Source organism: Arvicanthis niloticus, chromosome 11 (genome assembly GCF_011762505.2).
Source record: "Arvicanthis niloticus isolate mArvNil1 chromosome 11, mArvNil1.pat.X, whole genome shotgun sequence".
NCBI classification, from domain to species: domain Eukaryota; kingdom Metazoa; phylum Chordata; class Mammalia; order Rodentia; family Muridae; genus Arvicanthis; species Arvicanthis niloticus.
This window is the reverse complement of record NC_047668.1, coordinates 77,229,611-77,517,968: the sequence shown is the minus strand read 5'-3', so window position 1 is coordinate 77,517,968 and position 288,358 is coordinate 77,229,611. Positions and strand designations below refer to the sequence as shown.

The window sequence follows — 288,358 nt, the reverse complement described above, 5'->3', positions numbered from 1 at the left end:
ATTCCTGCATCTCCAACATCCTGGATTTTTTGGTCTCTGTTGGAACTATAGAGTTACCATCACAACCTCATGCATAGCCTGCCAAGACTTCCTGAGGGAATCTCTTATACACTAGTTGACTCTGCAGGCTTTTCTCTGAAATCTTAGTGGAGTTCTCCTCAGGGATTTTTCACTCATGGAAAACCAACACCATGTGAAAATGCCAAGTTCTCCTGCTACCTTGAAAAGTATGCAGGCCATATCAAAATACTGATACCAACTGAGGGTAAAGCATTGAACACATGATTGTGTGGCAGATATTTCCAATTGAAACTATAAAATTTCAGGATTGGAGCTATTTACACTATGGCTTGGGGTCTCATGATCTCTCAAAGCACACCCACAATGACGAGTCCCATCTTTGAAAGTTTTTTTTTTTTTTTTTTTATCACTTCCCAATAGTACCAGCCAAAGGCAAAGTATTTAGTCTGCCCACATATTTAACACATTGGTTTGGGGGCCTTTCCTTACCTGGTTCCCAAGCACACTGACTCTGGATTCCTCAGGCAAAGGGGATTTCACACCGACTAACAGCCTCAGTATTACCTGTGCTGTTTCATCTGTGAATGCTTAAGCCTGCTGGTAGCCACCTTCTCATGCCCTCACTTAACTTGACAGCTCAGGGAAGTACAGCAGAAGTCCTAGACTTAAGAACATGGCTACTGTTTTACACATCAACCACCCTACTTTAAAGACTTTGGCTAATGGAAGAAAAATCTGTGATCTGTTAATTCAGTAAATCACATCAGTTGCAGGATTTTCTTCATTATTTTGAATTAAATTAAGCAATATGGATATTTCACCCAGCTTTGTATCTCCACATACCTAATTTGTCAGCGTGCTTGCCTGATGTCAAGTACCTTGGTCTCTGTGATTGTTCTGTGGATGTTTTTGGCCCATTTTCCATCATGGCACTTGTCTGGCTTTGATCAAAATTTCTTACCTTGTCTCACAGTGTGGGGAAGACATTAGGACATATAGCCATGTTCTAGCTCATTCTAGCAAGGCTATCTGCCACCCAGTTTCTGTTAACTGCCAATGGTTTACACTGGGGTCTGTCTTCATTTTATTTCCATTGCTGTGATAAAATATAAAGGCAACTTAGGAGAGAAAGGGTTTATTTTAGCTCAAAATTCCAATTTACAGTTAGTCCATTGTTTTAGGAAATTAAGGCAGCAAGACATCACAGATGAGCTGAGAGCAGTGAATTAGTACATACCTGTGCTCAGCCCACTTTCCTCATCCCCTACACAGGAAATGGTGCCACCCACAGTGGTCAGGGCTTCTCATGCCAACTGATGCAGTAAAGACAATTTCCACAGATATCTCATTCCTGCAGGCCAGTCCTGTCAAGGCAATCTCTCACTGAGGCTCTTGCCAGGTGATTGTACATTATGTCAAACCCATAACAAAACTCAGAGCCTAATTTGCTCCTTCATTGCTAATGCCTAGATCTTGTAAATATGCAAATGAACTTTTGCATTTCCTCATGGCTCTGATTCCTGAGTCTTTGATTCTTTCAAAGCTTTCTGGTTGACACTTGATGGGCTTTCAAAGTTAGCCCTTATTTTTAGGAAGACCAGTATTCTCCAGTGATGGCTTTGCCTTTCAAGCTAGTTTTTCTGATAGCAGATTGAAAAGTCTGTTTTGAAATTCAAAAGCTGCAAATGAATTGGGTACTTTTTCTCTTTATATTCTTGCTATGAAAGTAATTTCTTTTTTGAGCATCAAATGCTCCTACTGTATAGGGGAGAGTCAAAACAAGAAACAGGGGGATATGAAGAGAAGTGTTTTTTTTTCTAGCATTTTTCACTGTCAGGTTCAGATCAAGTACCACTGTGGAAATTACATGTGGAAGCCTCTGATGTCTCTGTGTAGAACTGTAGTTCTATTCTCTGAATATAGGTCCATCATCTGAGCATCAGGTAAGATTTGAGGCTGTCAGCCTGGCTCACCACTCAACTCAAAGCCTAAGCACTGACCTGGCAAACATGCTTGTTCTACAGATTCACACTGGCAGTTCAATAATCTGAGGAGACACCAAGGCAGCAAAGAGGGTCCTAAAATGTACAGTGAGTGACAAAGGGCCATAGCTGACCCCTGGTTCTATTTGATGAGTATGGTAGTACAGGATCTGTGAGGGTTTGGATGTTGCCATGGGACCCCTTGGTCCCAAATATTCTGTTCTTTACATAGAATTCACATACATGTGGGAAAATAAAAAGATCATTGGTCCGGTGCTATCTGCATCGGAATGTGGAAGCTTCCTTATAAGGCTCCCTAGAGTTCCCCTCAGACAAGGAGTGGCAGTAGTTCTGGCACATCACAGAAGGGGCTCTGTGTTGCCATGGTGAGGCAAAGACTGCGAGAAGCCCTAGGCTGGTACATGTAGCACTGGGTCAGAAGTTCCCTGTGGAGCAGACCAGCTTGACTGAAGAAAACAAATACGTTAAAAATAACAAGCTGGTAATTCTCTTTCTCACCTTATCAGGTTGTCAAGAAATTTGCATGTTTTTGCAATTTGAAAAGCATATCTGGATCTTTCTTGTCAGAATTGATTATTTTGGGACTCTAACAGTAATGCACTCAATCAGACAGCTAAACTGTGGAGATCCCTGAGTTGAAAGCAGATGGCAAGATTTAATACTTGTTGGCTCCCAGGGAAGCCCAGCACATTGTTGCTGCTCTAGACACAGAGGTAATGTCATTAGGGTCACTGTGTCAATTAATTCTTCACAGAGGAGGAGACAAGAGAAATATGTAAATCAGGCTTAGCCAAATCTTTTCCTGATTTAGACTGATGTCAGGGCATTGGCTCTTGAGCTTAATGTCCTGGAGAAAGCCTTTGTAAATGGATTTAGCAAGCAGGAGGGGGCTGCCAAGTCCAGTGTTTCATTTGACTTCACAGTAAGGAGGCCAAAGCCTAGAGAAGTGAATTGACTTGCTTAAATGACATTGACTTGCTTAAATGGCCTGATGCCTGGTTGAAATGAATCACTGATTTGAGAAATTTCTTTTCTTGCAAAACACACAAAGATCATAGTTAGCACGTAGGTTCTGACTTAGGAGTGTGGCGGTGTGAACTGGGGATCTGCATTCCTACTATGTTCCCTTGGGATGGTTTATGTTCATGTTTCCTAGGCAGCACTGATTTTTTTTTTTATTTAAATTTAAGTTAGGTAGCAGGAATTCTATATGTAATTCCTTAGTATTGAAGCTTTGGGGTAAGGAGTAGGGAGACTTGAATAGGAATATTTCATACAATTTTCTCACTTCTCTCCTTGCTCAGGGTCAAGTGTATAAATCATGTTACAATTAACAAAAACAATTTCTGGAGAGAGGAGAGAAGAGAGAGATATAGATAGATAGATAGATAGATAGATAGATAGATAGATAGATAGATAGTCAGAGAAATATTGTAGAATATTTTTCTAGGTATTAACCAGTATGTCTAACTGAATTATTTCATTGCTATAGTGGCCACTTTAAAAACTTTAAAGATGTTTTCTGTGTATGCAGGATATGCTGTGGCATTTGGAAGTAAGATGACAACTCCTGGGAGTCAGTTCTCCCCTTCCACCTCGTGGTGCAGGGGAAAAACTCAATTCACCAGGCTTGACAAGTGCCCTTAGTTCCTGGGCCTTCTTGCAAGCACCACTGGCTTCTTTTCTAATTGTCTTCCAATCTCTGTAAGTTGAAGTGTAATGTGTAATGCAGGGAATTCCTGTCTGTTGAAATTAGAATAGTTTGCCCTATGAAATCCAAGTGATTATTGCTAGATGTTGACCACAACTGTTTGTAAATTCATCTCAGGGCTTCTATAAGCATGGGTTTTGAATTTTCTTTTGAATGCATCATAATGTCTTGCTGGTTCTCATGTTAATTAATGGGATGATAAAATATTTAGCACATGTTCATTTTATGTTTAATTTCGTTCAAGAGTTACAGGTTGTTGTGTAGAGTGAAAAATTATAAAGGCCATCTTATGAAATATGTGTAAATTTTTCGCCTTAGACCTTGGGCAGAAAAGCACCTGCCAGCAGGTTTGGGTCCATCTAATTAGTTACAGAGGAGGGGGAGTTACAGTACAAAGGCCTGTTAAGAACATCCCAGAAACTGGCTGGCCAAGGGAAGAACTACACCCTGCCCCATGGTACGGCCTACTAGTATTCAAAAAAGGTAAAACAACCAATCCTGTGCACCCGCGCGAAAGTTCGCTTTTTCCCTACCCCGCCCATATATAAGCGCTATGCCCCTGAGCCACGAGGTCAGTCCCTCTATCCCCTATGTGAGATATGGGGATATGGGCTGGCCCAGAGCTCTGATTTAATAAACCACCTCATGTGCTTTACAGCAAGACGGTCTTTCGTGTGTCCTTTGGGTGCGTGCTATCCTGTGACTTAAGTGGACCCCTTTCTGGGGAGTCCCGGACCTTTCAGTTGTTTTTAGTCATTCTTTAAAAGTAACTTTGATTATTTATCTAGTTTTGTCCCCCAAAGAAATATGATTGACCCTGCTCTTTAATTTGAAAATCTAGGACCTTAATTTTTATCATTTACTTAACATTTAGTGCCAGAGGATTTTAAGGCGCTTTCAGAGAATTCTGAGTTAACTAAATCTCAGGGAACTGCAGATGTTTGCTCAGAGGCTTGTGTCTAGGATGGAGCGGAGCAAGGACACGTTCTGTCCTTCATTTGTCCTCTTCATTCTTTGCAAGTTTAGATGACTCAAGTCTTACATTAACCTAATCATGAGTTGGCCAGTGACAGAGAACAGACATGCAAGGAGGGCCTGCACAAGTGGTGCTGTTTGCCTGCTCGATGGTGCATTCTGTGCAGGAGTCAGAGAACACATTAAGGCTTTTGCTATGTATAGGCAGAGTTCCAAGAGGTGTCTCTGTAGGTAAATGGCTTGGGCCACTGCGACAGACATGGCCTTTGGGGACAATGGTGCTGCTGATAAAGGTCTTGGCAAGAACATGTTTTGAACTCAGAGGCTCTGGCTTTAATTATGTTCTGTCATTGACAAATTATACATATTTTGTGGAACTGTTTGACTTCCTTGGGATGAAAATAATCCAAAGAACAGGGTACCACAATCTCCCAGTATTACAACTGAAAAGCACCATGCAGTTCCTAGTAACTATTCACCGAATATTAATTCTTCTTTCTTCTCTTTCTTCTTTTTGCTCTGTTAAAAAGAAAAAAATAATTTATAGTCAGCTCCACTTTCTTAGAAGTGATCCAATGCCCAGTGACCTTCATTGAATACTTGGGACTCATTTCTATTTGGGAACAAGAGGGTTTCCAGAAATGGATACATTCCCTACCCCTCTTTACAATGAATGACAGTCCAGCATAGTAACAGATCTGAGCAAATCAAAACACTGGTGCAGTATGGTCAATATAACATATTAAAGGGTCACAGTGTTAAGAAAGTTGAGAAGCACTGCCTTAGATGATATACTAAGTAGCTAAGCTGGGTGTGGTAGAAAAGCAAGCAGCTCTCCTGGGTGTTGGAAGACTTGAGCAGAGAAACAAATCATGAGCTGTTCATGTTCTCTGTCTTCATGAGGCCATCCTAGTTGCCCAAAGTTCCCGGTAATTGTCATAGAGGATGGACATCACTGGCCACCACAAGACCCTTTCAGAACTGGCTTTGGATGAGTGAGGAAGCTTCCTCATGGGAAGAGATGACATTTAAAGAAGCCTTTGTCCCATATTCTTGCACAGCACACTTCATTCACACATGGCCTGCACCTCTGATGCTGTGATCCAGATGTTATCTAGTTTTCCATCATCTGTCTTTATTACCATTTTATTATTATTATTATTTTATTAAATACTTTGCTATATGAGGTCTCAATTTGGTGAAAATGTATGTTTTATTTACTGCTTAAAAAGCTGGGCTTTGCTCTTCTAATCACTATAGCTCATCAATATTGTCATTTCTAGACAAACCTGTTTGTAGTGTAATTGCATATGAGAGTCCTGACAAACTTTCATTCAAAAAATGTGGTTTTAATTGACATGGGACAGGTGTCATGGGCCTTGGATGAAAGAGATATGAACAGCTTCCTTATATGGACACATAACTTATAAGAATTAACACCAGCGCAGGTGGATGATCATGACCGTGTTCACATATAACTGAGGAGGGAGAAACTGAGTGCCAGAGCAAGGGGAGATAGGTACCATATTCACCAGCCATGTAAGGGGAAGATGAAAGGCTGGTTCCAGAGATGAGATGCAGAATGCAACTGACAACTGATTCTGATGAGAGGAAGCCCAGGGCAGCTCACAGTGCTGCCAGTGACTGTGATGAAAATGAAAATAAAAATAACAGATATCCTTGCAGAGTCCTTTATATACACTATTTCATTTTTATCTTCAAAGCAACCTGAAAGGTCAATATTATGAATTTAATTTTATAGGTAATGACAGATCTTGAATTAAATCCTGATCTGTCTGTGGTAGATGGCTGAGCTCCATGCATCTTTGCATTGCCTTCTAGGAGTCATCTCAGTGGAAAGCGTCACTGGATGAGGCCTTTTGTCATTACTCTAGAATGTGGATGAATCAAGGAACAGGTCTGTGTGCTTGTCAACCATTTGTTCATAGGAGTCAAGGGCCCCTGGGGAAGAAACCCCTCTAGGTGAAGGAGAAAGTCCTGCTAGGATGATTTTACCAGCTGAGATGGAGGACTGACAAACTCTCAGGCCACCCTTGAATTCAGTCCCCTTGGAATGATATACACTACCCAGATATCAAGAATAAGGATTGCTGGGCAGGACTCTGTCTGGATGTTAGATCTGAAAACAAAGACCGAGTGAGCCATGTCACCCAGGCCACCCAAAGAGATGAGTAAAAGCAATGGGTTTGGGTTGGAGGTGGGTGAAGGTTTTGGAAAGGCTTGGGCCAGTGAAGCAATGCAGACTGGTTGGGGATGGGGATGGGAAGGGAAGGGAAGTAACTACCTTTCCCTTCAAGGCCAGAAAAATAAGGTTATTTTTAATGTACTTGAGCTTCCTGGAATGTCCCCTTAACTGACTTCCCTGGCCAGGTATGCTTTTGTAGCTTTAAACAGCGACTTTGATACTGGTCATGATAACTTTTAAGAGGACCTGACCACTGTACACTTTATGATAAACAACCATCTTAAGAATACTTTAATTATTTTCTTTTTTCATTGAATGTTTTATTTATTTACATTTCAGATGTCATCTCCTTTCCCCATTCCCCCTTCTCATATGCTGTTTGATCTGATCCTTTCCCCACTTAATTCCTCCCAAATTTTCCCCACCTCCCCACCTCCCCAATGTTCACTCTCTACAAAACCAAGCAAGCAACCAACCCAAACCAAGGAAAAATAACAACAAAAATGACAATCAGAACTAAAATGGGAAATTAGTAAGACAAAACCAAAAGGAAACAGAGTTCAGTTTGTGTTGGCCAACCACTCTCACACATAGGGCTGCCCTGGAGAATAGCTGATAGATATTCTTCATTGGAGAAAACTGATTGTCATTTGGCATGTCCCCATGCAGGGCTTGTGTATGCTGATATAGTCTCTGTGAGTTCATCTGTACATGAGTCCAGCTGTGTCTATAACATACTGGATTTTTTGTTTTTTTCTTTTTTGTTTGGAGTCATCCATTACTTCTGGATTTTACAATCTTTTTGTATCCTCTTCCACCTAGCTCTCTGAACCGTGAGGGGAGGACTTTGTTAAAAACATTGGCTGAGTGCTTCGAAGTCTCTTACTTTCTGTGTATTGTCTAGTTGTTGGTCTCTAATAATTTCCATCTGCCGAAAGGAGCTTCTCTGATGAGGCTGGGAGGTGCCTCTCTGTATGGGTCTAGCAGCATGTCATTGGGAGCCATTTTATTACTATTGCACAGGCATTTTTGTTAACCAAGAAAATGGGCCAGTGAGTTCAATTATTTAAAAGGTTAGAGACAAGAAACCTCAGAAAAACTGAAATTCAGAATCCTTGTTTTCTTAACTGTATGTGCCTCATTTCCCACTTTCTTACTTTTTATGCCACTTGGTGTTATATTGCAAAAGCAAACTGCAAATGTTTGTTGTTGCCTGAGTTCTTCTAACTAGTGAGGGAGACTAACCAAGAATAAATGGCTAGACTAATATCCTCCCCAACTCCCATTGAAATCTTCTAGCTCCACAGAAAGATACAGCTTTAGTTCTAATAGAAAAAATTCTAAGTGAAGTTGGAATAGATGAAGCATAGGCTAACTTCCCATCAGAACATTGGCGTCCAAACCTCCTGACTTGATTGCACCCTGGGGTCTACCAGGACACCAGCATTCATGACTTGTTATTTGACTGAATATCAGAGTTATGAGACACACCTTCGGCAAATAACTGCACATCAAAAGCAACAAGAGGTTCAGGCAGTTACTAGAAACAACCAAGTGTTCCTATGGTATATAGCATTACCATTCTGCCATATCACTGTTATGATAATAAAATGTGCAATTTGTATAATTTAATATTCCTAGAACTCAACTTCTTCATGCCTTCCCATCAGGCCTAAGGTGCTTCTGGCCCTGGTCCGGTCCTGAAACTTCTTTTTCATTCAGAATTTGGACCATTAGTTTCTTCTTCCTTGACTGCTAAGATTTCTCTGTAAGGAAACCCAACTCCTCATATTTCTTTCAATCCTTTAGTGAAAAATGGTACAGTCCTGGAGACAGGACAGGTCAAAACCAGTGGAGTTTAGAGACCTGATAGTGGGAGGTGAGAACAGGCGGGGGTGGGGGGGAGGGAGCGGTAACAGGTGGGATGAGAACAGCTGAGCTCACACTGGTCCTTTGATCACCATCAAAGTGTGGCAGTAGTGAGGGAAAACTATGAATGAACGAATGAACGATAGAACTGTAACACAAGAAATCCTGGATGGGAACTCAGACAGCACAGAAGCTCAGCAAGAATGAAGACAGGGGCTGAAGGTGAGAATCCACCTCTCTGGTTTCCCAGAGGACACAGTTATAGAAAACAAATGCTCTGGGACATTTGAGTACAACTCTTCTGCCCCAGGATGGCTCCACGAACACTAACCCTGGGCACAAGACCAGACCCAGGTCATCTGGAACAGGCTGACATGACTTTTCTTCCAATACTGCCTGGGTGTGTGTGTGTGTGTGTGTGTGTGTCACTAAATCTGTCACCCAGACTCTGAAATGTGTAAATGTCTGAAAACTAACACTTATTTCCTGGTGAGAAAAGAATTGTCTTTCTTTCATTATCGTTCCATCAACTCCAACTCACAAAAGGGCTTGGGTTTCAAAGGACACACAGAAATCGCCTGCTTCAGAAATGAAGATAGGTTCTCTCCTGTTGTGATGGCAACGAGACATTTTAGGAATTCTCGTGTCCCTATGCCTTCCCCACCTACAATGTGTGCATTGGGGGAAGTAATCTGGATTTATTTCTCTTTGTTCATTGTGTAAAAAGAACCACCCTGTAAGGTTCCTTGTAGTTTGGCTGTAGGGTCACCATCCCGAGCAGCTGGGAAGCTGCTCTGCTTCTGCCAGAGGCCGTCCCAGGCCACTCTTCAGGAGTCAGAGCTTAAGTGTCCATCTTAGTTCAGAATTTCAGAAACGTTTGCCTCTTGCTTTAGTCCTATGCTTTCTGCTCATTTCTCTGTATGACAGACAGGACCTGCTCTCAGTTGGGCATGTCACTCTTCATTCTGTCTTGTCTACCTTTGTCCTGGTGAGACACATTACTGTCAAGCCTGGAGACTCATTGTAAATGCTTCTAGCCACCAAGAATAAATGGCCGCAGGAAGTGCCCAGTGTCTCGCTCTTTGTAGTCCCCTTTCTCCTAGTTATATCAGAGAATAGAAAGTTGACACAGGTTGTCTGAAATGGGACACTTTTGGTGTCCTAATACTATGACATGGGGACAACAGGACAACTTTGGAAATCTCAGATGAACAAGGACATGTGGCCTCACACTCTTAGACTAGGCATTCTTAGGGTCTCAGCCTTTGTATGTGCAATTCATGCTGTCTGGAATTTCTTCCAGTACCTCATTTCAGTGAGCTTCAAACAGATAGTAAAGTAGAGAGAAAAATACAATATGCAATATAATGAGTGCACCTATCACCCAGTTTCAACTATTATCAAAACAAAGCAAATCTTATTTGACCTCCCCCATTATACTTTTTAAATTCATGGGAAGATTGGGTCTACGTCTGTTTCAAACAGTAAATACAATAGGGGATCTTTTCATCTGTAACTAGCTACACTTTGATTGGGCTTTTGATATTTTCCACACAAATAGCGAATATTGACTCTTCAGTTATATAGTTTGTGTGTGTGTGTGTGCATGTCTCTCTCTCTCTCTCTCTCTCTCTCTCTCTCTCTCTGTGTGTGTGTGTGTGTGTGTGTATGCATGTATTTGTGTAGATTTGATGCATGTGCTTGCAGAATGTTATGTGCATATATGTGTATACATATACATAGAGGCTAGACATCAACTCTGGAGCTGACTTTTTTTTTTTTTTTTTTTTTTTTAACTGCACACTGAACGCTCCAAGAGTTTCTTAGCAACAGAGCCCAGGAACCTGCTTGTTTCTATCTCCTGGCACTGGAATTAGAGGCATGTGTGCTACCCCACTTGGCTTTTTACATTTGTATAGGAAGCAACGCATGTCTTTAAGCTTGCATGGCAAGCATTTTAAAATTGACCTATCACCTTAGTCTTTATACAATGCAGATAAGTTCACATTCTGATATTTTATACCAAAATGGAAAAATTTTGAATTTTCAAAAGCAAGCTTATTTTATACAGTTTGACTATCCCCCCTCACCCCATGTGCCAGAGATCCAGACTCTTGCTCCAAAACCTCTCTGCTTTTCTAAGCTGCTGGTGTTCCTAGCTCTTTGGTGCAAGGTAGAATAGCACATGGATTTGAATGGCATATTCAAGTGCAAAAGGCTGAGTGATGTGTGACACAATCTAGATTTGTATAGAGAATTCAAAAGGCAGTGTGCAGTGTGCAGCATGCAGGTGCTTTGTTTCCTGTTGATCTCACGGACCCTGACCTGGATGTGATTCCTGGCTACCTCCTCTGAGAGGTCAAGCATTGGAAGAGAGACGTCCTGAGCACATGGCTCAGTGCTCACAGTTTACAGGCAACAAGATGAAAAGGCCCCAAACTTACCCAAGGCCACTCAATTTGGTTACAACCAAGCAGGACTTCAGACATCTTATTCAACATTAGCAAGATGAAGTGGATTGAAGGTCTGAACAGTGTCCCTGGCTGCTGCTTCTCCCATGTCTGAGTCACTGTTTTACTATTGTGAAGAGAGCCATGACAAGCATTTAACTGGGGACTTGCTTACAGTTTCAGAGGGTTAGTCCATCATCATCATGGGGAGTAAGGCAGCATGCAGGGAGGCTCTTCCCAACACCATATCTACTCCAACAGCCTCTCCTCCAGATCCTTCCAATCCTTTTAATTAGTGCCACTCCTTGGTAGTAAACATTCAAATATATGAGACTATGGGAGTCATTCTTATTCAAACACCACATCTCCTATCTGAGTTCCTTTTGTGTGGGCTCCACTAGATTACTTTGCTCTCAATTGGCTATTAACTAACTCTTGGCCAAGGCATGTCAGCAACTCATGTTCATGTCTGAACACAGCAGGGGACTGGGCGCAAATGACTCTTGAGAGCTAAGGAATGAATGAACCACACTTTCCCCCAGTGCTTCCTTTGCATTGTGCTTTTCTCTCTAGCTGGTTCAGACCAGGCTCTGTGTATAGAAGTCTGCATCCCTCTCCCTACTACATACCTAAACAGATACTACATGCTGATAATAGGTTAGGAGTTTTATGTAACTAACTGCAGGACCAGTTATTCCTAAGCGGCCCTTCCACTGCAGCTGGGGCTTTTGACTGATGCTGAATTTAAATGTCAACTCAAGCTGCTTTCTCCTTCTCTGGTCCTTTGTGTCATCAAAGAATGGATCAATGATTCAACCCCCAAGTGTACCTAGTGATTCCTCAATTTGCTCATTCTATTGAGTTAAGATATTAATAGGATTGTGATGCTTCCCTTACACAGCCTTGAAAAGGCCTCTGCATTTCTACTGGAACAAATGACCAACTTCTCTGCTGCCCTCAAGGCTGGGCCCTGCTAGGTTCTTCATTCTCCAACCATTGAGTCTCTTCCTTGCCATGTGCTTCTTAGCAACTGAAAGCTGTACCTCAGACTTTGCATATGATCTTTCTCTGTCCAAAACACTGCTTTCTGGACATTTTGATGGATTGATAACACTTCTGCAGGAAAGCATTCTGTACCAGATCCAAGTTTAAGCTGTTTTTAGCGAGGCTGTGTAACATGGGCTCTCTTCTGTGGTGCTTATTATGTGTAGGCTTGTTTGTGTTTTTACTGATTTAACTTATTTTCCATATAGACTGTTGATACCATGAAGACAAAGTCCATAACTGATCACTAGGCACATAAATCCACCACTCTGTTAATGAGATACACACAGTGAAGCCAGTAAGTGTTGGCTCATTGTATTTTTCCAATGCCTCATTTTATCATCTATCTATCATCTATCTATCTATCTATCTATCTATCTATCTATCTATCTATCTATCTATCATCTATCTATCTATCTATCTATCTATCTATCTATCTATCATCTATCTATCATCTATCTATCTATCTATCAATCTAGCATCTATCTATCTATCATCTATCTATCTATCTATCATCTATCTATCTAGCATCTATCTATCTATCTATCTATCTATCTATCTATCATCTATCTATCATCTATCTATCTATCTATCTATCTATCTATCTATCATCTATCTATCTATCTATCTATCTATCTATCTATCTATCATCTATCTATCATCTATCTATCTATCTATCTATCTATCATCTATCTATCATCTATCTATCTAAATTTTGTCTCATTATCTTTGTATTATATTTGTGCCTCATATTTTTGTATTGATGAATCAGGTCTACCTCTGCTGTTTACAGAATGTACCAGACACAGGAAATTTAATTGTTCACTGTAGTCCTGTTCTTATTATGTGGAGAATCTTTAGGATCATGTTCAGGGACAAGATATTTCTCTAATCCTTAGGTTTTTCTGTACAAAATATAGAAGAATCTGAAATGCAGATTGATTGACTTAGGCTCTTGCTCTTGAGCCTACACTGTCCTAGAACTAACAATTTTCCTGCCTCAAGGTCTCCACTGCTGAGATTTTATCACAGCAAACTCCCCAATCCTCTGGCTTTTTTTGGACAGCGTTTCTCTTCGTGACAGCCTTGACTGTTCTGGAACTCGCTTCATAGACCGTGCTGGGCTTGAACTCAGAGATCTCCCTGCTTCTGCCTCTCAAGTGCTGGCACTAAAGGTGTGTGTCACCACTGCTCGGCTCCTCAGATTCTCACAATCCTTCTGTTCTTTGCTCTGATGTGGTCTCTGAGATGAGTTCTGGGAGTGTTTTATAGATGCATCCACTAGGACTGGGACTGACAACTCTACATTTTTGTTGTGTTTTTTCTCTAATGATATCCATCTATTGCAAAAACAAGTTAGCTTGCTGACGGGTGAGGACAACACTTGTCTGTTTGTATAAAGACAAATATCTAAACTGTAGGTAGGGGTTACGCTGGTTTAGTAAATTGGCAGTTGTAGGTTCTCCAAAGTCCACCTTAATAGTCCTGAAGTGTTGGCTAGGTTTCCAGTATGAGGCATTTTTCCCATCTTGTTGATATACAAGTAAGATTATATAGACTGAAGAGATTGTATTTATGTAGTTATGAATATATATACATACATATATATGTATATATTTATATACACACATATACACACATACATACACACACAAGCGTACACAGACACATACACATACACATTTAAGAACACTTAAAGAAAAAAAGGTTATGAATTTGCAAGAGGAAAATACATGATGGGTGGTGGAGGGAGAAAACAGAAGAGGAAATAATGTAATTATACATCGCAAAAAATAAAAAATACTATTACTTTTATATTTTGTATTATATTTTTATATTTTATTTTTTATATTATATTTTATATTATAGTTTTATTCATTTAGTTATTTGTTTATTTTTGGTATTTTGATGCAAGGCTTTTCTATGTAGCCCTGGCTGTCCTAAAACTTACTCTGTAGACCAGGCTGGCCTTGAACTCAGAGATCCACCTGCCTCCTGAGTGCTGGGATTAAAGGTGTGAGCTACCACCTGCCCAGTTTGTAATTATTTTTTGGAAAAATAACTCATGTCTAGTTAGATTGAAAACTGAGTACCTGTTTCTCCTTCAGGAGAGTCAGGTTCACAGTGGAATTACAAGAAACAATTTTAACCCACTGGTACCTCAGAGACATTTCAGGAAGAACTGATAATTACTTGCCATGGGCCAGAGTCCATGAAGCCCTTTTCTAATGTAGGCCTTTGCCTCCCCTTCTGTTCTGATTCAGACTCACACAGTGACTCTGCTGCATCATCTTTAACTCCTTTAGTGGAAATAGGATCATAAAGTATTCCACAAAGAAACATTTTTAGCATGTTCTGTACCATATTTATCCCTCCAAAATGTTGCTGTGGTAACTGCACAAATAGCTGAACACCAGATAACACAAACGGGCGAGCAGAATTTTATTTTAATAAATTCATGACTGCCATGAAAAACTAGGCACATTTATGGTATGTTAATTTAAGGCCTTGGAGGAACTGGAATGGTTATGTGTTTGGAGGAGATTCACACATATGTTTGCCCATATTGTACATATGATACTTGGACATTTGAGTATATGTCCAAGCTGGCACGGGAGACTGCCCAGCATCTGCTCATCTTGTGAAAATGTGCCAGTGTTGATAATTGTGATCATTTCAGAGTATGTTGATTCTCTCTCTGTTGTCCAGAGATGGTTTGGAACTTGCTTCAGTGGGGAGTGTCACACTCTGGGATCATGTCTTTCTGTCTGGGATTCTCCAACTCCAGTGGAAGCTCTCATAAAACCCACACTGCACATCCAAATCCAAGCATCTTCAGTGAGGTCAGTCTGACTCCACCTGCCCCGTTCCACAGAACCTTCCCCAAATAACCTCATCTGATTTCCTGTCTTTTAAAATTTGTCTTAAAATGCTTACAAATTCTTGTTATGCTAGGATGCATATTTCATGAGGACAATTATGAAACTATATTTCTATACTTCAAAGTCCACTCATGCCTGGCCTGTAGGGAACTATTGTGCAAGCAACACATAAAAAAAGAGTGGCTCAATCAATTAACCATTTAAAACCCTATAAATCAGCAATTAATATTGGGACTGTGAATAAACACAAGACTTACTAATTGCTTTTTCGGCTTCATAAGAGTCAATTTGATGATCTAATTCTTCCAAGTATAATAAGCATAATTTAAAATTTTAGGTTTCTTGCAAAATGATCAAAACAGAGACACATTGCTAACTTGCCTCCTAGTAACAAAAGTTGGCTTTGTTTCACAGTTTCAGCTATGGCCAGGCACATGTACCATTTTTATTTTGCTTAATTAACTCTCTTTCCCCTCAAAAGTTTAAAAGTTGTTAATTTATGAAAACGACTTTTAAAAACTTAAGTAAGACCTGAGGTTGAAGAAAACAGGTATTTGCCTTTCCTTCATCAGAAATCCACTGGTGTAAAGCTTGTCTCAGGGTCTCTGAGTTTTGCTGTAACTGACTTATTGGGTAGCATGGAATAGGAACAGGGACTCTGTGTTAAAATAAAGGGTAAGAGTGCTCAGTTCGTCTTTGTGTTTTTTTAAGCATCCATTTTAAATTTCCTCTCCCTGCAATCACTTGGAAACCGTGGCTTTTCAAAAGGCTGCTGTCTGGTGGTCTCTGTCACTTCCGTCTCAGAACCCACCTGGTTTACAAGAAGCTTAGAACAAATACTTCCTGGAATCTGTGGTCCACTATGACCAGAAGAGGGAGCTTTGGAACACTGTAGTAGTGGGAGGGGCCTGGGTATGGTTGGGATTATGAGGACTGTGCAGAGCTGGCCACCCTTGGGTCTGGCTGGAGAGAGGGCACTGGGGAAGAAGGAGTTAAAGTTGCTGCTGAGTGTGGCCCCTCAAGGGTGAGAAGGAAGAGAAAGAAGTAGAGTTTGGTGGTGAAGTTGCTCACCTCTGATTTCCCTGCAGTGACTGAAGCTGCAGAGGGTGGCATCTTCTAGGTAACTGAAAACGCAACAAGAGACTAGGAAAGTTTTCCATAGACAAACTAAGCAGAAGAAAGGTTGGTAGAAGGCTGTTTAGGTATTATCTGGGAATAGATGGGTGGAATCTTTGCAAAAGCCATCTGTCCTACTTGGAGAACTGCATGAGTCTTCCTGTAGACAGAGAATAGAGGAAGGGTGGTTGACAGCATCGAGAAAAGAGCCCTGTGCTGTGCACATGTTCCTGCACATCTGTGCACACATGTGTGGGAACACAGATCTAAAGCCCTGTGCATTGTTCTGGTGTACACATGTTCCTGCACATGTGTGCACTCAGGTATGATACCATGGAAAGGCAGAGGAATAGAAAATGCCCATTATCACACACACACACACACACACACACACACACACACACACACACACACACACACAATCAGTCTTGATTTTCTGCTCTTTTTCATGTTATAATGTTTTATTTGCTGTCTGAGTCATGAAAACATGTGCACAACGTGTTTGGATCAGAGTCCTTTCCCTAGCTTTCCCCAAAGTACCTTCATGTGCTCTTCCCAATGCCCCTCCCCCCCAACATAATGTTCTTATTAATGATTTAGGAATTTCATACAATGCACCCACATCACATTTGTTTCCCACTCCTCCCAGGTGGACTTTCTCACCTGTGCACCACCCCCCTTCCCCCAAGGAAAAATCAGGTCCCATCTATGTTATCTATATACTCACTGAAGCATGGTCAAGCTCTCAGTAGCCAGTCCCTTAGAAAGGACCGAATCCTTCCTCATCCCCACCAGAGCCATTTACTGTGAAGAGCTACACCTCAGCATCTTTATTATATTTTTAAAGCCTCTATTCCATTGCTTTATGTTTGGACTATTTTTTGGGGGGTGGGGAGAGGTTGCACAGAAGCTGGCAATGTTTCTCATTTTTCTCTTCTTCCATGTTGTGATAGCCCACAGCAGGCAGTCATCTGCTCATCTGTGCACATGTGTTGGGCCATCACCAGAACACGGATGACCTGGCAGGGACCACACCTCCGAAGAAAAATGACTTTTTTTTTCAAGTTCATAACTATGTATTTATTAATATCATTTAAAATCAAATCTACATATAACTGAAGAAAAGAGAGCATTAATTAATTAATTAGTTAATTAATTAATCTTCCATTAGACAATGGATGCTAGAGAGCTATATAATCATCCAATACTCCCAAAAGCATCAGATTAGTAAATGAGTTTTTAAACCCTCATAGTCTCATTCACTATGACATAGCATTTTTTATTTTTCTGAGTTCCAGACACATTGACAACAAATGTAGAGAGCTGTCCCTTGTTCTTAATAATATCTGATTGACAGTTCTTCCTGTTGAAGGTGAGCATAGGGCACAGAGTCTAGCTGGCTCTATCTGAAGTCAGAACCATGTGACTCTTAACACCTTCCATAAATGTTCTGCTATTTTATTATTGTCAAGACATGACAGGTCATCTTTTTATGTTTTCTCTGCAGCTGGGTACGTTGGGTAAGTAATATCAGTCTTATATATGTTCCTCCATGTTTTACAAGTTTCAAACCCCACATTTACATATTTTAATTTTTATATGATATACTTTTGTGGGGGTGAAAAATGACTTTTGCTTAGCAGTCGTCAACTGCCAATAACTGTAGTCTTTTCTTATTCATGCTCGGATGTTGACTGGCTCAATCTTGTGTGAGTCATGTGTAGGTGACCATAGCTACCATGAATTCACGTTCACTGTCTTATCATGTCCACAAGACACTGTTTCTCAGCAGTCTTCCCCAACTTCTGTCTCATTATGGAACAGTCTCTCCATTATGTTCCCAAAGTGTATGCATGTGTGTGTGTGCATGCATGCATGCATAAATGCATGTGTGTATAACAAAGAGTCATATTATTGTCCATACCCTATAGTAAGTAGGTGTTCAGTAAATACTTGTTTGAGAGAAGAACCAGAAATCATTAATTTTAGAAGCTATCTTCTCCTGGCATTATTTCCCAAGAACTTGCTGATGTTGACTCTAGATAGATCCACTTTAATGAAAACAGATTAACATTTACCTACAGCCTTGACTTGCTGTAATTATCTGCAATGTGATTTATTTGGAAGCACAAGGCTGCTAAGAACTCTTGCAGTCTACTGCAATGCTAAGAAGAGTACTGGCTTAGTAAATGCCTACTTTAAAAAATAATTTAAACTTACCTCATGCCTTATATAATAGAAAAATCTTGATTAACTTTGAAAATTATTTTTAGAAATTTGCTGAAAATAAACTGTCTGGCATAAGTGCATTTAGGGATGGAATTAGAAGGCGTGGAAGAATCTAGGGTATGCTGGGTAACCTGCAGTTACTGCATCTACCACTAGATGGTGACCTTGTACTTGCTTGGTGGTCTGCCCACTGCCAAAGGATGCCATAGTCAACTCTAGGTGGTTGAAACCCGGGAGAGTGAAATTGGGAAGCTTTATTGGAGTTGTGAAAGGAGATGGTTGATGAGATTTGAAGTAATAAAGCTTGGGGACTTTAGAATCTTCTTGACTTGTTCATGCAGAATGTGATGGGTTGAGAACATAAGGGCATGGGTTGAATGCCTACGGTATAGAAAGCAGGAGCGTACAACCTACATTCTAGTTCAGTGCCCCTACTTGCTTGTCGGGTGTTTGGCAAGGGATAGAACTTCCTGGGATACCGATAGCTTCACCTGAAAAGCTGGAAATGATAAGACTGAACTTGTTAGGATCTGGGCCAATTGTCCCCACAATCCTTTCTTGTTCTGTCTGTGACTGAGAAAGTGTCTTTGATCTGAGGGCACTAGACAACCTCAGTTTGTCATTGCCTACATTAAATAGTTTGCTTTCCACATCAGGTGGATAGAGATTTTGTAAAAGACATTTTTTTGTGTGTGTGTGTGTGATGTGTGCTGTAGGCAAAGAGTAGAGGAGAAGCTGGTTGAAAGCTGAGAGGGCAAAAGTTACATGTGATGTGTTCATGTCTAAATGTGTGTGCACTCAGGCCCATGACAAGGGAAAGGTGGAGCAGTAACACTGTCACTAGGAAGTGTCTTAGTGTTGTTGATTGATCAGCCTTAATTGTCTTCAGCTTTTAGAAGAAGCCTTCAGAAGAACTCATGATAATGGTTTTACATCCCAGAGAAACTTAGTGTAGTTCTCATGATATCTGTACAATTAGTATGAACAGTGATTTTTATCTCACACTTAATCCAATCGCTTTACATGTAGGACACCCCTATCCATTTACCCAGAAATGGTTTGCCTTAATAATTGCTGCTGTTTTACTAAGAGAAAAATAATCTCCCTAGAGGGGTGAAATGATTCTGTGGAGAGGCTGAGCTGCTGCTGGCACAGAAAAGGAACTTGGTTCTTTCTTCTCTAGTCTAGAATTTCCCTAAGTGAGCCACAAGAAGTGTCTTGCTTTATCTTAGAGTAGGTATGGATTATTCAGAATTGACTGAAGCAGTTGAAGTATTACTTTTCTGGTGGCAAAACTTATCAAAGTGCCTAATCCTACCGTTGTCTGGATCCTTGCACTGCCGCAGAAAAAAATAGTTAGAGCTGGGCTGGAGCTGGTGGTTTAGAGAAGGGAAGGCAAAGGAAGAGAGAGAAGGAAGGAAGAGAGAAAGGTGAGGGAGGGGGAGAAAGGGGGAGGGGCAGAGAGAGTGTGTCAATGGGTGACTTGAGAGAAAAAGTGAAGAGGCTGGGGAGGTAATTCTGTTCTTAAGAGCAGCTTGTTTTTGCAGAGGACTCGGTCATGGTCACTTCCCATCACCTACCTGGAGGCCACCAGTTCTGAACCTCTAGTTCCAGGGGATCTGATGCCCCCTCTATAGGCACTGCATGCACACAGTGCACATTTGAACAAAATACTCATGCACATAATATAACTAAACAAAAATTTTTAAAAGGAGAAAGGATGACGTAAGTGAGAATAGGAGTGTATCCAGAAGGGCATATATCTATGATTTCATATTCTACCCTCTCGTGGGGTAGTGCTTCTGAATAATTGTCAAAAGTAGTCAAATATTCTCTCTCTAGTAGCCTTTGTGAACTTCAATAAAATTAAATCATTTCTGAGAAGCTCTCTAGGTTTGAGGATGGCCAGGAAAGCAGTGAGCGTGAGCTGAGAGCCTGGATGTGATCTAACTCCAGTTAGTCACAAGCCCTCTATCTTATGATTTAATTGGAGGATTCTTGGCTAGGTTTTTGCTGTACTGCCTTAGTATTTGTGAAGTTGCACACGACCTCATCTTTGCATTGCATTGCTTTTTCCTTTTTGAACCCAACAATGAGATTTTTCATTAACTAAAAAAAGCATGAACATCCTCAGGGAGATGTCAGTTGAGGGAAATGTCAGTCTGGAAATGAGGAAGCCGGGGACATGCAGGGTTTGGCTGAGGCAGCTTTCTAGTATGTTCTTTCTCTCCTCTTGGTTACTTTTGGGTGTTGCCTGCTTCTTGGGAAGGAAAGAAGCTGTAGCAGGAAGCTGTAGATGAGCTCCAGGAGGCAATCCATCCAAGAGGAGAGGCCAGGATCAAGACAGCTGAATAGCCCCAAGCATTCTGTTATTCTGCCTCCACCTTCTATTCAACACCACTCTTCAGAGAGTGCTTGTTCTTCTGAAAGCATGAGAAGACATCAGCATGAGACCAGGACAGTGCTGGGCAATGGAGGCTTGGGGAGAGGAAAATTGTACCTTTTGACCTTGAGGCTATCTTCCTTCAATTCATCCGAAGAAGAAACAAAGCGAAAGCTATGAGATGCTGTTTGTGAAAGTAGTTGATAGTTCTAAGGGAATAAAAGATTAGCTAATAAAAAATAGCTAGACACATGAGGAGGGGGAATTCTTTGGGAGAAATACATTAAACTAAACAAGGTAAACCAGAGGAAATTGAATGAGCATAATTAAAAAAACATAGCAATTACCTTTAAGGAGGTAAGAGACCATCGAAAAACAAAGCGAAGAGAAACACAAAGAGAAGCCAACTACAGACACTGGGTAGCTATATGTAATTTACACAGTATAAAACCTGTGTGGATGAGTGGCCTATCAAAATGACGACAGCCAAAGAGCACGCTAACTGTTTGAGATTCTGGAACAAGACACTTTGTTAGAAGGCACTGGAGAAGGATATGAAATGCCAGGAGCACAGCAGACAGATACAGAGGGTTGAAGTAGCGACAATATCCATGCAAGAAGATTACAGAAGGAGAAAAGAGACCCTGGACTGAAAGGACACAGAGAGAGCTAGGCAGGAGAGGTGACCTCACACAGAGACATTCTTCAGTAACATTAAAGGATATCAAAGGAAAAGAGGAAATTTTACAAGCTTTCAAAGATAAAAAGCTTATTACCCAAAGGAACAAGAAAGTCAGATTTCAATCATCCTTTATAAAGCTGCACTAGATGTGGTAAGGCAGTGAATTAATATCTTCAAAGTGTTGAGGAGGCAGACAATAAACCCAGAATTTTATAGTGAGGAAAATTATTATGTACAATATTGGAGTTTTCTTGATGGTTCTGGGGCATACTGGGAAACCATTTACTTTTTCTTGTTGCCGTGAGAAATACTTGACCTGAAACTCTTTAACGGAAGAAGCACTAATTTGGGCTTACACTCTGTGATGGTGGGGAAGGCCCATGTGTCACAAGCAGGAGACACTGCATCTGCATTAGGAAGCAGAGAGAAAGGAATGCTGCTACGTAGCCTGCTTTCCCCTTTTACTCAGCCCCAGATCCCAGCCCATTGGATGGTTTCACCCACAGTTAGAGTGGGTTTTTTAACCTCAATTCACTCAGACTAGAAACAGCCTTACACAGGGATCACAGCTACAGGGTGATTCCAGATCCTATTGAGTTGACAGTATCAACTGTCTTACTATCTGAGCTACCAGCAGCCCACAGCAAAACTATTAGTCTAATGTGGATTTGAAACAGGCATTTGGGGGCACATGTAGTCTTGGTCTCACATGATAATCATAGTTGGAGAAATTATTAGCATTTGGATAACTTCTGAAGGATGTATTCCAGAGAGAAGGGAGATTGAGAATTATGGGATATCCTTACATACTGATTCAGTGAATCCACCAGAACAAACGTGGGACACACATTGTTTGAGAACACAAAGATTACTTTTAAAAAATCGACTGTGAAATCAGCCTGCAGCGGTTTTATCATTACATTCCGAAGAGCTGACCTTATGCAGACCAGTTCATCAAATATAAAACAGTTTAATATTCAGCCTTAATTAAAAGCAACTTAACTGTTTTAGCTTGCACAGCTGGGCATGCTGATACTTCCTGTAGTTGCCTTCTAGCCCTTTGGAGGTAGAGGCAGGAGGATCACAGATTAAAGACCAGTCTATATTATAGTGAATCAAAGTACATCAAAAAATGAAGGAGTATATGTCAGTGGTAGAGCAGTTATACAACGTGTGCAAAGATCTGATCACCAGCAAAACACACACATACATACACACACACACACTTGCATTCTACCACAAATTCCAATTGTTGTTAATAAAGGAATACAATTAGACTACTTTAGAGATTGAAAAGAGTATAGATACAGTGAATGTATAAATAAATATCTCATTGTATAAACATACCACAATTCATCCGCTCCCTTTCTGACGATCATTTGCATATATTCACATCTGTGATGTATTCCAAAACTTTCCTTGTGTAAACTACTAGTGGGGTTTCTGGATTGCTTCCTTTATTGTATATATTTTAAAAATAATTAATTTTAATTTACCTGTCTCTCTATATACATATAAAGACATGTAAATAGACATACATTAGACACACACACACACACATATACACACACACTCACACACACTCATACAATGTGGTCACGTGGGCAGGTGCCCACTGAGGTCAGGAGAGGCTATCACATCTCCTTGGAACTGGAATAACAGCAGTTTTGAGTTGCTGATGAATTCCCCAGCACTAGGGAATCCAAACTTTCAGGGACCAAGGCCATTCTCTTCCACTGATGCCTGACAAGTCTACCGTCAACTACCTATACAGGTGGAGCCATGAGTCCCTCCCTTTGTGTTCTCAGGCTGGAGTTTAGACCTTGGGAGCTCTGGTTGAGTATTTTGATACTCCTTCTAAGAAGGACCAAAGCACCCACATTTGATCTTCCTCTTCTTCTTGAGCTTCATGTGGTTTATGTGTTGGATCTTAGCTTTTGGACTAATATCCACTTATCAGTGAATGCTTACCATGTGTGTTCATTTGTGATTGGGTCACCTCACTCAGGATGATATTTTCCAGTTCCATCCATTTGCCTAAGAATTTCATGAACTCATTGTTTTTAATAGCTGAGTAGTACTCCATTGTGTAAATGTACCACATTTTCTGTATCCATTCCTCTGTTGAAGGACATCTGGGTTCTTTCCAGCTTCTGGCTACTATAAATAAGGCTGCTATGAACATAGTGGAGCATGTGTCCCTGTTATATGTTGAAACATCTTTTGGGTACATGCCCAGGAGTGGTATAGCTGGGTCCTCAGGTAATACTATATTCAATTTTCTGAGGAACCACCAGAATGCTTTCCATAGTGATTGTACCAGCTTACAATCCCACCAATTGAGGAGCATTCCTCTTTCTCCACATCCTTACCAACATCTGCTATCACCTGAGTTTTTGATCTTAGCCATTCTGATTGATGTGATGTGGAATCTCAGTGTTGTTTTCATTTGCATTTTCCTGATGACTAAGGATGCTGAACAGTGCTTTAGATGCTTCTCAACTATTTGAGTTTCCTCACTTGAGAATTCTTTGTTTAGCTCTGTACACCACTTTTTAATAGGGTTATTTGATTGTCTAGAGTCTAATTTCTTCAGTTCTTTGTATACCTTGGATATGAGCCCTCTATCAGATGTAGGATTGGTAAAGATCTTTTCCCAATCTGCTGGTTGCCGCTTTGTCCTATTGACAGTGTCCTTTGCTTTACGGAAGCTTTGCAGTTTTATGAGGTCGCATTTGTCAATTCTTGATCTTAGAGTATAAGCCACTGGTGTTCTGTTCAGGAACTTTTCCCTTGTGCCCATGTGTTCGAGGATTTTTTTTTTCCATTTTCTCTTCCATTAGTTTCAGTGTAGCTGGTTTTATGTGGAGGTTCTTGAACCACTTGGACTTGAGCTTTGTACAAGGAGATAAGTATGAGTCAATTTGCATTCGTTTTACATCCTGACCTCCAGTTGAATCAGCACTATTTGTTGAAAATGCTGTCTTTTTTCCACTGGATGGTTTTAGCTCATTTGTCAAAGATCAAGTAACCATAGGTGTGTGGGTTCATTTCTGGGTCTTCTATACTATGTCACTGATCTTCCTGCCTGTCTCTGTTCCAATACCATGTAGTTCTTAACACTATTGCTCTGTAGTACAGCTTGAAGTCAGGGATGGTGATTCCCCCAGAAGTTGTTTTATTGTCGAATATAGTTTTTGATATCTTGGGCTTTTTGTTATTCCAAATTAATTTGAGGATTGCTCTTTTTTTTTTCTCTGTGAAGAATCGAGTTGGAGTTTAATGGGGATTGCCCTGAATCTGTAGGTTGCTTTTGGCAAGATGGATATTTTTACTATGTTAATCCTGCCAATCCATGAGCTTGGGAGATCTTTCCATCTTCTGAGATCTTAGATTTCTTTCTTTTGGACTTGAAGTTCTTGTCATACAGATCTTTTACTTGCTAGGTAAAATTCACACCAAGGTATTTTATATTATTTGTGACTATTATGAAGGCTGTCATTTCCCTAATTTCTTTCTCAGCCTGTTTATCTTTTGAATAGAGGAAGGCTACTAATTTGTTTGAATTAATTTTATATCCAACCACTTTGCTAAAGTTGTTCATCAGTTTTAGGAGTTCTCTGGTGGAAGTTTTGGGGTCACTTAATTATACTATCATATCATCTGCAAATAATGAAATTTTGACTTCTTCCTTTCCTATCTGTATCCCTTTGATCTCCTTTAGTTGCCTAATTGCTCTGGCTAGGACTTCAAGTACTATACTGAATAGGTAGGGAGCAAGTGGGCAGCCTTGTGTAGTCCCTGATTTTAGTGGGATTGCTTCAAGTTTCCCTTCACTTAGTTTGATATTGGCTACTGGTTTGCTGTATAACTTTTTTTTGCTGTAAAACTTTTACTATGTTTAGGTATGGGTCTTGGATTCCTGATCTTTCCAAGGCTTTTACCATGAAGGGGTGTTGAATTTTTTCACATGCTTTCTCAATATCTAGTGATATGCTCATGTGTTTTTTTTTCATTGAGTTTGTTTATATACTGGATTACACTGATGGATTTCTGTATATTGAACCAACCTTGCATTCCTGGGATAAGGCCTACTTGATCATGATGGATAATTGTTTTGATGTATTCTTAGATTCAATTTGAAAAAATATTATTGAGTATTTTTGTATCTATATTCATAAGGGAGATTGGTCTGAAGTTCTCTATCTTTGTTGGGTCTTTGTATGGTTTAAGTATGAGTGTAATTGTGGCTTCATATAATGAATTGGGTAGTGTTCTTTCTGTTTCTATTTTGTGGAACAGTTTATAGAGAATTGGTATTAGGTCTTCTTTGAAGGTCTGATAGAACTCTGTACTAAAACCATCTGGTCCCAAACTATTTTTGGTGGGGAGACTTTTAATGACTGCTTCTATTTTTGGGGGGTTATGGGACTGTTTAGATAATTTATTTGGGCCTGATTTAACTTCAGTAACTGGTATTTGTCCTGAAAATTGTCAATGTCATCCATATTTTCCAATTTTGTTTAGAATAGGATTTTGTAGTATGATCTGATGATTTTTTAAAAATTTCCTTGGTTTCTCTTGTTATGTCACCCTTTTCAGTTCTCATTTTATTAATTTTGATACTGTCTCTCTTCCCTCTGAATAGTCTGGCTAAGGGATTATCTATCTTGTTGATTTGCTCAAATTACCAGCTCCTGATTTTATTGATTCTTTATATAGTTCTTTTGTTTCTACTTGGTTGATTTCAGCCCTGAGTTTGATTATTTCCTGCCATGTACTCCTATGGGTGTATTTGCTTCTTTTTTTTCTAGAGCTTTCAAGTGTGCTGTCAAGCTGCTAGTGTATGCTCTCTCTAGTTTCTTTTTGTAAGCACTTAGAGCTATGAGTTTTCCTCTTACCACTGCTTTCATTGTGTCCCCTTAGTTTTGGTGTCTTCATTTTCCTTAAATTCTAAAAAGTCTTTAATTTCTTTCTTTATTTCTTCCCTGACTATGTTATCATTGAGTAGAGTGTTGTTCAGTTTCCACGTGAATGTAGGCCTTTCATTGTTTTTGTTGTTATTGAAGACCAGCCTTAGTCCATGGTGATCTGATAGGATGCATGGGATTATTTCAATTTTTTTGTATCTGTTGAGGCCTGTTTTGTGACCAATTATATGGTCTATTTTGGAGAAGGTATCATGAGGTGCTGAGAAAAAGGTATATTCTTTTGTTTTAGGGTGAAATATTCTATAGATATCTGTTAAATCCATTTGGCTCATAAGTTATGTTAGTTTCTCTGTATCTCTGTTAAGTTTATGTTTCCATGATTTGTACATTGCTGAGCGTGGGGTGTTGAAGTCTCCCACTATTATTGTGTGAGGTATAATGTGTTCTTTGAGTTTTAGTAAGGTTTCTTTCATGAAAGTGGGTGCTCTTGCATTTGGGGGCATAGATGTTCAAAATTGAGAGTTCCTGTTGGTTTACTATTCATTTGATTGATGAGTAAGAATGTCCTTCCTTATCTTTTTTGAGAGCTTTAAGTTGAAAGTCAATTTTACTAGATATTAGAATGTTACTCCAGCTTGTTTCTTAGGACCATTTGCTTGAAAAATTGTTTTCCAGCCTTTTACTCTAAGGTAGTGTCTGTCTTTGTCACTGAGGTGGTGGTTTCCTGTATGCAGCAAAAATGCTTGGTCCTGTTTACACATCCAGTCCATTAGTCTTTGTCTTTATATTGGGGAATTGATTCCCTTGATATTAAGAGATATTAAGGAAAGGAGATTGTTGCTTCCTGTTATTTTTGTTATTAGTGGTGGCATTGTTTGTGTGGCTATCTTCATTTGGATTTCTTGGAAGAGGATTACTTTCTTGTTCTTTCTAGGGTATAATTTTCCTCCTTGTATTGAAGCTTTCCTGCTATTATTCTTTGTAGCGCTGGGTTTGTGGAAAGATATTGTGTAAATTTGGTTTTGCATTGGAATATCTTGGTTTTTCCATCTATGGTAATTGAGAGTTTTGCTGGGTATAGTAGCCTGGGCTGGCATTTGTGTTCTCTTAGGGTCTGTATGACATCTGTCTAGGATCTTCTGGCTTTTATAGTATCTGATGAGAAGTCTGGTGTAATTCTGATAGGTTTGCCTTTATATGTTACTTGGCTTTTTCTCTTATTGCATACAATATTTTTTTCTTTGTTTTGTGGATTTGTTCTTTTGATTATTGTGTGACAGGAGGTATTTCTTTTCTTGTCTAGTCTATTTGGTGTACTGTAGGCTTCTTTTATGCTTATGGGCATCTTGTTCTTTATGTTAGGGAAGTTTTCTTTTATAATTTTGTTGAAGATATTTATTGGCCCTTTAGTTGGGAATCTTCATTTTCTTTTATACCTATTATCCTTAGTTTTGGTCTTCTCATTGTGTACTGAATTTCCTGAATGTTTTGTGTTAAAAACTTTTTTCATTTTGAGTTTTTTTTGACAATTGTGTCAATATTTTCTGTGGTATCTTCTGCACCTGAGATTCTCTCTTCTATCTCTTGTATTTTGTTGGTGATGCTTTCGTCTATGTCTCCTGATTTCTTTCCTAGGTTTTCTATCTCCAGGGTAGTCTCCCTTTGAGATTTCTTTATTGTTTCTACTTCCATTTTTATGTCCTGGATGGTTTTGTCCTATTCCCTCACCTGTTTGGTTGTGTTTTCTTGTAATTCTTTAAGAGATTTTTGTGTTTTCTCTTTAAGGGCTTCTACCTGTTGAAGCCCTTACTTGTGTTCTTGTCAATTTTTGTGAGAGTGTTATTTATGTCATTCTTAAAGTCCTTTATTATTATCATGATAAGTGATTTTAAATCTGAATCTTGCTTTCCTGAGAATTCAGGACTTTCTCATGTGGGAGAACTAGGTTCTGATGATGCCAAGTACACTGGGTTGCTGATGCTTATGTTCTTGCACTTGCCTTCTGTCATCTGGATCTCCTTAGCACTGTCTGTGCTGTCTCTGACTGGAGCCTGTCTTTACTATTATCTTCATTTGGTCAAAACTGTTTTGGGTGGGTGTTGCTGCTGGGATTAGAGCTGCCACCCGGAATCTGTTCAGTGCTTGGGCCCAGACCAGAAGGAACCAGTGTTCCGGGCCAGGAGTGAATTCCTCGGTCCCCCTGGGTCCCAGTTACTCCCTGTTTGGGGCGGGTGTTGCTGTGTTCTTACCTAAGATACTGCTGTGATTGGAGCTCCTGGGAGCCTTGCTTCCTCTGGGTTTTTTGAGATTGGGTGCAGAGCTGCTCCCGGGATCTGCTCATTCTAAGCAATTGTTTTTTAACAGAACAAGAGTAACTGTACTTACTCACATGTTGTTTCTCTGTGTAGCATTACTCCAGGAAGCACCCCTGTGCCTGTGGACTGCTGAAAAGCAGCTAAATCCCAAAACTGTCCACACCCTAGGGTGACAGCTGTGTTGAGGCCAAGTTGACCTTTGCTGACAGCAGTGCTTACCTGTGGATCCCTTACAGCTGGCGGTGAGAGGAGCCCACACTGAGCTCTGGTATTTTTTGGATGCTCTTTGGTCTCTATACCAAATGTTCCCACATTCTTGGCAACTTGCTCAATGAATTGGAAAAGCCCCCACAAAAAAGCAGAGCAGCGAAGGCTTTTATTCAGATGCAATTTGAAACACAGAATGGCAACACTATAAGGCGGCAGTGGGCCCTGAGCAAAGATAAAGACTGGAGTGCCTGGCCCCTGCCCAGGGCTTCCTTTTGTGAGCCTAGGCAGAGCAGGAGCTGTCTGATAGAGGCAGAGTATAGGTGGCTCTCTTTGATGGGCTTGGGTTATGCAGGACTTTGTTCTCTGTTCTTGTCCTTTCTTATGATTATCATTTGATTTTAATTATAGGCATGTTCAATTATGCCTAGTTATACAATGGAAAGTCCGGAACTTTCCCTAAAACTTTCATTCAGAAGTGCAGTTTGATATATTGAATATGCACCCCAAACCAGTCCATGCTTTATCAGTGAACTACCCCTACTTCTATGATATGCTTCAGCATGTGTTTGAACCCAGAAGGGGGGTTTCTAATACTTGATAGGGAATTGTAGCCTGGAGTGATTGGTAATTTTGTTCGGAAAGGGGTGTATGTGCAGCATGGTTGGGGGGGAGGCAGGGTTCTGTATACTTTTAAGTGAGACACATGTGCATGTGAATCTCTGCTAACCAGGGCCTTGGGCTGCTAAGTTAGCCTTATGCTTGCGTGCCTTACCACTCCTGGACTCATCCAAGTCATTTGACCTGAGCTAGCCTGCTCTTCTGCGCCCCTTCACAGTCTTTTGGCTGCTTCTCAAGTATTCACAAAACTCTATGCACCCCCCCCCCGCCACCCTCTGACCTGCCAGCATATGCTGATTCTATATTTCCTTCCTGGCTTTTGGCACCTGCCTTCCATCCTGCATCAGACAGAAAATAAGTGTCATTTTCCCAGGGTAAAAGAACAGAAGTGGATAGGAAGTCAACTGACTAAACCACATGAACTGACGCCTTCCCAAGGAACTCTCGTGTTTCAGCTGGACCAACATTTACAAACAGGCAGTTGCAGACATTTTTATTATACACCCTCACTCCTGTATCCTTCCTATGGCAGGGTGTTCTCTCAATTTACAGTTACATAAGATGTGAGTGGATTCTTCAAGACCGTAAGTCCAGGAAAGTTTGAACTTCAAACTGGGTCTTCAGACACATTATTTTGTGCTCTCTTTAGCACAAGGCATATGACTGATAGGCTAATGCCTTATTATGTCTGCACTGAAGGCCTTCAGATAGTCCAAAGGCCATGTTTTAAAAGTTTGGTCTGTCTGGGCCAGAAGGCTGAAGATTTGATGCTCCAACGTTCGGTAGTATAGGGGCTTCTCAGGTGTTCAGTGGTCTCTATAAATGGGCTAAGTGGAAATTTCTGACTGTGTCATGTGATAACAGACTCATGTGACATTTTGCTGAAGCAGACCCATGAGAGAACACGTGATGTTTGGAGAGACTATAGGAAGGACTCAACAGACAGTGGCAGGGTGCTTGCATAGCTAGCTGTGCCATGCTTCCTTAGTCTCCTGTCTGCTGAGCTTTACTTTGATTGGGAGACGCACAGAACCTCTCCTGGCTTCTCAGTTGATTTTGGCCGCCTCCACTGACTGGTACCTGGTAGAGGCCTGTCTGTTTCTGCTAGATTGTGCCACTGCTGCTGATTCATGTTTGGTGACTATTTTCATTGGATATTTTATTTATTTACATTTCAAATGTTATCCCCTTTCCCTGTTTCCCCTCCACAAATCTCACATCCCATCCCCTCTCCCCGTGCTTCTTTGAGGATGCTCCCCCGCCCAACCACTCACTCCTGCCTCCCTGCCCTGACATTCCCCTATACTGAGGCATCAAGCTTTCACAAGACCAAAGGCCTCTCCTCCCATTTATGCCTGACAAGGCCATCCTGTGCGACATATGTGGCTGGAGCCATGGGTCACTCCATGAGTACTCTTTGGTTGGTGGTTTAGTTTCTGGGAGCTCTGGGGTATCTGCTTGGTTGATATTGTTGTTCTTCCAATGGGGTTGTAAACCCCTTTAGCTCATTGGGGACCCTGTGCTCTGTCCAATAGTTGGCTTCAACCATCCACCTCTGTGTTTGTCAGGCTCTTGAAGAGTCTCAGGAGACGTTTTTTAACTGGACTGTTGGTTACCTGACATTACTGAACTGGACTGCTGGTATCCTGATAATGAAGATTAGAATTGCCCCAAAGAACTCCTTCTAAACATGTCTACATCCACCTTGCCCTATTACCCATATTTTCTCCCCTACCTTTGGTCAGTGGGCTGGATGAGAGGGTCAAAGAATTTGAGAACACTTATTAAAGTAGGTTTTGAAAAATGAAAGCCTGCACCCATCCTTGACAGTAACTTGTTTAACTGAGGACATCCATGGAATTGTGTTTAGTGCACACTTCCTGAACTGATTTCTGTCCTGAACTGATTTCGGGGTGGTAAGGAAGCTGTTTGACTAAGTTTTTATTTTCCTTTGGAGACTACACTATAATGTTTCTCCCTCCCCACTTTTTTTCTCCAAATCCTTCTATACGCCTCTTCCTGCTCCCTTTCAAATTCATCACCTCTTCTTCACTAACTGTTATTTGTGCCTGAGTGTGTATGTGCATGATATACTTACATACACACACACACACACACACACACACACACACACACACTCACACACACACATGTAAGATCCAAACTATAGCACATGGGTTGTGATAAACATGGTGGTATGGTCTAAGAGGGAGAGCAGAGGCAACATGGATGTGCTTCAGAAGAAAGCGACAGACTGTGCAAGCCTATAAGCTATGCTAGGGTAGTTTGTTAGCAGTGGGGAAGAGAAATGAGGTTCACATCTCCTCCTGCAGGAATTCTACCTGTAAAGTCTGTCAGACTCAGGCAGCTGTGTAACAGAAGTTCTATCCCACAGCATTCTCATTCCACCCAACTGTATCCACCATCCACCACGCATGGTCCTGCCCCAGTACTTCTGAGCCCTCTCATTACTCTACAGCATTCTCCAGCCTGAGGTTTGCTCAGTGGGAGTGATGCTTTCCTGAGATGCCACGACTCACTGTGACTCTAGATTTTGCAGTGGAATGTGTTTGGTGTACTATTGCGTGGGTAGTCATGTTTCCTTGTTTCCATGGGCTCTGAGAGTTCTTGGTCAGTTGGGGCAGTACACCCACAGACAGCTAGGGTGGGACTCTCTGCAGTTCCTGTCCTAGCTCCTCAGGCCTGGGTGCTTCTGCTGTTGTCCTATGTCACTCCCTACCAGCACTGTGAAATGAATGATTACAATAAAAAAAGTTCAAGGCCATGGAATTGTCTACTCTCTTCCAACAAACGGGCTCCTTCAGAGATGAACAAAGAAACAGTTGAACGAAAGCTTATTCTCCTCTGGAGGAAACACCTCAGAGTTTGCAAACGCTGTGTTGGCTCAGGGCCAAGCTTGGTCCTGGAGTTAGCACTCTCCTGGGCCAGAGCCTATTTCACCGCCTTCATTTTTCTCTCTCCCCAGCTTTTGCTGAGCTCAGCTACATGCCAGTCAGGGGGACATGCAAGATCAGGAGAAATGATATTCCAGGGAATTAGTAAAAGTGCTGCCACCTGAGTGCTGTGCTGTACTTTTTCAACTGCGTTCTCCTTGTTCACTTGATTAAATTCAACCCTCAGAGGCCTTGGCCCGACAACGGAGTAGGGGCCATACACAGCTGATGCTCTGCTGTGGACCCAGTCTCGATGGCAGTGGCAACCTATCTACGCTGTGGCCCCTTTCTCCCCCTAACTCTTAAAAAGATGTACCGGTTGTGACAGTCACTAAGGAGACACTCCAAAACGGAGCCGTGAGACGTAAAGTCCGCTGTTCTCCCCACTGCTCATCTGTAGCACCATAGCTGGGTCCTGGGAGTGTGGATGGTGAGTTCTTTGTCTGTAAGAAGGGAACCTACTTCAGTGTGGGTGTCTTGAGGATCCAATGAGCCATTGCAAGCTCAAGTCTTCAAAAATATTTAAAGTCCCATTGGAATGTAATAGGAGAAGATTGTTACTGTAGTGTGGGCCTTTGATCACAGGTTTTCCATATGTCAGCTCCACGGAGGAGGGCTGTGCATGAGACAGTGTGGAGAGATGCAAACTCTCTGAAGGTGCATCTTAAGGTAGGGACCCGGAAGCCAGGAGAATGGAGGAGAGAGACAGAGAGGAAGAAGAGGTGGATAAAGCTGTTAAAAGAAAATGAAAGGTGACTGGATTCCAAGATGGCCCTATGGTAAATACCAGCCCGGCCATCAGTTCGGGGGCATAATAAATGCAGCACTATTTAGAACTGTAGTTGTTTGGATATGCTTGGTCCATGGGAAGTAGCACTATTAGGAGCTGCGGCCTTATTAAAAGAGGTGTGGCCTTGTTGGGGGAAATGCATCACTTTGGGGGCGGGGCTTGGCTTTGAGGGTACTTAGGGCTCAAGCTCTGCCCAGTGCAGAAGAGATGCTCTCCTGCTGCTGCCTATGGATCAAGATGGCTCCTCCGGCACCATGCTCATTAGATCCTCAAAAGTCCCACTATGTAGGACAGAAGGTTCCCTTCTTATAGATAAAGAACTCACCTTCCACACTCCCATGACCCAGCTATGGTGCAGCAGTTGAGCAACAAGAGAACAGCAGACTTAAAGTCTCTTGGGTCCATTTTAGACTGTCTCCTTAGTGACTGTTACAACTAGTGCATCTTTTAAAAAGTTACAAACATCACCCTTAGCTGGAGATCACTGCCATGCTCCCTGATGGACTGAACCTCTGAAACTGTAAGCCAGCCCCAATGAAATATTTTCCTTTAGAGTTTCCCAGGCCATGGCGTCTCTTCACAGAAAAACAACCAAACCAAACCAAACGAAACCAAACCAAACCAAACCAAACCAAACCAAACCAACCTAAAACCTAAGAGATGAAGTTTTTTGTTTTTGTTTTGTTTTTTAAATTTAAGTTTACTATTTTTTTTTCACTCAGCTTCCACTGTTTTAGAAATACAGAAATGCAAATGATTTAGCCTTCTATATTTTGCCTCACTTCTATATTCTTCTTGACCTGAGCTCTTCCTTAGTTCCAACAGTGAGATGTCTTTCCAGGACTCTCTGGGCTCATGGGATTCTCAGAGCGTTCGTAGCCCTCTTTTCTTTCCTGGAACCCCCTTCCCTCAGTTTGCACACAGTTCATTTCCTGTTTTCTAAGGTCTGTAGATAGAAGGTATCCTCCTTAGAGAAGCCACTGCCTGAAACAACTCCCTGATATTTCATACCATTCTGTTGAAAACAGAAGATAGAACCTGGCTGGGTGGGGCAGGAATCCCAATGCAGCAATTCTGAGAATGCTTTTGCTGGTGGCCAGGATGTCAGGATGTCAGGATGTCAGGATGTCAGGATGTCAGGATGTCAGGATGATGTCAGGAAGCCAGGATGCCAGGATGCCAGGATGCCAGGAGGTCAGGAGGTCAGGAGGTCAGGAGGTCAGGATTCCAGGGTGCCAGGGTGCCAGGGTGCCAGGGTGCCAGGATGCCAGGATGCTAGGATGCCAGGATGCCAGAAGAGAGTGCTGGCTCCTGGTTTCATGTTGCCTATTACCCCTCCTTGAAGGTATGTGTAAAGATATGGTTAAAGCAGAGAGGAGACACATGGACACCTTATGGTCAGGCCAGTGGCATTGACAAGCTGAACCCCCTTCCCATGTTTTACCTTCGTTCCTGCCATAGGCTTTTGAAGCACACCAGAGTAGCAGCTGCCCTGTAGTCAATAAACTTGGACCCTTCCTTCTGTACAAGTGTTCTGCCTTCCTTTTCTCTTATTCTCAAATCTATGAATACGTAATAAATTTCTATCTACAATTTACCCTCCATGGTCTGTGAGACAAGAACTCAAAACTGTCCGGATCAGGATGACTTTGATATACTGGATTTTCTGGAGCCCTCATGCCCTAGTTTTCCACATCAGTACCTCTTTTCTGATATTACTACCATCACTTCCCACCACCTCCACCTCTATCATCATCATCATCATCATCATCATCATCATCATCATCCCTTGCCTCTACTTTGCATGAATGCATTTTAATCATGTAGCTTGTACTTTATTTGACACTATGGCTAGAGGGTAAAGTCCTTGAGGGCAGAAGTGTTTGCCTACTTATCCATTGTACTTTCAGGGGTAGGAGTGACATTTTGTTCTAGTAGACACTCAGTAAATATTTACTGAATGAGTGACTGAAACAAGAGAAAACAGTACTGTGTGGGTTTTTTCGGAGTTTGATTTGATTTCTGGAGGTGGCCACCAGTCATTCGATTTATCCCAGCACCAAATATTTGTACTATTCCAAATGCTAGTCCTTATGTCTTTTGATTAGATTCTTTTCTTCTTGAATTTTGATCTAAAGCTGTTCACTGAAGTACACAGAAATCTAAGCCTCTTTGAGCTTCCAGGATTGATTAACCCACAGCCAGTATTTCCACAAACACAGCTGGAGCTCATATCTTGGCCACTTTCCAAAGAAGCATCCCTTGGTTTGTGATACTGGGAACCTACACTGGAAGTAGATACACAGGTTGGTCAGGGTGAGAAGAATGCTTTTGTGGATATCTCAGAAACTATGGTCTATAAAGAGCTTCCACTTCTCCCCCTCCGCTTTTATTGAAAATATATTTTTCTTACATAATATATCCTGATAATGGTTCCCTTCCTTCTAGTCTTCCCATTCCCTCATCATCTTTCTTATTTGATCCCACCCCATTTAGAAAACAAACAGGCACTGGACCACTGGACATTGTAGTAGGTTGGCCTGATGCTCCTTGTATTCAAATATTAATTTGAAGTCCTCAAAACTTTTTGCATCAAAGATGAGAGAGTCTGGACATAAGACACCGAGTGACCTTGCCCCCAGTTAGTTGTGACTGGTGAATAAAGATGCTAATAACCAATAGCTGGAGAGAAGAGAAATAGGTGGGGTTGAATTTTTGTAGGTTTAGAGAAAGGAACAGGAGAAAGAGAAGAAGAAAGCTGCCATGGAAGAAGAAGAACTTGTAGGAGGAAGAGACAGAGCAGCCATGGGGTAGGAGTAAAGAAAACGTGGCTATATGGGCTGTCCAATTGGAGCTAAGAGAAACCCAGATGAAGCAGTAAATTGTAAGTAATAATTTGGTGTTATTGATAGAAAAGTGGATTCTAACAGCATGGAGAGTAGATAGTTGCCCAGCTACTGCGCTAAGGTGTTTAAAACAGAAAGGCTATCTGTGTCTTTCACCCAGGAATACAAATGGTCTAGGGTAGGAAGAAACCCTACACTTGGAATTTCAAAATATTGTTACTACAGGACATGATGGTGCACACTTTTAATCCCAGCATTTGGGAGGCAAAGGCAAGCGGATCTTTCTAAAATTGAGGCCAGTCTGGTCTACAAAGCTATAGAAACCCTGTCTTGAAAAACCAAACAAAAGCCAAACACACAAACAAAACAAAACACCCCTGAATCAAAGACCAAAATAAACAAACAAAACCCCTTAGATATAGTGTCATGTTGAAGATATATCAGGTGGGGTTGGGTACTTGGCTGTCACTGATTCTCTGTACTGTGACCAGTTGTGGATTTCTGTAATGGTAAACCAACAAAAGAAAACAAACAAAAACATAACAAAATAAAACAAAAACTAAACAGGCTTCTAAAGGAGAAAAATAAATAATAATACCACCCGCCCCCCCCCCCAAAAAAAAACCCCAAACAGTAACACAACAGAATAGGACAAAACACAGAAACAGAAGGGGAATAGCCAGAGAAAAGGCACATGAACCAAGTGTAGACACAGAGACCCACTCTTTCACACTCTCAGGAGTCCAATACAAACACTATGCTGTCATAGTGTATATGCAAAGGACATGTAAGGGGAAAGAGAGGGGAGAGAGAAAGAGAGAGAAAGACACAGAGAGACACACAGAGACATAGACAGAGAGACTAGATAAATAAAAGAAATTCCTGACACATTATGAGACAAGGAACCTCCAACAATGCCATTGAGTTTGTTCTCGCCGGGTCGTGGTGGCACACACCTTTAATCCCAGCACTTGGGAGGCAGAGGCAGGCGGATTTCTGAGTTCGAGACCAGCCTGGTCTACAGAGTGAGTTCAGGGACAGCCAGGACTACACAGAGAAACCCTGTCTCAAAAAACCAAAAAAACAAAAAAGAAAGAGTTTGTTCTCACAGGGCATCTGCCGCTGAGTATGTGCCTATGCTCCTCAGCGACTCTGTTTGAGAAAGCAAAATTTTCATTTGTACATGGTTATCAGTTGCAGAGAGCTTCTGTGTTAGGGATAAGGGTTTTGTCCACGTCTACTTTCAGCTTTAGGACCCTTTGGGGCAGACTTGTGCAATTCCAGTGCATGCTGCTGCAGTTTCTGGGAGTTCATATGTGTGTTGATTCTGTTGCTTTAAAGGGCTTTGATTTCCCCATGTCCTCCATTCTCTCTAGCTCTTAAACTCTTTCTGCCTTCTCTTCTATAGGTTTCCCTCAGCCTTGAAAAGAAGGATTTGAAAGAGACATCCCATTTAGTGCTGAGTGTTCCAAGGTCTCTCATTCTTTGCGTAGTGTCTGAATATGGGTCTCTGTATTTGTTCCCATCTGTTGCAAGAAGAAGCTTCTCTAATGATAGCTGAGAAAGGCCTGGATCTATGAGGATAGCAGAATGTTTAGGAGTTATTTTATTTTATTTTATTTATTTTATTTTTAGAACAGTAGTATTTGGTTTTACCCTAGGTGCCTGATCTTTCTTGGTTACCCAAGCAGTGTTGTTTCTCGGATCCATCTTGTGGGATGAGCCTTATGTTTTTATTTTATTTCCCTGAAGGCTAAGGATGTTGAACATTTCTTTCAGTATTTCTTAACTACGTGAGTTTTCCCTTTAGAGTATTGTTCAGATTTGCACCTCATTTTCAAATTGGGTTATTTTCTTAATATCTAATTTGTTGAGTTCTTTACATATTTCGGATATTAGCCCTTTATTGGATAGGTAGTTGGCTAAAATATTTTCTATCTTCTGATATCTTCTTCAATGTCCTAAAGGTTTTATAATAGAAATCTTTCCCTTTCTTTGTTAGAATTACTCCAAGGTATTTGTGGGAAGAGGACTGAGGATGGTGGTGTGTGGTGACAGAATCATGTAACAAATCCTAGGAAATCTAACTCTGGAGATCAGCATCAGGGTCAGACTTGAGTTTAGTGCCCAGCCCATAACCAAATATACAGAGTTTGAGACAACCCAAAGCCTATAAATACTTGGCCAGTTGTATATCACTGCACCATCATTGTGTTCCAATGAAAGCCCTGTCTGATGACGTAACATAGGAGAGGGGGGAGTATTGTCACCTGTGAGAACTTCTGTGAAGACAGGAAGCATATACTGCCCTGGCTTTGATTTCTTTTTGCTGTCTCACTGATGTTTCAGGAGCCATCTTAGATCTAATGCCATGTGTGGTAGATCAGGAACCTATGGTGCCTCATTCTCCATTCCACTTTTCCTTCACAAAGTTGACTTCCACATCTTCCATCTTATATTATTTGAGGCTGTTATGAATGGTGTTGTTTTCCTGATTATGTTTACAGTCTGTTTGTCATTAATATATAGGAGGGCTACTGATAATTGAGAGATAATTGTGTATTCAGCTGCTGTGGTGATTTAAATAGGTTTGGACCCCATAGATTCCTGTGTTTGAATGCTTGGCCATAGGGACTGGCACTATTAGCAGTTGTGGCCTTACTGGAGGAAGTGTGTCACTGTGTAGGTGGGCTTGGAGGCCTCCTATGATCAGGCTCCGCCAGTGCAGAAGAGAGCTTCTTCCTGAATGCCTGCAGAAGACAGTCCCCTCCTGTCTGCTTTCTGATCAATATGCAGAACTCTCAGCTCCTCCAGCACCATGTCTGATTGCACATTGCCATTACTTCCTGTCACGATAGTAATGGAGTTTCCTCTGAAACTGTAAGCCAGGCCCAATTAAATGTTTGCCTTTGTAAGAGTTGCCTTGGTTATTGTGGGTCTTCACAGCAAAAATCCCCAAGCTAAGACAGCTACCTTGTTGTATTAGTCAAGGTTCTCTAGAGTCACAGAACTAATGGAAGGAACCTCTCATATATATATGGGTTCTGCCCTTCTGTGTGTATTTAGAGAGTGGGTAAGCTTGTCTGGTTCCTGATCTTAGGAGAATTGCTTTGGATTTCTCCCCATTTAAGTTGATATTGGCTTGCTGTAAGTTGTCTTTATCATGTTGAAGTATGTCACTTATGTCTCTAACATCTACAGGACTTTTATCATGAAGGGATGTTGGATTTTATTAAAGGCCTTTTCTACATCGAATGAGATGTTTTTGTGGTTTTCATTTTTCTATTTGCTTCTATTGTGGATTACATTTATTGATTTATATATGTTCACCTATCGATGCATCGCTTGCATGGAGCTTACTTGATCATGGTGGATGATCTCTTTGATGACCTCAGATTTAGTTTGCAAGTATTTTATTGAGAATTTTTATATGAATGTTTATAATGAAAATTGGTCTCTAATTCTCTTTTTTGTTGGGTCTTCATGTGGTTTAATTATCAGGGTAACTATGACCTCATAAAATAAATTGGGCAATGTTTCTTTTGTTCTATTTTGTGGAATAATTTGAGAAGTATTGACAATACCTTTTCCTTGAAAGTCTGGTAGAGTTCTTTCCTTAAGCCATCTGGCTCTGGTTTTCTGTTGTTTTGGGTTCTGTTGGGAGACTTAATGACTGCTTCTAGTTTGCTGGGGGTTATAGGTATCTTTAAATTGCAAATCTGATATTGATTTAACTTTGCCAAGCAGAATTTAGAAAATAATCTATTTCTTTTGGATTTTTCCATTAGATGGAGTAGCAGATTTAAAGTGTGTCTTTATGATTCTCTCGATTTCCTCAGTGTCTGTTACTATGTTTCCTTTTTAGTCTCTAATTTTATCAATTTGTATATTCTTTCTTTGCCTTTTAGTTAACTTGAATGTAGGTGTGTCTATCTTACTGATTTTTCTCAAAAAGTGATCTGTTTCATTGATTCTTTGTATTGTTTCCGTTTGTTTCTATTTTATTGATTTTCAGCCCCCAAGTTGATTATTTCTTGCCATCTACTGCTTTTGGGTATGATTTCCTCTGTTTTATTCTAATGTTTTTGGGTGTGCTGTTAAGTTAGTAGTATGAAGTCTCTTATTTTTTAAATGTAGGCATGTAATGCTATGAACATGCCTTATAGAAATGCCTTCATTGTGTCCCATATGTTTGGATATGTTGTGTATTCAGATTTAATCAATTCTACAAGGTCTTTAATTACTTTCTTAATTTATGTCTTGATACATCTTTCATTCAGTAGAGAGTTGTTCAGTTTCCATGAGTTTGTAAGTTTTCTGTTGTTTCTATTTTTATTATATCCAGCTTTAATTCATTGTGGTCAGATAGGATGTAACGTGTTATTTCAATTTTCTTGTATCTGTTCAATCTTCCTTTGTTTCCATGTATGTGGTCAATTTGGGAGAAAGTTTGTTGAGGCGCTGAGAAGAAGGTATATCCTTTTTTGTTTTGGTGAAATGTTCTGTATGTATCTTTTAGGGCCTTTTGGTTTATAAAGTCAGTTAGTTCTAGCATTTTACCATTTAGTTTTTGTTTGGGTGGCCTAGTCATTGGTTTGAGTAGGGTATTAAAGAGTCCCACTATCATTGTGTGAATGGAAATACATGATTTAAGCTGTAATGTGTTTCTTTTATAGTCTAGTGCCCTTGTGTTTAAAAAATTGTAATGTGGTTTGGTGGATGTTTTTTCCTTGGATAAATTTGCTGTGTCCTTCTCTCATTTCTGATTAGATTTTGTTTAAAATCTATTTTTGTTGGGTATTAAAATGGCTACACCAGCTTGCATTAAGGTTTATTTGCTTGGAATATCTTTTTTCCATCCCTTTACTCTGTGGTAATATTTATCCTTGATGTTAATGTGTGTTTTTTGGATGTAGTAGACTGAATCCTGGTTTTCCATTCACTTTGCTTGACTTTTATTGGGAAATTGAGATCACTGCAGTTATAGATATCAATGAGCAGTGTTTGTCGGTTTCTTTTATTTTGTGTGTGCGCATAACTGCATATGTGTGTGCGTGCATGTGTTTCCCTTTTTTTGGTTTGCTGGTCTGGAATTATTTATTTTTGTGGGTTTTTTGGGGGTATAGATAACCTCTTTAGGTTGGAGTTTTCATTTTAGTACCTTATAAAAGGCTAATTTTGTAGATAGATATTCATTAAATTTAGTTTTTATCATAGAATGTCTTTGCTTCTCCATTGATTGTGATTGAAAGTTTTGCTGGGAATAGTAGTCTGGGCTGGCATCTGTGGTCTCTTCAAGTCTGCAGCATGTCTATCTAGATCTTTCTGTCTTTTAGAGTCTCCACTGAGAAATCAGGTATTACCCTAAAAAAGTCTGTCTTTACATGGTCATTTTCTGTTGCAACTTTTAATATTATTTCTTTGTTCTTTATGTTTAGAGTTTTGTTTCTTATGTACTGAAAAGATTTTCTTTTCTGGCCCAGGCTATTTGGTGTTCTGTATGTTTCTTATACTTTCATAGGCATCTCCTTTTTTAGAGACACTTTCATCTATGATTTTGTTAAAAAATATTTTTCATACCATTAACTTGGGTTTCTCCTTTTCATATGCTATTACTTTTAGATTTGGTCTTATGCTGGTGTCCCAGATTTTCTAGATGTTTTGTGCCTGGATTTTGTTGTTGTTGTTGTTTTTTAGGCTTAATATTTTCTTTGGCAGAGTTAACTTCTTCTATGCCTGATAGTCTCTTTTCCATATGTTATATTTTGTTGATAAATATTGGAAGAGAGGAAGGAGAGTGAAGAACTGAAGTTTGTCTGCCTGTTTTGATAGTTTACTTGCTTTTCTGGCAGCTTTCTGGAAGATTCCTAGGGAGTGATTGCTGGAGCTGTGGGTTAGGGTAACAGGATGCATGTGGATGGAGGTTGGAGGAAAATATGTGTATGATCCTGTGGAGGAGGGAGAAGGAAAGAGAAAGGAGACACTGCAGCAAGTGGTTTTTTATAGAGTCAGCAGTGAGACTGGGGGATTGGAATTGAGGAAGAGAAGAAAGAGGAGGCAATCTATAGTTAGCATATCTGCTTACCTAGCCTGGAGTACAGGCTCTCCCTTTTTAAACAGGAGGTTGCTCCTCATGGCGTCTTTCATATTATTTTTTACTTCACCTCACCTTTTCTTTCATTTCTCTTCTCATTCCTTCTTTTCCTCAGCTATCTCTTTTATGCTTTTCCATGGTTGAGACAAAAAGAATCTCACATTAGTAAGATCTTATTCTGGAATGAATTCTGTGTTACTGTGGCCCAGAAACACAAATTTAGGTTATACCCAAATACTATGGTCAAATGTAGTAACAGTTTCATGTAAATAACAGTTTCAGTTTAGAGTAAAGAGCAAAGGATGTTATAAATCTAAACACCCTTCTAGTACTGGCTGAAAATATCAGATATGTGGATATAGCAAAGAAGAAAAATCTCTGCTATATCTATTGACATTCTTAGCTTTTGTGTGGAGGAAGTTACAGGTCTTTTTACACATTGCAAAAGGATTCACCTTAGCATCATGAGGACTTTGGGTCAGACATGGAGGTGGTCAGTAAATAACCATTTACACAGCTAAGGCAGCCCAAAAATAATTAGGATCTGAGTTTGTAGAATTCCAAATCTCCCTAACCACTGAAGCTCTAACCAGTCAGTCAGTCTTGTAGACTGTCTAATGACTCTGGAACAACAGAAGTTCACATCAGTCCATTCTGTGTGCTTCCTTTTCTGTGCAGAGAGAATTACCTAAATCTGTTTTGGATGTAGAGGGTTTGCAGTTGCCTCAAGGAGACTTAGAAGCATATGCAAGTAAGGAGACAGAGACAGGCACTACATACCTTCCTGTAGCTATCTCCAAGGTCCTGACTTTTCAGTAATCAGAAACAATGAATCAATATGAATTAAAGGGTAGGACTGTGAATTCTTATAGCTGGTTTTAAAACAACCCTTGATCTTTCTTTCTTTCTTTCTTTCTTTCTTTCTTTCTTTCTTTCTTTCTTTCTTTCTTCATGTTTTTAGACAAGGTTTTACTGTGTAACTATAGCTGCCCTTGAACTCCTGCTGTAGGCTAGGTTGGCCTCAGTCTCACAGAGATCCATGTGGCACTGCCTCCTGAGTGCTGGGATTAAAGGAATATGTCACTACCACCCAGCGCATCTATGATATTTAATCAACATTAACAAGTAGTTTTAAAGGATGATTCTCTCAGCTCAATGAAGAAGGCTTTTCTTTTAACAATTTTATTGCTTTCAGTCTGAGCCTGAGTGCTGAGAAGATCTTGGATTTAGCTCTGAACCCAATCTCACAAAACCCGAGAGGAGGCAGGGCTCCCAGGAACTATAACCCCAGCAGTATCTTAGGTAAGAAGACAGCAACACCTGCCCCAAAAAGGGAGTAACTGGGGCCCACTGAGACCAAGGAATTCACTCCTGGCCAGGGGCACTGTTTTTTTCCGGTCTGGGCCCGGGCACTGAGCAGATCCTGGGCGGCAGCTCTAACCCTAGCAACAACATCCACCACAACAGTTCTGACACAACCAAGATAATAGGAAAGACAGGCTCCAGTCAGAGACAGCACAGGTAGCACTAAAAATAAAAATGGCAAAAGGCAAGCTAGTGCAAGAACATAAGCATCAGTAATCAAGGGTACTTGGCATTATCAGAACCTAGTTCTCACACAATAGAAAGTCATGAATACCACATCACACCAGGAAAGCGAGATTTAGATTTAAAATGACTTTTAATTATGCTGATAGAGGACTTTAAGAAGGACATAAATAATACTCTCAAAGAAATTGAAGAGAACATGGGTAAACAGGTAGATGCCGTTAAAGAGGAAACACAAAACTCTCTTAAAGAATGACAAGAAAACACAACCAAACAGGTGAAGGAATTGAACAAAACCATTCAGGACATAAAATGAAAGTAGAAACTATAAAGAAATCACAAAATGAGACTACCCTGGAGGTAGAAAACCTAGGAAAGAGATCAGAAGTCATAGACACAAGCATCACCAAAAGAATACAAGAGAGAGAAGAGAGAATCTCAGGTTCAGAAGATACCACAGAAAATATTGACACAACTGTCAAAGAAAACGCAAAATGCAAAAAGCTCCTAACCCAAAACATCCAGGAAATCCAGGACAAAATGAGAAGACCAAACCTAAGGATAATATGTATAAAAGAAAATGAAGATTCCCAACTTAAAGGGCCAATAAATATCTTCAACAAAATTATAGAAGAAAACTTCCCTAACCTAAAGAACAAGATGCCAATAAGCATACAAGAAGCCTATAGAACACCAAATAGTCTAGATCAGAAAAGAAATACCTCCTGTCACATAATCAAAACACCAAATGCACAAAACAAAAAAAGAATATTAAAAGCCATAAGGGAAAATGGACAAGTAACATATAAAGGCAGACCTATCAGAATTATACCAGACTTCTCACCAGATACTATAAAAGCTAGGCCCTTGCCCAGATCCCTGTGTCTGAAGCAGACGCCCAGCTGGTCTGCTTCCCTGTGAAAACCACATCCCGAGACATCCTAGAGAGGCCACTAACCTCAGAGCAGCAGAGCAGGGGACACCACATCTCAAGGCATCCTAGAGGAGCCACTGAACTCAGAGCAGCAGACACCATATCCTGAGATATCCTAGAGGAGAGACTACACACAGAACAACAAACACCTAGCCAGTCTGCTCCCATGAAGACATCTTATCCGGAGACATCCTAGAGGAGATGCTGCATTTAGAGCAGCAGACACCTAGCTGGCCTGGTACTGTGGAGACACCATATCCTGAGATATCCTAGAGGAGACACTGTACTCAGAGCAGCTGGAGCTCAGGATCACAGGATCACAGGATCACAGGATCACAGGATCACAGGATCACAGGATCACAGGATCACAGAGACATCTGGACCCTGAGGAGTTATGACACAAGCAAGATAACTGGAAAGGCAGGCTCCACTCAGAACCAGTGAGTGCAGGTAGCACTAGAGCTAACCAGATGGTGAAAGGCAACCACAAGAATATAAACAACAGAAACCAAAGTTACTTGGCATCACCAGAACCCAGTTCTCCTACCACAGCAAGTCCTGAACACCACATCACAAGGGAAAAGCAGGATTCAGAATTAAAGTCACTTCTCATGATGATGATAGAGGACTTTAAAAAGGACATAAATAACACTCTCAAAGAATTTGAGGAGTACACAGGTAAACAGGTAGAAGCTCCTAAAGAATTGCAAGAAAACACAACAAAACAGGTGAAGGAATGAAACAACACCATCCAGGATCTAAAAATGGAAGTAAAAACAATAAAGAAATCTCAAAAGGAGACTACCCTGGAGATAGAAAACCTAGAAAGGAGATCAGGAGTTATAGACACAAGCATCACCAACAGAATAAAAGAGATAGAAGAGAGAATCTCATGTGCAGAAGATACCATGGCAAACACTGACACCACTGTCAAAGAAAATGCTAAATGCAAAAAGCTCCTAACCCATCCAGGAAATCCAGGACACAATGAGAAGACCAAACTTAAGGATAATAGGTATAGATGAGGGTGAAGACTCCCAACTTAAAGGGCCAGTAAATATCTTCAATAAAATTATAGAGGAAAACTTTTCTAACCTAAAGAAAGAGATGTCCTTAAATATACAAGAAGCCTACAGAACTCTAAATAGACTAGACCAGAAAAGAAATACCTCCCATCACATAATAATCAAAACATCAAATATATAAAACAAAGAAAAAATACTAAAAGCAGTAAGGGAAAAGTAAACTATAAAGTAACCTGTAAAGGCAGACCTATAAGAATTACACCAGACTTCTCACCAGAGACTATAAAAGCCAGAAGATCTTGAACTGATATCATATAAACCCTAAGAGGACACAAATGCCAGCCCAGACTACTATATCCAGCAAAACTCTCAATCACTGTTGATGGAGAAACCAAGATATTCCATGACAAAACCAAATTTATACAATATCTTCCCTCAAATACAGCACTTCAAAGGATAATGGATGCAAAACTCCAAAACAAGGAGGGAAACTACAAACTAGAAAAAGCAAGAAAGTAGTCTTCCAACAACCCCCAAAGAAGATAGTTATACAAACATAATTCTACCTCTAATAACAAAAATAACAGGAAGCAACAATCATTTTTCCTTAATGTCTCTTAATATCAATGGACTCAATTCTCCAATAAAAAGACATAGACTATCAGACTGGATACATAAACAGGACCCAGCATTTTGCTGCATACAGGAAACACACCTCTACTCAAAGGATAAACAGGCTGAGAAAGAAATTAGGGAAATGACACCCTTCACAATAGTTACAAATAATATAAAATATTTTGGAGTAAATCTAACCAAGCAAGTGAAAGATCTGTATGACAAGAACTCCAAGTCTCTGAAGAAAGAAATCGAAGAAGATCTCAGAAGATGGAAAGATCTCCCATGCTCCTAGATTGGCAGGATTAACTTAGTAAAAATGGCCATCTTGCCAAAAGCAATCTACAGGTTCAATGCAATCCCCATCAAAATTCCAAATCAATTCTTCATAGAGATAGAAACAGCAATTTGCAAATTCATTTGGAATAACAAAAAAACCTAGGATAGCGAGAACCATTCTTAACAATAAAAGAACTTCTGGGGGAATCACCATCCCTGACCTCAAACTGTACTACAGAGCAGTAGTGATAAAAACTGCATGGTATTGGTACAGAGACAGGCAGGAAGATCAATGGAATAGAATTGAAGATCCAGAAATGAACCCACATACCTATGGTCACTTGATCTTTGACAAAGGAGCTAAATCATCCAGTGGAAAAAAGACAGCATTTTCAAAAAATGGCGCTGGCTCAACTGGAGGTCAGCATGTAGAAGAATGCAAATCAATTCATTCTTATCTCCTTGTACAAAGCTCAAGTCCAAGTGGACAAAGAACCTTCACATAAAACCAGATACACTGAAACTAATAGAAGAGAAGGTGGGAAAGACCCTCGAATACCTAGACACAGGGGACAAGTTCCTGAATAGAACACCAATGGCTTATGCTTTAAGATCAAGAATTGACAAGGGACCTAATAAAATTGCAAAGCTTCTGTAAGGCAAAGGACATTGTCAATAAGACAAAATGGCAACCAACAGATTGGGAAAAGATCATTACCAATCCTACATCCGGTAGAGAGCTAATACCAATATATACAAAGAACTCAAGAAATTATACTCCAGACAACCAAATAACCCTATTAAAAAAATGAGGTACAGAGCTAAACAAAGAATTCTCAACAGAGGAAATTTGAATGGCTGAGAAACACTTTAAGAAATGCTCAACATCCTTAGTCATCAGGGAAATACAAATCAAAACAACCCTGAGATACACCAGTCAGAATGGCTAAGATAAAAAACTCAAGTGGTGGTAGATGCTGGCGAGGATGTGGAGAAAAAGGAACACTCCTCCATTGTTGGTGGGATTGCAAGCTGGTACAACTACTCTGGAAATCAGTCTGGCGGTTCCTCAGAAAATTAGACATAGCATTACCTGAGAACCCAGCTATACCACTCCTGAGCATATACCCAGAAGATGCTCCAACATATAACAAGCACATATGCTCCACTATGTTCATAGCAGCCTTATTTATAATAGCCAGAAGCTAGAAAGAACCCAGATGTTCTTCAACAGAGGAATGGATACAAAAAATGTGGTACATTTACACAATGGAGTATTACTCAGCTATTAAAAATAATAAATTCGGGAAATTCTTAGGTAAATGGATGGAACTAGAAAATATCATCCTGAGTGAGGTAACCCAATCACAAAAGAACACATATGGTATTTACTCACTGATAAGTGGATATTAGCCCAAAAGTTTAAAACAACAAAGATTCAATGAATCTTTGAATTCATGAAGAAGGAAGACCAAGTGTGGATGCCTAGCACTACAAAGGATAATAGAGGGAAAACTCCAATACAAGAAGGGAAATTATACCCTAGAAAGAGCAAGAAAGCAATCCCCTTCAAACAAATCCAAATGAAGATAGCCACACAAACATAATGCCACCATGAATAACAAAAATAACAGGAAACAACAATCTCCTTTCCTTAATATTTCTTAACATCAATGAACTCAATTCCCCCATAAAAAGACAAAGACTAATGGACTGGATATGTAAACAGGACCAAGCATTTTTTTGCATACAGAAAACCCACTTCAGTGACAAATACAGATACTACCTTAGAGTAAAAGGCTGGAAAACAATTTTTCAAGCAAATGGTCCTAAGAAACAAGCTGAAGTAGCCATTCTAATATCTAATAAAATCGACTTTCAACTTAGAGCTCTCAAAAACGATAAGGAAGGACATTTCTTACTCGTCAAATGAATAGTAAACTAACAGGAGCTATCAATTTTGAACATCTATGCCCCAAATGCAAGAACACCCAGTTTCATAAAAGACACCTAACTAAATCTCAAAGAACACACTGCACATCATACAATAATAGTGTATAACTATTGCTAATACAACACCCCCCTCTCAGCAACGGACAGATCATGGAAACAGAAACTAAATAAAGATACAGTGAAACTAACAGATGTTATGAACCAAATGAATTTAACAGATATCTATAAAACATTTCATCTTAACCCAAAAGAATATACCTTTTTCTTAGCACCTCATGGTACCTTCTCCAAAATAGACCATATAATTGGTCACAAAACAGGCCTCAACCAATACAAAAAAATTGAAATAATCCCATGCATCCTATCAGATCACCATGGACTAAGGCTGGTCTTCAATAACAACAAAAACAATGAAAGGCCCACATTCATGTGGAAACTGAACAACACTCTACTCAATGATAACATAGTCAGGGAAGAAATAAATAAAGAAATTAAAGACTTTTTAGAATTTAATGAAAATTAAGAGACATTATGCCAAAATTTATGGGACACAATGAAAGCAGTGCTAAGAGGAAAACTCATAGCTCCAAGTGACTACAAAAAGAAACTGGAGAGAGCATACACTAGCAGCTTGACAACACACCTAAAAGCACTAGAACAAATAGAAGCAAACACATCAAAGAGGATTAGACAACAGGAAATAATCAAATTCAGGGCTGAAATCAACCAAGTAGAAACAAAAGAGCTATATAAAGAATCAATAAAACCAGGAGCTGGTACTTTGAGAAGATCAACAAGATAAACTTTTAGCCAGACTGATCAGACACCAGAGAAACAGTATCCAAATTAGTAAAATCAGAACTGAAAAAGGTGACAACAACAGAAACCAAAAAATTTAAAAAATCATCAGATCCTACTTCAAAAGCCTATACTCAACAAAATTGGAAAATCTGGATGAAATTGACAATTTTCTAGACAAATACCAGTTACTGAAGTTAAATCAGGCCCAGATAAACCATCTAAACAGTCCCATTATCCCCCCTCCCCCAAATAGAAGCAGTCATTAAAAGTCTCCCCACCAAAAAAAGTCCAGGACCAGACTGTTTTAGTGCAGAGTTCTATCAGACCTTCAAAGAAGACCTAATACCAATTCTCTATAAACTGTTCCACAAAATAGAAACAGAAAAAACTCTACCCAATTCATTCTATGAAGCCACAGATACACTCTTACCTAAACCACACAAAGACCAACAAAGATAGAGAACTTCAGGCCAATCTCCCTTATGAATATAGATGCAAAAATACTCAATAAAATTCTCGCAAACTGAATCCAAGAACACATAAAAACAATAATCCATAATGATAAAGTAGGCTTTATTCCAAGAATGCAGGGATGGTTCAATATATGGAAATCCATCAAGGTAATCCAGTATACAAACAAACTCAATGAAAAAAAGCACAGGATATCACTAGATGCTGAGAAAGCATGTGAAAAAAATTCAGCACCCCTTCATGATAAAAGTCTTGGAAAGATCTGGAATCCAAGGCCCATACCTAAACATAGTAAAAGCAATATACAACAAACCAGTAGCCAACATTAAACTAAATGGAGAGAAACTTGAAGCAATCCCACTAAAATCAGGGACTACACAAGGCTGCCCACTCTCTTCCTACCTATTCAGTATGGTACTCAGTGTCCTAGCCAGAGCAATTAGGCAACTAAAGGAGGTCAAAGGGATACAAGGAATAAGTCAAAATTTCACTATTTGCAGATGATATGATAGTATAATTATGTGACCCCAAAACTTACACCAGAGAACTCCTAAACCTGATAAACAACTTTAGCAAAGTGACTGAATATAAAATTAACTCAAACAAATCAGTCGCCTTCCTCTACTCAAAAGATAAACAGGCTGAGAAAGAAATTAGGGAAACGACAGCCTTCACAATAGTCACAAATAATATAAAATACCTTGGTGTGAATCTAAGCAAGCAAGTAAAAGTTTTGTATGACAAGAACTTCAAGTTTCTTAAAAAAAAACTTGAAGCAGATCTCAGAAGATGAAAAGATCTTCCATGCTCATGCATTGGAAGGATTAATATAGTAATAATGGCTATCTTGCTGAGAGCAATCTACAGATTTAATGCAATCCCCATAAAAATTCTCACTCAATTCTTCACAGAGATAGAAAGAGCAATCCTTAAATTCATTTGGAATAACAAAAAGCCCAGGATAGCAAAAACTATATTCCACAATAAAAGAACTTCTGAGGGAATCACTATCCCTGACCTCAAGCTGTACTGTAATTCAGTAGTGATAAAAACTTTATAGTATTGGTAAAGAGACAGGCAGGGGGATCAACGGAATAGAATAAAAGACCCAAAAATAAACCCCTATACCTATGGTCACTTGATCTTTGCCAAAGGAGCTAAAACCATCCAGTGGAAAACCCCCCAGCATTTTCAACAAATGGTGCTGGTTCAATTGGAGGTCAGAATGTAGAAAGAATGCAAATTGATCCATACTTATCTCCTTGTACAAAGCTCAAGTCCAAGTGGATTAAGGACCTCCACATAAAACCAGCTACACTGAAACTAATAGAAGAGAAAATGAAAAAAAGCCTCGAACACATGGGCACAGTGGAAATGTTCCTGAACAGAACACCAGTGGCTTATGCTCTAAGATCAAGAATTGACAAATGGGACCTCATAAAATTGCAAAGCTTCTGTAAAGCTAAGCACACTGTCAATAGGACAAAGTGGCAACCAATAGATTGGGAAAAGATCTTTACCAATTCTACATCTGATGGAGGGCTAATATCCAATATATACAAAGAATTGAAGAAATTTGACTCTAGACAATCAAATAACCCTATTAAAATGGGGTACATAACAAAACAAAGAATTCTCAACTGAGGAAACGCAAATGGGGAAAAGCACCTAAAGAAGTGTTCAGCATCCTTAGTCAACAGGGAAATGCAAATCAAAACAACCTTGAGATTCTATCTTATACCAGTCAGAATGACTAAGATCAAAAACACAGGTGACAGCAGATACAGGCAAGGATGTAGAGAAAGAGGAACTCTCCTGCATTGTTAGTTGTATTGTAAGCTGGTACAACCACTATGGAAAGCATTCTGGTGGTTCCTCAGAAAATTGAACATAGTATTACCTGAGTACCCAGCTATATCACTCCTGGGCATGTGCCCAAAAGATGTTTCAACATACAACAGGGACACATGCTCCACTATGTTCATAGCAGCCCTATTTATAGTAGCCAGAAGCTGGAAAAAATCTAGATGCCCTTGAACAGAAGAATGGGACAGAAATTTTGGTACATTTAAAAATGGAGTAATACTCAGCTATTGAAAACAAGTAGAAACAAAAGAGCTATATAAAGAATCAATAAAACCAGGAGCTGGTACTTTGAGAAGATCAACAAGATAAACTTTTAGCCAGACTGATCAGACACCAGAGAAACAGTATCCAAATTAGTAAAATCAGAACTGAAAAAGGTGACAACGAGTTCATGAAATTTTTAGTTAAATAGATACACCTGCAAGGCACGTGGTATCCATGCCTACAAGTTTTTAGTTTAGTTAAATGGAAAATATCGTCCTGAGTGAGGTAACCCAATCACAAAAGAACACACATAATTTGCACTCACTGATAATTGGATATTATCCCAAAAGTTCACAATACCTAAGATACAACACATAGACCACATTAAGCTCAAGAAAAAAAAAGACCAAGTGTGGATGCTTTGGTCCTTCTTAGAAGGAGTAACAAAATACTCAACCAGAGCTCCCAGGGTCTAAACCTCCAGCTTGGGAACACAAAGGGAAGGGACTCAGGGCTTTACCTATATAGGTAGATGAGCGTGGCCTTGTCAGGCATCAATGGAAGAGGATGGCCTTGGTCCCTGAAAGTTTGGATGCACTAGTGTGGGGAATTTGAGAGCAGAAAGGCAGAAAAGGTTGGATGGGTGGGGGCACAACCTCACAAACATAGGAGAAAGTGGGATGGTATGAGAGGTTTTGGGGGAAATGAGAGAGGGGATAACATTTGAAAGGTAAGTTTATATAATATCTAATAAAAAAAAAACCAGATAATGTGTTGGGAGCCGACTTGTAGCAGAAAGTGGTTATCAGCTTTGCAGCCTTCTCAAGAGCCATATACCCCGACAAGAGACTTATTTTTCAACAGCCTACTACAGCTGAGCACACTCTGATAAATATCTTGTTTATCCCACATATATTGTTTTGATGTTTAGTGCCCACATCTGCAAGGTGCACATGGTATCCACGCCTGCAAGGCATGTGGTGCACGTGCTATCCACACCATACACACCTGTAAGGCATATGTGACATCCACACCTGCAAGGCACGTGGTATCCATGCCTACAAGGCATGTGGCAAAAGCCTATAAATACCCTGGTCGTCCGTTCAAAGAGAGAGACAATAAATGAGACCTGAGACTTGATCAGAACCTCTGTCTTGTCTCCATTCTTCGTGTCTCTTCCCCTTTATCACCACTCTCTCTCTTGCTAGACCCTGACCCACAGACCGAATCAGCAGAGCAGTTCAGGACATTTTGGCCCCCAAGCATGGGGTAGATTGGGCTGGGCCATTTTGATGCTCAAAGAGAGGCAGCGAGAATGAGAGACCCAGTGAGGGACGTTACCAGAAGAAGGATCTGCTGAAAATTCAGAAGTGAAACAAAGGAATCTGCCGCCTAGAGAAAGGTAAGTCATGTTAATAAAACTGGGGCAAGAAATAAGTCAGCCAGAACTCAACTCTCTGTTTTTGTTTTGTTGTTTGCTGCTCACTTGTGTTAACTGTCTGCTTTTGTTTCGTTGTTTGAATGCTGTCTTTCATGTTCAAAATAAAAAGGTGGTTGTAGATCCCAGAAAGGAGTTACAGGAAAAAAAATATCTTTTCTTAAACAACTAATAGAGTTAGAAAAAGAGTATCAGGACTTAATTAATCAGCTACAAAAATTAAAGACAGGGAAATGGTCTCGAGAGGTCAACTGCAAAAATCCCCCAGATTCTCAAATTCCTCAACCAGGAGTCCAAAGACAGTCTCTGTCCTATAACTTTAGTTTAGCTACAGATCAGCCAGAGGAGAGAGAAGCTGAGGCTTTCCCTGTATCAGAGACTAGAGATACTTAAGGTGTTGCTTGGAGACATCACACAGTGTTTAATTTTCAAATTATTAAAGAATTAAAAAATGCAGTATCACAATACTGTGCCACTGCTCCCTTTACTCTTGCAATTTTAGTCTCTGGCAGAGGAGTGGCTGACTCCTAGTGATTGGAATACATTAGTGAGAGCAGTTCTTAGCGGTGGTGACCATCTTATTTGGAAATAAGAGTATCATGAGAATTGTAAAGAGATAGCTAGGAGAAACATTCAGGCAGGCAATGGTTGGTCTTTTGATGCCTTAGTAGGAGAAGGGCAATTTGCTTATAGTGATAACCAAATGCAATATGACCCAGGCTTATACACTCAAATTCAAAATGCAGTCATGAAGGCTTGACATAAACTCCTGGCAAAGGGAGATCCTGGTGCATCTTTAACAGCAGTCAGACAAGGGCCTGATGAACAATCTTCTGACTTTGTTCATCGATTAATGACAACAGCAAGGAGGATTTTTGGTAATTCAGGGGCAGGAGTAGATTATGTGAAACAACTTCAATATGAAAATGCCAATCCTGCCTGTCAAGTAGCCATTAGACCCTACATGAAAAAGACAGATCTTACAGGGTATATCAGACTCTATTCTGACATAGGGCCCTCCTACCAACAGGGCTTAGCTATGGTGGCTGCCATGCAAGGACAATCAGTAAGAGATTTTTTGGCAAGTAGAGACAAAAAGGCCTGTTTTAAATGTGACAAGCCTAGACACTTTGCAAGAAATTGCGAGACAGAAAATGAGTTAACCCAGAGTCAGCCCAGAAAACAGCCTGGGCTCTGCTCACTTTGCAAATGTGGAAGGCATTGGGCTAGTGAATGTAGGTCCAAAAGAGATGCACAAGGAAACACCCTTTCCCATAATCAGGGAAACGGAAACAGGGGCCAGCTCCAGGTCCTGAACCAACACAAGCCAAAACAGGCTTATGGAACAGTCAGTTTCATACCAGTCCCTTTCTGAACTTAGTCGAGCAACACCAGAAAGTGCAGGACTGGACCTCAGTTCTGCCACCCACACAGTATTAACCCAGAAATGGGACCTCAGGCCTTACCCACTGGAGTGTTTGGACCGATCTATCCAAATGTGTTTGGCCTGATAGTGGGAAGAAGCAGTGCTACTATGCAGGGACTACAAATTTTTCCTGGAGTTATAGACAATGATTATCAAGGTGAGCTTAAGGTAATGGCCCAGGCAATTCAGAATATAGTCACAATTCCTACAGGAAGGAGGATAGCTCAACTATTGTTACTTCCATTGTTCCCTACTAATCACAAATATAAGAATCCTAAAAGAGGGGATCAAGGCTTTGGTTCCTCTGATGCATACTGGGTACAGCCTATAGTTAAACAAAAACCTATGATGACATTATGGCTGGATGGAAAGGCATTCCAAGGCTTGGTTGACACAGGAGCTGATGTGACTATCCTAAAACAAAGTGATTGGCCTGCCACCTGGCCTCTTATCCCAACCTTAACCAATATAAGAGGTATTGGCCAAAGTTAAAATTCACAACAAAGCTCTAAGGTGCTGATGTGGAAAGATAAAGAAGGAAATACAGGAAATATACAACCCTATGTCATCTCAGACTGACGAGGATTAACCCCTAACTTACATGCTAAGCTGGATAGTCAATGACGGGTAAGAAAACACCTCAAGACCCTTGCCCCTAACACTGGGAGGCGTCACCATAAAGACTGGAAAGTGAGACTGGGGTCATTTGTTTTGACCTAAGGCAGGCATGGTTTCCTTAAGTTTTCCCAGCCTTCCCTTTTGAAAATAATTTAAAAAGGGGGACCTGTTGGGAGCCAACTCGTAGCAGATAACAGCTATCAGCTTTGCCGCCATCTCAAGAGCCATATACCCTGACAAGAGACTTGTTTTTTTAACAGCCTACAACAGCTGAGCACACTCTGATAAATATCTTGTTTATCCCACATATCTTGTTTTGATGTTTAGTGCCCACAGCTGCAAGGCACACGTGGTATCCATGCCTACAAGGCATGTGGCAAAAGCCTATAAATACCCCGTCTTCCCTTCAATGAGAGAGACAATAAATGAGACTTGAGACTTGATTAGAACCTCTGTCTTGTCTCCATTCTTCGTGTCTCTTCCTCTTTAGCCCCACTCTCTCTCTTGCTAGACCCTGACCCGCAGACCGAAGAGGCAGAACAGTTCGGGACAACAATGGATCTGGCAATTGTAGTGAACAGTTGAGACTTGTTTTCAGCAGTTTATTATGGACATTACTTGTAATTCTCATGGACAGAGTATTGTGGAAGGGACCCATGAAACTTTAAAACAATATCTTCATAAAAAAAGGGAGAGGTATATATCTGAACACCACAAATTTATTTAAATAATACTCTTTTTATTTTAAATTAAAAAAATTGGATGAAAAAGAACTTTCTGCTAAGTGTCTATGGCACCCTTCAACTAGGCATACTTATGCCTAGGTGAAAAGGAAGGATCTACTTACTGGCATATGACATGATCCAGACCAGGTATCGAATATGGAGAAGAGGGCATGTTTGTTTGTTTTTTTTTTTTTTTTTCTGCAGGATGCTATAGAAACATGGTGGCTGCCAAAATGATTGGTGAGAAATGCTGTTGCTGAGACAAAGAATGATGCCAACCTGTGAACTTGCTGTGTGCCCTGACAAGGGTGACTGGGGAGCTTTATTAGACATATGTTCCTGACCCACCTTTGCCTGCCTATATCCCAGATGGGTCAAGCTGCTTTTCCTCTAGTTTTTAGACCTTGTGGGCCAGAGAATCAAAAAGAGAAATTATAATGTCTCTTGTATTTTTCTGAAAGGTGACCAGCTATTAGGACTCAATCATGTACTGGTCTAGAAATCAATCCAATATTGGAAATAACTGTCTACATTTGGAAGGCTGGATCTGGACATTTTCAGAGACATATTTGGAAGTTAGCTGTAGTTCCCTATGATATTATGATAGCAAGAGATAAAATTTGGGACAGGATCTGGATTTCAAACAAGGGTTAGTGCATGTTTTACGGCTCTTTTAATTGTCAAGCTAAAATTGGTTTTGTCTCTTCTACAGTATTTATTGTAAGTTGTATTGACTGTATAATTTCTAATTGTGTTAGTGTGTTGAAACCTGGCATGTCTGTTATGAGGGTCTATCAACCAGCTTTTGTCTTAGTTCCCTGAGTATTAGAAAACCTTGTTTCTCTGATAAAAGCTTGAAAGTGCTCGAAGAAGTGAGTTAGGCTTTAAGCAGAAGCAAGATGGTAGCGGGCTTGATTATTGCTGGTATAACAGCTTCAATTTTATTAACAGCTAACACCACTGCTTCTGCAATAGCATTGGCACAAGGAGTTAAAACAACTATTTTTGTTAACCATCCAGCAAAAAAATGTTACTAATGTACTGAGTATACAAAAAGATTTAAATACGTGTCTGGAACAACAGATTGACGATCTATAACCTATTTAAATTATCTGAAGGTGGTTCAGGTTTCAAGACTTAGGAGCCATCTCAAGTGTCATGACAAATATCATTGGAGTAGTCTTCTAAAATTTGCAATGATTGTTATTATACTTAGAAAAAGTTTTAAGACACCTTTAGGGTATTTGGCATAATCCTAACACCTGGGTGTTTTAACTTTGCATAGTGAGATTATGAATTTAAAGAATGCTGCTCTGTTGAGCTTTGATACTGCAGATAATGTGGATAAAATTATCTCTGGCCTGAGCTCAGTATTTCCAGTTTGGACAAACCTCAGGAATGGCATGTATAGCTTGATCATTCTAGCTCTTCTTGTCCTGGAAATACTTTTATTCTTGCCCATCTTGTTAAAGCTTATCTCTAACTACATCAACAGGTTGTTAGCCAAAGTACATGACTTGAAACTGAAAATGGACTCCCAGACAGATTTATTAATTTAACATTCTGGCAAGCCAAGGACATGTAAGATTCTGCACAGAGCCTTACCAACCTAATACAGAAATGCTTGCTTATGATGATGCATATTCCATGACAGGTAAGGAAGGCTTTCATGTCAGAACGACTTAAGACCTAAGACAGGTTCAGTTTGGTTTATGCAATAAAAAAGGAGAGATGTGGAGAGTTTTTGAGTCTGCCTGGCAGGAATCTGGCATTGGGCAAGGACAAGGAAATGGGCTGCTTGGAAGGAATCTGACATAGTCCAAGGACCAGGAAATGGACTGCAGACAGCAATCTGACATTGGGCTGGAACAAAGAAGTAATTTCAGGCAGGAATCTAAATCCTAGGCTAGAACAATGAAGTAATTATAGGCAGAAATCTAAATGTTAAGCTAGAACAAAGAAGTAGCCTTCTGGCATGAAAATGACTTTGGGCTAGGAGAGGAAAGTAGGCTCAGATATTTTGGTCATCCTGATAAACCTTTAGAAACAGTAATCACAGGAGTGAAACAGGAGGATTCTCTTTATTGTTATGCATGTTGTTTAACTCTCTGAATTTATTGTCTTGCTTGTTCCTTGACTATTTGCATCTATTGTATTGCTAGTTCCTCAACCTAGAACTGACCTTAATACTTACATGTAATTTAAACAGTATAAAGGCAAAAAAGGAGGAGGAGGGATGGAATAGGGACTAATGGGGAGGGTTTATGGGGAAGGAAATGGCATCAAAAATGTAAATAAATCAAATACCAAATAAAAAACCATAAGATTAAATTAAAAATTTTTTATTTATTTTTACTTTATATGTATGAGTACCTTAACTGTGACTAAGTGTATACATGTGTCATTTCTGAAGATACCAGAAGGAAGATTTTCTAGGACTGTCGTTAATGACAGCTATAATTTACTGTTCCAGCACTAGAAACAGAACCCAGGTCTTCTGCATGAACATCAAATCAACTGAGGCTGGACCATCTTCTCTTCAGCGCCAAGCTGGCTCTTCCCAAGTATGGGCTGCAGTTGTGTGAGCCCATGAGTGTTCATGCTGCTAAGTTCCTTGGTTTAAGAAGCAAATCATGAGGAAAGAGCTGTAGCTGAAATAAATAGCTGACAAGCCACTTCTTCCTTGCTTTCTCATTTTGAATCAATGTTTAGACAAATAATTCCATGATTTCCATAAGCCTTACTTTACACTCAACAGAAAGAAAAGCTGGGTTGTGAAGTGGATGATGCTGGGCACAATCTTCACACTGTACTTTAGCTGAATTGCAAGACCAGAAGACCATTGGCTCATCCAATCTTGGGAATACTGTACCTTCTGACTTGGAAAATGTACTAGGCATGGAGATTTGGGGGTGCCCAAAGTCTTCCTAGGAACCCTTCTGCCACAATTTTAATAAAAGGAGCAAAGCTGCTTTTATTAAAAGAAATGAGACACTCCTGCTGCTGGAAACAACTTTGAACATTCCTTGGCCAAACAACATTTTTATGTAACACATTAATACCTGATGGTTTAAATGACCCCCAACTAATGATAAGTGGAGAAAGGCTCCCTGAAAGCTTTAAAATACCAAGCTGAAAATATTCTTTGCATCTTATTATGTGGAGAATGTTACTAAAAATAAGATGATATTTAATGATATTCTTTTTGTGAGTCTATGTATTTCTAAGAAATGTTTCAGGATTAAATAGATACAGGGTTGTAAGTAAACTAAGAAGAGAAAGCAAGAGGGAACAGAAGAAGGTGTTTTCAGACTTTAGATTCATCTGCAGAGGAGTTTTAATGCAGCAACATGGCTACTCTGATCAGGTCTATGTGATCTGGCTAGAATACAGACATACCCTTAGTACACACTTTTAATCCCAAATAATGATGTCCAATTGAGGGGCAGGCAAAATGATGAATTACAAAAAGAACTGACAGAACACATCAGAGATACGATATGCCCAACTATTAGGAGAAAAGTTAAAAATTAAGAGCATTGCAGGGAGAGTGAAGACAGGTCAGTCAGTTGGGAGTCAGTGCAGTGAGTGCAGTGCAGTGGAGTTGAGTTCATGCATTTCAGTGCAGGTCAACACAGGCAGTTGAAGCCAGAGTATAAGGAGTCAGATTAGAACAAATTGCCAGAGTTATTTTGAGAGAAATCAGAACAATTCAGTGAGAAGCTAAAAGAAGTCAGATTGAATCAACAGTTTGGAGGTGAATTTAAGCTAGAACAGCTGACCAGCCACCCAGAATTCAGAAAGGGCTAGAAAGGGTGAGATTACTCAGTAGTAAGCTTCTGCAAGGACACTAGCTTCAGGTGAATGAAAGTTATGTTTTATAATCAACATATTTTTAGCCTCATCTGTTGGAGAACAGAATGCTTGGGCTGTGGCCACTGCTGTTGTGGGGACAACAGAGAATAGGATATGATGAAAATCCTGGAACATGACAAGACCAAGGCAGCTTTGCATTACTTGACATCAGGGTGAAGAACTGTTGAAAACCACCAGGAGTATTTCCTCCTTACTCACATCTGGAGACCTACTCTGTGGTATGGGAAAGAATCCTGGAGCACCACAGTTTCCATGCCTTTCTGTAGAGCTGTGCTAAATTCATTTAGTTCTGGCCACCTTGAAGCAAGATGACAGGGCTTTGTAAAGACAGAAATGAAGAAGTACCTGCACAAAGGAACAGAAGTAAGACTCGCTTTCTTCCACACAATCCCTTTCCTTGGTTTGCCTAGTTATTCTTTCTCTCAACTTCTCAGGCCTCCCCTCTTCTTTCCCCCATCTATGTCTTTCTTTTAAAGATTTGTTTTTTCACAACTTCATTTTCTTTTTGTGTCATTTGTTTTTTCCTTTTATTTAATCAAAGACAGAAAGTTTCCTGGGCAATATCTGCTTCAAGTGATTGCATTCTAGGGTATGTTCCCAGGAGGGGTGGAACAGGCTGACATAGGAAGGTAGAGCTGGAAATGAAAGTGGAGAATAGGGACATAAAAGGTATGGATGTTCTATATCTTGACCTTGAACCTGGTTTCATCTTATGAGACCAGATTTCAGATGACTTAGCTTGGAGGATGAGGTTCCATTCATTCTCTTAATCCAGGCCCACCTTTCAGCCTTTCACCTTCATAGCTGGAAAGACTTCAGGCCATGATGGTCTAAATGTGGCAGAGGGTTATTTTGACATCTTTTTTTTTTTTTTTTTTTTTTATAGCTAAGTACCAATCTTGGATTTTTGGTAGGAAATCATGCTTCTTTAGGGACTTTCTGGAAATGTTTTTCTTCTCTCTTAAAAGAGATTTATAGAAGGACCCTGACTGGCATATATACCAGCTGCAGAAACCTTAGTACAAGCAGGGCAGACATGGCCTTGCTCTCAGGATGGCAGAACTGAAGGATGGAAAAGGTCAACAGTGGACTAGTTTGTATTTTAATCAAAGAAAGCACTATGTGCTTTCTCTTTTAATTTTATCTTTATTGTCTATTTATTCTTTGAGAGTTTTTTTATATTTTTTATCATATTCTTTCCCATCCCCAAACTTCTCCTAGGTCCTGATCAGTCTGTACTCACCCAATTCCCTCTCTTTAATCTAACAACACAAAAGAGCCACCAGGGCAGGGGAGATGACATCAGATTTGTGTAGGCCAGTGTCTCCTCTGAACACTGTTTACTTAAAATTGTATATTCCCTTTGGCTCTTATAATTCTTCCACCTCTTCTTCCATAGAGATTCTGGAGCCTGATGTAAGAGAATTGATAAGGAGAGTTCATTCAGGGATGAATGCTACAAAGTCTCTTGCTCTCTGCAGTTGTGGGTCTCTGTTACATGCTACCTATTTCAAGAAGAAGAAGTTCCTCTGAGGAGGGCTGAGATGCACTCATCTAAGGGTTGGTGATATCATTAGGAATCACTTTACTGCTATGTTCATTTCTTAGGATAATAGTTGTAAGTTTTCCTGTAGGACCTATGATTTATCAGTCTCAAGTTCTCAGCTTCATTAACTGTGTCAGGTATAAAACTTTGTAAACCCAAGCTTGAGATCAACAATGGTAAGATTATTTTCTAATGAATATTCTATGATGCCAACTCAAATAAAACAAGTACAGTGCATGGCAAAAGCTATGGCTTCTGTGTGATGCAAGATTTCCTCTGGTGGCTATCAAGATTATCATGTCACTTATATCCGCTTGATGATAGGCATGGTCAACTTCACTGTGTTATTAGATATTGCTATTATCAGTGAGCCCCTAAAGACATACTTCCTTTGAGCTGTTTGCAGAGATAGAAGAAAATGTTGCTGCTCTGGGCACTTGAGAGAAAGGATTTGGTTACAAGGGTTCCTCCAGTCACTTGCTTATTCTTGGATCTATGTGACGGGGTGAGGATTTCACATGCCATGATGGCCCTGGGTGTTAAGACCATCTATGGGGTGAAATCTGAGGATGAGAACTCCATCCTGAGCATACAGCTCCCGGAATCTTATCTGTGGCAAGTGATGAGCTGAACACAAACATTTCCCAGTCTTTGATCAGCACTTCTGGTGCTGAGTGGTTGGGCAGCAAATGTGGTCTTTAGGAAGGCAGGAGAAGAAATGAACATTGTGGAGCCATGGAGCACCTTGGATCCAGGAAGAGCAAACCTGGTAAGAAGCTCAGTGCTAGTGACTGGAGAATGCTGAGGCTTCGGACTTTGTGCACCTTTCTTCTGTATAGCTCAGGAGATCACTTCACTCATCTGCTGGAGATAGCCTATGACTCTTTGTGTTCTTACAAGAGCTCCTTGGCTTCAAATTTTACTTACTTCTCTTAATCTGGATGGCAGAGCAAGTTTAGGATTATAAATAAAAAGTAAATATGGAGAAAATGCTTTTTTTTTTCTAGAATTTTATCTTCTTATTAGAAAAGGGATCTGAAGATTCCCTATTGTTAAACACAGGGCTGTTGGTAAAACAATGCCATCAGTTTCTTCTCATCATCATTGCTATGATGGCGAGATAAAAGCCAGTGCATAAATTCCCTCTCTATCAGCCCCCTAAAAGCTTCGGCAGTTACCTGTTCTCTCTGATTGCATCCCTCCATGATGGATCCTACCATGTCTGCCTGTTTCCTGGTATTTGACAAGAGAATATTGCAGGATAGGGAGAAGGGAGAAAGAAAATAGAAGCCTGCCATGATGGGGGTGAAGGATTTTATGGGGGTTAACACTTAGAGACATATGAAGAGTCCCAGGGTAGGTTTAGGGCCTCAATAAAGTATACAGAGGTGGAATTACCATTGTGTAACAGGATGCCAAATTCAAGTTTTGTATCTATCCCCAGAGGTCAGTGCCTGGGCTGTATCAGTTCTTTAATATTCTGAGTTGCAAACTTTGGCATACAGGTGTATTAAGAAGTCTTTGGAGGCAACCAATCTTCTTCATGGTGTTTGAGAATCAAAATAAAACCTTACCCTGATCTCTCCTGTTCCCATCTCCACTTGCCCCTAGTTTACCCATGGTATCTATTCTATTTTCCCCTCCCAGGGAGATTTATGGGTCTCCCCTTGAGATTTCCTCATTATGTAGCCTCTCTGGGTCTGTGCTGCATGGTTATCTTTTATCATACAGCCAGTATCCACTTTAAGTGAGTGCATACCATGTTTGTCTTTCTGTCTCTGGGTTATCTCATTCAGAATATATATTTTAGTGCCATTCATTTGCTGAACAATTTCATGATGCTATTTGATACCACATTTTCTTTATCCATTCTTTGGTTGAGGTACATGTAGGTTTTTTCCAGTTTTGGCTACTATGAGTAAAACTGGTATGAATATAGTTGAGCAAGTGTCCCTGTAGTAGGATGGAACATCCTTTGGGTATGACCAGGAGTGGTATAGCTGGGTCTTGTCCAGCCTTACTATGAGGGGAGGTGCCTAGTCTTATTTTAACTTGACATGCCATATTTGGTTGATATGCCTGGGAAGCCTGCCCTTTTCTGAAGGGAAAAGAAGAGGAGGAGATGGGGATGGGGCAGTGCAGAGTGGGACTGGCAGGGGAAGGAGAGAAGCAGCTGCAGTTAGGATATAACATGCAAGAGATTGATAAAATAAAGCCTTAAAAATGAAGTTACAGAAACTTGTAGTTTTTTTTTTTAATTTTGAAATTCCTCCTCCTTTCCAACTTTGTGTGTGTGTGTGTGTGTGTGTGTGTGTGTGTGTGTGTGTGTGTTGCAAGATTGAAAGCTAACCCTCAGATCTACTATTCAAGCAAGCACTTTGTGATTGAGCTACCTTTTCGGCCCTACTTTAAAACTTTTAAAAAGGACAAAAAGTAAAAGTTACGCTTTTCTGAGTAACTTAGTAAAGTAAGCAGACTCTGTAGTGACACATGATAGAGACTCTGCAAGCACCTGTCCCCAGATGATGCAATTCTGCTGTGGAGCTAGACTGAATCTGGCATCATTGGGCTATGGTCTCAGCACTGTTTTAAACTTCTTTTGATTGTGTGTGAGTGTTCAGGCATGTTCCTGCAACTGAACCCCTGCTCCAGGAGCACAGTTTCAGAAGGGTTACCTGGACTATCACTCTCATCGGATGAGGGACGCTGAGCAGATTCTAATAGTTTCTGTTGAAGTGCAGAAAGTGTAGGCAGTGTCTCTGTCCCTTGGGACTTGCCTAAAGTATTTAGAAGCACTGATTTAGTTACCCCAAAATATATTTGCTTATTCCAGAACTGTCCCCTCTCTTGTCAGGAAGTGTTGTGATGACAGTGACAGACAGAGCATCTTCTGAGCTCCTCATGCGGTCTATTTGTCTCTGAATATCTTCTTGCTTGTCAGAGCCAGTCTCTTAAAGCAGCATGTCATTAGCAGCTATGTTGTGAGATGATTATTTCTCCATCATATTTATAATTTAGTTTCCACTTTTGATTCTAAATTCAGAAATATACTGCCTCTGGCCACAAACAAGGAAGAAGAATGATTCTCAGTGGTGCTGGGACAACCCAGCAGTAAAGCCGACTGGTGTGCAGGGTGGGCGTAGTGGAGGGTTCGAAGTGGGAGAGCTGTGGGGAAAGTGATGAGGGAGAGTGTAATGCTTTCTTAGGGCTTCAGATCAGTTCTCCCACAGATATGCAAAACAAACTGTATGTGCAATTGTAAATTTTATAAAAGCCACAATAAAAATGTAAAGGCAACTGAAATTAATGTTAATTGGGTTATATTTGTTCCAATATGTTCAAGCACATGTAGCCAATATAAGAATTGCTAAGCTCTTTTTATTCTTTTGTTGTTGTTTATGTCCTTCTAATTGAGTGTATGTTTTACAAGGTCTACTCATCTTAATCCAGGCTAGTCTCATTTTAAGTGTTGTGTAGTGACATGTAGCTAACGGTTACTGTACTAGAAAGCCACGTTCTGGAATACATGTAGGTTGTTCGAAGACTCAGGGAAAGCTGCATTTGATTTTTAAATGTTATTATGTGGATGATGATGATAGTGATGATGATGGTGGTGGTTGTGTGTATGTGTGTGGTGCTTAATATAACAGCAAAAAAGGGGGAATATATTTGTGTAGTTATGTCTCAAACATGGAGATGAGAGGAAAACTGGAAAGATTCGAAAATGCTTTGTCTTTCTGAGCCTTCTCAGCGGTCTAGACTCTATTTCTTAATGTGGGATGCCCAACTTCCTCCCTCTTGCCTTTCTTTTTCTTCACCCTCTTCTCTCTCCTTCTTTTTTCTCGGTCTGTCTCTTTCCATCCTTTGCTTCTCCCTTTTCTCTCTTTCTTCATAATATAAAATATTTATAAGAAATACTGTTTTATTTTTTATTTTCAACTTACAATATATTGAAATAGTGCCTTGTCAGATGGACAGAGGTAATGCATTTTTGTCTCCATGTAATGAAATACCTTCGTTAGTGCATTAGGAACAATCTTCACAATGCTTGCCAGAGCACTCTCGCATGCCTAAGTGGGGAGCATCTGTGGAGTAGGGATGCCGCTCATTTCCTGGGCTGCAGCCCCATTCCCCAGCCTGCTGGGCCATCCCCCCTGAACTATCTCCTTCCAAGGATGCTGGGAAAAGCTGTCTCCATACTCCTGAGAAGACCAGCGCATAGGGACACCACCCACAAACAGGTACCTGGGGCCATCCAGGCAGCACTAGCCCAGCCAGGGAGCTGAGGCCAATGGGGAAGGTTCCTCCAAGAAGATCCCTGAGAAGAAATTCACCTTCAAGAAGCCCCCAAATTTCTCCTGGTCAGTTCACAAAGCTCTGAGAATCCTTTGCAGGATGGAAGACCATCCTTCCCCTTCTTGCTCTTTGGTAATTTTTTTTTCTTTTAAGGCACAACACTTATTCCTTTTCCAAATGTTATAGTGAATCTAACTAGAAGAGAATGATTTTTAGCAAGAAACAAAACAAAACACCCCTAAATACAAATCTGGGATTTGACTATTAAAAGTTATATACAACAATGGTAGGAAAAAAGACAGTGAAAGTTGTTTCACATTATAGAGCACCCTCACACCCCAAGACATGCTTACTAAGTCAGAGACACAGTTGATCCACAAGCAGGAGGTTTGAACTTGATAAAGACATTATAAAAACCAGGGCAAAGTCCTCCCCAGCCCAGATGCCACGAGGCATAGCATGAGAGAATAAAAATCCACCATGGGGAGGCTGGACACTCAAGTCTGGGAGTATAAGCCCCCACACTTCTGGCTCAGAAGTTTAAGGAGGAGGCAATACAGAACCTTCTTGAAAAAGAATTGAGGAGAAAATCAACAATTTCCTTCTGTGGGGATGGAGCCCAGGAGAAAGGGAAGGACAGAAGCATTTCACACCATTCATTTAAACTGGGAAACCCTAAGGAACCATCTTTAACTGTCCTTAAGAGGAAGAATATATTGCTGATAGGAGAATCCACAGAAGGTAAAGTCAAGGAAAGGAGAGAAGAGAGGGGAAGGAATGAGAGGGAAGAGAGGGAGGGGAGGGAGAGAAGATAGGACTGGGGGGGGGCACAACCAGCACCTTCCTTCCTGGCACAAGAAAACACCCAAGGAACTAGGTCCAGGCAGTGACCTCACAAGGACAACACAAATTTTGTAGCTTAGAGGTCACACATCCCCCCAAATACCCCTGGTGCTCAGAGCTGTATGGACTGGCCACAGCGGCACCTGGAGGAACTTATGGTGGCTCGTGGCTTGGTATGATGTAGCTATTCAGATGGGCTTGTTTCTGAGAACAGGTGTGGGTAGCATGCTCATTTATTTTTTTAGTATTTATGTACTATAATGGACTTGAAGGACTAGAGGTTAGATAAATCCTGATAGGCAGACAGACAGAAAGAGGGGCTACAAATAGATAGTGAAAGTTGGCAATAAAGGCGGGACAGGGTTCATGGAATTTTCCCACTGACTAAAGGCTCCTCAGACTCTGGACTAGTCTCATGGTTGGAACAGGACATGTTTATCCCAAAGTTGTGGGATAAAAGTTGACCTCTTTTTTTTTTCTCAAATAATCAATGCTAAATTAGGGAAGAAAGACCTATCAAAGATTCTTAAAACTCTCGGCCCCAAGGAGACACTAGACCATAGGCTTCTGAATGTCCCCTTTCCTCTACAGAGGGACGTTGTTCTGTGTGTTTACTGTGTGTATGTTTTCCCATCACTAATAAAAACCTTTCTTCATTGGCTGATTCTGTCTTTTGTGTCCAGGACTTCCTCTGCTGCTACCTGTAGTGTTCAGGATTTCTCTTGCCTTTTAATTCTTCCAGTGGAGAAGGAAACAGATCCCATCAAGACCTTAGATGGTAACAGAATTAATTCTGGACCAAGGGCCAGGAGACCTGGTACATAGCCTAGTAACTGGGCTGAAAGGAAAGAGATAAATTAATATATATTAAACTTGATGCAGCATGAAACACTTGGTAATTGGTTGTTTCCCTCTCACTGGGAACCTAAAAGGCAGAGATACAGCTGGTGCACCTGTAGAGGAAGAAGGTGAGCTGGACAAGCTTGTCGGGTGTATTACAGAATCTGAATAAAATCGTAACTCTCATTTCAGAGCTGTTGTGTCCTTAACATTGTAATCTATATGCATACCATATAATAGGTGTATTTTTCCATTGGAGTTCAGCCAGAACAGCAGAAGCAATCATACATATGTATGAATGCAAATATGTATAGGTGGTAAATATTTGTTACTGGGAATTGTCTCTCCCACATTTAAGAGGCTGGCTAAATAGTATGTGTAAGGATATTGTCAATGTTCTTAGTTTCCTCATATGTCCTTTAAAGGAAAGATCACAAGCATACACTCAGCAACCCCAGGGTGCAACCCCAGGGAGACAAACTGAGCCCCAGTTCTATCCTTATTGCTGCTGATCTCGGTGATAAACATCCTGCAGAAGTTTTGTGCTTCATAAAACCACAGGGTACTAAAACCACAGGGGTGGCCCAGCACTCACTCAGAGGCCTGAGGAGGATCCAGCAGAGGGAGAGGGATGCCCATCACATGGCCTTGACAGCCTTGAGCTGAGTCAGCTTCAGCAGCGTAATGTTGATCCATAGCACAGCTGTTGATTTTCTTGACGCCATGTTCTCCAGGAGGCCCACCCTAACTGACAGGGTATTCTGGGCAATGATCCTATACACATCACCCATTATGAAGCTGCCACAGGCATTCAGTAAATATTTCCATGAATGGTGTAGCATTTCTCTCAGACATTTTTGAAAAGTCAGGATACTTCATCCTGGCTCTGCCTCTAATATATCAAGCAATGTCAAAGAAGTCACTGAGATCTTTGAGTCTTAGTTTCCTCATTCGTAAAATTCCACGAAAAATTTCTATCTAGCCTATTGAACATAATTTTACCAAATCTGTTGAGATAATCCAAACAGAAGCATAAAACAAACATGCAGCAGTATTATATTATTTTAATTTCTGCTACCAATAATTCAGCTTTTAGATGAGTCACATGAGATAACAATGTTCCCTGGCCAATTTGCCGTGCACATACCTAGAAATATTAAATTAGATGAAATGTGTAGTAACACTGACAGCTATTCCATGGCTTGCTTTTCAGAAAGAAGTCATAATTGTCTTTCAAGGTGAGGATCCATTTTCACATTGATATTTATTTCTGAGCTGAATGATTTAGAGGGACAAGCATGTAACTGTTGGAGACTCTGGGAGCCGAGGAACAGTGGCTCTTTCTGGAGTGGAAGTTGTGTGCAGTGGATAACGTTTCTGTCCTGTAAATCTGGGCTTGCATTTCATAACAGCCAAACTTGCTCATCAGGACAAAGAAGTCCCTGCGGAAGTTCTTGGTGAAAATGGCGTAGAGGAAAGGATTAGCACAAGAATTGATAGGGTAGAACAGAACCAGGAGGATCTTGGCTTTGGACACGGTGATGAGGGGCACCTTGAGGGAGGCAGAAATGGCAAAGAATGAAATGGGGGCCATACAGAGAAAGTCCGTGAAGATGAGTGTAGCCATGCGCTTGGCAATCTTGGTGTCGCTTGACGAGGATACAATATTCGGATTCCTCACTGTGAAGTAGATGTGGGTGTAGCAGCCACAGATGACCACGAAGGCCAGGACATTAAGTACAAGGAGGGCCATAACATATAGCTGTGACAAAGGGCTGTCAATATCCATGGGCAGGCAGATGCTCACCTTCATGTAGCTACTGATGCCAAAGATGGGGAAGAGAGCGGCTGCGAAGGCAAAAGTCCAGCCCAACACCATAATGCTGGCAGCATGGCGGAGCTGCACCTTGCATTCCAGTTGCATGGCATGTGTGATGGTATGCCATCTTTCTAGGGTGATGGCTGTCAGTGTGTAGACTGACAGTTCACTGGCAAAGACAGTGAAAAAGCCAGCGGCATCGCAGCCTGCTCCTGTTTGCCAGTCAATGGCGTAATTGTGGTACTGGCTCTTGGTATGGATATCAACGGATGCTATAAGTAGCAAGTAGATTCCAATGCAGAGATCAGCAAAGGCGAGGTTACACATAAGGAACCGGGGCACAGTGAGTTTGTATTGGCTTGTAGTCAGGACCACCAGCACTGCGGTGTTCCCAGTGACGGCCAGGATGCTAATAAACCATATCAAGACTCTGAGGATGTTGTACCCCATGATATCTTCACATGGATTAAATGCATCTGGCTTGGGCGAGCAGGTCACATCAACAACTTCATTACATAAGTCATAGTCAAATTCACTGTACATCATGTCAGATCCTTTTCCATAAGTGGGTTCATCATCTATCAGAGAGACTCTCTGATTCCCAGCCTGAGTCATATCATCAGTATCTTGCCTTGACATAGACTTGTTGCAAATTGGATGAAGTTCAGAGCTAGAAAAATACAAAAAGGAACAGAATCAACATCCAGTGTACAGCATAGCAAATGCATCACCATCTTTGTACAGCTTTGTACAGAGTAGAAATAAGGGTTTCTTCTTAAGATTGCTTTTTCTTTTTAACCAACATCTTGTCTGCCCTTGAGGCTGACTCATGGGTTAATGCTACTTACTGTAAATGAACAGAACAATATATATATTCCTAGAGTGGGGTGGCCCATGGGGGAAACCATCTGGCCACAGCCTGAGTGTGGGGAGAAAGGTGCCTGGGACTAGCTAACCCTTGCTGTTAAGTGCAAATACTTTACAGACTTGGTATTATCTCTACTCATTTCCTTTCCCCATCTCCATTCAGATACCTTCTAGCTCGCCCGAGAGAACACATTCCTATTTCTCTGTCTCATCACTGGCCAGTTATGTTTTCTAACATGAATTAGAGCTTACTTGCTGTTTTGTCTGCACTAACCAGCGTATCAGAGTCTGTAGTTGCCAGGCAACCTCATCTTTTGGCTCTTTGGTTCTAGGCTATCAAGAGGCCAGCTAATTTTCCCAATATGCTACCAGGATCTTGGGCTTTATCATCTTATCCCAGAGGTGACAATAGGTCGCAGGATTTGTTTGCCCTGCAAAGTAAGCCTAGTTCTCTCACATGAAATAGTTCCCTAGTTGGCAGCCCTAGAACAAATACAGGTTTTAAAGGGGTCCAGTTTGTTCTCAGGTCTCCTGGGGACCACTGAATCTTCTCAGGGTACTTTCCTGTGTCTTTTTTTTTTTTTTCATTTTAAGCTTAAATATATAAGAGACCTTGTCAGCAGATAGAGGAACTTACAAAAAGAATTGAATGAAACCCTGATGGTAAATATTCAACCTGTGAGTGCATGCATAAATAGTCTAAGACTTTGTGTGTGGACAGAAGTGAAACTTCTGTTGTAATGTGAAGGTTTAACAAGTGTGACCTTTTCACATGGGGAGAATTTTTGATGGAAAAAAAGTCAAATATATATCTTTATGTTTCCTTCTGATCCTGCTAAAGGGGAAAGTTCATAGTAACATTAAATGACAGCATTTTCTCACACTTACCACAATATCAGACAGCAGGGAAGTGAGAAAGAGCTTTAAAGTCCCTTAGAGCCCCCAGAAGAAGAGGCGGCAGCTGCAGGAGGAACGTCCTTTATGCTATTCTGAAGGATGAGAATGTGTTTGTCCAGAGTCACCGACTGAGCTTTCCTGCCACCCTGTGAGAAGGGGCATCGTGGAGAACCCTGTGCTCTCTTCTCTCACTAAATGAACTAAATGACCAGAAGTCATTTATTCTTGACCCTAGAGATTCTGTTCCTATTTTTTTTTCTGGTGTATCATAGTTTATTTTAGAAACTCATAAAACTTCTCAAATTCTCCATAGCTACTACCTTAGTGAGGACAGTTAACACGCATAACTGAGAGTGACTGGAGCTGGAATCCAGGAAATCAGTGAGTTTAGTCAATGAACTAAAGTGAGGAAAGCTGCAGGACAGGTGTAGAGGGGACCAGAGGGTCATTCTGTGGTGCTCAATTTGAATTCTGTCTCTGAGTTAATTGCAGCCTAACTGTGGGGGCAGAAAAGAAATTCTCTGGTACTTGCAGATTGCTGTCTGGCTCAGCAAAATGGAAGCTGACTTCACTATGTAGAGAACATTTCTTTTATGAAGAAGATTCTTATCCCTGGTACTACTGCCAACTTATTTACCAATGAGGTCTCATTTTCTTGAAACAGAAGTCACCCACGGACACAAGGTTCTTACGTTCCTCGTAACATCTGAAACAAAGCTGGGAAAATAAGTGTTGCCTTAGAGTATATTGGCAAGTCTGAAGTCCAATAAGGAATGGGGAGTTAGCATAGTGACCATTTAAAAGTAGAGCTCGAGGACTGCAGTCATTGATGAGCAGATGCTAGGTAGGTGGCACCACAAAGTACCCCAGAGCTAGAGCTCTGGAGCCAAGCAGAGCTGAGGCTTTGAAGCTTCATTTGGTCAATGTTGATTCAATTATCCAGTAATTCTGAGTCTTAGTTTCTGCCTTTGTTATAAGAAAATGAAGCTGATAATGATTAGCCCCTGTAATGTTAGCATCGTTAGCAATAACGATGAAACTGTTACAGTGTGCAGCACAGCGGGCTCTGCTCTCTCAGCCACGTGAAGGCCAGCTGATGGTGGGCACTGAGTTCTTGTTTGGGTCCAGGCCTGTGTGGGTACCATGTGCCATGGTGCACTGGTTTAAAATTCAGTTGCAAGGAAATAACCTAAATACAAGAAATCTTAAAGAACAAAAGAGAAACAAAATAAAGTAATCTGAGTGAAAATATCAGACTGAATGAGAATTAAGGGGCGTAGTTGTCTCAGCACTTGTGCAGGGATTCAAGGGAGCTATTAACCCAAGCCACATGGTATCATGGTGATTATACTTATATTGTGGGCATTGTTTTCTAATGATGACCAGAAGAACAATTTCATCAAGCAGCTTAGAAGACAAATCTTTTTACCAAACTCTCTTTCATATGCTATGCACTGAAATGACATCATTTTAGGAAGAAATCCTCCCATTATCTTCTAAATGACACAGTCATTTTGGGTTTGCTTGTGTGTGTGAATTTCTTGATGGAAAAAAAAAAAAAAAAAACCAGACACCCTCCACAGAACTGACTCTTTGATCCAGAACATGCCTTAGACCTTCAGTCAGGAACTCTCACTGTATGTGGATTTTCTTCATGCTAACAATATGTAGCCATTCTGCACTGTGTGAAGGCCCAAGCCAGACTTTAGGAATGGACATAGAAGACTCACATTTGTCGTCTCCAGTTTGCAAAGGCACAGCAGTGGCTGGGGTAGGTGAGGCTGGCCTCCATGAGAGTGACAAACTTTTCCAGACTAGGGAGCTTTTTCAAGCGATACGTTGACCTGGCTCTCAACTTCTTCAGATTTTCTAAGCCATGGTTTGGCAGGGAATGGACCTTTGTTCTTGAGATGTCTCTGTAAGGAGAAAAGTTAAAAAAATATAGCATGATCTTGGGTCAAAAGTTTTCAACTTCTTGTTAATAGACAATAGCAGACATTCTATTAAGGTGAATTTCTTACATGGCTGAGAAAGGAGACTTGAGTGTCATAGCACATACAGGTGAGGTCAATAGTCAGCTTAGATGTTTGGCTTGCATAAGAGGAGTCCTGGTTCTACTGGTCCTGATGGGAGCAGTTAGCTAGCAGGCTGCCCCTAAAACTGGATAAACCTGTGTTATGGTTGGTTTGGGCTTAATCCTTGCTGGTGAGCAATAGAATCAGCCATCTTTCTTCTGTAATTGATTTGTGCCTGAGATTGAGACCATTTCCCACCACTGTGAGGCTAGCTATAAAAATATCTCTAATAAACTGTGGTGGTATCTGTGACTAGAATCACAGAAAATGGTGAAAAGGGAACATTCCATACAGGGAAGAAGAGTTTGGCAGGCAGTAGAGGTAGCCTCTACTGGAAGTCCACATGGCAGGTAGATAGCTTGTATGAGCTTAGTTTTCATGAAGACTTACCTTTGTATATAGCCTGCCCTGTGCCTGTTAGATCTGTGACCTTGGTCAAACCACATGTTTTCTATGACTCAGTTCCCTCAGTTGCAAAGTGAGAAGATAGAAATCATATCTATCCACAGTGAAGGACTATCTAGATGGTATTTAATGCCTGGCAGTTATCAGGAGGAAATATCACACACAGGCATGTACCTGCATACATTCACAATGATAGCTTTGCAAGACTGTCTCTCCCTGGGGGAGGCAGCAGAGGCCTCATAGAAGCTGGTAATTCTCATCCTTCCAGGCTGCCACACTGGTGATTGGGGTGTACTGCTGGTGTCAACACTGACAACTGTGACCTTCAAAGCTAAGGTCAGTGGCAAGAGCAAAGATTAAAATGGCACCATCCTAGCCCTGTAGAGACCTTGGCTTGGTTATGAGTGGGTGTTCCTCATGTGGGTGGTGGCAAGTGATGGCCTTGATGGTTCCTTTCAGTAGCCTCCCTCTCTGCCCCCAGGGCACCCTTGGATAGACTCGAGAAAGTCTTTTACTGTTGACTTTCTCTGTAAGTCAAAGCAGTAGGCACTCAAAACAACGAAACTCAGTGTGAATATATCATTGCTGCCCTGTATGATCTCAGCCTGGTGAAAATTACATTCTCAGTCTCCTTCCCACACCCTCGTCATTCTCTTGCCCAAAAATTTATCATGGCAATTTCTATTGTTTTGTGGAACTTCCTTGACTTCTGTCCCCTCTCTTTCCCAGCCAAACTTATTTTGCTTGTCTTTATATAAAGTCAGTAGTTCCATATGTTACCAGTCTGCCTCCTCATTCCTATAGAAACAATGCTTACCAAGACCACTCTGGGTTCTCATCCTTCAGAATGATCTTGTGAATGTGAAGCATTTTTCCTCTAAATGTTTCATCTTAGCCCCTATTAACTTTAATTTCTTCAGACATCTTGAATTTTCTTCTGATTTCTAAATTTTATTTTACTTCTCTTCTGTCTCTCATTTAGACACTGACATTTATTCAAACACACACCTATTCCTTCAGTTTCACACTATCACATACATGGTGTGGCTATGGCTTCCAAATGCATGTTAGAACTGCAGCAAGATACTCCATTCTCCAGTAGATCCCATGATTTCAATGACTTGCATCAGCATCAAAATTGGACTTACTTTTCTTGCAAAGAAGAAAAATATTCCTCCTTTTAATTCCCATTTCAACACATTTCTCCCATATTGTTCCTGTTATGAAAGATAGAAACTTGGGAGTTATCTTTGACTTTTTCCTCCTCTTCACTTGGGCATCAGTCTATCATCTTAACTGCCCTTTAGTTTGTTTTTGTTACTTTAGTGAAGGCCCAGAGTCTCTTTATGGACAGATAAAATGGACCCATAATGCATCCTCCTGACCATGACTCCAAAGCAATGTTTCCACCATAACTAGAGTAAAAATTTTAGAGTGTTAATCACATTGTGGCCTCAAATTCTCCAGTAAGTCCCCATGATTTTTATGACAAAAGACTAGTCATTAGGTATAGTATGCCTGTCCTCTGCCTGGTTTATATGTTTTTATTCTATCTATTGCATGCCCTTGTCTGTGCTCTACTCTGCATTTCAGGAGGGCTGAACCCTGCCAGGTCTGATTTTTATGCATCTCTTTGTTAACAGTGCCAGTGGGAGGCTTGGGGGGATGGCAAGATAGCATCTCTTTCTTCTTCTTCCTGTCTTAAGCAGTGGCTGAATCTTTTCTGAGATTCCAGATGCTTCTAAATAAATCTGCTGAAGATATTGCTTCTTTAATTTTCTCTAGTTTCTTGGCTACAGGAAGGCCACTTGTCACTTGCTCTTTAAGTCCTGAGGTTAGAAGTGCTATTTACCACTGATGATCTCCAGGCTGTTGATCCCTAATTAAATAGTCAGGTAGACATTTTCAAAACCAGTAATTTCCTTTAGGTAGTACTTAACTGTGTTATACTCTCCCTTTTGACAATTAAACCAGATTTGCTCATCCCAATTTAAATCCTCTATACTGATTCCCCCAACCCAATTCTATTATTACGGAGAGAAGTGCACCATAGCCTCCTGTTGTGATTCTGCATTTAAAGATTTCTCCATCTCTACTAATATCTGCCTGTTAACTCTAACTCTCCTATTTTCCAGTTGCTCCTGACTGTTACTTGTTAAGAACCACACTGTAAGTACCCACTGAGTACCTACAGTGTTCAGCCACCTCAGCATAATCACTGCTTGAATAATCAGCAGGTCAAGCTTTCCATGCTAAAAATTAAGCTTCTGATTTAAAGAAGAAAGATCTGTGTCACCTGAAGCAGGTTGGATATTCCAACTTGTTAAAAAGTTACAAAAAGTTATAAAGATAGCACCTGTCTTTTGGTTTCCATATTCAAACTTAGAGAAACATCCTATGTATACAGAATTTAACTATTAATGTTTCTTACTCATTGCTATTCCTTAAGGGAGCAGGTTCAGATTCTCTGAGGTATACTTTCTTTTTTTCCTTTTTCCTTTCCTTTTCCTTTCCCTTCTACTTTTTCTTTTCCTTTCCCGTTTTCCCCTTCCCTCTTCTCTTCTCTTCTCTTCTCTTCTCTTCTCTTCTCTTCTCTTCTCTTCTCTTCTCTTCTCTTCTCTTCTCTTCTCTTCTCTTCTCTTCTCTTCTCTTCTCTTCTCTTCTCTTCTCTTCTTCTCCCCTCCCCTCCCCTCCCCTGCTTTCCTCCCCTCCCCTCCCTTCCTGTCCCCTCCTCTGCTCTCCTCTCCTTTCCTCTCCTCCCCTTCCCTCCTCTCCTCTGCTCTCCTTTCCTCTGCTCTCCTCTCCTCCTCTCTGCTCCCCTCCCCTCCTCTGCTATCCTCCCCTCCTCTGCTCTGCTCTCCTCCACTCCCCTCCTCCCCTCCCCTCCCCCTCCCCTCTGCTCCCCTCCCCTCCTCTGCTACCCTCCCTTCCTCTGCTCTCCTCCCCTCCCCTCCTCTCCCCTCCTCTCCCCTCCCCTCTTCTCCCCTCTTCTCCCCTCTCCTCCCCTCTCCTCCCCTCCTGTCTTGTGCTCTGCTCTCCTCTCCCCTCTCCTTCCTCTCCTATCTTCTTTTTTTCCCTTTCAAGTCAGGGTTTCTCTGTGTTATAGTCCTTGTCTTTCCCAGAATTTACTTTCTAGACCAGGTTATCCTCAAACTCACAGAGATTTGCCTGTCTTTGCCTCCTGAGTGCTGGGATCAAAGGCATGAGCCATCACACTGGGCCTGGAGTATGTTTTCTAGTGCTTGTCTTTGAATTATAATTTCTCAGATCTGAGGTTCTGGTCAATGTATGTCTGGCACAGAAACTATTGCTCTCTAAAGAGGGGGCACTCTGCTGCTAAATAAGTCAGCTATGCTGGCCTACTCGCCATTTCTCCTCTTTGTTTTAGAGCTTCCCAACTTCTCTGCTCTACAAGATCTTTCGGCTACTTTCTTCCTTTTCTTTAGGAAAGCCTTCTTTTGGCTCTACTATTGACATGGATGCTCTATTCTCCATGAACTAGTCCTATTCCTCTCTCCTTTGGGATCCTTTTTATTTTTTCTCTCATATGTGGAAGATTTCACAGGTAGAAGTTCAGGTATTCATGGAATGAGATGGAAGCACTGAAGTTGATCAGGAACAACTTAAAACCGGGTACTAGTTATTTGTCAAGGACCTTTCTCCAAAGCAAGCAATATAAAACAGAAATCTAGTTTTTTTCTTAGTTATGTCTTCCCATTTGAGTATATATCTGTGTGTGTATTTGTATGTATCTGTATATGTATATATGTGTTTGTATATGTATATATATTCCAAATTAATTTTAGATGTCTAATGGAACAAACTTTTAAATTCCATAGAATAGTATTCTGTTATCTGATATAGTCAATGATAGATTAAAGATTCTATTAACCATTTATTGCCATGTCCTTGAATATGGGATGAATTCTGATGCTCTGACAGAATATGCAAGTGTTGCTAGTTGAGTTCTGGAAACGAGTTTTAAGAGCACCAATGGCTTCTGAATTGCTTTTGTAGAGTTCTGGGCTGCCATGAAAGAGCCAAGAACATCTACTGGCAGTGTACAATGTGTTCCACTAGATGCTGTCATATGGCATTATTGCTAATAAAGTTTATAGGCAAAAACTTGCACTGCTAAGCTTTCAAAAAAAATCACACAAAAACTACCATAATGTTTGAATTAAGTTTATATACATTTCTGTCAGTCAGCAAGAATAAAGATAAGTATGTCTTGTTCAGTGTTGTTTGAGGTATAACTATACTAATATTCCCATTTTTACCCTGTTTTATTAAACACACACACACACACACACACACACACACACACACACACACACTTACTGCCTGGCTGTGATTTTTCCAGATAACTTAGAAATATGACATTTGATTTTATAATTCCTTTATAAAAATGCTTTTCACTCCTACATGGTGAAAACATATGGACTATAATACAATAAACATTAGTTATTCACATTCTTATAAAATATAAGTGCTTGTAACTCAACTGGCTAATTTCAACTGTTAATCTTGGATTAAGGGACACCCAGGCAGCCAGGAAAGCATTATTTCTGAGTATCTATGGGGATTTCCAGAAGATTGTATTTGAATCAGTTAGAGTTTGGGGAAGATTTGCCTTTAATCAACTTGTGTGGGTATTATCCAAAGTTGATAAAATTCATACTGCCTCTCACGTCTGGAGCTAGAATCTTTCCCTTCTCACTCCTCATATAACAAAAGTCCAGATTCGACAGTCTTAGGACTTGCACCAGTACCTCCCTGATCTCTCTGATGTTGGTCTGAGGATTTGAACTTGGACTATGCCATAACTACCAGATTCCTAGCTCTCACTGCTGTAGATAGCCTAGAAAAGCCTCTCAGCTATCACATTCATATAACTAACTACCCTGATGAATCTCATCTCATGGATCTGTACATGTCTCTTTGTTATAGGCTATATGTCTCTGGAGAATTGTGATTAATGAAATCACTATGTGGTTAGTGACATTTTGGCTAGTATTTCAGAAATTACCAGAGTACAAAATGAAGCACTGTGAAGGCTATGATGGACAATCATATTTTAAGGAACACAGAGGTGGGAATAAAACTCCAAGCTTTGAAAACCAGACAAAAACTTAGAATTTATACAAGACACAAAAATAATTCATTGAGATCTGTAGTTTTCTAGTCTTGAGAGCCTAGTGCTGAATTCATACATATAGAATACAGACAGACAGACAGACAGACAGACACACACACACACACACACACACACACACACACACACACACACACACAGTATATGTAGGTATTCAACATCAAATGAATAGAAAGCAAAAGAGACTGAAGATAAATGGACATGGTGTGGTGAATACAAATTTGCCTGTATTTATAAATTTATATCTTTTCACACTGTCACTTTACTGGGCAGAGGTCGTTATGCTGTCCAGATAGTTGACCATGCCTGTAACCTCAGTACCAAAGTGGCTGAATCAGCAGGACTGCTGGAATTTCAAAGGTAGCCTGAATTATACAGTGAGTTCCAGGCCAGCCTAGGCTACAGGGTAAAGCATATTTCAAAACTCCAAACTCAAACCCAAACCAAAGTCACAGTATTGAAATCAGCAATCTGTTCTGTTACCAAAAGTCTAGATTGAGAGGGAGATATAGAGCCTACAGTGGCCGCCTCCTTTATCCAGGCAAGACTTCCAGAGGAAAGAGGGGCTCATTAATGCAACCAAAAAATTTGTCTTGCCTACAAGATATGTAAGGATTATGATGGAGCAGAGACTGAGGGAACAGCCAACCAGTGACTGCCCCAACTTGAGATCCATCCCATGTGAGAGAGCCAACTCCTGACACTATTAACGATATTCTTCTATGGTTGCAGACAGAAACCTAGTATAATTGTCTCTTGAGAGGCTTCATTCAGTAGTGAATGGAGGCAGATGCAGAGACCTCTAGCCAAACATCAGGTGGAGCTCAGGGAGTTTTGTGGAAAAGTCGGAGATAGAATTGAGCAAGCCGGAGGACTCAAGAATATCACAAGAAGACCTACAGAGTCAACTAACGTGGGTCCATGGTGGCTCACAGAGACTGGGCCACCAGCCAGGGAGGATGCAAAGCCTGGACTTAGGCTCTTTACCTATTTGTAGCAAATGTGCAGCTTGGTCTTCATGTGGGTCCCCTAACAAGTGGAAAAGGGGCTTTCTTGATCTCTGTTCCCTGCCATTGAATCCCCTTCTCTTACCTGAATTGCCTGGTAAGGCCTCAGTGGAGAGGATGTGCCTAGACCTGCCTAGACCTGCTGGGATTAGATGTCTCAGGGTGGGGAGGTACCCAACATGGGGAGGGAGCAATGGAGGGAAGAATTTGTTAGGCTGAGAATTGGAAGAGGTGGGCAGCTGTGATCAGGATGTAAAGTGAATAAAAATAAATAAATTATTGAGAAAAGAAACCAGAAAACTCCCAGCATGGTTATTGTACAAGCAAGCAGCATTTTCCTTCCACCAACTACTTCAGAGCAGGCACTGATCGGGTTTGTTTTAAGTTCCTCTGTTCCTTACACTTATCTATTCTTGCTAGACACACAGTGGCAGATATGCTACTGGATCCTTAGTGGATACTTGAGAATGTTCAATTGTGACCTCTTTCCTGGTGGCCAGACAGGTGGCAGGGGTTGTCTAAACTTTGTTTTCTAGCCTGGTCAGGTCAAATGGCTACAGTTTCTAAATCTAAAATATAATTTTGGTTAGTATTTTGACACATGCTATACTTTGGCAATGAACGGTTTTGAAACTTTAAATCATTAAAAGTACTAACAGAGACACCACAGGCTGATGACTGGGTCCCAGATATTTAGAAATCCTAAATTGTTTCAGCATTGTTAGGATTCTTGGTATTGAGTTACAGAGTGGCAAGGGAGAGAGCCATTGGTAATGACACCAATGCAGGAGAGGCAGAAGTTAAATAGTGCTCCATACCCCTTTAATAAAGTCTGTAGCCACTGCCACAAATTTGATTTGAACAATTTCTATTTTTCCCAGCAAAGACGTTATTACAGGTCAATCATTTCCATAAGTGAGAGCACATTTCTGGTGTATTCTACTTTGACAGATGGCTAGAAGACTTCTCTTTCATGATCTCAGGCAGGATAAAAAGGCAATTTACTATCTATAGGACTGTGGGTACACTGGTAATGGAAGAGAATCGTTCTTATACAAATAACTCAGTATTTGAATCTGAACTATCAGGTGAATCTGAGCTATAGCCAAATCAATTTGATAAACCATCAGAATATGATTGTACTGGCTCTAGCCTGCAAAGGCAATACATTACATTTTCCCCACAGGAAACTGTTTCCCAAGGAAACAGCAATTGCTTGATTGCTTTAAAAATAAGTCCAGCTCTGGTGAGTTCAGAATATCAGGTGAAAACTTAGATGGGTGTTGATGCTCAGGGTCAAGACTCACAAGGGGAATTGAGGATGCTGTGCCTTTGAAACTTGATGGAGCATGTCTGCATGCCCTTGGCTTCCTGCATCCTTTCCTCTTTGCAATCAAACAGCTTAGACTTGTGTGTTCAGAGGCTCACTGTTCTTCATGTAGCTAAAATTTTCACCTTCAGGAAAAAACAGCCATCACTTTGAGTGAATGCTCCCAATTCCCTTAGAAGCTTTTATACTTATCTGCTAGAGACAAAGGAAAAGGAAGACACACCATAGCGGATGCTGTGGAGGCTGAGCAAGGCAGTTCTCAACGATGACTCTAAAGCAGGATGCTAGTGCAGCTTCTGGGTCTACCAGCATCAGCACCACTGGGGTACATTGTTAGAGATACCAGTTCTTAAGCCCTGGCCCTGAGGTTTTGAATCATTCCTCCCCAACTTTTGAGACAGGGTCTCATGTGACTAAGGCTGTCCTCGAACTTGCTATGCAGCTAATGGACTTGAGTTTCTGATTCTCTTGCCTCTGTCTCTTGCCTCTAGTTCAGATATTACAAGCATGTGTCACCATGTCTGATTTCATACAGAGCTTGGGATCAGACCCAGGGCTTTGTTTCTGGTATATAAGCACTCTGCAAACTAGCATATGCCAGAGTCAATGAATCAAGAGTTCTTAGTATGAGAATTAGCAGTCTATAGTTTAAAAGGCTTCCAGATGCTTGTAATGTGCAATCATAGTTAGAAACCCTGCTTCAGCTCAGTTAAAAACCACTTACAACTCAGATGCTCCAAAGCTGGGTTCTTTTGCAAGATCTTCCATAGTCTGACTTACATACTCTGGCTCCTTCTGTGGGTCATTCACATGCAATGACTGCTTATGTAGTGGCATGCTTTCTTTACTTATTTAAATATAAGTTTATATTTAAATCTTGATTCTAGGGCTCCCTATGGGATCCAATGATCTGTTATAAATGCTTTGCCATTCAGTTACCCACTTAGCCAGATTCGGATTCTACCAACTATGTTTCATATACCCAGAGAGCATGTTGTTGTGGACCTTCTGACTTGAGAAGCCTGTAGTACTCTTTTTTTGGGGTGAGAGTTGGAGATCTGACCTAAGACCCAGCTAAACCCATGGTTTGAGCAGCAGCTTCTGTGTTGTGGGCTGTTTGAGCATGACCCTGTTTCCTCTCACTTGTTTAAAGCACTGGAGGAAGGTGGTCACCCAAACAACCCACTGGACAAGTTTAATTGAGTTGTTGCACAACATTGCAGAAGTAGAAAATGAGATAGCTAGACCATCATCTGCCTGCATCTAAGCTGTCAAGGAGAGAAGTGTGAAAGACATTGGAATGACCCAGAAGTACCAGAAGGGGAGGCTGGAAGTTAAAGTGATACCTTGTCCTTGAAGTGGCAGAAGGAAATTAACAGTTACAGGCTGGGATTTCATCCAGATTCTTGCACACATATCCTTATACACTGACATGAAAAGGCAAGGGACATATGGGATATGTTTCTTGCTGAATACCATTTGAGGGTGTCTTTTGAAACAAGACTTGAGCTCAGGCAGTCCTCAGACTTACTAACTAACTGACCTAGGCCAGCTGTAGGTCATGGAAATCCTCCAGAGTTTCAGGGTTTTCAGAGTGTCATACCATACAAGACTTCACTACCATTTTGTGTCAATTAAACTGTTTCTTAATTCCACTGGATTTCTACAAAGTTTGTTTTCCATCAACAGGGGATGATAACACAGTCCTCTAAAGGGCAGGGCCCTGCTGAATTGCTTCTGCTGACTCCAGCTCTCCTGCTTGCATCCACAGCAGGGATGGGTGGGAGATTTGTATTTTGTGGTCTGTGTTAGCATTCTGAGGAGACAGATTGTCAGTGTCTGGCCTGAATCCTGCTTATGCAATCTCAGCACATGATCACCTGAGCCATGTGTCTGTGTCAGTAACCTGTGCTCCTAGGACGAGAGGAGGATGGTCATAGCTATTTTCCCTTCTACTTCAGTTTGCTACCAGTTGTTGAGGGTCTGATGACTAACTTACAGATGTCTTAGTATATGTATTCATGGTGGGAACACATGGGAATGTGAGATATCAGGGCAAGTTTTTACCTTAAACTGTATTGTTTATAGCTTTAGTATGACCTTCAGTGGGTCACTTTCTTCTCTGATCCTGGATGCCTTAGCTTGACATCAAGCCAGCTATGAGTCTGATGTATCTGAAGTAACATTTTCAGGAGCATACAATAGATTATGGTTCCACACAGCCAGCAGGTTGCATACTGAAAGCATATTCCACCTCTGACATGTTCTGCCAAGAACAGACAACAGTGCCCACACAGGAACATCCAAAGTACCAAGGACTTGTAGCTAGGTGAAATGGATGAACTTCTACCCATCCACAGAGCACCAGGAGTACTTTGTCAGAGTCTGCTTGCTTTTCAAGAACTCTCAGAACAGAATACATTAAGCATTATGGGTTCTAAATATTTCGTGTACTTAAACTCTTGGATTATGTTCCTGGTACTCTGTACTGTGCCCTACACTGTACTTCAAATCAAACATCAAAATCTGATATATTAAGTCATATGATTATTACCTGATTGTCCTTCCATAAAATACAATGTGCCTGGGATGAAGAACTTCTTTTGGTTTCCTGTATTATACGGCAGTGCTCTCTTAAATATCACAAGTTACACATCCATCCATGCATATGTATGTGGATATTTCTATGGGTATATGCCTTTAAGCCTCAGACCATAATGAATAGATACCACTGGCTTCCCTGTTCTTTAAATAAGAAGCTGAGGCTTAGAAAGGGAAAGAACTGAGTTTTAACCATGGTTGTCTGCCCTGACAGCTTGGCTTTAAGCCAGTGCTTCCTCTTGTTTCTCGTGTTACCTTTGCAGATCTGGCACTTTGGATTAATGTTTGAACTTAGGATGATAAATCTATTGTAACACATACTTTTCTTTCTTCAAAGGGTAGAACATATTTCAGAATTACAGCATAGCCCTTACCATCAAGAAACATTTGCAGAGTTACTGTACTGCCACACAGAACATGATTGTGAAAATACGAAGATTCTTTCACAAAAGAGAATGCAGGCCATTTGGGAATGAAGTGATTTGGTCCATGGTAGGGAGGTAGGTGAATGACTATTCACAGAAGCCTTTGATGACTGGTAAATAAGAGGACAGGAGTGTGGCTACCAGATATCCACCTAGAACTTAGATGGGGGGAAGCCTTAGGTGTGGTATAGGTATAGTATTTGTTTGCCAGCCTTCTTGAACCTCTTTTTTTCCTTTATGTGCCTTTCTTCCTGAAGAACATTCTTTAGTTACTTCAGTGGATCTTGCTTAGAGTCCAGGAAAGCACATTAAAAACGACCTTTGCTAACTGTGACACAGTGTCCCCCTCCATTCTGTATCACAAAGACAATGGGAGTCACAGGGGAAAGTCACAGATGACCTGGCTTTTAAAGAGACTTGGATGAATATAGGACTTAGGAGATCACCTACGAAATGGGGCATAGATAAGAAGAGAAGGTGGGGAAAGCCACTTTTGAAGAAAGTTGGGAGTGTGGAAGAAGTAGTAGAGGAAGAAGTTCTGACACAGGGAGTAAGGCACTGATGCATCCCAGTGGATATAGAAAGATGATACAAAAATAATGTGCGTGTTCATCTCACTGCATTGAGTGGATGTGCATGTGTATCCTGGGTACTTAGGATAAGGAAGGAGAATTAAGCTTTCCCTGTAAAGGAAGAGACACATAGCAGAGTGCCTGGCTTTAGCATGGGTCACACCACTTAGTTCAAAATCCCTTCTATACAATTTACCTTGCGTTTGCATTGGTTAACTCTGCCAGATAATCCAGTTTTTCTTTCTCTTTCTTTCTTTCTTTCTTTCTTTCTTTCTTTCTTTCTTTCTTTCTTTCTTTCTTTTCTTTCTTCCTTCCTTCCTTCCTTCCTTCCTTCCTTCCTTCCTTCCTTCCTTCCTTTCTTTCTTTTTTAAAGATTTGTTTATTTTATTTATATGAGTACATTGTAGCTGTCTTCAGACACACTAGAAGAGGGCATCATGAGGATGCTGGGAATTGAACTCAGGACCTTTGGAAGAGCAGTCAGTGCTCTTAATGGCTGAGCCATCTCTCACTTATCCCAGAGGGCTTTATAAGGATTAATTGAGAACACACTTTAGCCTCTTAGAACACTGTCTGAGACTCAGGACATGCTCATTATATGTTATTGTCACCAGTGTGCAGAAAGTCATAATGTAGATCAACCCTAAATTGACCCCATGATTCTTTGCAGCTATCACAAATTAAAATTGACTTTGTTTGACTCCCCTAGCTTGTAAGCTTCCTTAAGGTGGAGAAAGTTGACTTCTAGCTCATATAAGCTGAGCTCTTCTGCATGGAAACACATGAAGTTACTCACAAAATGACTGGCCCAGAGGCTCCCTGGAAAACATCATTAGGCAATTCTTCCAAATTATTGTTATCGCTTAGATTCCTGGGGATGGAGTTGGAGAAAGAATAAAAAGAAAGAAAGTCACATAAATATCCCTGTTGTAAGAGCCATTTCCCTCTAAATGGCCTGGGAGAGTAGTCAGGACTACTTACAGTTCATCTAGCTGGGTTCCGTTGAATGCACAGTTGTGTATTTCTTGAATCCCATTCTTATTCAGCCATCTGAAATAAAAGCCCATTAAAAACTTAATAATGTCAGATGCAGATAATCCAGGGGTTTTGTAATTGGAAGTACTGGAGCAGAGTCAGACAGCATAGTTAGTGGCATAAATAAGATGCGATCCTTAAGCTCGGAGATGAAATGGGAGGGTGAATGATGTTTTATCACTGTGTAACTTTTTTAAAATAAGTTTTGAAGTTTGCATTATGTCTGTGTATTAGATATTCCCAGGAATAACTGGACTTCATGAAGAAGAATGAATAAATGAAATTTAGATTTTTAAGGTACACTGTCTGGCTCCTATACCTATAAGATTTTTGTACACTTTGCCCACATACAGAGAAAATTCTATAGGACGATCAAAGACCTCCCCTAACTTGAAGGATGGAAGTCATAATTATTGAACAAATATTTCCAAGACAGGATGATTTTCGTCACCTTTCTTGAAGGCTTTATGCTCTTCATCCATGCTTACCCACAGCAGCAGGACTGGCTGTCATCAAAGTGATCTAATTAAGTTGTCAGGCAACTTGAACATCTCCAGTGACCCATGGGGCCCTGGTTATTGGAGGTTTGTGGAAGTGGCTCTGGGTTATGGCAGAAAGGATGAAAAATCAATTACAGTGACTGTGGGCTATGGCAGGATGAACTTGTTTGAGTGGCCACTGCTGAACTCTGTGGAGGTGGGACTGATGTACTTGGTTATGTTCATTTTACTAAGATGGCTGAGAAGCAGGTTTGCTTGGACAAGGGTGCTTCAGGCCACCTGGGGCCATCATTTGTACCCTGTTCTCCTCTTGAGTGGATTTTTAAACAAAACAACTTCACAGTCAGGAGGGCTGACACAGAAGCTATGCTAGGACTCCAAATATTTCATAGGCTGTGTTGAAAAGCTAGAAGATGGTTTTAAAAAATCACAGGTGAATAACCATGTCTTCTTCTCCCCTCTTCCTAAATCCCACTGAACTAACAAACCTAGAAAGAAGAAAAATATATCATTTCAAACATTAGTTACCCAAAAGGCGTTTCTTCTGACAAAGGAGTGACTGTATGCTCCATCTTACTCCCCAACCCCGACTTTCTACCACCACTACCCTGAAAGTTCTCTCCTAGAAACATTTAGACTGTAGACACATTATATCCACAGTGGTGACAGTCACTGGGGCAGCAGCCACTAACCTGTGGGATGCTAATCCATGGCTGTTTGACATCAACCACAAGTATCAACAAAATTTCTCTACTTTATGGACCAAGAGGCAAGATTAAAGATGCCATTTGCTTTATATAGGTTCTCATAAAATGAGGTCACAAATTTTATTGAACAAATACAAAATATAGTAGTTAAGAAAAATAATTTCTTTATAATAGATGTCAATTGTAGAAACCAGTCTTAGCTAGAAGCTGAAGTTGGCCTATGCACTTTAGTTGGTTTATGCTGAATCGTTGCCCAGGACTCTGTAGACTTGTATAGGCTCTACCTGTTTATCTATAAGCTGGACAATTTTTACTACACAAAATTGTCCCATGAAAAGAAATTGACATAATATATAGACCATAATAATTATTGTACTCAAAGTAGTAGCCCATTGTCTTTATAGTTTTCTTGATTAGCAGGTTACATCATACAGGAAGGGATGGCTATTTTTTATGTCAATGGTGTATCATCACACAGAATCAAATTATGCCCAAACCTTTTCCCTTGGCTTCATATTGGACTCTTGAACTCTTAAACCACCAACACAGAAATACCAGCAGCCATAAAGTGCACTTCTCATCTCTTTCTTTGGATGTTTTGTGGTGAATTCAAGACCTTGATCATGCTAGACATGTTATTACTTTCCTCTACCATTTATATCTCTACCTCTACCTCTACCTCTATCTCTATTGTTAGGCAATTCTTCTAAATTATTGTTATTGCTTAGTGGATATATATATATATATATATATATATATATATATATATATCAACTATAAATACATATTTATATTTAAATATATCTATATTTAAATTTCAAGAAAAGTTGAATTCATCTTACAGTTCAGTCAGTATTTGCACATATGTAATCTTCCTGTTGTAGCCTCCTAAATCACTGGGATTGTAGGCCTATATCATTAGGCCCAGTTCCTAGTCTCTTAAGACAGGGGAATGGCCTTTAAAACCCACTGACAATGATGGTGTTTGTGATGATGATGGGAATAACCACCATTTGTGTGATTATACTGCTAAAGAAAAATTCCTTGGGGTTTCCTAGGTCCTATTTTGTCCCTAGAATCAAATGGCATACTCACTCAACAGAGATTTCTTTGGAGGACTAAAAGCATGAGGCCCTGCTTATTAAAACTCATGAAAGATGGGCAAGCTAGATTGAACGCAACTACACAAGAGGGAAAACATGAAAGATACAATACTCTCCTGAGGCCAAAGCCCGCTGGGAACAGTTGTCTCAAATATAATTTAATCTCTGGTCTCCTGAATTAGACCATTCTTCTGGAAGGCCATCACTAGGTGCTTTCTCCAGTAGCCCCTCTGTTTCTCACCTAAAGGTGGGTGAGAAAGGGCTCAGAGGTCATGCAAAATGGTTTTTTATTGCTCATTTTTTGAATCAGTAGCCAAGGGCTTGGTAACCTTAGGATGTTTAGAATAAATAAATATTTACATTTGTCTTTAGAGTAGAATTTCAGAAGTTTTGAGAATGTGATGAGGTAGAGGAGGTAGAGAGGGTTTGAGTGCTCAGCATCATGGTATTACATTTCCCCTGAGTACATTAGATGGCTCTCTTAGGAGAAGACATCCCGGTATTAAAGGTACTACCCCGGTTAAGAACTGGAAACTCACAGATGTGTTGAGCAAGAATCTTTTACTCTATCATCTATGAATTAAGGAACAGACAAGTTAAGAAAATAGATGTTGTCCTCACAAATGTGAACTGGTCTTTCAGAGATATGTCTGAAAAATGTTGACCCTGAAGAGAAAAGTATCCTCTCTTGAGAAGTGTGTGGCTATGGAATCACACAGTGGCCATAAACAAAATGGTGAAAAGCAGACAAGATCTGTATGGCATTTGCTGTTCTTGGCAAACTGCATACAATGAAGTTCATTTAAAAATAGAATCATAAGAAATCACAGTGTGAAACAAATCTATGACAATTTGTAAAACAGGAAGATGGGATTCTTTTCTTAAGGTGTAATTGCGATCAGACAGTCCCCACTGTCTGTGTGAATCTAAGGTGCATGAATCCTGGGTCCTTGGATAGTTCCTAATACCTAGTTTCTTGGCTATTCTGAGAAGTAGGTGGACTGACATGCTGGTTACTAACAGATAGGATTAGAAAGTCATTTCTTAGTGACACCTAGTACATTTTAAAACTTTCCCAGAATTCAGATAAATTAACTCAAGCTTATTAGCAAGTGTGATTATTCTGAGCACGGGAGACCATCTCTGCACACTCAGCATAGGCCTGAATGGGAGCTACTTCCGGTGACTATGAGGAAGGAGCCATATTTCTCAAGTCCACCTTTCTCCTCATTGTTCTCTTTTGGCAATAGAAGCCTTGTGAGACAATAATCATCTTTATTGACACACAAGCTATTTTGTCCTTTGGAGCAGATGCTACATTGTGGGAGACCATCAGTCAAAGAGCAATTTTAAATACTTGAATCATATTACAGAATCATGAATTATTAACATAACTCCATGTTGAGATTCAGAGATATACAAGTGAGAGGAAACAGAAATCATAGAATGATTGAAATGGAGAAATGCCAGTGTTAAACAAACACACAAAGGCTTAACCCATTGTGAGAAAGACAGAGGTTAGTGAAGGACAAACTGGTAGGCTGTGGGTTTGCCCCCTTACTTACAGAATCACACTTTCAAAACTCAGTCCCATGAAGGAGTTCCTGGCAATGATGTGGATGTTTATGTTATCTTGAATGTCTCTAAGAAGAAAGAGCAGACAAATTAGATGACTGTGTGGGCTCCACTTGTGTAACCTTCCCACATTCAGGTTTCTGGCACCAAGTGATCTGCAGCTGGAGTAACACTTGGATAGATTTTTTGTTCAGAGGATAACAGCTCAAAGTTTGGGCAACAAATGGCCTGTTTATCTGTATTGTGTTAGTTTTTCCCTAAGAAGAAATTGCAAAGCCGTAAGACCTTTCCTCTTTGGAGGATTCCTTAGAGGATGTCATTGTGATGAGGTTCTTCTCAGTAAGCTCATTATTAGCCTTTGTCTACAGTTGATCTCTGCTCAATAAGACAGACACAGAAGCCGACCTGGTACCTACAGACAGACTTTTCTATTCATTTTATTTGTGTCTTCTTTTTTCTCATTCTTCCAGTATTTTCTCTGAATGTTTATGCAGGTCAGAAGACAGTGTCAGGTCATTCTGCAGGTAATACTAAACTTTCTCTTGAGATACCACCTGCCATTAGTTTAGAAGAAGACTAGTAGACCAGGTTAACTAGTCAGCAAATCTCAAGTGTTCTTGCCTCTACCTCCTTATTGCTGGAACTATAAGCATGGTGGTACATGCTCGCCTTTTAAAATGTAGGAGTTGGGGATGTCAAACTCAGGCCCTTGTGCTTATAAACCAATCACTTATATCTGAGCTCTAGAAATAAAGGGGAATAGTAGGGGAATCTGGGGGAGTTGTAGGGAGCCTCCATATAAGCTCATTAAGAATCCATGAAAAGAAAAGTTGATAATTTGATTTTTAAGCTTGTTTGTTGATAATAGTTACTGCAGAGCCTGTTAATTTCATCCAACCCGAACTTTGCTGGCCCCTCTTGTTGTTTGTCTTCCTCCCTCTGCTCACCTAGAGCCGTGTATTTGCAAAATGTACTTTGATGGATATTAGAGGCCTTAGTAAGAAGAGAAGAACAGAAGGTCATAGTAAGCTCAAAGAAAGGGACCAATCAAACATAGACTAAAATTTGGGGAACTGTGAACTAAGATAATCATTTTCTCTTTATAAGTCTACCTTGTATTTGTTGTGAAGATGGAGAGCTGGTTGACATCCTATTAATAAAAACTTACAATAGAACTTTTTGGAGAGACTGGATCTTGTGAACAGCTGGCAAATGTTTAATGCCTGTGTTGGATATTAACCTAGAGAGATTGAGACAAAGTGAGAGTGAGCCGAGATGAAGCTGTCATGAAAACATCTGTCAGAGGCTGAACTTTCCAAGTTCAAAATACCAATTATGAACTGTCAAAAAACCCTATCAGAGCTCTTACAATATAGATTATACTTTTATTATCTACTTTTTGTTTTAAGAATCTAATTAGGATCTAGTTAGTTGTTGATTCCTTAGAGCAAATAAATTTACATTTTTTTTACAAGGCATTGATATTCTACTATCATTCACATACAGATTTATTTTTGAATATTGATAAGTTACCACCATTCAAAAATGACTTACCACAAGATAACAACATTTCCCTAGTTACTCCATTTCCCAGCCTTGGTGTACTTGTTGGAGAACTAGTATTTTTCCTTTTAAAAAAGTTCTTTTGGGGTTAGAGTGTTAGGGCACACTCTTTGGCTTCAAGGTATATAAGTAATCTAAAAAAAGGGTCAATTAGAAAGTGGTTGGAGAGAGGTTTTCGTGAGTGGAGTTTAAAAATCACTACATCTAGATAGCATATCTGCCCTTGATCCTACCCAGTGTACAGTTTCCTTGAAAATCAAAGCCTGTAAATCTGTTTTGAAGGCAACTGATGACTAACGTAATGGGCACTGTAGGTTCAGAGCATCTGAAGCAGGGAACATGAAGCAGGGGAGGCTAAGCTAGTCAGCACCAGCATGAGTAATGGTGTTGGCCACTGCTACTGGTGCAGTTTCTGTAATCTTGAGGACCTGATTTAGGAGATGGACAGCACATGTATCAGAGTTATTGCTCTGCAGCAATGGTGTACACGGAGGGAAGGGATTCATATTTTCTGATGGCCAAAGATAGTACCATGTTAGATATGCCTATCCCACATTCAGCTTAGATATTTATGAAAACCCAGTGAGTTTTGCATGGTTATCTCTTTCCATAGCACAGATGGTTCTCTGGAGTAGAGAGTGAATGAAAGAAAATGCTTGATGAGGTGATGGTGTCCAACTGTGACCTTCATTACACCAGATGACATTTCGGTGGAAGTGGTTGCTAACTGTCAAGTGACTCATTAGGCACCCCACTTTTTCAGATTTCCCTACTGGAGTTACTCAAAACCTTCTAGTACAGCTCTACTTTCATTTCCTTCTGTGTCTGGCTTAGCTAAGCCGTAGTTGGTCCTTTCACTCCTATCCTGAAGAACCCTATTGATATACACATCATTGTGAAGCACCAAAGGTCTGTTCTCAGTTTTGGTGTTTTGTTCTTCATGTCCTTATGCAGAGAGTCAGTAAATCTTGTCTATGGATTGTTGTGATGGTTTTCTGAGGCTGTATTCCTATTTGGCTCCTAACATTGCAAGTAGAACTCATTTTAATAATAATAATAATAATAATAATAATAATAATAATAATAATAATAATAATATATTTTTTTCCATCAAAATTTCCTGCTTTTTACTGGACTAATGGATTATTCACATACTCTTTTCAAGGATTTGTTATGACATTAATTTTTCTTTAAAAATTAAAAGCTAGACATGATGGCACAGGCCTGGAATTCCAGTGGAACTGCTTTTTGTGGCTAGTCAGGTTTCCATAGTGAAACCCTGTTTCAAAATTCATTTTCCATATAGAGAAATGAACATTTTGACATTAAGGTCAATGAGTGAAAGTAAGTGCACAGAGGCATGTGACCACAACCACAACCAGATATAATGCAATGCCATTGCCCCATTCCCCTGTATGTTCACATTGCATTTAACCCTTCCTAACCTCCAGATCCTAATAACCACCCATCAGTTTTCTGTAGCTATATATATATTTTTTTCTAAAGGATCACATTTTCCAAAATAGAATCATATAACAAACAACTTCTGGGTCTGGGTTTTCTTTTAATACTTCCAAGATGTGAAACACAGCTTGATGTATTTGAAATCCCCCCATGTTGTGTGTGTTTCAGTAGTTCCTTGTTTTTGTTGCTAAATAGAATTTCTTCTTTGAATAAAATCACAATTTGTTTCTCTAGTCCCCAGTTGAAGTTTCAGGATTTCTTTGTGGAAAAAATATTGATTAAATGTATTAATGTTCATATGGCATATCACACATGTATAAAAGGTGCTTTAAACATTTGTGTGTGGTTAATGTTTGTTGGGCAAGGGAGAAAAGGAACACACACACACAGATACACACATACACACACACACACACACATAGTAAGAGAGAGGAGGGAAGGGGCATATGGTTTTTCTTTTTTGGGTAAATGCTTTGGAGTGTGATTTCTGGGTCAGATGACAAACATATGTTTCAATGGAAAACAGCTTAGCAATATTTTTTAAAAAACAAGTGTTTCATTTTGCATTCAACCAGCAATGTGTGAGAGTGCCAGTCACTCTGCATACTTTGGTGATTTAAAAGTGTATATGTTCTTTTCATACCAAAGTAATATGTGTATTTATTATGAGACTTGTGAAAAATCTACAAACACACTTACAGAAGAGAGTGAAAATCACCCCATGGCCCAGCACTAACGTCTGTTCGTATTTGACATGGGGAGTTTCCACTAAAACAGCATTGCCGTTGCTCTTCAATAACCCCTGGGAGTCTACTCAGAGCTGCTGGGAGCAATGCTATAACTTTAAAGATCCACGATTCATTGCAATTCTGTTTCCTCAGATCTAGCCTTCTCTATTTTTAGATCTCTTCCCATGGTGTTCTTTCAGTATTCTCCTAATGAGATATCAGAGTGGCGGCCATATTTAATATTTTCTGACAGTCTTCTTCTTTGTGTAGGTTTGGAATGCAGCGTGCGCTCATAAAATACCAGGTTGATTGCATGATATTTTTCAAACATTTCTAGTTTCTGTCACCAGGAATAGATCAAAATTCTAATTTGGTTGATTTGATTGTCAGGTATCACTGCTGTTTGGGGGTAATTAGTCTTAAACAGAGGCAGGGAGGTCAGGAGGCCAGAAATCACAGGAACCTGCATGTGAACTCTGGCATGAACTGGATACAAGCCAGTTTATTGCTCCAGGCCAGAAAGTGTGTGGACTATGGGCAGCATGGTAGGCATTCTATTAAAGATGTCTTTGCCACTTCACCTTCTCTTGGGCCAACTTTTACTCAAGCTGTTGCTATGGCAATAGGCTGTTGTTAGATTTAATGTGGCAGATGCTCACCTTAGCTGTATGTAGTGGCTTTCTTTTTTTTTTTTTTTTTTTTGTCTTGGACTTCTCGGCCAATTTATAATAGGCATGTATAGAATCTTGTCAAGCCATTCTGAGGCCTTGACAAATCCAGAAATGCTTGGGACATAACACTGCAGAGGAGAATTCCTGGTAGGTCTGGAATGCTCCTCTTTGGTTTTATGAACAACTCTAAATATATTTTACATTATATCTTACATGTATCTTACATGGCTGAGCTCTAAATATCTGGCTGTATACTATAACATGTAGGTTTGAACACAGTGGGTTAATAAAGCATTCTTGTAGAAAATGATGCTTTTTTCCCTCTTTTTCTTTTATAGCACTTGATCTTTACCATAGGGGCTCATATATACTACACAAGTGTCCTACCACTTAGTTATACCCTGAACAGTTTTTCACTTTCTGTTTTGAGGCAGTGTCACTCTAAGTTGCTTAGGCTGACTTTGAACTTGTGTCATAGTCCTGAAAGGACTTGAAACTGTCATTCTCTACCTTAAGCCTCTGAGTAGATTGGACTATAGAGCTGTACCACTAGTCGTGGCCATGATAATTCAAGTTGATTCGAAGTTTCCACTTTCCTCATTCTTTTCTTTTTAAATCATTCATTTCCTTTCTCTGGTTTGTATGTTTACATAAAGCAATCACATGTAAGCTCTTGCTCAGGCATTTTGGAGACCCTAGGCCAAGGCAGACTCCAACTTGCCTTCTTTCTCAACAAAACTTTCAGAAAGTATTATCTGCAATACTTTTTCATTGCCTCTTATCTCATTTATATGGTTCAATTGCTCTAATGTGATTAGTCAACCTACATATCTTCATTCAAAACTACCATATATTTCAAATTCACCAGCCTACCAAGTGTGAAATCTAGTGAACAGGAACTTTCCAGAGCATGCCCCGCTCCTTGCCAATCTCTCTCTTTTGTTTCTGTTATGCCACACTCATTTGCGTTCCTTTTCTTGAACACTTTCATATGCCTTGTTTTTCTCCCTTCTCCTGTTAGTCTCCCTATTAGTTTCTTCAGTAGTTCCTGCCAAGTAGATTTTGTTTCTTGTGGCTTTCTGATTGTGATTATTGTGAGTTCTGGGTTCATACCTGTAGTCTGACCTCTCTAGTCTGCCAGGAATGAGATCTTACTCCTTACATCCCCCTGAATGGTCCATTGTTATAGCTGAATTTGTCCCCTGACAGTTACCTCCATCAAACATTTCCCCCATGATTCTTTTCCAAGAAGTACATTGGCATCTATCAGTCATTAAATGGTAAAAATTGGCTGCTTCCTCCTTATTGTCCAATAGCCACCCCATTTCAAAACCTTCTTAGATTTTTAATTGCAATTTCATGATGGGTAAGGAAGGCATTCTTCTCAGAATTACCTAAGACATGCTTAGTCTTGTTAATGAAATAAAAGGGGAGGGGGGCAGGCAAAGAGCCTCTGGGGCTGCTTGTCAAGAATCTGACATTGGCCAAGGGCAAGGAAGTAATTTCAGGTAGGAATCTAAATCTTAGGCTAGAACATAGAAGTAATTTTAGGCAGGAATCTAAATATTAGGCTAGAACAAAGAAGTAATGTCAGACAGGAATCTAAATTTTAAGCTAGAATAAGGAAGTAGGCTTCAGATATGAAAATGATTTTGGACTATGATAGTGAAGTAATTATCCTGATAAGCCCTTAGAAACAGTGATCACAGGAGTGTTCACGTAATTGGGTTTAATGTCTTGCCTTTTCTTTGACTATTTGTGTTTATTATCTTGCTTGTTCCTTGACTATTGTATAGCATCTATTGTATTGCAACCCTCAACCTAGAACTGACCTTAATACATGCATGTAATTAAACTGATATAAAAGCAAAAAGGAGGAGGGGGTGGGATAGGGGGTTCTAGGGAGGGGAAATGGGGAAAGGGGATGACATCTGAAATATGACTAAATAAATATCCAATAAAAATTAAAAACAATAAAACAAAACAAAAAAATGTTATCTTGATTTTGAGCAATTTTGTCCACCTCCATTGACAACATTCTAAAACAGTTGCTACTTTCTCCTGGCTTCATTAAACCGTTTCCTTCCGTCTCACACTTTATCTTCTTCCTTTCCAATCCATTCTCTCTGCAGCATGCAGCACATTCTTCTAAGACACATAAACTAGATTGCTTTGTGCCCTCGCTGTGAAAGCCTTATTATTTCCCATAAGACCCAGAGTGGAATTTATATTCTGTATTACGAACACTTCTGTCTGCCTCATGTTCCATCAATGGATTTCAACCCCAGTGTCTCCTTCTCTTTGCTCTTCCCTACCTTGAGTTATCTGCATATGCTTCCTTAGGAGGGCTCTTACCTATTTTTTTTTTTTTTAACCAGGCCAATTGAAACTTCAGAATTCAGTTTCAAATGGAATTTCTTCAGAGAGAAGACCTGTCTACAAATATAAATTGGGGCCCTTAACAACTTACATACATGAACAATGCTTCCCTTATAAGTCATAGGCTGTTAAGTGAAAATCTCAGGGCCAGGTAAATGATACAATATTAAAGATTATTGGTCATAGAAGCCTCAGAGGTCCCCAAAATAACACATGCTATTCCTGTTGCTTTTTGTTGCCCACCATAATTATATGGTGAAATCCTATCACTAAAGAAAGCACACATTTCATTTTCATGGCGGGTTATAGAGAAATCCAGCCCTTGCCTTGAAAACTTCCTCCTGCTGGCTAGCTTTCACAGATCTGGGTAATGCTGTATGTGTATACCACCGGTGAAGAAAATCTTACAATAGTATCTCTGCACATTCATGTGCCAGACAAGATGTTCTTACTCATGCAATAGTGACAGCAAGTTTATGGGGATAGGCAATTTGCTTTTAGATTGAATTTGAGGTTTGCTTCACAGGGAGGGATTTAGGTATAGTATTGTAACGTGGACAAAATCCCACATCTCAGGGGGTCATAGGCCCTAGAAAGGAAACTACTGTTGTTATTTTGTTAAAGGACATGCTAATAAACTGCCTTCCAGATATTTATACATATACCCCTATATTAGTGTGGCTGTCAACCTTGGTTAGAAAAACTTCTCTCTGCATTGGTAAGCAGTTAATGCAGAGACTCAGATCTGGTCAAAGAACAGAACATAAGTGACTGTTTTGTGCTCAGTTCTAAATGGTACATCAGTATCAACTTCACTTCTATCAAGGCTTAGGGAACATGGAAGAAGGAGATGAAGGAATGTAAGACATGAAGGAGTGTGTGAAATGATGTCTTCTGGATGTTACATGCATGGCACACCTGTGAACTGACTGTAGAACAAAGGTGCTCAACATTCCAATAGGCAATACCACAGGAGATTTACTGCATTACTAATTTAAGTGTCACATGAAAGGGTGAGATGGGGGCTGGAGAGATGGCTCAGTGGTTAAGAGCACTGACTGCTCTTTCAGAGGTTCTGAGTTCAATTCTTAGCAACCACATGGTGGCTCACAACCATCTGTAATGGGATCTGATGCCCTCTTCTGGTGTGTCTGAAGACAGCTACAGTGTACTCATATACATAATTAAATAAATCATTAAAAAAAGAAAGGGTAAGATGGATGTGCAGGGGTATCTGGGGGTTGTGAGAGGGGGAATTTGTGGTGCATATGAGCAAGATTAATTGGTTATATGTGTGGAATTATCAAAAATAAGCAAAAGATATGCTATTAAAGTAAAAAGAAAAAACAAATTAGATCTCCCAATTTATTCCCAGGACAATTGCATCTTATCTAACACTTTTTATTTTTAATAGTTCATCAAAATTTCAAGCAGGGCCTAGAAAGACAGCTCAGTGGTTAAGACTACTGGCTACTCTTATAGAGGACCTGGGTCTGAGTCCCAGTACCACATAGCTACTCATAAGGGTCTGAAACACCACTTCCTGGTAATTTGAGGCCACTTCTGGCCTCTGTAGGCCCAAGGCATATATGTGGTATACACACACACACACACACACACACACACACACACACGTAAAATACTCATACACATTAATATAAAATAAAATTTAAAAAATTTCAAAGCATATATTATTCAACTACAATGTGAATGGCATAAAGGCAGATCTGTGTTTGTCCCGAACACTTAACATTTCTACACTTGTTGGAACATAGACTATGCTTGATCCTTGCCAAGCTTTCTTTCTTTGTTCGTTTTAGACACAGGGATTCACTATGCAGTCCTCATTGTCCTGGAACTCACCCTGTAGACCAGGCTGGCTTTGAACTCTTAGAGATCTCCCTGCCTTTGCCTCTTGAGTACTGGGATTAAAGGCATGGGTTACCACCAATCTTTTAGGGAGGTAATGTGCTTTGAGCTGTTAGTGCCTGAGAAACTACGTAGTACCTGCATCCACAGCATAAAACTGATTTGACATGCTATTAGCAATTACAAATGATTATGAGTTTTTTGTCATTGAAGAAGTGAGAAAACATGCTTTTCCAATGAGGGCAACATAGGAGCACACCATTTAGCTAATGTCAACAGAATGAGCTTCCATGCCCCTTTTACAGAGAATCTATAGACATCCACAGAAACACATTGAAAACTTTGGTCTTTATAAAAAAGTAAATGCATGGTGAAAATGGCTAAAATTATTCCAGTAGTGTTGATTTGAAGACGCTTAAAAAGATCTGGTGGCCATCTAACAGGATGGAGTATTGGTTATAACTCTGTAGCTAAGATTCTCTGTAACCCCAAGATAAGGCCAGAAATGGGGTTCTGATGAACACTTAGTTTTCAATTCATTTTTTCCCCTCTGATCAATAAACTCACGTCTGAAGGAGTCTAGAATTGAGTAATAAGCTAGGAGCTCTGTATCTCAATGGGCTTGACTTGGTCAAATGATTGTTTGTTGCAAAATTATTTTGATCCAGTCAATTGTGCTTTATCTTCTGGAACAGTTAAAGGCCTAAGGGTAAAATGTCAACAAATTTAAATTCTGCAAATGGGGCTTTCACAGAAAAGTAACTGGCTCTGAGCTCCCCACTCCCATAGCCAGTTTCACTTCCTGAGCTAGTGTTAGTGCCTTTCTATCTTGATTGCCCTAAATTTTTAGGTTGCAATAATAAAAATGTCTCTTTTTTCAGAATAAACTTAGTAGGGTTCTGCATTTGATGGAAGTCATCCACACTTCCACTACTACAGGTCAATGTACTTCTGCCTTTCACAAAAAGATCATCCTGGGACTCTAAACCCCTTGCATTTTTGCTTGGTACATTAATCTGCTCTAATCTCCCTGGCGGGTGCACACACTTCTTGCTACTGATCCTGTGTTGTGGGTTCTCAAATAAAAGACACACACACACACACACACACACACACACACACACACACACAACCTTATTTTTAATATGCTCTAAGCAGTTCAATGACTGGGTCACTCCCAACCTTCCACGTTGCTAATGCCTCCCCTCCGATATTCCTGAACTATTACTAAAATCTATAGTCTATCTCTGCTACCCCAGACCCAATCAGGGAGGGTCCCCTTGGGACCATTCTTCCCCAGCTCTTACATGACTGTTACTCTGTCTTTTACAGTTTTCCTGCCTGATCCTCCTGCTTCCCTGGCATGGCAATACTAAATCCTCCTTCTTCCCATGGTTCTCTTGTCCTGGAAATCTAAAGTTCTGACTCTGTCTACATGCCCAGCCATTGGCCATAGGTAACTTTATTCAACAATCAAAGCCAAATGGAGCAAGGACTCTCAGTGTTTTACAGGCAGATGTGCAGGTTCCTGTGTAATTTTGGGAGCCAAGTTAACACAAATAGCATTAAAACCAATCCACAGCATATCATCATGGATACTTTCATCTGTCTCCAATAGCACTCATGGATTCCTGTTTCTTTATTTTCCCTTAAATTAATGGAGTCTATTTGTCCTGTACTTGTATAAGTATCATCCTCCCAATAAAGTTTCATTATGCTCCAGAGAGTAAGCCAGAGACAATGTCTAGGCTTTAGGTAGTTTGAAGGTGAAGCAAATTAAGATTCACACAGGTAGAGCATTCAAGGAATGGAATAGTGCTGAACTATATGCTATTGATCACTGTGAGACTATGTAAACCAGCTCTCTGCCAGCTTAGGACATGAGGAAGAAATGGAGTTCAGGCTACGGATAGAAGGTTTTATCCAGTGCTTTAGGGAATTTGATTTAGGGAGGGAGGGGATGCTACCATATGTTTTACAACTACTAATTTGAACTTGGAAATAAATGTTAGCAAGTGAGAGAGCTTGCAGATATGGAGTGTGCAAACAAGGACCAAGTGTATCTAAAAAGAAGCCATTACTTATGGAGGTTACTGATGTTATGCTGAGTTTTGCTTTAACTACAAATCTTTATTAGCCGGGGAATTTGTGTATCAGTAGTCAATATGAGAAAAGATTTCGATGTATGCTTTCTGAATCACTGTAAAAAGATTTGTCTGGATTCAGTATCACAGAATCTTAGTGTTAGATGGAAGAACGTATAAGATTCTTTAGTACAATGAATAGGACCCTAGACTCAAGGATAGTGACCATAGCTAGGTAGATTTCCAAGTAATGGATTGACTTTCAGAATCCTAGTTTCTGTCAGTAAAGTGACTGTGTATAAAAAAATTTGTAGGAGATAGCCAGAGAATCTCATTTCCTGCCATCTTATTTTTTTACCTTCAAAACAGGGACCATCTAATTTCCATATTCAATTCAAACATTAATCTCCATGGAAACAAGGCTCTGCTGTAAACACAAGGGATTTGATTAGTCCAAGGGTAGTACTTCCAAGAGTTTAGCCCTATGTGGCTAGATGCTGTCTGACCCAGTGCCTCCATAGAGCAGTGAGCTTCTGCTTTGGATAAGGGCATGTAGCATTGTCTCAAAGGAACTGACTGGTCCCAGAGGATCTGGGTAGATGTATTGGCTTAGTTTCAGGAGTTAGCTGATTTCCTTCCTTTATCTAGGGGAAGGGTATTGCCTTGTAAGTAAGCTTCTTCTGTTTTCCCAGCACTGGTTATTCTGCGGTCAGGTGCTTACCTTCTGTTCTAATTGTCACACTAAGACTCTTATTTCTCTCATTCCTGAACTGCGTTTTCCTAACTCTGTGAGGGGTGATAACATGCTATTTCCTTGACCTCTGTGACATCCAAGTAGCTGGGCACTCCAAAGTTTCCCAAATCCCTCTTTTCCTCTCTTTCTACTGTCTTCTGCTTCCTTCTGTTATACCTCCCTCAGTTGTTCTCCTGCCTTCCTGATTCTCTTTAGTCTCTGAATCGTGGCTTTTCAAAAATCAGTATCATACTATCAACTTAGAATTTCGACATGTGTGCTGGATATTTTTTTTCAATTGACAAAAACTAGAATCACCAGACAAGAGAGACTCTCAACTGAGAAATTGGCTCCATCAGATTGGCCTGTGGGTAAGTCTGCAGGGCTTTTTCTTGATTAATAATTGGTGTGGGCAGGCCCAGGCCACTGTGACTGGTGACACTCCTGGGAAGGTGGTTCTGGGATGTAAAAGCAAGGAAGCTGAGCATGAGCCCAGTAAACAAGCTAGTAAGTAATCCTTTTCCATAATCTCTGCTTCAATGTCCCCTTCTATGTTCCTATTCAGTTCCTGTCCTGAATTCCCTCAAGAATGGAGTGTGATGTGGGAGTGTAAATCAAACAAGCCCATTTGGTCTGAGGTTATTTTGGTCAGTGTTTTGTCATTCCCATAGAAAGTAACTAAAAACATATCATAGAATACTATAGAATTGACAAAATTAGAGATGACTTATGTGACTTAACTCATTTTAAGAGCCAAGTGACTCAAGTGTGACTTTTTCTGTGGTGACAAATGGCCACTGGAAGCCAAATTATAAAGCAGATACTTTCAAATTAGATACGTTTTTTAAATTTCCTTAAGGGCAAATGATATTTTACCAATGACAAATGCAACAACATTTGAAAACAGTCTATGATACATGGGGAGCTATTGGGGAGGGAAAACCATGGATGTATATATGTAAATGTTTATTTTACCACTGAAAATGAGGTATGTCAGTATAAGTGAAATGTCTTATATTACATATTTTAAAAATAAAAAAATGTACCTTTTCTAGACAATTTAAGTTTTTTTTTCCATGTAATTTTGGATGTTTTCATTATAAACCTAAAAATGAAACATCTCTCAGGTAGTTTGACAGAACACCTGACCGACCTTAGGGAAGAAAATTTACTAGCTGAATTTTGCAGAAAATACTTGTATAAAAGAGGTATAAGATAGAATACTGAGTATCATAATCCAAGAGCTATAATCCCAGAGTTCTTCTATTGAATCTGCTTGTTTTAATAGTTTCTTTTTGTTTTTGGAAGTCATTTAAATCCTATGATCAGTAGATTGCCTTGATGTTGAATTCAACATTAGAAAAATGACAAATCGTATTTCATGGCACTAATTTCTCTTCAGGATTATAGGTTGTGAGTCAAAACCAAGCAAACCAAACTCATTTGTTCTATTTTTTTCCACATATAACACTATATAAGGGAAGATAAAAGTATAGAAATTCATTAATTATTTGTCTTTATTTCAACCCTCATTAGCTTTGTCTCTATTTCTAAAGCACATGATATTGTAGTTGCATGGATATCTACTTTATAAAGAAATAAACTTATTTTGGAACATATCTATAATGGGGGTTAGGTGTAGGGTATTGATTTGGAAAAAGGAACCTGTGATTCTGAAAGGTAGCCAAGTGGAAATGGCAGTAGATTTGCGCTGTGATGTTCTGGAAAGGAGGTATAGATTCATAATAATAACGGTCAACATTTATTGAACACTTCCTATGAGTCAGGTACCACATCAAGCACTTACCATTGATTATTTTATTTATTCCTCCCTATTACCTTAGGAGACAGACTGAGAGAGGTCCAGGAACTTTCTCAAAGCCACATAAGGAAACACTGAACTGGAGGTTGGACCAGGTCTTTCTGAATTCAAACTAATCTTGCATGTCTATGATTGGTCCAGTGACTGAGTCTTATTATAAGAGCTGCTCACCAGAAGAAAAGACTGTGTTGCTGAGGTCTGAGTTTCCTAGCCCTGGCAAAGCACTCACACATGGAAGGCTATCCTGGTGCAAAAGATGGAGATGTGATCTCTAAGATGGCTTCCAATTTAGAAACGGTGGAAAACAAAACTGCTTTGTTTAAAAATGAAAGGCTACAATAGTGATAAAACCAGGGAATGCTGGGTTAGCAGAGTGGAGCAATTCTTCCTGCAGGGATCTCAGAGCTCTTACCATTTCCTAGAAGTGTCTCTGACCAGGAAAACATGTGCTAGCACTCTTTCTCTAAACCTTAGGCTCCTTTGTTTTCTGGAGTTGTGTGTGCCTTACTTAACTTTGGAGGCCCTAGAAGAAAGTAAGGCATCTATACTAATTTCTTTAAGTACAGATCAGTGGCTGAATATACCATTACTATGAGGGTATAGCTGATAAATCTCCCTTAATGTAAAGCATGCATCAGTTAGTTTGTTCCTTGACTGTGATGTAAATCAGAACTTGATATTACAGAAAAGTAGAACTGCATTTATGAGATGGCAGACTTTCAGGTGAAGTTTGAGTGGAAACCAGCATTTGCAGTGTGTGGTGGCTCCTCTAGACTGTGACAAGGACAGATAAGACAGTAACTTTCTGCAAACTCACCTACAGCTGTGGAGACTATGAGACTTAGGGGGAAGGAGTCCCACTCCTACCTCAGCAACCTATCTGTGACAGTCTTGATCCGGGTAAAAGAAAAGAAATCACAGGGAACTGAGCCAGTTCTCCTGAGGAGAAATCCCTGACAAATGGACCTACTTATAATGCAATAATAATAATAATAATAATAATTTTTAAAATAATTTTTATAATTTTAATAATAATAATAATAATAATAATAATAATAATAATAATAATAAATAAATGAAGCTGGTGATGGGCTCCCTGTGGCTCTTGCTATTGATGTCACATGCTCACCATGTAGAGCATGCTACAGGGTTTCATTATGGATAGGACAGATCTTGGGGCAATCAGAGATGAGAGACAGAGCTTCTCTGACACAAGGGATGGTATATTTTAGGTTCTGGAAGGATCTCTCTTATACACTGACCATGAGAAATGAGGCAAGAATGGAATTTTTGATAAGTCTTTTGAGAAGCACTTCTGAAAGCAGCTTTTTTGAATTTCTCCTTCTTGACAGCCCATCCTGGCTGGTGGTTCTATTTAGGCTGAAAAGGGGAATTTAAGAATTTAAGAAGATCATGTGGAAAATTTTACACACTATAGGGACTTGGAGTTATGCAAGAAGCTGTCTGTGGTGGCATTGGTCAAGATGCTACTGGGAGTGGAGGGAGTGAAATCCTAGAATATGGCTATGTAAGTCACAGCCCTGAAAGGGCCCTTGAAGAAAAAAATGCATACAAGTTATAATATATTGTTATTTTTGTAGCACCTATAACATATACTACTTTAGAATTCCTATTTTTATAGTTAAATTGGGGAAAGACGTAGCAATGCATAGCTCAGCTTCTAAACTTGAACCAGGAATAATTGTTAGAACATGCCTGCTATCTTAGTCTGTGTTATGCCCAAGTGCAAATGTCTCACTTTCCTTAAAGTGATTGACCCAGACACACAACCTGTGAAGAAGGTAGTATTATCAGTCACATTTTACAGTTAAAAAAACAGCTGAGGGGCTTCAAGGTAATTCTTCTGATGGAAAGTGGAAGACATGATATCAAAAGCCAGGCTTTCGGCTTGCACCTTCTTAATTATATTCTTCTCAGCACACTTCCTTGTCTACATAGGAACTCTCAAAACCTAAAGAGCATCCTGATTAGATTCACAGCTAATGCTGTTGCCAAGCATCCACGTTTGGAGACTTTCTTCTATGCTGATGTAAGGGGAACTTTAATCAAACTACCAATTTGTGGCAAGCAGTTACTTTTACATCACATTTGGGAGCCGCAAAAAAGTTAATATTTTAAGCAGTTTGCACATCCTTTCTCACAACTCATTTCTAAGATAAATTATTTAGAAAGCTATTTCTCAGGTACACTTCAGCTTTGCTTGGGTGGATGATCACAAATTTCAAACAGTAAACACATAATTGATGTGTCAATGTATTCTGAACACTGGAGAGGTTTACATGGGTTCACTCTCTATCGAGAATACACATCTTTGATTGGAAGATGGACTGGGTGAGAGCCATACATTGATGGCTTTTGTTCTTCATTCTATCCCTCATATAATCTCTTGAGTTTCAAAATGCTTCTTGCTGTTTTTGAAGAACCAAGAACAAGACAAACTGTGTAAACAAAATGCCCACTTCAGAATTTGCAATGTGATACATGTTTAATATAATTTCCCTGAGCCTCCTGCCCCAAATATTTTTGACATTGTTCAATTTAATCACTGTCTCAGAACCTCCTGCTTCAATCTATAAGATATCTGTCTGGAAATAGTTAATAGTGCTTTTGTAAGCAGCGAGTGCACGGTGAAAAGGCTTCCAGAAGTCTGACTCCTGTAACCCACATTGGTGACCCTTTGACTTCCCAGTGCTGCCCTTCATGTGCCACCTTCCCTTCATGACCTTTGGCTGGAGATGACACAGCAATAGTTCTTTCCCATTTTCTATTTTCTCCTTTTAATGTGCATGTGTGTTCAGTGTACCTGCTTATGTGTTTGTGTGTTCAGGCAGATGAGCACATGTGAGCTCATGCACATGTGGATATGCAGAATCCTGGGGCTAATGTGGGGAATCTTACTCAGTTGATTCCTCTAAGGTGGGGCCTCTCTCTTACACAGACCTACAGTTTTGTGATATGGCTAGTTTTGTCAGTCAGCCTGCTCTGGGGATGGTGTGTCTTCACTTTCTGTGGCTGAATTTCTCACTGAGTCACTGTGCCTTCCTGCTATTCACGTGATGTGATGGTTAGCTTTAACTGTCAATTTGACACCACTTGGAATAATCTGGAAAGTGAATTTTAATGAGGGATTGTCTATATTGATTTGGCCTCTGTAGCATGTCTCTGGGTGATTGCTTTAATTTAGGCAGTTGATGTGGAAGTCCCAACGCAGTGTTCAGGAGCACTGTTCCCTAGGTGATGAATCCTGAGCTGCATAACACGGGATACATCAAGCTGAATACAAGCAAACAAGTGAGCATGCATGAGTTCTTTTATTTCTGCTCTTGCCTGGATGTGATGTCAGAAGCTGTTTTAGAAGTTTCAGCCTTGACTTCCCTACTATCATGGGCTGTAACTGGAATCATGAGCTGTGATGAACCTCGTTTCCTGTGAGGTACTTTCATGTGAGTATTTTATCACAGTAACAGAAAGGGAACCACAGGGTTCTGAAGATCTAAACACTGGTCCTCTTGCTTGTGTTGCAAGTACTTTAATCACTGAGCCCTTTCCTCTGCCCCTTCTCTTCATCTTTCATGAGACCCAGTGAGCCTACTGTTTTCATAAGTAAGGCCAGGGCTGCAACCTGGTTCTTGGACTCTTCTGTTGGGGATGAATCTGATGAGTGGATCTGTGTGGTCTGGTCCTTGCCAGGGAGATGTTGATGGATGGACCTTTTGACGAGGTTGCCAAGATGCCTCTCTTACAGGCCCACCAATGTTCTGCTCTCTACCCACATCTCCATACCCCAACTAGATGAGGGAAGAGCTCATCTTCTTCTAAACTAGGCATTATTTGTGGGTTGATCACCGTGAGTGAGCTTGTTATTAAGCCACAGTGGAACATTTACACAATGTCTGTTGAAGAGGAAAAGATCTCTTCAGAGCATTTGTTACTTTGAGTGTAACTTGCTATAGGGTTTTCTACAATCCAATTACCACCATCACACCAAACTGTTGCTCACTAGTCTTGAAGAGCTGGCTGTTTCCTACTCTATTAGGGCTAAACTTTTCAGCCTTGGGTTCTTCTCCAATTTTACTTACCCACAAATACCAAAATCTAGCCACACCACTTGATTATGTTGTGGTCTTCTTTTCCCTGGGGTTCAGTTTTTTCTTATCTGTGAGCCTTTCACTTGCTAGTTTTTTCACAAGGACCTTTCTTTCTCTCCTTCTTCTTCTGTCTTTCTAAATCATGTGATTGTCCCACTCCAATGTGTTATTCCATGACTTTTCTGGTTTAGGGCACTGGCTCAATCCTCTCATGATGACCAGTACCATAAGCTCTACAGATATTATTATGTTCAAGAGTATAGTTTTTCTTTGAAGAAAGAGTGACCTACAGATATCTCCTAGATTCAATATAGAACTGTCTACTTTATGCTTTCTTAGTCAGCCTTTCTCCGATACTACTTTCATATATATTCATTCATTCTGTGGAATATATATTTGATAGCACCATCATTGCCTGATATAATTCAACATCCTCCCAATTGGAATGTGAGCTCTGTGAAGGCAAAGGCTCCATTTGCCTTGTCATATTTGGTATGCATAAGAAAGCCTTGTATACAGTATGTCCTTGTTTATTTTTTAATGAATTATTGAATGAGTTCTTACTGACTGGACAATTCATAATCCAAATGATGAGCAAATGCAGAGGAACCATGAATATGGGAGCCACAGTTTCTAAAATTTATCTTTGTGGCTTTTTTCCCAGCCACCACAGAGAATTACATGAATGAGAACCAAAAGTACAAGAGTGACCCATTTTACAGGAACAATGCATATTCCTGTAAGAAAAGCCCTATAGCCAGGACAGGGGATAAAACAGCTTCAACTGCTAAGGGGAGTGTCTGTAAGAAAACTCTTAGAAGGGTTCTCAGCTGTAGAAAACCTTATGCAATAGCCTGGCAGCCTTATGCAATAGCCTTTTAGAAGAAGAAGTCTAATGTCTTACATTTGAGTGGAAGATGGTTGTCAGTTGTGGTTTGGGGACAGAACACACAGCAGTGTGACAAGCTTACTAAATGGAATTGTAGTTTATTGAGTAGCAAAGACCACCACCCAGCTGCCTGTGAATTACAGTGACAAGATGCAAATGGAAGAGAATATTGTAGAGACTGTATTTACAGATCAATAAATAATCGTTCATTCTTTAAAGGTCAGCTCCAGGAAGGCAAAGCAGAAAAAAGGAAAGAAAAGAAAGAAAGAAAGAAAGAAAGAAAGAAAGAAAGAAAGCCTGCCTGACTGCAAATAAAATATTGACTTAAAAATCATTTAGATGAAAAAAAATCATTTAGATGAACTCTTGGGTGCATATTCTTCTGGTTAAAGAGCTTTTCTTTATTTATAAGCTTTTTTTCTTAACTACTTCAGGTTCCTCTGTGAAGCATGAAGACGCCGATGAAGAGTGTTGATTTTTAGTTGTTCTGAATTCTGTGCTATCAAATAAACGGCATGGAATGGAATCAACACAGAGCGCTTCCGAACAACATGTTTAAGTGTGTGTGTGCAGCAATTAGGATGCTTGAGTCAAATGGAGTCTCATCCCCGCCCCCTGGTAATTTTCTGCTTTTGGCTGAACAGATGCTAAATATTTATCCTGGCTTAGGAAGTCAAAAACCAAAACGGCAACAATGTTAAAAACAAACAAACAAACACACAAACACACACACACACACACACACACACACACACAGTAGCTCAATCCTATGCATCACTACTGAGTCCTCATCCATTTTGTGCTTTTCCTTTGTCTTGAAGCAAGTTTCCATCATCCCCCAAAATGTGCAAAATTCTTGTCTCCATCATGACTTGGCTGCTGGATCACAAAGCAGATTTATGGCTGCTGCCATGATAGGAATAAGCATGAAAGGAGGTGTACTAGGTACTAATCTCTGTCTCGCCCCTGCTCATCGCTTCAAGTCTTCCTTGTGACTATTTGAGGAGAGAAAATATTTAGGAGAAAATTAGCTTTGGTGAGGTGATAAGACTGGGGCCCCCACCCTATTGGATTAGTCTCTATAAAAAGCAACATCAGAGGCTTAATCTTACTCATTCTTGCTTTTTTAAAAATGCATGTACACCCTCCCTGACATCTGAGGATGAAAAGAAAGAGGCCATCAACAAGTCAAGATGAGACCTGGGAGAGTGGCATAATCTTTCATTGTCTTAATTTTGGACTTTGAAGCCTCCATAATTGAAATAAACTGTTGTTTAAGTAGCCCTATCTTGTGTACTTTAGTATGCTTGCCAGATCTGACTAATGCAGAATGGAAGTTTAACTGGACATTGTTTCCCTGAAAGAACCTTTTAGATGAGAGATCCCACTGTGCATTTGTGTAATCTGTCTTAGTGACCTGGAAAATATTTCAAAAGAGAAGCTGTCTGAGCCATGGTCAAGTGTATTGCTGGTTGAAGGTTAGAGGGCAGAGTTGTTTAAACCTCCAAAGGTTATCATTTGTGAATTGCATGCTGAAGTGGTATGCATATATTGGGAAGGTTTAGTTTTGCTAGAGCCCAAAGGCTTAAGATATACAATTCCTATTTCAAATTCTTTACAGAAAGGGTAGTGACAGGACTTCATTTGTAATAAAATTCTATATGGTATAGAATTAAGTATGCACTGAATGCTTTCCCCAAATTTATGTTGAAACCCTACAGAACAGTGTGATGACATAAAATCACGTGTAGAAATGGGATATTTTCATTTCTCCCTTTACATACAATATTTCTAAAAGGTCATGTGAAGACACAGTAGAAAGAACATACCAGGAAGAGGACCCTCTCAAAGGACTGACCACTTTGCACTTGGTGTTAGATTTCAGACCTCTGGACAATCGAGAAACATTGACTTATGATTAAGCTACCCAGCTTATAGTATTCTGTTATAGCAGTATCAGCTGATCAAGACGATAATATTTTGATGTGGGTTTTTTTTGGGGGGGGAGGGATCTTTTGACAATAATGTAATCTTTCCAGATTTCTTACTAGATATCTTGTTTCCTGGAAAACATGTTTAAAATATACTGAGGAATAATCTCCCTAAGTACAATGTGGCTGGAGCCAGCTACTGCTATCTGTCTGTCAACAGCCACAGGAAACAGATAGGATCAATATAGAACCCATTTTAACATAGGAATTTGAGCAAATTCCCAGGTTTTGTGTCCATGAAGCCAGTCTTCCCCTGATAATGACTCAAGAGGATGGATCACATCAAAGTGACAAAGGTCATGAAGAAGATACTGGGCTTGAGGACAAATGACACAGGTTTTAGCTCCTCTGAGGTCAAAGGTTGAGCTTTGTCTCTTTTCTATTCTACTAATGGTCACCTATCCCATTCTCTTGCTGTGTGGTGAATTCCATATCCACATCCTCCAAGTTCCTCCTTTGTTGAGGGTGCCCATAATGAAGAATGAATGGTGATAGCCATGATGCATGGGCCAATACCAGTCCAATTCTAGTTATTATTATTATTATTATTATTATTATTATTATTATTATTGTACTTAGGTTTGATCTAAGACCTTACACATGATAGGCAAGCATTCTACAATGGAGCTATATCCCCAGCACCAGAGTCAAATTTTTGATGGTTCCTCTTAGTCCTCATTTATCTGATATGTTGTGCTCTTTTTGAACAGGGTATGAAATATGTAAATAAAGTTTCCCCCATGAGTCTATCTTCTGAAGTAGAGCTTGGACTAGAAGTAGCTCGCCACTGGATCTATGCAAGGAATTCCTTTGACTTCCAAGAATTCCTTTTTTCTGCTACAGAAGAGTCTATGGCCCCATGTTCTGCTCAGATATCTTCTAAAAGGTAGGAGGCAGGAAGAAAGAAGGAAGAGCAAAAGCAACCAACTATGTAACTGCATATGGTGGGTGCCCATGAAACTGTCTTGTCTAGAACATGGCTTTAGAAAAAAACCATCCTTTTCTCTTCTCTACCCCAACCCTGGGATTCTTGTCAGGGATAAGGCATAGAAGGTTAAATGGATTCTCATTTGCTGAATCTTACTCCTTGCTTCCCACTTAGTATCCTCTTACCATACTTACTAACTCTAGTTAGTGTGGACCAAAATTTAGGGCCACAAAATGATGTTATTAATAGCTAATATTTACTGAATATTTAAGTGATATGTGTGATAGGGCCAAGGTTCTTCCATCTTGTTCCTGATGCAGCCATTTAAGATCTGACACAGAGCTGATCCCCAAATACCTTATACTCCTTCCTGTGGGAAAGTGAGAAAATTGCTTAGCTCTGTCTTAGGGACTTGAGGTCAAGTTGACCTAGCTAACTGCTGCTTGACGCTTCTGATAAACTTTTTGCTTCTTTTTCTTTCCCTTGGAACTTGCAAGAAGGTTATGGCTTTGCCTTTAAATGCTCCCAGCAGAAAGCAGTCAGGTCTACTCTGTGAAAACTGTTTCTCTTCAGCCAGTCAACCGATGGCCTTATAAAGAATCTAATATTTAGACTCTGATTTTGTCATTGGCGTCCTTGCCCCATGACAAAAGGCACAGTGAAAACTTTTATATACTTGGATTGAACACAAAGGTGTCCTTCCTCACTCCCATTTTCCTTTCCTGTGTCATAGCTCTATATCATGACTATAGCTGCTAATGTCAAGAACTGATACCCATTTCTCTACTTCTTGAATTCAGATTGGTTCTGTGAATTTCTGTATCTAATAAAATGCAACAGAAGAGATGATGTGTTATTCAGGGTATATGCTGAAGAAGCTTGTGCTTCAAATATCTCTCTTGGAACTCTGAGATATGAGTGCATATAAGCCTACCATAGCATGGTGGAGATGATCACCTCCATTCATTCCTACTGGGACCATTGAGAGCTGAGTCATTCCTACTGGGACCATTGAGAATGCCCCACCCCAGATGGCTTGCTGACTTGTTAGAGATGCATGAGTATGTTTAGCTGATGTCAGGCAAACCAGGTCCTAGTCAAAAGATCTACTTGGATGAACAACTGAGGCAGGTAAAAAGTGATAGATGGTTATTGCTTTAAGCCTCTAGGCAGCATCTTTACATTAACAACCTATATGCATTATTATTTACATTCTTTTAACAAAGAAACAAACTATGGGGTGTTAAGTCCTTGCCTCTAACAAACAGCTAGTAAATGGACCCAGAAAGTTTAACTCCAGGGTCTAGATCCTTTTCTGCTACTTTGTAAGATCTCATCATAACATTCAAGTATCTGTCAAACCCTCAGCTAAAGTAAGTCATTTGAGTGTAGGAAACTGTTTTTGCTGATGGGGATAGGCCATAAGATGGAGTTTAGACATCAGAAATCTCTCTGCTGATAAAATGTCATTACAGTTATTGACCAAAATGTACAAAACAAAGCACTGCAATCTATCTGAGAAAACTGCTTATATGCAAAACAAGTGAGACAAACAGTATCTTTGAAGTCAAGGTTGCAAGATGAAAGATAGCTGAAAATTTGATTGCATCTCAGTAACCCTAAATTATGATTGAGATCTGTAGATGGTCTGCATGACAATCCTGTAAATGTGAAAGATATCCTTCACTTGAAAATAAAAACAAAATGCTGTTATGTTAGTGGACTTTGCTTCTTAAACAAAGCTAAACTTACTTCCAACTATCTTCCCGCCTTTGGTTTGGTCACTCTTGCCCATCTTTGATGAAAAAGCAATTATTCCTCATAGTAGCAACTGGAGATTTTTACTAAAATAAGAATGTACAATTTAGTAACAGAAGGAGTGCTGTAATGTATGAGATCTTACAGATATCGGAGACTGGGAAGATTCTGGAAGGCCTCAGGGTTGATGTACAGCAGATTGTTGGCCTTTTCAATCCTACTGTAAAAGAGGAAGGTGTTTGTAAGTGACTTGAATGGCAAGGAGTGTCATTTATTTTTATGTTATGCAGAGTACATCAGCAAATAATTAATCAAATCATCCATCCATCTATGCATACATCACCCATCCATTTATCCACGCATGCATCCATCCATCCACGAATGCATCCATGCGTCCATCCATGCATCCATTCATCCACAAATGCATCCATGCATCCATCCATGCATCATTTCAGCAAATGCAGTACCACTTATTATAGAAATCTGTGCAAACTGAGCATCAACTTTGCTGATGTAACACTTAGCACTTGGTTCCTGTCCTCTAGTCCATTTTTAAGCATGGGAAAAACTGAGGACTTTAATAGTAACAATGTCCCAGAAACAAGGTGAACTAAGAAGGGGGAAATGACACTAACATGGCGAACTAAAATAGGGAATGATATGCAGACAAGAAAAGAACATTCTGATGAGAGAGAAAGGGTGAAAAGAATATGAGAGAGGGAGGGAAGGGATATAGGTGATGCAGCAAAAAGGACTAGAATAACAGAAATAAATTGGCAAAGAAACAAAACCTGGTAGTCTGGGAGAAAAGCAACTAACTTCTGTCTCTGACTTAAAGTACCAAATTCCTATTGATTGAATCTGGCAGGAGGCCCTGTTTACCCCCTCCCTCATTTTGTAGACCCAGGTGGCTTCTCCCAGCAGATGGGAAATGGGGACTTTTGCCCAGAGGTTTTGACCCATGTTATGTCCTAATCAATAGTCTGAAAGTGAGCCTGCTCACATTTGGATTACCGCAGAGAACCTATCATTTTCTCATCTTACTGGATCAATGTGTATTTGCAGAGATACTCTTGTTAATTATTTCCTTCCTGTCTCATTAGCTTTTATGTTACAGTAACCTGTAGCTAACCAGAGCCAAGTACTAGGCAATTAATCATTTAAACACAGCCAGCGTTGCATAAGAATGAATTCCGACCCATGCCAGGAGATGCAAGAACTGTCCCATGAGCTTCACTGCCCCCTGGATAGGATCAAGGAGTGCATTACACTGTGCCTTTGGTTCATTTCTCTGAAATGCTTTGTTGACACTGAGGCCCCATCAGGTCTCTTTTTGTAACTAGGGCAAGATGAAGGCAGGTGAAGAGAGAATATAGGAACAGGACATTAGTGAAAACAAGGGAGTATGAGCAGGAGGAAGAATGAGTAGATAGAAATCAGCAGGTGCCATTTCTAAATAACTCCTTAATGTCTGTCTGTCTGTCTGTCTGTCTGTCTGTCTGTCTCTCTCTCTCACACACACACATATACACACAACTGTAAAACTGCTTTCTTTTAGAGACTCAAATGTATCAGCATAAAACATCTTCTAAGTTTTTCTATGGTGAATGATGAAATATTTCCTGTTATTTACTCAGTGTTTTCTAATCTTACTTGACCACAAATTTCCTTTTCTTTCTTTTTTATTGAACATCCAAAAATTTTCCTGGGTTTGTAGTAATAAATAGACTATATTTCAAAACTTTTTGAGCCAATAGACTTCAAAATCTCTATGGCTCTGACATCCTAATAATCTTTAAGTTGTCTTCTGGTAATTAGAGACAGGTGTGAAATAGAATTAGATCTATGTACTGCATACATATACAACTAGAATCTCAACAAGAGAACATAAGTTTGTCTACTGCACTAGTAGAGCAACCAAGGGCCATTGCAATGTAATTGGTTTATGCTGGTTGATACTAAATTTAACTGGTGTTTATTTTGTCTTTTATTCATCATAGCAACTCTATGAGTGTGGATTTTACTCTAGTTTTGCAGATGAGAAAATGAGGTCTTAGATGGTCACATGTTTTAGTTGAGCCCTCATGCTATATATATGCAGAAACAGTATCCAGATTCCACTGCACTGAGTGGAAACCATTTTGGCCTTTGTGATGTAACATTAAATGAGATGACAGGATGAAAGAGTTTTCCCACAGTCACAGGACAGGAGTTCTAGAGCCTGTGACCTAGAACAAGAAGAAAACCAACCGAGAGAGTCAGCAAACAGAACCAAGCTAATCTTGAGGCTGGTACCTGGAACTCTAGCCAGAGACAAATGACAGTCCCTTTTAGGCTGCCGCTGCTATTTCATAGTGATGATTTATGAATCTGAGAACAGAAGAGTCAAAGCAGACTGTCCCAGGAATGTAACAAACTTTAAGGCTCTTTTTAATATTCACGATCCTCTGCTACAGGAGCGCATGAGTACGTGAGTGCACATGTGTGCACACACACACATGTGCACACTTACATGCACACACACACTGGCATGTTGCTTACATTTCATGCAACTTGGGTAGGTTGGAGAACACATCTGCCTCTATTACCTCCAAGACGTCATTCTGAGAGATCTCTCTGCAGCAAAAGAAAGATAATTCAGGTTAGTTCACTTTTCCCCATAAACCTTATAAAGAACTCAATTAGAGTCTTGCTCTTAGGAGTATGATTTATAAGACACAAAACTACTTTCATTTCCTCAAGTCAGCTGTATCAATAAGTCTAAACTAATACACTTAATGCTAATGTTTACAGAACAGTGAGATAATAAATCCGGGGTAGTAGTTCATTTAGAGATTAGCTGTTCTTCAGCTGTAAAAACCAAAGCTGGAGGGAGACTTACTTAAACTTATTTAGAGTAATATACTAATGAAATCAAACTTAGTTTCTCAGAACAGGGGTCAGAGAACTTTCTCTGGTTCAGATAGTATCTATTGGCTTGGTGAATAATTAGTTATTTATTGTTTTTGTGGATTATTTAGTGATCTGTGTTGAAACTACTACAAACAATGAAGTTCCAATGAAACTATAGAAAATGAATTGTTTGCCAATAAAACTTTATTTATTTTTTTTAAAATGGGGCTGAATTTTGGTTCATGGGCTGTGGTTCATTAAACCTGTTCTTGACTCTGGATCCATGTTCTCTGTTAAACTATCTGTGGTGTTTAAGAGTGTAAATGTTCATTCTTGCTCCTTCTTCCCTCTCTAGAAATCCACCCTGGTCATTCTTGCTCCCTTTCTTAAAATTATTTTGAAATTTTTTGTTAGAATAAAACAATGGCATTTTCAAAATGTCAGCTTGAGGTATTTGTAACATTAGATCCGTATGATATATGATATCATATGATACACAAACACACACACACACACACACACACACATATCTGTATATATATGCATGTGTATCATTCTTTCCCTAGTCCCACCGCCCTTAGCTACCCCCACCTCCTTTCTCAGAGGTCTTTTTCCTCTGCCAAGTCAGACCACACTCTGTTTTCATGGCACATATATTCTGACACTCTCACCTGCTCCTCACTCCTGTTCCTTGTAGACATCTTCTCTCCTCTCATGGTTCCATTGGTCCTTTCATGTTCTATAAACACATACATATGCACACACACACACAGGCATGTACACACAAAAATTTAATCTATATACTACACATGAGAGAAAGCATATGATGCTTTTCCCCACCGAGTCTGGTTTATTTCATTAGACACAATGAACTTCAGTTCCTCTCCATTTTCTGGTGAATTCTATAATTTTACTTTTTATTACAACCTAGTAAAATTCCATTGAGTATATTTATTACATTATCTTTATCTGTCTGTCTATTGTTGGACTCTCAGCTGGTTTTTGACCTTGGTTGGCTGTTGTAATACTGCATCAATGAAGATGGACATATGCCTATCTCTGTTGAGTGCTGACGTAGGATCCTTCAGGTGTACTCCAGGAATAAGTGGCATCACTGGATCATACTGTATTTTTATTTTTAGTGTGGTTCCACTTTTAATTATTTTGAGAAACCTAAATACCAATTTCCATATGATGGCACCATTTTACATGATCCTTAATGATGTATAAGGTTTCTGTGCCTTTCACATCCTTGTCAGAATTTGTTAATTGTTCTTTGAGAGTAATGATTGGGACTGGAGTGAGATGGAATATTAAATTTCCATGATGGTTTAGGATTTTTGAATCGTTAAAAATATTAATTATTTGCACTTTTTTCTTTGAGAAGTATCTGGTTGATTAGTCCATTCATTGCCTGGAGGTTTGTTTCTGTTGTTCCTTTTTAGTTCTTTTAGGTTCTACATATTAAACTCATATCAGATGGACAGGTAGCAAAGATTTTCTCCCAGTCTACACTGTCTCTTTACTCTGGCTATTGTTTCTTTTGTTGTGAAGAAACTTACTAATTTTATAGCAATTCTTTTGGGAGTCAGTTTTGGGCATGGTTCTTATGCTATTGGAATCCTATATCTCAATGTGTTTTACCTATGTTTTACTGTAGCAGTTCCTAAGCTTTTGGTCTTCCATTCAGATTGCTGATGTTTTTGAATTGGTTGTTATGTGTGATGGCATGGATCTGGTTTCATTTTTGTAAACAATTATTTTAACAAATAAATGTGTATTAAAACCTATCCCCCATTCATGCTAGCGGTAAAGTAAAGCTTGCCTTTGGTACAAATGACAGGTTAGCGTAAAACCCTATGGTTCAGATCCTAGCTTTTCTTCCTCTGGAGAAATCTGAAGGATGTAGAGAATGAAGTCTGACATGAAGAAGCCACATCCTGTGAGGAGAAAGTGTTGCTTAATGTTTATGAAGTGTCTCCCAGATGAAGTGAGCTCATATTAGGCCACCTGGGAAAACTCATGCAGTTTTAATGTTTCAGTTGCCTGTTTCAGGAAACTTCACAGACAGCATGCATTCAAATAAGCTGAGGTAGAAGTGCTGTCTGCTGGCTTGGCCTGGGACTGAGAGGAAGAATTCTAAAATGGCTCTAGAGAACATCTGTAGGGTAGAGACTAGAGCAGTTGGCTAAAGGTAGCTGTCTCAGAGAGGGATGGAGACTTCAGGTTTGTGTAGACCTAGGGTGGCAGCGTCATTTGTCACAAGCTGATGAATGAGGGTCTGTAAGTGAAAAACTCTTACTTAACAATAGCCCAGAAGGTATGCATTTGAACTTGTAAAGGATTGAGTGCTGCAAGAAGGGAAGGAGTAGATAAGGCACAGAGTTGAAATCTAAGTGAGATGGACGAGAGACCATGTCCTCTGGCATCATTTCCAGCTTTGCAACCAGCTGAATATCATGCTTTTGCTGATATTCTAATTTCAGAACTTGTCTAATTAACCAAACTCATGTCTGAATATTTTAATGTTGTTTAAAAAAATACTCTGGAAATTATTAGCATAAGCTGGCTAAGAGACACTCCTGACTTAATTCTTTCAGTAAGTAATTTCTATGTCTTAGTGTCAACTTTAGAGACCAGAGAGTATTGGGACTGGTGAGTGTGTCTCTGGTCAGATGGGGTTGGGCAGAGAGGACAGAGTGCAATATTAGAGAGCTTAAGAAATTCCTAGGCCCCTTTCCAGTTCAATCCCCTTCTCTCCAGTTATTTCTGTGATAATTTACTGTATCTTTACTGTTTATGAAACATGCAGACATTCTTTCCCATTTGTCATTTTGGTTCCATATGCAGAACCATCTGTCACCATCAGTGGGTCTTGCCCACTTTCTTCTGCTTTTTCAGGCCATGGGACACTCTGATCCTTGGATTCTCCACTGTAAAATGAGGAGGTAGGCGAGATAATTTGATAATTCTTTTCCAGAACATGGCTTCCACAAGCACAGCTCTGCAGAAAGTTAATTTTTGGAGGCGAGGAAGCTTAATCATATCCTACTAAGCTCTCTCCAGTTACATCATCTCTTACTATGAATGTCACAGGAACTAAATTTCCAGCACATGTACCTTGAGACAGTAGAACCACATCTATCAGTGAGCATTTGATTTTGTATTATCTCCTTTCCTGCAGTTCATATGGCTGCAGCATTAGTGAGGCTTTTACCCCTTAGTCACAGGCATTTTGTTATTCTGTAAACCTGTGGTAACTCAACTAAAAATGAATAGTGTTAGCTTTTAGTAAATTTATATAAGCTGTGATAGTGGGAATGTTCATGACATTGTAATATTCAAGTACTAACCAGGCTCAATCTAAGATCAGGTAAGACTGAATACACACAGCCATAGATACACTAGTATCACTCTAGGATAGGTTAAATATTTATGCCGGATCTCTAACTACGTTCAAATGTTCAGTTACTCCCTTGCATTCTCTTTCGTAGAAGCCGAGAATGACTAAGTGGCCAAGAGCACTTGCTGCTCTTGCAGAGGACTGGAGTTTGATTCCCTGCATCCATTCCAGAAAGCACACACCTTCCTCTCACACTACAGTTCTTGGAGGTTTACTACTTTGTTCTAGCCTCTGCAAGACTTGTAATCCTATGCTCTTATTTAACTACAGACACACAGGCATACACAAGATTAAGAGTACTATAAATAAAAGTGAAATAAGTCTTTTTTTTTTTTTAAAAAATGTTTATACTAGGAACATTGAAACCTCCTTTTCCTTTAAAAGTACTAAACATGAACACCACTCTCTTGGGGAGAAGAACAGACATCTGAGGAATGCAGTGAGTTCTGTAATCTCTTCTCTAGAATTTGTCCTGCCTCTCCCATACCCATGCCACATGCAAGCATACTCCCCCTTTCTTTATATATCACTGTAGGACTGTGAAAGGATGATTTGGTCTCTGGTAGAGCACTGGTTTGAGATAGCCAGAGACCCAGCAGGTGTCCATTGCCTGGGTAGGGACAGTACAAATCTCACTATGCCCCCAGATTCCTAACTCCTGACATGTGATCTATGATCTCCATTTGATCTGGGCCTTGCAGTCACATAGGATGCAGCCCCTCCTAAAGAGCACAGGCAGAGGGTATGACTATAGGCTTCAGCCTCAAGAGATTTACATTCTAATGAGATACTTGAAGGCCAAAGGGCATAGCCAATTAAGCATTCTTCCCCAGACCCTCCCCCTTTCTTTCTCCCTATTTAACTCAGGTTTGCCCTGAGTTTCATGGGGGGGGGGGTTGGGGGGGGGCGAGTGCACACCCAGATTCAACCATCATCTGTCATGCCAATAAAGTCCTTTTGGGAACCCGTGGACATCCTCGTGTCTATTGTGGCCTGCCGTCATCTTACTGACATATCATGGGTTTTGTGCATAGACAGAACCTTTAATGTCATCCTACTTCTCAGTGAAATGATTTCTAATCTCTTATAGTCACCAGACTTTTTTATTCAGCTATGACTTTTCTGTCAATTCAAGAACTTCATTGTGTAAACATAGCATCCAGGACAATGGGAAGTATAGACAAAGGTATCCTGCTGCTTTAGAACAAGACAAACACAATCAAATTCTTCTTGTGTTTTGTGGATTAGTAAAACAACACCACAAACAAAACAAAACCTGAGACAAAGGCTTAAACCACAGATAAGACTTACAGTCATTTGCTAGGTTTGGTCAAGGTGCCAAACCAACAAAGGTACAAAGGAAAACCTTGAACAGATCTCCCCTCTGCTATAGTTCACCAGATGCCATACATAAGACCAAACTCTTCAGTCTCCTCTCTTCATTACTCACTAGTCATATACTGAGTGATAAATGTATAATGAATCACCACTAGATGCTCTATTGTAGAGGGAGATGAATAAGCTAGTTTCTAGAAACTCAGTGAGATCAGAGTGGGAGATTAGAGAATGAAATAATGATAATAACAAAGCAGTGGCACAACAGTAGTGTGGGATTGCTCCAACTACAGAAAGTTGGATGAGATTTTAAGGACCAGACAAGCTGAAGACACCCAAATTCAGGAGATCCTTCCTCAAGTCTCAGGAAATCATGACCACCCCAAAATCACAAGAAACCATACCTGAATGCAATCAGCAGAGGTTTATTGGGGAGAGTTGGCTAGCCAAGGTCAAAATTGCTTGTACACGCAGGAACAGAATTTTGACAAAAGGCCAGCAAGCTGAGGGTTCTTTTTTTTTTTTTTTTTTTTTTTTTTTTTTTTTTTTTTTTAATAGCATCGGGTAGGGAAAGGAAGGAATTTTTGCATGGTTACACATGATTGGTTGCATGTTGGGAGCCGACTTTTAGCAGAAAGCGGCTATCAGTTTTTCAGCCATCTTGAGCCATATACCCTGACATGAGACTTGGATTACAATAACCTACAACAGCTGAGCACACTCTAATAACATCTTGCTTTAGATACCCAGGTCTTTCCTTGGGTGTGTGAGATTAAAGGTGTGTGAGATTAAAGGTGTGTGAGATTAAAGGTGTGTGAGATTAAAGGTGTGTGACTTAAAGGTGTGACTTAGAGATCAGATTTAGAGACAAGACCTAAGGGCATGACTTAAAGGCATGACCTAAAGGCATGGCTTAGAAGTGAGACATATAAAAGGCAGAGACAGACAGAAGAAATTATTGAGTACAACTAGGAACTAGAAGTAGTATGACTAGGAAGAGAGACTGAAGAATAAAGGGGATTGAAACACACTCTGTCTGGTCTCCATTCTTCGAGTCCATCCTCACTCTCTCTCTTGCTGAACCCTGACCCGCAGACCGGAGCGGCAGTTTGGGCCAGGAAACAGTGGCCGCCAAGCTTGGAGTGGAGAGGATCTCAACATTTTTGGCCGCCCAAATGTGGGCTAGTGCAGTTCTCAACAGTTACATTTTCGAGTGGTTATACATGATTGGTTGTTTTACAAATTTTGAACATCAGCAGGCTGTAACACTGGGAAAACCTCAAAGGGGTGGGGTAACCAAGAACAGTGGAACATTTCAGAGGAACCTACCCTAAATGATTTAGAGCCACATGAAAATCACTCTGCATACTCATTCTTCTAAAAAATGTAGTTTTACCATGTCACTGTGCCCTACCCTGTCATTACCAACTATTTCAGGTTAACTATTTCTCACTTGCCATAGCCCCACCCTGAGGCTTGAGGAATGTTAATCCAGCAAGTGTCCTCTGATTCAGGGATAATGCCCTCCACCCGGAATGTGTCTCCGGGGCAGTGAAAGCCTGAAATCTTACATCCAGTTCCACTTTCTGGAACTTGCATTCTTTTGCTCAGGTTTAGGGTAAAGAAAAAGCCTATATATATATTTCATAAAATGGTCTTTATAATTTTTCACTCTACAAAGCTGAAATAGTTTATAAACACTTTTTTGGGGGGGTGATACAGATTTTTTAAAAATCCTTACCTCTTGGGCTGTTATAATTGGATTATTCTATCATGCTTTTTATCCCTACTGTATGAATGTCAGGGGGAAGCCCGGTAGGTGTTGCCAGTCTTGCTTTGAAGAACATTGCATTTGTGACACCAGCATCAGCACCTAAGCCTTCAGAAGTATAGACCATGAGGCTCTCTATTCAGGCCTTTTATTTTTTTAATTTGATATTTTATTGCTATTTATGTCAGGTGTTCTCTTTCAGCAACACTAAATAGACTAGGACACACAAAGAACACTTTCTTTTTTAAATATAGGAGATGATCTCCAGGTAAGAATTCCTCAAATTTACTCCCAGATCACTTCAGTGAGTATTTGTCTCTCATTTATGTAGTTTGCTTTTCCTTGATTGGCTATGTTAGGGCAGTCAATCACATAAAAATATTTGGAATAAAATTTCATTTTTTACTACCATCAGAATAGATTTAATTATCTGTCCTTTCTATAACCTAGGGGATCATAGATCCCCTCACATTGGATATCACATTGGATCTGCATTCTAGAGATAAATATCTAGAACCTTGGATATCACATTGGATCTGTATTCTAGAGATGAGTTACATAGTTTACATAAGGAATTTTCCTGCTCTTCTCAGAGAGCTTGTAGAGGAGTGTTCCATAGCTCCATTGCCTTTTGTCTAAGTAGTTCTGCTCCCAGCCAACTCTTTGCTAAATGAGTGAATTAGCTCTGAGGGATTAGGAAAGATTTTTCCACTTCACTTTTGAACAATAAAGCTGTGCTCTTGAAAACACACATCAAACAATCTTTCCAAATCAAATTGTATATTAACACAAGGGGAAGCACCTTGTTCAGAAGAATCTCAGAGTGGGATTTTTAAAACAGGGAGAACTAATTCTACAGCAAATATTGACCAAGTAGCATCTGTGTTTTGGTTGCTGACATTGGAGACAAGAACTTAGAGACAAATAATCTGGGTCCTGGGACTTAGCAGGTTTCTAGAATCCAGTTAGATTTATGTGCTAAGACTCATCTAGGTTGCTAGATAGGTTTCTAGAACAGTAGATTGTATTTAAATATAATGGTGTATATAGTTAGACATACGAACATACAACATACCCCATATATAAGAATGCAGTAGATATACACGTATATAATATTCATATACTTAGTTACAAATCATATTTCTATAGGAGTGTAGAAAAAACACATACACAAACACAACATATATTGCATGCTTCCCAATGAAATGCCACACGACATAAAACCATATATTATACACATACATATATATTACATGTACTAAGAGTATAGTATAAGTGTTATACAATATGCATTATATTTTAAAATTATATGAAGCATTGTCATGTGAGTATCCTTATGTAATGTTTCCTGTAATTGTGATGTAGTATATATGAAGACATTTTAGTGAAAATACAGCTACATATAATCATGATAGTACACACATCTTGCCATTTCCTGTATTTTTATCTAGTCTATTCTCTTAGTTCTAGAAATGTGCTTTGCGGTGTAAATCTAGAAAATGTCAGTAAAAACACTCATGAAAGTGTCTTCCAAAGAAGTTTGTAAAGCTCTTCAAATTCACTGTCTGGAATCCTTAAGGTTGATTCAGCGGCTGTAACATGAGAGCAGGATTTGAACCCACTCCATCTGACTAATCAGTTACTACTGGAATGTTACCAAGAGTCTGTGCATGTTGATAATAGTCACCTCCATGGTTCCCTAAGGGACTGAGTCATCTGTGTGACAGGAAATTTTTGTTTGAAAGCAAATTCAAATATTACTATGCCTACTGGACTACATGCCTCCTCACCTTTTGGTGTTTAAGACTGAATTCATCTAGGCTAATAAATTCAGGAGATGCTGGCCTGGGCAACCACAGAGCTCGGGAGTGGCTGTTGGAAAGTATCCTAGGAATTCTTGAGGTCTTACACAGAGAAATCTAGAAATTTCCTATTTCCTTCTATAGGTCATTTGCAGCCTTCAACTAGGCTATAGCATTTACCTATGGTATTAATCTTAAGCTCCTTTATGACTCCTAGAGTAAGACTGGCCACCTGTATTATTGGCAAAATATAGATAGGACAATTGGGACAAGAAGATACTTTCCATGGATAGTCACCCCTCCTGGAGTTATAATCAAAGAAAAATGCTGTTTCTTTAGATAGAGGATCAGCTTAAGTGCAGCAGGCCACCTTTAGAGTGAGTTAGAAGCCAAAGGCTTCTCTGACCCCTCGGATAACAGCAGGCAAATGCCTTTGCTTCCTAGTATGCCTATGAGTCCTTCCTTTTCAGAATTCTTTCCTTATCATGGGCATGACCAGTTTTTGCTGAGGTTGCTCTGAAAACACACCAAAAGGACACAGAGATACAATCACCCTCAGTGGCTCAGCTTAATTGTACCCACTGGGATCTTATCTTTAATATGGTCATACAGGTATTGATATATTCCTCACCGTTCCTCCTGTAGTGGAAGAACGAGATGAAAAATCATAATCATAGCAGTTAATCTATATATTAAGAGTTTATTATGTACCCGGCATTTTTTCTGTGTTTGAAGCTCATAGCTGCCTCAGAAGGTAGGTGTTGTCTTTTAAGAAAAAACAAAGAGAGGTTACCTGACTTCCTCTTTATTGCCCAGTTAACTTATACAGTCAACAGAGAATATGGATCCTTTCTCTCTGAAGCCTCAGAGGGTAGCATAGACTAGAGGGACACATTTCCAGTGTCTAAAAATGTTCTACTTCAGAAAATCTTGTTATTGTTATTTTAATCTCTAATAGAGCAGTTTTGGGACTATAAAACAACTCTATATCATCCCTTCCTCCCTGGTGCATGGCTCCTGAGTTCTGACAAGTCAATATGCAAGTTCACATGTAAATGTTCCCTCTACAGATAAATCAAAGTTCCAAGCAGCAACTCATGCGATAAGTGCTTTTTTAGTACATTTTTTATGCAATTATAAAACATAAAACAGTAAAAAAAAAAAAAGCCTTTGTCTCACAGGAATCTGCAATTTAATTGGATAAAAGTTACCTGTATTAAAAAAATAGAGAGTGTGAAGTCCATAGAACACAAGCCAGGGAAGAGAGGGAGGGATGCCAAGTGCCAAGCACAGTCTTTGGTAATGAGTGTTCTCTCAAATGTTCGTTTTTCCACCACATTTTTTCTCTAAATCTTAGCACTTCTTGGGCTATGACTTGAGGTCTCTCAATCTTTTCCAGTAAAAGTCCTCTTAGTCTGGCTCCTCCTCACACTCCTCTAGGTACAGCCTCTTTGCTGAGGGATCACATGTTATTGGGATAGTTTTCCATCTTGGACCACCTTGACCCCATGCCTGCTGCTGCTCATGGCATGTTATACCTTTTTTTTTTCTGTGAACTACTTGTTCTAACAAGTAGTCTGGTGCAGGATTTTCCCCCTGCCGCCACTGTCTTTCCACCTCAATCCTAACCCCAAGCTAACAGTCCCATTGACTGGCCCATTGGACCAATTCAAGCCTTAGTCCTAAGGTCACTAATGACCTCGCCTCATTGTCATTTAATATTTAATAAGACCTTAAATCCTTTCTATTGCTTTTTTGTTATTTCTTGTCCCCAACCCCATTTCCTACCTTTATTATCCTTATTATGGCTTTTTGCTATTTTCTTCAGCCAGGTCTTAACAGTCTGTGCTAACTCAGGAGTGATTTTATAGAACTCATGTGTAACTGTTTTCAAACAAACATAATGTGCCCATTTGATTGATGTAAGAAGTTGGAGTAGACTCAAAATTAGGTATAAAATAAGTATGACAGTGTAACAGACACCCACACATTAGCATGACTGAACTTAGAATCAGCATGTAGCCTCAAGACCTGCCAAAAACTGGAACAAAAACCTAATCCTTCAAAGACCTAGTACATAGTTCCAGAGTCCAGGAAGGCCCCTAAGTGTACTCACCTTGCTTTTGGCTTCTATACTTTAAATTCTTGCCAACTGTTCTTACCAACTGAAGTGTATCAACCAGGATGTGGTTTGTTCATGAAAGACAAAGAATGACTACACATGGGATGGATACCCAGGTGAGGCAGTCTCCAGACGGCTCCTCCTTCAGTTTTTATCCCACACTTTATCTCCATATTTGTTCCCATGAGTATTTTGTTACTCCTTCTAAGAAGGACCAAAGCACCCATACTTCAGTCTTCCTTGTTCATGAGCTTCATGTGGTCTATAAGTTGTATCTTGTGTATTGTGAGCTTTTGAGCTAATATCCACTTATCAGTGAGTACATACCTTGTGTGTTCTTTTGTGATTGGGTTACCTCACTCAGGATGATATTTTCTAGTTCCATCTATTTGCCTAAGAATTTCATGAGTTCATTGTTTTTAATAGCTGAGTAGTGCTCCATTGTGTAAATGTACCATATTTTCTGTATCTATTCCTCTGTTGAAGGACATCTGGGTTCTTTCCAGGTTCTGGATATTATAAATAAGGCTCCAAGGAAAATAGTGGAGCATGGGAAGTGCAGGTGGAGAGGAGCTTAATATTGCTGTCTTTTTAGAGGTCTGACAGAACCTGACATATACAGAGGCAGATGCTCACAGCTAACCATTGAACTGATCATGGGGTTCCCAAAGGAGAAGTTATAGAGAAAATTGAAGGAGCTGAAGGTGTTTGCAGCCTTATGGGGAGAGCAGCAATACCAACCAACCAGAGCTCCCAAGGTCTAAACCACCAAGAGGGAGCCCAGAGGGAGGGACCCCATGACTCCAGCTGTATATGTAGGAGAGGATGGCCTTGTCGGGCATAGGTGGGAGATAAAGCCCTTGGTTCTGTGAAGGCTGGATGCCTCAGTGTGGGAGAATCTGAGGGCAGAGAGGTGAGAGTGGGTGGGGGCACATCCTCATAGAAGCAGGAGGAACGGAGATGGGATAGGGGGTTTGTGGGTGGGGGAAATGGGGAAAAGGGATATCATCTGAAATGTAATAAAATATTCAATATAAAAAAAAAGAATGGTGAGGCTTGAGCTGTATGGTTTGGGCAATTTTCCACATGTAGCCATAGGCTGGCAATACAGACTTCTTATTTGGCTTTAAGAATATTTGTTTGTCCTTTGGTTTTATAGCCTCCCAGCAACAGCAGAGTAACAAGTGGAGTGGACACTGGTACACTGAATGGCTGTCCACTTCAAACAGGAGTGTGGGTGATATCTGTTTCTCAAAGCCATGCACGAAATTGTTGTTTGGGGAAAATAAATGAGCTTAAACTAGGAGCTAGGCTTTCTCCAGGTAGAATCAGATTACATCCAGAAACTAGCAAGGGTGAACAATTATTGTATTACAGTGTGTGCCTGTCAGAATTTGTTTAAACAGGAATCCATTGTGTTGTTAGTGATGAGAAATCAAGGCAGTAAATGAGGTGACTCTGTGCAGAACAAAAAGAAAAGAGACATTGACTAGATCACTTGGTGCTACGATGACTTCTCAGCTTTATCCGAGGCTAATGTTGGTGGTGGGAATGGGAGATTGGAGTAGCCAGACACACAGGATTGCACAAAGCTGTCTTCAGGCTCAATACTTCTAAGCTTGAGCTGTGTATCCCAGGCTTCTGGAGCAATGGTGCTGCTGATGATAGTAATTAGCCTTTATTAGACATTGGCTGCATAGTAAACACTGTACTACATGTCCAACATAGGCAATCTCACTAAGTGGCTGTGATGGCTTGTACTTGTCTAGTTTGTAGTCATATATGAGTGACAATGTGCACCTTAGATCATGTGGTAAGAAGCCCTTGACATTTTGATGCTTCTTGTTGCCATCTACCCAACCTAAGGGTTGGGGGAGAGTTTGGCATCTATCATCGGGAGAAGCATGAATATACCCAGTGGTGTTGAATACATTCTTACTAGCTGGTTGATAAGCAGACTCTTTGGCCATTTAGAAGAAAATGAACAATGACAAAATCCTCTGGACTAAATTTATATTTGACCTCATTTATCCAGAAGCCACTCACCCTGAGTGAGTATTTACCGCTTGTGAATGAGTTGCCTGGCCACTTACATGAACACAGGCAGGAAGTGTTTGCTGCTCATTGAATCACAAAGAAGCTGTTGGATTTTTTTTTCCTTTTTCAGTTATTTCATGCAAAAGCAAAGCAAAGCAACAACAAAACTGCCTGCCAGCCAAACTACTATTAAAAAATCAGAGACTACTAAATTCAGTGGTGCTCAGACCAGAAGGGTGTTTAGGTTAAGAGACCTGAGTCCCTAGCTGTCTAAAATCCAGAAGATGCAGGGCTGCAGGAAGCAAGGTCTGTCCAACAAATGGGTGAGCAGAGGGTCCTCACTGTGACAAGTCATTGGAGCTGCCTAAAGTCCATTTTCATCTGTGAAGTGTTGCAAAGGTCTTCTGTCTCTCAGTGCTTGTATCTTTAATCCATTTTATTGGCTGGGCCGGGCTATTGACGATCACATGAATAATGCATGGCTAGCACTGAACAAGACACTCTGCATGTGCAGAGGTCACACTGCTTCCTGTCATTTTCATTACTTCACAGAGTCAGGAGACCTGGGTTCTCCTCTTGACTTTGCCACTAATTAACCACCTTCCTGGAGTCAAATCTGTTATATTCCCGGGCCTCTGCTCCTCATCTATAAAACAACACTGTTGATTCAAATAATCTCTAGGGTCTCTTCTAGCCTCAGAATTTTGTGATTTTAATTATTTCTGTTATTAAAAGGCAGTCAGCCACATCATGGGCAGTTCTCCATGACAGCCAACTTCTATTTCTAATGGGCTGAGGCAAGGAAGGCGTCCAGGAAGCAGCCTTCTCATAGGCTCACAGCTCTTCTCTTGAGAGCTCTCCTGGGGCAGACCCAGGAAAGTGCAGCACCAGGGTCTCAGCAGCAGCCCTGGGCTAGATGAGACCTAAGACAGACTCTCTCAAAGAAAGTGCGTGTTTTATTGTCAGCTTAGTGAGTTTTCCAGTGTTGGATTTCCTCTTAACCAGAAGTATAAGTGTGCAAATGTATGTGCTTAAGTGTGTGCTTGCATGTATGTGATAATTACTAAGGGCTATCCTGCCCACGACTCTCACCTCACGCACCTCAAACACTTCCTTATTAGTTTCAGGCTTGTGGTACTGTTTTTCCTTCTATGCCATACCTGTTACAACCCCCACTTCCCTAACTGACTTCACTCCTCTTCAATCCTCTGTAATTCATAATTATCTATATTTTATGCCCTTCCATTTTCTACCTCATTAACTCTTACAGTTGGCATGAAAGTGCTTCTTTTATGAGTCACAGTGAAGGAGTGTCACTTGACCACTTGGAATGCTTATGTAATGCTGTTGTTCAAGTTGTCCTTTTGATCCTTCAGAAACACAGAAGGTCAGTTTGGTTTTCATGTAGGCATAGTCATGCTTGTGTGTGTGCATATCTCTTTCTCTCTCTCTCTCTCTCTCTCTCTCTCTCTCTCTCTCTCTCTCTCTCTCTCTCTCTGTGTGTGTGTTGGGGAAAAAAAAGACATGTGTATGTAAGTAGATGTATGCAGAGCCCAGAAGTGTCAGATCCCCATGGAGTTTGAGTTACAGGAACTTGTGGCCTGTCTGACATGGGTGCTGCGAACTAAACTCAGGTCCTCTGCAAGAGAGCAAAAATTCTTTCTTAAATACTAAGCCATCTCTCCAGCCTCAGCCCTGGGTAATTTTGTCATAATTATAGGAGTCTACTCTAGAGCCAGCTCTCCTGGGTGACTTTGTTGTATTTGTAGGATGGAGCTGTATAGCAGGCATTCTATGACTATGTGTGTAGAGTGGTAATTTGGCCCCTAGAGGGCTTGGTGCTGTCTTCAAAAGGGTCCTTTGAAGCCCTTTGGTCATGAATTATGTGTAGTAAGAATAGACTTTCTCTCTATTTTTGAGCAGTTCCACAAAGAGGAAATCTCAGGCTCACTCTGAGACATCTCTTCAAGTAATTTCTAGGGAAAGTTCTTTAATCACCCAGAATTAAGACATCTATTTTCTCAGCTTCCTAGGGTACTGCTTATGTCTTTATCAAAATAGTTTGTCACAATGACACCAGCAGTCACTCACTGAGATTGTAGGTCTGACTGCCACTGTACCACGTATCTCACTCCTCTTGTCCCTGGCAGCCCAGCTCAGACTTCTCAGACTTGCTCTATGTGAATGTTGAGGGAATAAGGAGGAACAATGATTCAGAAGTTTTGATGCCAAACCTGAAATTCCTTTGTCTTTCTTTGGACGTACACAGAGAGTGGTTTCTGACTTCAGGAAGCTTTGAATCCCAAAGGAAGTGACGATATATTTTGCACTGCACTGCGAGCAGAGATTGCTTCCTGCTGTATGCCTGATTAGTGGCCCTCACTCACTGATGGTTGGTCGACTAAAGGAATGACAGAAAGATGGTTATATTGTTAATTTACCTAAGAAGCCTGGCAGACAACATGAAGGCCAACTGGTTTTCCCAGCTAATTAAAAAAGGAAGGAGGCTCAGTTAGCTCTCCAACTCCAGGCTGGTTTTCTCTCAGGCACAGTGCTATACCCCAGGGTCTCAGACTCCCTGTGTGCCTGGTTTTAACTTGACTCACTCTACTTGTTCATAGGATAGTTTGTCTTCTTTCTTTCCTTCATTCTTTCTTTTGTTCTTTCCTCTGTTATTTTTTTAGATAAAGATAAAACACTTCTTTATTATACACAGATAGTTGTCAAAGGAAGACATATAGGTGGCCAAATTTAAATAAAGGAATATTAGTACCACTGATCATCATGGAAATGCAAACGAAGCCACAGCGGCCTGATTACATCTCAACATTGAGAATAAATATTTTTTAAAAAGACACTGAGTGCTGGTGTGAATACAGAAAAGAGCATCCTGGTTCTAAGTGAAGCTGCTATGGAAAAGAATGCTAAAATTAAATCTTTGTGATCCAGTCATCCCACAATCAGGTATACATACAAAGAGAATGAGGTTAGTATGTTGAAGAAATATTTTGGGTCCTATAATTATTGAAATACTACTTACAATAGCCAAAAAATGATAACAATCTTTATGTATATGCACCATAGACTACTATTTAGCCATAAAACATTGTGTTAAGTGAAATAATCCAAAATGACAAGTGCCACATGTTCTCACTCTAAACAGTTCGTTTAATAAAAGTTGAAAAGTGTTGTAATATTTATTAGGGGTCACAAGTAGTGTTAGCTTTCCTCTCTTTTAAAAGGTTTATTTTGATTATTTTTACATGAGCATATGTATTGGAGTTTATGTGTATGAATGGTGGATGCCCACACAGGCCAGAGGAGAGCACCAGATCCTCTGGAGCTGGAGTTACATGCAGCTATAAGCTCCCTGACATGGCTGTTGGGAACTGAACTATGCTCCTCTGAAGAGCAACATGTGCTCTTAGCAGTTGAACGGTATCTCCAGTCCACTCTGCCTTTTGTCTGTTTATTTATTTCTAGACAGGGCTGACTGACTTCCACTTGCTATGGAACTATGAGTGAGCTTTCACTGCTTTTTCTCCTGACTTTACCTGCTAAGTTCTGGGATTACATAATCATGTCTGGTTTACACAGTACTATAAATTGAACCCAGGTCTTTGAGCATGCTACTCAAGCACTCCACTAATGAACTACACCCCCATCCTAAAGACAACAATTGCCCCCATACAATAAAGAGCCTCTACAGAATCAATCCATGACTTTAGCACCTTATCGTAACCAAGATAACAGACCAATCTTGTTCCTTTTCCTTTCCCTAAAAAAAAGGTAAGTGTTTGGGGGAGGGGAATTAATACGCTCAGAACAACTGTACTTTTGGTTGAAATTGTGGGGCCAATTTATTATATCAAATCCCGATTTAGATTTCAGAATCCATTTAAATACATTAGTTTTATAATTTGCATATCTAATTATGTTTTTCTCTGTCACCAAGCACAAGCAATCCCTTTCCTCCATCTTAGGATCATTGTGTCTTTAAATGTAAGACATAAGACACAGGAATTACCATAGCAACGTGCTTTCCAATTAGACTGCAATTGCTGACAATCAATATGATCAGACAAGGTCAGCGATGGGGTAAGCCCTACCGTGTTTAAAGTGTGTTGCCAATGTGCAGTGAGGAATGGGAAACTTTTGGAAATAGTATATGGTTGCTTTACTGCTGGCTGTCTGGTAACCTAAGATACTTCTTACAGGAGCTGTAGGAAGCCGCGGTTAGCGGTGATACATTCTGCCATTGCAAGATGGCGCTGACATCCCATGTCTCCACAAGTAAACAACTGACTGCGCAGGTGCAAAAGGCAAAAAAGCGCGCCAAAGTCACTGCCCATCCTGGGGCGTATTATGGGTAATGAGTGAACAGCCAATCAGAAGTGAACAAGTCACTCTAGGGTGTATTTAAGCAGTGCCTTTTCTGGGCTTTGGGTCTTTCTGCTTCTGTTTATACAAGAAGTAAAGCCTCGCTGTAGTAACCACCCGAAAACCGCCTCACGTGTCTTTTTCGCGGGGACACGGAGGGGGTCGGAACATCTGGTGCCGAAAACTCGGGAATTTCAAGGCGCAGCGGAGACCCCCCAAGTTTTGGGGCGAGTTAAAAGACTACAGGATCGAGGTATGTCTCTGAGAGGTATGCTTGGGGTGGAAGCCTTCGTTGCGAGCGGATATTCACCCATTGCCGCTGCTACAGTAGTTGGCCTCTTGTTTTTGTTGTTTTCGCTTTTAGCTTATTTGTGTTGTGAGGATCCAGCCCACAGCACAGCTATTAGGGCAAGTCAAGAGGTTTCAAGAGAAGTCCGCTCCAGGCTATCAGAACCAGAGCGTGTTAGCCGGCATCAGGCCAAAGAGCCCGGAGAAACAGATCAGGCCAAAGAGCCTGGGATCAGGCCAAAGAGCCTGGAGAAAGAAAAGAGTACTCAAAAGAAACAAGGGCTACTGCAGAGCCTGTTAAGTTTAAGGACCCTCCACCAGCTGGTGGAGAGAGAGTGGAGGACAAAAGGACCCTCCTTTATGGCAGAATCTTTGGGGAACCAGAGCAAGCAATGCCAATGATAGAACAGATGATCTTTGAAAATGCCACAGCTGAATGCCCTGCAGGCATTGTCCCTCGTAGGAACAAGAGGCTACAAGATTGGCTGAGAGCCTGTTGTGGCCCGGGGAGGGGAGCTATTTGTGCTTATTCCACAGGTGAAGACAATCCAACTTGGGTCCCTACGAGGCTGGTGCAGATTGTGAAGAATGAAGCTAGATTGCAAGATTATGGCTCTGATTCTCCTGATACTGATGTTCGATTTGGGGATAAGTATACCACTATGGGCCATAGTTAGATCTTGGCCTGTTCCCATGCCAGTACATTCAAATTCTGCAGTGCTGCCGTTGTTTACAGCTATTGAGTGTTACTTGGTTGCCGTCACGGCGTACCCGCCAGCAGCCTGAGTTATACAATGCTACAAGTTTTCCATTAAATTTTACACTTGGTTTTGTGGCAGCAAAACTTTATAGCATAAAGGTAATCTACTTGGTGTTGATTTTAGAGAAAATAGATTGCTTACATCGTTAAAGATTGGTTTTGTTTCTCAAAAATATGGTTATACTCTAATATTACAAAAGAGGCTTAAAAACATAGTTAAAATGCCAATATTCCATTGGCTACAGTTGGTAGTTCAACGAAGAGTTTGAAAATTTTTGATTTGCCTATGTTTATAGAGAAAAGATACAACACGTGTCTTTTAAGGTTTACAGTTTAAATTTAAGGTTTAAAGTTAAAATCAAAACTGCACAATTTGGCCTAGCCAAGCCTCAGAGAGCAGGCAGAGGGAGGTTAAGCGCATTTACATTTGAATTAAGACAATGCAGACTGAACTAAAGAAGCCCAGGTGCCAAGCATTCCTTTGGTTCTGGGTCTTTAGACCAGGCCCTAGAAATGTGCTTACCTGAATTTGTCTCTTGTCTTCATTGTTTCTTGTGAGAAGAGGGATAAATCTAAGACCCAAAGACTTTACAACAGTCTGTGGGCTAAAAGTTATGATTATGCTGGAGACATTAAAATTATGCCTATTTCCCTCCATGAGTATAACTGTACCTGCTGATAAAATATTGTTCAAAGTGTTTTAATTTCTTTATATTCAAAGTTGTTAAAAATGAGATGCTTTGGATTCCTCTAATATATGTAACAATTATTAGAGAATAAGGTTGGCTTTTATCCGATATATTCATTGGACTAAAAAAGATTGGTTATTAAATTAATCCAAAATAAAGTTCAAATTTAAGATTTATACAGCCTAACTTGCCTACTCCAGCTGCCATTTCAGTAAATGCTTATAGAATTATTATAGATATAAAAGATGTTTTTATGCCATCCCTTTACATTTCTGGTAAAGGTGAGAGGTTTACAGTTAGTAAATTTATTCATAATTTTTAAGAGCCCATGAAGCGATATTTGTTAGAAATAATTGCTTCAGAAAATGGTTAATTGTTTTACATTATATATATATAAATATTGTTGTTGCTTTAATACAAAAAATTAAGAGGTTAAATCTTTTAGTGTATATTATTCATTGTGTTATACTTTATTAGTGGATTTCTCTAAAGAAGTTTTTTCTGCAAGCCATTGCTCCAATATAATGAGCTTTAAAAACATTTTTGGACTACTTGTTGCTCCAGAAAGGATTCAAAGGTAGTGTCTTTCAATATTTGAGACCTCAGTTATATCCTAATCAGATTGTGACACAGAAAATTCTAATAAAAATAGATAGTTGGGGCTAGAGAGATGGCTCAGCCATTAAAAGCTAGACTTTTAAAATATAAAAGCTGAACTCCCAGCAACCACATGGTGGCTCACAACCATTTGTGGTGGGGATCTAAAGCCATCTTCTGGCTTGTGAGTGTACATGCAAAAAGAAAATGGTTTACTTTTAATCTTGATTTGCTCTTAGTGATTTTTAAAAGTTGTTTAGAGATATTAATTGGCTAAAACCTCATCTTAAGCTTACCATAGGGGGATTTAAACCTCTGTTTGATATTTTCAAAGGGATGCAAGTCCTAATTCCCCTTGACAATTAACTAATAAAAGATAGATAGCTTTGCTGAAAATAAAGTAAGCTGTTAGTTATCAACAGATAAATTATATGGACTCTGATAAATTGTTAGCTGTTTGTGTTGTTACTACTCATATTTCCACAGCAGCCCTTTGATAAAAGAAACCATTAATGTGGATTTATACAAGATTATATGATAAAATCCTAAAAACATTTTGGATAAAAGGTTTATTCCTTTATTCCAAATAGCAATTAAATTGGTTATTGAATTATTAAATTTGGCCTATTACATGACAAACATTTTAGACAAATTTGATAATCATATGTTACAGTTTTTCTCTATACATGCTTTTATATTTTCCTAAAATTTACTATGCATACAGACCACAGAAAAGATGTTTGCTATATTTACTATATTTACAGATGCCTCATCTATTGAGAAGACAGTATATGTAATTAAATCATATGTGTATTTTCTTGAGTTTACCCTGCTTCAACACAATTAAATTATGTGTTGTAGCCACTGTTCGGAATGTTAAAAAAGGTGTATCTGCCTTTGTCTTGTTGAATGGTATATTTCATGAAGTACAAAATGTTTCAGCTTACACGATCTAATATCTCTAGCCATTTGAATAACATTAAAATTAACAAGGTGTTTAGGAATGCATCTGCACAACCGGTGTCGGTGTGTGTAGACCCCCCCATTTTTCTTTATGTTATCCAACTTTCAGAATAATTCTGATATCTTGGATTGTAAGAATGTTACATGCCTTTTAGCACAATGCTGGAATGGATCACTAGACCTAGCCTTGGTTGTGCACGTGCCTACCTTTGTGCCCATCCCAGTAGAAGCTGATCCTGAAACTTTCCCTACTACATCATTACTGAGACATAAAAGAGACTTTGGCATTACTGCAGCCATTATCACTGCTATTACCATCTCTGCAGCTGCAGCTGTGACAGCCAGCACAGGCATGGTTAATCAAGTTACAGCAGCTACTGTTGTTAATCAAATCTCAGAAAAGACCTCTCAGGCTTTGACCATTCTACAGAAAGTGGATGCTTACCTGACATCAGACATTCTGTTGGTCAATCAGAGAGTTGATTTGCTCCAAGCCCATGTGGAGCAGCTCACGGATGTGGTTCAAATGAGCTGCGTGTCAGCAACCCCACATCTATGTATTACACCTCTGAGATTTATGAATGATACATTTATTCAAAGCATAATCTTTCTGCTTATTTAAAAGGGAAGTGGACTAGGGAGCTGGACCAGATGCAGCAGCAATTGCAGATCCGGATTTCGAGCCTTAATGGAACACGAGTGGACCCCGTTGCCCCTGGCAATTTTACTTCTTGGCCTACCTCTGCTTTTTCCTTCTTTCTTAAAGGGTGGGGATAGGCCTGTTTGATGCAGCCCTATGTTGTGGATTAGTGTTCATGATGGTTGGTTTGTAAGCTCAGAGCCCAACAAAAACGTGACAAGGTCGCTATCGCCCAAGCACTCATAGCCTTGAGCAAGCATCTCCCCCTGAAATTTGGCTATCTAGGCTAAGAAAGTAGCTGATGACTGAGATCCTCAGTTGATGCACCCCAAGGGTTCAGCCCATTGCACTGGGTCGATGAGAGGTCTAAGTCCAGCCAGCCCTTGCCTGAATAACTGTGGTACCTGAATATCTAGAGGTGTTGCGAGTGGGTACTCGACAGGGAATGTTCCACGAGTGTGGATAGATTTCCCGAAAGTATGCCTGATTGCACAAAGGTTTGATGCCAAGAAATCTCCCCTGGTGGCGCCCCAGGGTGGAGGCTCCCTTTCCCTGTCAAAAGGCATCGAGATGGGTATGGGAAGTAAACCCATTACAATATCTCATTTTGCACAGGGGATCAGGCCTCTGCTTTCCCTCACTGAGTTGGTGCCACGCTTGATAGGCAAAAGGCTGTTCCATATTAATAATTTAAACAGGGTGAGATGTAGGAAGCCGCGGTTAGCGGTGATACATTCCGCCATTGCAAGATGGCGCTGACATCCCATGTCTCCACAAGTAAACAACTGACTGCCCAGGTGCAAAAGGCAAAAAGCGCGCCAAAGTCACTGCCCATCCCGGGGCGTATTATGGGTAATGAGTGAACAGCCAATCAGAAGTGAACATGTCACTCTAGGGTGTATTTAAGCAGTGCCTTTTCCGGGCTTTGGGTCTTTCTGCTTCTGCTTATACAAGAAGTAAAGCCTCGCTGTAGTAACCACCCGAAAACCGCCTCACGTGTCTTTTTCGCGGGCAAAGGGGACACGGAGGGGCTCGGAATAAGGAGCAACAGTTTATAATCTGCCAACAGGAGGCTCTTCCTCAAGTGCTTCATAAACTAAAGATGGGAAAGCATCAATCTGAACGGGAAGATAGATGGCAGCAGGAGGGTGGTTGATAACGAGGCAAGTGCAGGATGGTTCTTTTCTTTTTTTTTAATTTAATATTTTATTTACATTTAAGATGCCATCCCCTTTACCCCTTTCCTCTCCTTAGAAAACCCCTGTCCCATTCCCCCTTTCCTTTTTGCTTTTATACAATTTTTTTAAATGTTAATCAAAGGACTTATAAGGTAGGTAATGCTCAATCAGAAGCGTAACACAATACCCAACCTAGATATAAAAACTATCTTTGACTGGTGGAAACATGTGAACATCTGCCTCCATGCCCCTCTCTCTTTCTCTCTCTCATCACCTAGCTTCTCCTCTCCTTCATCTTCTCTCCTTACTCCATCTCTTCCTCTCAATACTCCTTCCCACTTAGCTCCTTCTACATATCACTCTTCCTGTTAAAGTAAAACTTTTCTCTCAAATTACAATTAAAGCATACTTATTCCTAATTGTACCAGTGAGGTACAAGATAGTCCTAATACCCAGTCCATCATTTTGTTGACTAACCAGAACCTCTGTCTTTTGTCTCTTCTAACTAAAACACTTACTTTTGATCCTGGCTTTTTTGGCTTTAGAATGAATGTCAGCTGAAAACCATCTACTCAGATCTTTTCTCTCAAAGTAAATAGCCAGGATTGGCTATGAGACTATAGGTCTTTAACCCATCAGAAATCCAGAATGACTGAGTTAACTGAAGTTATGGGAAGCACTAAACATAGCTTCTAAAACTTAGCCAATTTATAGAGACTGCTGAACACCTGAAAAGCCCCTATACTACTGAACGTTGGAGCAGGATGGTTATTTTCAGCTAACGTGAGGGGAAAGCTATGTGAGAAGAGGAAGTTTGCCTCAACTGGAGGCTATGAGACACAGCTGGGGTCTGAGCATCATGGAAAGCAGAGTTGACTTTGCAGCCTACATATCTGGGCCTGCTCAATGCCTTCTTCTGTTCTCTTGCCCTCTATAGCTCTCTGTTCCAAAGAAGAAAAAGTCATTCACACTCAACTACTGACAGTCAATGGAAGTTCTCCCATACTGAGGGAGGTAGGGAGCTCTTCTTATAGGGAGAAGACATTAATAAGAGAGACGCTATGGATACAAGTCACGGAAAAGCGGGGGGGGGGGGAAGGGAGAGATTCTGGGAACTTTTGAACTTTTTCTAGAACACCTTAAGTTACATCTATGGTCTGCTGTAGTTGAATAGCCAGTTAGATATAAATAAGTTTCAGGTCCTTAAAAGTGCAGAAAAAGAGAAAGTGAGGTCATTGTCCTAGGGGTCAAAGTGCACATGTGTATAGGGCATGGAGAAAACCTACGAGAGACAGACAGAAAGCATGATGCCTGGGAACATTATGCTGAGGACACAAGACCTATAGTTTAGAGGCCTCAAATTTTTATCCAATATGGAACCAAGAGTGAATGACTTTCTGTCTGACACTCCCTTCTTCTCTCTCCTTTTTTCTTCCCTGTCTATTCTCAACCTCAGGACTAATTGGAAGAAGCATTTCTCACATAAGAGAGTATGTAAGTAGCCATCATAGGAGGAAGGTCTTAGAATATTAAAGCATTCCATGCCCTGTCCCCCCTCCCCCTGAAAAAAAATCCTTAGGAGTTAAAGTCTGACACGTGAAGGCTAAATCTCTGACTTCTATTGCATAGTGCCTATGACCATCCAGATACCTTTGTATGTGATATCTGCCACACACCACATTACAAATCAAGGTCTGAGGCAGTCAAGAGCTGACATCTGGCTGGAGTTTTTTTTTAATCTGATTTTTTTTTTTTTTTTTAGTGTTGTAACTGGGATAAGATCTTTTAATTTCCTAAATGTCATGTGCAATGTGGGTTAAAAAACTCTCTTATGTATTCATGATAAAAATGTCATCTATGAAAGTACTTATCTAGTGACTGTAAAGCATTTGACATAGAGTTTAAAATTTAAAACATATGAGCCATTTGTTTCTGAATTTTCCAACTTACTAATTTCAAGCCATCTTGACTATGGGTAATTGGAACAGGAGAAAGTAGAACTTCACTCAGCGGGGGGGGGGGGGGGGAGGAGCAGCGACATCGTTATTCTTTTAGGATATTGTTATTCTTACCCTTCCTCTTCTTTTCCATTATGCCTCTTCTCAAGATATACATTTTTAAAAGATGGAACTTATAAGCACCTTAATAAGTTCTCTCCTAGAGTTATTTCTGTAGATCTAGTGATTCTTTTTCCTATTAAACTACAGGTCTAGACCCAAGGTGATACTTAATGTGCAAACTGGAGCTAGGAAGAAGATTAGGAATAGCAGGGCAAACTAAAAGAAAAATGTTTTATTTTTCAACTCTGTCTTATGGAAATATCCCCTTACAGGGCCCCTCAGATAATTATGCAGATAGGGCTTTTTCACCAAAGAAGAAATTTGGACTGAGACTTCCACGGATTTGCTTACTTTGGTTCTTAACTTTCTCCTACCACTGCCTCAACTACTTCCCTCATGTGATATATGGGTCTAAGTACTGCCTGATTCCTGGTCTGCTGTAAAATTTTCTTGTAAGGATATCATATTTCAAAATTAGACCACGAGTGAATAAGAGAAGAGGTTTCATAGAACATGTATTTTGACTCTCTTGAGGCCACAGAAAGGTCCCTATCTGTTCAAGGCATTCATGGATGCTAATGTCTATGCATTACTCTTGGAAAGCAACAGCTTTGTGTTTTAGTAAGAGACTGCCATCCTTAAATTAAGTGCTAAAGGAACATTTTGGGCATCCTGGCAGGCCAGTTGAATGAGGACTCTCAAAGTGAATAGAGATTTAGATATGTGTTCCTCACGATACAAGTCAAAGAACTTGACACAATTGTTCTTAGCAAATATCACTACAAGTCCAAGCATATAGATCTCATGTGGCAAGAACACATGATGTTCCCTCCCTCTTCTTTTTCTCTCTGCCTCTCTCTCATCATCTCTCCATCTCTCTGTTCATTATGTGGATAAGGAAATAAGATAGTACATATGCTATATTCTAAGAAAAATGTAGGTATATATGCAGCACATTTGGATTATCTGCTATGGTCTTTTAACCACTATTTTTCACCACAATTATTTATACTATGTGGCATTCAAACATTTTTTTTTATTTTCCATGACAACCATGCTCAAAAAATTTATGGGAGAAAGAGTGACTGGTACTACTTTACTCAAGGAAATTGATTTTTCTTTTATTATCAAGAAAAGATTTAGCTTGTCTTTCATTTTCATCTCCAGCTATTCTTTATATCCAGGTTTTGTTTGTTTATACTCTACATTGTACTTGAACATTATATATCCTTGGCTTTGAGCATCCCCAAACTTTCCTCAAATTTGATGGCCTATGCCTCTTACTAAGGGTTCTTACACATGGCTATTGATTCAGAATTGTCTTGCTTTGAAACTTCAGCTTATTAAAAACTGATTGAATGGCAAGTGGTGTATTGTATCATAATTCTGAACCTCATCAAATAATAAATCCTTATAAATGCAACACATCCATAGCTCATGGGAGGGGAGCACTGGAACAAGTGTGATTCTGGGAACCCTAGCTTAAAGGTCAAGCTTAGAAGGAGAAGAACCAGAAATTTTTTCATCTAATTCCTGGGTGTTACTTCAGAATTGCCTCTGTGTAAATTGGTGAAGGCAATGTAACAGTAAGTGCTATACAGATGCAGCCAGGACATAACATTTTAGCCCTGTAAGTGGCTCAAGGTTTATATGAAGACAATAGCTATTTCATTACTTTTCTAGGATAATGAGAAGACCAACTTAGCAACAAGTGCTGAGAAGATAAGTGAACAGGAAGAAGAGAATGCTGTGAAAAGTTAACTACACATTTTACAAAGATAATGTATATAACCAATGAGCGTATAATGCTATTACCTGGCTGTGCAGCTGATGTGGTGGTATGAATTGTTTCATGTATCATCAGATTAACTTGGTTCTTGTTCTTAAAGACATTTTATTCTGTAGCTTCTTTGCATCATATAACTTGTAGATATTTCCCTATACTATTGTTTAACAAATGACGAACTTGAGCTTAATAAACTTCTGTTGTTAGGTACTACTTTATATTTAGATACAGTTTGTATAGTAACTTTCTTTTTATGCATTTTATATAACATAGATAAGTGTGTTTTATATGGGTATGTTGTATCTGTTTATTATAAATTTCTCTTTATATTTTCTATTTGAACAGTTGGCTTTGGTATCCTAAGTATCTTTCCACAGCCCATTCCAACTTTCAATATTTCTTCTTTGTCTCCATGCCTGATTTCCACTTGGAAGCTCAAGATATGCAAGGCAGAAGGTAGTCTAAATTACAGTCTTATCATGTGCTTCTGGAAACTTTCTGTCTTCAAAGAAGAAGCAGAAAAGGACATTGTAACATCTCAAAGAAAGAAACATATTTAGAACACATTTAAAAAGACCTCATTATTAAATAGTATGTATACTCTAGAGTCAAAAGACCTAGAAAAATATTTCATTGACATAATGATTAAGAATTCAGGCTTCAAAAAATTTATTTGGGAAGATAAGGTCATGTTATAGAGTACTATTGATGAACTAAAGATAAACTATGTACATAAGGTCAGGAGTTATGGAAGGCAGCCCACCAGGTGAGCTTCAGAAATAAGTCTGGACTCAAGTACAGACAGCCATGTGCAAACATTTGTAACATCAGGCCATGGTTGGAGAAGAACTCTTAGCATCCATGGGGCACAGGAGCTCAAGCCAAGAAAATAAGATCTTGTTCCTGAACTGAGAAAAATGGAAGTGCTTGAGAGCAGCAAGGAAAAAAACAAATGGGATGTTTTCATGTGGAGAGCATGGTATTTCTGGTGAACAGACCCTGTACCTGAGAAGTGGGTAAGTGTGATCATTTGTGCAGGCTTCTTTTATGTTGACTTAACAAAGCTAGAGTCATTAGAGAGGAGGGAGCCTTGGCTGAGAAAATGCCTCCATAGAATCAAGCTGTATGGAAGCCTGTGGAACATTTTCTTAATGAGTAATTGATGTGAGAGGACCTAGCCCATTGTTATTGGGAACATTACTGGGTTGGTGGTCCTGAGTTCTATAAGAAAGCAGGCTGACTAAGCCCTGGGTAGCAAGCCAGTATGCATCACTCCTTCATAACTTCTGTATCAGCTCCTGCCTCCCAGGTTCCTGCCCTGCTTGAGTTCCTGGCCTCACGGCTTTTGATGATGAACTGTTATATGGAATTATGAGTGAAATAACCCTTTTCTCCCCAAGTTGTTTTTGGTTATAGTGTTTCATGACAGCAATAGCAACCTGAACTAGAACACCATCTATATGATGAAATGAAGTCCATCATCTATATGATGAACATGAAGTTCCATATACTTAAGGAAATAAAGATCAAAATAAAAGTGCAGGTGATTTAAAAGTAACTATATTCAAGTACTCAAAAAAAGATGCAAAAATCATGAAAGAAGCTGGGCAGTATGCAAAGAATAGATTTAAAGGGAATTATTGGGTATTATAATTGCAAGAATATAGTCAAGCCAATTAAAAGTATAAAGCAGACTGAATAATAGGTATATTCTAAGATGATATGAATGTTCTACAAAATAGATTGTAACACAGCTCATTGACAGCGTATCAGAAAATAGAAAGGCTTATGACAAGGCATTGAAGATTCTGTGGGTTGAGTGTAAAATGTCCTCTATAGCCTGGTGTGTTTGAATATTTGGTCCTCACTGCTCATCTTGTTTAGGGAAGTTGTGGAACCAGTAGGACAAGGAGGCTAGTTGGAAAACATAGGTTAACAAAGGAGAGTGCCTCTCAACAATAGCCATGTTTGTTTAGGCTTGTTCTACTTTCTGAATACTGTTCATGTTCTTGCTGCCACATCTGGAAGCCAAGGCTGTCACCATGCCTTCCCTACCGCAGTGGACTGAATTCCCTGACTGTGAGCCAATCTAAATCCTTCATATTTTAAGTTGTTTCTATCAGATATTCTGTTACAGTAAATAGAACAGAAAGAGAATAATATAAGAAATTTCAACCCAGGCTGAATAGGAGATCCAGGAGGATAGAAAATAATAAGTACATGGGTTACAGATATCAACCCCCCCCCAAAAAAAAAAAACAAAAAATAAAACAAAAATCCCAAGAACTTTGACAATCGAGAAAATCTGACTGTGTATAAGAAAGGCACTAAACCCCAAGCATAAAAATTAAAATGAAAACCATACTCAAAGACAAAGCAAAACATCTGAAAACCTATCAGATAGGAAGAATCAGTAGTGTCCAAATTAGATTTCTGCTGAGTAATTTAGACAAGCAACAATAAATACCCCACCCCCCAAAAATAGCTCCATCTGCTGAATGGAAATTATTGTCAAATAAGATTTATAAAATTAAATTACCTAGTTTAACATTAGTAGGTCAGGAGGGGTAGAGATGACATTATCAGACACACAAAGACTGAAAAGAGTTTATCCGTAGCCATTTTATTAATTCTTATTGTCATTTGACAATTTCATAGAGGCATACAATGCGTTCTGATTTTTTCCTTTCCCCATCTTATCCCTACTATCCCTGTCAGCTCTCCCCCCACACCACCATCCCTATCAGCTAAATCATCTAAATCCTTGACTTCAGGTTTTGTGTCTTGATCCATTTAGGTTAACCAGAGCTATTTCTGTGACAACTGAATTGATACTGTCTGTTGGAGCTTGACCTGGGGTGGGGTTCACCAGTGGGTGAACTGAAGGCACTTATTTCCTGTCTCTCTAAATCTGTTTGTGGCAGAGAGTTAAGCAGTGAAGTGTAGGGCCTCAGAAGCCTTCCTTCATCCCTGCCTGACTGCTGGTGGGCCCGTTAGTGTGCAGGCCCATTTTAAGACTCTTAGTTGTTATGACTTTGTGATCATAGTGGCCATGTCTTGTGCAAATGTTACTTCACAGCCCTTGCTCTTAATTCCAGCTCTTATATTCTCTTCACTTCTTCATCTACGATGTTTTCTCAGTCTTTGAAAGGGTGATATAAATGACTTGTTTTAGGGCTAGAAACTCATTTCTCACATACAAGGAGTCTCGGCTCCTTGTATTGCTATAAACACTATTTACCACTGGCCCATAGAAAGAGAGAATTCTTTGCTAAAGATCGAGAACAGTGTTTATCTATAGGTAAAAACATATATGTTAATGCTACATAGATTTATCTAAGCACTACTATTCAACTTTTTCCTAGGGCTGTGATCTGGCCTGTTGTGCATCTATTCTTTCTTGTGCAACTGGTCTCAAATTCAAGCAAGCAAGAGAGAGATCTAAAATCACTTCTAATGATGATGATAGAGGACTTTAAGAAGGACATAAATAACACTCTCAAAGAATTTGAGGAGAACACAGGTAAACAGGTAGAAGCCCTTAAAGAGAAAACACAAAAGTCCCTTAAAGAATTACAAGAGAACACAACCAAACAGGTGAAGGTGTAAGGCCTGACAGGAAGGAAGGAACTCCTTCCCTGTTCCTGGGAACTCGCGGCCACCCCAATAACTGCAAAGACACCAAACTTGATGTAACTGCAAGAGGTATATTTCAAATCAATCAGGACTTTCTTGTTTGGGAGAACTAGGTTCTAATGATGCTGAGTGCCCTGGGTTGCTGATGCTTATGTTCTTGGGCTTGCCTTTCCTCATCTGGCTCTCCTTGGTGCTGCCTGAATTGTCTCTGACTGGAGCCTGTCTTTCCTATTATCTTGGTTGTGTCAGAACTGTTTGGGATAGGTGTTGTTGCTAGGGTTAAAGCTGAGGCCCAAGATCTGCTCAGTGCTCAGGCCCAGACCAGAAGGAACCAGTGCTCAGGGACAGGAGTGAATTCCTGGGTCCCGGTGGGTCCCAGTTACTTTGTTTGGAGCAGGTGTTGCTGTCTCCTTACCTGAAATACTGCCCGGGTTAGAACTTCTGGGAAGCCTGCTTCCCCTGGGTTTTGTGAGATTGGGGGCTGAATTGAATTGAATTGAATCCTGATTTAATTGAATATGAAGTTCAAGCACAGATCTAATAACAACTTGGAGAAACTTAACAGCAAGATAGAACTGAAGTATTAAACAAACAAACAAACAAACAAACAAAAAAACCATTGAAAATTGCAAATGGAAACCAGAACAATACACATTGTTTAATAAGAATTAGTGACCCTAATGGTTAATTTGAGCTTCCATGAGAACAGTGCACAGTGAAAGAAAAGAAATAAAAGCATTCTAATGGCATTTAAAAGCATCACCAAAAGAAGACATATTGTTTGTGTACATATGTATGTATGTATATAATGTATGCATATATATATGTTGAGAACCATATATATATATGTATATATATGTGTGTGTGTGTGTGCGTGTGTGTGTGTATGTGTGTGTGAACATGTGTGAATAAGTACTAGATACTTTTGATTGCTCACAAACGTCAAAACTCTGTTTTTCTAACATCTTCTACTTGTCCTAACTACAAGTCTAAAACAGAGTTTAAACATTCACATACCAAGAATGGCACTTTTTCAGCCTATTCTGTTCCAGGTGCCATTATATAAACATCTGTAGTCAGGAGATTTGTATGTGACAGGGTGGTCTATGGTGTTTTTTACATCCTTGTTTCCTGGTCACTGTTTGAAAGGATCCAGGGTCTTCTTAATCTTGAGTTGCCAGGCTTGTACTCTGGAGTCCTGATGTCTTTTATATTGGCTTTTCTTCAATTATATTCAAGGCCACTCATGATAAAAATGACATAGAGTGCCTTTCAGAGAGGACTCAGTTTCCATAGTGGAGGCAATATAGCAGTGTGAATGAACAACAATTTTCTTATGAAAGTGTCTTTTCATTATCTATATTGTGTGTGGACTGGGCTGAGGGAAAAATAGGTTATAAATGAGCATGCTTATTATTTTCATCCTATTTTATTACACACACACACACACACACACACACACACACATATATATATATATATATATATGAGAAAAGATGACAGAAGGCCATTCATGGACATCATTATAGAATTGTTATTTAAATTTTCAGGATCATTTCTCCTTTTCTACAGCTGGCATGCACTACTTTCAGAAGCATAAAAAAATCTTATCCTGTGTCGTGGTTTGTGTTTCATTGATGACAAGAGACACCATGACCAAGGCAACTCCTATAAAGACAAACATTTAATCTGAGCTGGTTTACAGTTTCAGAGGTTTAGTCGATTATCATCATGACAGAAAGCATGAGAATGTGAAGGCAGACATAGCGCTAGAGAAGGAACTGAGAACTCTACATCCTGATCCGAAGGCAGCCGGAGGAGACTGGATGTGCTTCTCACTGGCTGTAGCTTGAGCATTTAAGACCTCAAAGCCTCAACTCCCAGTCACACACCTTTTTCAACAAGGCCACATCTCCTCCAACAAAGACACACCTCTTCCAACAAGGCCACACCTCCTAATAGAGCCGCTCCCTATGGGTCAAACATTCAAATACATGAGTCTATGAACACCATTTTTATTCTAATCACCACACCCAGTTTTGGTTTTGTGAAGTAAACCTAAAGCACTTCTGGCAGTGGCTGCTATAGTACTTCCAGAGCTTTGGGAAGTCTGTAGGTTTTCTGGGCTTCTGGTACATGTTCTCTGTAGCAAGTTACATTATAGTGTGGGAGTTACTGGAAACATAGTTGTTTACTTTGTCTTTAAAAATAAGTTCTGGTTAGGAAACCTTAATATAGGAAGATTCCCCTGACAGTACTGCTGAAGTAGACAGAGAGTCTGTGACTTGGTGAGACTTACATGGACTTTGAGAATGTTGAGTGCTGCTGACCTCAGCCTGAGGCGGGCAGTTTAGAAGAGGCATGCCCCATCTCTCTTGCCTGATTCTGCCTCTCCTGCCACCTCACAGATCATGAGTTTTCTCCATATCAGTTGCTTGTTTATTTGTTTTTTACAAAGCTTTATTGTTTGTCTCCTGCTCTGAATGTCTGCACCCATGAGGGCAAGGATCTGGGTTTATTTTGGTCAGTGATGTCTCTGTAGCAAGAGATATATGTGGAAGAAAGGACTGTATAGAAATAGTTATGTATCTATGTATTACATAGCAGTGCAAGAGGCACAGAAATAGACTCGAGACAAAGTGGGTGGCATTTAGCAGGCAGAATCTTGAGAAGAGTCACAGTAACAAAGCTGGATGGTCGGGTTGAGAAGAACTGATAGATGAAGCTTCAAATAAGATAGGAGAATCCAAATAAAAGGTGAGCTTACTGAGATTGCATGCCAAGAGTCAAGCAAGACTTTCTCATAGAACAATTGGTCAGACTCTAGCATTGATATGAAGGGAACAGTGAGCCTCTCATCCTGATCCACAATAAAGGGACTGTATACACTTGTACACAATTTATAACAACAGAACCTGGCCCTTTCCCCTCTGTGTGTGTTAGCAGTACCTGAGCCAAGCAGTGGGATTTCAAAGGCTTCATGCTTGGCACTACTTCATTCCAAATCACCTGATGATATCAGACAGCTACACTCGAGCAGAAACAGAACACTTAAGGAGACACTGATCTTTTTCTTCAGGCTTCTCTGAAGCTCTAATTAACTGAAATGGATCTGTGCCCTGTGCTTTAGCTCTGTTTTTTTCTCATACAGTGCATTTGGGAGGCACACTGTGAATTTGTATTTGAGTGTTTTGGTGGTGCTCATTTGTGATGAATATGGATATAAATGGAATTCACTTAGTATAAAATGTTTACACGGAACAGTGAGCATCCTTTGCTGTGTCTGAAGAGAGATGGCGTGCTTTTTGCTTCGTCCAGCTTCTGTGGGTGGCATGTCAGGAGCTCCTCCTGCCTGGCGGAAACCATGAATTATACTAGAAAAATTGAAATTGTAATTAGGTTGGGCAGAAGTGACATCCTGTGTCCCTTCCAGGTAGCATTTGATTGATTGCCTCAGGGGATTTTATTTTAATATTTCTAGATTATTACAAGGAGACATAAAAGAAGTGTCATTGGCAGACTTCACAATAGAATAATGTAGAAACATTAAAACAAAGGACAGCAAAGCAGTCTGAGGAGGTCTATGCTAAGTGGTGAATGGCATTTTTGGTTTAAGTCCCTAGTCTGAAAGCCAAAGGGCAATTTCCTGTGTCATAGAAGGAACCTTTTTCCATCTCAACATGAAACTGAAACACACACACACGCACACACACACACACGAAGTAGGCAATAAGAGCAGCTTAGATTACCTTAGTCACCCAAGTATGTGGCAAATATTTATTCCTCCATATTACAGTTGATAGTGAAGTATACAGCCAGTGTTTTTAAAACTCACCTGCCTGCTGTTGGCTCAGTGGTTTGGTTCTGTAGCATTGAACCGAAGGCTCAAAGGTGGCCAGACATCCTTGTCCGTAAACCCTTTATTAGTATAAATGAGGCAACACTAGATGTCTTGGGGCCCTGAGGAATTTGGCATGTAGAAGAGACAAGAAAGAAAAAGAACAAAGAACTATAATGACCTCATAACTGGATCATCTGGGCTGTGTAATCAGTCTCAGGTGAGGACTGAAGAACTTGAGAATCTACCAATGCCTTTGGTAATAAGATAAAACCTCTACTGCATTTGCAGTATTTCCTCTTCCTTGGATGGCCATGAAACCTCCACATGCTTGCTTTGCTGCATTTTTGAAGTTGTTCAAAGGACGAAGGTTTGCTTTGAAGCACACATTAGTGAACACAGTTTCAGACATTTCCCTTTTGCATGGCTTCCAATAATACATGTAAAGCTAGAAAGGGCCAACTGTGTCCATATAGCTGGCCATGTTTATACTCCAGGGAGGAAGAAAGTTGGGACCAAAGAACAGAGTTAATGAGAAAGGCTGGTGGTTGTGGCATACTCAGTTCAGTCATAAATTGTTGTGTGCATTGTTTAAGTAGAGGACTTCCAAGAGGCTGAGGCCAGCTGCAGTGTTGTGACATCCATGAACCTGCTCACCAGATTGCTTATTTTTCATGCCTCACACTGACAACAATTTTATGAAAAAAATACAGATCATGATAGATCTCAGAGACCTTGGGGAACCATGCCAAGCCCTTTCCAAATCACTGCATCTGAGAAAACAAGGCTTAAAAATAGTGAGCATTCACTTAGTTGTCTCTAGTAGAGTGGGAAAACTGGTCTTTGTTTTCTGGGCTAGAGTAGAGTATTTCCATTTCGGATTTTATTCCTATCTTAGTTAAGGGGCACTGAAGATATTTACTCTCTTGCACTAAAGGAGAACTACTACTTAGAACCCAGGGTGACTGTGCCAAACTATGCCAGACATAATTTGCTTTTACCACATAAGGTTCTGATGGGGAAGAAGCACTATACACATTCATCACATACACAGGAAACAGTACCCACAAAGCCAGAGGCATGAGAGAATTAAAGTAATTTTTTTTTTATACTTGCCTTGACTTGGCTATGTCATTTACACCAAGATAATGTGGGTTTAATAAGAAATAGATGAGTTCATGTAAACCCCCCATTTTCTTTAGTTCTTGTAAGTCCTATGTGAAGCATGTCTATTCTATGGAGAGCCAACTTCTTAAACATTGGCTTCCCAAAATCAGTGACACTAAACACTTTTAGATGTCTGCCTATCAGATACAAGTCTCTACACTATCAGGACGTTGATTGACAAGATCCCTGTATCTTGCCCACAGAATCCAGTGTGGAGCACAAAGACACAGGACCCTGTGACTTCTGATGCCTTGAACCAGTGTGGGGAGTTTCTTTGCTTCAATTTTTCTTTGAACTGTCAGAGCTCATTGTGCATAATATGATCAAACAACAGGGGTTGTAGAAGGCTGCACCCCTTTGAGGAAGACCCCAAATGCCTATTATGACTTTGAATATGTTTCATCAATAATTACTGCAAGAATATGTTCTTCACTCCTCGTTGGTTATGGAAATTCTGTGCTCACCACAAAAATCTCCATCTCTAACTCCCTCTTCTCTGAATGGATTCAGTCACCGTCTCCCTGGACAACAACTTTTAGAGCCTTAGTTTCACCCAAGTTCTTATTTCTACAAGCACATTATAAACTTCCTTAGGAGCAAATTCTATCTTTTCTTTTAGCTCATGATATGGAAGGATGGCTGAGAGATGAATGGGTAGGTAGATTCATAAAAACAGTTTGGGAACCACTAATAGGAATTGATCTGAGAGTGTAAGAGATGTGCTGTTCTTTCCGATTATACAAACTCATAAATAGGTGTGGGAAACTCACATTTCCAGTTGGCAAGAAACGCCTATTCTGTTTATTACTGTTCTGTCCAGGAACCCTCTCACTCTCCCACTTTCCCTCGTTCATTTTATATACCACACTTAAAATTGGAGGCATAACCTTGCACAAGAATGTGCAAAACAGGAACATGGTAATGAACTCCTGTTGCTATAAACATGATGAATGGTTTGTGGAGAAAGGGCCTGGAATGGCAACCTCAGGCTGGTGATTAGCTCTAGACATTCCTCCTTAAGAACTTGTGCTGGCCAGCAGTGTTCACTCTATTCTGTGTTCTCTTGGGTTTCTGTTGCAGGAATGTCACTGGGTCTTGGCTGTGCAGAGGAACAAAGGCTGTCTCTATGTTTCTTCCCAGAAACCTGAGTGCCTTCCTACAGTGTACCCCTCAAGAACCATCTTACTTAAGATTCTGGCTATGCCTTATCTGAAAGAGACCTTATGTGTTACCATGACTTCTGTCTTCTGCTCACCTCAGACTTCAAGGACACAAGTAATTTTATTCTGTCTCTATTTTTGCCTATGATATCCTGCATCAAGGAAAGCCTTGTTTAGTATATTATATATACTTGTTCATACAGTGGCATGCTATGGCAAAAGCTGGACACACATAAAATTGTTGGTGTACAGTTGGTTCTTGAGCACCAATAGAGTGACTTTCAGAAATGGCAAGGTACTTTTATAAGTGACTAGTCAAACTAAAAGCTCAGGATTGTTTAAAATACTAAATGTTCTCTGACATTGGCAAAAAGAACATTAACACTTTCCCTCATAGCCTATCATCAGACCAATAAACAATGAGGTATGTGTTTCTACATACATTCTGTGCTTTGTTTCTGTTTTGTGTATATTTTATCAATCACCCTGAAACAGAGTGTTTGTTGTTTCTTCTGAATGGTATGCCACACTTTTTCTGCATAGGACTAGTATTTTGGGGCCTTATTATTCAGTGTGAACACTAGCCCAAGAACATTGAGTCCACCTGGGTTCTATAGAATCTTGGGTAACATCCAGGCCTTTTAAATCTGCCTTTCTGTATTTGTTTGAGCTATAGGTATTTGGCATATCCATTAACCTTTGATGTGTCTCATTGTAGAAACACTAAGCAGGAACTTATGAAATATTCACTGAGGTTAACTAAAGAAATTATTTTTTTAGACATGGTGACATACATATAGAACCAAGAATTTGAAGAACAGGGGTAAGAAAATCAGCAGATCAAGGCTAGTCTTGGCTACATAGGAATTTTAAGGTTAGCTTCAGCTACATGCAATCCTTTTTTCTAACTAATAACTGACTAATTATCCTGTTTTTTCAGGATGAAATATTATGTCTTGACTAAAATGTTGTGGTTAAGCATACATGCCATTAGAATGTTAATTTTAAGTTGAGATTGGGAGACATAGAAAAAACGAACAAATCTAATAAATTTAATTGACTTAGGACAGTTTCTTTAAAAATAATTTGTGGTACAAGTTGGTGTGTGTGTGTGTGTGAGAGAGAGAGAGAGAGAGAGAGAGAGAGAGAGAGAGAAAGAGAGAGAGAATGGTGTCCATATGGATATGTGGATGTTTTTATTTATGTGTGCATGTGTGGAGTGCAGAGGTCATTGTTCAGTGAATTCTTCTATTGTTCTCTCTACTATTTTAGAGGTAAAGTCCCGCATTAAACCTGGGCTGGCTAGGCTGGTTAGCCAATGAGCTCAGGGAATCTGCTTGTCTCCAAGTTCTTCCTGCTCCCTGCCAAATTGGGCCAGTTCTTAATAATGGATATATTTACTGAAGCATTGGATTATTCATGGCTTGGATCAGACAACCATCTTTTTCAAGGGCATGCTCAATGCTGAGAAAATCACCCAATTACTCATCTTAGCTTTTGTTAATGGGTTGGTGTGGGATACTAAGAAGATAATTGGTGCATGAGGGAATAAAAAGCGGGATACCAACATAGCAGCATGTCAGCTGTCACCACAAATAAAATCAGAATTGTATGAACACATATTTACATTATATATATATATATATATATATATATATATATATATATATATATATAAAATTTGACTTCTTTCCATGTAAAGTTGCCTCATTAAGGTTTCTGTTAAAAAATAAGGTTCAACGAATCGTTTTTGTTATTGCTGTTCAGCTCTGGGCTGATCTCTCTTGGAGATCATGACTATGCTGTTGTCTATAGCAGCCAGCAGTGGCTGGCACATCAGTCTCAGCAAATCACTCTTCGGTGTATTGGGTTCACTTGGGGCCAAGAGGAATTTGTTGCATTATTGCCTGATGGATGGATTACTGTTCTCTTGGTTTGTGTGGTTTTTTTTAGAGTTGCTCACAAGTAGGACAGCGCAAACACCATAGCATATGCATTACTTGGAAAGAGGTATATACAGTTTGAAGATGCTTCTTGGCTTTACAAGCCTCATCCTCATTGATGAATGAGGAGTGAATGAAGTCTCAGTCACTCACTCCATGAACCCTGATGAATCACTTGATGGATTAGCTGATGGAATCCATCACTCTGTACTTGTTTCGACTAGAGACTATAAATCTCTTTCCTTTAAAATCCTCCATCAGTGATCTCCAGATTGGCCTCACTTCCATGTACTTAGTGGGAGGAGTACTCTCCATGCTGGGTATGCATTTGTTGTACGGCTTAGTACTGAGTTAAAACACTATCTTTTCCTCTCAAATTAAATGCTTATTTTACAACATTAAGAAGTCACATTGCATTTGATTTCACTGAGTCTTACATGTCACATAAAGAGAAACAAGGAATGGATTAAAGAGAAGGAATGAAATTATATTTTAAATAACCATGTAAAGACAGACAACAGGCAGTTTGCTGTCCTTCTGCCCTTTATTGGTGAATGAATCTTGAAAGCACTATGAGCATGACCAGAGAAAGAACATCCTTTCCCCATATGAGAGTTCATGTGTATGTAAATATTCAGTCTAGAGATGTCCCACACTGATAAAGATCTTGCAGATACTAATTCAGTCCTCCACAGTGAGTATGGCCTTCCTTTTGTTCTCTCTCTTCTTATTCTAAAGGGAGATTCTGTGAGAGGAACCAGTAAAGAGCTTCATTGGCTCCCCAGGTCATTGAGTTCTCCAGACTGTTATCTTTTCTGAGAGAGAAAACTGAAGTAGAAAAACAGTTGGGACTCTGACTTACAAAATGAGATTGAGTATGATAGTCATTCATTGTATGTATTCATGTAAATCATACATATCACTTAAATATGTAATATCACCTTAAATATGTAATTTTAAAATAAATTGCTCATATTTCAATATGGTTGGAGAAATGTCTGGGATAAGAAAAATAAGTTTTAAAGATGTATTTATTATGTATATAGTATATGTATGCATGCAGGCCAGAAATGGGCACAAGATCCCATTACAGATGGCTGTGAGCCACCATGTAATTGCTGAGAATTGAACTCAAGATCTCTGCAAGAGCCGCCAGTACTTTTAACCACTGAGCCATCTCTCCAATTCAAGAATAGTAAGCTTTAAAATGGTTTTCTTCTTAAACCAAGACCAAACTAAAACATGTGTGTGTGTTGTTTGTGTGTATGTATATATGTATGTGTAACTCTAAAAGGTTAAAAAAAAGAACCAAAAGGTAAGGGTGAAAGTGGACAACTGGATGGCTATTCTCACTCCTTTGAGTTCAACCCCATCCTAGGTGCTTTGGAGAAATATGGGAAGAGCAAGAGATAGAACCATGCATGGCTGAGCTGAGATGCCACTAAGACAACTGAGCACATGTTCTCTCATTCCTCTTACTTTGCATTTGCACACACTTTTAATTTAGCAAAGTACCCTCATATCCAAGTACAAATTACATGTTTGCAAAACATTTGGCATCAATAATTGCTATCTCTACGCACAGACTCTCTTTAGAGCTTCAGAGTCCCTGGAGTGGTTGACTTCCACTATATTCACATAGGCTCCTTGGGTATTTATCTCTCGTTCTTGTGTATTTCTTTCCCTGGCTGTTTAAGTTCTGAAATGGACTGAGCTATTAAAACACATCCCTGGTCATTTGATTTCTGTGAGGGCTGGCCAGGGTGAATCTGAATACTGCAGGGGAGGTTATGAAATGCTAGACTCAGAGAGTTCATTTGCTGAGGGGAGGGCAGGTGAGTGGGGCCAGAGTCCATGTGAGTCTTTTATTGTTTAAAGCATCTTATTAAGTCATAAATGCCCCAGATGAATATGGATGTGATGGGCACGGGCTAAATGAAGAAATAAAAATAAATTGTGCATTGGTTGGCCTTGCCTTTAGACTATATGTTCTGTATTTTAATACTGTCCTATTAAAAAAATAACTAGCAAGCATCTCCAGAGCAGAGGCATGAAGATATTATCAACTTGAGTATCATGCCACCTTAATTGTATCTTCCCTGGACAGATGCAAACACTGAGCTACTGGCAGGGAAGAGAAGGAGGCCAGTTCATCTTTTTGTGTATCTGTGAGTGCTGTTGGATGGTCTCTCCCACAGCCAGCCTTATCAAGAAAGGTCAGAAGAGTGAAGTATACTGATACAGAAATTTTACAGCCTGGAGATATCTTGGCTGCTGGTTAGAGAATGGAAGATGAATGTACTTTCTGGCAAGCCAAAAATGCCGTGAATAGCATCTGTCACAGTCCACCACTTATAAGTCTGAGCTGCTGAATGCAAGATGACAAGAAGGAATCACTAGAACATAAATATGTTGCAGAATGAAATGGCAAAAAAGGTGGAAGGTCTTAGTGGTGGGAGCCATGATGAGGGAAATGTGCTGTCCCAAGCAAGGAACCAAAACCCACAACTGGTCATTGAGTGCTTGAGAATCCACAGTGGGGTTCTCCTCTCCATCCTTCCCCTACATTTCCCTTTGCAGTCCTTCTCAGCCAAGGAATTTCCACTTCTGACCTCATGGATGAAGTATTAAATGACCGAGGTGTAGAGAGCTATAATGAAAGAGTTGGGATTATCTCCAAAATCATAGAGTTTTAGGAACTCTGTTTTCCCTTTCAGATTGACCCATTCTCTTGGCAATATATGAAAGAAATAAAAGCAAAGCAAACAACCCCCAAGCCAGGATATGAATAAAAATCATTACCTCCCCAAACTTGGCAGCTTTTAGATCCTGCAGGAGTAAATTTTAAGGACCCTCTTAGAACAGTTGAAAATAACGAGACTTATGGGAAACTCTAAACCACAAGAACAGAAAGGGCAACAAGGAGAGAACATATGTGTTCTTGGTTGAAACAATAAATACAATGAAAATACTTGTTTTCAGGACATTTATGCAGAACAGGAATGACATAAGGACTCATTTTCTGGACACTAACTCATCTTGACCCGACTGAATAATGACAACTTAATGGATCCAACTGTTGTTTTTCCCAACTGTTAGGTTCATTTGCAACTTACCAGGCAACTCTCACTTTGCAAATGCTCAGTCCTAACTTACTTTCAGCAAAGTTTCACCTGGAAGTAAGTTGGCACAATAGGGACAGGACGGAGAGCAAAGCACCCTAGCAAGAGGATTCCTTCACTCCTCAGCGGGTTCAGCAGAATACTACGTGAGTTTGGTTTCTGAGAGTTCATGTATGCAGGCGAAGAAATGCTTTCTACTAGTTAGTTATAGATGACACCAAAGGAAGGTTCAGTAGCCTTCAGTTTCCTGAGCTCTCTCACTTTATATAATAATTCTGTAAAGTGGTGGTTGTGGAGCTGGTGAAATGGCTTGGTAAGCAAAGGTACTTGCCACCAATCCTGACAACCTGAGTTCAAGCCACTGGACCAACTTTGTGGAAGGATATAACTAACTCCCCTAACCACACATATGTGTGTGGCTTGTATCCACCTACATAAATGCATATACACAATAAACAAATGTAGTAGGAAAATTAAAACATTATGTGCCAATACAATATTCTTCTTTATAGGTATTAATTAGATTTTGTTGTATGGCTATAAGTATTCTAGGGGTACATTAGCATCATTAAGGAAGTGTTATAAGGGTTACTGTGGAATCAAAAATGTTCATGTATGTGGATTATTTGCAACTCCATGGGGCATTGGAGATTGGGATAAATTTGACTGTCATCCCAGAGGCACCAGACCACTCTTCCCATCTGCAGGCTGCCCAGTCCACACTGGCCTCCTAGTTTTCATGGACACTTATGGACTGGTCAGTCTCTCTTGGTAATTTCAACAACTGGGACCAAGGCTTTTCTCCATGATTGTAAGAAGAATAAAGGGCAGGGGTAGAAAGGGCCCTGAGGGCTCTAACAGGGAAGTGTCAAGAAAGCAAAACATTTGCTTCAATTCTTTTTATCTGTCCAAACTGAGCACCAGGCACTGAGAATTGGGAGGAGCCTCCAATGGTTTAGTTTACTTGCAACAGTGCTCACTCTACAGTCCCTTTCTTACATCAACTTTTCTTTTTCCCATGATCTGGAGGCAGAGGCTACAGTGTCAGGGCAGTGTTCTTGTTTTTTATATGCAAATAAATCACTTGATTATATTTTTTGTCCTTATGTTATCATGAATATTTCAAATGAATTTTATATGGTTCATATTTATGGCTTGGGAGCTATTTCACTTTTTGGCTCACTGCCGTCTCATCTGCATATACCATATCTCAGCTGATGTTGATTGGTCTCATTTACATATTCATTATGCTCCTCTTTTCAAAGATATTTTGTTATAAACTGGCTTTTCTTCCCCCTCCAGTGTTATAATAGCACGTAGATGTGTTTTTAAATTGTACTCATTTCCATACATAATTTTTCTGGTTCCCATAAATCACCACATTGTCACCTACCCCCCCCCCACACTCTATTCAGCATAATCTTCACACTTTATACCAAGCTGACATATGGCTCCAAAGTAATTAAAAACAATGTAAACAGTTTACACTGCACTTTGCAAAGCCACTTCACATTGCAGTGAATTTAACGATTTCCGTGTTCTCCCAGTAAGTTCCAAAGCAATGAAGAGCTGGGAGGCTTGAGATAAGGCTGTTGAAGGCTACAGTACAAACAGTGGTCCTGTCATCTTCAATGGAGAAGCTTCCATTTTACCCATAAGATTCTTCTGCTAACTGCTTATTAAAATAGAGCTGATGAGTTTGGGCAATTCAGGCTGGTAAAGTCAGGAGATGGGGAGGGGAATGGAGGAGGGTTCATGATCAGATGTGGGGGGGAGCCAGAAGATATAGCCAGCTGACCATGAGAATGAACGGACATCTGCAACTGATGAAGATGGGGATCTGGGGGGATCTCCAGGATGTGACAGAGACCTGGGATAAGGGAGGCACCCAAGCATCAATGGGGATGACCTTAGCTGTGACTAATAGCATTGGGGCTAATGATCCTAAAGAAGGTACCGCCTATAGCCAGGCAGGAACCACAGTGGAGTGATAGAGACATCAACTCACCCACAAAAGTGTTAACCCAAATTTTATCCTTTCTTCAAGAAATACAGGGATGAAGAATGGAGCAGAGACCGAGGGAATAGCCAACCAATCAATATCTGGCCCAACTTGATACCCATCCTATTGGTAAGCACCAATCCCTGACACTATTAACGATACTCTGTTATGCTTGCAGACAAGAGTCTAGCATGGCTAGCCTCTGAGAGGCTCCACTCAGTATCTGACTCAGACAAATGTAGATACCTACAGCCAAACAGTGGATGAAGCCTAGAGACTCTTATAAAAGAGTAAATAGAAGGACTGAGGGCACCAAAGAGGATTGGAATGCCACAGAAAGATAACAGAGTCAACTAACTTGGACCCTTAGGGGTTTCAGAGAGTGAACCACCAACCAAAGAGCATACATGAGCTGGACCTAGGCCTCTCTGCATATATGTAGCAGATATGCAGCTTGGCCTTCATGCGGGTTCCAAACAAATGGAGCAGGGGTATTTTAATTAGGGTTTTACTGCTGTGAAGAAACACTATGACCAAGGCAACTCTTTTTTTTTTTTTTTTTTTTTTCTGAGACAGGGTTTCTCTGTGTAGCCCTGGCTGTCCTGGAACTCACTCTGTAGACCAGGCTGGCCTCGAACTCAGAAATCCGCCTGCCTCTGCCTCCCAAGTGCTGGGATTAAAGGCGTGCGCCACCACCGCCCGGCGGCAACTCTTATGAGAGACAATATTTAATTGGGTCTGGCTTATAGGTTCAAAGGTTCAGTTCATTATCATCAAGGCAGGATGCATGGCAGCAACCAGACAAGCATGTGCTGGAGAGAAGGAGTTGAGAGTTCGACATCTTGATCGGAAGGCAGCCAGGAGAAGACTGTTTTCTAGGCAGCTAGGATGAGCTTAAAGCCCACACTCACAGTGACACACTTCCTCCAAGAAGGCCACACCTCTAAATAGTGTCACTCTATGGGCCAACCATATTCAAACAGGGTTATCACAAAAGCTATTGCCTGCCCTTGGGATATGTTCTTCTAGCTGGGCTGCCTTGTCTGGCCTCAGTGGAAGAGGATGTGCCTAGCCCCTCAGAGACTTGATGTGCCAGAGTTGGGGGATATGAAACAGGTGGATGTCCTTTTAGAGGAGAAGGAGAGGGAGAGATGGAGGGAAGAATTGTGGAAGGAGATGACCGGGAGAGGGGCAGTGAGTGAAATGTAAAGTGAATAAATAAAAAATAAAATAAAAAATAAAATAAAGGGCTGGGATAATGGACCAGGAAGATTCATCTGCAAGGGTTAGGTTGGATACTAATTTTCCTTTCTGTTTGGATGGGAAAAGGCACAAAGCTTTTGTAATTTTAACAAGAGGAAGAGATGAGGCTCCAAACCCATCAACAGATATAGAGATTAGATAGTTATGATGCTTGACAGCATTATTAGGAGATGTCACTAACAGTTTTATAGCTGATGGGTGCTTAGATGCTTGTATAGTACGGGGGCAGATACAAGGGGTGAAGGAAATAAAGATACGTGACCTCAGACTCTGCACAATCTAGTTAATTCCCTGAGCGTGAACCATGTTTCATTTGGGAGTGTCCTAGTGATTATTCAGTGTTACCTTGGACAGAAAATTGGATCTCTGTAGATCTGTTTTCTAATCTGCGGAATGGCACTAATGGTGAAGCCTACTGCCTGTGGGACAGAGAAGGAGGATGAAAACCATAGCTCTTAACATTTTCTCCCATGCTGTCCCTGTCCACTGGTGTGCTTTGTGCTACCCACCATAGTGCAGCAACAAGAACAAGAGTTTCTGAATTGATATCTGATGTGTCGTTTCTTATACTTGCTCTTATGCACACATATATCCTTCCTTTATCCCATCCTACACTTGTGCTTTACCAGTATCTTTACATAGCAAGGTAGGCCCCTAACAACAGGAGACAGTCCTGCTTTGAAGAGGTAAGCATGTTCTACTTGTCTCTGCCAGCCCTTGTTCAGTACATCCATTCAGTGTCATAGAGCCTGCCATGAGACTTTGGTGCATGTTATTCCTTCTGACTGGAACATACTTTCTAGTCTGTTACTTTCATTTAGGTGGCCACTCCTTCTGCTTCAGATTTCCACACCGATGTCATTTCCCTAGAGCCTTGTCCCAGAAAGGTTCTCCTTAGCCTTTTCGATAGGAAAAACTATTATAAACACTCTCTACTTACACATTCTGAAATCACTGCTCTCTGTAGTGACTATCACTGTGGAATTTTACATTTACTTATATGACATTCTTTTAAAAATAATTTCTTTAACTGTATATTTAAGTGTATTGGTGAGAGGATATCAGATTCCCTGGAACTAGAGTTACAGATAGTTATATGCTGCCATGTGAGTTCTGGAATTGAACTGGGGTCCTCTGGAAGAGTGGCCAATGCTCTGAACCACCAAACCATCTCCTCAGTCCAACATTTAATTTCTAATTATACTATTGGAATACAAATTGTAGAAGCACAAGGATGTGTTTGTCTTATTTTTATGCAGCGTTGAATTTATGTTGCACAAAGTTAGATACATACAATAAAAATACCATAAGCACAGACATAAAAATGAGTGAACAAACATAATCAGTATAAGGTGGCAAGAGAAGACTTCTAAATATGAACAGAATATACAAAATAGTATAGATGGTTGTGGCCAATAGTGAAGGAGTCAGTAAGCAGATGGGCATGAAAATCTATTGTGACACAGGTAATTACAAAGTCACAATTAAAATATAGTCCAAGATTTTAAGAAATACATAATCAGTGATATGATCATTGCTAGACTTTTTTGCTCTGAGAAGCAGAAGAGAATAAACTCTCAACAGGTTTAAGGATAAGAAGGGAATTTAATGGTTCATTTAACTTGATGGTCAGAGAGGAAGAATGGGTTTAGGAGAAGCTTTATTCAGGTTCTAGTGTACTTAGGAGCTAGGCTCTCTGAGTTTTCCCTTCCATTACATTAGTTTTGTTCTTATCTACACCTCTGGTGGATAGATGGTGATAACTGCTTCTTTATTTTTGTTGAGTTCTATTCCCGAAAAAAGAGTTGATCTTTTAATTGCTCAATCCCATAAAAGTCTCAAAACGTACAATGACTTGCCCCTATTGCTGAACCAATTCTCCAGCAGCCATGGAAACTAAGAGAACATGATGCTCAAACTGCTGCCACCTCAATTATGAACTCATCTTTAGAGCTGGAAATGTTGCCCACACCCACATGTACTTCGTATGAGGGAGAAAAGAGCCACAAAACAAAACTGAAGCTGGTGCCTCAGTGCTTCAGGAACGGATGGGATAGGAGTGATTCATCACTGCTGATGGTTGGGTAAACAAAGCCTACAGAGAAAATTAGCCCTCTCATGTAAAAGAGCAAAGTCAGCAAGGTCACTGTGGCCCATGTGGTTGGGAAAGGCTTCTGGAAGTGAACTGAGACCTGAAAGATGGCAGGAGTTATCCTAGCAGGAGTTTCTTAGCAGTCTCATCACAGCTATTCTCACTGTAGTTAACATTCACTGAGGACTTAAGCCTGCTGTACTCATCAGGTTTTCCCTATCCTCCCCTAAGCCATTTGATCTGGCAGTTGTAGTTATTATTTGAGACCTTCGATAGAATAATTATATACCTCTGGAGAATTTGTAGTCAAATAGTAAGTAGGTGTAGGTGAAGGGGTAGCTGAAAGGGAAAAAGGCAGGGTGACAGGAGAGGCTGGTCTATCATGGTGCTTCTGATGGGAGGAGAGGACAATGCATGGTGAGGAAGGCATTCAACAGAATGTATTTCCTTTTCCTCCTTTTAATAAGAATAGAAGTGAACTTGGTCATAAGCAGAGTGAATTAAAGAGATTTGTGGAGAGGGAGGCATGTGGCTTCATCTAAAGCCAGTACTTATTAAATTTAGGAAATGGATTAAAAAGTAAAGGAAGGACTCACTTGAAAAGGAAGGATCAAGAAAGAAGATGCTAGCTTAGCAGTGCCCAGAACAGAATGTGAGATGATGGAAGGAGGGCGAGCCTGGAGACTAAGGGGAGCCACCTGGCTTTTCATTTGTATTATTGCTATGTCAACTTCCTTTGACCAGCTCTCTAACCATAAGATGGTCTGTCTGATACTGAGTGTCCTGTAAGGGGCCAACCATCTTTGCCTGATTAAGTTTTATAAGGTGCATTGTTTGTGGTCACCATTATTTCTGTTTATGTCCAAGAAGAAGGGTTTGGGGGGTGGACCCAGGATTATCCTATAGTCATCGAGTATATTCCATGTCATTGTCAGGGCATTGGATACTCTACTAAGGAGCACCAATCTACTTCAGACCAAACCCCTCGAACTCTATGGTTTTCATGTTATTCTTTGTTCAGATGAGTGCCTGCCCTTGTGGTCAAAATCTTTATCAGGTAAAGACACTGGAAGACAGAACATTTTAAATTTATCTCTCATCTAATAAGACAATGATGGTCTCCTTCAAAACTCCTTTTCTGAAACACAGTCAAGAAAGTAAAGGTCTTAAAGAATATTTCAAAGTTACATAGTCAGTTTATATAAAAACTAGTAATCAACTAGGACTCTGACCACTATCTTGCAAGCAGGTAGTTAACTGTGGAAACATAGCACTTTGTGTCCCCTTTGATAATAGATTACTTTCTCTTTTCCCCAGATATCATCAAGAAATAGCATAAAAGTAGGTGAAAAAACTAAGTGGAGAATTCCAACAGCTACCAGAAGAAGCATATAAGCTGGAGAGTGACTTTCACTGAATATTCCCCTTTCTGACCACTCAGTACATCCATGAGTATACTTACTGGCATGGAAGTTTTGAACCTCACTTGTGCCACTGTGAAGAACATTTTGGAGGGAACTTCCAAAATCCTGGGAGAAGGGGCCAGAGGCCTTCAAAGAAAGGGTATGTTTCTTGAGGTGTGTAAGGTATCACTTTGGGTTTACTGCTGCACTCTGCTTCCAGAAAATCCTATTTGGAGCCAACTCTAAATTAAACTACAACAATAAAAAGGTGGTGTTCCTTATATTTTCTATATAGGAAACTTCTGTCAGTCCTGAAAATGTTCTTAGTACTTTTAAGTGTTTGCATATCAGTGACCCTTGCTTGCATGCATGATGTGGGAACCAGAGGCCTAAAGAGTGCTGAGAACACACATGTTCAGCCTTGCTTTTGATTCAAAGCCAACTAGAACTAGTAGAAACATTCATTTGAGAGAAAAAAAGCTGTAAACAGAATAAAAGGAAGGATTTAGTTTATGAAATATCTACTCACAGGGCTCTGGAGAGCAACTCTTTCTAGCCATAAAAGTGACTAAATGCTTATTGTGACCCTTTATATTCTAAGGGAATTAGCAATTGTTCTTAATTATCATTTCATAGGGAGCATGACAGAGAAAGGAAACAGGAAAATATGTAAAAGATGTTGGACAAATCAGATGACTTCTAAATGCAGTCCTTCCCATGGAAAAGATGTTCCAGGACATGTCGATAATCACAGAATCTATAGGTATTCAAGTATTACATACTAGTACTGTAGGTTTTTTTTTATATAACATGAATAATCTTTTCATATGTTCCTGCATAAATCAACTCTATCTTACTTGCAATATCTATTGCAATGCCAACCTATATAAATAGTTGTAATGTATTAGTTATGGAATAACAACGAGTATTACACACACACACACACACACACTCCAAAACATTTTTTCAAATATGTTTAATCCATGCTTTCTTGAATCTGATGATAAGGGATTCTTGATAAAGAGTCCTTTATAGAATCTTTATAGAACCTTTATAGAACACCTTTATAGAACACATGTTGGACATGATCCAAGGTTACTTTCCATAGTCCCATTGAGACATCCACAGAGTGGCATCAGATACCTACATTTTCTCCAGGTCCCCAAATCCAGAAAATGATCCTTTTGGGATGACTCGAAGCTTGGTGAGCACAAACCTCCTGAAAAGAGAGTTTGTATAAAGCATTACAATCTACTCAACCTTGAGCAATTGAGTGTGATATGAATCACATTAGGGAACAGTCAACACACATGCAGTGCTTGCCATAATAATAAGGGTTGAAATTGTTCCCCCTCCTCACAGAATAGTGCTAGCCCAAGTTCTCTTTGTATAATGAGATGAACACAAGAGGTAAGGATCAGCCATGAGATTCTGTGTAAAGCCCCTTCTATTTCCTATATCTGCTACAATCTCATTGTCCTTTTAGGTCATATTAAACTGACCTTGCATCCCATTCCTATGGGGTGGGAGTGGGGAAATGAAAGCAGAAGAAAGCTTCCTCCTGCTCTCACAGTTCACCACAGTGAGCTCACCTGGCAATCCGCCTGATACCACAGGTGAGCTCTCCAAGATCCCTTCCATCTACACTCCATCTTTTCCTCTCTCTCCTGGGAAACCATTACATCAAACATCACCTTTTCTTTCTATCTATTTCTTGCTTTTATTTCCCCTCTTCTGCTGAATTCTGCTATTGATATAAAAACACATCATCATTTCTCCCATTTATAAAGTTTTCTCTCTTAGTGTCAGCCACCTTCAGTTTTTGACATTTCCTTTGTTTGAAATATCAGTCTCATTCCTGTTAAAGAACAACTTTTCTTGGCTCCTGTTCCACACCCCATTCAGGAAAAAATTCATATTATTTGCAGTGGCATTCAGAACCCAGAAGGAACTTCCTGTTTTCTGTTCCCTAGCTCCTCCAACTTCTTTTTCCTCCAAAGTTTCATAAACAGCCTAATTAATAGCAAGAATTTACAATGCATGTTTTAGATACTATTTTCAGATTCATCCTCATGGATCTACCTACATATCTTTTGTCTGGTGCCAGTATCTTCCATTCTCTCAAAATTCACTTTCTCAGCTAGTTTTTTTTTCTGACCTCTCTATGTAAAATGACAGTCCCCTGACATATCCCCTGGTCTCCTTTCCTGATTAAAATCTTCTTTGTGTTACTTTAGTATGTTATACAATCTGTGTACATTATGTGCATGTTCATATAATTGTCTTCCTGGGATTTTCTTCTGAGCCATCACTTCACCAGGTCCCTGGCACATTACAGCTCTCTTTACATAGGTTTTAGGAACACTAGCACCTGACAGGAGAGCAAAGCAATGAATCTCGGGAAATTCTCCAAGCCACAGTGCTTGCTTTCTATTCCTGGCCACAGGCTAACTCTCATGGATAGTGTGGGTTTGGAATTTTCAGACATTTCTGTAGCTGCAAGAGAGGTACACAGAACTTTTTATCTTCCTTCGCTTGAGCTTGACTATGCCATGCTCCTGCTCTGTGATGAGAACCCATGGAAGAACACTGTCATGATGCTTTGCTCCAGAGGCCTTACTCTTCTGTCTCACACCAACTCAACTTCTGTGCTTCTAGTAACAAACTTGATTTCTAAGATTCCAAGGACCATGACTGCATTAAGTGGTTAAAAGTTATTGAAATAATAAAAGGCTTTTTAAAAAAATTGTAAACATTATTATAAAAATTGGAAAATCAAACCAAACCAAACCAAGCCAAACCAAGCAAACTCAAAGTCACCAACCAGACCTGAAGTCTGTACATTTCAATGAACTTCTATGTGGTTGAACAGTCATTTGGAATGGAAGCTATGTAGGTTCACACTGGATTTTGAACTTTGCTATTGAATGTATTTTTATAAACTTTTACAGTTTTAAAAGTTTTTCAAAAGATCAATTTTCATTTTCTCCAGAAATAAATCACAACACATATCATCTAAACATGAATAGCTGTGCTTGCACAAAAGTGTCAAAAAATTTCAAAAACCTAATGTAGGAAACTTAATCCCAGATGTTATTGTGAGCAATGGTGTGTGCAGCCCAGAATTTGAAGATAGAGCAATATGTTTGCCCCAGAGGATTTCCAGATTTGGTTACCAAGGAATTTGTATATGGCTGCCAAACTGGTCCATGAAATAGCAGAGGATAAATGCACTCCTTTCTTCCTCCCTTTTTCCAATTTTTCCCTCTGTTTTTCTTCTTCCTTCTCACAACCTTGTCTCTCACTCTGAATTAATTTTTCCTTAATTTTATATGCATTCCAGGAAGAAATGTACAGAAAATAGAGACCAGTACATTTCCAATGAAATAACACCCAGAAAAAAGACCATAATTTGTGAAAGCTATAAACCCTCAGATTCAGAAATCTCAAGCTGGCTCAGAAAAAGGAACCAAATTTTATGATTAGAGATCTGAGCATGAAAACCATGGATCTATAAGGTAAAATATTCTTAAAGCACACAGACAGAAAAAGACAAAATATCTTCAAAGAAAAAATTTTAAAAAATTAAAAACAACTTTAACAGTATTAGAGAAAAGTAATTGCTAATTTAGAATTATATGACTAGAAAATCTGAGGGTAAAATTCAGATGTGAGGGTAAAATAAAATACTTATAGATAAATTTAATTAGACACTAAAAATTTTTAGCAGAATAATTTCTTTAGATTATAAAATTTAATTCAGTAGGAAGACAGGTATATACATGTGTGCATATGTGCGCACGCACACACACACAGACACACACAGACACACACACACACACACACACACACACACACACACACACAATGGAGAAACAGAAATTAGTACCCCTCATTGACTAAGGAATACATAGTGGTCAGAAAACCCACCAAGTCAATAAAGATTGCTTAAAAATATTGATCCTGTACTAGGTCACAAAGCAAATTAGTCTAAAAAGGAATAGCTTTCTTTGGCAAAAATGGAATTACTAAGTCACTTAGAAATCAGTTGTAAGATAATGAATTTCTTTCCTTCAGCACACATACACTCATAAAAACAATTAAAACAAACAAAATATCAGCACTCCTTTAAATCATACATGGGTCAAAGAAGAAATTACAAATATAAGAAAAATTTGAGTAATATAAGAAAATACAATATAAAAAGTTATGTTGCTACATACACACACATAAACTTTTAGCTTTAATTATAGTAGAATGGGGAACAAAAAGATGGAAAATTCATGAATTAAGCATACAACATAAGAAACTAGTAGACGAACTGAATTGTTGAACAGGAAAATCACAAGGCTGTGCTTCCACTTTCCATTCCTGGTTAGAATTTTAAGTGAAACTAGAAAGCAATATGATTAAAAAACACTGACATGATTATTGCTATTGATTGTCAGCATAACAAGATCAAAAATTACATAGAAGGACACCCCCAATATGTCTGTGAGAGAATCCACATTGTGTTATTTGGTATGAGAAGACCTAACCTAAACATTGGTGTTAGCATTTCATGGGCTGGGGTACTAGACTGACTAAAAAGTAGCAAGCTAACCAAGCACTAGAATTGCTTTCTGACTTCTTACTGTGAATATGATATAGCAAGTTGCCTCAAGATCATGCCACCTCAAGATTCACTGATACTATAGTGGATGCCTTAGTCCGTGTTGTATTGCTGTAAAGAGACATCATGACCATGACAACTCTTACAAAAAGAAGGCTTTGACTGGGGCTGGCTTACAATTTCAGAGGGTTATGAAGTGAAAATTTCTGGTTTCTTTGAAGACTTAGGTTATGACATTTGATATTTTTCTGGAAACTGTCTTATGAGAGGATGTTTTGCTGAAGCAAACACATGAGTAGATATTTTGCTGAGAACAGATGCATGGTGTTTTTCTGGAAGCTTCCTGGAAAAAGGTCATGTGACATTTTGCTGGAGTGGATTCTTGAGTGGATACATAAAGTTTTGAAAGGGTATAAATATAACCCAACAGACAGTGGCATTGGTTTGCCTTGATAATGTCTCATCTCTGTTCGCCTTTGTTGACACTTACTGACAATGCTGTAGTATTGGTTCACCTTGCCTTCTTCACTGATCATTTGTCATGACATTGTAGAAAGAAATGAAACAAAGAACTTCCTGTGATATTCCAGTGGCTTCTTGCCACTTCCCAGGACTAGTGCCAATTGACAGAGCCTTGGGTCTTTTTTCTGGAGTGAACTGGCATTGCTGATTAGAGAATGGTGTTTGGGAGTGGATTGAGCTACCACTACTGATTTGTTTGAACTGAACTGTTGATTCCTGACAATAAAGATTGGAATCACCCAAAAGAACTATTTCTAAATAGGTCTATGTCCCCCCTTTGCCCTATTAACCTTTTCTTTTAACTACCTCTGGTGGGTAGTGGGCTAGAAGGGAGATTAAAGCATTGAAGAAGTCTTATTAAAGTAGATTAAAAAAAAAAACCAAAGCCTGTATACAGCCTTAGTTTATTACCATGGCAGGAAGCATGGTGGTATGCAGGCAGACATGTTGCTACAGAAATAACTGAGAATTCTACATCTGGATCCATAGGCGGCAGGAAGAGAGAGACTCAGGGCTTGGCATAGGCTTTTTGAAAATCCCAAAGCCCATGCCCAATGACATACTTCCTCCTTTCAAACAGTGCAACACCATGGTGACTATTCAAATCTATGAGCCTACGGAGGCCAGTCTCATTCAAACAATCACTGTCAACCATTCCTTCAAACTCTATGCTGAATACGCCTTTCTTCCCTTACATTGCTTTTGTTCTGGTATTTGGTCACAGCAGAGAGACAACGAATCATTAAAAATACAATTCATGCAATGAGAGACTGTTAATAGAGAAGTCTGGGGAAGGTGAAACACAGAGGAGACATTGGGACTTGATAAAAAGTCCTTGAATTAGAGTAATTTGATTTATGAATTTTATATTTCATGATTATGTAAAAGTCATAAATATGCTGTGACTAGAAACTGTAATCCTAACTTCACATTTTGCTTTCTTGCTGGTTAGCATTATTAGCAACAAAAGCAAGCCACAGCCACAGCCACAGAAGCCATCAGGATGGGGGAGGAGACAACAGACACTTTATAGCATTTGCTCCTGGGAATCATTTGGTAATTGATTTTAGGCTACATCACACCATCATTGATGCCAAAAGCCATGAATGCTCAAGTGCTTTTATATACGATATATAGTGTGTGCATCTGGCTTATTTATGTACTGCATACTACATGAACCATCTCTAGGCTACTCATATCTAATACACAATAACTACTTATACTGTATTGTTTGCTAAACATGACAAGAAGAGCTTTGTATAGGTTTAGCATTGAAAATATTTTTGATTCATGGTTGGTTTGGTCTGTGGATACAGATGGCTGACTATTATGAATTGGCACTGCTTTTCTGGATATAAATATTCAAAAAATTGCATTAGTTTTCATCACATTGTCATTAAATAGGCTTTGGTTAAATGACTTTGTCCAATTTCAGGCCATTGCAAGTATTCCAGCATGTTCAAGGCAGGACAGCCTAAGCTGTTATGTTCGTTAACTTAAGTGTGATGATTTTTTAAGTTGAAGATAGATTTCTACAAAATATCTGATTATGTTTTTTCTTCCTCCCAGATTCTTTCTACCTCCCCAAATAAATTTTTAATTTTCAATATGGTCAACTTAAAAATGGATTTATTCAGATGTGAGTCAAGAAGTATCTGTATTAATAAAATTTAATTTTAATCTATATAAAGTTTTTATTCTATATTTTTGAGGTTAAGGTTTTCTCTCCTTTTTTGCTAAAATTGACAAGGATATTTTTGTAGTATTTAGAGTTTAATGTAGTGTCGTAATCTCATAATTCTAGGGGCTGAAGAAATGATTCATCAGTTAAGGGCACTGGCTGCTCCTCCTGAGCACTTGGGCTTAATTTCCAGCACTCATGTGCTGGTTCACAACCATCTGTAACTCCAACTCCAGCAGAGATGATGCCTTCTTCTGGCCTCTGCAGGAACCATGCACACAAGTGCTATATAGGCATACATGAAGGTCAAACACCTACACCCATAAAATAAAAATAAATAAAATTTAAAACCCTCATAATTCTATCATTTATGACAATTATTAAATATCTATATTCGAATGTTTATTGAAGATAATTGAATTACTAACACTGTAAGTTCCATTACCATACAAAGTTTGTCTTAATCAGAAATGTCTGATAATTTATTATGACTTTGTTACTCTAATTCTATCCAACTAATTTCAAAGGTGTGGGAAGATTTCTGCTAAGAGCAAAAATAAAATTGTTATTGTTGGTAAAATTTCATTTTAGGAATAAAGAATATAAAACTAAAAGAATAGCTTTAAAATATATTGCAGCATTTAAGTTAGTCTTTAGAGAATTAAACAGAAAAACAATGCAAAGAAGTAAAAGCAGCAATAAAGTGAAACTGAGAATAGAAAAAACTGACAAAACCAGAAACTCACTCTGTGGAAAGAGTAATAGTGTATAAATAAAATGTGTTCATACTGCACAGAATGCACACGCACGTTCACACACACACACCCCACTCACACACCACACACTCACATACACTCATACACACTAACACACATATCCCCACACAAACTCATACACACACACACTAAACACACACATATCACACTCACACACACCACTCACACACCCCCCACACTCATACATATCACACTCATACACACACATATCATACTAACACACACCACACTCACATATACCAAACTCATATGCACTCACATACATAAATACACTCACACACATTAAGACACACTCACACACACTCACGTACACAGACACTAACATACAGAGACACTAACATATACATGCAGTCTCACCTTCCCACTCACCACATTCATACACATTCACACATACCATACTCATACACACTCACATACACAAATGCAGTCACACACACATACACACACTCACAAACACTAACACAAACACTAACACACACTAACACACACACTCACATACACAGACACTAATATTCACGCAGTCTCACACATACACACACACTAACACACACAGTCACAAACAGACTCATCCACACACAGGGACAGGGATGGAGTCGATTATAAATACTACAGATATTATAGACTTTAAATAAGAGAACTCTAAGAATGTTTTTTAATAACAGATCTTTTTAAAAATCAAGCAGCACAGAAATTTTTCATAAAAACAGAATTAGAAAAATTGTCTCAGATAGATAGATACTAGATAGCTTGATAGTTACAAACAAATCAGATTGATAGTTTAAAAACTTTCCACCAAAATATTGTATTGTGCCTTTTTAAGAAAATAGGAAAATTCTAATTTTGCATAAACTATCCAAGACACCACCATAGTAAGAAAAAAAATGCCCTTCACCAATCTTATAAGACTAGCGTAAACTGGAAGCAAAATTAGACAGGGACATAGTAAAAGATTGAAAAATTTTAAGAAAATCTTATTAGTATAAGTATATAGCCTGAAATAACAGCAGTACTCTATGTGCCTTACAGTGTAAATAAATAATAACTCATTATCAAATTGGGTTTTCCCAGAATTCAAAAATTGGTATATATTATAAAACTCTGTCACATAAAATTGGGTATTAACAGAGAGAAAAAGTCTAATTTCTTTAATAGGCATAGAAAATGTGTTTGATGAAGCTGATGTGAATTGTGAAAAAATCTTTTTTAAAAATGTGTTCTTTTTTCATAATATCTTGGACTACAGTTTCCCCTTCCTCTACCCTTCCCAGTTCCTTCTTCCACCTCAACCCTCCTCCAGATCCACTCCTCCATTTACCTTCAGAGAAAAGGAGGCCTCCAAGAGAAAGAGGAATATTTTATCAAAAAAGTGTAAAATCTGTGAAATGTTCTCATCTTTGCAGCAGATCAGATCATCAGAATGCCTAAGGAGGGGCAGTTGTGATATTTTGCTTCTTGGTATTACTATGGAAGTGGGAGGCAGGGTCAGAGCTGAGGGAAGGGTTCACTCTCCATGGGTTCCAAGGCTACTGAACACTTTCCCCTTTTTCCTCTTTGATGAGACATCTTTGGGATTTGGAAGCATAAAGAACCATGTTTTCAATGATAGTTGTCTTCAGACCTGTTGGCTTCACCACAGCAGAATAATGAAGCCTTCATTTCAAAATTTATAGAGATGCTGACATAATTGAAAAAATGAGAATATCCCGGACTAGAATAAGCACAGCATTTACCACTGTAACAAGAGGTAAGGCAGTGACCAGCACTGTCTCTAAAGTATCCTATATTTTAACAAAGAACCAAAAAAAAGGTGATCAAATATTAACACCTGGCCAGGCTGACTGATATTTGATGGACATTTTTATGTCATTTGTATTTGAAATATTTCATGATCAACTTTGGAAGACTGAAAATTTTTTCTAGGCTGTATCCCAAGTATCTTTTATATATAAATTTGTTTGTTTTAGAGCAGAACTCAACCTGCCTTTGGGGTAGCACATTTACCTTACTCTGTTAGGGGCAGAATACACACAAAAGATTTCTGCAAGCATGCACAAGATGCTCTAAAAAGAAAATGTTCTTAATTACCTTATAAGCTACTCAGTGTTTTTCCTGTGATAAATGGGGTAGGTAGGCTCTACTTTTTTTTTTTTTTTTACTCCCATGTTGGAAGCTCTAGGATTTCCTTGAACTCTGTCTCTGATCACATTAATACATATCTTGGGAAGAACATTCACCCTTGGCCAAGTTTAATTTTCCTTTCTGGCTTGAAGGAGACTGTTTTAAGAGATTCCATAAAGAGCTTCTTGGCAGCCCAGAAAACAGCCAATATTCATTTTGAGAAATCTGCCCTTTATTGATGGCCCAAGTGTAAATGACGCTAGGCTCAATGTTCTTTGAATTTCACAGGAGTTTAACATTTGAAGTGAGAACAGCTTGGCAAAGGATGCACAGGGAAGGGATTGATCATCATTCTGACCCTGTAATGCCGCAGGCTTTCATGCTTCACAACTCTTTAGGCCAATTCCCACCCCAATGAGCTTTCTGAGCATGGTTTTAGGGACACCATGTAAAGAGGAAGATAAAACTAAGCAAACAGTTCAAAATAGAAGGAAAGACAGTGCAAGTAACAGGAATGAACTATTTTCTATGATCCAGCAGATAACCAGATTGATTTTAAAGTAACATGGAAATCTAATTGGTTATATTTCTGTTGTTATCCATAAGTCTTACACTCATGTGCTGAGTAGGAATAGAGGTTTAATATGTTACTTGACTCATGAATCAATAAATGGATAAAAGGATAATAGAGAAATAGATGCATAGATGATATATAGTAGAGTGTATGTGTGGAAGTATAGACATACATGCTAGGTATGAATATGGAGGTCAGAGGGCAAGCTCAAATGTCAGTTTTCATTTTCTACCTTGTGTGTACAAGATTTTTTCTTGTTTGTGTTATACATGCCAGACCAGATGACCCATGAACTCCTGAGGACTCTTGCATCTCACTATGTCACCTCACTACAGGGGTGCTGAGGCTACAGTGGCACTACAATGGCCAGATTGATGTGGGCTCTTGGAATATCAACTTGAGTCCTCATATTTGTAAAGCAAAATGTTTACCACTGAAACTTCTCCTGAGCTTTCACCTTAAACTTTTTAAATAAAAATCTATTATGCTTTTGTATGAATACCAACTCCCTAGAATAATAAGGTATTTGCAAACACCCTGTTACTAAGTATGGAATGCTGCCTTCTGTAAAACATGTGGGAACAGGTCTGGCCAACATTTGTTCATCAATTGCCTTCAGGTTGTGTGAGGAAATATAAATAGTTAGATGTAGGCTTCATTATCTCCCAGGGAGGACTCTGAAGAGAAGTATTGATGTTCTTTGATATCTCTTCAAGGTATTGAATCTGTTCAAGCCATCTGAGGGAGGTAACAGGAAAACCATTTAAGGCAGTTAACATGTGCTTCCTGTTACTTGAGGGGTAGAGGGATAAAGGAGCTAGATCATGACCTAGCCGTGATACAAAGTGGATAGCTACTTTAGGGGGATGACGTTTCTGGACCACAGAAAATTGGAAAAAGCTGAGTTTTCCCATGAGGTAGACCTTGGCCTGACAGAATGGAGATGCTTACCATGAAAAAGTAGCCTTTTCTGTACATTGGATTAGTATCAGACATGAGGCTGTGAGTGGTGGATGCCTGGGGGGCTCTTCAGTGTCAGAAGACAGCTGAGCCCACAGCAGCTCCCTGAGAACAGTAACTGATGTCTGGATCCTTGCCACACCCTGAGGGCCACCAAGCCACTGGTGATATAATTGAATTCCTTTCCTTCTAATTTTTCTCCTACCATAGCACAACTCACTTGAGATCAGAAACTATAGCAACCGGAGGAGGAAGTAACTTCTTTGCCAGTTTTTTATTTCCAAGCTTGTAGTAGGACCATGTAGTAGAAAACACCAACAACCAGAAACCAAAACCAAAAGTGGTGCTTTTAGATTCAAGCAGTAAAGTTTTAACATTAATGATGGCACTAGGTTTTTATTTTGTTTACATTAGTGGGATAGCAATGCTGTCTGCCTTTAGCTTCATCAGAAAATAAGAAAATAAGAAGCAAAAGAATTTGTCTGTGTGTTGATTTCTGGGTTATTGACAACCCCCTCCTGAAAAGATACATTTAATTAAGTTTTTGAGACAAGGTCTCTCTCTCTCTCCCTCTCCCTCTCCCTCTCCCTCTCCCTCTCCCCCCTCCCCCTCCCCCTCCCCCTCCCCCTCCCCCTCCCCCTCCCCCTCCCCCTCCCCCTCCCCCTCCCCCTCCCCCTCTCTCTCTCTCTCTCTCTCTCTCTCCCTCTCTCCCTCCAAGGCCTTGGTTGCCCTGTGTGGGGCAGAAATCTCACGGGCGGGGGGAAGGGAGGGAGTCCAGCGACAGAGTCTCAGGGCGGTCCAGCACCAGGGCTTCCTGCGCCGCCAGCAGAGGATCCCACATTCACGCAGCTGTCGGTGGGCTGGCCGGCGGCTGCATCGGCAAGGTTTCAGGGTTCCAAAAGCTGGGAATCAGGCGGAGAGACCATGGACACGTGGAGTCCGGTTTTCCAAAGCTTTTATTGTTCATGGCATGGTGAATGGATGCAGGTGTTGTGCGCTTCCCCCCACCAAAAGCCAGGGGAGACCAGTCTTATAGGGAAGGGAGAAAGGGGAGGGAATAACTTAATTAGCTACGCCCCTGGCCTTTTGATAATTCATTAATATTTAAATCTCTGGAGGTAGAGACTTGTTAATCACGCCCTCTACCTGTCCTACGTGACTGAAAGTAACAGGTTAAATGGAGTTACCTCGTCCAAGGCCCAACAGCCCTGGAATTCACTATGTAGACCAGGTTGTCCTCAAAGTTACAGGGATCTAACTGCCTTTTCCTCTGCAGTGCAGGAATCAGACATATACCATTATGTCTAGCTAAAACCCATTTTCTAGTCATCCCAGAAAGCCCCATGTGTGGGAGAAACAGTATTCTGAAGTTGAGCAGAAGAATGAATGGGAAAGAACGATTGTTTCTTGTATTAGTGTTCTCTGGAGGAATCTTCTCTAATGATGGCTGCTCAAGCATCTGATTCAAGCATTTTCTCAGAGCTGCTCTGAGTCTGACATCCTTTTACTTCCATTTTTGTGACCTTATCTCAACAACTGTGCTATTTGACAGCAGGCATGATGACATTTCTATCTATCCTGCCTGAATATATCTCCTCTGTCACACAACCTCCCAGCAAGGCTGGAAGCCCTCTCCTCTCCTTTGTTTACACTGACCAGTAACAGGGTTGCCCTGACCGTCATATTTGATCTTCAGTTATCTTTTCTTTTCTTGCTTGAGAGCATGAAACCTGTTCTCTAAGTCATTTATATATGAATGTTTTGGTTAGAAAAGTACAGTGGTGAAGAGAAAGGCTAACAGGCAAAGAAGTCTGAATCCCATTCTTCGTGTACTATACACAGAATATAAGTCCCAGCAGTAAATTATAAGGTTAGACCAGGTAAGTTTACAATATGATTATGCAATGGGATTATATTCATGCTCTTCTTATTTTAGTCTTCTTATAAAGTAAAAGAAACAATTTTGTGTTAACCATCTATCACAGAAAGAATCAATTCTAAGGCATGACAGAATACGATTTCATTTACTGTACCAAAGTCGGAATGTTTTCCTTTCTATCTCCCTGCCATCACTCAGGCCACAGCCTCAGTGCATCATCTGTAGCCTTGGCTAGGAGCTATGCTACCTCCTGTCTGGTATGTTGTATCTAGTCTGTCTCATCTATCATATTTAGGCAGCTGCTCCTAAACACTGTTTGCCATACCTTCTTCCACCCAAAGAAAGATGTAACAAAAACCAAGAAGCTAGAAGAATGCCAATGTCCCATTCATTCTTTTCACCACTGCCTCTGTGAATCCAGGTTCAATGATCACATTCTGTTTCTTGTTTGCTTTAATCCACACCCAATAACATGTTTTTACAATGAAAACTGTAACATTTCCTGTAATAGTTTCTGTGTATAAATTCATCTCTCATTGAACTTTTACCACTTATTGGCTTGAGCTGTATTTGTTCTAAAATAGCATCAACCTAGCTCCTATAACTCCAGACATCTGGATCTCAGGAACTTCTGAGGAACCTAAATGGCTTAGTCAGTGTCTTATGTATTATAAGTCTGGATAAATGGTGGAAGATGTGGCTGATGGTTATACTGGCAATTGTTTTACCAGCTGACTATCTCATATTCTAAACTGTAAAAGTTTCTAGACCCCTAAAAGCTAGTCTGACTACACTGATCAGTTATCTCTGAAATAGCATTTAGAACAATTTTGAATTATGAAGGAGTTGAGCTTTTTAGGAAATTTAATACAGATATGCTAAAAATATACAAAGTATTTTTATGATATGGCAGAAATGTTTGCTTAAAGTAAAAAAAAAATGTATATTATTGGTCCAAGAATGGAATCCAGGCCAAGACATGTTTTTTTTTTTCAGTCTAGACAATATTTTAAAGAAATTTGAGTTGGTTGCCAGCACTTCCAATTGTGAGATTTCATCAAAAATGGAAGACTTATGACTTTTCATGAGGACACAGAAGATGTAGTGTGACCGGGCTGCAGTCTAAATAATTATGGGTGGATGGCACTGCATAAATGACACCTTACACTGCCATGAGCTGTTGTTTGGTGAGTATTTGCTGATATCTGCTATGTGATTTTAAAACATTGAGTTTTGGATTTCTGGTGGCTGAAAAGCTGTATTCTGTATGAGCCAGAATCCTTCAGAGGCAGTGATTGTTAATCCAGGTCACATAGTTTTATCCTCTGATGGAAATATTTACATGCTACCTATGACTGAGCTTCAACCCTGGAAGGATCTTGGCTATCAGTCATCCTTAGTTTAAAAGCTTGCTGGGGGGCTTGAATGCCTGGTAAAGTTGAGAACACCTGCTCAAAATGAAATAAAGAATAGGCAGCAAGCTGCTCTGGCTGGTTGTTAAGGAGTTGGCAGAAGCTGGGAACATGATGGGGTCAGTTTCACTAAGCTCCCATTATCTCTGTTCTGCTTTTCTTTCAAAATGCAGTTAAGGAACAGTATAAAGTGTTCTTGACAACTCGAGAATAAGAACCTCCAGTTAACACACTACTGGAATTGACACACAACTAGCCACATAAATGAATGAGTTTATACACATTACCGTGGATACTTCCTTTGATAAACAGAGCTAGGTTTATGGGTAATGGGGTCAGCATCATGATGTAGAGGACTCTGTTAGATGTGATACTCACTATAGACAACACAATAGAGCAGGACATTTGATAGAAGTAATGTCAGAAGCCAGAAAGGGCAACAGATAATGTCTGTTCAAACTTTTCTACGTTCCCTATTCAGATATTAGACACTGTTTTATGTGTTGGTGACACAGTGGCATAACAACAGCAAACATAACCTAAATTGTATGCCATAAAAAGCTTATGTTCTAACCAGAGGTAAGAGAATGGAGATAAATCTAAATCAGAACAGGAATGGCTAGGAAGCTACAAACATAGGTTCAGTAGGAAAAAATTGAAATATTTCTATATAATTCTATGAATACATACATGGCTAGGGAATGTGAAGGTAAGAGATATCTGCCATTAATTACTTTTAAATTAATTCTGAACATATGGTCCACAATTTCTAACATTCTATGGGAATCTAGTAAGGAAGATACATTTTCTTCCCTAGCAAGACTAACTGTCATATATATATATATATATATATATATATATATATATATATATATATATTCTAATAAGGACGGTGTAGAGAGGTGGATGGCAATTTGGTGTTCTCTGTGTCAGGTGCTATGTTAAATAGTTTACATTAGCTGTTACAAAACTTAAAACCACCTTATGAATGGCTAACTGTATCTCTGGCCACTTACAGATGAAGACACCAAGTTCAGAGTGGTTTGGCAACTGACTAACGCCACAGTAGCAAGTGTTAAATCTGGTTCTCAAATTGAAGTTTGTCCCCGAAGCTAGGTCTACAAGCCTCTGTCTGTAGTGCAGAAGGATGGAGGGTGAGACTTAGGGATGAAGGGTTTGATGCAGGAAAGTGGGTGCACAACAAAGGAAGCTCCCGTGCTTCTTTACAGAGAAGGAATGTGAATCAGAGGGGACAAAAGTGTCCTAAGGCTATAAACATTGAAGAAGACAAGTTAGCCGCAAGAATGTTAAAGGTAAGATTTTTTACCAGAAATTCTTTACAGTGGCATTGTTTAAAAATTTACCCTTTTTAATTTAATGTGTGTAGAAGGCGCATGATCCCCAGGGCATGTGTATGGAGGTTAGAGTACAACTTGTAGAAGTTGGTTCTCTTCTTCCACTATCCGGTACTCTGAGCTTGAACTAGCTCTAAGTCATCAGGCTTGGTGCTTAAGTGCTTTTATTTACTGAGCTATTTCATTGTCCCCAAAGTGATTTCCAGGGAGTTATTTTTATCAAATTAACCCAGACTTGATTTTGTGCTGCTTTGGCTCCTGAGGTTTGATCTGAATAAAATTTAGGACTTCCCTTCATGGAATCTGTCAGAGTGAATGAGCAGAATTCCACTTTAATACCTTACTATTCCTATAGACAAGTGAGATACAATAGCAAACACACTTGGTCTCTGTGCTGTTCTTATGCTCTCCCTAGGTGATGTCAACCTGATTTAACTGTTATTTTTATTGACAACATTTAGCTCACCACACAGTAATGAAAGGCAACTGTCACACAGGTCAATCGGAGATTGTTTCTGCTCACATAGGAGGGGATTAACCCAGGAATCAGCTTTCTTCCCCAGTCCATGACTCTGCTTGATTGACTGTCACAAATGAGATGGGAAGAAAAGCTGGTCATGATTCTGTGAACCAAAGATAGGTTTAGGTCTTTCATAGTGCATTTACAATCAATTTCCATTTCCTATGTAGATGTTTCACACATTTAATCAGAAAGCATATGTGCTGAATAATTTTCTCTTAGTGAACATGTAGAATACAAATGCCAAACACTGAGATGAACTCTGGTAAAGACAAGAGCAAACACATAATGCTACGTAAAATCAATTCAAAGAAAAGCCAAGATTCGGTGTTTAGAATGCAACCCTGTCTCCCAGTTCACTTTGAAGACCAAAAAATATGCTTGAAGAATGACTATTTAGTGGCTTAATCATTGTGATAATCGCCTAACAGTAACTACATATAATTCCTAGAATAATATGTGTGTTGACATCTTAAGATTTCTCTGTGAGGATGAAAATGAAGTATCTTTAAAAATGTTTCTTTGGAATACAGACTGGAGAGGTTTAGCAGAGATCAAGCTAAGTAAGTCTGTCTTGCATCAGAACATGAAGCAGTTACTAAGTACACATAGTTTCTCTAGGTTCTGAGCATGAGCAGACCAGGTCCTGAATAAATAGCTCATACTATACAGGTAACACAGTCTAACTTCTAAAAAGCAATAAAGAGTATATATTTTTTTCTTTGGGACAAGGTCTCATTAGGTAGCCCTGAATGGCCTAGAACTTATATGTAGACCATGCTGACCTCAAACTTACAGAGATCCATCTACCTCTGTCTCCTGAATTCTGGGCTTAAAGGCACAAGTGATTACATCTGGCAAAGTTTGTTTTTTATAGTGCTCAACTGGCAGAAATAAATAGACACAGTTAAACGAAACACAAGGACTTTTCATTTAACAAAATAAAATCTATGTGGTAATCACTATCTTCAGAATGCCTGTTTGTGACAGCTCAGCAAGAGCTCATCTGGGCTACAATGCAGCAGTGCAACAGTAATGCAGCAGTGCAACAGTAATGCAGCAGTCCTAAGATCACACCCAGAAAATATCAAGGAGGGTGTGGCCTGACCTCTGCAAGGCAGAATTATCCACTTTACTTGAAGAAGGAGACTTGCACATGGCTTTTGACAACATCCATTGGTCTTAGCAATAGATGGTCTATTTAAAAGAGGACATTGCACTAACTGGACTGCAGCATGATGTGAGAGGTGAGGTCACTCATGGCAGATGCAGACTCATAGTCTCCTGGAGGCTTTTTTAATACTAAAGGGTATAATGTCTGGTTATAGAGGACTCTGGCCATTTACAGGCCTCTTGGTCTTGACTAAGAGGAAGGGAACTTGGAAAATAAAATAAAAGTAATCAAGTACCCACTGTGGACAGTCATTACTCAGGAGTCTGCCACATGCTGATTTCAGTTCACAGTATAGTGTTGCAATGCAGGGTTAAAAAGTAATAATGTAAACTAAAACTGATGCGTGTGCAGGCATCTGTATTGCTGTATACAGGTATATGTGTGTGTAGCTGTGCGAGTATGTTTGTGTGTGTGTGTTTGTGTGTCTCTGTGTGTGTATATTTGTTGAGGTTTGTGTAAAGAGAATCACTTGTGCACTATATGTAAGCATGACCTGTAAATAAAAATTTGATGGCCAATGAACGGAAGCAAGATTAGAAGGTGAGACATCTGGCAAAGAGAGATAGGACTCTGAAAAAAAGCCAAGAGCAGGAGACATTTGTCCCAGGCTGGAAGGAGATGGATGAATGAGACTGAGGAGAGGTTTCTAGCCATGTATCAGGCATAGAATAGAAAAAAAATGGGTTATATTAAATTATGAGCTGTGTGGGCAATGAGCCAAAGCTTATGGCCTAGGCATTTATTTATAAATAATTAAGTCTCACAATCATTATTCTGCATTATTCTGGGAACAAAGAGCCAGGGTAGAAAAGATCACAGATACAGGTATGTTTGTGTAACTATTGCTACAATAAAAATGTAGAACAATTCCTTAACCACAAAAATTCCATGAAGAAACTCTGTTCCTGCTTTAACCGGTGACAATGCCTGAACTCTTCTCTGTCACTATTGTTCTGTCTTTTTAAAAAAATTTACATATGTAGTTTTATACATATATGCCTTCTTCCATACAGTATAGTTTATCAATTTTATATTCATATTTATATAATTCATATCACATATGAATACAATTCATCAACATAATTCATATTCATATATTTATATTCATGATATTAATCTATTTTGATGTTCAAGACAATGAATACTGTTGTCATTGCTGCTACTGAGGATTCATTATATGGATGTACCATAATTTGTTCTCCTGTTTCTCTATTGAAGGACATTCGAACTGGAGATTACAAAGGAATTTTTTTTATAAACATTGATGGATTGGTTTTCATGTCGCTAATACATTTTTATTTTTAGGGTAAATACCTACAAGTGAACTTATTGTCATTTGATAAATACAAGTTTAGCTGCACATACAAGGACTAGGCTATTTTTCAGAGCAGCTATACATATTTATTTCTCACATTGGAAGTGTCCACACAGCCAACAACAACACATACAGTATAGTTCTGTTTTATTTGCATTCTTAGTTATTCTAAAAGCTGTATGATTTTTACTTTATTTTTAGTGGATACTGATGCCAGAACACACACATTTATCATTTTGTGCCATATTTAGTGAAATATTTAATTGTTTCTTTTACTTTTACATTTTTCTTTAAAATTTTCTTATTTTCCTTCTGTTGAGTCTTGAATGTCCTTTAGCATTCTTGACCCCTCCTGCCCCCACCCCCTCAACTTATGTGAATGTGTCTGCATGATTTTATGTGTATGTGCACAGAGATGCCTGATGAAGAAGAGAGAAAATACTGTATCTCTTGTAGATGGATTTATCATCATCAGTTGTGAGAAGCCTGATGTGGGTGCTGGGAATAGAATCTGGGTTCTCTGAAAGAGAAGTAATTGTTCTTAATAGAACCAATTCTCCATCCTCCAATCCTTTCTTAGGCATAAATTCACAATTCCTTTTGTTTCATAAAATTCTCATATTTCATTTGATCTAAGCTATAATTAAAAAGGTACAGGACCTTTCTATTATTGCAGTTTTGTACTAAGTCATAACATGATCCAGTATAACTTATTTTTGCTCATCTTTGTCAAAAATATTTTGGGTGTTTTTATTTTTCTTTGCATTGAATATGGTAATTATACAAAAATTCTTGCTGTGATTTGGTTGAAAATATGCTAACCTAGGGTGACTTGGAGAGAAAAGGCTCAGTAACTTCAGTGAGCTTTTAACATTTGGACACAAGCTCAGTATGTTCCCCATCTTTTTTTGTCTCTCACAGTTTTGTAGCTTTCAGGGTACAGATTTGTGTCTATATTTGGGGCTATGCCTAATTATTAATTTTATTGTCTCTAACTAGTGTTAAATGTTACATTTCCTTTCTAATCATCTGTCCTTAATTTAAAAGTAAAATGTATATTCACATGCCTATTTGTATTATTAAAACTCAGTACCATCTCATGGGAGAACATCAAACCCTGTCACTATTATTGATGCTATATTGTGCGTGCAGACAGGAGCCTAGCATGGCTGTCTTCTGAGAGGCTCTACCAGTAGCCAACTGAGACAGACACAGATACAGCCAACTAAGGACTGAGGTTGAAATTTTACACCTATGTGTAGGTGTAAATTTTTCTCAACCTACCTTAATAAGTGAGGAACCTCTCCTCTAGTTTACCACTCACCAGAGGTAGTAGGAAAGAAAAGTTAGTAGGACACAGGGGAAGTAGATCTGTTTAGAAATAGTTGTTTGGGGGTGAGTTTAATCTTTGTGGTCAGGATATTAGCAGTTCAGTATGGTAGCAAACACTAAATATGAATCAGCAGCTGCAGTTCAGTCCCTTTGGCATTCATCATACATGAACCAGCAAGGGCAGTTCAATCCAGAAGAAACTGCAAGGCTTGCAAACTGGCCTGAGGCTGCGGAAGTGGCAAGAAACTGCAGGACCTTATGAGAAGTTCTTTGACACATTTCTTTCTACGGCATCATCAAAAGTGGAACTCCAAGATGCAATGTAAAGTGAACGAATACATGAGCATTGCGAGTAGAGAATAGTAAGACAGAGCAAAGCAAACCAATGCTTGAGCTCCTACTGTCTGTGGGGTCATATTTGTATTCCTTCTGAACATCAGACACCCTTTCACATGCCTGCTATAGGAAAACATCCATTTACTTGTGTCTGCTTCAGAAAAATATTCTTTCATGTGCCCACTTTAGCAAAACATCTTTTTACCTGTGTGCCATTAGCAAAACATCATTTGACATAACTGACTTTCCAAAGAAACCAGAAATTTCCACTTCACTTATAGAAGAATTAGGGGAAGAATTGAAGGAGGTGAAGGGGATGGCAACCCCACAGGAAGGCCAACAGTGTCAACCTAGACCCCTGGGAGCTCCCAGAGACTAAGCCACCAACCAAAGAGTATGCACTTCCTGGTTCAAGGCCCTGTAGCACATATGCAACAGAGGACTGCCTTGTTCGGCCTGGTGGGAGAGGATGTGAGGATGTGCCTTATCCTGTAGAGACTTGATGCCCCAGGGAAGGGGGATGACGGTGGGGAGCACCCTCTCAGAGTCAAAGGGAAGGGGCATGGGGTGGAGAATTCTGAGAGGGGGGGACTAGAAGAGGAGGCAACATTTGGAATGTAAATAAATAAAGGAATTAATTAAAAAAAAAAACTCAGTTTCTTGGCCTTTAAAAAAATCACCTGGGTCTTCTCATAAGTAGTAGTAACATATGATTAGACACAATTTATTTCTTATTCTTTTTTTCTGTTCTAATCTGAATGGGATGAGTTCTTTTTGTTTTTCTTGTCCCATTGCATTAGTGAGGGCTGCCAGTGCATGATAACAGGGGCGGTGAGAGTGGGCATGTTTGTTTTCATTCTCCTCACCAGGCCAATCTTCTCATGGTTTTATAGGGCTGCTGATTTTGTAAGTACTTTTAGCAATTAAGAAAGCTTCCTAAAAAATTTGTAGAAAATCAGCAGAGATAGCAAGGGAGAGCAGAGTAAGCAGAGCAAGCAAAGTGTATTCTATACATATCAAAGGACAAAAATCTTTTAATGCCAGAATCCAGCCCCAGGTCAGGAGGGTCAGGAGGCCTGATGTTGGTGGATGCAAGAGCAGCAAGAAAGGAATCAGACACTGGACACCTTTTTGTTCCATTTCGTGAGAGAGAGGACAGAGAGGAAGCCAATCTCCATGCAGCCTGACCTACTCTGACAACCTGCATCTCTCATAGGCTTTATTTATACATAAAATCATTTTCTCAAAAACTTTAATCATTAATTACATAACTTCTTAGCATACATCTTCCTTGATTACATGAGGACATAAAAGAAGAAAACATAATTTTATAAAGATAGAAAGTTATCATTATGATAAAATCAGTTTTTTTTTAACTCAGTGTCTTTTTACTTAAGATCAGTATTGTAATGCCTGTGGTTACAGAAATGCTAGACAGGATGTCTCTATTTAAATTTGACCAAGTTAATAAATCAGAAGTTATTTTCTACTACCTGTTCCATCAAGCTTACCCTGTGTTGTTTTACTGACCTGAATGTTTAATCTTTCTACAGAAGTTCAATCTCTTTGTCCTTTGTTTCATTTTTCTCCTTTCCCCTTCCAATTTTCTTTTATATTCGATATAAAAGCACCATCCTTTCCTTTGACTTTTCAAGTATTGTGTGGCCATTTGGGCAGCACACAAGCCTTGCTTAAACACAGCAGTCTTCTTTGTTTTTCTACAATATCAGAAAACATCCTGATGTGACAAGCCTGCTCAGGAAGCCAAGCAGTTCACTGAGCCACAGTGTTTTTATGTGCTCTGTCATAAACACTTGTTTCAGTATGACCCCTATCTTTATTACAATCCTGTAAAGGGAAGAAGAACCTCAGGATTTCTAAAACTGCTTGCTTTGCCATCAGGAGGGTACCAGTATAAAGGTTCATCATTAATTGTATAACAAAAATTCATTGTCTCCATATTAGTTTTATGTTTCTGATACTAGATACATGTAGATAGAATGACATGAAATCCTAAGGATTCAGTTATGGTTTGTCTGCTCCTGGAATTTCCCAATGTTTTTCTTCTTTAATGGTTTTATTTTTTCTGAAATCTTATGTCTCATGTTTATCTATACCTAAGTAATAGGTTAGACAGAAGACTCAATTTCTTGCATAGCTGATTCTCCCAGAAAACCACAATTAGTTTTATTCTTATTAATATCAGCTTTTATATGAATTGTTACATTAGCCCAGCCCTAGTTAGTCTTCAGTGAAGGACCCTTACCAGCAAGGAATTCAAATATTAAGCATGTCAGAAACACAAGTAAATGTCGTGTAGTAAATTTTAATCAAGAGTGCTGACGGGTCAGTCCAGGCCATCCTAGCACTGGAACTTTGCCAAACAGTGCCTGTAGGATGGGACGCTTGGCATTGGCATTTAAAAAACATTTTATTAATTTTGAGAATTTTATTCATATATGCAATGTATACTAATCAAATATATCTCCAGTTCCACTTTCCATCTGACACCGGGGCCACTGAAATATTCCACTTTCAATTTCATGTCCTTTAAAAACTGTATCTAATTGATGCCTTTATAGTCATGAGTATGTAGATATCAACTGAAATACGGAAAATCTGCCAGTGGACACAATTCTGAAGAAAAACGACTATTTTCCCCCAGCCACCATGGGTTGTTAATAGCTCTTTAAATACAGATGACCAAATTTACTACTAATAAATATAAATAAAGAAATAAATGAATGAATAGGTAGATAAATAGATAGATCAGAAATTTTCTTCTCCTAGTTTGCTGAATGTTCGTTCATGGATAGAAGTCATCTGTTTTTCATGTGTTTTCTATATTAATCAGCATAGCTGCATTACCCCTTTAGTCTTTTCATTGGTTTCTGAAGATTCCACCACTTTCCTTCCAAATATTCACACAGCCTTACACTCCAGAATAAACTCTATTTGAGAGTTTTATTTGCTAGTGTACAATTAAATATTTTACATTAGTCTTCAGGAGAAATTTCTGTCTTGTACTGTTTTCTTGTTGAGTTTTCATAGTGGGGTAACACTGTCTTCATGATATGAGATGAAGATTTCAGTTAGATGCAATTGTCTGGCAATGTTCATTCTTTAAAATTCTTACTGATTTTCTGTCTACTCATTTACTTGCTTTTATTGCTGTTAGATGATTGCTAAAAATTCTAAATATAGCTTAAATTTTGTCTTAAAATTTGAAATTATTTGTATCTTTGACCTTTGAGTTCTCTTGCAATGTCTTTTTTTATTCTTGGTAATGTTCCTTGTTCTAATATGCACTTCACATGGTTGATATAGGCCCTCTATCTTTCCTTTGATTAGTGTTTCCACGATCTATCTTAAATTTTTATATTTACCCTACTTATAGATAGTGTAGGGTAGGATTCACTTTAGAAAACATGCAGTTGAGATTTGTAGCTTTAAATAGATTACAATGAACTTACTTCTAAGATAATTGTCAATGTATTTAGATTCTGGTGGACTACTTCTGGTGTGTTTTGTGTTTCTTCTAGATTTTATTATTGTGTTCTTTTTGACTATTTGAAGTTTTTCTTCAGCTTGCATTTGGATACATATTGCATAAATTTTTAAGTGGTTGCTTTAAAATATTCACACTGAAAATTTCAGAATCTACTTAGAATGAATATTTTATGAATTCAATAGAAATGCAGAAGCCTTGCTACCACCTAGTCCGTTTAGCCTCCTCCCTGATGTTATAATTGTCATGGGCATTTAATTTACAGACATTGAAAATACCATCAGGCATAGCTTTGATTTTTACTTTCAACAACCTCATACATATTTAAAGAATTTAGAAAGAGGAAAGAATAACCTATTATGTTTTCCCAGATATTTTAGATATTTACCACATTTACTTTACTGTCAATATTCAAAGTTTGTTTTTGGTATGATATGTCTTCTGGGTGATAAATTTTTTCATGATTACTATGCAACAAATTCTTAGGGGGTTTTTGGATGTCTCATTTCTCCTCTTTGCTAGCCTGCAATTCCCTATGTCACACGCATTTGGTTACATGCTTTTTCTCATTCTCCTTCCTGAATGATTGACTTATGTACACACATCACCCATACCCTTTGTCCCTAACCATATATAATATTTAAAAAACATTGTTCTTTAAATGAAGCCAAAACATCCACACACTAAAACATATTGGATGTAGTGAAAGCAGTGTTTTTAGTGAATTTGTAACCAAGCTAAGGAAGTGGCTCAGATGGAAGAGTATTTGCCTGGTATGCATGAAGGACTGTATTAAGTCACAGTATTATATAAAGTCAGGCATGGTGGTGCACACATGAAAACCCAACACTAGGAAGGTGGAGGCAAGATGTTTGGACATTCAAGGTTATCTTTGGTACTTAAGATGTTTAAGTTCTACCCTCTGCCCATAAACTCCACTGAAAATACACTCAACACCTTAAACTGCACCTTAACTCTTTGGGTTTTTCTATGTCCACCTCAGTTCTCAAATAATGACATGAAGGCTTATTTATTTATGAAATAATTCCTAGGTCTTAAGCTAGGTTATTCCCCATCCAGCTAGTAACTCATATAACCTATTTATCCTGTTCTATGTCTGCCATGTGGCTGGTTACTGTTCTTCAGTTTCACATGTCTGATTTCCTCTGAGTCTTCTTGGTGGTAGATCTCCTGCACTGACTCTTTCCTAATGTCCCTGTCTCTCTGCCAGATATCCTACCTTGTATTCTATCCTGCTTTGCTTTAGGCCATTCAGCTGTTTATCAACAGCTGATGCTGTTAGACAGTGCACAAGAGATTATCCCTACAGCCCTGCAAAATATAAGCTCCATATTCCAGCCTATAACATTGGCTGCCTTCCCACAGCCCATGCTGGTACCAGAGGCCCCAGGTAAGATCCTGCCCTAAGCTAACAAACTCCCCTTTAAATATGCCCAACAGTTGTAAATTACACCCAATACTCTAGGCTCTATATTCTTCTGATCAACAACTTTGTAGAAGGTCTGCTTTCCTGAAGGCCATTTCAATTCTAGGGACCCCAGAGACAATGTTGGTACTCAAAATCCCATAGATCACACAGCTCACAAAAAGACCAGTGGAAACACTCTACTAGACCTGAAGACTTGCTGGTCACCAGAAACCCATAACATTCAGCCAGAAGACCGGAGAAGAAACAGAAACTGAGAGACAAACATCTAAAACACACTCAGTTAACAAAGGTAAACTCACAAATCAACACTTAAAAATATAACCCCAAACTCAGATGACTAGAGTTCATCAGAACATAATCAACAGTAGCCAGTGAAACACAGTATCGTCAGAGACCAGTTATCCTACTACAGTAGTCCCTAAGTATTCCAGCAGAATATAAACATAAGACAGTAGCCTTATATTCACTCTTTTGAAGATGATATAGTACTTTAAAGAGGAAATGAATAAATCCCTTAAAGAAATACAGGAAAGTACAGTCAAACAGGTGAAAGAAGTGAATACATTTGTTCAAGACCTGACAATATATAGAGAGCTAATAAAGAAAACACAAACTGATATGTGTTTTTGTACGGAGCTGAATGATGGATCCTGTTTTTACGTCCATTCTGTTAGCTTGTGTCTTTTTATTGCAAAATTTCTTAATTAATTCCTATTAATGACCAATGATTAATTCCTATTATTTTTATGTTTGTAATGGTGGTAGTGTGTGTGCTTGTGTGTGTGTGTGTGTGTGTGTGTGTGCGCGCGTGTGCATGTGTATGTGTGTTTTCCTTCTTTTCATCCTGGAGATGAAAAGCCTAGGTAAGAGAACAGGAACTCCAGGTGCAAGTATCACCAACAAAATATAGGAGATGGAAGCCAGGATCTCAGATGCAGACAATACAACAGAATTAATACATCAGTCAAAGAAAATGTTAAATCTAAAAAGGTTTTGCCACAAAAGATTCAGGATGTTTAAAACACCTTGGAAAGATCATCCCTAAGGCTAATAGGAATAAAAGAAGATTCAGCAACTTAAAGCACTAGATTGATTTTTTCAAAAGAATCACAGGAAACGTTATCATAACCTGAAGAAAGAGATGCCTATAAACATACAAGAAGCTTACAGAACACCAAATAGACTTGACCAAAAGAAAAGAAATCTCCCTTCCTCCTGCCAGATAATAAAACACTAAATGTAGAAAACAAAGGAAGAAATTTAAGGCTGAAAAGGAAAAATAACAACTAACATATAAAGGCAGACATATCAGAATTACACATGACTTCTCAACAGAGACTTTGAAAGCCAGAAGAGGCAGGGCAGATGTTTTATGGATTGCACAAGACCACAGATGTTAGGCCAGACTACTATACCCAGCAAAAATTTCAGTCATCATAGATGGAGAAAAGACAGTAGTCCATAAAAAAACAAATCTAAACAATTTCTATCCACAAATCCAGTTCTACAGAAGGTATTAGATTAAAAACTCTATTTTTAAAAGGTTAACTACACTCAAGAAAACACAGGAAATAATTTCACACTAACAAAACCAAAAGAAAGGAAACACATGCACACACACATACACACAAACTACTACCATTACAAACATAAAAAAAATAGGAATTAATCATTGGTCATTAATATCTCAATTTTCCAATAAAAAGACACAAGGTAACAGAATAGATGTAAAAACAGGATCAGTCATTCTGCTGCATACAAGAAACACATATCAGCAGCAAAAATCGATGTTACCTTAGAGTAAGGGTCTGGAAAAAAGATTTTCCAGGCAAACTATAAAACTATAAACTATAAAGGCAAGCTAATGTAATCATTCTATTATCTAACAAAATAGACTTTCAACTGAAATTAATATTAAGAGATGGGGAAGGACACTTCATACTCATCAAAGGAAAAATCAACCAAGATCACATTTCAGTTCTCAATATCTATGCCTCAAATGCAAAGGTTGTCCACAATGAAAAATGAAACATTACTAAAGCTTAAATCACACATCGAACACCATGCATAAATATTAAGTGACTTCAACACCGAAGTCTCACGAGTGGACAGGTCATTCAGATAAAAATCAAACAGAGAAATAAATGACAGAGCTTACAGATGTTATAATTCAAATTCATTTAACAAATATCTACAGAACATTTCATCCAAACACAAAAGAACATAGCTTCTGCTCAGCACCTCACAGAACCTTCTCCAAAATTAACCATGTACTCAGCCACAAAGCAAGTCTCAACAGATATATAAACATTGAAATAACCTCCTTTGTCTTATCATACTTCCATGGATTAAAGCTGGACTTCAACAACAGCAACAGAAACAACATAAAGCCTAAGGACTCATGGAAACTGAAAAACTCTCTACTCAATGACCACTGGTCAGGAAAGAAATAAAGAAAGAAGTTAATGACTTTCTAAAAGTCAATGAAGGCACAACATACCCAAAGGTATGAGACACAATGTAAGCATTTCTAAGACAAAAGTTCATAGCACTACATGGGTTCACAAAAAAAAAAAAAAAAAAAAAAAAAAATAGCGAGATCCCACATCAAGAACTTAACAGCACAACTGAAAACTCTAAAACAAAAAGAGTCAAACTCACCTAGGAGGAGTAGACATCAGAAAATAAACCCAGGGATAAAATCAATAAAAAAGAAACAAAAAGATAATACAAAGAATCAAGGAAACAAATAGTTGGTTCTTTGAGAAAATCAGGAAGACAGATAAACCATTAGCCAAACTAACTAAAAGACAGAGGGAGACTATCCAAATTAATAAAATCAGAAATAAAAAGGGAGACATAACAATAGACACTGAGAAAAACAAAAGAATCATTAGGTCTTACTTTAAACACCTCAAAATTGGAAAATCTAAAAGAAATGAATAAATTTTTAACAGGTATCACGTACTAAGATCAGGTAAACAATCTAAATAGACCTATAGCCCCTAATGAAATAGAAGCAGTCATTAAAATGTCCCAGTGACAGATGGGTTTAGTGTAGAATTCTTCCAGACTTTTAAAGAAAATCTAATATGAATATTCTACAGATTATTCTACAAAATAGGAAGAGAAGGAACATTGACAAATTCATTGTATGAGGACACAGTCACCCTGAAACCTAAACCACACAAAAATTCAAAAAAGAAAGAGAATTTCAGACCAAATTCCCTCATGACTCTTGATGTAAAAATAGTAAAATACTTGATAATGGAATCAAAGCACATCAAAACCATCACTCACTATAGTCAAGTATGTTTCATCTCAAGGATGCAAGGAAGGCTCAACATGATTCAATATAATTCTCTATATAAACAATCTGAAAGAAAAGAACACATGAACATCTCATTAGATGCTGAAAAGCATTTGACAAGTTCAACAGTCCAATAGTTAAAACTATTAGAGAAATAAGGAATATAAGGTGCATACTTAAATATAATAATATACAGCATGCCAACAGCCAACATCAAATTAAATGGAGACTTAAGCAATTCCACTAAAGTCATTGACAAGACAATAGTGCTCACTTTCTCTGTATCTATTTAATATAGTACTTGAAGTTTAGCTAGAGCAATAAGACAACTAAAGGAGATCAAGGGGAGACATTTGGAAAGGAAGAAGTCCAAATATCTTAATTTGTAGATGATATGATAGTGTATATATAAGTGACCTGAAAAACTCTACAAGGGAAATCTTATGAACTGGTAAGCACCTGAAGCAACGTGGCTGGATACAAAATTTACTTAAAAAAAAAAAATAGCCATCCTATATACAAACAATAAATGGACAGAGAAATAAATCAGGGCAATAACACCCTTCACAATAGCCACAAATAACATAAAATATCTTGGTGTAATTAAAAAAACTAAGAGACCTGTATAACAAGAACTTTAAGTCTTTGAAGAAAGAAACTGAAGATGATATTAGAAGATATAAAGATTTCCCATGCTTATGGATCAGTAGGACTGGCATAGTAAAAATGACCATCTTACCAAAAACAATCTATAATGCAATTTCCTTCATAAAACCAGGTATACTAAACCTGATAGAGCAGAAAGTAATGAATAGCTTTGAGTGCATTGGCAAAGGAAACAACTTCCTGATCAGACTACAAACAGCTCAGCATTAATATCAACAATTAGTAAATGGGACCTCATAAAACTGAAAAGCTTTTATAAGGCAAAGGACACCATCAAAAGGACAAATCAACAGCCTACAGAATATATCTTCACCAACTCTACATCCAACAGAAGGCTGATGTCCAAAATACATAAAGAAGTCAAGAAGCTAAATATCAATCAGCCAAATAATATAATTAAAAAGTTGGGTACAGATCTAAACATAGAATTCTCATCAGGGGAGTCTCTAATGACTGAGAAACACTTAAAGAAATGTTCAACATCTTTACCCATCAGAAAAATGCAAATCAAAATTATTCTGAGATTTGGTCTTATACTTGCCAGAATGGCTAAGATCAAAAACTTGACTGCTCTTGCTGGCAAGGATGTGGAACAAAGAGAACACTCCTGGGTTGCTAGTGTGAGTGCGAACTTGTAAAGCCATTTTGGAGATCAATTAGATGCTTTCTCAGAATATTGAGAATTGATTGAATACAAGACCCAGCTGTACCACTTCTGAGTATACACTTACAGGATACTCCACCATACTACAAGGACACTTTGCTTAACTATGTTCATAGTAGGTTTATTCATAATAACTAGAAACTGGAAGCAATCTAGATGTCCCTCAACCAAAGAATGGATAAAGAAAATGTGCTACATCAGTACAATGGAGTATTACTCAGTTATTAAAAACAATGATGTTATGAGTTTTGCAGGCAAATGGATGGAAATAGAAAATATCCTTAGTGAAGTAACCCAGACTCAGAAAGAAAAACATAATATGTATTCACTTATATGTGTATATTAGTCATAAAGTAAAGAATAAACATGCTACAATTCACAGACTGAAAGAAGCTAAATATCAAGCAGGGCTCAAGATGGACAGAGGAATCTCATTGAGAAGGGAAAATAGAATAGACATCATAGGTGAATGAGGGGAGGTTACAGGATGAGGGTAGGAGTGGGAATGAGAAAAGGAGAGAACAGGTGGGAAAAGACAAAGGGAAAGAGTACTAGGAATGACAACTAGAATAAGTGGTGGGCTGATTCTACCCTTTAATCTCTGGGATGATATAGAAACCTAGGGCACTAGAAGCTCCCATAATTTTATGACGGTGACTGTAGCTAGGACTCCTAGCAACTGGGGTTATGGAACCTGAACAGGAGCTCTAACCTGGTCACTATCTTAGGTAAGGAAATAGCAACACCTGCCCCAAACAGGGAGTAACTAGGACCCACTAGGACACAGGAATTCACTCCTGGCCCAGAGCACTGGTTGCTTCCTCTCTGTGCCTGAACATTGAACAGCTCTCAGGCCCCAGCTCTAACCCCATTAGTAACACCCACACCATACAGTTCTGATACAACCAAGATAATAGAAAAGACAGGATACAGTCAGAGACAGGGCAGGTAGTATTATGGAGCTCCAGATGGGAAAAGGCAAGCACAAGAACATAAGCATCAGCAACCCAGGGTACTTGGCATCATTAGAACCTAGTTCTCCCACACTAAAAAGTCCTGAATTCCCCATATCACCAGGAAAGCAAGAGTCAGATCTAAAATCACTTCTAATGATGATGATAGATGACTTTAAGATGACATAAATAACACTCTTAAAGAATTTGAGGAGAACACAGGTAAACAGGTAGAAGCAATTAAAGAGGAAACACAAAAATCTCTTAAAGAATTACAAAAGAACACAACCAAACAGGTGAAGGAATTGAACAAAACCATCCAGGACATAAAAATGGAAGTAGAAACAATAAAGAAATCACAAAGGGAGACTACCCCAGAGATAGAAAACCTAGGAACGAAATCAGGAGTCATAGACACAAGCATCACCAACAGAATACAAGAGATAGAAGAAAGAATCTCAGGTGCAGAAGATACCATAGAAAATATTGATACAACTGTCAAAGAAAATGCAAAATACAAAAAGTTCTTAACACAAAACATCCAGGAAATCCAAGACACAATGAGAAGACCAAACCTAAGGATAATAGGTAGAAGATTCCCAACTTAAAGGGCCAATAAATAACTTCAACAAAATTATAGGAGAAAACTTCCCTAACCTAAATAATGAGATGCCCATAAACATACAAGAAGCCTATAGAACACAGAATAAATTAGACCAGAAAAGAAATACCCCCTTTCACATAATAATCAAAACACCAAATGCACAAAACGAAGAAAGAATATTAAATGCAGTAAGGAAAAAAGGCCAAGTAACATATAAGGGCAGACCTATCAGAATTATACCAGACTTCTCACCAGATACTATAAAAGTGAGAAGATGCCGAACAGATGTCATACAGACCCTAAGAGAACATAAATGCCAGCCCAGGCTACTATACCCAAGAAAACTTTCAATTACCATAGATGGAGAAACCAAGATATTCCACGACAAAACTAAATTTGCACAATATCTTTCCACAAACCCAGCATTACAAAGGATAATAGCGGGAAGGCTCCAATATAAGGAGGGAAATTATACCCTAGAAAGAGCAAGACAGTAATCCTCTTCCTATAAATCCAAAAGAAGATAGTTACACAAAGATAATTCTACCTCTAGTAACAAAAATAACAGGAAGCAACAGTCACTGTTCCTTAATATCTCTTAACATCAATAGACTCAATTCATCCAGTGAAAAGACATAGGCTAATGGACTGGATATGTAAACAGGACCCAGCATTTTGGGGCATATAGGAAACCCACCTCAGTGACAAAGACAGACTCTACCTTAGAGTAAAAGTCTGGAAAACAATTTTTTAAGCAGGTGGTCCTAAGAAACAAGCTGGAGTAGCCATTCTAAAATCTCCAGCCTTAGAACACAAAGGGATGGACTCATGACTCCACCTGTATAGGTAGTTGAGGGTGGCCTTGCCTGGTATCAGTGGAAGTAGACGGCCTTGGTGCCTGAAAGTTTGGATTCCCTAGTGTTGGGGAATTCAAGAGCAGGGAGGCAGGAATGTGAGGATGGTGGGAGCACACCCTCATAGTAATAGGGGGAAGGGGGATGGGGTAAGGGTTTTTGTGGGGGAATGGGAGAGGAGATAACATTGAAAGGTAAATAAATAAAATATCCAATTAAAAAACAGATAATGGGTCTGGCAATTGTAGTTGAGCAGTCGAGACTTTTTGTCAACAATTTATTATGGGGATTTCATATAATCCTCAAGGACAAGGTATTGTAGAAGAGGGCCATGGAACTTTAAAAAAAATTAGTGAGACATACTGTTGCTGAGACAAAGAATGATGCCGACCTGTGAGCTTGCTGAGTGCCCTGACAAGGGTAACTGGAGAGCTGTATTGGACATATGTTTCTGACCCACCTTTGCTTGACTATATCCCAGATGGGACAAGCTGCCTTGCCTCAAGATTTTAGACCTTGTGGGATAGAGAATCGAAAAGAGAAACTATGTCTCTTGTATTCTTCTTAAAGGTGCCCAACTATTAGGACTCAATCATGTACTGGTCTAGAAATCAATCTAATATGGGAAATAACAGTCTACTTTTGGAAGATTGGATCTAGACTTTGTCAGGAATATATTTGGAAGCTAGCTGTAGCTCGATATGATGTTGGGACAGCAAGAGATAATGTTGGGACAGGATCTGGATTTCAAACAAGGGTTAGTACATGTTTTAAGGCTCTTTCAATTGTCAAGCTAAAATTGGTTTTGTCTCTTCTACAGCATTTATTGTAAGTTTCACTGACTGCATAATTTCCAATTATGTTAGTGTATTGAAACCTGGCATGTCTGTTATGGGGGTCTATTAACCAGCTTTTTTCTCACTGCCCTGAGTATTAGAAAACGTTGATTCTCTGAAAAAAGCTTGAAAGTGCTGGAAAAAAGTGAATTAGGCTTTATGCAGAAGCAAGAGGGTAGCAGGCTTGACTATTGCTGGTATAACAGCTTTAATTCCATTCATTGCTAGCACCACTTCTTCTGCAATAGCATTGACACAAGAAGTTAAGACTATTTTTCTTAACCATGTAGCAAAAAAATGTTACTAATGTATTGAGTATACAAAAGGATTTATATAGGTATCTGGAACAACAGATGATGCTCTATAACCCATTCAAATTATCTGAAGGTGGTTCAGGTTTCAAGAGTTAGGAGCTATCCCAAGTGTCAAGACAAATATCACTGGAGTAGTGTTACTTTTGAAATTCACAATGATTGTCATTATAATTAAAAAAGTTTAAAGACACCTGTAGGACATTTGGCACAATCCTAACACCTCTCTGGATGTTTTAACTTTGCATAATGAAATTATGAATTTAAAGAATGCTGCTCTGTTGACCTTTGATGCTGCAAATAATCATGATAAAATTATCCATGGCCTGAGCTCAGTATTTCCAGTTTGGACAAACCTCAGGAATGGCATATATAGCTTGATCAGGCTAGCCCTTCTTGTCCTGGGAATACTTTAATTCCTGCCCATAGTGTTAAAGCTTATCTTTAACAACATCAACATGTTGGCACCCGAAATACATGGCTTAAACCTGAAAATGGCCCCCAGACAAAGTTATTAAATTAACAGGCTGGCAAGCCAAGGATGGGTAAGATTCTGCACAGAGCCTTACCAACCTAAGAGAGAAGTGCATTGCCTTTGATAATGCATATTCCATGATGGATAAGGAAGGCATTCTTGTCAGAATGACTTAAGATAGGCTCAGTCTTGTTAACGAAATAAAAAAGGAGGAGAGGTGGAGAGCCTTTGGGGCTGCTTGGCAAGAAGCTGACATGTGCCAAGGACAAGGAAGTAGGCTTCAAACAGGAATTAGACATTAGACTAGAACAAAGAAGTAATTTCAGGTAGGATTCTAAATCGTAGGCTACAACAAAGAAGTAATCTCAGGCAGGAATCTAAATATTAGGCCAGAACAAAGAAGTAATTTCAGACAGGATTCTATATTTTAGACTAGAACAAGGAAATAGGCTTCAGACATGAAAATGACCTTGGGCTGGGACAGGGAAGTAGGCTCAAATACTTTGGTCATCCTGATAAGCCTTTAGAAACAGTGATCACAGGAGTGTTCATGTAACTGGGTTTAATGCCTTGCTTTTTCTTTGACTATTTGTGTTTATTGTATTGCTTGTTTCTCGACTATTTGCTTCTATTGTATTGCTAGACTCTCAACTTAGAACTGACCTTATTACATACATGTAATATAAATGGTATAAAAGCATAAAGGAAGAGGGGGTATAGGATAGGGTGTTCTAGGGAGGGGAAATAGGGAAAGTGGATGACATCTGTATTGTAAATAAATAAAATATCCAATTAAAAAAAGAAATTAGGGAAATGTCACCCTTCAAAATAGTCAGTCACAAATAATATAGAAAATCTTGATGTGACTCTAACCAAGCAAGTAAACAATCTGTATGACAAGAACTTCAAATCTGTGAAGAAAGAAATCAAAGAAGACCTCAGAAGATGAAAAAACCTCCCATGCTCATGGGTTAGCAAGATTAATATAGTAAAAATGGCCATTTTACCAAAAGCAATGTACAGATTCAATGCAATCTCCATCAAAATCCCAACTCAATTCTTCATAGAGTTAGAAAAAACAATTCTCAAATTCATTTGGAATAACAAAAAACCCTAGGATAGCAAAAACTATTCTCAACAATAAAAAAACTTCTGGGCGAATCACCATCCCTGACCTCAAGTTATACTATAGAGCAATAGTGATGAAAACTGTATGGTATTGGTACAGAAAAAAGGCAAGTAAATCAATGGAATAAAATTGAAGAGCTAGAAATGAACCTACTCACATATGGTCACTTGATCTTTGACAAAGCTAAAACCATACAGTGGAAAAAAAACCCCAGCATTTTCAACAAATGGTGCTGGTTCAACTGGCAGTTTGCATGTAGAAGAATGCAAATTGATCCATACCTATCTCTTTGCACAAAGCTCAAGTCCAAGTGGATCAAGAACCTCCGCATAAAACCAGATATACTGTATCTAGTAGAAGAGAAAGTGGGGAAAAGCCTCAAATACTTGGGGACAGGGAAAAACTTCCTGAACAGCACACCAATGGTTTATGCTTTAAGAGCAACAATTGACAAACGAGACCTCAAAAAATTGAAAAGCTTCTGTAAAGCAAGGGACAAAACAGCAACTCACAGATTGGGAAAAGAGCTTTACCAACCCCATATCCAATAGAAGGTTTATATCCAAAATATATAAAGAACTCAAGAAGATAGACTCCAGAGAATGAAATAACCTTATTAAAAAGTGGAGTACAGAGCTAAATAGAAAATTCTCAACTGAGGAATCTCGAATGGCTGAGAAACACTTAAAGAAATGTTTAACATCCTTAGTCATCAGGAAAATGCAAATCAAAATTACCCTGAGATTACACCTCACACCAGTCAGAATGTCCAAGATCATAAACACAGGTGACAGCAGATGTTGGTGAGGATGTGAAGAAAGAGGAACACTCCTCCATTGCTGGGGTGGGACTGTAAGCTAGTAAAACCACTTTGGAAATCAGTCTGGTGATTCTTGAGAAAATTGGAAATAGTTCTACCTGAAGACCCAGCTATACCACTCCTGGACATATACCCAAAATATGCTCTATTATACAACAAGGACACATGCTCCACTATGTTCATAGCAGCCTATTTTTAAGAGCCAGGGGTTAGAAACAATCCAGATGTCCCTCAACAGAAGAATGGATACAGAAAATGTGGTACATATACACTACTATGTAGTGATTAAAAACAATGACTTCATGAAATTCTTAGGCAAACAGATGACACTAGAAAATATCATCCTGAGTGAGGTAACGCAATTACAAAAGAACATACATGGTATGCACTCACTAATAAGTGGATACTATCCCCAAAGCTCACAATGTCTATGATACAACCTACAGACCATATGGATAGTAGAAGGAAGGAAGACCAGGGGTGGATGCTTCAGTCCTGCTTTGAGCAGGGAACAGGATGATTGTGAGAGGTGGAAGTAGAAGGGAATATGGGAAGGAAAATGGAGGAGGAGGAGAAAATAAGGGTGGCAGTATCAGAAACTAGAGATGTGAGAAAGGTACAGAGGGTCAAGAAATTAAACAAAGATAAGTAGTAGGGAGGAAGAGGAACTGGGGATAGCTCTGGGGGTTCCCACACACCAGAGAAACCTGAGGCTGGCTCCCAGGACCCAATGGGATTGACTTTACCCATAATGCACAGATCAGGGGGAGATAGAGCCTGTGGAAACCACCTCTAGTAGATAGCCACAGCCCCTGGTCTAGGGATATGGCTACCCACACATCTCAAAGTTTATTTAACCCAGAAATATTTCTGTACAAAGGAAGAACAGGGACAAAAAAATGGACCAGAGACTGAAGGAAGGACCAACCAGGAATGGCCATACCTGCATGTCTGCAAACACCAAACCCAACACTGTTCCTGTGGTCAGGAGGTGATCATGGTCAGGAACCAAGTGTGGCAGGTTCTGGGGAGGTCTGGCCAGCAACTTACCAATGCAGATGAGGATGCTTGGAGTCATCCATAGACTGAACTCAGGGAACCTGGTGGGGGTGCTGGCAGAAGGACTGGAGGAGCATAGGGGCATTGTTACTCTGTTAGAAGAACAACATAGGTGGGCCTGACTAACCAGTTCTCCCAAAGTCTAGACCACCAACCAAGGATTGTATCTGGAGAGATCCATGGCTCCAGATACATATGTAGCAGAGGATGGCCTTATTTGACAGCAGCGGGAGGGAGGCCCTTGTTTCTGGGAAGGTTGGATGCCCCAAAGTAGCAGGATGCTGAAGTGGTGGGATGGGAGAGTGTAGGTGGGTTAGGGAGCATGCTCACACAGGTAAAAGGGAAGGGGGCGGGCAGAGGGAAGATGTGGGATAGGGGGGTTGGTGGAAGAGTAACTGGAAAGTGGAATATCATGGGAAGTGGGGTTTGTGAAGGGGGTAACCAGGAAGTGGAATGTCATTTGAGATGTAAATGAATGGAATGATTAATAAACAAAAATTAAAAAAAAAAGACAATCACTGTTTGGGAAGCCTAAAAGTTAGTTTTGCTAAATAACAATAATACTGAAATGAACCTGTAGTTTAAGGGAAATCTTATTAAAATATTATCAAAAAACCTTGTTTACAGACACTGACAACTCATCCAGAAATGCAAGGGAAGCATAATAGCTACCATAATCTTGTAAATGCAGAACACATTTGGAGGATCAATACTTGCTGATGCAATATTATGGCTCAAATGAAGCCATTCTAAGATATCATGAGCAACTGACAAAGATAAATACGTGAATCAGTAAGATTGGACACCAGAGGTCTTTTGTCAAGACTTGTTTTTGACAAGGACATTGAGACATGTTAACCTATTGGATTGGTCAACTGGACAACCCCCTTCCTAAAAAGAAAATTGAATCTTTACCTTTGATTATTTATAAACTAACTTGATGTGGATAAAAGAATAATACAGGCACGGAATTTCTAGGCCTGTTTCTTTGATCAACTCGTACACAAAAGAACTGAAAACAAATACACATAGAAAAATAAACACAGGTCCAAAGAAACAGCATTCATAACTGTTGAAAATGAAAAGAACTCAAATGTGGGTTGCTGGGTAAATAGACAGACAAAATATAATACATTCTTTTGGTGGACTATTATAGATGTGGCCACAAGAATAAATTAGTGTGTCCAGGTTGACAGAGCAAGCCTGAGGTAATCCCATCATCCTGTGGCCCTGGGTGGGCAAAAAAAAAAAAAAAAAAAATCCTGAGGCAATCTCCAGTCTAGGGCTGTGAGGCCCTGATGGGCAGACCATGCCCAAGGCAAGCTCTATCCTGTGCCACAGGGCACAGGCAGGGCACAGCACTTCTGAGATGACCACAGATACTCAGAGGCACTGGGTACTACTAAGATGAACAAGTAAGTAACTGGTGGAAAGATGCCAATAAAGCTGTTTTGGAAACCCAAGGACTTTCTCGTGTCATTGGGGCCGTGCTGTGAGGAACCGTGGAGAAGGCCTTTAATGAGCCACTGTAGCCACAGCCGCTGTGCCTAACTTCCCACCTGGAGGAACTTTCAGCATTCTCAGCCACCCTACCCACACACCCACATATACATTTGTTATATGTACTTTGTAGGTAAGAAAAAAACTAAGAAAGCACATAGAAAGTTTCAAGGACAGAGTGGTGGGAGGGGAGGGTAAAAACTGGAGGGAACTGAATGAGCGTGAATTAGATTCAAACATTATATGTGTGTATGAATATTAAATGTATTTAAAAGTAATGCTTCTTGCTAAAGAAATGCCTCAGTGAATGAAGTATGCAGAAGTATGAGGATAGAACTTCAGAACCCCAGAATACACGTAAAATTTGGGCGAGTATGGCAGCTGCCTGTCATCCCAGGCACTAACTAAAGGATTCTCCAGGCAAGTTTCATGTTCAGTGAGAGACCCTGTATCAATTAACAACAACAACAAAACAAAAACCAAAAAAAAAGAAAAGAAAAAAAGAAAAACAAACAAACAAACAAATCCCAAAGCAAACTAAAAAAAAAAAACCACCAAAACCCAATGAGTGATGGAAAAAGACAGCCAGTACAAACTCTGGGTCCCCACATCCATATGCATGTTTATTTATATATACACGCATACCATGGACACATAAATACATATGCAAATAATTTATTAGTGAGATTTTAAAATCCAAAATTATAACTGATTATATTTTATTTACTCAATCTGAGAAGCTCAGAATGTCTTTGACTTATAATGGTTATATTTATGGTTTTATAAAGTATTACGGTAATACACAATAGTAGTCAGTAGAAACAGTATTTTGAGTTTTGAATTTTTATCTTTTCTCAAGTTAGCAGTCTGTGGTATGATAGTTTTTTGTACTTCTGGTCATCATCATGAAGTATCTGCTTCTCCAATGGCTTGAGGGTAAGTAACTGGTACTCCACATTCAGTAAACTATAATTATTAGATTTCATAGACAAGTCAGAATCTTATTATAAAAAACATTGCATTCATTGATTTACCTGAAACATTAGGTTAATGTAAATATTCTGATTATTGTTAAAGTAGATTAGGCTAATGTATGATGTTTGGTAATATATGATGTATTAATTGATGATAGGTTTGTCAGAATACAATCTCATCATAAGCCAAGAAATATTGTTTTCAAAGAGCAAGATGTATTTTTTTTTGCCTGAGAAGCACATAGGTTAGTGGAGGAAACATGTGCAAATTTATGAAGGAATATGAAACAAACATTGGTAGCAATAAATATAGAATACTTTGAAGATATAAGGATTGGAAACTGGATTTGATTTGGAAAGTAGGAAGGAAGGAACAAATAAGAAAGGAAGAAGAAGATAAAGATGAAGGTGAAGATGATGACAAAAGAAGAGGAGGAGAAAAAGGAGGAGTAAGAGGAGGAGGAAGAGATGAAGAAGAAGAAGAAGAAGAAGAAGAAGAAGAAGAAGAAGAAGAAGAAGAAGAAGAAGAAGAAGAAGAAGAAGAACAACAACAACAACAACAACCAGAAAAAGAACAAGAACAAGAAGGAGGAGGAAGAGGAGAAGGAGGAAGAGGAGAACAAGGACAAGGAGAACAAGAATAAGAAGGAGGAGGAGGAGGAGGAAGAGGAAGAAGAAGAAGAAAAAGAAGAAGAAGAGGAAGAAGAGGAGAAAGATGAAGAGGAGGAGGAGGAGGAGGAGAAGAAGAAGAAGAATGTTTCCAGAGGAAATGATGCTTCTTGAGTTGGGTCTTGTCAGTAGATTTTGACCTACTGAAAAGGAAAAATGAAGAAAGATTTCAAGGTAAGGAACAATTTGGTAGTAGAATATTTACTCGTGTCAACTGCTAAGATTAGGTCCCAGGGTCTGGAGGACATAAATAAATACCAGGTTACAGACATTAAACTTTAGCACTTGAATAGTGAAGAAAACATGAGCATGAGTGGGCCAAAAGGAGGAGAGACTGACATATGTTATACTTAATGGTATGTATGTACATAAGCTTATATAAGTGTAATATATATGTATTATATATTACATATATAATTATTATATATTGTAACATATATTACAATAATATATACTGTACCTCCTCACATACATACTAAAACTAGGACATGGTTATCTATTTGAATGTCAGAACTGTTAGATGACAGAGGAATAGGTAATATTTATATGTGTAAGTGACATCTAGAAGCTCTGTAGTGGACATCAATTGGGCTCGAAATATATCCTTTTTAAAGGAGCGTGCTGCAATGCTAGTCTCTCAGAACTGTGGGTGTGACTGATTTTAAAGGAAGGACTTCTCAAGTGTGATAAAGTTAAGATTGGGTCATATGTAATGAGGGTAGGTCCTGATCCACTATGACTGATGGTCTTAAGAGAAGAAAGTAGACCCAGGAAAGGAAATGTCACACAAAGACACAGGTTGATGGCTGTCACTAGAAGATAAGAAAGAGATGTGGAGCCAAGGCTCTCTTATGGGAATTCCAGAGAGAACTTTCAGCTTCCAGAACCATGAAAGAATAGCTTTCTGTTATTTCCAATCTACTTAGTTTATAATCCTTTGCTGTATCAGCTCTATGAAATGAATAGTGTTCAGGGTCCACTGGGCAGTGACTCTACAAATCTAAAAATCAATGGGGAAACTGTATCTCTACACAAGGATTAGCATGGAATGAATCTGGTTACTGCTTCCCTAAAGAACCTTTGTAGGCAAGAAGTTTTCCTCGAATCTTTCCATTTGCCTCTATGAAAATTTAATATCATAAATATGCTTTCTATTTATTTGCATACTATACATTATTTTTACCTACATTATTTTAGTTAGAACTTTCAGCCCACCTCCTAAGTTCTATATCAAATTTTGTCTTTTTGGAAGTAGTATTGTCCTACTGAGAGATAATGCTCTAGATAATAACTGGATTGTTTTGGGGAGGCAATGAGTATATCTGAGACAGGTTGGATATAAAAATGTTGCCATATTCTTTCTTTGCTGAAGTTAAAGACTTATAAAGTAATTCTGATTCACATTCAAGTAGCATTAGCAAATTCTCACAAAACTAGATTGAGAAACGAAGATATCATTTCTCATGAGAACAAAGGCTTCTGACTGTTCCTTTCAATGCCTAGAACTTTCAGTTTGTTTTGTGGACTCAATCCAGATGGAGGACAAGGTCCACACTGTAGGTGATATCTCAGGATAAAGGTCATACTATGAGATGGTGTCTCTACAAAACTGGTGGCTTGCCTCTGTGGCCTGTTCATGAGCAGAGCAAGGCCCGCTTCCCTGTCTTATTAAATAAGGAGGTCTGTGGCTGAAATGATTAAGCCACTGTCCTTGATTCTCTTGATTTTACTGAAATATCAGCCTCATTACTGTCAGTGTTTCTCTCATGAGGTTGCAGGCATAAAAAAAAAAAAAAAAAAAAAAAAACTCTTTGCCTAAGATAGAGTGTGAGCCCAGAGCAGAGAGTCAGAACAACAGCTTTCTTCCTTCCTGTTCATGTGACTGAGTCTCCACTAGCTCACCAAAGCCTACATGGATCCTTGAGACTGTGTTGGCTTGGTTTCCTTATTCCTTAATGACTCATCGAGGAAACTCACCATTATCCTTGCAATTTCAGTGTGTAAAGGCCTGGTGAAGATGATAGTATCAGTAACCATGCTGGACACGGAACCAGGGAAGGTCATTAGCCAGCCCACCTTTAGCTGGAGAAGATTAGATTTAATCTTTGTAAAATGCCCCCAAGGGCCTAATGACCCCTCCAAGAAGAGGTGGCAAGTAGCTTTCCTCAGGTGTCCCAGTAGGCTGGACAGATTAACCAGCTCCCTTGATGCTCTGGCAGGTTGTTGCAGGTTTTTTTTGCTTTGTTTTTGTTTTTCTAGTTCAGGCAGAGGATTGCTGTATGTTGGGAAGGAACAGTTGCTGATATATCAGGGCCAGCTGCCAGCTGCACCTTAGCTGCTTGGAAAGGATGGAGAAGTCTTCCAGTTCAGTCAGAGTTCACCAGAAGAAAGTTCTGAGAATGGTTCTGCTCTCCCAAGCTCCTCATTTTCTTTTCTCCTCTCTCTCTCTCTCTCTGTCTCTCTCTCTCTCTCTCTCTCTCTCTCTCTCTCTCTCTCTCTCTCTTTCTCTCTCAAACCCATCAACGATTTTACATAGAAAAAGTAAAAACTTAAAAATAAAAAAATAAATTGTGTTTTTTTCCTATCTTCTTATTCCTCTTTTTTCTTTTGTGGTGCATGTGCGTGCGTGTGTGTGTGTGTGTGTGTGTGTGTGTGTGTGTGTGTGTGTGTTCACAAGGGTGGGGCCTGCTAAGAGAGGCCTGGGCAGTGAGTATGATTTGGGTGCATTATGTGAAATTCCCAAATAATCAATAAATATGCTATGTTGGAAAAAATGAAAAAAAAATATTTGCGTTCAGTGTTCTCTTGGATTTCAGTCCAATGGTAGTCTCACTCAAAGCAGAGTGACTCTCACCAGAAGCAGAGTGGCTTACACAATTAATTAATAAATGAAAACATTCCCAGAGCAATGCTGTGTTCAAAGGATATCGTTGACATGGGAGGGAATGGAGAGGAGAAGAAAGTGAAGAGGAAGAAAACATCTCCAGCTTGGTTTTCTCGCCCTGCTTTCCTGACTGTCATCCAACACAGAGGGGGTAGAGCCAGCAAGGTTCCGGCCCCGGAGGTAAGTAAGCCTCTGCTGTTCTACTGGGGAACAGAACACACCTGCACTAGAGGAGGCCTGCTTTCAAAGCACTTCCTGGGACATGTGGAGACTGAGAATAATGTGGTAATAAGTATTAATAATAATAGAGAATAATTAATAATAAGAGAGAATTAACAGGAAGAAAGCTGAAGTCACAGGTAGAAATAAATGTTTTCTGTTAAATAATCTGAAGGAGCAAAGTCTCTGGAGTTACAATCCACAGCCATCAGTTCTGGACAAGTGAGGCCAAGAGGAGAATTCAGGGGCTAATGGCATACGGCACATCGATGGGTGCTCCTCATTAGTATAGTCTGTTTTCTCAAATTCTGTGGACCAGCCTTGAAGACCAACAGGCAGAGGCATGGGAAGGCAGGGAAGTTTCTGCCTCTCTGCCTACTGAATGCACCTTGTGTGTCCATATCTCAATGGTGCCATGATGGCAATCTCATCTCTAGTTTTCTCCATCATTACCCACCGCATTCATTACTGAGACCTAACTTTCAGTATTCCAGATGAAAGTAGAGCATTCTAAGCAAGGTTGTTTTAAGGTAATTCAAATGATAAACTAACAATCAGATAGCTCTCTCTCTATATATGTATATGTATGAATGTACATACATATTAAACATACTATATGTATTATATATACATATAAATATATATACACACATATATTTCACACACACACACACACACACACACACACACACACACACACACACACACAGACACACTATTTTCAAGATTCAGGAGGATAAGACAAGAAAAAATGGAAAAGATTTCCCCTCAACAACGAAGCAGGGCTCAAGAGTGATACTGTCTCTGACTCTGTTGCCTGCCTTTAGATCCCCTTCCCCTAATTGGACAGCCTTGTCTAGCCTCAGTGAGAGGGTGGACTCTGTCTTGTTGTGACTTGATGTGCCAGAGCAGGCTGGTACCTGTAGGGGATTTCTCCTTGGAGGGCAGTGGGAGGAGGAGCTTGTGAGAATGGATCTGTGAGGAGAGGAGGGCGGGGGGGCTGTGATCTGGATGTAAAGTAAATAAATAAATAAATAAATAAGTAAATAAATGAAAAGATACAAAGGGAAAGACTTAAGTAGGTAACATTAAGCAGGTTTCTGCTTTCTCTGAAGGCAGACTCTGTTGTCTGCATCTACCCATCCAAGGCCTTGTCCCTGTCCCCAAAACAGCTCATCTCAGTCTCAACACTGATACATTGGTTCTTTCAGGACAATGTACCTCTGTCCTTGCTAGCTGCACTCCCATGCCAGATGGCTGGGAGATGCTGACTCAAGGCCACTCAGCAGACAGACAAAGCACTGTAAGAAGGTCATTGGGATGTATTGGCCTCACTTTACCTTGGACTTGGCTGGATCTTGCGAGTGAAGTAGAAGTTGCGGAATGCCGAATCAACAGGGGAGTCCATGGCCAGCTGACCTTTCCTATTCATGCCTACTCAACAAGCTGGACCCAGCTAGAAAGCAAACTCCTTGATCTTAAGTGATTGCAGAACTCTGGATTACAGGGCGCTGCTCTATAATGAGTAAATGTTGTTGAAAGACGTGACACTTGCAAGCTGTCATCGTGTGTGGGGACAAGGGTTTGGATATGTACCTTCTTTCCTGAGCTCTCAAGGAAAGCCTCTAATATGGGGCAAGTCATCACATTAAGTGATGATGTAGCATCTTAAGGGCAGAAAATCCATAGAGGAGATGCACGATGACAGCACTCACCCAGAGTTGAACAACTGGATGAGGTGCCTTGTAAGCCACAGCCACATTTGACAGGGGCAGAGTTCTGTAGTTGGCAGTTTTCATGTGGAAACTACAATGAAAGAGGGAAGACAAAATTTCAGGGCTCAACTGAATTGGCTGTACTGTTTGTCTGAGGACTGACAGACACCCAGAATTTAGAGGCAAAGATCAAAATCAGTTAAGAAAGGACAAACCCCATGTCCCCTGCCATCCAGAACATCTTATTAAGCTTATCAAGCTCAGGGAGAAATATTTTGGACGTTGTTCAGTTGCTACTTAGGCTTTGCCCATTGGTTCCCCCTCCCTCTAGAAAACATCTTAGTGTAGTTAAGTCACCAAACATTCCTTGCCTAACCTTATATCCCTCCAGTGAAGAGCTTCCTAACCTGTGTGCTGCTCCACACAGCTGAGCTGCCACGTGGGTGTACCTGTGTAAAACTGTGCCTTGTCTTCTGCCTTCTGTACACCCCTGTGAGGCCCAAGGGTAGCCATTTTCTTTAAACAGGTCTCTGTCTAACTGCAAGAACCCATCCTTTACTATCTTTTTCTGTATGTGCCAGGATCTAAGAGCACTTCCGTTTGTTTTCTAAAAGAGATAAAGAAACTCTGGAATCACAGATCTCACATCTCTCTGAAAAGGGAATGAGTGCAAATTACCTCTACAACAGAGTTCACCCTCCAGGATAGCAGCTGTGAACACACTCTGTATGATTTCTGTATGGGTTGGCCCTTTTGAGTCTTCTCATTTCCTCTCACGAGAGGAATGCTGTTTCTGGAATGTTTCATGTATTTGTATTTCTGCTTTTTTTCATATTATCCCCTCAACTTGAAATGACCTTTCTTTCTGGTCCTCGAGGGAGATTCCTCTGTTCTGAAATAATTTTTTTCATTTGTATGTCCTCTGGGCTGTGACCTCTGGCCTCGTTATGCTCTGCAGAGCCTTCTGTAACAAGCCTGCTTGCTGTCTTGCACACACCATCATATAGTGCTTCTCTCATTGCTGTGCTTATTTGCTGACTTGACTGTTTTACTCCGTTATGATTAGCCTCAAGAGACAGGCTCTGTCCTTCACTCCTCTTGTGTTTTGAAAATTATAGGTGTTTAGGAAACACTTGCTGAGGAATAATTGATCTATCTATAATAGTAAAAGAGAAGCTATCTGATTATAAGATCAAAAGATTGACAATGGCTAATCACAAAATTATTAATAATGACTACCCTTTATTAGGAATCTATTATATGTCAAGATCTAGTAGGAGGCCTTAGTGGCTCATTTCCTAATCATTTTAAAAATAACTACTAGACTAAATTTTTATAGACGAAGAAAATGAGGTTGGGGCAGACCACGTAACTTCAACCAGTTTATACTGTTTCTGAGCAGCAGAGATGAGTTTTGGACACATTATTTGTAACTCTAATGCTGGGGACCTTTCTTCTATACCACCACAGCTCTGTGCACTGAGATGTTTTTTGAGAATGTATTCTTTACCTGGGTGCAGCAATACTGTGTTGGCTAATTTGACTGTTTCAGGAAATATTATTTCAGAGTGAACCCTATGAAGGTATTTGAAAATAAGATTAGCATCTGATTCAGTGGATCAGTAAAGAAGAATTTCTCCTTCTAAAGTGGTGAACACCATCCAATACATTTAGCAGAACCAAGAGTCAGAGAAAGGTGAAGTCATGTCCTTTGCTTCCTTGCTGGCCTATTTAAACTGGAACGCTGGTTTTAACCTTATAGTTGGAATTTTCCTAATCAGCTCCATTGGTTCATCCAGAAATTAATAAACTGTGAGTTTTCTCCTACATTTCTGTGATCATATAAGTCAATTTCTCCTAACAGTCCCTGATCTCTCTCCACAAATATGTGTTCTAACACACACACACACACACACACACACACACACACACACACACACACTTGTCATCTATCATCTCTATCTATCTATCTATCTATCTATCTATCTATCTATCTATCATCTATTATCTTTATCAGCATCATTATCATCTATCTATATCATCTATCCATCTATCTTTTCTATCTCTATTTTTATGTATCTATCAATCATCTATCATCTCTCTCTCTCACACACATACACACACACACACACACACACATACACTCAAGCTCTGAGTCTCACATGTCTTTTCTTCTTCCTTTTCCTTTCTATGTTTTATTTTGAGCACTCAAGCCCAACTTAGAGATTTGGTATCTTCATATCAGATTCTAAGGTTGGAAACTTACTTAATTGTTGACTGTATCTCACCTGCAATTCTTCTGCCAAGTGCCTCTATGGAAAAGCTAAGCAAGTGACTTTTCAGTGATTGACGCAGAACTGAACAAAGTGTTCTGCAAAAAGAGAGTAGAGAGACCTTCGGCAGTACAGAATGTTTATGCAACTACACTGAATGGGAAGTGTGTGTGTAGGGAGGGCATGTTGGTGCCACAACCAGAGTCTTTGGGGTTTCACAAAGAAATTTTTGACAATGGTGTAAGAGTAGACTGGAGTAGACAGGAGCTGTATCAGTGAGTGAGAATCCCACAACGTCACCTACTGATGACTTGTGGTATTTATTGGTTTGGGATGATGAGTTGTGGTGTGCTACATGTGGCCTGCACTGTTTACCATACCCAAGGCCCCAGATCCTGCAGACAGGAGTGCATTTCTGCCTCAGCTCTCCATGATGAAAGGAAGGAAAGCAGCTGCTACATGAGGAGGACAAATAAAATTATAAATTAAGAAAAGAAAAATATATCCTTTAAAAAAGATAAATTCTTACAACTTGGAGAAAAAGTAAGAACTGTTAGCAATTAAGAAGCAGCAGCCACCTAGGAAGACATTTTTGACCATACTAGCAGGAGATTCCAAGGGAACATCTGGAGATGAACTCTATGTGGAGCCTGATTAGTATGTTAATACTTGCAACCCAAGATTGTTTACACTCTTTGTCTTAACTCATTTTCTTCAGTCATGACAGAAAACATAAACATTATTCTTCATGCCAAGCATGCTCCTAAGAACCTTACCTTTTTAACTTCCACAGTCATCTCAACTACCAGTTGAGAGACGTCAGCTTCCTTCCTCAGTTTTATAGATGAGAAAACAGGAACACAGCAGATCAACTTGAGGAAGTGGCAGCCACAAAATTTGAACAAAAATCTGGTTCTAATACTGATGCTTCTAATCATTTAATAAACTGTTCTGCACAATAAGCTTTTCGATAAACCTTCCCTTGCAGAGCACCTGAATTGTAAATGACTTGTATCTAAGTAGAGGTACAACACTTACCCATATCCCACAGAAGGAACTTAGCTCAAACAATTCAAACATCACCATGTTTGAAGGGATGGACAGCCATTCTACATATTGACAGTTGGTGGTTGATTGCATAGTTGTCTTGCTCACTAGGGTTTCAGCTTTGGAGGTTCAAAGGTCTTATTCTTAGAAAACAGCAAGGAGAAGCCTTTGTACCGGACAAATATTCACAGGATGTTTTAGCCTGTTTTTCAGAATATATGACACAAAGTTTAACAGTCCTAAATACAGCTGCTAAAACAGAGTTTGTCACATGTGTAAGATGTACTCTCTCCCACACTTCCAGAGTTTAGGATTATTACTGGACAGTGGCTACTCAGCTGAGGACAGTGTTTCCACACACCTTACAACCATGCATCCTGGCTAGACTGTTTAGAATTCTAGTAATAGAATGCAGTAGAAGAAACAAATGGAGACTTCACTAATAAAGAATATATAAATGTGTTGTTCTGTTAAGCCACTGTGATTAGGGGGCTGCTTGATATACTTTCCTTATGAACACGCGATGATATATGATGATGGCAGTGCTGCTGCTGCTGCTTTTGATGATGATCGTTAAGATAGGTTATTATTATGTAGCCACCAACTAACCTGGAACTCTCTGTGAAGACCAAATTGGCCTCACACAGAGATCTGCCTTGCCTCTGTCTCAGAATGCTGAGATTAAACTTGTATATTCCAACACCTGGCCCTACAGTGATATTTTTAAATAACCGTAATAAATGCAATATTGTTCTACATGTTATGGTCATGTTACCTAGAGGCAGAAACCCTTCTTGAAGCTTCATCATGATCAATTCAATTCTCACCATCTTGTCCTTATTGAAATACTAAGATGTGTGAGAACTCATGTTCTAAATTTTGGGGGGAAATAGCTGTTCTAGCATGTGCTTCTGGCAGACAAATGGCCATTGTATCACTAACGATCATTTTATTCCTTCTTGGTGCCCAACCTGTGTTCTTTTTATGGCTAGTCTTGCAAGGGAAATTTTTATGTTGAAATCTACTGCCCATTCTTCTCCCCAGGTGTTTTTTCCTTTAAAATGCATTTGGTCTTTGAATTCAGATGGATCATAGTTTCTTCCAAAAGAATAATCAGTTCTGCTCAGTTCAGCTAATCCCTTCATTTATCTGGCCAGCTGAGAAAAGTATTATCACTAGACATTGTTTCTTCCCTTTCAGGAGAAAGAATACTAGTTTGTTCCTTCATTTGGGTCTCAAAAACATGAAAGAATAGGGTTTTTCTGGTGGCTCTTGGAAATGAATCAAAGAGAAGGAAGGCTGCATTGGCCAGGATGGTAGGTTTATTGATTGAGATCATATTGAGGAAGCCTCTCCTGACTTAGCTCTGCAGCTGATGCCTTCAGGGCTTCTCAACACTCCTTCAGTATGAGCTTTCACAGAAGGCTCCAGGATCCATGGTAGTGAAGCAGACAGAGAAAAATCTCCCTCTTCTTTACATACTCTTGCTGAGTACAGCTTCTGCAATGTCTTCACCCTTCTCTAATTATTTCTTACAATTGAATGGTATATTGTATTTACAGTGATGGTACATAGATTCTGTAGGATTCTTGAAAGGTTTCAGTGAAGCCCATGGGGTAGCAGTATTATTTCCACCATATAAAAAAGGGCATTGGGAAAAGAAAGCAATCTGCTCAGGTTCCATGGTGACAGTGAGACTTGCTTGCACATTTCTCTCACATCATGATGCTTCTTCTCATACAAAGTGAGATGGATGCTTTGCCTATGTGTGGACTTTCTGAAGTTCGGCAAAGAGGGATAAAATTCATTCTAACTATCACGTTCCCATGGACAAAACCAGAAAAAGTTATGCTTGGAGAGCTTCCATAGAATATGTACGTGTTTAACAAGAAGGTGAAGCTGGGCAAGAAAAATGTCATCTTGTCCCATCAAAATATGCAGAAAAATGTTTACAGAAGAACTAAGAATGCCTCAGACTTGCTTTAAAATATTACGGTATTGTGGGAGGTGAAATAAGAGTAGCCGTTTTTTCCATCATTGATACTCTTAGATGCATTTGGTTAATGCGTTATTCTCTGTATACATGTAAATACTTAAGCTTTTCAGAAGCTTTTCAGAACAAAATGGTAATGCTATAAAAATAGACTAGTCCAGTGGAGACTGGCCTGTCTTTAGAATCTTTAAACAATAGGCCAGATTAAAAAGAATATTAGATAAGACAATCCCTGTCACCACTAGAGCCAAACATTCATTGTTCTTTAATTTTGACTCTGGGGATAGACAAATTTCATTCTTAACCTAGTGAGGGGCTACTCATTTTGAGTTGTCCCATGAGTTTCCATTGTTGCAAACAATGCATTACTTATGTTTATACATTGCTCCAGATGTGCTGATACAACAATGGTGCATGTTTATTTGGATGGAACATTAATGCAAAATGGGCTACTTGGGATCCAGCTCTGAGAATCTTCATTTCATACTGAGTTCCAAATACCTTGTTAGCTGAAAACAATTGGGTGGTAATGGAAAGTACTGAAGAGTATGATGGGGAACGAGGAGAAAGGTAGAGGATCATAGCAGAACAGAAGTAGGGGTGGAGTTGAGAGAAAGCTTTAAGAATTATAAACAGGAATAAACATAAAGATGCTGTGAAGTATGCCTTTTGCACTTTTGCTGCAAGCATTGACTACCATTGGTTTTGAACAAGCACCAACATGTCTGATATATTCAGGCTTCATGTTTTCAGAGTCAGTTCTATCAGACAAGGGTAAGCCATTTCAATGCATCCTGATGGCAAAGCACAGGATGAGAATCTCTGTGTAGATATTTTTATGAGGCTTCCAGAGAGTCTGATAGCCAGTGGGAGTTAAAGGATGTACCCTGGAAAAGCTACATTCTGGAACTCTTGTAAATTTTTATCTTTTCTCCTGCAATTTAAGTGGATGTGAAATCATGTAAACAGATCATCCACCAATCCCCCCACCTTATGTTCTGGGAAACTTATACAGACAATGGGAGCAGGGAGCTCAATTCAGCAGATTAGGAGGCAAGATTTAAACCAGAAATGCTTCAGTCCTATTTTTGTTTTCCTTTGTCCTAATGCATTTTTTCTCTGTAACTTACACCCATGAACATTATTTCTTCATGTCTTTCCCCTCAAAGAAACTGCTTTAATGACATTGAATATCTCTACTAGAAACACAGCTTTGGGTTTCCTACCTTGGCAGTGGCACTTTAGAGGAGGTGGTTTCTGAGCAGAACTTAGAGAAGCAGGGCTCTGAACACTGTAGGGAGCCCGGGCATGTGGGCAACTGTAGATGGCAGGTGTACTACAGTAAGCCCTGCCCTCTGTTGCTCATACACCAGCAGCCTTAAATGCATCTACACCCTTCATCGCCTATCATCAATCATCATCATCATCATCATCATCATCATCATCATATCATGTCCATGGTGTCTTCAATGAGCCTTATCATTCCATTTTGCACACATAATGATTAAACTGAAGGAGAAATGAGTCAGCCTTGAGTTTTTCCTAGTTCTTGAATTACATCGTGAAGCATACTAGAGTTCTGACCTGAAGGAGAGCTATGGCTTAGTGTCTGTATCACTGCACACATATTCTCCAGCAAACCCTTATTTTCATTCTTCTCTGTGCTCACCAGAAGATGGCATGGAGATCACCATACAAACAAACAGCTTTGGAACCCCAGCATCTTCACATCACCAGTTTACAACCACCTGCACTTTCAGATTTTTTTCCAAATGATTTTCACATCACAGAGATGGATGCTACCAAAATACCTAATGTGGTAATTGGAAAAAATCTAGTCTGTATCCTGCAGAGCCTCTGCGGACTCGCACATTCATTCCAAACCAGTACACTATTCTCCTAGTATCACCTGAATATAATATGTCAGAGTGAGTCTGCTATTTTTTCTTTTGTTCCAAAACCTCTGCTTGGCCTTGGTAAAGTAACACACACTTGCATGCACACACATAAACATGATATGAGAAGTCTTTTGCTTTAATGTCAAGTATTACCTTCAAACTTTGGATCTGGTACCTAACAGCTATGTGACCTAGAGTGCTTTAATTTTGGGGGGGATCTCAGTTGACACAAGTATAAGAAGCAACAGGGAGAACGAAGACATTTGTCAGGTTGCCATGGCACTCAGAAGGAACAATGCATATGAAATGTCTCAGAGTATGAGATAGATCACAATTTCAACATTCACTGTATGTTTATATTTTGAAGATGTCCCAATTGAGATGATTTCTCTCACTTTGCCTTTGGGAGAGTGAGAAAGCCCCTTGAATTAAAATAAAAGCATAAATATTTTGCTGTGAGGGAATGATAAATCTATGGTAGGCTTTGAGAGCTAAATATTGTCAGAGTTATAGCATAAGCTTTGATTGTGAAAGAATGAACATAGCATGGGGAAATGAGGAGCCTTTGAAAAATAGGAATCACACAGAAAACATTGCCTCATACCGAAAAAGAAAGAAAGAGTGCAAGAATTTAGTTTACTTGATTGAAAGTTTGGGGATAATAATTATTCACAGAGAATGTTTCAGTGTAAATCCAGTCCTGGAGTCTAAGTGTGGAAGGTAGCCTTCTCAACTCCTATCACAGAGAAACTTTGGCTTCTGGGAAGAAGGGAAGATAGAATGACCTGGGCACTGTGTGGTCCTTTACAAATATTGCACATATTAGAGGAACAAGAGCAGGAGACTCAAGAAAAAGAACACACATTGTATTTACTCACTGATAAGTGAATATTAGCCCCAACGCTCGAAATAGCCAAGATTCAACTCACAGATCACACGAAGCTCATGAAGAAGGAAGACCAAGTGTGGATGCCTCAGTCCTACTTAGATGGAGTAACAAAATACTCAAGGGAGCAAATATGGAGACAAAGTGGAACAGAAACTGAAGGAGGGGCCATCTGGAGACCATTCTACCTAGGTATTCATGCCATGTGCAGTCACCAAAAGTAGACACTGATGTGGATGTCAGGAAGTGCATGCTGACAAGAGCCTGATATAGCTGTCTCCTTAGAGGTCTGCCAGATTCTGACATATTCAGAGGCAAATACTCATAGCTAACCACTGATCTGATCAAGGGTTTCCCAATGGAGAAGTTAGAGAGAAGACTGAAGGAGCTGAAGGTATTTATGACCCCATGAGGAGAGCAACAATGCCAACCAACCAGAGCTCCCCAAGGTCTAAACCACCAGCCTGGGAGCACATAGGAAGGGACCCATGACTCCATCTGTATATGTAGGGGAGGATGGCCTTGTTGAGCATAGGTGGGAGAGGCGAGCCTTAGTCTCATGAAGGCTGAACGCCAAGTGTGGGGGGGGATTGAGGGTAAGGAGGTGGGAGTTGGGGGGTAGTTGGGGGCACATCATCATAGAATCAGGAGGTGGGGAGATGGGATAGGAGGTTCCTGGGTGGTGGGGAGAATGGGGTAAAGGGATAAAATCTGAAATGTAAATATAATATTCAATTAAAAAAAGAGTAAGAGAGAGATTACCATAGCTGGGTGTACTTTGTTTATAGGCCTAGAGATGTTCTGAACATTGATTCTAAACCTACCATTTTATACATATGGAACAAGAGCACCATGAAGATTATTATCCCACAACAAGATCAAGGTCACTCAATACCTTCTTTGTACCAGATACTGTAACAGATATGGAAAGAATGAACAAGGCTAGCATGGTTCTGATTTTTTATGTATTGTATAATATGTTAGAACAGTCCTCAAATCAAATAAATACAAAGCTGCTGGAGAGAAGCTTAGCTAATCACAGGAGAAACATCTCCTGGAAGGAGAATAATCTAAAGAACTGTTACTGATGGGTTTGAACCCAGAAGCATACATGGTGAGCGACACAGTCCAGCCAAGAGTGCAGTGCTATACCACCAGGGGGCAGAAAAGGCCAGGTCCTCATTGGTCAATGGCCTTGTTACAATATTAGTTTTATCTTCTGCAGCTCCCAGTTTATGAAGGCCCTGGTTTAAGCCTGTCATGATGTTGGGTAACGAGGCTAAAACAGTGACTAGAACATGGTTGTTGTTCTCAAGAATTTCTATCTAGAGGGATGATCAAAGCTTGCAACTTATTGTGATGTACCTATGTGAACTAGGTGAAGAGGTGTTTGTATGAGCCAAGCACGGTGGTAGCTAATAGTCTGATGAAGTTGGACTACTGAGTAGATGGGACACAGTGCCTTATTCTGTAGGAGTGCTATATTAGCATAATACAAAGCAAGGCACAGAGTAAAGACCACTTGTGGAATAAGGTTGGCCATCTCATACCAACTCTGCAAAGAAGAGAAGACCTGACATGTATTTATAGCCAAATCATCACAAGGAAACTGCAGATGGGTTAAGTGAGGACTTTGTGAGGATGTGAGCCATATTGAGAAAATACCAACTGGATCATGATGGAAAAATTTGAACTTTGTTCCTGTTGGGAAGGGATAGGCAATACTGAATAATTGAGGCAAAATGGGAGGAAAGGATGAGATGGAGAAAGAGTGAATTCAAACGCTTTAGGTCATGTGGAGAATGTAGACTTTAACATTAGACATATCAGGATGACTGTCTTTGATGCCTAGAGACTCTGTGACATCTGAAATACAGTCTACTTCTCTGAGAAATACAGATAAAATGGAGCTCCCCATGAAGTACTAATGGGTTAAAGTGAATGTAGATGAAGTTTTCTGTTTAGTGCCTGTCAAAATTAACCCCTGAGTATGAACCCTCAGAACTTGTGTGAAGCTAGGGTGCAATAGCACGTGCCTGTATACTTGGCACCTGTATTCCAATATGGGAGGTGTGCATGTATTTACAGAGTGTACATATGGAGGCCAGAGTCCAGCTTGAGGGAGCCAATTATCTCTTTCTATTATGCACATTATGAGGGTCACAGGTATGTCCTCAGGCTTGTCCACAAGTGTCTTTACTGCTGAGTCACCTTGTCTGTCTCCAACATACTTTCTTATGTATTCACATTTTGCCACCATCCATCTTAGACTAATAGATTTCATTCAAATTATGTACAATGTCTCTTTTATTGGCTCAATTAAGAAGGCTAAAAGAAGACGAGGAGGCAGCTTCCCTTCTTGTTCTATTTATGTGTAAATCTGTGATAAGATGGAAACATTTGTGTAAGAAAAACAGAACTTCTTTGTTCTTTGTTCCCTCCTCTCCTTAGCTTGCCTCTGCACACATGGCCTTGGCCCTGTGTGAGCTCCCTAGAAATGCCGATGGTGGTAACTATTGCTATGGTACAGTTTGGAGGCTGCTGGCTCTTCAGTACACAAAAAGAAAAAAAAAATGAAAAAAAACTCAAAATGTAAATTTTTTACATTTAAATTAACCTCTGGGGCAGCTATAGTTTAATTGCTTAATGTTCACTCTTCTGGACATCAGCCCTCCTTTTACAAATAAAAGCAACTTGGTCCCCTCATCTTTTGTATCATTACTGTCATTAGGGGATAGTGAATGGATCATATCAGATAACTCCTCCACCCTTCATTTTTATATGGTCCAGCGGCTTCACAGAGTATCCATAGAGTGATAATCTATTTATTGTCAAGATCATAACAAAGGAAAGTGAGCATTAAGTAAACAGTTATTTTGCCTTGTGCATCTCTGGAGCTCATCCTGACTTGTAAAATCCTGCATACTTTTGTGTTTATGCTGAGAATTAGTAGGTGTCCCTAAAGTAGTTTAATTTCAAAAAATTAAGATGTGTTATTGGGTGCCCTGGACAATGATACTGAAGGGGATGACAAGAGCCCAGTGACACCAGCATCCAGTCAACGTGTGGTGACTCCTTAGAGTGAAGACGGCACCAAGGATGATTTCAATCTCTCCATGCCTGCCTGTCTTTCTATTCCTCAAGTTTCTTCCCATGTGTGTTTCAGTCTGTGCCTTTCCTGCACATCTCACTGATCATTATTTAAATACTTCTATGGAGACCTTTTCATCTGGTTGAGTGTTGACACCGTTGTCTGCTTTATAAGTTTGATTTTGCACCACAGTGATGCTCACTAATAGTGAAGGGGCAGAAAACTCAACAAAGGAGAGCATTTCTAGTTCATTGTAGGGAACTATGCAGGAACATCAATCACAATTTAATCCATTGGCAACTTTTCCCACTAGACTAGGGACAAGGGTGAGGTACAGGAATTTTCATAACATTTAGACTTAGGAGTGGCTAGGCATAGGCTGTTTTGGAAATTCTCTTTCAAGATTTGACAGATGGTTGTATGAGCTAGAATCCCTCTGGGAGTAAGATATGTATGTGGAACACAGAGAGGAAAAATCAAGAGCTGTGAAGGGGTCTATCCACTCCCATGCTGTGGGATTCTGTTCAACTACTCTACAGAGGGGCCTGAAGCAAAAGCAGAGGGAAAAGTTTCCTTTCCTTGGTCAATGAGCACATTTTCAAGCCATGTGTGGGGCTTCGCAGAGATGGAAGAGTATGTTTCTGTGACAGTCAAAGCAAGAAAATTTCAGTGTGTGGCAGACCCAATAGTACACAGTGGGAGAAAAGATGTTTTGGCCTTCCACTCAGCCTACAAGACTGAGCCAGCATCATGTGAAGTAGCTTCCTAAAGGCTGTGGTGGTATAGAGACACGTCAAGGCATATGTAACCCACTCCAGGACTCATGGGGCTATCTGAAGATGAAATAATGGCTGCTATTGCCAGATGCTAGGGAAGAGAGAGGAGAACAGGAAGTCATAGATTGTCTGGTTTACTGTTGTTAGAGAGTCATTTGTTAGTGTTATTCTGGTGCAGTGTGAGGAAACTTAGGTCACATGCATGAGTAGCCTGGAGTGTTCTATTAGCAAACAACACACAGTTTGACCCAATGTTGAACAAAGAAGCACCTGGATTTTAGTTTTTTCACATTTAATCATTTTTTTCTTTTCTAGAAACTTCCATACTTGAGGTTTCATTTTAATTTCCCTTTCAAGCTCATTGATGCAATTCTCTTCACACCTGCACAATTTTAATTTTTGCAACTTTCAAATTACTGATTGGTTTTGTTTGGTTTGACCAAATCTTTTAAACATTGAATTATCTTACAGGATTCTGTGTAAACATTATATAAATATTTATAATGAATTGTAACTGGCATCTAGGTAAGTTTTATCACTCTAGGATCCAGTCTCTTTAATTTTTAACATAAAACAAATAGATGCAAGTATTAAAATCAATCAAGAGTCCACCATTCTTAGAACTTACACCTGCAGATGACGGAGCTGGCACCTCAGTCTTCACATCTGTAGGCTGTGCTACTATTATTTTCCCGAAACTTAACGTCACTCTCAGGATTAAATGACAGAGCTAGACCACATCATGATGATGGACAGGATAGGCATTCAGGGATGCTTAGTAGTAGCTCTTAAATACGGAAGAAAATAATGACAGCTCAGCGATCTAGACACAAACCTCAATTCCCAAGTTAGTGAAGTGGTAAAATTCACCGTGAATCCAAATTGGGGGTAAGTGTGTTTCCTTGTCAGTGAAATATATGGATTATAGTCTTTATCCTTACACACTATGGCCTTTGGTTGTTGGTGGATGCTTAAAAAGAAGGAAAGAAATAACTCAACACTGGTGTGCAGAGTGCTGTGTACATCCTGGAAGCAGCCAGGGCTTTGGTGGGTTCAGTTGCAGTCTGCAGCACTGTAGCAATCCTTAGACCAAAGAGGTCCTGGACGTAGAGGAGGAATTTAGAACAGATAAGCTACTCACAGCAGATCCCAGCTGGTAACATACCAGTTATTCTTTGGATGTGTATAAAACCTCATTCTCTTACATAGACAGTCTGTTTAATGCAGATGCCTTACAGGGCTCTTACAAAAGACCTTACCATGTCAGCTGACCTAATGTGGATGCAGAGTACAGCACAGCTGGCTTTGTGCTTTCCTTCTGTGTTTTAAATCCGGAACCAGTGTTACAGTAAGTTAACCAGGCTTTAGAACATGCCAGTGAGCTGCACTGTGGCCTAAGAAGTGGGCAGTGACGGATTTGGTTTTTTTCTTATGGCCTAATCCATTTTCAGGAGCCAGGAGTCCCTTTGGACTTCTCACATAGCCTGTCAGTCTGCGTCTCACAGTCGTGCTGTGAAGAGACATTGCAGAAGATGTGATATTTATATCAAGTCCTGTGAGGTCAGGAGGGTCCCTGTATTTGGGCATCAGATGTTGCTGTTTACTGAGCAGTTTTGATGTGTCATTCGCTGCGGAGTGTTTTCCATGATCTGGTATTAGTTTCTTAAAGCAATCTTTGAATCAATCTGCTTTATATTTTTGAAATACATACATACACACACATGTGTATATATAAGTATATATAATATATATATATATATATATATTATATATACATATATATATATCATATATATACATGCATAGATACATACATAGATACATACATATATACGTTTGGGCAAATCACTTAACTTTTGGACTTCCAGTATTCTTATCAGTACAGGACAATAACCTTTTCATTAGGCATTATAAAAGCCAAATGAGATAATGCCAAATTGCTTTGTACTGTTTTTAAATCTTAAGCAACCTGTAGTCATGTACATCTCTGGAGTTGGCTGTGAGCATCAAAGAAGCTAATCATTTATTTGATATTGCCTATCAAGAGAACATCTTTTTCTTCCCAGCCAAGGTGCCTGAGTACCATTGGGTACCAGGCTCTTAAATCTCTTCATGCATTTAAGCCACTGTAATTTTCTTTAAAAAAAAAGTTCAAGAAAGCCACATGCATGGAAGGAAACATTAACTCCAGCATGTTGGAGTCTGTCAGAGGAGGGTCTGTGACTACATCAAAGAATTCCAAGTCTTTCATTTTTAATAACAACTTTTTTTTTTAAAGAAAAACTCCCACAAGAAAGCAACTTCTATCTGATTTAACTCTTCATGATGAGGACCAAAATAAACACCTTTCTCTTGAATGTGATGTTTTTCCCAGTTATTTATTTATTTTTTTGAGAAAATTGCCCTCCAAAGCACTTCAATCAAATCCCCTGTTGTGTTTTCCCTCCCAATGTCTGCTCAGCCAGGCGACACTCATGCCACAGCAAATTGTGTATAACTAAAGAATCAGAGCCTGTTGGATGATGTGAGAGATGAACTTTCTTGCTTCTTAGCTTTGAGATAAAATATGCTTTGCCTAAAGCATGCTCTGAGCATTTACCTTTGTACGTTCAAGAGAGAAAGAAAGAGCTAGAAGTAGATTGGCAGATCCACTTGGGCATGTTCTTGGCTTACAAGGGAATGAGCTGGTCCCATACTGTTTGAGCTGACAGTTGTCATTGTCCTGGAGTTCAGGTGGGAGATGGCTCTAGTGACAGTGAGTTTGTGAAGCAGCTCATTAGTTTCTGTCACTGAAGTGGTTGAGACCTCCTTTGACTTGTCCTCTTGCTCTCTCAACTTTCACAATCCAGAAACCTCATACCTTTTTTGGAAAAATGTCGCAGAGTCAACAAATGTCCCTATTCCTAATTTTACCCTGATCAAGTTCTGTTTGCCTTATGACTTTTTAGCTATAGATGCCTCCTCGTTGTCCCCAGAGAACATTTCAGATGCGCAGACTTTCACCCCTAACCGAAAGCTTACCAGGGATTTCCATCATCAGTTCATTATAACTCTGTTAACTTAAAGGTTGTTTTGATAAAGAAGCCATTCTTGTGAAAGGGTAAGGTTCTCTTGGGTTCTATTTTTGGCTTTTTCAGATCTTGGTTCTAAATCTCAGTTTCTACTCAAATGAAGATGTAGTAGGTATACTGAGGTCTCTCTGCCTGGTTCACAATGACTGACATTTCTAAGAATTATACTATTCTCTATTTGTTTTCATTTTTTTTCCCTTTTTCCTTTTTTATTTATTCTTTCCTCCACATTTAAATTTCAGATTAGGGCTGAAAAGACTGATTAAGTGGGTAAAAGTGTTTGCTCTGTCAGTGTGAGAACCCGAGTTTCAATTCCCAGTAAATGTGTGAAAATCTGGATGGTAGCTTGAGCTCTATAATTTCAGTGATTTTATCAGAAGATGGGAGGGGAAGACAAAGGAATCCTCAGAATCTCACAGGCCAAGTAGGTTGGTGTACACAGCAGAAAAACACAGAGGGAGACTATTCTCTTCCAACCTCCATATGAGTGTCAAGGCATCTGTTCACAGTTACTTTCCCCTGTGACACACACTATTCAGGATGCAAGCAAATTAATGACTTACTTGAGTCATACAGAGCCTATCTTCTTCACTATAGCGGTAAAGACTAATTTAAGAGAAATCATGTGTCACAAGCAAGATGTAGGCAGCAGTCTTCCTTGCACAGTTGTTCCATAGAGAAGCAGGTGAGGTGGGAGACAGCAGCTGGGGTACTTCAAGTGGGGCAAGTAAGGAAGAACAGTGTGGAATGCTGATGACAAAGGAGACAGACCCAGCAATTTTCAGGGCTTTCCTGCACCATCACTAGATAGGCCAGGGCACATTGCTTAAGGTTGGAGACTGAAGAAAGTTGCTTAGCTACTAGGAAATATGGATAAAACCACTAGTGATGCATAATCCAAACTTTCTTGAACACCTTCAGCTGTAAATTTTTATTGTTAACATTCTACGTGTAAGTGATGAGCTCAAGTTTAGTGTGGGCAGTATCAGATGACAAGGAAGAAAATTAAACATCCAAGTCATAGTCTTTGGCTTGTAGAGTTTCTTTCTTTTCAGACCTAATGCTCTGTCTTCTCTAGTATAAAACACTCCAATGACTTTTTCACAGAGTCCCATTCTCCTAGATTCCTCTTCATCCTGGGAAATGGCCTTTCATCGTTCTAGGTATTCAGGCACGTCACTCTAGACATATTTGACATCATTTCCCCCATACTCCACGTTTACCATCAGGCTGTTGTTTGTACTTTCAAACTTTGCCCAGATGCAGACTTTCTTTACATTTCTCCTCCTGACTTCTTATAGTCTAGTCTCCTTGATCAATGGATTAGTTTAAGACCCTCCTAAAAGGCTGTCCGTGTACTCCCCTTGGCTTCTTTATCTGTTTTTTATTTTTATTGTTTTGAGACAAGGCCTCACTGTGTAGCTCAGAATGAATTAGAACTTAATATGTAACCCAGTCTGGTTTCAAACCCATGGCATCCTCTTCATTTCTTTTTCTCGGATGCTAGGATTAATGGCACGGGGCACCACAACTTGCTCTCTTTCATCTACTTTTAAAGTTTACATACAAGTGTCTGTTTGATATTGAGCATATTTGCCCCATACACACCACCTCCCCTTTTCCCTTTGTCCACCCTAATAGTAATTCTTATAATAATACTATAAAGGTTTCAGAATGATACATTCCTTTAGTGGCTTGCCACTTGTAAAGAAAATCTTGTAGCTGCACAAGAGGCTACACACTCTTAACTCCATGTAACTTGTCGCCCTCTGACTCTACTGTGTCTCCTCACATCTCAGTTCGAATCTTGGGCTTCTCTGATATTACTTGTATATATATGCTTCTACCTCATCAATTGCTCTTGCTTCCTCTCCTGGGATACTTTTCTCTTCTGTGTTTACATAGTTTATTTCTTACCTCCCTTTTGGCTGTCACTGAATTGGTGTCTTTTCCAGTGGGCTTTCTGGCTAATGTTACCTCCTGCTTCTGAGCTACTTATTCCCTTTTCTGTTCATTTCTTTCAATGGGTTTAATACTACCTAGAAATTAGACACTTATTTAGCACATTCAAGTCATCTGATGCAGATCATAGACTCCACTGAGCTTAACATATCTTCCCGTTTTTTTTTCAGAATACAGAATAGTACTAAACATACAATTACCAATCAATAAATATATATTGAATGAATGAATGAATGAATAAATGAATTGGTGCCCAATCTTTTTATACTTCATTCTTTAGAAAATAATATTGCAGTCTCAAAACATCATTAGTTAATTTAAATTTGTGAAACTGCTGGTCTCTGTGGTTGCATTTAGGTAAGAGAAGGAAGGAATGGTTATACACATATGTTCAAAGTGGCCCTCACTCCCCAGTTTTTCTCATAGCTCCAGGAGTGTGGATGAAATATCAGTTGCTGACAGTTCTAAAGACAAAAACTGTGGAAGGTTAATGAGCTCAATTAGCCTGTGTACTTTCTTCTACCAGAGCAAGATCTGAAGGGTAAACTGTCAATAAAATGACAATGGTTCTTCTAGCTTGTTTGACCTGCTACTCACTTATAACAAGCCTGAAGAAATACTCTGAGAAAGGAAGTGAGTTGTTTTTCTTATTTATTTATTTATTTATTTATTTATTTATTTATTTATTTATAACTATCCATATGGGGTTTCTAGATTCACAAATGACAGAGCTGCCAATGCTCTCTGGAAATTGGTAAATGTAGATGGCTGGTGAACTAGATAGGCAGCTGGTTCTATCATTAAATGATTGAGTGATCTCCTCAGTCTTAGTTCATACCCAGCATTCAAATTCTCCTTCTGTTTTTGTATGCATGAAGGGACTTACAGGATCAGAATATTTGGTTTTATCACTTTACACAGGCCCAAAGGTGTGCATGACCTTCCTAGTTTGCATAAGAACATACATTTGCTGCTGGAACGACACCTAGGTTTTCTGACACCATTCATATACTCACTGCACCATGATGCTTGGATTTCTTGTCTTGAGGCATACCTTACAGGGTTGGAGCTTGCTACAGTCTTCATATAAAGCCAGAAAGCAACCTCTGTCACAAGAAGGCCTTTGTCTAATATTTCTGCTTCTTGATTCAACAGAAAAAAGATGTCCTACTTGAGTGGAACTGTCTGAGGAAGGGTGGGAAACTGAAGATGTATTTGTACAGTGTGGTGGAAGCATCTATGAAAAATATAATATGTAGCCTTGGTGAAAGGAGTGCTAGTAGAAACAAAATAGAAATATCAGATCATATAAAAGAGCACAAATATGAAAAGTTCATTATGAAGAAGTAAAAGGATTAAGATGTGAAATACATAAAAACTCAATTGGTAAGGTTATTATTATTTTTTTGGAATTCTATGCTTTCCCCTCAATGACCACAGCACCATCATGCATGTGTTCACAAGCACATGCATGCATGCTTGTACACATGCACATATACAAACTCTCTCTTTACTTATATAAATGTGTCAGGGCACAAATCACTGAGGCTATATCATGCAGGTGTTTTCCCCTCAGCCATCCCAGTGATCTTCCTAACACTGCCTCTGATACCTCTATATTTATCTAAGACTTGCATCTCTCTGTGATACATTTGATTTTTGTCAGACTTATTCCAGAACATCCATGAGTATCATTAGCCTTTCTGTGTTTCAGACTGGTTACCTCTAAGGATGTTCAGAGGACATTTATTGAATGAGTAAGTGGAGCTGAGAATATTTTTGTAGAGTAATAAAGATAAAACTATGAGCATTTATAATCAGTATATGTACACATAAACCAATGGTATAATGCTGAGACAGCAGCTTGGAAAGCATTGTAATATCTAATAAACTGACACTATGCACAGAAGAAAAAAGAAAAATGTTAAAGGTCAAGACAAAGAATAGCATATGGAGAGTGAGGTCACCCAGACCCCAAGACAAATGCTGCCTTATCTCATATATGAGTCCTAACTTCAAATACTTTGCTTCATGTATTTAACATGGAGTGCATAAGGAAGGTAGGAAATCACAAAACGGCAATTGGAGTGGGGAGGATCCATTTAGCAAAGAGTAGCAATAGTCAAATATAGGTGAAATGAAAGTAGGTGGAGGAAATCCTTAGGACAGAACCCCACTACGGGTAACAGAGATGGAAAATAAGGGGCCAGGTGAAGGTTTAAGAAATGACGTGTTTGTAAAGAAGCTAGTTAGAAATGTAAGATCTTTCAACCCAAGTAAAAATATAATAGTATTTTTTAGACATCAGAACAAATGTGATAGTAAAAGTCATGGAGAAAATACTGGAAAGCCAAAGGTTTAAGCAGGGATTGGGCATGGGAGTGAAGAGAGGGAAGAGAAGGAGTTGGATAAACACAACTAAGAATTATGAAAAAAATTACAAGTCAATGCTAGATTGTAAGTTAATTAAAATATAATTTAAAAACTTTGTGTATGTTTGTGTGTATGTGCAGATGCCTGGAGAGACAAAATCATCGGACATTCCTGTAGCTGGAGTTATAGGTAGTTGTGAGCTACCTGGTGTGAATTCTGGAAATGAAATTTCAGTTTTATGTAAGAGCTCTTAACTACTGGGAGATCTCTCAAAATGCCAAATTTATTATTTAAAATGCATTTGAGAAGAAGTGAGCGAGGCTGGTTCCGGAAGACGTGGATCATTAAGTGACTATTGTAGTGCTATGCATGGCATATCTCCTTGTAAGTTGTTGGTCAGGTAGAGCCAGAGGCATCTATAGCAATGCAGGATATAATGAGACTAACTCTCTTGCTGAGGACACTACACACTATGGTTGCAGGATACAGAGATAGCAATCTTTAACTGACCAGAAACTTCCTGCTAGCTAACTTTTATAATGCCAATGCAGGAGTTTGAAGAGAAAAGAGGTTAGTGAACTTTTCCACACACAGACCCTGCATACTGCAGTGTTGACTTGCTAGAACGATGATGCGTTCATTAGTGCAAGAGCAGAAAGACTGCTACTGGGGGAGGCTAAATGCATTCCTGTTTGGATTAAAGTCTGTTACAAGAAGGAAAGAATGTATAGCATTTTAAACATGATAAAAATATCCCAGATCTAATCAAGAATCTATTGATATTGTTTCCTATATGGTCACATAAATATTTTTTATCTAGATTGACTCTGCTCTCAACCTTCACTAATTGCAGTGGGTAATGGATAATGCAGAGATGAATTTCCTCAAGGAATACCTTCAATGTGTTAAAAAATCCTAAGGAGCTTGGGCCAAGAATCACTTGGTTAAATCTGAGGCCTTTTGGTGTACAAGACAGGCCATAGCATTCCTGGATATACTGGGGGTGATGTCTGTCTATCTACTATTTATCTACTATCTATCTATCTATCTATCTATCTATCTATCTATCTATCATCTATCTATCTATCTATCTATCTATCTATCCATCCTATATATATGTGTATATATATATCCTTGTCAATGTTGTGTACTATACTATAAATAGTATATTAATTATAATATATAATATATTATTCTATATACTATGTTATACATATTATATAATATATTAATATTATAGTAATAATATATATTATAGTGTTCAACATTGATAAGGTCTCTGAACCAGTGACAATTAAACATTTGGTCATTATAGAGTTGTTCTAAAAATAATTGATAAATACATAAAAGAAAATATGTATTATTCCCAGAAGCTCTCACTTTATGATCTCCCCAGAAATGAGAAACCAGTACAAGCTCTAGGACTCTGCACAGTAATAAACTTACAGAATTACAACAAGGCAAAACTATAGGAAATTGAGATATGTGAGATCTGGATATTTTACAATGTTAAGTTCAGGTGATTGAAAGAGTTTGTAATTTTAAGTTCTCAAGTAGCAACTTATTTCTGTTTCTCTATTTCCTTCAAACTTTGCAATTTTCTTTTGTAATAAGTTATAAATTTTTATTTTGCCAAGCTATAAATTCTTTTTTTTTTTTACTGCCCATGATGTCCTTAAACATTTAAGAAATATGTGTTAATACCCTTGTTCCCTTCCTGGATGCTCCCCTTGGATGGTTAAGTTATTTAAATGTTTCATACTTCAGTTTTTTCAGTTCAAAACAGAACAGTAGAGATTCCCCTTCTGTGGATAACTGGGAAGACTCAGGATGATGGGGTGAAGTACTTGGTGATGAATCTGATTCACAGTGTGTCCTCAGTATGACAGAGGACAATGAGTTGCTTGGATTACCAGGCCCACAGTGTCAGCTAGCTCCTGTTTTCCTGTCTGTTCTTGACCAAGTCACTTAAAATCAGTTTCCTCAAGGTGACACCCTGGACATTCTGGCCTTGACTGTACAGTGAATAGACAACACTCTGGCCTTCTGTTGTGGTTACATTTTCATCCTTGTGATAAAGCGCCATGACTAAAAGCAGTACAGAAAGAAGCATTTATTTTGGCTTAGGGTTCCAGAGGGACTGTCAGTAATGGTGGGGGAAGCATGGCAGCAGACAGGGAGGTAACTGTCATCTCTAGTCACAGAATGTAGAGGAAGCAGTCTGGAAGTACTGCAAGGCTATCGATTCCCCAAACCCACCCCACAACCCAGAGATGGACGTTTTCCATCATGGCTGTTAAGAGTTCCATAACCCCTTCAAACAGTGCTACCAACTGGGGACCAAGTGTTCAAATATGTGAATCTACGGGGAGCATTACTCATTCAGAGCAATACACCTTGTCTTCTGTGCACTTGGGGAACACCTGTCAGTTTATAAACACACACTTAAAATTCACTTCAGTACCATTCAATTCGATATAACTCATCAGTTCACTGTAAGGTGTTAATTACACTCATTCAGAATAATGTCCCGAGATTTCAGATTTGTGTAGTACTTGGCATTTCTAAGTCAAATAGAAAGGCCATTTGTGAGGAATCTTCCTCTCTGCAACTCTTTCAAATCTGAACACATTCTGTCATTATATATCTCTTCTAGTGGACAGAAAGACTCTACTGCCTTAAGGACTTACAGGCCTTTTTCCTTAAATCATGAAGAAAACAATGTTTACCTAGGTGCTGGAAAATACACTTGTAATAACTAAGTGGTTCCAATTATTCTGTCCTTGAGGAGGGAGTTCCTGAATGCTGGCAAGCCTTTCCTGCAGGTTGCAGCAGACAAGCTGCTTGACTTTGGTGAAAACAAGACTGTGGATCTTGCAAGGTTCAAACAACAATGACATAAACAAAGCACCAATTATGATTGCAGGGAGGTAGTCAGTCTTTTCTGTTTAGTCAAATGTAATTGATTTCCCCTGGAGTGTTACTTATACCATAATGATTATTGGAAGGGAGACAACTTAACTGAATGAGTCAAACATAACATGAGATGGGGTTGCAGATCTTGGCTGATCTTGTTGCCCTGCCCTAAAGGCAGAGCTGGAGAAATGCAAGAAATGGAGGGAAGATATTTACTTCATTTTCTTGATATTTATTGCCTTTATGTCAGTATATTATTTTTGAACTTTAAAAAACTACTGTTTAGCAAAAGTTTTATTTATTTTATCTAAATGAATGCTCTATCTTAATGCAAGTCAGAAGAGGGAATCTGACCCATTACAGATGGTCGTGGGGCACCATGTGGTTCCTGGGACTTGTACTCAAGATATTCAGAAAAGCTAGCTGCTGAGCCATCTCTCCAGCCCCTTAAAACCTATATTTACTTATGTGTTATATGTGTGCTTGTAGGTTTTTCTGCAGGCCAGAGGCATTGAATTCCCCGAAAGTGAAGTTATGAACAGTTGTGTGCTCACAGTATGGGAACTGAAAGTTAACTCTGCTCTTTTGCAAGAATAGTACTAATTCTTACCTGCCGATCAATCTCTGTAGTCCTCAGTATTCATTTTTCGTACTAAGTCTTCAATTTATTATTATTTTTGTTTAAGCAAAGAGAGGAGGAGTTGAGGGTTGACAAATAAAATAGTAAATTCAAGTTAATTTGGGGGGCATTTTCTGTATTTAATTGATACCACTTTACTCTCATGTGTAAAAGGATGATTAAAATGTTTAAAATTCAAAGATTTATCCAAAAGTAATCTTTGTTTTGGAAACCTGTGGCCTCATATTTGAAGACTTTCTAGGTATAATATAATCTCAGCCAATTTCTATAAGCAGTTAAAACAGATGAATTAAAATTAATTCTATATTGAAAGATATGGGGTGACTCAAGTCATTGGTACAAACTTAGGCAGGGCCTAACTCATTATAAATTAAGTCATAGAGATTATTTTTAAATTTATCACACTATTAAAGTTCTCTGACTCTTACCTTCATTCTTTCTACCTACATCTCTGAAAAATGTTAAAAGAAAAAGACATTATTTTTTTCTGATAGCAATCAGAAAAAGATATGGAATAGACATCCTTCAGTTCTCCCATTTCTACTCCAGGTGTGTGCAAAAGAGATTTCTGGGAATCAAAATGATAATTCAGAGAGTATATTTTTTTCAGAGCAAAAACTGTTCAACTCAATGATATTTCAGAATATCTTCAGGTATACAGTTCCTTATTACCAGGTATTTGAATCTTTTTATACCCAGCACATATCTCAGCTTGTTATAAATGTACATTATATTATTTTATATGTGTACTTTTTAAAAAGAGTTTTAGGATGCTAACATTTTCCTGCCTATAGTATCTTTGTCACACAGTAGCCTGAAGATTCTTGATGTGTAATGCTATTGCATTCCTCTACTTTCTTTAGCTTCATTGAAATAGCATGTTCATCAAATGTTGTGACTTTGGCCCTCCACAAAATGGCTGTGCACATTGAAAATGTTTAGTAACCATGTGCTTGTTGCCTCTAGTTTGGGTTCTTAGATATTGTGTGTGTGTGTGTGTGTGTGTGTGTGTGTGTGTGTGTGTGTGTGTGTATTCTCAGTGATTTGTTGTGAAGTTGCTGAACTTAGATTTTTATAAAAATTTTAGCTTATGTCTGGTTGGTATAACTGTATATAATAAAATTATATATAATTTTATTATTTTATTATTATTATTGTATATAATAAAATTACTTCATGCAAATAGTATGCATTGTACACAGAGGAAGAAGGTCATTTACCTCTACTCTGCTTAGGGAAAATTAAATATGTTCCTTCCTTTGTTCTAACAAACTTAAGCAGCCCCCAAAAGCATCTTTTTGGTTATAATGTCATTTCTGCATGTTCAAATTACAGTGTTTGAGGAACTACTATGTCTGCCAAGAAGACAAGTTACTGGCCATATTTTGTAGTTGATAGAGCAATTACCCTGGACCAAACTAATGTTCAGGATATAGGTCTCACAGCTTCTGTGCTACTCTTGCATTAGTGTATTCACAGGTAGGAGAGATAGTAGGTCAAATTTTAATTGCTGAGTTGGTATTCACCTTTCTATTTTGGTAGCCTACAAAATACTTTCCTGCATTAAAGAGCCTAGTATGTAGGGGTGAAGGCTCCATCTAGGCACCAGCTCAACTTCTCCATGTTTAGTGTGGATAATGTCTGTAACAATGGGGCTATGTTGTCAGTTTTTAGAGAACATCCCTTGGTTTTGGCATCAGCTTGGGTTATTTGAGGATTTTTATGCAACCCTTTTGGTAAACAACTGAATTGAATGAAACCCAGTACCTCTCATAGAAGCCTTGTCTGGATTCAGGAGATAACTGGATAGAGTTGAAATTCTGTATTCCTCATTATTAGGAGTCCTCATTTAGACCACCTTTGAAAAATAGTCTACCAAGGTCTGATTTGACTTAATATCTACTGCACAAGAAGTATGCCACATCTTACACTGCTTGGGGAACCAAGAACTAGAGACTAAATAGTCAAGTGACAGGGTAAAACCAAATAATACTGGTATTAAAAAAATTAGTGGAGTGATTTCTAATGATATTCTACCATACTCATAGATCAGTTTCTTATCTGGTCATCATTCTTTAAGCAGCAGATTGGATAGATGCAGAGACCCAACTTTTACTCAATTATAACTTGGGAATGGTTCAAGCCTAGTGGGACTTTATGTTTGGTCCAGTCTATTAGGGTAGTGTTCCATCCTAGAAAAGTAAAGTAAATCTCCAGCCAGTATTTTCCCTACACTGTGCATCACTCAACTGCCAGAATGGTAGAATCAGACAATATTTCACTTAGATCATGCATTCTTGTGGAATTCTAATGTAGGCTGAAAAATTTGTAGGAAGTCTTGTGCAAGCAAGACAGTTGGAAAGAGCCAATATAGGTTTTAAGCAAATAACCATCTCTGCCCTCTAAAATGACTTTTTGGAAGGAATCTGACTTGAAAAAATTTGTTTGTAGAGAAATATATTCCCCAGAGGATTGCTGGAAACATTCAGTCTGTCTACAATTAGTGAAGTTTAACAGCTTAAATGAACCTTGAAATTACTATTAAAGTGAAAGATGCAAGCATCCAAAGAGTCTATGTGATTCTACCTACATGCTGGACCAGAATAGAGAAACCTATAGACAGATAAGCCAGACTAGTGTGTGCTGAGTATGAAGAAGGATTGGCTGGCATTAACTTTGGAGGTGATAACTATGCTTTAGTGTGTAGAAAAGTAAGTCACTGATACAACTTGGCAGGAATGGTACTGGGATTGAGTTAAGTGTTAGCTATATTCAGTGTAAACTTCATCTGAAAGCTTTCTTTCAAAAAATATCATGCAATGGTGACACAGGATGACAATGGAATGCTAATTGTCCACGATATTTGTAAGGCATTTTCTTGATTTGGGGAAGAGAGGATTACAGTTTGTAGAGCAAGACTGTTTTGGGAGAGAAGGCAGGTATGTTTTATCTTCATTAAGTCTTTCACAGACGTTTGGGTATAGCACACATAAAGGTTTTGGCTTTGGGAATAGAGGATCCACATACAGGATGCCTGTAGTGACCTGCCAACCTCAGATACGTCATCTCATTGCATGGAGATTTATTTTTCAATCTTCAAACAAGGAGAGGAAAGTTCACATGCACTCTCATGTTCATCTAGTGGGAAACTCTCTGATTTGTGAAACAAAGTGGGTTTGTAAAAGATTTGTCCCCATATAGAATTTTAAAGGGATTTTGGATGTAAGGTGTAGCAAATCCTGTAATCCCAGTATTCAGGAGGATTGTGGCAAGGTTGAGTCTAGCCTGTGCTATACGAGAGAGAATTGCAAGTATAGGGTAAAGAGAAAGACTGTGTCTCAAAAAAGTGAAACAATTTGAAGCAAACTTAAAAAAAAAAAAAAAGTGAGTGAAGAGATTGGTTCCGGCACTGGCTTTGTATTGTGTGCATCACTTTTCATTTTGTTCTTCCTTTTTTGATCTTTTCCTTTTCTCTTACAGTTTCCCTTCTAGTTTTATGACCTAGACACACATGTGCAGGTGCACCCCTCACAAACACACTCACACATGTGTGCATGTGCACACATGTTTAACAAATGTTTCATGACATATTAATAAATTTTGTTGTGACATTTACACAAATGTGTATGGTGTCCATTGACAAAATCCAACTCCCTGTGTGTGGCCTGACTGCCTCACATCCTTTCCATCTCATTTTGAAATTGATGTTTAAGTTAGTATATAAAAAATGCAAAGCAATGGGTTTCATTATGGCATTTGCAGACATAGGTTTTTTTAAATCAGTCTCTGTTCCTTCTCCTGTGTTCTGTTTTATGTCCTCCTTGGGGTGCTCTGCTTCCAACTTCCCAGTAATGCTCCCATGTAACATTTGCTCTTGGCCAACCTTTCTCCTTAAGACTTCTTATTCTTCTCTTATGGTCCCCTTTCTATTCTCATGACCTATACCGTATCTATCTATCTATCTGCCTATCTGTCTGCCTATCTATCATCTATCTATCTATCTATCTATCTATCTATCTATCTATCTACCTATCATCTATCATTTATGTGCATATATGTACATAAATGTATATGTATAAACTGAAATCTAGGATATGCATATAAGATTAATTTTTTTCTGACTCTGCCTTATTTTGCTTAACAGTATGATTTCCATTTATCAACACATGATAATGTTTTTCTTTATGAATAAATACAATTCCATTGTGTATATGTACCAGTGTTTCTTTTAGCCATTTCTATGTGAATGGACATCTGGTCAGATGCCCCATCTTGACTATTGTGAATAGTGATGCAATAAACATGAGTCTTTCTACAAGGATCTTTGTAGCACTCAGCTCTTTGGTATGTACCCAGATGGTATAGTTGGGTCAGGTGGTCTTCTTCTTTTAGTTTTTTGAGGAACCTCCATACTGATTTCCATAGTGGCTGTCATCAATTTACATTGCCACCTACACACTACCTTTCTCAACCCCCATTTCCTTAGAGGACATATGGAAGCTCATTTGGCCAAGCATATTCTTGGTTAACTATATCACTATCACAGTTTCTTGAAGTGTGTTCTATGAAACACTTATGGGTTATCTGAGTTGGACTTACTTTGAGAGTTCTTAGTTTATTATGTGCATGTGAATGCTGAGAATTGAAGGCATAGCATGCAGCATTTTCACCAACCTGATTTTAGAGAAACTTTAACAAATTCATTTTCTATATAGTGTCTCCTGAAACTAGGACTTTGAGGAGCACACTATTTGAAAAATGATAAACACTTGGATTTTAATAGGTTGTGATCATATCTGACTGCAATCTCAACACTTAGAAGGTTGAGGCAAGTGGATTGCTATATATTAGAGGCCAGCATGGGCTATGTAGCAAATAACAGATCAGCCAGTTTGAACTAAATAAAAAGATATGTCTTTAAACAAACAGATAAAACAGTTTGTGTGTAAAGCCTTACAAGTTTTTGTATTTTTACCCTGGGGAGATAGCTTAGCTGCTAAAATGTTTGCTGCATGAACATGATGCTCTAAGTTCAGTCTCTAGAACCCATATATAGCTTGCGTTTAGAATCTGAGTGCAGGGAAGGCAGACATGAGTGGGTCTCTGAGAATTGCTGGCCAACTAGCCTAGCCAAATCATCAGGCTCCAAAACAATGAAGCTCTGTCTAAATAAACAAGCTGTACAGAACCTGAAGAATAACACCCCAGGTTGATCTCCAGTCTCTGTTCCTGTGGACACATCCATACATGTGTGCCTGTATATGTACACACATTTAAGATGATTTTATACTTTTAAATTTAATCCCAGAGTCTTGGAAATTTTGGAAACCTTCAAGGATCAAGGATTCATTAATGATGCTATTATAACAAATTATAGAGATGATATTTGGGGGCAACTGAACTTGATGCCTCTAAAATTGTGATTCCACTGTGTTCTATGAGTTTATCGGAACAGCGCTGGTCTTACATCAGCCAGTGAGAAAACAGACATGCAATCTTCAAATCTAGAAGTCTTAGAAAGAATGTAGTAAGGTCGTATTAGATCAATGTAATTTTTCCTAAAGGCTGGAGTCTTATGTTACATTTAATTGTATTCCAACCATGTAGAGAGCAGCTCCAGTGATGGTGACTGAGTCTCCTCTAATCCTTTCTCTATACCCTGTGTTCACTTCCAGCAGAAGTCTCCATGCCTGCAGAAGATCTACCTGCCAAGGGTTCATTCATCTGGGCTCTGCACTCATAGGAAGGGTGTGAAACCAAAAGGAAGTTGCCAGTTGCACCCTCCACAATTAGATATACTTCCAAAAGGGCTCATTAACATTAAACAGCTACTGATCATTTCTGCAGTTTAGTCCTGGAAGTGTTTATGGCATTTATCCTTAACTCCCAATTCTTCTCATTAATGACCCCATTGAATAATTTTTCACTTGACTTTTCCTCTCTTTACTGGGTTATTATTGAGTATCCAACAGAACTGAGTATAGTGAGACTCAATAAAGAAGTGCAGAGCTAGCATTCAGATTACTGAATGCTGGGGTCAGTACAAAATACAAATTTTGAATATAAGTAACTCTAACCTTGAACATATGTAAGTCCTCAAATAAAAAATTCAGACATTTCCTTTTTGGGTTCAGGAAAGAGGGAGGTCATTTGTATTCCTTTCGTATTTTGAAATCTGCTGTATTCAGGATGTCAGTTTTGTTTATGACACCAACAAGTGGAACATTATTGGGCTAGTTGTTTGATTTCATTCTACTCCCTTCCAAGCCAGAGAGAGTGACAACAGAGTACAAGACACTGTTTGGAAAGACACTGTCAGATGCAGACAGCTTAGCTATTCAGTTGGCCTTAGCACATACTGGTGACATTTGATCTTGTTTGGTTCCTTGCTTGAAGGAGGCTTTGACTCATACATTCAATTCATGAACATATTATGCTATTGTTCTATGACAGGGACTATCAAGCATGAAGAAATTCTTGCCATCAGGTAACTTCAGTTCTGGTTTCTAGAGGCAGGGTTAGTGGGAGATAAGGGGAAAATGAAACATTTAAATGACAGTGAGTTTATGGAAAGAGTATAAGGATCACAGGCTAAAACAGTGTGAGATGCAACTGGGGTAGAGTGTCAAGAAAAACCTTTGGGGTCAGTGTTTTCAACCTGTAAGTAATGGCCCTTTTGTGTCGGTCACATATCAGAAATTCTGCATATCAGATATTTACACCATATGAAATGGCACCGAAATAATTTTATGAGTTGTGTCACCACAGCATGAGGAGCTGTGTTAAAGGGTTACAGCATTAGAATAGTTGAGAACCACTGCCTTAGGAGGTGGCATTTGGGTACAGCTGGAAGAGAGAAATTGCCAAGAAGATCAGCAAAAGCATTCTAGACAGAGAGAAAGGGAAGAAAAAAAGCTGAAGTGAAAAAGCTTGCACTCATGGTGGGTCTAGGCTGACTGGAATGAGGTGGTGATGGAAAAGCAGTGCATGATGGGTATTGTGTTACTGAAGTCAGCATCAGGCCAGGGGTGGCTTTGTACTCGTAGCAAAGCATATGATCTCTATGAGAGAAAGAATTTTGTGTTCTTCCTTCTGTTGGTGGCCCAGCAGGTATAGTCATGTCAGTCACAGTCGGATGTCATAAAATGTGGGCTGAATAAACCTCACTCTAAGGGAGACACTAGAGCTTTTCTTGCTGTCACGCTGGGGATGGATTCACTGGAAGCAGAAAATGGAGAAATGTGGGGGCTTTTCCTGTAGCCCTGATAAAAGAGGTAATAGCTGGAGCTATGGTGGTGGTGTCGGTACAGAGAATTGGAGACCTCAGAACCATGCTTCAGGGTCTCAATCCCTAGCACCAGGTGATGGGATGAATGCAAAGAAGGTTAATTGTACTTTTTTGTACTTTTTCATTTTGCAACTACAAAAAGGGATACAAGTGAAGGTATCCAGGCTTTAGTTGGGCATTCCATGCCTGGGCTCCATGAAGCAGCCGAAGACAGTGCAATGTATGTATTATGTAACTCTACAAACTGGATGAGTTGAGAATGAAGATCACAGCAGAGAGGGTCCAGAATAAGAAACATATGTCCTAGCATCTGAGGTTGGGCAGCAGTGCAGAACTCGGCATAGAAGATTAAGGCCTGGCCTGAGATATAAGGGGAGCTCTAGCATGGAGTCAGAAGAAAAAAGCAGTGAGCAGTTGTTGTCCAGCTCTGTGGACTCCTCTGAGAGAGTTTTAACCTGTGGACAGGAAAGCAGTCTTCCTTTACATCTGGTATTTGAATTTGAAGGCCATCCTCTGGTACTGAACTTTTTGTTTCTATTTGAAAAATGATTAAACTACTGTATTAAAAAGTACTAAGAATAAACAGTGTGGCAAGAAGGATTTTCAGTGGAAACATGAAAACAGAGCCAGATTGACCCAACTGAATTATGAATGGGAATTCCTGGCTGGAGAGGAAAAATTAAACATTTTTTTTCCCTCATGAAACCCCACTGAAGAGACGGTAAGCGGATTTCTTTCAAGTATGAAGCTACAAGTTCAGAGGAAGAAGAACAACCAAATATTCAGATTGTAAAGCTGTTGAACAAGATGTCGTGACCACCGCTGTGGTAGTGTACCCTTTGGGCTGGCTATCATGTATAACCTCAACTCACCGCAAGGTTGCACAGTCAGAACTAAAGCCCTCATATCATCTCTTGTTTGGAGTTAGAGCCATGCTGACTTTTGGGACTCTGTGTAATGATCCCCGAAAGCAATGTGGCTGGTGATGCCCAGCCCCCACCCTCTGGAGTACAGGAACTCTGGGATGACGAGGAAATAAGATGAGCTGAATCAAGATTGGCAGAGTTTGTTTAAGATGCCAGGCATGGTGGCACATATCTTTAATCCAAGCATTGATTGCAGAGGCAAGTAGACTCTGAGTTTGAGGCCAGCATGGTCTATGTAGAGTATTCTAGATCAGCCAGGGCTACATGGTGAGATTTTCTCTCAAATCCCTTCCCACAAGAAAGAAAGAAAGAAAGAAAGAAAGAAAGAAAGAAAGAAAGAAAGAAAGAAAGAAAGAAAGAAAGACAGCTAGACACCATTGGGAGTTGTTAGGCAAGAGCCCTTACCCACACTAAAAAAACAGCATGTATTTATTCATGTATCATCTTCGTGTGTGTGTGTGTGTGTGTGTGTGTGTGTGTGTGTTTGTGTGTATGTTACTGAGGACAGAACTAGACTCTCCCAAATATTAAGCAAGTACTCTGCCATTGAGCTGCCATTTAGATTAAAAAAAAACCTGAGACTGAAGCTCTACGTTACCCATGCTGGAAATCCTGCCTCAGCCTCCCAAGTAGCTGAACTTAGGGGCACAGGCCAGCAGCACAGGTGCTGATGCTGAATTCTTCACAGATCATAAACAGAGTTTGTAGATTTATAGTTACTCGGTACCAGTTATGAATGCAGATACTAAGTTACTTCTCCCAGAGCCCTTACTCATCCGTCAGCACGCCAAAATGCTGACAGCAAAAGCTTTGTCTTCCTGCAGGAGTCTGAAAGATTTCCTCCAGGGAGCATGACCTGCCTGAGTCCAGATCCAAGATTTGATGTTCCCTCGACTTAATGACCCAGCTGGGTCTTCTGCTGAGATTATTACAGTGTTCACCACTGTTGTTCTTTTCTCTCTGGAATCTTCCCCAAGAGAGCTGCTTTGAAGGGTTGCTCTATGGGCTTTCTATCTGGCTATCAGAACTGTTTGTTCTTCTTCCACTTGTCTCTAGTGTTTGTTTGGGGGGAATAAGATGCCTTTCTAAGACTGTGTGTTCTTCTTGAAGGAACTCGGGCATTTCTCATGCTCAGGGGCGTGATAAGCAGTGTGGCTACCATAGGCAGGATTCCAGATGACCTCTCAGCTGTCCGTCACAATACTCATTTTTTTGTTACTGTCTCAGTTTTATAACCTAAGCCAGTATTTCTTGTTGCATAATTTTCTCCCTTTGCCAGTATATACATGAAGACAAATGGCACACTGTTTACTCACAGAGCATCTTCCTTCTCTGGTCTGAAACCAGCATTTGTAGATATACAGAAGTGGCAATGGCCTGGAGTTGGCTATGCATAGTTCATTCAGTGGGATGAAGATAGAAATAGATTGTTTTGTTTTGTATTTAATTTGTTCTTTTAGTCTAAAGCTAATACAGCCACACAAAAGAATTTTAAATCGAGAAGAAAGAGAAATTCTTAAAGAGTTCAGGGTACTCAGGGATCCTCTGCTGTGTCCCTTTCATTTGAAGGTATATTGCTTTTGGAGGCTTATGGACTTTGTAAGGCAAGTCACTACTATTCCCAACTCTGAAGAGAATGCATCATGTGCTGTGGTGTGCTGCTACTGGTGGTGCTGCTGCTGGTGGTGCTGGTGGTTGGGATAGTGGTGGTGGTGGTGGTGCTGCTGCTGCTGCTGGTGATGGTGCTGGTGGTCCGGCTAGCGGTGCTACTGCTGTGTGCTGCTGGTGATGGTTGGGTGGATCTGGCAAACATAGCCCACTGATAAGCAAAATTTTACCCAACAAACAAAAGACAACATTTAAGAATACAGTAGCTTTGGAGAAGTAAAAGTAAGAATTCGAAGAAGAAATACAACAGCCTGATCTTTCTTACGTGCTGCTCCCTCCAAGGTGTATTTCAGTCTCTCACATCCAAGCTCAGAAGACCCAACCCTTTCTTTTTCATAATTTGAAAACTTAAAGTCAAATGTAATTATATGAACATGTTCCATTAAGCCCTACCATGAATTTGCTGGTGTTTGTTATCATCTTTTATTTCTTGCCTATGTTGTCCTTATAAAATATGGTAAATGGTTTCCAGTCTTTTAAGCCACAGGCATTTGAGAAGTTTTTCTAGACAGCTCCTGAAATAAACTATAGAGTGGTCATCAGACAGGCCAATGTCTCTTCCTTAGCTTTATTTCAGTGCTAGGCAACAGCACCGTTCCTGTTCCTGTTCACTCAGTTCCACTGGCATTGTTTTTTTTTTTTCCTAGTTCTCATAATGTATCCTTTAAATTACATAAACTACAGGCAATAAGTCATCAAGTTGGTGGTCTTCACAAGGACTGTTCTTTAGGGGATTGTTTGTTGAGCAGGAATGAGGAAAACTGCAATTGTTGTTACTTGATGCTTTTTTTTTTTTTTTTTTGCAACTTTATAGGAGAAGGGACATTGTCCTTGGAAAGCATCCTGCATATACACAATCAATAAGTGCTTGCAGTTAAAAGAATGTGTTTTGAAAAATGAGCCACTTCCCTGTGGTCTCAAAATGGTGTAATATTGGAGTAGAAGTATATATTTAGATGAGAGAAAATATTTGTGTTTCGGTATGGAAATAGAAGATATAGCTAGAAGCTATGGATGAGAAAATAGTGTGAACATAAAAGGGCTGAAGTCAGAAAGTACAAAAGAGAACACAGGGATGTTAACTTGATGCTAGAGTATGTCATCTGGCTTTTATCCTGAATCTGAAAATTGAATCATAGAGGGTAATAAGTCAGGGCAAGAGCTCAGCACAGGGATCCAAGAGAGGAGGAGCAGAAGGCTCAGAAGACAACTGACAGACGGAGGATGAGACAAGAGGAAGGAAGAGTACAGACTATGCTGTCTTCTAAGGATGGGATTTATTTTTTTGAAATAAATCTCATATATAGTCATAGAGTGGAATGTTACTCCTGGCAGTTTGGAACTCCAGACTGTGACCCTTCAGTAGCAGGAGCCTCCTTTCGCACTGCCGTTGTCCTCCAAGAGAGTATTAGAGGGACAACATACTCCGCAGACTCTCAGCTTTGTTTATTTAGGTACAAAACCACTGTCAGAGCTGAAATTCTTAATTCAAATTCTTGTTTAAAATCACTCTCAATCTATAACAACAATACAGGTGTCTGTACAGGGATTCTCTACACTGCCTTTCACATAACAAAACTGTGCATTAAGCCCAAGGGAATCCTCACCTATTGAGTCCAACAACTAGAATTATTACCCAGCTGTTGGAATCTGAGGCCTAAGAAAGTCCCATTGGTTTTGGCAAGTTTGCCTGGATGCTGTTCATAAAATGAAAGCACTTAATAATAAAAAAAAAAAAAAAAAAAAAAAAAAAAAAAACCAGAATCCTTCTAGTTCTGTCTTCCAGCAACCTACCTAAGAATTTTCTCCATGGTCAGTCAGTTGACTTTTCTATTTCATTGAAGCCTAATTGAACTCTATTTTGTAGAGGTTTTCATCGAGTGGGACATTGTGGAGGTATTCATTTACTGCAATTGTTGAAACAGGACTTGCTGTAAGGACTTTATGTTGCTGTTTGATGAAAAAGATTTGAGAGAACAGATAAGAGAGAATAAACTCAAACCACTCCCAAGGCTAAAAAATTAATTGAGTTCAATTCCATGGCGTGGTTTCTTTATTTAAATATATCTAGTACTGTCTGAAGAGTTTCAGATCAGTGGCATATTCCATACAAAAGAACAAGGTAATGGCATGTTCAGGTCAGAGAGAGAAAACATGATTTCAGATATTTCAGGAAGAGGTCAGAACAGCAACAAACATCCAAATCTGATTATAATCTGATCCTAGGCAATTAAAAATAATTACTTTCTTTCATAATTGACCTTGTGGGCATATATAAGCTAGAATCTAGTCTAAATAAAACTAAATTAGAGAGTCAAAATCTAACGCTAAAAGAAAAATATAATCGAATCATCTATAGTGATTGGATAACCCAGTTAAGTAGCTTGGAGGATAATCAAAAGGTAAATGAATTTCTCATCTTCTGGGATGATATGCCCTTTTTTTCTAAAATTTAGGCTTCTTCGATGAGGAAGGGTAGCAGGGACCCCTAGGTATAGTAGTGGGATTTTATCTTCATGTAGCAAGTGAAGTTCTGTCCCATGAAGCCTCTATCCTCCAATTGCTGATAATGCCTCTGTAAATTATAGCTTTTAGCCAATTCTCAGGGTAGAGTTCGTCTTCTGCTTTCAAGATCTTTCCATTGGAATGTAATTTCTACTTGTTCAAGGTACGATATTTCTTCAGTCATTTCTCCCCGATTCCTCTGTAGGGAATACAAACCTTTCTAGCAGCCCAATTAAATTGCAAACATTGGCCATAGACAATTTTCGATAAACTAGGTATAGGGGGCTTTTGTTAGGAGAAAGAATTATGTTGTGTGCATTAGCATTATACAGAACAGCCTGTTTCTTTCAAAAGAACACCTAAACAAGACAAGGCAGTGGGAAAATCTGCACTGGGCACCCAGATACATGCACAGAGAGTATTTAGTTTTTGGTAATCAGACAGAGCTACAATTAAAGAACATCTAAGCGATAATAGTCTAGGTTTGAGATCTGGTTCTATTTGGCAAAATACATTTCTCTTTGAACATTTATGTCAGGTTTAAAGTGATTTTGTTTAGGCAATTTTATCTATCTTTTTAATGTTTATAAGGATAGAGAGGCAGACAGTTAACTCAAATCAAAAGAGTTTAATGACATATCTAGTGTACAGAATATTCAAGTTTTAACTTAGGTGATTTATTTTGCTCTTTCTGAATAAATTAACAGTTTCTAGAGTGATATATATACGGGCATTTTCTTTAAAACAAAAACATAGAAAAACAAGGAAAACAAGAACGCCGTCAAATGCTATCGTAGTTCACTGCAGGAGAGAGCAATAATCATCTTTTATAGAAATCTTTACTTCAATACCAAGTAGCAGAGAGCAAGTAAACATGTAATTCTGCCTGATTTATTAAATCATTTGTTCAACACATAATTGAAGACCCAGAATGTACGTTGCATTGAAGCAGACTCAGTGAGAAGCACAGGGGAAATTTTCACTGCAGTTGGAGAAGAAATGAGACACACATGAAAAATTAAATCCAAAGCAAGATTAAGTGTGAAATGAGCCACATCCTGTATCAAATGAAGGCAAGATTAAATAAAGACTGAATCATCATGAATGATGTCATGAAAGACACAAACCTCCAGAGCGATCATGTTAACTAGTGTACACAGCAAAAGAGTGCAACTGAAGCCAAGAGTCTATATAAAGATAGAGACGTGGTGATTGATGCCTTTTGAGAGAAACCCTCCAGCCCGTGAGTTTGCTCTTCGACCAGAGGATGAGGAAATATAAGTCAGCAAGGGAAGCTATTGAGCTACAAAATTATTTTTGATCTAATGCCTCATAACATGGTGACAATGGCTTTTTGCAGAGGAAATGGAATGACAATGAGCAGGCTGATTTGGAGAAAGAAGAGGAACTAAGAGGAAGAAATAAAGTAGAAAATAAAAAAAAGCCTTGGAGGGCTAGTCATTCCGTCAGAGGATGAAGGTCATCACAATGGAAAGAGGATGCTTGTTATGAGTAGTAGCAAGACAGTTTGTCATTTTGAAACTTACATGACTGTAAGAGGTGATGGCTATTTTTTTAGTGGTTACAGTCTATGTGTTAGAAGCACCTTGGTGATAAGAATAGACACCTTTAAATTGCCACTTCTTTGGCTCAATACAATGAAAACCTACCAACGGGTCCTGTTTATTAGGACTGTGTCAGGAGCCAGGATTCCTGCTTATGATTCACACTAAGAAAAAATTTTTTCTGGCAGTGGGGTCAAATAGACCAGCTTTCCCCAAAGTATCTGTTTATGGAATTTTAAACACCGAAGCATGCTCCTAGGGAAAAAAGTGCTCCAAAACTATGTTTGAAAATACCAAGAACTATTTTACTTGGAGATCATACTACTCATGGGCATGGTAAAGGTACATTGCAATCCCTTTTTGCACGGAACACTGAAATAGCCCTCAGAATTAAGGTTCTACTAAATAAATACTAAGGCAGAAAAACTTGTTCCTAACTGAAAAATAACCTAGGGCTATAGGATGTGGAGAACGAGCTAAGGCAAGCAACCATTCAAGGAATCTAAGGCCAAGAAAGAATAGAAATTAAAAGGAATGAATTAGAAGTAAATGCTAGTCAAATGAAATTGCAACCATATATTCCCATATATGTGAGGAGAGAGTTCAATACAGGCACCCAGGAGCTGGGATCAGCATTTCCTAAACCAAGAATGATATCAGTGGACTCTCTTTAACTATTACGCACTGTGCCGAAGAAGAAAAGGATTGTAACTATAGTTATCTCGTAGATTTAAAATTTTGGACCTGGGAATGAGTGTTTATGTTTTCTTTCTTCCAAGAATTTTAACTCCAATAAGAATGAGGAATGATCATAGACCTTTCTAGATCTGGTGGCTGCCTCCAGCTGAAACAGATTTTGGGATTAGTCAGAAAACACAATTGTTTTCTTGATGATCTGAGTGAATCTGCATCCTATATGCCTGGCAAATATTGACAGCCAGTGGCAATACCAAGTTGCTGTGTTGGTCGTCGTTTTTTTGTTGCTGTTGTTGGCTTTTTTTTTTTTTTACTCAGTGTATGAAGGTTAAATGCTACACCCAATGACATATAACAACAGGGAGGCAACAGACTATATAAAAATCTATTGCTCTCCAAATCATTCTCCTCCTTCTCAACTGACCTAATCTTCATGATAGCTCTGTGCATCACAGTGGGTTTGTGTGATGTTTTGACACTTGCCAACACCACCATTATTAACAAAAGAAGCACAGGAGACACAGTGCTAAGTTTGTTACTGACACTGTCTTGTTTAGTCTCCATAGCAATTCTGTGAGTTAGGCATTATGGGCACAGCCAGGAGGCACTAGTTCTGTCACTGTTGACTAGTCACTATCAGTTAAAAGATGACAGTTACCCCCTTCCTCTGGATGTCCCCAACTTCTGACCCTGGGCCTGGCTTAGTTTTCTACTTACAGTCAATGTATTCTCTTGCCTCAAATCTCGAGTAGACAGCAAGAGTGAACAACAAACTAGACCGGGCCAAATTGGCTGTCATATAAAACCAAAGTAACATTTTTGTGATTGATTTTTAAACAAATATTTTCTCTACATCTTAATTAGTTAATTTACTTACTTATTTTACAGATTTAGAAAAAAATCAAAAGATTTTGTATTGTAAGATGATACAAAATTTAAATTTCAATGTACACAAAAATGTTTTTTTTGAGGACAATTTGATTCATATACCTGCTGTCGGTATCTTCTCTTACGTTACCTCACGTGAGTTGAATAGCTGAAAGAGATCGAAGGACTTCTAGTCTAGAACAGCATGTTGGCATTTTCCACAGAAGAACAGAAAGGAGTCAGAAGCCATGCATTGTCTACAACATGCAGAGGAGATACAAGCAGACTTCAATTTGGTTTAGTCCTGTCTGGAGGAGCTGCATGGGGGTCTTTCCTGAAGCTGTCCAGTTCTCTATGCTTTTGGAAAGCAACAGCAGTGCCACGCTTGCACTTCGGATGCAGACTTTTAGTGAAGCACTACATACAGAGCATAAAGCAAACCACCAGAGCCATTTGGAGAACGGAATCCACTAGTGTGTCAGTGCCCTTCCGGACCTCCTGCTGTTCACACAAACATGGGCGTATCAGAGTGGTTGTTGGAGACCACAGCACAGAAGAGAAATGAAGAGAAACTGCCACAAACTAGACAGGAAGGTGGAAGAAACACATCCTGGGAGAAACACAGTTGTTTTCCTCTAGGTGAGCAGTACTCCTTTTCCATGATGGTGGATTAATCCACTTAGTCAGTGAAGCTCAGCTAGTCAACCCACCCTTACCTGACATGACCATCACTAAGGTCATCACCAAACCCAGTATATTGCAAGATGCATGAGGAACACTAGGTTGAGCCCACAATTTCACGTTCTTGACAAAGCTTCACTTGATCCTAAGCCTATTCTTATACGAAAGAAATAAAAAACAACCACAGTTGTTCTTTCACACAGAACATCTGCTCTTGGCAGTTTATCTTCTCTTTTGTGATACACACACACACACACAGAGAGAGAGAGAGAGAGAGAGAGACACACACACACTTCAAGTAATTATCCCACTTTATCTTTTTTTCCACAGCACACTTTATCAAGAAAGCTGCCAGTTCCACTTAGTAGAGTCTGGCTTAAGTCCTACAGGGGAGGAGGAAGAAATCGTCACATAATCCCCAGAGCTTCCAAACAACTGTACTCATCCCTAGTTGGCAAGGCTGGTGGCAGGGAATGCCAAGTCAGCATGTATTTGTCTCTTAATTTCTATGCATTTTCCCTTGTTGTATATACATAATTAGAGCTGTACAGAGCCAAGAGCATGGAATGTGTCTCTGCTGTTCTGTTTAAGGTTCTCCCACTTTCTATAAAATCACAACAGGTCATGCTTGTTTCTTGGCTATGAAATGCTCTTGAGCAGGGATGTATTTAGTCATTTATATGTTAGTGTAAGAGAAAAGAAACTATCTTGCGGCTCCTTATGCATCACACACACACACACACTTTCCCCATCTCTCTTTTCCTTTATTTCTTCTTTCTTTTTTATTCCCCTGCACTTTCCCTCACTTTTCTTTTTCTTGTTACCCAACTTTTTCTATGTAGAATGGAAAAATTCCATCTTCTTAAGAAGGAATTAGAGCCACTAGACAGCCAGGCACAAGAGGGCATCTGGGAGTGTACCAGAACGCTACTCAACAATTAAACATATAGGGGATATTTACTTCAAAACATGGACACCACTGTTTGGTCCACAGAGTCACATGGGAGGTAATAGAGACAACCCGAGAGAGATGAGTCAGTGAGGAGAGAAAGTGATTTACCTCTATGGCACAGTCACTCAACCAAGCATTAAAACCACCTTTGAGGTAGAAAGCAGAGGCTCAGGGAGGGTACTGCTTAAAGCACTCAGGTACAGATAACTTGAGGGAGTTCCGGTGCACTGGCCTTTTTTTGTGTGTGTTTGGAGCAACCTCATACACCTAAACTGGGTTTATGCACAGTACACTCTTCTGCATAATCTGGAAGAGCGGTCTCATCTGGGCAGTGTAGCCAAAATACAGAGCTGGGCAAAATTTTCCCTTGTACACAACTGACTCTGCACAGTCGCTGTTGACTCGGGAGGCTAACTGAGAGTGCTAAGTTCCACACATTCTTCTAAAATGACAATCTGAGATTCACAGTCATAGCTTGGAGTGAAAAAGCTGAGGTTGTTTACCATCTGAGTAATACCTGCACTTCTCAGGGAAGTGCTACCTGAACAATCAAAGAGCCCATGTCTGGGGCAGGCATCAGGAGAGAACTTGCTGAGAGGAAAGACCTCTGTGTTATATGCTCTGGATCCCTAAAGAGTTTGGAAATTTCTTTAGTGTGTGGCCACTAGACTCCAAATTGCAAAGGGAAGAGATAGGATGAGGTCTGTTCCCAGCTCTTGCCCAATTCTAGAAGAATGCATACTTCCTCTTTAAATAGTTGAGCAAAATCTAAATTGGCACCACTTTCCTTGCTGTGTTCTTTCTCCCTCTTAGACATTCTTCCTCTGTCACACTCTTTCCCCTCTCCTCAGGCTCCCTCAGAACCCAGAACCATGTGCTGCTGTTTGCAAAGCCACAGGTGCTCTTCTGTGAGATCCAGTGTGTATAGCTGGCCTCAGTCAGCGCTTCCTGCTTTCAGGTGTAAGTATCCAAGGTTTTCTACTTTGCTTTCCCTTTTATTTTTCCTGCTTCTCTAGGGAGTGTGGACCCCTAGAGTAAATGTGTCCTCCAAACTCCCCCCTCCCTGTTTCCCTGAGATTCAAGTTTCCACACTGTCTTTCCCTGACAAATGTTAATATAAACTCTCAGCAACTCACCTTGGAAAGCCGCAGGACAAAAGTGTCTGGGGGAGTATGTTCTATTGTAGCCATTGGTCAGGCCAGAAATATTTCAGCCCAGCAGTTATCAGTGTAATAGGAAAATAATAATAATACTCAATGCTCAAAAGGGAGACACACAGCTGTCCTCGCGGTGATACTCACAGTTCAATGGCGTTCCGGGGGAGGTCGGTCGGAATCTCGGTCACCTTGCTATCTTGGCAGAGGAAGACCCTGTTAGAGCAATGACACAGCCAGTGATGACATCCAGACCCTGAGCCCAAGAATGCCAGCAAGGAGACCAGGAGCAAGGCCATGCTTATTTATCCATCCACCTGCTTTCTTCTAGCAGCGAAAACCTCCACAGATTCCTCAGGCTCCTCCAAACACTGTCTGGATAAGAGAGATCTGCTTGAAGAACAGACAAAGTCACGTGACCAACCAAGCGATGCTTTTTTTTTTTTTTTTGTTGCTTCCAGGCAAGTAAAATTAATACGTGTCAGTAGTGATTATATGTACTAATACGTGATTAATATGTGCTTAATATTTGTCAGTAAGCTTCTGCGTTATCCTTCATGACCTGTATTGTTTTATTTCTTGACCCTTGGAGATTCACATTATTTTACTGCACAGGGATCGCTACTGGTCACCACTCTCTTTTCTTCAGTGATATCACTGTTCTCCCCCACCACAAGCGCATCCATATAATACATCTTTAACATACCGATGTGAAGGGGACAAAATTTACCTTTAGTAATTGGCATTGCTGTTTTCCTGTGATCCATCTGATATAAACCATACATCTGGGTTATAGTCATCCTGTGATTAACAACATAAGCTAGTGTTAAACAGACTTGGGGAAGGTGGATTAGCACTAGGTCTCTGTGAGTGGGAGGCACCTGTGATCGGGTTCTCTGTGGAGACAATTCACTTGTGTGACCTCAGGCAGCGTGGGCTGCCTCTGGTCGCAGTGTTCAGTCATGCGTACTCTTTCTGGCATCTCTTCTCTTTCCTTTCCAGACTCTGACAACTGTCCTTCTTTCCTATTTCAATAGTTGGCATGCATAAATCGATCACATCTATACTTTTAATTTTAGAGGTTTCCTGTGATTCACACCCTAGGTATTTGCAGTGGCGTTTTTAAGCTTAGTAATAAAGGGTTTAAGGAATATTTAACAAAAGTGAAGGGACTTTCTTCTTTCAACCCAGAGACTATGAAGACTAGAAACTTACACGTCCCTAAGATCATGTCTACAACTCACTACCTGCTAACACTACCTTCAGTCGCATCTTTGCATACAGCAAACATCCTCTCATGAAAATGTTATTCACATGCCACCCCCAAACCCTGACCTTCCTTTTGCTTTCCCTTTCCTGTCCTAGGAAAAATGACTTTTAATGAATGGATTGGATCATTTGGGGGATAACAGAGGCAAGTGATTTGAGCAGGGTGGGTGTGATATGACTTCCAATTGATTCACTCTAATTTTGCAATGGAAAGTTGTGGCCTTATTAAATATGGACCATTTACCAGTAACCGTTTGGCTGAGAAGAGCAGTTAAAGGAATTTGTTCATCAACTCATCCAATGTATTAGTATCTTTCAGATATAGAAGTCAGTTTAGTTAATTAAGTCTTGGGTTTATTTTAAAGTATGTCTGAATAACTTCAATGACAAGAAACTCTATCTGCTACACCGCATACATCCAGTTGGCATAGATTTTTATAGATGCCCAGTTATGACTAAATCAGTCTCTGTAAAATGAACTGAAATATGTTTTAAAACTGAGATTTGATTTTAAATTTTATAGTTGGCAACATATAAATAATATACATTATATAAATAATTTATTAAGCATGACAATAAACAGTGTGGGGTAAAGGCACAGGAGGTGACAAATCCTACTGCATTGAGGTGGTGGATCCTTTCTTGTCAGTTCTTTACGACTTAATGCACAGAGGTACCATTAATCTGAATTTGTGCTTGTCATTTATTTTATTTATAAAAGTTAATGTTATCACTAAAAGTCTGTCATTTAACTTTTGATGTTTGGAAATTTATAGGAACTCTGTGAGTAATTTGTGTGCTGTGTGACATTTTACACTGACTTGACATTCCAGATCAGCTGTGTAGTCAGGTTATGTTTCAAATCAGAGAATAGACTATTAGGGATTTTTTTCTAAAAAAGTTTCTTAATTTTTCCTCTAATATTTAACCTTTGTTTTATTTTGTTTCAATAATTGTGTGTGATGTGAGTCAGAGACTCAGTTTCAGTTTTTATTTAATAGCATAGTAATATTTAATAGCATAGTGTTTCACCACACAAATCAACAATAGTGCTAGGAATATTTATTGAATAGATTATTTTCTAATTAATAAAGCTATCTTTATGACTCAAGTGACTTTTATGTGAGTTTGTGTCTAAGTTTTTTGATATTCCCTTATTCTGGTTCATCTACACTGATAAAATTAGCATTCTACAATGTCTTAATTACTGAAAATTTAAAATAAACTTTAATAAATTTTAAAAAATACTTTTTACTTAGTTTCTGTAAAGGAATTTGGCCAAGTTTTATCTTTATGAAAGAGTTTTAGATTTATTTGACTCCTTGAAAAGAAACATTTGTAAAATTTTATTAGAAATTAAGTTGTTGGCAGTTTTACAACACTATTTACCTGTCTAGGACTATGGAAACTTCCTCACATTCTTAAAGAATTTCTTTAATATTATTTCCATAAAATGTTACTTTGTAATCCACAAATGACTTCAAATTATCTCTGAATAACTTATAGATCTTGTGTAGTATTGATATATCAATATTTAAGTAATGTTTCATGTTTATCTCTTAAAAAACACCAAAAGCACAAAATCAACATCAGAAAAAAAAAACAAGTAAAAGACCAATTAGATTAAATAAATAAATAAATAAATAAATAAGGCAAAACAAAACAAATACTCCAGCATGCGTCTCATTTTTGTTGACTAACTTCTCCTGGGCATGAGACCAGCCTTGAGTGTGAATGATACACATGCTGACACTTGGCTGGAGAAGAGTGATTTTCCTTTTGTCAGTGAGTGTCAGTTGTAAATACCATGATGCCTTTATTACTGTAGCTCTGTAATACAACATGAAATCTGGTTGGTGATAACTCCAGCACTTCTTTTATTAGTCAAGAGTTATTTAACTACCCTGGTTTTTGTGTTTCCATATGAAGCTGAAGATTGATTTTTAGTGTTGAAATGTTTATGGGAATTGCACTGAACCTGTGGATTGCTGTTGGTAGGACAGCCATATTTATAACATGAGTCCTACAGATCCATGAGCATGGGGATCTTTGTATCTTCTGCATGTGTTTTCAACTCCTTTCTTCAATGCCTTTAAGTTTTATTAAACAACTATGTCATTTTCTTGGCTAGAGTTTTTCCCAATACCTTTTCCAATCTGTTATGAAAGTGCCATTATTTTGATTTCTACCCACATGTTTGTCATTTGTAGGTGAAGGCTACCATTTTGTGTGTTAAGTTTATGTCCTGCTACTTTGCTGAGAGTGTGTATGAGTGATAGGAGTTTCTTTTGGGAATCTCTGGGGTCTTTATTTTTTTATTTTTTTTATTTTTTGGTTTTTCGAGACAGGGTTTCTTTGTATAGCCTTGGCTGTCCTGGAACTCACTCGGTAAACCAGGCTGGCCTCGAACTGAGAAATTCTCCTGCCTCTGCCTCCCAAGTGCTAGGATTAAAGGCATGCGCTACCAATGCCTGGCACTCTGGGGTCTTTTATTTATAAAATCATATCATACATTCTTTTTTTTTTCCAAGACAGGGTTTCTCTGTGTATCCCTGGCTGTCCTGGAACTCACTCTGTAGACCAGGCTGGCCTTGAACTCAGAAATCCACCTGCCTTTGCCTCCCAAGTGCTGGGATTAAAGGCGTGCTCCACCACCACCCAGCCATATCATACATTCTTCATTTGAGGGACATCTGGGTTGTTTCCAGCTTTTGTCTATTACAAATATGGCTGCTATAATAAGGAGCAAGTGTCCTTGTGGTATGGTGTAGCATCTTTTGGGTATATGCCAAGGAGTGGTAAAGCTGCGTCTTCAAGTAGAACTATTTCCAATTTTCTGAGGAACTGCCAGATTGACTTCCAGAGTGGTTATACCAGTTCGAAGTCCCACCAGCAATGGAGGATTGTTCCTCTTTCTCTACATTCTCGACAGCATCTGCTGTCACTTGAGTTTTTGATCTTAGCCAGTCTGATTGGGGTAAGATGTTGTTTGGGTTTTCATTTCCTTGATGACTAAGGATGTTGAACATTTCTTTAAGTGCTTCTAGCCCATTTGAGATTTCTCTGTTGAGAATTCTCTGTTTAGCTGTTTGCTCCATTTTTTAATTGGCTTATTTGACTTTTTTGGAGTCTAACTTCTTGAGTTCTTTATGTATTTTGAATATTAGCCTTCTATCGGATTAGGGTTAGTGAAGATCTTTTCCCAATCTGTAGGTTGTTGTTTTGTCATATTGACAGTATTCTTTGCATTAAAGAAACTTTTCAATTTTATGAGGTCTCATTTGTTATTAGGCTGTAGCATGAGCAGATGTGGGTCCTGTGGGTTAAACTGTGGGTCCTGCATCTGCCACCCCCAAGGGGCTAAAGCAGCAGCTCAGGGAGGCAGAGGCATGGGAATTTGACTGTGTTCACTTGTGCTGGCAGCTGATTCTGTTTTGGGAGTAGAGGGAACACAGTCTAAAGCCCCACAGGGGCCAGAGCTCTTGAGTTGGGGGTCCCTGGGTCAAGAGGCATCTGGCAACCAACTGGTTCTCTGACCCTTGGGCTCTCAGGTACTGCTGAAAGGCCTCAGAAGGGCCAAGCCTGGGGCATACAAGCTGGATCTACCAGCAGTCAGGGCGAGGGGGAGGAGGCCTGGCTCCATCCATTGGGGATGACACTCTGTCATAGAGACTAGTTTGGCTGAGTTATGGCTGGCTCAGCTTGCCTGGTTAAGTTGGTGACCCTAGTGGCTGGAAAAGTGGAGAGGTCTTCAGTGGGAGGTTAGACCGTGGCTCAGTAGTTAAAGACCTTTTCCAAGGTTCCCATGGCAGGTCCCAAAAAGGAGAGATAGTTCCTGGTCTTAAGATACGGTCTTAAGATATTTTTTGTCATGGTGGAAAATGGAAAAAGCTATACCCTGGTATTCTCAGGGTGGGCCTGAAGTCAAACACCTTTTGTAAGGAGGAGGGTCTGAGAAGGAATTCTTAATTGGCTACACCCTCTGGCCTTTAGGTATCTCATTAATATGGAGTTCTGTCTTGAGGCTCTGGGGACTGTAGCCATGCCCTCTACCTGTGCTACATGACTGATGGCCACAAACTTCTCTGTGGGAGGCTGTAACTATGTGAAAGGAGCCAGGGTCCCAAGAGCAAGGCCAAACTTCTACCATCCCTGAGGGTCTCCAGGGTTCAAAGCCTGTTCGACAAGGTATCCAGTTGCCTCTCACAGCCCCACAATTTGTCAATAGTTGATCTTAGAGCATAAGTCATTGGTGCTCTGTTCAAGAAAATTTCCCCTGTGCCAATGTGTTCAAGGCTGTTTCCCACTTTCTATTCAGTTAGATTCAGTGTATCTGGTTTTAAATTGGGGTTCTTGATCCACCTGGACTTGAGCTTTGTACAAGGTGACAAATATGAATTATTTATTTTTCATTCTCTTACATACAGACTGCCAGTTAGACCAGCATCATTTGTTGAAGATGTTTTCTTCTTACCACTGTATGGTTTGGGTTTTTTGTCAAAGATGAGTGTTCATCGGTGTGTGGGTTTATTTCTGAATCTTCATTTCTATTTCATTGATCAACCTATCCGTCTTTATACTAATACCTTGTGGTTTTTTTTATTACTATTGCTCTGTAGTACAGCTTGACAGAAAATGTGTTTCATTTACATGATGGAATTCTATTCAGGTATTTAAAATAAGAACATCATGAATTTTGTAGGCAAAGGGATGGAACTAGAAAATATCATGTTGAGAGCGGTAACTCAGACCCAAAAGAAATGGTATGTACTCATTGATATGTGGCTATTAGTCAAAATGTACAGAATACCCATGAAACAACTCACAGAAAGTATGAAGTTTAACAGGAAGAAAGGCCCAAGCAAGAATGTTTCAATCCAACTTAGAAGGGGGAACAAATAATCACTGAGGGCAGAGGGAGGGAGGGACATAGGTGGGAGAGGGGATGAGAAGAGGAAAAGGGGAGCAGGATCAGGTATGGGGAAGGAATAGGAGAGAAGCCTGTAAGATTAGGAGAATAAGTGGAAATATGGAGCTGTGAGGGGCAGGGTAGGGAGAGGTATTGATTCCCTAATTGTTTCTTGATTGTGTCAGTATAGGAGGTGCAAACCAATCACTGGGTGAAGGGGAAAGGGTGGAACTTCTGGGGCCAAGAGGGAGGAGAGAGAGCAGGCAATAGAGCAGAGGAAGCAGCAAACATGTAGGTCTTGGGGCACTCATGGTTTGTAGCCCCTGCTCTGGCCAAGGAGGATGTGGCAAGATATTCTTTGCCCAGCTATTGAGTTATGTGGATAGTTTTGAAATATTAAGGCTGTCTGAAGTTTTCCATCTGCAGAAAGTAAGGTGGGCAGGAGAAAGGTCATGGCCAGGGTGGTCCTTGGTGGCTTGGTGGAGATAGCTGCAAGAGGTTGAGACATCTCGCTTGAGGCATACTAGAAAGAGCTAGTATGTTTTTAAAATTGCATGCAACAGGGAAAGAGGTGGGGAGAATGTCTAGAAAGCCCCAGAGGCCTGTGATGTGAAAGGTTTCCAGGACTCAATGGGAAGGACCTCAGCTGAAATGCCCAACAGTGAGGAGATGGAACCTGAAGAGACCAACTCCAGTAGATAGACAGGGCCCCCAGTGGAGGGATGGGGCCATCCACCCATCTTCAATATCTTTGACCCAGAATTGTTTCTGTCTTAAGGAAATGCAGGGACAAAAGTAGAGCAGCAATGGAAAGAAAGGCCATCTAGTGACTAGCCCAACTTGGGATCCATCCCATGGACAGTCACCAAACCCTGACACTATTACTGATGTTATGTTGTGATTAGATAAGAGCCTAGTATGGCTGTTCTCTGTGAGGCTCTATCAACAGCTCATCAAAACAGATTCAGATATTTACAGCCAACCATTGGACTGAGGTCTGGGACCCCTACAGAAGAATTAGGGGAAAGATTGGAGGAGCTGAAGGGGATCGCAGCCTCATAGGAAGAACAGCAGTATCAACTAACCCAGATTCCTCAGAGCCCCTAGAGACTAAGCCACCAATCAAAGAGCATACATGGGCTGGTCCTTGGCTCCTCGCATATATGTAGCAGAGAATTGCCTTGTCTGGCCTCAGTGGGAAAAGATGTACCTAATCCTTTAAAGACATGATACCCCCCAGAATGGGGATGCTTAGGGGGTAAGGTGAGGGTAGGTGAGTGCAAGGGATGTTGGGTGGCTCAGGGAGGGTGAGGAAGCACACTCTCAGAGGAAAAGGGGAGAGAGGATTGAGTAAAAAACTCTGAGATGGAGGACCAGGAACAGTGGCAACATTTGGAATATAAATAAATAAAGTAATTTAATAAAAAATCCTATTATTTGCAAATAAAGACACTCTGACTTCATCCTTTCCGATTTGTATGCCCTTGATTTCCTTTCATTGAAGTTAATCCTTCAAGTACTATATCAAATAGATATGAAGAGAGTGAACAACTTGGTCTTGGATTTTGGTGGAAATTCTTGCTTCTATTTGCCTGGAATATATTTTTCTATCCTTATACTGTAAGGAAATGTCCATTCTTCACGTTAAAATGTGTTTCTTGGAGCCAGCAGAAAGATGGCTTATGTTTTATATTCCAATCTGTTAGTCTGTGATTTTTTATTTTAACTGGAGCAATCAAGGCCACTAACATCGAGAGTCATTAATAAAGCAGTGTTAGTGACTCCTGTTATTTTGCTGTCATGTGGGCTCTCCCTCTTTTGATGAATTGTTCTTGAATAATTTATTTTTTTTATTTCTTGTGTCATCTTGAGTATAGTTACTGAACTTATTATTCTAGTGCCTTCTCTATAGTTAGATTGGTAGAAAGAAATTTCTCAAATTTAATTTTACTGTAGAATGGTTTTTCCTCTTTGTCATTAATTGTGATTGATAGTTTTGCTAAGAATAGTAGTGTTGGCTGGCATCTGTGGTCTTTCAGCGCCTTTTGAATGTTCTTCCAGGTCCTTCTGGCTCCACTGAGAAGTCAGGTATTATTCTAATGGGGCCATCCTTTGTAAGTGACTTGGTCATTTTCCCTTTCTGCTATATGTGTCTTTTCTTCAGTCTGTACATTTAGTGTTTTGATAGCTATGTGTTATGGGAGCTTTCTTTTCTGATTCTGTTTATTTGGTATCCTGTATGGTTCTTGTTCCTTAATAGGCATTTCTTTCTTCAAGCTGGAGAAGCTTTCTTCTATGATTTTGTTAAAAAGGCATTTTCTGTACCTTTGGCCTGAGTTTCTTCTTCTACTATTATACCTATTATTTTTAGGTTTTGTCTTTTTATAGTTTCCCAGATTCTTGAATATTTTGTGCCTGGATATTTAAAATACTTACCATTTTATTTGACAGGAATATCTATTTCTTCTACCTTGTCTTCAAGACCTAAAATCCTCCCTTCCATGACATTTATTTATTTATTTATTTATTTATTGGTGAATTTTACTTACCACTGTGTTTTTTGTTTAGTATTTCAACATTTTTATTTTTAGTTTTATTTCAGTTTAGGTTTGTGTCATGTTCTACTTCTTTGTTAAATTCTTCTTTCTTGTCTTTAATTGTTTTCATGATTTTGTTTACTTGTGTGCTTTCACCGTCTTCATTATGACATTGGCCTCTATCCTCTTTAAGGTTCTTGAACATATAATTTCTATTTTGGAGTCTTTTTCTTGGGCTTCAGCTGAACTGATGTTCTCAGAGCCTATTGCAGTAAGGTTTCTGACTTCAGAAAGAGGCACGCTGTCCTTACAGTGTGTGTTTATATTTTTTGCATTTAGATCTAGCATCAGGAATTATGATGTTTAAGGTGTTTCTTGTTGTAGATATCTGTTTTTAGTTTTGTTGTTTTCATGTTCCATTACTATTACTAGTGTCCTGTGACTATTACTAGTCACTATTATTCAGTGTGGATCTCATGCAGGTGGACTACCCTAGTCCTTGGTAGAAAGTGCTTCTTCAAATCAGCAGGTGACATAATCAGACAGGGGAGGATCAGTGGAAAGGGTGAGGGAGTTAGGGATGGGCTAGAGTTAGCAGTGCCCTTGGTTCACACAAGGAGGCAGAGTCCCCAGGGATGCAGGCAGACTGCAGCAGTACTGTTTTTGTTTTATTTTTTTGTCTTTTTTTTTTTTTTTTTTTTTTTTTTGGTAAGATGAACTTAGTCATCTGCATTCTATTGCAACTGTTGACTTTTGTTCTGTGCTGTTTAACTCAATGAGGGATTTCTGGATGGTGGGGGTTGGGGGCGTGAGTTTGAGGGGGTAAATGTATGTGGCATGCTCCCTACTGCAGCTCTACAGAGTTGCATTTTTGTAGAGTGGGAACAAAGCCCACACATGACAGTCACAGACAGGGAGTAGCACTTGTAAGAGCAGGGTTTGGCACTATTATGGCAAGCAGAAGTAAGAGATAAACTGTCTATTGTTACGGAGAATTTGAGGGAAAATGGTGATAAACCTGAATTAAATCCTTCCTTACTAAGGATTTGGACCTTGAATTCTGAAGAAAACAAATCCTATTTTCTTCTCTGTGAATTTCTCCTTTGGCACTCTTTATCATTTTATTATGTCATCAACTTCTCTTACATTTATTGTTCCATTTACTAGAGCTCATTTCCTTGTTCCCGCTTCCAGCAATGGACATCATATATATGGAATGGCCTCCATGTTGTTCAGGGTTCTAAATAGATTTATTAGAGAGGAAGGAATATGGAAATGTAAGACTATCATGACTGTGATTATTGTCTTTAACAATTTCTTGTAAATTTTTAACAGTGACACGATCTTTGGATATCACTCTGCTTGGAGTAGCTTTGGAATTAAAGCAGTTTCTTCAGGCAGGTTTGGTTGGTCCTGAAACGTGGGTAGCCTCACACAATGCATCTCATGCCTCATCACTAAAGGTCTGTCATAGGTCAGAATGTGCGATGCACATGACACACCTGATCAACCATTTTCCAAGGCATTTTCTTCTTTCTATGTTGTCATGTGGAAACTGCATCCCTTGGATCCTTTGGTGAACTCCTGGGTCTCTCTGCAAGGGGATAAAGCCAGCCTAAGGGTAAATCAGTCACATGGTGGGTGAAATTCTCTAAGTAGTACTGCAAATGGAGTGGAGGAAGTTTGTCAGGGTATTTTCTAGCAAAAGGAAGCAAAAGATGAAGATCATGCAACAGTGTTGTTTTCTTATTTGTATTGAGAGAGATTCAGTATGTAACAGCCAGCTTCAAAGTAATAAGTCTTAAAATAAAACTACTGTTTCATTTGCTCTTCCAGAGATGTGTAGTTTGGTCTTAGTTGGGCTGAGTATTTTGAGACTTAGCCATGTTCACTCCTGTGTTTGCAGTCAGCTGTAGATCTATGATGGTTCAGCTGGGCTGACAACTACTCTAAGTCTGTTAGCAAGTTAGTTTGGTTTTATTCATGTGATGCTATTCCAAAGACTCCAAATTTGCATACCATTAATTTTGCTGTAGTCTCTTGGGTTATATGAAGCAACAAAGCCATACTAGATCCAAAGTTACCCTATAAAAATAATGCTGTGTCACATGGTAAAACAGAATACAAATAAAGATGTTAATAATTGTGATAACTTTTACTAGTATTTTGTCTCTAGTACTGAAGTATTTAAAGGACATCATTGTGCATACTTTGTGGTTTTAATTGCTTTTTCTATTGTTTTTCAAAGTGAATCTTACTCATTTGCTGATACTGATAATGTTGAATATTCAATTTCAGATTTTACTAGTTTGTTAAAGTAGTAATTAAGTATATTATTATCCCCAGAGAAAAAAATGATGTGAGTCCATTTTTTAAAATTATATTATTAATTCTCATTTTCTGTCTCTGCTTAATTTCTTTCTACTTGACTACATTATTACAAAACTAAGAGTATTAATTTAGTTGTTAACATATGCTTGCTTTTAAACATTAGTTTTTTTTAAGTGATGTTTTATTTGTATTTTGGATGATAAGGATAGATAAGATTATGTAGAAATAGGAGGCTAATATATATGTAATATATTTTATATATTATTATATTAAATTGTTTTATTTATACTATATATATTATATTGCATATTATTATATATTTATTATATGTTAATGTAATTATATATAATTTTCCACACTGAGGCAGGACTATGCTATAAGTTATGATATTAGTGAAGCCTGTTGAGCTGAGCAATGTATAGCATACAACTGTCCTTACTAGCCCTGCAGTAGTGTTATGTGGGTGCCAGCAATGTGTGATGGGCTTGGGGAGTGGGAATTCATTAGACTTTGGTGTACAGGCTGCCAAAGAGAGACTGGTATGGGTATGCAATGTGGGCAGGTGGGAAGGCTTATCATTTAGGATTGCATTCAAGCCACTGTCTATATGTCATAATCTTCAAAACTGAGAAAGAACAGCAGTATGCTGGCATTTGCAGACCCAGGCTCTGGTCATAACGTTGTCACTGTTCTGTCATCTCAGAATATTTGTAATCCTCTGGAATTCAGTTTCTTCTTCTCTGAGTTAAAGGTGGAAACACTTATGTAAGTGTAAAAGAATGATAGCAGGTGTCAGTGCTGTGAGAACACCTCGTAGGAATGTATGACATTCTCAAAGCTGTCATGATAAAAGAGAGAGGCCACTAACCTGTCACTGTGAGAATAAGTCTATGTTTCTGTTGTTGTTTTGACAATGTTTTATGTGCACATGCTAGTCTTAAACTTTCTCTACAGCCAATGATGGCTTTTGATTCTGAGCTTCCTAAGTACACCTCTGTAGTGCTGGGATCACAAGTATTCACCACTATACCTACTTTTGTTGTTGTTGTTGAAGTTCTGGGATTGAACTTATGTTTCATGAATGATCTGAAATCACTCTATCAACTGAGCTACTTCCCCAGCATTATTTTGCTTTTGTGTTAGTGAGAGTATTTTATATAGCCCAGATTGGGCACCAACTCATTATGTGGCCAAGGATAACCTTGAACTCTTCATCCCCCCCTGTTTCTACTATGTAAATAATGGGATTTCAGTCATGTGCTACCACGCTTAGCTGAGAGCAAACGTCTTATGGGGTTGTATGCTTTGTTTATATGATGAAAAGGTATATGGATCATTTCAGTTAAATCTTTCAAACACAGACCTTTCCAATGACAGCATGTGGCTTCATTGACCTACACTTCCTCATCGGACCCATTCTCTAGTGAGGACTTGAGGAGATCAAGGCAAATATTTTTTGGAGGAGTAGGATTTCAAGACGAGGTCTCATTATATTATCTCTGGTTCATTATATAAACCACGTAGGCCTTAAACTCATAGAGCTCCACCTGCCTCTACACCTGAACCATTGCTTTGGGATTAAAAGCATGAGCCACTATGCCCAGCACAAGGCAAATTTATTGTGGATTGAGTGAAAATATTATTTTCCTAGCTTGTCCTTGACTACTTTTGATAACAGACTGAGCAGGAAATTTTATATCAACAAAAAAAGATACAACAATAGCCAGCGATAAGCAGAATGAAGGTGTTCTTTTAAACTTACTGGGGAATTTGGAGTTCCTTTGAGTGAAGAAAGCAGATTTTCAGTTTCTTGCCTTGCATAATGTTTCATAAAAAAAATCTCAGTCTCATTTAAAAATGCAGTGAATGTGAATACATTCCAGGCAGAGCAAATCACATTGGAGTCAATGTTTTTACCCTCACTAAGCCTAAACTTCATAGAAAACACAACTGGAAGGTACATCTAGATACTAGTGGGAAGGGTGGAATCCCTGGAATGTTTCTCTAAAAACTCGTGATAGATGAAACCTTACTGCATTGCTTGTAGTGAAGCTAACAGTAAGTTGTATACTGATCTACTGTCTCCTAGAGGTTCAGCCCTAGGAATTGATACAGAAACTCCAGTGTCTGCAAGAGGCATAAGTCAAGGAATTCACAAGTACACACAGTATCTGTCAAGGTCCTGGTCCTAGAAATTACCATGTACCACACACTGGTATGCCAAACTTTTCCATGAGGAGCCCAGATGGTTAGCTTTGAAACAACAAATAAATGGCCAGGCAGTAGTGATGTACTTGGTGCCTCTACTCCCAGCACTCTGGAGGCAGAGGTAGGTGGATCTCTGAGTTATGAGGCCAGCCTGACACTTACTTCACTGAGATGCCTTCTTGCCTTTCTTAGGGAGACAAGACTCTCTTTCTGTGACGTCTTGGCTGTGGAAGGATGGGATCCTTCATTTGTTTCTTCTGGGTATACAGGATGAATCATTCTGACCTCCCTGCGGCCAAGTTTCCTGCATTAGAGCTGTGGTTCACTTTTTGTGGCTCTGACTTAGCTAAAATAGCTCAACTTCAACATCAGCTTTTATGAGAGTTTTAAAATAATGACTAACTTGCCATGTAAACCAGCATAGCTCTGGAGGTGAAGGGTCATTCTGTACCCATTATCCATGAAGAACCCCAGCACCATCTTCCTAAGTACTCATAGCAGTATTTCTATCAATGAGTTCAAAGGACATAGTTAACCTAGACATAGACCTGCATTTTCCAGAAAAGAACTTCAGAATATAAAGCAGCCAAATGAAAATATAATTCATCTGCTCCAGCAACAACAATGATTGTGTCCCGCAGAATGCCAGAACACAGATTTAGGTGATTTTTTTTCCCCTCAACTTTCACTGAGCTCATTCTAAGCCACATCATTGATTTACCATGTCAAGGAGACATAGGGAAATCAAGGTAACCACTTGCCTATGAACTTTATGAATTTCTAAACTGTGCCTAAAAATTGCAAATTGTCCTTTATCTACTTAGACTTGAGCTTTGTACAAGGGGATAAGAATGGATTGATATGCATTCTTCTACATGCTGACCTCCAGCTGAACCAGACCTTCACATAAAACCAGATACACTGAAACTGATAGAAGAGAAGGTGGGGAAGACCCTCGAATACCTAGGCACAGGGGAAAAGTTCCTGAACAGAACACCAATGGCTTATACTCTAAGATCAAAAATTGACAAATGGGACCTCATAAAATTGCAAAGCTTCTGTAAGGCAAAGGATATTGTCAATAGGACAAAATGACAACCAACAGATTGGGAAAAGATCATTACCAACCCTACATCCAATAGAGGGCTAATATCCAATATGTACAAAGAACTCAAGAAATTAGACTCCAGACAAGCAAATAACCCTATTAAAAATGGGGTACAGAACTAAACAAAGAAGACTCAACTGAGGAAATTGGAATGGCTGAGAAGCACCTTAAGAAGTGCTCAACATCCGTAGTCATCAGGGAAATGCAAATCAAAACAACACTGAGATACCTCCTCACACCAGTCAGAATGACTAAGATCAAAAACTCAGGTGAAAGTAGATGCTGGCTAGGATGTGGAGAAAGAGGAACACTCTTTCATTGTTGGTGAGACTGCAAGCTGATACAACCACTCTGGAAATCAGTCTGGCGGTTCCTCAGAAAACTGGACATAGCATTACCTGAGGATCCAGCTGTACCACTCCTGGGCATATACCCAGAAGATGCTCCAACATATAACAAGGACATATGCTCCACTATGTTCATAGCAGCTTTATTTATAACATTCAGAAGCTGGAAAGAACCCAGATGTCCTTCAACAGAGGAATGAATACAAAAAATGTGGTACATTTACACAATGGATTATTACTCAGCTATTAAAAACAATGAATTTGGGAAATTCTTAGGAAAATGGATGGAACTAGAAAATATCATCTTGAGTGAGGTAACCCAATCACAAAGAACACACATGGTATTTACTCACTGATAAGTGGATATTAGCCCAAAAGCTTGAAATAGCCAAGACTCAACTTACAGACTACATGAAGCTCATAAAGACGGAAGACCAAGTGTGGATGTCTTGGTCCTACCTAGAAGGAATAACAAAATACTCAAGGGAGCAAATATGGAGACAAAGTTTGGGATAGAAACTGAAGGAGGGGCCATCTGGAGACCATTCCACCTGGGTATCCGTCCTATGTGTTGTCACCAAAGGTAGATGCTGATGTGGATGTCAGGAAGAGCATGCTGATAGGAGCCTGATATAGCTGTCTCCTTAGAGGTCTACTAGATTCTGACATATTCAGAGGCAGATGCTCACAGCTAACCATTGATCTGATCAAGGGGTTCCCAATGGAGGAGTTAGAGAGAAGACTGAAGGAGCTGAAAGTGTTTGTGGCCCCATGTCAAGACCAACAATACCAACCAACCAGAGCTCCCCAGGGTCTAAACTACCAGCCTGGGAGCACATGACTCTATCTGTATATCTAGGGGAGGATGGCCTTGTTGGGCATAGGTGGGAGAGGAGATCCTTGGTTCCATGAAGGCTGAACACTGAGTTGGGGGGGGGGAATTAGAGGGTAGGGAGGTTGGGAGTGGGGTGTAGATGGAGGCACATCCTCATAGAAGCAGGAGAAGGGGGGATGGAATAGGCGGTTCCTGGTTTCTGGGGGGAATGGGGTAAGGAGATAAAATCTGTAATGTATATATAATATCCAATAAAAAATAAAAAAATACAAAACAAAAAAAATTGCAAATTGTACTAGCACGAATGTGCACAATATCAAATATTGTTGATCTGGGCTCTAAAAGGAGTCAAGAAGATGAGCTATGAGAAAGACAGAGGCAGACTGGGTGGGGAGATGAGCTCTAGGGAGAAGAGATTCCATAACATATTCCAACACAACAATTTGGTCTCTGTACCCACCCATCCTCTCTTCAGCTCTTAACCCTCCTGTCATCTGTTTTTGGCAGTAGTTTTGGCAAATAGTTGTTGGTTTATTATCACACCATTGATTAGTAACACACTGCCTCTTGTTACATCTTTTATTAAAAGGAACATAACTCTACTTGTTAGTTATCTTGACAGTTTAGATAGTAACTTCCATTCATATTAATCTCTCTGGGAATCAACAAATCCTCTTTGTCTTTTTTTTCCATCAGTAAATTAAACAAATAATAGTGTTTGATTTTATGATGTTCTTTGATGATGCCTATTCAAGCACCTATAATGAGGGATAGGTTTGTGGAAGAGATGGCTTAAAAGGAAGTCATTTCATTGATGTCTTTTATTTTATATTAGGCATATATGCAAAACTTACATTCTACTTAGAGTCACACTGACTTTTATTTCAAAGTTCTCAAAAATATTTTCAGCAACAGTTATGTGCAAAGGATTGAAGACATTTACCTTTACTTTGCTACTTCATGCTCCCCTTTGATGTAAACCCAGAGGTTCTGACAGGAGACAGATAGTTATTTTGAGAGTTATATACATAGAGTTATAATGTTATAAAAGTTAACTAAAACCTAAACTTACTAATTTTATTTCTCAAATTGTCTCAGAATTGATTGTTAAATCAGAAATACTTATAATAGAAGGAAATTTCTACACAGAATCTAGAAAGAGCACAGAGGAGAGGAATACTATACATACTTCCTGCATGTATACATGTTTCTGGATCCTATTGGATAAAGCCAACTCGAATCTTTTCTTTTTCCTACAACTCATCTCCTCACCTAGTCTGCCTCCTTCTTTCTCATGGCTCATCTTCTTGACTTCTTTTAGAGCCCAGATTAACAATATGTGATATTGTGCACATTCTTGCTAGATTGCCACCTAGAAGAAAGTGGTATTTTTTTTCAGTAGTACAATTTGCAATTTTTTTGTTTTTGTATTTTTTATCTTTTATTGCATCCTTGCTAGATCACAGCCTAGGGGAAAGTGGTGTTTTGTCTGTAGTAAAATTTGCAAACTTTAAGCACAGTTAAAAGGCTTTGAAGAATTAGAAAGAATAAGGGCTTGAATATAATACAAATACCACTTGGCCCCTAAATGTATTATTTGGCCAAATGAAGATCTTATCATGGTCAGGCAAGTGCTTGACATTTGGTTCCTCCTCCAGGAAAAACCTAGCAACAGGAGGAGGGTGTCTGCTTTCAAGTGAGTGAGCATGAAAGAATTCAACACAAGTAAAACACACAGTGACTTCTCCAGAAATTCTCCATTATCCTTAAATGTTCCATTAATTTTTATTAGAATCAGAATTTATCAATTTTAATTTCAGGATACAGTGGAATTGAAATCAACTCACAAAATTTTATGCAGATTTGCTTTGAGAAAAGCTGATTATGTAATTCAGGCTAGCCTTGAAATTTCCATCCTCCATCTCCCATGAGTACAGCTACATTACCATGCCCAGAAAGGCTCTTTAAAAAAGTTTTCATTGATTATCTTACAATTTTATGCAAGATCTTTTGACCATATTCATCTATCAGTTCCTCCCAGATTTCCATATACATCCTTACTACACAACTTCAATTTCCCCATACATCCTTACTACACAACTTCAAGGACTCTCCCCTCTTTCAAAACAAATCAACAATAGCAACAAAATAATAAAATAAAACAAACAAAGCAAAACAACAACAACACCATGAGGTCATATTTGTGACTACTCCTGAGTGTGGGGCCTGCCCTGGCATGTGGCTGACATACCAAATGTCAGTCCATTGAAGAAAACCGACTTTTCCTCATTCAACAGCAATGCCCAAAGATTCTTGACTAGAGGTGAATCCCTGTGCCTACCTTCCCTGTCTTGGCTAAGATCTAGTCTGACTTGTGCCTGAGCAGGTCTTGTGCATGCTATATAGTCTCTGTTAGTTCATACCTGTATCTGTCCTGTTGTGCCTGGAAACATTGTTTTCTTGAAGTCATCCACCTTCTTTGACTTTTATAATCTTTCCACCTCTTCCAACTCAGGTTAGAAGTCATGTCCCCTGGGATAAAACTACTTCTATTCTTCTAAAGAAATGCAGTAATAAAATGATTCTTAATGACATATTGTTATTACTCATAGATTGGTGCATTGCTCAATGCTTAACAGAGAATGTTGTTCTTACAGTAATTAGCAATTAACACAGGAACCCATAACTGAGCAATATGCAAACAATGAGAGGCTTTGGAGTGCTCAGCCCCAAGTGTGATGTCTGTATCACTTCCTGCCTCTCAAGCATCTGGAATCTGTCCAGTACAACTCTTAATATCTGAAATTGCTCTTCTCTTTTTATTGATGGAGACACTTGCATTTCTTCCTCTGATGTAAGACAGACAAGGAGAAACGTCGGCATTATTAGGTCAGACTTTCATGCTCATTTTGACTTATGATAAAGACAGTCATCCTCAGGATAAATCTGTCCACATAATACTAATTGTCATTGTAGGTGTTACGGCCACAACCTTGAGAACATCAGGAGCAACCAACAGCATACCAACGAAAGTCAGTGGCCACTCTTAACCAGTCCATAAAAGAAAATTGGGGGTGCTTATAACATAAAGGTGACTTTAAAAAACATCCTCTATTTATTTAAATTACAAATAAATAGATGCATATAGGTAATTAATTAAATTTACCTCTCACAATAGAGTCTTTTGTATTGTTTAAATTACTGAAATTTCATCTTGGTACATGAAAACTTTTGGGCCCAAGTGAGTATAGCCCCATATCTCCCTATGCACTGAGAATAAAGACACAAATCTATACCAATTAGAAAATCACTCTCCACACCAACACACCTTCATAGCTTCCCATACTGTAGGCAGCAATACTCAACTGTTTCAAGCACATGAATCATATTATTTTCTGTATTTTAATCTCATAGTCTAGAGTGAGAATTGACAGAAAAAGATGTTAGATGAATATGGCAAAGCTTGAAACTGTTATTTCCCAGGGTAACTTTTTCTGTTGACTTTCCAAAAGAATAAGTTGAGATTTGATTGGCAGAATGAAGCAGAGCTCATTACTCTCAGAAGGTTGCCACTATAAAATAATGAGAAACAGATGCCAAGATTCTGATTCACTCCAACTTGTACTTTCTTTTATCCATCATCTGACTTTTTTACTTTCAAACCATGACACCAGGTTTATTACCTTGCTACCCAACAATGCTTTGGCTCTCCAAGGCAAATTCTTTATAAGAGACAGTTTCCATGTCCATCTTCTTAACTCTTTCTTTGTGGTCCACTCTGAGCGAATCTTGGATTTCCTTCATTGATCCAATATGTCTATGCACATTATATCTACAGGGAACTTGACTATTGACTACTTTTCTGACCTTCTATTTTCACTTTCCATATTTTCTTTTCCTCAGCTTCATCTGTAGCTGCATAATGTCAAACTCCTACAATAAAAATAAATTGTAAATTCAGAGGATACTTACAGTAAATTATGGTGAATCTATTCTAGTTAAAAAGGCTATTATAACAAAGATAGTAGTGAGTACAAAGGAAGATTGGAAAGAAACACTACCTTTCCTAAAATGGATGCTGGACATGGGTACAGTAATGATAGATATAAAACCAGATTCTAAGAGTTGCAGATGGACTTTGCTAGGGCATCTACTTGAGTTAGGTGGGAAACACAGCCTTGACCAAACCAAGTGATGCTGGCAGCTCTCAAAACACAAGAAAAGAGTTCCTATGAAGTTCCAATTCAGGTCTTTCATGCAAGCAAGCAAGCAAGCAAGCAAACAAACAAACAAACAGATAAACAGTTTAACCTGCAGAGGGTATCTTCCCTGATTGACAAATCGTGATGGGCTTAGTTGTAAGCACCTTGGAGAACTCTAACTAGTAGATAAGCCAAAGTTTGTAGGAGGGTAGCTTCTTATTGTAGCCACTGTCTTTTTACATAGGGTTTTTTGCCAGCATGCTCAGCGTGCCTATTTATGCCCCAGATTTTTGCTCTGAAAGTATAAGTTATTTATGACCCCCTCAGAGTTCCATCCCGCCATTTGGTCATGTTATTTCATTTGGGCAGTTTCTAGCTAGTTCATTGTCATGGATGGCCTGTGAGACCGGTGAGGGGGGAAAGCATGGAGAGTATTGCAAAGAGATGGTTTGTAATTATTTGGGGATACAGATAATTCAGAGTGTTGAGATCATAAGACACATTTTGGGAGCTGTAGAAGATAAATTTGGAAGGGTTAGGCAGGAACCAGATTATAAAATTATTTTTTACCTGACCAAGGAACTACGTTTTGTGGACAATGGAAAACTGGACAGTGGAAAATTTGAAATGCTTTGAGGTAACGAGTGATGATGAGATTTAATTTGAGAAAAATCTTCTGGCAGCTCTGTAGAAGCTGGATGGTAAAGAGTGTGATCATGGGCAAAAGAACCAAGAAGAAATGTGTTACATCAATTTATGCTGAAATAAAATGGAGTATAAGCAATGTAGCATCAGTAATGCAGAAGAAGAGATACTGAAGATAAAGCAGAGGTACCACTTGATGCTGTGCTGAAGAAAAACTTGTGAAAGATGATTTACAGAATGGACATAGAGCTTATAGGAAAATCAGAAGAGAATAGAGAGAATGGTAAAGGAAAGAACTGTTGTGTTGTCTTAGTGCTTTTTCTATTGTTAACGACGACTTTTCCCTTCCTGACTCTGACATTCTTCTCAAACACTAGGTTCATCCCATTTATATATTCCAAAACTCCAACCCAGCACTAATTCATAAATACAAATTGCAGTATCACCCATGATGCAAATGTGAACTGCTACCATCTATGAACCTATGAAATCAAAGCAAGATTCTTATTTACAATATAGAATGATGGGGCAGGCTTGCAATTTATATGCTCATTTTAAAAGCAGATAGACAAGTGTAGAGACTTATTGAGACACAGTGAGTCTGGATCTGGAAGTGTAGATGTTAAATCTCACAGCTCCAGGTCAGCAGTTTTTTGTGTGCTGATATAGGGTTGAGCCCTAACTCTCCAGCAGCCCTATGGATTTGCTGGCTTTCCCACCTTTCTTTCAGTATATTCATTATGCCTCTTGCAGGCTGGTGTTCATGCCAGTAGTTTTTTAATTCTGGATCTCAGTGGCTTCCCTGACTCTAATAGGTACTGCTTCATTGGATGACCTCTCTGGTAGTGACATCCTGAGAGACCTATGCCTGGATTCCATAACCTTTCTTTGAGATTTTGCTGAAATCTCACACAGTCTCATATCTTGTCATTCTATTTAGCTGTAGAATTAGTCATGTGAATGCCAAGGTATATCCTATGCTCAATACAGAGCGGTGGTCCAAGTCACTTCTGGACTCACTTAAGAGATGTGTTGGGATCATGCTAACCTAGGGAGTAGTAGCTGGGGAAAAGGTTCCAAGATTTTCTGAAACGATTCTGTTCTTATAGTCCTTTGGATCTGCGATGAGAAGGTGCAAAGATGCCTAAAATATCCTTGGGAATTTTTTATATTGTCTTATTCATTGACATCTGGATCTAGTTTATCTATGCTTTACTATTATTAATTATTATTAATTTTGTAATAATAATTATTTGGTAAGCAGTTGTTAAACAAAAGTTACATGCCTATGATGGCACAAGTTATCACATGGTAAGAAAGTCAGTTCACGTGTTTATCTTTTGGACTCACAGCCCCACTCACTCCATCCTTCCATTTCCTCCCTCCCTTTGTCCCTCCATTCCTTCCCTCTTTCCTCCTGCTCACTTTTTTTGTTTTTTTATTTATGTATCTGCTGGGGATGGAACTCAGGCCTTATATATGGTAGTCAAATGCTATACCCATTAACCAGTTCCTAACTATACTCTCTATCTTCTTACAAAGCCATCAGTAGTCAATCGTAGGAGTTACTCCATGTTGACATTATCAATCTCACTCAGTCTCTGACTTCATCTCTAAACATCATGTCTAATTTGACCTAATTCTCTAAAACAAATAAATAAACTAACAAATTAAAACTTTAGTCTTGAAGGAAAAAGGAAGAAAGAAGGTTCAGAGGAGATATGACAGAGGAGATACAGGGAAAGGTGGAGAAGGAAGTGGGGCTACTCTGTCTCATTATACCTCACAATGGGCAAATTGTGCTTCAGAGGTGACAAACCCTAGTAGTGGTCAGTAGTATAATAGAATTTGAAGGACAAATTTGCCCATTCAGTGTTAAAGCCACAAGAGTGTGAGCATTGGTTGGGTTCTTAATATTTCATTTGTTGTTTAGCCCTTCAGCCTCTTGGGACCAGATCTCTGAGGAAACTGCAATTCATGCAGTGTAAATTTGGGTACTTATGAGACCAAAATACTCTTAAAAGCCACACCAAACAGGCACCTCTTCTCAATAGAGGCAGTACTAAACAAAATGTCAGAAACCTAATTTTTCAGTATTCACACCACAAGAACCCAATTCTCACTCTCTCTCTCTCTCTCTCTCTCTCTCTCTCTCTCTCTATATATATATATATATATATATATATATATATATATATATATGTACATATGTACATATATACACATAAACACATATACACATATATATACATATATACATATATACACATTATACATATATACATATATATATGTCACATATGTGTACACACATATTATATGACAAGCAAATAATGGAAAATCTCTCAATAACTTGTCAATAAAATTCAATGTTGATGGTAGAGAGCTGGGAAGAGAAATTCCTTTTCTCCATTGCATGGATTATTTGACCTTTACCTCCTTAGGCAGAACTCATATATTCTGATTTCTCTACATGGGCCATTGTCACAAGACACACTGATGCAGAATGTGCAATTTTTATTGCTGTTTTCAGCAGACATCGTACATGTTGTTCTTACATAAGCTTACCTTAGGAAGATGTGAAAGTTATATCACATATTGAAGGACATGGAGAGGTCAAAGATGCTGAAACCTGGAGTACAAGCTTCCTGTTACTTAGCAGTTGGCAGAGTTAATTATGTACTTTTTTTGCTCCTTTTTGGCATTCAGTTCACAAAGATTCTTCTTTTGTTCATTTTTAGTCTTCTGATATCATAATCAAGTGCTAATTCTGTCTTTTTCTCTGTTTTAAATATATATTTAGTTTTTAAGGAGTGGGGTAAAGCACAACTTTCATGGAATCTTGAGAGGAATCTTTACCTCTCAAGAGCCTGTGACTGAAATGTCTCTGGTGTTTGTATGTGTTTTGAAAAAGATACAAACACATACACACACACACACACACACACACACACAAACACACACACATGAGGGGTGTTGAAGGAGTTTGTTTTAACTTTTGTTGTCATTTCTTCCTACTAGGCTAACCTGTGTCATATTACAAAGAAGAAAATTAGAATTTTGAGACCTCAAATACTCTTCCTTAGTCTGACTCTAAAGCAACAAGCTTATTTCTGAAATTCTATTATTGAAACTTATCCAACATGTCTACCATCCCCTTCTTTTCAACACAAATACACACATACATACACACACACACACACACATGCATACATGCACGCATGCACTTGAGCGCACAGATGCACACATACATCCACTAAGTTATAAGTGTTTTGAGATGGAGTGGTGCTGATTTTTTTATTGGATATTATATTTACTTTCAGATTTTATCCCCTTAACCCCATTCCCCACACCTTCTAGGAACCTCCTATTCCATCCCCCTCCTCATGCTTCTCTAAGGATGTGCCCCCACCTACCCCCCTACTCCCACCTCCCCACCCTCGAATTCCCCCCCACTTGGTGTTCAGCCTTCATGGGACCAAGGAACTCCTCTCCCACCTATGCCTGACAAGGCTATCCTCCCCTACAGGTACAGATGGAGTCATGGGTCCCTCCCTATGTGCTCCCAGGCTGGTAGTTTAGATCCTGAGGAGCTCTGGTTGGTTGGTATTGTTGCTCTCCTCATAGGGCCACAAACCCTTTCTGCTCCTTCAGTCTTCTCTCTAACTCATCCATTGGTAACCCCTTGATCAGATCAATGGTTAGCTGTGAGCATCTGCATCTGAATATGTCAGAATCTGGCAGACCTCTAAGGAGACAGCTATATCAGGGTCTTGTCATCATGCACTTCCTGCCATCCACATCAGTGTCTACCTTTTGTGACTGTACATGGTATGAATACCCAGGTGGAATTGTCTCCAGATGGCCCTTCTTTCAGTTTCTGTCCCACACTTTGTCTCCATATTTGCTCCCTTGAGTATTTTTGTTACTCCTTCTAAGTAGGACTGAGGTATCCACACTTGGTCTTCCTTCTTCATGAGCTTCATGTGGTCTGTGAGTTGAGTCTTAGCTATTCTAAGCTTTTGGGCTAATATCCACGTATCAGTGAGTAAATACCATGTGTGTTCTTTTGTGATTGGATTAACTCACTCAGGATGATATCTTCTAGTTCCATCCATTTACCTAAGAATTTCTCAAATTCATTATTTTTAATAGCTGAGTAATGCTCTATTGTGTAAATGTACCACATTTTTTTGTATCCATTCCTCTGTTGAAGAACATCTGGGTTCTTTCCAGCTTCTGGCCATTATAAATAAGGCTGCTATGAACATAGTGGAGCATATAAAGGACCTTCACATAAATCCAGATACACTGAAACTAATAGAAGAGAAAGTGGGGAAGACCCTCGAATACCTAGGCACATGGGAAAAGTTCCTGAAGAGAACACCAATGGCTTATACTCTAAGATCAAGAATTGACAAATGGGAACTCATAAAATTGCAAAGCTTCTGTAAGGCAAAGGACATTGTCAATAAGACAAAACGGCAACCAACAGATTGGGAAAAGATTATTACCAATCCTACATCCAATATAGGGCTAATATCCAATATATACAAAGAACTCAAGAAATTAGACTTCAGACAAGCAAATAACTCTATTAAAAATGGGGTACAGAGCTAAACAAAGAATTCTCAACAGAGGAAACTCGAATGGCTGAGAAGCACCTTAAGAAATGCTCAACATCCTTAGTCATCAGGGAAATGCAAATCAAAACAACCCTGAGATACCATCTCACACCAGTCAGAATGGCTAAGATCAAAAACTCAGGTGATAGTAGATGCTGATGAGGATGTGGAGAAAGAGGAACACTCCTCCATTTTTGGTGGGATTGCAAGCTGGTACAACCACTCTGGAAATCAGTCTGGTGGTTTCTCAGAAAATTGGACATAGCATTACCTGAGGATCCAGCTATACCTCCCCTGGGCATATACACAGAAAATGCCCCAACATATAACAAGAACATATGCTCCACTATGTTCATAACAGCCTTATTTATAATAGCCAGAAGCTGGATTTTTAATTTAACTTTGTTTAGCATTATGTCTGGTGGATATAAGTGATACACTTGAGTAGAAAAATTTACTTATTTTGTTCTTTAAATAAGTACAAAGTATTTTATGATTGAAATTCTAAGGTGTCTAATTTCTTTTCTGAGTTCTTTTCCAAGGAGGTCCAACATCCATGCTTGGAGACTCAAACGTAGAAAATAGTGACCTTGTCTGTTAGTTCAGCTTCAAACCCCAGCGTTCCCCATGTGCTGCACTATGATGTTGTTTAGTCACAGCTACATTCACAAACATTTATAGACAGTAAGTAGAATGGAAGAACAGCCCATGCTTAATGTGCATGGTCATAACAGCAATCACTCCTGTGGCCCGCAGGCACTACTCCTTGGAGAGGGTTTTATGTCCCTTTGAAACAGTTTGCTTGATTTTAACAATCTATTTGTTTTGGAGGGACTCTATGAAAATGCAGTTGTAAGACTAAGTAACAAATTTCTCTAGGTCTGAGATATTCTAATTTAAATAGTGTCATTTAAAGAACAGTAATTATTAAACTTGCTATTTAGAACAACTAGCTAAATCTTCAAGGAGCTAGTCTGGTTTGCCAGGGATGCCCTCAATTTACTCAAATAAGCACACACACACACACACACACACACACACACACACACACACACAACTTTTGCCATTTGAGAACTACTGTCAGTGTTTGCACTTTTTGTGTATAACTCAAGTGTCCAGCCAGTTGAATTCTCTTACCACAGGATATCTGCTTCCAAAAAATCCCTAACAATTTCTAAATTGAAGATTTTTTTGTCAAATAAATAAATAATGAAGTTTTTTTTTTACCAAAATTAAATGCAAACATGTAAAGTCGGTCTGTGTATTCTATTACATAAGTATTTGTTGAATTAATAAATAGATTTTAGAGTACCATGATGAAAAAAAGCCCCAAATAATTTGCTTTTGAGTTGATCACAGATAAATTAGTTTAGCCTAATGAATTATTCTAAAATTATGTTTTACCAATGGGATTAATACAGTGACCTTTATTATTTATAAAATATGAGGTACCAATGTTAATCAATATTGATTTTCATGCTTTCCTTTAAAATCAACATCTTGTTTCTAGCCCAGGCTGGCCTCAAAGTTATAATCTTCTGGTTCAAGCTTTGTCAAATATTAAATCTTAATAGAACACTAAGAAGTTGGACTCAGATGAGTGGAGAATTTGAGGCCAGCCTGAGCTGTGCAACAAGATCCTATGTGTAAACAGTGGTAAGAACAACACAGATGTTAATGGAAATGCAGATATAGGGGCTTTTCTACATTTTCATTAGTCACCTTTCCTCTATAAACATGTTAATACTTCTTCAGCTGCTACTCAACTGAAACATAACATTGGTGAGATAAGCAAGAACTGGAACCAGTGACTTCACTGCTGATTTGTGATGAGCAGATGCTTTGGTCTTCAATTGCTCATCTCTTCTCAGAGGATGAGGAGCTTCACTTTTACAGGTGAATCAGTGTGGGAGGCAGTGAGATTGTTCATCTACTTATAGACATTCCTTGGGTCACACTGGATGCTAGGCAGCAGAAGTTCCTATGCTTGTGTGTACAGCATGCACACAGAGACAGCATGCACACAGAAACACAGATCTATGCTTATGATCAGCCGGCAAGAAAGTGAGAACAGACAGAGTTTGTGTATTTGAAGATGACTCCAAAACCAAAATTGCATATTAAGGAATTCCTGAAAGAGCTGCTTTCTGCCTATTGAATGCTAGGAAACTAGCTTCTGTGGTTTATGTTTCTCAAATTGATCACATAATACATCAACCTACATATGTCCTGGGCAAGAACTTCCAGATTGTACACACACCATTTATAGGTCTCATTGTAAGAGTACCATGTGCCATCAGACACATGAAGAGAGGTTCTGGCAACCAGCATTAATTCAACAATATTTCAATAGCAGGGCAATGAGATTCTTCTTTCCATGTAACACACCATTGCAGAGTTGTCATCTGACATCCAATGAAAACTGACACTTGAAGACTATTTGTTGGCAGTATTTTGGAGACATGTGGTCTATTTATTTGAACTGACAAGCAAAACCTTGACATAATTCATAGCATACTTATGCTAACAGGCTTTATCTGAATTGCTGAAGCCAAAATATACGTCAAATTATTCAGTATAGAACCTGACTTAGGACTCATCTTTCTCCCTTTAAAACCAATAATGATAATCTAGTTTAAATAGGATATCATTCCTCAGCATAGTGAATTAGTGTTTTTAATTTGAATTTTAGTGGTGTTATACCTTAGTTATTAAGTGCTTTTAGTGTATGTTTGGTTGTTTTAGTGACTCTTATAAGGAGTGTATAGCTAGCATTAAGCAATGCTGGAGGCTCACGAGTACTTTTCTTTTGAAAAGAGGCCTACAAATCAGTTTTGTTAGGCACTAATGGAGAGATATCAAGAGATGTCTTGATTCGAACTCTGATTGTCCAAACTCTCACCAGAGTACAAATGTGAATGTTGATACTGAAACACTTTAAACTTGAAACATTTGCTTAACTGAGCTGTGCACAAATCTCCTGATCTGCTGAACGTCGCATCACCACCCTCATCGGAGTAGCCATTATTCTCACCATCACATCCACCACAATCGTAATCATAACACCCACATCATGGGGCTTTTGTAGATAACTGGTTTTGAGTAGAAGGATCCTGCTACATAATAAAAAACTGGAATAAGCAAATCATCATTGTCACTTTTTCTGAGTTTCTTTTTCGAGATTATATTATAATTATATCATTTCTCTTTCTCCTTTTCTCCCTCCTAACCCAACTTCTCAGGATTAATGAGGTTGTAGACCTTGGATAAAAACCTACAATGACCATTTTATTAGACCAGCATAATCCCTCCTTATACTTTAAACACTTGTGCTGACCCTAACAGATAAGTGTAGTTCTCATCCCTCATCAAGGAAACTTTTCTTTCCAACCGTGAGCATTCTATGTAGAGCATTCATGAACAGCCTTGTCTCTGAGTCACTAAACAAGCCCATTGTCCTGGAGGTCTTACCCTTTCTTGTAACATGGGCTACCTTAGAGTTGGAAAGTGGTCATTTAGTCCTTAAAGTCTCTTTCTAGAAGTTTCTTGACATGGATGTCAGCATGATTCTCTTTCAGTGGTCCATTGCATTTGACTTTTCATATAATTTTCCTAGTCTTGATTCTTTTTTTTTTTTTAATCAAACCATGATTTTTACTTTTTCACACAGGGGTTATAAACACAAAAATGCAAGATGTGAGTAAGGGGATGACACAGGGGCATAGGTGTTCAGGGGGAGTACAGATATCTTTCAGAACAGAATATAGGCTGGGTGAAGGTTCAGGGAACATGTCACTATGACTCTGTCTATGAATCACTAGTTTCTTATCTAAGCTGGTACTATCCACCAAGGTTACCTATCCACAAGGTCTATGGCTATTAGTTCTTATCTAGGCTAGTATATTTCCACCAAAGCTGCCTGTTGACAAAATCTTACAGCTATCTGTTTCAGTGTTTTTCCACAGAGACCAAGGCTTTGTGTTAGCAGGCTGACTTAGGCCTATGGCTGATTTTAGGCCTTCAGTGTATAAGCAAGGCTGACTCTGACATCGCCTCCCTTCTCCAAGTATAGAAGGACCGTGGTGATTCCAATCTTGCGAAGGCGGGGACAAAGGCCTGACCTCCAGTAATTAAAGGGGACCTTGTAATGGCTCTGGTCCTCCTGTCGTTCAATGAGGCATGAAGACCATAGCTGTTCCAATGTCTTTTTTCTGGAGGCATCAACCCCTATGCAGTCAGGTTTGTCCCTCAGGGAACCCAGAAGGATATTTTAAATTTTTATTTATATTCCCTTGCAGTGCTTAGCCTCACAGCCTAATCAATAGTTTAAATCACCAGTCAGAGGGGGTTCTGGGTGGCCTCTCTCTGTTTGGTCTAGTTGCAGAAGTCCCCTCTTTTAGGTTGGGTGGAGATAGGGTTTCGGGAACACCCTGGCTAGAGTAACAACCTCATCTTGAGTCTCGTGGTCTTCCATAGCTAACTTATGATAATGTATCTGAATAGGTTTTTCTGTCAAAATTACCTATCTGTTGTTTCTCTAAGTTAGTCAGCCTATTTAAGGCCCAGGAACCAAAAGAAATAAGCAGAAGTAACCCAATCAATTATCAGTCCCAAAATGGAAGGAAGTAGGGTTGACAATCATGAAGGGGTTGAAAATCAATTCTTGTACCAGATTCTCTCTCTCTCTCTCTCTCTCTCTCTCTCTCTCTCTCTCTCTCTCTTCTCAAGGCCTTCTCTGACATTTTTCATGTTCTCTTTAACCATCTGTAAAAGCAACATTCTTCTTTAAGGGCTGTACACAGTCTAGAGCTGTACACAGTCATCTCTATTGTAAAAGAGTAAATCAAGTCTTAATTTCCGTAGAATATTCTGTCAGCTCAGCTTTCTTCAAAGAACGTTCTAGCTTCTTTTGCTGTGTTGCCTGGACCCTTGTGTCTGTCACCTGTGGATGTCTTCTAGTCCAAAAAGGGAAATCAGAGGCCTTCTGAGGAAGAAGATGGCTGGTGGGTGGACTTCAAAGATTTAATTGTATTCTGCCATTGTTATTTCCCATTAATGCCTGAAGGCTTGTTGAAATATGCTTCAGACTTATGTCACAGAACCAGCAAAATAGCCTCATCTGATGCTCCACTGGGGTTCCCTTGACCCTTTAACTTCTCCTGTGGTTGTTGCATCTCAAGCTTTTCAGATTTTGTTCTAGTGCCTTAGAACTGCTGCCCAGAGGATCAAGGAGGCAAGGAGGGGGCTGGGTTGCAGAAATATTAATGGACACAGGTACCCTGGAGGGAAAAAGACAGCAACCTGCAAAGATAACATAATAGGAGAAGAAGAAAAAGGGTAGGCAGTTTTAGCTTGCAGCCAGCACAGAATGGTCTCTGTGTGAAGATTTCTTTTAAAATACCATTGAAAAACTGCTTGAACTCCCATTGAAAGCCAGGCTTATTTCTTATCATGTGGTCCATGGTAAAGAGTTGCTGATCCAGTTTCAGGTTATATTAGCATGTAGTACACATAAGCTTCCCTCTCCAAAACCATAAACCCCTCTAGACAGATTTTTCTCCCTTCTTTTTCCTAAAAAATCTCAAAGCTTTTCTGGGATCCCAGGGAACATGAATTATTCACTATACACATCACAGAGTTTCAAAGCATACCTTTAAAGGCAAAACTGCTTAAATCACCCAATGCTTTGCTACAGCCTTCATTCTCATAAATTGGTCAGGCATTTTGCAGAATCACCACACACCTTTCTTCCTCACCATCCTTTCGTTCATCTGATTCCACTGCCCAGTTCTTGTTTCCTGTCCACAATGAAGCATGGGTTCCTTCTTTCTTGACTTGGGCAAGCACATCCCACAGGTATGGTTTGTACTGTGCATCATTTTCAGTTTTAAACATTTCTTCCAGCGTACAAGTGTTGCCTCCTGAACTGACCAGCAGACAGAAGACAACGGACACAGGATCTCCTTCCCAACATGGTTTATTCAGGAACCTTGAAGTATCGCGACAGCCCCCAAGCTCTAGCTCCCAGTCCTTAAATCTGTGTCCTCTCCAATCAGAACCTGCCACAAAGTCATTCTCGATTGGTGCTGAGCACATATGTCATATGGCCTGATCTTACGTAACAATGAACAAGCAGAATGCATGCGCAGTAAAGCCTAGCCTATGTGCTACCCAGGCTTCCTGAAATGGTGAACCAATACGCCAGGGGCATCTGGCACCCAGCCAGGCACCATCTTGAGTTCCGCTCCCCACATACAAGGAGGTATTTAATACTTCACTCAGTGGGTCTTCACCCATCTGCAAATTCTTCTGACAGAAGAATTCACAATGTACTTGTATTTCCTTGGTTTTCCATCTGTGTTGTAGTGCTGGGAACGGACAGCACTTTGAGTCTTCTATACAAGCCCTCCTTCATTAAAGTACAACCTTGGCACCTTTGCTCAGCATTTGTTAGAGTTGCAGCTCATTTAAATCATTTGTTGGCCATTGTCTCAATGCATAATCCTGGGCTAAGTTTTTTCTTATTGAAAGGAGGACAAGAGCAGCCCAGCAGCATGGCAAAGCTTCAGCTGCAGTAACACCAAGTATGAAGAGAGCACTTGAATAATAGTGTAAAGAACATGCCTCAGAAGTGGCAGTTGCTTGTTTAATACCTATATTCTAGGTTAAAGGCACCTGATAACTTCTGCTTGCAGGAAGTGGCAGAACTCTCACATCTCAACCTTGGTCTTGTTCTTCTGATGTAGCTACATTTATTTTATACAAAGCTCATCAAGCCAGTGAAGACCGAGGGAGTTAGAAATGCACTTAGCATGCACAAGGCCTCGGGTTTGATATTAGCACCAAACGAGCTTTAAAAAAGAGGAACAGCAGTAACTTGAAAAAGGAGCAACGATGATATTTCTCTCAAGTGCTAGGTGGGGACTTAGACTTTGCTTCCCATCAGACTTTCATTTAAATCCTTTCTTTATAGGCCATTTGCTTACTGAAGTGAATTTGATTTATTTATTTCAGCAGTGACTCATTTTATCTAGTTGTTTTAACCTGATGCTTACAGTCATTTTCTATCTATCCTATGCTATCTCTGGTTTCTTTTTGTTGTTGGTGGTGGTGGTAGTGAAAAAAGCATGGAACTCTGATATTTTCCAGAGCAATCTCTTAACTGTTTCCTCATTTTATTATGGACAATTTAGCAAATAATATACCATAAGTAAAAAATGCAACTTAGGATTCAAAATGCTAAAAAGATTACCTATGAGAGTACCATTATGGGCTCCCAAAATGCTACTGACAAATGGTGGTGCAGATGTGGGCAAAAGAGGAATCTTGGTGCATTGTTCATGGGAGGGTGAACTGATACAGCCACTATGAAAATCAGTGTGCAGGTGTATCACAAAACCAAAATGAGAAGTACCACACAATCCAGTTACAGAATGTGTGGACATACCAAGACTCTAAGTGGCATACCACAGAGATATTTGTATATTCATATTGATTGCATCACTGTTCATAATAGCTGAGACACAGATCAAATTTAGATACACATCAATAAATGAATAGATCATGAAACATGATATGTATGCATAATGACCATGAAGAATGAAATTATGTCATTTGTGAAAAAAACTGTGCAAAACCAGAGATAAGTATGTTAAGTAAACAAAATATCAGAAAGACAAATATATTTTCATTTTCTCTTGTCTGCTGAATACATGCACACACATAAATATGTGCACATATGTATGCATGTAACATGAATGTAGATGAGCATTGTGTGTAGGGAGGTCACAGGGGAAGGTAATGTGTGGGAGAAAGACCAAATATCAGGAGTTTTCCTCATATGTAGAATCTAGCTTTAACTTTATACATAAGCACATATATGCATGTGCTATGTGAAAGCAGAGGGGGACTACTTGGCAGAAGGAAGGGTATTAAAAAGGATAAAAGAGGAGGGTACCACATGTGGAGAAAAATTACCAGTGTACCATGAGATACACACACACACACACACACACACACACACACACACACACTCACACTCAGGCACACAAGGAGAGGGGTGGAGGAGTTGTGAGTAGGTCATAATAAAAGCTTTACAATTAAATTTAAAATTGTAATGAAAAATAAAAAATTTAAATACATTTAATAATGAAACGTTATTAAACTATTCAAGAAGCTTCTGTGAGTTAACTTTACCGCAATTTCCCTGTGTTCCTGAACAGTTAAGCACTACCTCAGAGTGCGTTACCTCTCTTGCTTTCTCCACAGTGTTACCACAACTATTTGCACCCCTAAACAGAAACAGTTCTTTCCCCCTGAGCATTGTGGAAATGATGCTGCTGCATTTCCTATGTTTCTGTGAGAGCTGCTTTTCTGTTCCTCATTAGTTCCTAGGATTCATTCTTGAGATTTGTGACTGCTATTCCCTCATGGTACTGCTGCACACATTTCCATCATGTGAGCAGTCTTTTGTGGGGGAGCCAACAGAAGGTGGCTATCATCCTTGCAGCCATCTTGAGCCATATACCCTGAAAAGAGACTTGATTACATCAGCCTACAACAGCTGAGCACACTCTGATAACATCTTGCTTTAGATACCCAGGATTTTCCCTTGGGTGTGTGAGACTTAAAGGTGTGTGACTTAAGGGTGTGACTTAGAGATCAGATTTAGAGACAAGACCTAAGGGCATAATTAAAGGCGTAACTTAGAGGCATGGCTTAGAAGTGAGACATATAAAAGGCAGAGGCAGACAGGAGAGTTCAGAACAATTTTGAGTAACAGAGATTCAGACACTAACAGTAGGAGTAGACATTAGACACTCGGAAGAGAGCAACTTGGAGTACAACTTGGAGTTAGGCATTAGACATTAGGCACTTAGCACTTGGAAGAAGTAACTCGGAACTTGGAGGCACTAGGGACTAGGAACTAGGGACTAGGAACTCAAGACTTGGGACTTAGACTAGGAAGAGAGACTGAAGAATAAATGGGATTGAATCACACTCTGTCTGGTCTCCATTCTTCCCATCTGACCTCACTCTCTCTCTTGCTGAACCCTGACCCTCAGACTGGAGCAGCTTGGGGCAGTGCAGGCTCTAACAACTTAGCCCCCAAGGCTTTTGGCAGAGTGGGTCCCAACATTGGCAGAATGGTCCGAGACATTCTGGACCCCAAACGCGGAGCAGCACGGGCCGCGACAGTCTTTAATGGGCATTTTAATTATTTCTGTTAAGAAAAGTATCATTGTGAAAATAAGCATTGCTTTACTTACTTCCCATGAGTCCTAAACTGGATTACATCTTATGGTAACCAGTAATTTGTATGTTCATAGCTTTAATTACCAGTAGCCTAAATCAGTAAGTTCTGTGTCAACTTAGTACTAAGTTTAGTACTGAAATATAAAATATGTAGTTAAAACCTTTCATAATGATTGCATGTTTAAATGATATGTTGGTTATATTGGGTTAAATAAAAATGTTGAGTATTATTAAGAGCAGTTTTTATTTATATACTATTTTAAATGTGGCTATTAGAAAATGATAAATTACATATGCATCTTGCATTAAACATTTTGGGCTTTTTTGGGATAGTGAATGTATAGAAATCTGGTGCCTGAAATTTCACTTAATAGCAGTATGAGATGATGGTAACAGTGCTTCCAATCAGTTGTAATAATTCTAATGAATTATTAAGTTAGTACTTACTGTCTCATATTCCAGTCACATACAATATTGTCTTGTTTTTAATTTGTCATATTGCTAGTCACAAATTATAGGTCATTATCTTAACTTATAACTCTGTGCTTAGTAGTTTGAGTGAATATTTGTTGTTTATTTTTCTTTTAATGATCCTCAATATTCTGTTTTTGATGTAAGTTTGCTAACTTCTCACTTTATGATTTGCTGAAGGTGTTTAAAACTATAGTCGTTGTGTTTATCTTAACAGTTTCTTTCTTCTATTTTCGTCTTCTTCTGACAAATTTTATGAGCAGAAGCCCTCAATTTTGATATAGTAATTTGTGATTTTTCAATTCACTAAAATGTTTTTCTTTTGTAGTTAGCCCTTGCATCTTTACCCTAAAGTCACAGAGATGTGTTTCAAAGTTTGCTTTTTCGATTTAAGTCTGCAATATATTAGAAATTGTTTGTGTGTGTGCTTTGGCCTTAGAGGTATAATTTCAGTTTTTCCATATGGACAAGCAATTTTTCCAACTTCATTTATTAAACAGCCTGTTTCCCCCATGGTGAACTGCACCCATCAGAGTAATAAGCTGCATCCATGGAAGATTTTGTTTCTGGGTTCTGTTCTCTGGTGTTTGAGTTTGTTTAGCATTGAATGAATTCTTATTGTTGTATTTATTATAGTTCATGATAAATCTCTTTTTCTAGTAAAGCAAGGCCTTCTTCCTTAAAAGTAATTGCCTCTGGAGCTAGTGAGAGGGCTCTTTCTGCATGTGAAGTGCTTACATTCAAGTCTGGCTATGTAGTCTCTGGGACTTACATGGTGAAAGAAAAGAATAAACTCTCACAATTTTCAGTCAAATAGCAAGACTGGAGTTTCTTTCAATTGATTTTGTAGCATTCAAAGTCTATATTGAACACACACACACACACACACACACACACACACACGTTAAAAATCATAAAAACCCTGAAGCACTGATTCTTTTGGCCTTGATTTCACAGATGTGAAAATCAACTTGTTGAAATATTTAAAGAAAACTAGAAAACTGGGCTAAAATTACACTCAAAGTAGAGTTTAAATCTATTTTATATGCTTTCATTAAATATAAGCTCACTCATGATCAGACCTCTGTTAATTGATGAACTCAAAGTATATTTGGTTATTTTCTAATGTTTTCCAATTAAATTTTAAGTTTTATTTCATGAAATGACTTAGTCATATTTTTGTGTGTTTGGAGTAAAATATAAATATATGTGAAATATATGTTACATTATTCCTCTAAACACAAGAGTGTCTTTAAAATTACATTTAAGTAAATTGAATATTAATGCTTTGTTTAGTTGCATTTCACAAGTCTTTCTAATGCTGACATTTTGTCTCTAGAATCTTTTTGATGTTCATTTTATACAGCAATACAATTATTTAATGGTATTTTCTGTCTTCTATGCCAATTCTGATATAGCTCTACTTTTTCATACTTACTGTGATAACAAAAGTATCTGCCGGGAGCCAAGCCCAGAAAATTACCTGCTGTTTTAGAAAGTCAAGTACAAGGTTAAGAAAGGACGTTCACAGGTCTCAGGTCCCAGGAACCTAAAGAACGTCTGGCATTTCCTTGGAGCAGGTTATGACAGTGGGATGGTCTAGGGTGATAAGATTATGACAGTGGGATGGTCTAGGGTGATAAGATTATGACAGTGGGAAGGTCTTAGACAGTAAGGATTCCATAGTAGGATAGTCCTAAACAATGACCCTCACCCAAACTTCCCGGTTTGCTGTGTCTTTATAACCTGCCCCCCAAATTAAAGTTTCAGAGCTTGATCAGAACCCAGACTTGCTCTCATTCTTTGTGTCTCTTGTCCTTTCATTCGCTCGCCCCCTTCCCTAAGGTCTCGTCGAATCCCCGCGGACCGGGGCAAGTATCCAATAAATACCCAGTTGGAGTATCCAATAATGAGCCTTCTTGAAATTTTTTGGAGGCAATAGCTGTCCTATTTGAGTATTTAGTGGATCATGTAATAGATTTTAAAGGCTACATAATTTGTTGAAATAATTTCTAGTCTGTTGCTAGTTGGCGCCATTATTTTATTGAGTCAATATTGAATTGTTTCAAATCCTTTCCCTCATCCTCTGTGAGCATTTGATTTTCCATTTCAATGCCAGTATGGTAAATGCCATAATAGGTTTTTAATGCCATATATTTATGGATTGTTAAGATAAATTCAATCTCTGTTAAGACAAATAAATTCTCTGTTTGTATCCCAAATGCTGCTTACTGTTGTTTGTTCTTTTGTGGTATTTTTTGCATCAGTGTCCTTTGTTTCAGTCCTTATCCTGCTTGCCTTTCCAAATGCACATGATGTATTAATTTTTCTTCTCATACCTACTCACTCCTTCAGTCAGTATCAGCTTTCTCCCTAGCTTCAGTAGTAGCTGCTTGTTGTTGCCTGACAGAAGCAGCTTAAAGGAAGAGGGGTTTATATGGGTTTACAGCTTGAGTCTATTAAGTCTGAAAAGGCATGGTGTAGCAGAAGTGTGAGTTGAAATACCATAATGCTTCTACAGTCAAGAAACAAGCAGTAGACAAGATGTGGGGCCAGACTTTAAAGCTTCAAATTCTGCTTTTGGACTTCAAGTAAGGCTCCTTCATGCTTCAAAGGTACTACAACCTTCATAACCTGTGTCAAAAGCTAGAGAATAAGTGTTCAAACTCAGGAATCTATAAGATTAATTTGCATTTAAACCACAGCAGCTTCCTAAATAATTGAAGGTTGATCCCAAACTTGGTTTTTGAATTCCTTCTTCTTTCTATTTTGGTACCTACTTCTTTGACAGTCTCACTCAGTTTCACAATCTTTAACTTCTCATCTACTAATGACTGTTAAATTCATATCTCTAGCCCATTTTTATGCTCTGAACTTAAGTCTCACATATCCACAGCCTACATAGTACCTCTGCTGGATGTCTAGCTGATACCAAAGGATCCCATTTTAGCACAGAGCTTCTGCTTCTACTGATTTCCCTTTTAAGAATTAAGAATGCCATTCTTCCAGGCATCTAGAAAAAAAGGCCTTGAAGTATTATGTGACTTTTTGCCATAAATTCAAGCTGTGAGCCAATCACATTGGTCTTATTTCATAAGAAATTAGATTGGGTTACTTTGCATGGTTGGCTGCTCCCACCAAATTCTAATCTTCAGTGATTTGGGTTTTACAATAGCCTCTGACTTGTTTCCTTGCATCTGTTTTACCTCGTTCATTTATTCACATCACAAAAGTCAGATCAGGGTTGTTAAAACACAAATCAGATAAGATATTGAAGCCACAATTAATCTGCTTTGTCTTGGGACATTTTTTTTTCTACCACATTCCCAGAGGTCTTCCTGCCTCTGGGCTTCAGGTACACCGCTCCTCTTGCCTGGATCCATCCACCTAGACAGTAACTTTAAGCTTTTTTCATTTCTTATTCTACTTGTCTAGAATGTTTTCTCTCCAGACACCACATCCTAGCCCTGTCTCTGCAAAGACTTTTGTTCAGTAACATAACTGGGCTTTTTGCTTTCCTTACCACCATGGCCAAATAACTAAACAAATGATAAGTAATCTAATGAAGTGTATAGGAAGAAGGGGAGCAGAGTAGTGTCCATTGAGATGGGGACAGCATGCAGAACTTGTGGTGGGATCATAAAGCTGGGACTCCTCATGAGTTGGCTAAGCAGTAAACAGAGAGGAGAGTACTGGTATACGCTGACTTCCCCCACCCCTTTAAAAAGCTTTTAACCTGGAACTGAAAGCCCATGGGATAGCAACGCTCACATTTAAGATTTGTCTTCCATTCTCAGGTGATCCTCACTAGAGTGTTCCTCAGTGACATAACAGGAGTGTGTCTATTTGATGATTCCAAATCCAGTGAAGTTAACAATGAAGATTAACCATTACGTACCTGTCTAGAACTGATAGATTTTTGTTGAAAGTTTCATTATATATACATACTGAGTTTTATCAAATTCATTTTTTCTTTCTACAGTACTGGAGATCAAATCCAGTGTTTTGCATATTTTAGATAAGCAAATAAGCAAATAGCAGATCTTGATTTTTTTATTTGTTTGAAAGAGGGTCATGTTATCAAGATGGCCTAAAATTCTCTATTTTTCTACTTTATTTTCCCCCAGTGCTGGGGTTATGTGCTCATGTAATTATATTGGTCTTCAAAGTCTTTCTGAAAATGATAAATTTTATAAGAT

General features: G+C 39.3%; 1 protein-coding gene across 1 annotated transcript; it reads right to left on the bottom strand.

Annotated features, from left to right (window-relative positions):
• Positions 1–65,675: 65,675 nt before the first annotated feature.
• Fshr (follicle stimulating hormone receptor) lies at positions 65,676–249,772 on the bottom strand. The gene is made up of 10 exons (XM_034514244.2): positions 249,565–249,772; positions 164,171–164,242; positions 115,236–115,310; positions 112,840–112,914; positions 90,875–90,946; positions 89,697–89,774; positions 85,768–85,836; positions 85,583–85,657; positions 72,947–73,132; positions 65,676–70,122 (listed from the first exon to the last, which is right to left on the bottom strand). Exons 1-10 carry the CDS (start codon positions 249,714–249,716, stop codon positions 68,898–68,900), a joined length of 2,079 nt encoding a protein of 692 aa, XP_034370135.1. The 5' UTR covers positions 249,717–249,772; the 3' UTR covers positions 65,676–68,897.
• Between the last annotated feature and the right edge of the window lie 38,586 nt (positions 249,773–288,358).

What these genes read in the sequence shown, in the direction of transcription:
- Fshr (XM_034514244.2), bottom strand. Translation starts at nt 249,716, where the DNA reads ATGGCCTTGCTCCTGGTCTCCTTGCTGGCATTCTTGGGCTCAGGGTCT. An exon ending in CCCCGGAACGCCATTGAACT is followed by an intron (nt 164,243 to 249,564) that starts GTGAGTATCACC and finishes CTCTCTTTTCAG; the next exon opens with GAGGTTTGTGCTCACCAAGC. An exon ending in AGTTTTGAAAGTGTGATTCT is followed by an intron (nt 85,837 to 89,696) that starts GTAAGTAAGGGG and finishes CTTTTATTTCAG; the next exon opens with ATGGCTGAATAAGAATGGGA.